The 232355-nt window shown below is 37.1% G+C and overlaps 2 protein-coding genes and 1 pseudogene across 2 annotated transcripts; 1 reads left to right on the top strand and 2 right to left on the bottom strand.

Moving 5' to 3' along the window:
- Positions 1 to 48493: 48493 nt before the first annotated feature.
- On the bottom strand, positions 48494 to 222809 carry LOC143628252 (uncharacterized). The gene is made up of 2 exons (XM_077097888.1): positions 221606 to 222809; positions 48494 to 48671 (listed from the first exon to the last, which is right to left on the bottom strand). The coding sequence occupies exon 1, from the start codon at positions 222695 to 222697 to the stop codon at positions 221720 to 221722; it is 978 nt and encodes a 325-aa protein (XP_076954003.1). The 5' UTR covers positions 222698 to 222809; the 3' UTR covers positions 48494 to 48671; positions 221606 to 221719.
- On the top strand, positions 103269 to 106749 carry LOC143628251 (acidic leucine-rich nuclear phosphoprotein 32-related protein-like). Its single transcript, XM_077097887.1, has 2 exons — positions 103269 to 104421; positions 105830 to 106749. Exons 1-2 carry the CDS (start codon positions 103312 to 103314, stop codon positions 106052 to 106054), a joined length of 1335 nt encoding a protein of 444 aa, XP_076954002.1. The 5' UTR covers positions 103269 to 103311; the 3' UTR covers positions 106055 to 106749.
- On the bottom strand, positions 120451 to 122056 carry LOC143628250 (protein LIKE COV 3-like; annotated as a pseudogene).
- Positions 222810 to 232355: the final 9546 nt, after the last annotated feature.

Here is a 232355-nt window from a genome sequence, read left to right as displayed (position 1 = left end):
GATTGTTCGCTTAGAATAAAAGGGCAATTCCGAACAATCCGATTAACTATCATGGTTTTACCGTTAGCGACCTCTACGGTGTAAGGTTCTATGGTTTCACCAATAGGAAGGTTTGCTATCGAAAGGAATCTAACGGAGACAAAACTTCTATCGGCGCCTGTATCAAATAATACAGAAGCGTAATGATCAGAGACGAGGAAGGTACCTGTCACTACGCTGGGGTCCTGGCGCGCCTCGTTCGCTCCCATCACAAATGCCCGGCCTCGCGCCGGATTGGACGACGATGGCTGACCCGCGAGTTGTCTCCCGTTTCCTCCCTGGTTCAGTTTCGGGCAGTTCCTTTTGAAGTGATCCGTGCTGCCGCATTCGTAGCAAGCACGGCTAGTGGTCACCATCTGGTTTCCTTGCGGGTTCTGCTGTCGGGCTGGTTGAGTTCTAAATGGTTGCGCCCGAATAGGTTGTGGTTGTCGGTTCAGGTTGTTCAGATTTGTCTTACAATTTGGTGCGTAGTGTCCAACCCTGCCACACCGGTGGCACACCACCTCCTTGCACACGCCACTATGGTGGTAACCACATTTCCCGCACCTAGGAAACGTTCCCTTCTGCGGTTCTTGCCTTCCGCCCGAACTAGTCATGGCATAGCTCTGGGCAGCGGGCCTAGCTCGTTTGCTTTGCTGCTTTTCTTGGACTCTATGATCATGCGCACCCCGTTTCCCCCCAGCGGATTCTCCTGTCACCTTTAGTGATCCGCTCCGCAAGAAATCATACGTGACTATGCCAGCCTGTGTCACTGCACTTTCATACGTCCGGTGTCCCCCCGCGTTGACTATACTCCTCACTACTGGAGTAAGTCCCCAAATATAACGTTCCACCCTCTTTGACTCTGGGGTGACCAACCACGGCACTAATCGTGACAGTTCATTAAACCGGTTGGTATATCCCAAGTGGTCCGCCCCATGCATTTCCAGGTTCCACAACTCATGTTCCAGTTTCTGCAATTCATTCTTTGGGCAGAAATGTTTCAAAACAAGATCCTTAAGCTCTGTCCAGGTCATGCGGTTTGTCGCCGCCTGACCTCGAGTCTGTACTATGGTGTTCCACCATGTCAAGGCATGGTCTGTGAACGTACAGGTGGCGTACTTAACGACACAATCCTCGGGACAGTTGCTGATATTCACCACTGACTCTATTTTCTCTAACCATTTCACTAACCCATTCGGTCCTTCCGACCCGTTAAACTCTAAAGGCTTGCATAACATAAAGTCCTTGATTGAACAACCCCTGGATGGTCCAGTGCGGTTGGTTTCTACAGTAGGTATGGGGCCATTACTGTCGGTAGCGACCACCGTAGGCGGTGCGTCATTACTCGGAATCGTGTTATCGGTAGGTGGAGGATTAGCATTATGTTCCCCGCCATTATTTATGGGCGTTTGATTGCTCGGAGGGGTTGGATTAGATGAGTTATTAATACTGGCGGCGATGCGCGATACTATATCCGGTATCGCCGCCTCCAACTGTTGAGCAATCAAACGGCTCACATCTACTTCCGATACTTTCGTTGATCGTTTCGGTGCCATTCTACACAACATCAAGAAAACACATATAATTAATACCATTCCAAATTATGAAACACAAAACACATTCCATACATTAATAAACATTAGTACATATTACACAAACATCCGTTTACATACTTCCCAGTCATCAATACATAACTAAGTTTTAATACAAAGGGCCTATGTTGGTATCATTCTCGACATAACCCGCAATGGGTCAGTGCTTGAATGATACCCAAAAGTATCGATAATGATATGCCCTACAAGAGACCCCCTATGGGCCAGTGGTTGTACTATAACTAAGCAAGATTCACTCCGTGTTAGTATCACCACTAACTACTTACACGGAGTATCAAAAAGCGGTTCAAGATTCTACCATCCAACACGTCTACACATGGTGGTAAACCAACCCCACCAACACCGCCACCAGCACCACCAGCACCGCCATCATAACCCGCATTCGGGTTTCCATCTGGTCGATCAACCAGTGGGAGTATGAGCACTCCCTTTTTAACTGGTTAATAGCATACTGGTGGTCCAGTATGCTGTCCCCGAGGTACGCCCGCCTCTGAACCCCCACAACCAGGGCGGCAGAGTGCTCGTTCACCTGCTCGGTGAGAACACGTAGCCACCCTGCCAAGTCCCGCTCCTGCCTCGGAAGACCCCACACAGGTAGGGTCGCAGGCTCGGGCTGGGGGCGGGAAGACTCGCCCCTGTGGTATGTGGATCTGGGTGGGGTAGAGGTGGGCGGAACATACGGGACACTGATCCGCGCCGTGAGGCGGGGACCGTGCCTGGGGGGGATCGGGACGGTCTGTGGTGCGGGCGGGGTAGGAGACCTGGTAACCCTAGCAGGGGAGGGTAAACTAGCACTCCTAGCTGGGGTGGTCTGCCTAGAAGCACTAAGACTGGCCTCCGAAGGCTCGGAGCTGGGTGCTACACTTGGGCTTCCAGAGGCCCCGGAACTGACCTCTTCCGGGTCCTCTTCCGTCGACACACTAGGTGTTCTTGCCATTTTTACCTGCACACAAGTTAACAAACATATAGTCCTTTCCATAGTGTAATTCATAATTAAATTAATCATGTACTTACTTATACAATTTTGCCACATAATAATATTATTATACATTTACACATATGTTGCCAATTTTACCTATTTAAGTCCCCCGTGACTTCCTCTGAATTCCCTCGTGCAGACAAGTCTGTTATTATGTTCCGGACCATAATAACCCACTTGTCCATCCAAGTTCATCCCGATCTCGTCACAATATATTATTAGTTGATATTCAGATCCTATAATACTTGAGCTACTGGTTATATTTTAGGTATCTTTTTCAGACATCCTAATTCTTTATAACCAATGGCTCTGATACCAAGTTCTGTAACACCCCGTAACCGCAGCGGAAACGTACACGGGATGCAACAGACACATCTGATATCAACAGCATTGCTTATAAAGAAAATACCACTACATTAATTTATAACATATTACATTGTTGCGAGATTCATTACTGTCTAGGTGATACACACATATTTTACCGATAAGACATTAATAAATTCATTACAAAACATAGAGCAGCAAGCTTCCAACAGGTAGCACAGATAGTTAAGCACACATCAATCAATCCAACTTGGGCATACCTAGAAAACATGTAAAGAAAACGGGTCAACTACGAATAGTTGGTGAGTTTCACTAATTTAAATAAACACTGACAAATCATTTTAATAATAATTTATTAGCAATATAATCATGCTGGGAACTATGTTACCCCAGAACATTTCCATTAACTTTCTGGGAACTATGTTACCCCAGAACAATAATAACCCCTGGGAACTATGTTACCCCAGAACAATAATAACCCCTGGGAACTATGTTACCCCAGAACAATAAATACCCCTGGGAACTATGTTACCCCAGAACAATAATAACCCCTGGGAACTATGTTACCCCAGAACAATAAAAAACCCCTGGGAACTATGTTACCCCAGAACAATAACTACCCCTGGGAACTATGTTACCCCAGAACAATAATAACCCCTGGGAACTATGTTACCCCAGAACAATAATAACCCCTGGGAACTATGTTACCCCAGAACAATAATAACCCCTGGGAACTATGTTACCCCAGAACAATAATAACCCCTGATAAACAATTTATATATTCTGTGCATCAAACCATATATATATAAATATACAAGTATTTCCATACGATCGGTATGTACTTAAATACTTTAAATAAGACATGTTTTCCGCCCCGGGAAAATATAATTAAAACAATTCATTAAAAGGGGCTCGTGAAAACTCACCTTGTTGTGAGTCGGTGAGTAATATAAGGAACAGCTACGTGCCTGGATCTGTAATATAATATCTAGTCGTTACTATATAATTCCCATAACTTAAATACGTATCAATCGGTACATCTGGGAACATTGTTAACCCAGTACTGTACTCGATTCGGGGACAATGTTAACCCCGTGACACTTCTAAGGACTCAGATTGACATTGCTTAGAGTTTGACAGTCAATTTAGTTAAGGTGATGAAATTATAGCTCGGTTTGACACCCCGTTTGGCCGTGGGGCCCGTTTCCGGTATTTCGGTGCCGGAAACGGTAAAATCGGGTAAAATTACCCAAATCATCCGAATTATTTTCGGATGATTTATTTTTACCTAATTTACTTAGATTTATGAAAATAGTCCATTTTTAAAGTTTTCGTGTACCAGTCAGCTCGCTTATGCGAACTTTGCCGGTTTACACGTTTTAAGCTTTAAATATTTGTTTTTACGTTCTTATTAGCACAAATAATTACCCGTTTAGTCTCGGGTCTTGAATTTTTGCACAAAACTTATTTTGACAGAAAGAAAATTTTACAAAATTTTTCCAGATTTATTTTCTTATATTTACATTTATTTATCTATTTTTAAATCTTATTAAAACACTAAATATGTCAAAAATACCAAAACACTTTAGAAAAATCCCAAATTTTTCTGGGATGATCTCTGTCATCCTCATAACTTCCTGGAATTTTTCCAGAATTTAAAACTTATTTTTCAAGCCATTTTCACCCAAAACCGAGCTAGAAAGCCCTAGAACTTGTTTCACCGAAAAGCCTACTTAGACTTTTCCAACTGAGCTCAAATTTTGTGGGTGACTTTTATATGTTATAAAAAGCTTATCTTAAATTTTCCAGAATTTTTCATCATGTTTAGCTATTTTTCACTACTTTTGGCCAAAACCGAGCATTAAATTCACCAAATATTCATCTTTTATCCAAAAATTACCAAAAATTCACAGATCTCATATTTTCATGTGTAGATCATCTATGTGAAATTTCGTGACCCGACTCTAAGCACACGAAAATCTGTCCAAATTTCATAAACACACGAAAACCGAACTATTTTGTGTTTTCTAGCTTTAGATCGCAAGGATCTCGGTTTCTAGCCTTTGCTAGCCGCTAGATACAACACTTACAAGCACATCAACACCACACCAAGCAAGTTATACCCACAATCAAGCCATTTCTTTCCTAGTGTCGGTTAAAACATCAAAACAACGATTTTGACCGTAAAAATCCGTTCTCGACTCTTTTTACTCATTTCTTGGACCAAGATCCCTTGTATAACATGTATACATCTCTTGATCATGCAAGAGTCGGTTTCATCTCGGGTTTTCACCCGTCTTTCACATAGAAATTCATTTTTACAAGATTTCAACCGTAAAACTTCGTTCTAAACACTTTTAACTCAACACTTGGATCAAGATCCTTTGTATAACTTGTATACATCCCTTGATCACACGAGAACCGGTTCCATCTCGGGTTTTCACCCATATTTCACTTGGAACCTCTTGTTCTTGCAAAACAACTCAAAATAAAGAAATCAATACTATGATTTAACCAACTAAACCATGTTTTTACCTTCAAAATCTTGTTAGAACTCAAGGAATTGGATGGATGTTTGAAGATTTGAAAGAGTTTGAGAGAGTTTTGGGAGAGAATTGATGTTAAAAAAAAAATGAAATGTATAATGTGTGTGAAAGGGGGTGGCCGGCCTAAGTGGTGGTGTGGGGGGCCCACATCTCAAACCATGGCCACATATTTGGATTACACAATCCGGATAATGTTGTGGATAGTCTGGTTCAGTTCGTTTCTCGTTTAAACTCGTAATTCGGCTTAAAACGAGCCTAAAATGGTTGTTTTTCGGGTTAACATAAAATTTATATAAAACTGATTTAAAAACTTTAAAAACTTAACCCATGACATTAAAACATCATATTATTAATAATTACGCATCTTTTTCGGCTTGATTGATCGTCTCTTGCTTGGTTTGGTGTTAAAGGTTTCGTTTAGCGTACCGACGTACCATTAAATCGAAATCCTTTTTCTGTGCTATAATTTACTTATCCCGAAGCATTAATACTTCGTAAATATCACTAAACATTATATACTTCGTCTATAATGTAATTCCCGATTCGTTCGGGTTTCAATAATCGTTCATTGGTTAATTGTAATTCCAATACGATTCACTATATAATCGAGTATGATTCGTACTATGAATCATATATACTCGTATATACGTACTATAACTCATATAATCAATATTTAAATGACACGTAAATAGTATATACCGGCTAGGGTATACCGGGATTTGCCGGGATCGTTACACACATTTATCGGCTTGATTGGCTGAATTGCCCCATCTCAAGAGAGTTAGCCACGTATTTGATCCTCAATGGCTTAACTAAAAGGTTTGAGACGTTCGTCATGAACTACAACATGAACGGAAGGGAAAAAAGCATTGGTGAGTTTCACGCAATGCTTAAGACAGCCGAAGCCGGCATGGGTAAAAAGGTTTTACCCGTCCTTGCGATCAATGAAGGTGGCCCAAAGAAGAGGCATCACCCAGAACCCAAGGCAAAGGTTGTTGTGGGTAAGGTGCAAGTCAAGAAGGGGTTCAAGCGAAAGGCAAAGGCGGAGCCAAAACCAAAGAAGCTAAAGGTTAGCGCTGAGGATCCGTGCTTTGGTTGTGGTGAGATCGGTCACTGGATGAGAAACTGTCCCACTTATCTCAAGGAGTTGAAAGCAAGGGATGCGGGGCAAACCTCAGGTACAACTTTCATGATCCACATTGATCTTAATATTATTTCTTCTAACACATGGGTATTAGATACTGGATGTGGAACTCATATCTGCAATTCATTGCATGGGTTCAAAAGAATAAATGATTTCAAGAAAGGAGATATAAGTCTCTTCATGGGCAATGGAGCAAAGGTTGACGTCCAAGCCCGAGGAGATTATGTTTTAAAGCTTCCAAATAGTTTGGAAATTCTTTTGTAAAACATTCTGTACTCTCCTAGTTTGACTAGGAATATCATCTCTGTTTGTGTTTTAAGACAATTTGGTTATGATTTCAAGTTTGTAAACAATGGGTTTTATGTTTTCATGAATGATGTGTTTTATTTTAAAGCAATTCCGTCTAATGGCATTTATGAATTAGTTCATGATAACACGACTGTTGATAACTCGTTGTACCAAGCTAGCACCAAAAGACTCAAATTGGATTTGAGTAAGACTTTTCTTTAGCATTGTCGCCTTGGTCACAAAAACAAGGATCGCATTCATACACTTCAAAAGAATGGTCTTTTGAAATCAAATGATGATTCATTTGATGAGTGTGAATCTTGTTTATTGGGAAAAATGACCAAAGAACCCTTTAGTGGAACTAATGAAAGGGCGAAAGACTTATTAAGCATCATACATTCGGATGTATGATGAAAGATACTTCATTACCTTTACCGACGATTATAGTCGCTATGGGTATGTGTTCTAGATAAGACACAAAGATGAAGCATTTGAAATGTTCAAAGTCTTCCAAAATGAAGTATTAAATCAACTCAACAAAACAATCAAAGTACTACGTTCCGATAGAGGAGGTGAATACCTCAATGATGCTTTTTTAGATCATCTTAGTAATTGTGGGATTGTCTCACAATTTACTCCACCCGGAACACCACAACACAATGGTGTGTCCGAAAGGAGGAAACGAACTCTATTGGATATGGTTCGATCCATGATGGCTAGGAGCTCGTTACCTCTATCATTTTGGGGTTTCGCATTAATCTCTGCAGCCCGTATTTTAAATATGGCACCAACCAAGAAAGTGGAAAGGACACCTTTTGAAATATGGCATGGAAGGGTTCCATCATTATCATATTTAAGGGTATGGGGTTGTGAGGCTTATGTTAAGATCTACACCCCAGACAAACTTGAAAGTCGATCCACTAAGTGTATTTTTGTAGGATATCCCAAAGATTCGATGGGATATTACTTCTACAATCCAAGTGAGCATAAAGTGTTTATAGCTCGAAAGGCAAAGTTCTTGGAAAGAAGGTTCCTTATTGAAGGAACTGACAGAACTGTGGAACTCAAGGAGGATCGAGAACCACAAGCCGATACTCATTTGGTTGACACTACCAATCTACAAGAGGTTGTTGAAGATGATCAAATGGTTGATCAAAACACACAAAACATTCGCAAATCTGGTAGATTTAGAACCCCACCTGAAGATATGGATTTTTCATGGATGGATGCAACGTGGTAGATTCGGATGAAACGACCACATACCGAGATGCAATGTCACAATTTGATTGTGATAAATGGCTGGAAGCCATGAATGTTGAGATGCAATCCATGCATGATAACCAAGTGTGGGACTTGGTTACACCAAATTTGAACTCCAAACTGGTTGGAAGTAAGTGGGTTTTCAAGAAGAAAAACCAATATGCATGGAAACTTGGATACTTATAAAGCTAGACTTGTAGCAAAGGGTATCACTCAAACTCAAGGGGTTGATTATGGTGAAACTTTCTCGCCCGTGGAGATGCTAAAATCTAAAGGATATTGTTTGCCATAGCCACATATTATGACTATGAGATATGGCAAATGGATGTCAAAACTACTTCTCTAAATGGACAGCTTGAGGAAGATATCTATATGGTTCAGCCTAAAGGTTTTGTCGATCCACTACATCATAATAAAGTATGCAAGTTGAAGAAATCAATCTATGGATTGAAACAAGCATCTAGGAGTTGGAATCGTCGTTTTGATGATGAAGTTATGAAATTTGGATTCATTAAAAACGCTGATGAAGCTTGTGTGTATATGAAAGCTAGTGGGAGCATCATTACCTTTCTGGTATTATATGTCGATGACATACTGTTATTTGGAAATGACATTCCAACCTTGGAAGGTGTAAAAGCCTGGCTTGGAAGCTTCTTTTCCATAAAAGATCTTGGTGAAGCCGCATATATTCTAGGAATAAGGATCTATAGGGATAGATCAAGACGGTTGATAGGTTTGAATCAAAGCACATTGACAAAATCTTGAAAAGATTCAAGATGGAAAACTCCAAGAAAGGTTTGGTACCTATTCAAAGAGGAACAATGTTGAGTGCTTCTCAATGTTCAAGCTCAAAGGATGAGTAAGACAAAATGAGTGGAATCCCGTATGCATCTGCTATAGGATCCTTCTTGTATGCCATGATATGCACTAGACCTGATGTATCATACGCTTTGAGCATGACAAGTAGATACCAACAAAATCCGGGAACTAGCCATTGGATGGCAGTTATGAGCATATATGTTTCTTATATATGGCTCTGGTGAGGAGGAACTCGTTGTAAAGGGTTACACTGATGCGAGTTTCCAAACTGATCGAGAGGACTCTCGATCACAATCGGGATATGTCTTCGTTCTAAATGGTGGTGTTGTCTCCTGGAAGAGCTCAAAACAAGATGTGGTAGCCTTGTCCAACACAGAATCTGAATACATCGCCGCCTCCTTGGCAGCTCAAGAAGTTGCATGGATTAGAAAGTTCATTGCCGATCTAGGGGTTGTCCGTACCATTCAGGACCCTCTAGAAATCTTTTGTGACAACGAGGGTGCGATTGCTCAAATCAAGGAACCTCGTGCACATCAAAAGACTAGGCACATTGAGCGGAGATTCAACTACATAAGGGATGAAGTTGAAAAAGGAAATATATGTATTCACAAAGTTCATACTGATCAAAATATTGCGGACCCACTCACGAAACTCCTTGAAAGGCCGAAGCATAAGGGTCATACTTGTGCCGACTTCGATATTCTAGTGATTGGATTTGTTCAGAATTTTGTATTTGGATATTGGAACAATTTTATTTTAACTCAATCATATGGTTTTGGTTATGGTCATGTTCTTGAGTTATGTTCCGTTATTGCATGTTTAAATCTGTGAATAATTTGATTATTCTAAACATCCATAGTCGATCATAGTTGTACGAACAAATATGAAAGTAAGACTATTATCAACTTGGATTGGTAGATATTCATGAGGTATGAATATAGCAAAGGGTTTGTTGCCAAGGTTCATAGATATTTATGGGATAAATAATGGACTGACCCGCCCTCAATTTTACAACATGGAATCCTTGTGATTAGTGATCATAAGTAAATTTGAGTAAAGGCGAACATCATAGTATCCTCCGACCTGAGATACATATTGGGTCTTGATATTCACTGACTATTATACTTTGACTTAGTTTTTCGCTGCTCTAAACTATGTTAGAACATAAGGCTAAGCTCAAGTATAGTACGAGATGATAGTGAGAGACGTATGTAGTCAACAGGGGATTTGTCCCTTTTATTCGGTGAGAGTTACATGTCTAAGGCCTGATTAGTTAAATCAATAGAGAATGATCACTCTGTGTCTCTGGATTTAACATGACATTTGTGACAAAAGGATAAATGATAGTTTCACCTAAATCATTTCAAGTAAGGGACTTGAAGACGATGATGTTATTGAATGGCACTTCGTCATGCGTACTAGGGATAGTAAACCGTTGCTATGCGGTATTTGATATTTGCATCAATCTTCTATGTATCTTGTGCAAGTGGGAGATTGTTGGAATCGATCTACCCAAGACACTATTAGAGTTGATGTGGCTAGTACGTATTGATTCAAGTCGGGTCATACCCAATAACAAGCTAGACAAACGCCACAATATTTATTATTAGATATGATCTAAATAATAATTATCAACACTTATATATATATTTGGAAATGGGTTTTATAAATATTTGCATTTGTGTGTTAAATAAATTATAAGGATAATTTATATTTGAAAGGAATGTTATTTATTTGGATAAATAGCAAATAATGTAAAAAGGAAATAAACAAATAGGGTTTGAGTTTTGGGGGGAAAACTGTAACACCCCGTAACCGCAGCGGAAACGTAAACGGGATGCAACAGACACCTCTGATATCAACCACATTGTTTATAAAGAAAACTGAATGCATTAATATACTTCAAATTACATTATCTCGTATTTCATTACCGTCTAGGTGATACACACATCATACAATACGATACATAATTCTATTTATTATAATGTATCCTAACATCCCGCACGCAAATCTTACACACATCAAGCACTTAGCACGTAAGCAATCACTTCATCTTAATTGTACCTGAAAAGCATGTGAGAAAACGGGTCAACTACGAATAGTTGGTGAGTTTCACAATTTGAGTAAACCATGATAAATCCATATCATATGATAATATTATCGATGTAATTATGCTGAGCCCACAAGTGAAACCTCTGTTAACCCAGTACTGTACCCGTTCCGGGGGCAATGTTAACCCAGAAACACTTCTAGGGACATCTGGGACACTGTTAACCCAGAAACACTTCTAGGGACATCTGGGGACACTGTTAACCCAGTACTGTACCCATTCCGGGGGCAATGTTAACCCAGAAACACTTCTAAGGACATCTGGGGACACTGTTAACCCAGTACTGTACCCATTCCGTACGATTCCCGTACAACCAAATATTTATAAATACACGCAAATCCATGCGTTCAGTATGTACTTAAACATTTCAATAGTAACATGCTTTCCGCCCCGGGAAAATATTTAAAAACAATTCGGAAAAAAGGGGCTCATGAAACTCACCTTAGCACATGCAAGCAGGTAACAACAATCATTATCAGTTAACACGTCCAATCTGTATTATGATCCCTACGATCGTTATTATACAATTATTGTTTATATAATCTTTAACCATATCAACCGGTGTATCTGGGGACACTGTTAACCCAGTACTGTACCCATTCCGGGGGCAATGTTAACCCAGAAACACTTCTCCGGACTCAGATTGTGATATCGTTTAGAGTTCAATAGTCAAATTACCATTAGTTTGTTTTCCCCGTTTTGCGTGCCTAGCACGGTTATCCGTTTTTACGTTTCAAAAATGAGCTTGGTCACACACGACCCGAAAATAGTCGTTGACTGATAATTTATTTAAAGTTGTGAAATTAGAGCTCGGTTTAGACGCCCCGTTTGGCCGCGTGACCCGTTTCCGTCTTTAGTGCACCGGAAACTGTTAAATCGGGTAAAATTACTCAAATCATCCGAATTATTTTCGGATGATTCATTTTTACTTGTTTAACTCAATTATATGAAAATAGTTCATTTTTAGGGTTTTTATACACCGGTCAGCTCGTTTAGGCGAACTTTTCCGGTTTACGCGTTTTTAGCTTTAAAAGTTTGTTTTTGCACAAATAATTATCCGTTTAATCTCGGATCTTGAAATTTTGCACAATTCACTTTTTGACAGTGGGGAATTTTATAAAAATATTTCCAGAATTAATTTTTATATTTAAAATTTATTTATCTATTTTTAAACACCATTTAAACACTAAATATGTCGTAAATACCAAACGACCTTAGAAAAATCCCAATTTTTTCCTGGATGTCCCCTACCATCCACATAGTCCCCTGTAATTTTTCCAAAACCAAAATCTCTCTTTACATGCCATTTTCACTAAAACCGAGCTAGAAAGCCCTAGAACTCGTTTAACCGGAAAGCCTACTTAGACTTCTCCAACTGACTTAAAATTTTTTGTGTGACTTTTACATGTTATAGAAAGCTTATCTGAAATTTTCCAGAATTTTTCATGATATTTAACTATTTTTCACCATTTTTGGCCAAAACCGAGCATTAAATTCACCAAATATTCATCCTTTGTCCAAAAATTACCAAAATTTCACAGAACTCATATTTTCATATATCTAACACCTATGTAAAATTTCATGACCTAAATATAAACCATCCACAATCTGTCCGAAAATCCATAACCGAACATAAACCGAATATACCTTTCGTTTTCCGCCACTACAAGCTACACACTCGTCTTTCCGCCTTATCTACCACTAAATACAGGCCCTACAACAAACATACCACAATAACAAGCAAGTTACACTCACAATCAAGCCTCTTACACTATAGTTTCGGTTATTGTTTCAAAACTAAAGTTTAAACCGTAAAAATTCATTTTTGGTTCGTTTAACTCCTTTCTTGGACCAAGATCCCTTGTATAACCCGTATACATCACTTGATCATGCAAGAATCGGTTTTCATCTTTGAAACCTCATTTTCTTGCAAATAAACTCAAGATGTGGAACAAAAATCAAGATTTAGCCATCACAATATACAATTACCTTGAGTTTTCTTGCTAAAAATTCTGGATTTTGGATCATAGAATGAAGAGGGAGAGTAAATTCTTGAATGTTTGATGTAAAAAAAAGAAATAAGAGCATGGGGTACATCCCCCTTTCCGATCGGGATTAAGTGGGAGGTGGGGTGGGACCCACTTTTCCATTTCTAGCCACATGTTTGGATATTCACAATCCGGATAATGTTTTGGATAATCTGGTTCATTTCATTTTTCGGTTAAATGTTTAATTCGGCTTAAAACGATGCTAAAACGGTCGTTTCCTGCTTAAAAATGAAATTTATATAAAACCACTTTAAAAACTTAAAAAAAAACTTAAACCATGACTTTCATTAACTTAAAACATCATATTATTAATAATTGCGCATCTTTTTCGGCTTGATCGATCGTCTCTTGCTCGGTTTGGTATTGAAGGTTTCGTTTAACGTACCGACGTACCATTAAATCGAAATTCTTTTTCTGTGCCGTACTTTACTTATCACGAAGCATTAATGCTTCATAAAATCACTAAATATTATAGATATCGTCTATAATTGAACCCTCGATTCGTTCGGGTTTCAATAATTATCGATCGATTAATCGCATATTCAATACGATGAATTATATATTCACGTACAATCAATACAGTGAACCATGTATTCTCGTATAATTACTATGGTAATTCATGTACCCGACATTAAATATAACGTAACTATTGTCTACCGGTTAGGGTATACTTGGTTTCGTCGGAATCGTTACATTCTCCCCCCGTTAAGAAATTTCGTCCTCGAAATTTTACACGCCCACTATCCCCTTCCGAGAGAAAGGTGGGGGTTTTTCCTTCAGAATTCACCCTCGCGTTACCAGGTATAATCTGGTCTTCGCTGTGAATTCCACTTAATCTTAATCAATAAAGCTTGGTGTGTCCAAACTGTTTAGTTTTCCCGTCTACTATCTCTACGGAATTATTTATGATATCAAGCATGTTTTCTATGAGTACCTCCATTACTAGTACTCTCGTTGCCTCGTCGCTCAGGTACTTTTCAATCCGTATACATGGCAAAACATCATGTATAGTACTTAGCCCCTGGAGTGCTTTAATCGATAAACTAAATGACCAATCATGGAGATAGTCTCATGAGGTCCAATATATTAAAGAGCTATTTTCGGTTTTGCCAAACCTCATATCACCTCTCTAAGGTGATGCCTTAAAAATGCCTTGTCACCTCTTTCCAGTGACAATGGTTTCCTATGAATGTTGGCATAAATCCTTTGCCAATCTCGCGCTGCTTTCAACTTATCTTAAATATTATAAATCCGATTGGTTGTTTCTCGAATCAATTCAAATCTTATGGCTTGATTGACGCCCATTTTCAATTCAACAAATTGGTGATAATTACTTCACCCATAGAAAGCTTCAAGCTCTCGATGCTTCCTTCCCCGCCTTCCAATAATGAAAGTAGGATGACTATTTCAATCTGAGATAATTGAAAATGGTACTCCACGACGAGATACCATTTCATCATCATGAATTTGGGCGAGAATTCATTGTGGTAATCGTCATGGATTGGGATAAAATGTGAGGATTGGTTAATCGATCCGCGATTACCCAATTTACATCATGCCTTTGATATACCTTGGGAATTTGCGTCCCGAAATCCATTGTAATCTATTCCCACTATCATTGGCGAATTTTCTGTCGTTGTGGCGTTCCCTAGGGTTTTCGGTGTGCAGCCTTATCTCTTGCATAACTTAAATATTCGCCAACATACGTAACCATATCTTTCTCCAAACTCGGCCATTAATAAAATCCTTTCAGATATTCGTATCATCAATAGTCTATTCAGATCCCGGATGTATGGAATATTTTGATCTATGCACTTCGTCCATGATTAATTCACGAAGGTCATGGAGGGTCGGGATCCAAACCCGATTTTTGAAGTAGAGAATTTCGTCCACGCGCTGTTCGAAATTCTTCTCATTGCCGTAAAGTCCCTCCTTTTCCAATTGTTCCTCTTTCAACGCCTCACGTTGAGCGACTCGAACCAGGTCCGAAAGGTTCGACTGGACTATCATCCCTAGCGCTCGCACTCGCAATGGCTTAACTCGATCTTTCCTACTCAAAGCATCGGCTACGACGTTAGCCTTGCCGGGGTGATAACGGATGTCACAGTCATAATCGCTTAACAACTCGACCCATCCTCGTTGAATATGGGACTGCGGTCTCTTATCATCTATAAAATTTGTACATTTGCGTCGTACAAAGGATTATGAGTTGGGTAATGCTAAAAATTCTTCAATAAATCGCTGATAGTCTCCGGCTAGTCCTAAAAATTGGCGCATTTCCTTTGGCGCCTTGGGTGACTGCCAATTTTAATGGTTTCTACCTTATTTGGATCTATGTGAAATCCTTGTTGCTTTACAACATAACCGAAGAATTGTACTTCTTGTAACCAGAAGTTACACTTGGAGAATTTTGCATACAACTTCTCCTGATTCAGAAGCTCTAAAATTATTCTTAAATGTCGCTCGTGCTCTTCTTTACTTTTCGAGTAGATCAAAATATCGTCAATAAACACGATGACGAATTTGTCGAGGTAGGGTTTACAGACTCGATTCATGAGGTCCATGAACACTGCCGGCGCATTTGTTAGCCCGAACGGCATAAATAAGAATTCATAATGGCCGTAACGAGTCCGAAACGCTGTTGTTGCAACGTCCTCCTCTTGGATTTTTCATTTGGTGATAACTATATCTAAGATCAATTTTCTAAAAATAAATCGCCCCTTGCAGTTGGTTAAATAGATCATTTACTTCAAAAAAGTGAATACCTATTCTTGATCGTCATTTTATTCAATTCTCCCTAATCAATACATATCCTAACACTTCCGTCCTTCATTTCCCCAAATAACACTGGTGCACCCCATGGTGACTAACTAGGTCGTATAAATCCTTTATCCAACAATTCTTGCAAATGATTGGATAATTCTTGCATCTCGGACGGTGCAAGTCGGTAAGATGCTTTAGCAACAGGGCCAGCTTGAGGTATTAAATCGATTCTGAATTCGACCTGTCGGGTTGGCGGTAATCCAGGAAGTTCTTCTGGGAAAACTTGTGGAAATTTGCGTACCACCGGGATATCATCCACCCGTTTCTCCTCAGAATTTGTGGCCAACAAGCTCGCGAGATACGCCACGCATCCCTGGCGTAAATATTTCAGCACCTTGAGGTGGGATATAAATGGTATCATTGTGCCCGACTTCTCTCCTTGCATTAACACCTCTTCGTCATCCGACACCCGGATCTTGACGATTTTCTTTTCACAGTTTATTTCCACATTGTTACGTGCTAACCAATCCATTCCTACTATTACGTCAAAACTTCTTAACTTTACTGGTCGTAGGTCAATAAGGAAAGGTTAATCTTTCAGAATAATAGGACAATTCCGAACAATTTAGTTAACCATTAGGGATTTACCGTTAGCGATTCTATAGTATAGGGTTTTGTAGTTTCACTAATCGGTATCTTTCCAAACGATAGGAGGTTAACAGGAACTAACTTCTATCGACGACCGTAAAAATATCACTGAAGCCTATTGATTTAAAACTACAACATACTTAGTACCACCTTTGGATCATGACGTGCTTTATTCGAACTACTCACAAAAGCACGGCTCCTTGCTTGATCAGAGGCTGATGCTTGTCATGAGGTTCATCTTCCAACGACACCTTGGTTCAACTTTGGGCAACTTCTCTTGAAACGTTCTGTACTGCCACATTCATAGCAAGTACAACTGTTTAGCATAATTTGATTTCTTTGGGTGGATTGTTATTGAAGTTGTTGGGTTCGGAGTGGTTGTACACGAATGGGTTGGGGTTGCCGGTTCACATGGTTTCAATTGGTTCTACAATTGGGGCATTACGTCCATCTTTACCACACCTGTGGCCTACTATCACTCGACATTCTTCTTCATACTTATTCAAAAGTCTATCTTTCACTATACCTTTATCATTTCTCTTCTTTAACACTCGACGTCTCACCTAACGTCCTTCCAGTCCGCTTCCCATAGAGTCAAATATATCAATGCTGGCTTGTGACACAACCCTTCCAAAGGTTGTATATTTTACAGGATTGACTATACTCCTTATCGATGGAGTTAGTCCCCAATATAACGCTCACTTCGCTTAGTTTCAGGAGTAATTAGCCATGTTACCAGACATGACAATTCCTTCAAACGATTAACGTGTTCTAAGTGACCAGCACATAACATTTCTATCTTCCATAGCTCAGTTTCCAATCTCTGAACTTAATTACTCGAAATAAAGTGCTCTAGCACAAGAATTTTAAATTCTGACCATATCGTCTGAGTAATAATTTTCTAACTATAATTTTGTACCATCGTGTTCCATCACGATACAACATAATCTACCAACATATCTGTAGCATATTTCACTACACAATGTTCTAGACTCTTACCAATATCCTTAACCATTTCGATCTTTTCTATCCCCTCGCTAATCTATTCCTCCCTTTACCGTCAGTAAACTGTTAATAATTTCCTTAATACAACCAACAAACACATCCTTCATACCGGATCTAATTCATTACGACTACTATTCATGTTTAGTTTATAATTAATATTTGTAGTCATAATAGTATTCGGTGGGACATTATCACTCTTAGTAATACCACTAAGAATTGAAATATTCATATTCATGTGATTGCTCAATCTATAATTCTGCAATCACATTTGCAACAACACTAGCAGTGATCTGTGATACGACATTCGGTACCATCATCTGCTATCTTTGAGCAACCAACTGAATCATATCAATCTCCATCATTGGAGTTACTCTTTTTATGTCATTCAGCCGTACCCATCCCGTAGGCAGTAATCAATACTAATCTCACCGTATAACTCGTTACCAGCTCAATCATAACAGCAGGTACACATACACACCAAATATTATCATACATATTACACATACCAGTATCTAGTATATATATGTCCCACAAATATAATAACACATGGACTTAACCTGACGTCGGTTAACGTTTAAATATGTTTCATAACCCTTGTCACCAACTGACATATAGATCTTTCTCAACAAGGATTAATGTTTTAATATGCTTGATTTCAATATCCTTCAGCATGTCAGCATAACCGATACATGCTCACCGTGAGCACCAAACGATTACGTACCACGGAGTTATAATATCCGTGTCTATTTGTATATCCGGCATACACGGTATATCACCTACGAACGAACAACCAACTATGCTATAATGATTCCAACACCTCTTTGTGTACGGATAATCATTCTATTCGAGTATATATGGGTATAGGCATCTAACGGATGTAAGGATAACATAGGGAGTTGCAAGGTTCAAGGTAATCGCGCAACCCATGTTGCCTTCAAATATTATCAATTACTATTATGGGAAACTCTATCACTTGCTCAGTCAATGTCCTCAGGCGTTCTAGGTTTGCTAAAATCGGTAATTCTCGATCTGGAGGTGGTATGTCTCATATGTTTGAGAGTGAGAAATACATATATATATTTCCATATATTATTTTTATCTGCTCATTTATTATCAAATTTATTATTATTATTTTATTTTATTTTATTTTATTTTATTTATTTATTTATTTATTTACCTTAACGGAATAAGAATGGGTTCAGGTACAAGTCCGTCCGTACGTGAGGGTCGGCGGTTCGGGTGAACATAGGGGGTTATTAGGATATACGATACCGGTGTTGATAGGGTAAGGGATTTATCAATTTTGGTTGAGAGTGACGGTTACTAGATATTTCTGGTTAATATCAAACGGGAGATCTAACTTGGTACTATCATAACTATGGCCCGATAAGTCAGACTTATCATCAACCGATGCTTTAGAAATTTTCAGCATCCTCAGTACTTTTATTATTTCATCCCTCGGTTCCTTATCCGGGTCCTATTTCTCAATACACGTACCCACAAAATATGTACATATATATATATACACATTAGCACGCATAAATAATATTATATACTTTACACATATGTTGCCATTTTTACCTATTAACGTACCCCGTGACTTCCCCTGAATTCCCTCGTGCGGACAAGTCTGTTATTATGTTCCGGACCATAATAACTCACTTGTCCATCCAAGTTCATCCAGATCTCGTCACTATAAATTATTAGTTGATATTCAGATCCTATCATACTTGAGCTACAGGTTATATTTTAGGTATCTTTTAAAGACATCCTAAATCTTTATAACCAATGGCTCTGATACCAACTTCTGTAACACCCCGTAACCGCAGCGGAAACGTAAACGGGATGCAATAGACACCTCTGTTATCAACCACATTGTTTATAAAGAAAACTGAATACATTAATATACTTCAAATTACATTATCTCGTATTTCATTACCATCTAGGTGATACACACATCATACAATACGATACATAATTCTATTTATTATAATGTATCCTAACATCCCGCACGCAAATCTTACACACATCAAGCACTTAGCACGTAAGCAATCACTTCATCTTAATTGTACCTGAAAAGCATGTGAGAAAACGGGTCAACTACGAATAGTTGGTGAGTTTCACAATTTGAGTAAACCATGATAAATCCATATCATAAGATAATATTATCGATGTAATTATGCTGAGCCCACAAGTGAAACCTCTGTTAACCCAGTACTGTACCCGTTCCGGGGGCAATGTTAACCCAGAAACACTTCTAGGGACATCTGGGGACACTGTTAACCCAGAAACACTTCTAGGGACATCTGGGGACACTGTTAACCCAGTACTGTACCCATTCCGGGGGCAATGTTAACCCAGAAACACTTCTAGGGACATCTGGGGACACTGTTAACCCAGTACTGTACCCATTCCGTACGATTCCCGTACAACCAAATATTTATAAATACACGCAAATCCATGCGTTCAGTATGTACTTAAACATTTCAATAGTAACATGCTTTCCGCCCCGGGAAAATATTTAAAAACAATTCGGAAAAAAGGGGCTCATGAAACTCACCTTAGCACATGCAAGCAGGTAACAACAATCATTATCAGTTAACACGTCCAATCTGTATTATGATCCCTACGATCGTTATTATACAATTATTGTTTATATAATCTTTAACCGTATCAACCGGTACATCTGGGGACACTGTTAACCCAGTACTGTACCCATTCCGGGGGCAATGTTAACCCAGAAACACTTCTCCGGACTCAGATTGTGATATCGTTTAGAGTTCAATAGTCAAATTACCATTAGTTTGTTTTCCCCGTTTTGCGTGCCTAGCACGGTTATCCGTTTTTACGTTTCAAAAATGAGCTTGGTCACACACGACCCGAAAATAGTCGTTGACTGATAATTTATTTAAAGTTGTGGAATTAGAGCTCGGTTTAGACGCCCCGTTTGGCCGCGGGACCCGTTTCCGTCTTTAGTGCACCGGAAACTGTTAAATCGGGTAAAATTACTCAAATCATCCGAATTATTTTCGGATGATTCATTTTTACTTGTTTAACTCAATTATATGAAAATAGTTCATTTTTAGGGTTTTTATACACCGGTCAGCTCGTTTAGGCGAACTTTTCCGGTTTACGCGTTTTAAGCTTTAAAAGTTTGTTTTTGCACAAATAATTATCCGTTTAATCTCGGATCTTGAAATTTTGCACAATTCACTTTTTCACAGTGGGGAATTTTATAAAAATATTTCCAGAATTAATTTTTATATTTAAAATTTATTTATCTATTTTTAAACACCATTTAAACACTAAATATGTCGTAAATACCAAACGACCTTAGAAAAATCCCAATTTTTTCCTGGATTTCCCCTGCCATCCACATAGTCCCCTGTAGTGTTTCCAAAACCAAAATCTCTCTTTACATGCCATTTTCACTAAAACCGAGCTAGAAAGCCCTAAAACTCGTTTAACCGGAAAGCCTACTTAGACTTCTCCAACTGACCTAAAATTTTGTGTGTGACTTTTACATGTTATAAAAAGCTTATCTGAAATTTTTCAGAATTTTTTATGATATTTAACTAATTTTCACCATTTTTGGCCAAAACCGAGCATTAAATTCACCAAATATTCATCCTTTGTCCAAAAATTACCAAAATTTCACAGAACTCATATTTTCATATATCTAACACCCTGTAAAATTTCATGACCTAACTCTAAACCATCCACAATCTGTCCAAAAATCCATAACCAAACATAAACCGAATATACCTTTCGTTTTCCGCCACTACAAGCTACAAAGTCGTCTTTCCGCCTTATCTACCACTAAATACAGACCCTACAACCAACATACCACAATACCAAGCAAGTTACACTCACAATCAAGCCTCTTACACTATAGTTTCGGTTATTGTTTCAAAACTAAAGTTTAAACCGTAAAAATTCATTTTTGGTTCGTTTAATTCCTTTCTTGGACCAAGATCCCTTGTATAACCCGTATACATCACTTGATCATGCAAGAATCGGTTTTCATCTTTGAAAACCTCATTTTCTTGCAAATAAACTCAAGATGTGGAACAAAAATCAAGATTTAGCCATCACAATATACAATTACCTTGAGTTTTCTTGATAAAAATTCTGGATTTTGGATCATAGAATGGAGAGGGAGAGTAAATTCTTGAATGTTTGATGTAAAAAAAAAGAAATAAGAGCATGGGGTACATCCCCTTTCCGATCGGGATTAAGTGGGAGGTAGGGTGGGACCCACTTCTCCATTTCTAGCCACATGTTTGGATATTCGCAATCCGGATAATGTTTTGGATAATATGGTTCATTTCGTTTTTCGGTTAAATGTTTAATTCGGCTTAAAACGAGGCTAAAACGGTCGTTTTCGGCTTAAAAATGAAATTTATATAAAACCACTTTAAAAACTTAAAAAAAAAACTTAAACCATGACTTTCATTAACTTAAAACATCATATTATTAATAATTGCGCATCTTTTTCGGCTTGATCGATCGTCTCTTGCTCGGTTTGGTATTGAAGGTTTCGTTTAACGTACCGACGTACCATTAAATCGAAATTCTTTTTTTGTGCCGTACTTTACTTATCCCGAAGCATTAATGCTTCGTAAAATCACTAAATATTATAGATATCGTCTATAATTGAACCCTCGATTCGTTCGGGTTTCAATAATTATCGATCGATTAATCGCATATTCAATACGATGAATTATATATTCACGTACAATCAATACAGTGAACCATGTATTCTCGTATAATTACTATGGTAATTCATGTACCCGACATTAAATATAACGTAACTATTGTCTACCGGTTAGGGTATACTTGGTTTCGTCGGAATCGTTACAAAAACCCACCCTTGGGCCGGCTCCCTCTCTCTCCTCTCTCCTCTTTTGTTTGTTTCAATAACTTGCAAGGAGAGTAAGTGGGTGTGTAAGGGGAATCTTTTTGTATCACACTCCACACTCTCTTTCACACACACATCTCTCTCTCTCTTTTCTTCTCCCTTCGGAGCCGAGAACAAGAGGAAGAAGAAGAACAAAGGTTGTTCTTACAACAAGTGTTTGGACCCTAGCAACCTAGGAGATTGTTGAAGCTTGTCGGGTATACAAGCTTCAGGATTCCTTTCCTTGGATTCTAGCCATTCAACTCATTCATCCCCTTCATTCTCGGACTTGAAGGTATGTTTGTTAAACACCCTATGGTTGTGCTTTGATAGTGTGTACATCGTATATGGATCCTGGATTGGGTTTATACATAAACGGGTTTTATGTGAATTAGTGAAACAAGATTTAAAACTTTATTTCCGCTGCGTTTTCCTTAATAATTGGTTATTTTAGACGTTGATAATCTTGCTAAAACCCAACTTTATTTCTGCCTCTGGCTTGAATCTGAACGTGAGCGGCCAGAGCTGCCGCCGCATGGTCGTTCAGTAAGGCTTGGAGTTCTGCTACAGTCATGTTGATGTTACTACGACCACATTCCGCGTTTCTTCCAGACATCTCCTAAAATCACAACATACAATGTTAGACATTAACGCTCGGTTTCATATGCAACACATCATACATGTAATAAAATGTAGGAAAGAAAGGAAAGAAAAGGAATAAAAACATCGCATCACAACCAAATACATGTAATAGAAGAATAAAAAATCAATCCTTAAAATCATAGAATATATAAGTTGGATGGAGACAACCCCTCCATCTAGGTGTTATATTCTTGAGATGTCGTCGTCTGAGTGTGCATCCTCCTCAGCCGGCTCTTCCACTGGGTCTTCTTCTGGTTCCTCCTCAGGATCTTCTTCAGGATCCTCCCCCGGTTCTGCTGCGTTCGGAGCAATTTGCGCCTCTAGTGTTTCGCAGTGAGCTATAACTGCCGTTGCATGGCATCTTGCATCCCTAACTTGTTCCTTCAAGTCTATCATCTCAGATTGCATCTTGATCACTAGCTTCATTAGCTGAACATGAGCATCCTGAACTTCTTTCATGGCTTCAGTCAGGTAGGAAATTCTCTTCCTAGCCACAGCTCCATCCCCTATCAACCCAGTATCATTCGCTCTCGTCGAGTGCATAATGTCAACTTCACGATCCAGACAAGAGGCGAGAGCTGCGAAAACGCGCTCCATGGGGAGTGTTAGGGGTGGTAGTGTGTTGTAAGACATAGGACAGCCTGGGATGGGTAGTTGGGGAACTTGCTCATGGTAAACAAGCCGCTCGATCAGACTTGGGTACCAACTCCAGTTATCATTGTCCTCGTACGCGACTCTAGATGGGCAGTGCCTCTTCGGTGGGGGGCTTCTAGTGTTGGGACTGCTCGAGGTGGTGATGGGTTGGGAAGCTGCGGTTCCTTTCCTGGGGCGTGGGACACCAGGTCGAATAATGATGATGGCGTTGATATCCCTACAGGATAAGTCATGTATGGTTTACGCGTGTATGAGTGAATGAGGAAAAGAAATAAAGAAAGTGAATAGTCAAATATATATCATATAAATATGCAGTGCGTAATATCATAACTAATGAGTCGTTGAGGTTATAGTCTAGTATGAATGCAATTCTAGTTCGCTATAACCAATGGCTCTGATACCAATCTATCACACCCTGAAATTCCACTAACGGAGTTTTACCGTCAGAGGATGTGAAATAACATGATTGGATTCATTAGTTATAGCGTACACCATAGTTAAAGTTTTAAAAACAACCAAGACATCACGTCTTAAGTAAAGATGCGGAAGCGTAAACTGTAAAGTAAATAGTTGCGTCACACATGACGACTTAAAACAACAGTTATCATGACAAAATTTAAAAGAAGTTTAAAGCATAAGAGTTCAGTGAATGCATGTCCTACACCACTCGCCCGCCTCGGCTACCTGAGATAAACATACTGAAAGTGTCAACACAGGGTTGGTGAATTCACAGGTTTAAGTAAATTAAGTGTTGCGTTTTAGCGTTACCAGATAGTGTTATGTCCATATATATCAAAAGGTAGCTAGCCTATCAAGCATGTATTACGAAGTGTTCGACACTGAAGCTGACTGTTTATACGATTGACTTGCCACCATGTCAACCACGACCATAGTAATGTGCTAGCCAAAATTACACCCACTCGACCTACAGTCGAGTTTAGAGTTGGGTGGGGTTTGTCAAACCCAGTAGTACTACTCAACACTGACTTGCTATTATCCAATATTAACCGGTTTGATTTTTCTGAAGGACTTAGTTGGTTTGTTGCCACTTAGTCTTACAAGTGATATATAAAGAATAAACAAAAGCTAAAGCGTTGGAGTATGTTAGCTTCCCCTAATAAAAGCGTTAAAGAGTAAAAGTGGCCGTGAAACGCACTGTTTGCGAAGTTATCAAAAAAATCCGAGAAAAGCGTGCGTCAAAGGAAATCCTCACTAGTGCTCTAAAAAAATGAAATTTCTAAGTGTTTTGAACTATGAGTGAGTCACTAGACTCGACACATGAAAACTATGCATGAGAGGTTATGTATGTGAAACAAGTGCGACTCGACAAATACGTTGGTGATAAACTAAGGGTGTAATTGTCACACCCCGACTAGGTAGTTGCGGAAGTGTAATACGGGAATGTAACAGATAACACTGGTATCAACCACATTGTTTATAAAGAAATTCAACAAACTAATTTACATCATATTACATTGGTAGGTACTAAGTTTACAAACTAGATGAAAAACACATAACCAGTTCTCGGTTCCTTATTCATTAGTACGTATTTGCATCTATTAACAGCTATTCAACTTTCCTTCTAACACCAAGCACGTAAGTAAATCATTCCAACTTCGGCTTACCTGAAAAGCATGTTAAAACGGGTCAACTACGTCTAGTTTGTGAGTTTCAAGTTTCACGAGTATGAACAAAATCAGTATATGAGTTCGTAAATTTCACAGTACGTATGTATATAAGTATGTGTATGATGTATTATACTAAGCCACAAGTGAAGCCGAAACGAGCTAAAACACATGGCCACCCCTGCCCATGCACTCCCGTTGGCATTTAACAGGCACTTTGCCCCAAGTATGTACTATGTCTAACACCACATAGAAGAATGTAACAAGTTTAATGACAATGTGCAACTGGGTTAACATGTTCCGGCATACCCCTCCGGCCCTGTCAGTGGGTTTGTCAAACCAATAGTCCTATCCACACGTCACCGGCACGAAGTTAATCACTTGTGTTTGTGGGGACTTTCTAGTGTTAGTACTTAGATAATTCACATCATCACATGTTTTCAAGTATATAAGTATATGTAAACATGCTTTCCACCCCAAAAGTTCGTAAAACAGTTTAGAAAGTGGGGTCGTGAAACTCACTTTTGCGTAGTTCAAGCTGGTAATACGTATCAGTAAGTAAAGTGTCTCGATTATAGCTTGAATCCTATAACCGGTATCGTACTGTTAATACTAGTACATTTTTTAAGTTAAATCGGGCTGTATAACTAGTATGGGTATAGCTGTTAGGCCCAGAACATGACCATAGTCTTAGACTGTGACGTTGTATACTATGAAATGCTGAAAACCAGATTTGGCTCAGTTTCACCGTTTTCCGAGCATAGCCAAGTTGATCGTTTACGCGTTTAGGGAATAGGTAAGATCACACAAACTTAAGTAAACATGTTGATTGTTAAAATGATTTGATTTATGAAAGAATTTTGAAGTTTCGGTATCTGGATTGATCGCAGGGTTTGTTTCCGTTTCCACACGGGTTTGATTATACAAAACGCGTACAATCCACCCGAATAGTCCGGAATTCTCGTAAAAAGTTCGTTTTTTATCAAATTCATCCAAAAATACGATATTCGACCACTTTTGACATTTTGACATACCAGTCAGTCCGTTAAACTTAAAACTGCCGGTTTCGTTAAAACAATTATAGTTTAAATCTTTGATTAATCATAACTGTTATATATAAATTATGTAAATTTTTGTAAAAATAAATTAAAATATGGAGAATTTTATAAAAATATTTTCAGAAATTCTATGATTAATTATCTATTTATAAAAATTCATTAAATGTGTTATACTTAACTAATAAATAGTCCGTTTATAACAAACGACACTTGAAAAATCCGAAAATTTTTCCAAGAGGTCTTAATATCATCACATAGTCCCTGAAAAATTTACAGAATCTAACACTTTGGCCAACATGCATTTTTGCGCGTTTTCGGCTATTAAAACTCGTTTAAAACACAATTGCACAAAAATTACTTAGACATCTCCAAATGTTCTCAAAATTTTCCAGTGATCTTAACATAATATTTATGGGTTCCAAACCAAATTTCATAATTTTTCATGAAGTTTGCCTATTTTCCCCGAATAAACACTAATAAACGGTAATAAATTCACCAAATATTCTCCGTTTATCGAAAAATTACCAAATTTGAACAGGGACTCATTTAAATGATCCCTAATATCCCTAAAAATTTTCACAAGCTAAAAACAAGATCGTCACAACCTAATACTAAACAGCCCCTAAACGAGTGTTACGAATTTACCTTGCCGGTTTTCGATGAGTTTTGCTAGCTTAAACGACTTTCCGGGTCTCGGGTTGCAAACTCAGTGTATCTACATATCATATAACATCAAACCAAGCATAAATCATCCATGTAACAGCCTTGATAATTAGGGTTTCGGTTTTGGGTTCAAACCGAACTTTCAAACCGTAAAAACGTTGTATTCATGTTCTAATCCGCGTTTTTGACCAAAAAAGTATATGTTCCTGGTTTGTAAACATGTTTAACACCAAAACATGATTTTACTTGATTTTTATGATTTTTGGATGGTTAAACATGTTTAATACTAATCAAGAACTAATTTTCTATGTTTAAATCTTACTAAACAAGCTTGAAATCTTCATGAATTTAATGTTTGCTTTAGGGTTTTGGAAGGGATGATGCAGAACTCAGCTGATCTTGATCTTAGTTTGGTTAATGTGCAAAATATCTTTACTATTCTAATATATATAACAAGTTAGAACCAAGGGGGGTGTCCCACCCTTTTGCGGCCGCAAGTCTAAGGGGCCCATTGGGCCTCTTTATGGCCCAATGGTGCCTCGGTTTTCGTGCCACGCATAAAAGTTGGTGCAAAATTTAATTCGGGTTCGGTTTTTCGCAAGAAAACTAGTTCGAGTGCGAAAACCAGCGCGAAAACGAGTGTTTTTCAGCTTCTTTTTGTAAAATAAGAAAAACGTACTGACTCGTTGTAAAAATCCAAAATATTTTCACGGATTGCCTAGAACATGCCATATAAGTGTTTTATAAATCTTTTTCGGCTTAACGGATGCTACAATGCTTGTTTTGATGTTAACGATTGTGTTTAAACTTATAGCGTATCAATAATCGAAACCTTTTTCGTTTAAATGGTTTTAAACGTAATGGGGCCTAAATATCAATATGTTAGCCACTATAATATATATATATATATATAACTCATATATGACCCCTCAGTATATATACGGGTCATAATTAGTATCGGTCGGTTACTCGTTTAAGCACTACGAATTAACCGATTTATCGTTTACTTGCTACGTAATGAATAAGGTATTCCTCGTTTTGTCACGAATGTCACATTCTCCCCCCGTTAAGAAATTTCGTCCTCGAAATTTAATGTGTCATCGGTTTTCTTTTTAGGGAACAGGTGTGGGTATTTCTTTCGGAATTCGTCCTTTCGTTCCCAAGTATATTCGGGTCCTTGTTTTGAATTCCACCGAACTTTTACCAGAGATATTTTGTTGTGTCGTAACTGTTTGGTTTTCCCGTCCACAATTTCTATCGGTTCCTCTACGAAGTTAAGCTTTTCATCAATCTGAATATCTTCCAGTGGTACTATTGCCGTTTTATCAGTCAAACACTTTTTCAGATTCGATACATGAAACACATCGTGAATAGTGCTCAGTTCTAAGGGTAGTTTTAATCGGTAAGCTACGGGACCAATTTTTGCAATAATCTCAAAAGGACCAATGTATCTCGGGGCTAATTTACCGGTATTTCCAAACCTTATAACTCCTTTCCACGGCGATACTTTTAAAAACACATTGTCGCATATTTCAAAAGATAACGGTTTTCTATGAAAATCGGCATAACTCTTCTGTCGGTCACGGGCGGCTTTCAATTTTCGTTTAATTTTATGAATCTTATCAGTCGTTTCTTGAATTAAATAAGATCTTGTAATTTGAGTATCACCCACTTCTATCCAACAAAGTGGTGATCTACATTTTCGCCCATATAAGGCTTCATAAGGTGCTGCTTGTATACTACTGTGATAACTGTTATTGTAAGAGAATTCAATGAGTGGGAGGTGTTGATCCCAATTCCCTTTGAAGTCCAGTACACAAGCTCAAAGTAAATCTTCTAAGGTTTGGATAGTTCGTTCGGATTGACCATCTGTTTGGGGATGGTAAGCGGTACTCAGGTCTATTCGGGTTCCCAAAGCTTCTTGTACTGCTTGCCAGAAATGTGAAGTAAAGTGACTATCTCGATCGGAAATAATCAAAAGAGGTACTCCGTGTCGAGATACAATTTCATCGATGTAAATTTGGGTGAGTTTTTCGGTAGAGTAATTGTTACGAATTGGGATAAAGTGTGTGGATTTGGTTAATCGATCAACAATTACCCAAATTGCATTATGTCCTCGGGAGGTTTTGGGTAGATGTGTTACGAAATCCATGGTTATTTGTTCCCATATCCACTGTGGGATTTCGGGTTGTTGTAACATTCCTGAAGGTTTTTGATATTCCGCTTTCACCCTTGCACATGTTACACACTTACTTACATAGAAGGCTACATCCTTTTTCATACCAGGCCACCAGTAAAATTCCTTAACATCTTTATACATCTTATCGGTACCTGGATGAATAGAATATTTGGATTTGTGTGCTTCATCAAGAATAAGCTTGCGGAGTTTATGAAGTGTAGGAATCCACACCCGGTTTTTATAATAGAATATTTCATCAATTTTCTTCTCAAAATTCTTTTCGTTCTCATGTAATTCTTCCTTCTCTAACTGATCTGCTTTTAAGGCTTCGTCTTGTGCAACATGAACTTGTTCGATTAGGCTACTTTGGACAATCATTCCAAGTGCTCGTACCCTCAACGGTTTAACTCTATCTTTTCGGCTTAAAGCATCAGCTACTATATTGGCCTTACCCTTGTGGTATTTAATTTCACAATCGTAATCATTTAACAGTTCTACCCATCTTCTTTGTCTCATATTCAGCTCCTTCTGATCAAATATGTGTTGTAGGCTTTTGTGATCAGTATAGATTGTACATTTGGTGCCGTATAAGTAATGTCTCCAGATCTTCAATGCAAAAATAATTGCTCTCAATTCCAAGTCGTGGGTTGTATAATTCTTCTCATGTATCTTTAATTGTCGGAAAGCATACGCTATTACTTTCTTTCGTTGCATCAGTACGCAACCCAACCCTTTACGAGACGCGTCACAATAGACCACCAATTCATCAGTTCCATCTGGGAGACTTAATATTGGAGCTTCACATAACTTTTGTTTTAACGTTTGGAAAGCCATTTCCTGTTCTTCTCCCCAATCATACGTTCGATCATTCTGAGTTAGGAGGGTTAAAGGTTGAGCAATTCTTGAAAAGTTTTCAATAAATCGTCGGTAATACCCGGCTAATCCCAAAAATTGGCGAATTTATTTCAGCGATTTAGGTACTTGTCAATCTTTAATAGCCTCTATTTTACTAGGGTCTACTTGGATTCCTTGATGATTCACAACGTGTCCTAAAAATTGGACTTCGTGTAGCCAGAATTCATATTTGGACAGTTTGGCGTATAGCTTTCTTAACTCAATAATTCTAAGATTACCGGCAAATGTTGTTCGTGTTCTTCCTTACTTCTAGAATATATCAAAACGTCATCGATAAACACTATCACGAATTTGTCAAGGTATGGTTTGCAAACTCCGTTCATAAGATCCATAAACACTGCAGGTGCATTTGTCAACCCAAACGGCATAACCAAAAATTCATAGTGACCATACCGGGTTCGAAAAGCTGTTTTTGGTACGTCTTCTTCCTGAATTCTTATTTGATGATAACCCGATCTGAGATCAATTTTCGAAAAATATTTCGTACCCTGAAGCTGTTCGAGGTAAGGGGTATCTATTCTTTATAGTCACTTTATTCAATTCTCGGTAATCAATACACATCCGAAAACTTCCTTCTTTCTTTTTCACAAATAACACTGGTGCTCCCTAAGGGACATCCTAATTCTTTATAACCAATGGCTCTGATACCAACTTCTATCAAACCCCGACTAGGTAGTTGCGGAAGCGTAATACTGGAATGTAACAGATAACACTGGTATCAACCACATTGTTTATAAAGAAATTCAACAAACTAATTTACATCATATTACATGGGTTGGTACTATGTTTACAACTAGATGAGAATCACATAACCAGTCACGGGCTTCTTATTCTGTGACATCCGTGGCAAAACCGAGTACACCTTAGTACTTACAAACTCGAATAAGCGTTTAACCGCTTATTGCGTAACGAACAAACGAATAACCAAACGGGTCTGGTTATGGTCCGGATATCCCAGGGTGCTATCTATAAGCGATATATGTGACATTCGTGACAAAACGAGGTATACTATATTCATTACGTAACAAGTAAACGATAAATCGGTTAATTCGTAGTGCTTAAACGAGTAACCGACCGGTACTAATTATGACCCGTATATATATACCGAGGGGTCATATACGAGTTACATATATATTATAGAGGCTAACATATTGATATTTAGGCCCCAGTACGTTTAAAACTCTTTAAACGAAAGAGGTTTCGTTTATCGATACGCTATAAACTTAAACGCAATCGTTAATATCAAAACAAGCATTGTAGCATCCGTTAAGCCGAAAAAGTTTTATAAAACACTTATATGATATGTTCTAAGCAATCCGTGAAAATATTTTGCAATTTTACAACGAGTTAGTACGTTTTTCTTATTTTACAAAAAGAAGCTGAAAAACACTCGTTTTTGCGTTGGTTTTCGCACTCGAACTAGTTTTCTTGCGAAAAACCGAACCCGAACTAAATTTTGCACCGACTTTTACGCGTGGCATGAAAACCGAGGCACCATTGGGCCAAAAAGAGGCCCAATGGGCCCTTGTTAATTGCGACCGCAAGTTGGGGGGATGGACCCCTTTGTAAAGCTTGTTACATAAGCCACACTTTAAAGATATTTTTACATTCCAAACTATCCAAGAACAATCACAGCTGACTTCTTCATATTTTTCAGCCCAAACCCTAAAGGTAAACCTCTAAATACATGAGATTACATGCGTGATTAGTAAGGTTTAATCATGGAAAATTAATCCTTGATTAGTTTTAAACATGTTTAACCATTCAAAAATCATAAAAATCAAGTAAAATCATGTTTTGGTGTTAAACATGTTTACAAACCAGGAACATATACTTTTTTGGTCAAAAACGCGGATTAGAACATGAATACAACGTTTTTACGGTTTGAAAGTTCGGTTTGAACCCAAAACCGAAACCCTAATTATCAAGGCTGTCACATGGATGATTTATACTTGGTTTGAAGTTATATGATATTTAGATACACTGAGTTTGCAACCCAAGCCCCGGAAAGTCGTTTAAGCTAGCAAAACTCATCGAAAACCGACAAGGTAAACCCGTAACACTCGTTTAACAGCTGTTTAGTATTAGGTTGTGACGTGCTTGTTGTTAGCTTGTGAAAATTTGCAGGGACATTAGGGATCATATAAATGAGTCCCTGTTCAAATTTGGTAATTTTTCGATAAACGGAGAATATTTGGTAAATTTTTTTCTGTTTATGAGCGTTTAATTGGGAAAAATAGCTAAACATATTGAAAAATTATGAAACTTGGTTTTGGAGATTAATATGTGATGGTTAGATCACAGGTAAAGTTTGGGGATCATTGGAAATGCCTAAGTATGGTTTGTGCAATTATGAATTAACCGAATTTTAACAGCCGAAAAACTCACAAAAAGGCATTTTGTCAAAAGAGTTAGGTTCTGGAGGTTTTGCAGGGGCTATGTAATAACATTGAGGCCATTTGTTAAAATTTTTGGATTTTTCGGAGGTCGATTGATATAAACAGGCCATTTATTACACGATTATAACCTATTAAGTGAATTTTTATAGATAAATAATTAATCATAAAATTTCTGAAAATATTTTTATTAAATTCTCCATGTCTTAATGTATTTTTTCAAAAAATTACATAATTTATAAGTACATATTTAGTTATGATTAATCAAAGATTTAAATTATAATTGTTTTAACGAAACCGGCAGTTTTGTGTTTAACGGACTGACTGGTATGTGAAAATGTCAAAAGTGGTCAAATATCATATTTTTGAATGATATTGATAAAAACAAACTTTAATGTTTGAGTTTACATGGAATCATTGTGGGTGGAAGGAGGGCCACAATGGTTGAGTTTATGTGGAACCGTTGTGGGAGAAAGGGGGTCCACAGTGGTTGGTTAAACACGGAAATTGGAAACTGGTAGTACGAACAAACAATCACGATTTTATCGAAATTTCAAATTTATATTATAAACCTACATGTGTGCATATGCACACACAAGGATATGGCTGTACATTTTTATACAACCGTAAATATATATTTTTAAATAAGCACGTACATACAAACTGTGACTGTATGGTGCGCAGAACTGATTTCGTTAAAACTTATGAAACTCACCAACTATTCGTAGTTGACCTGTTTTAACATGCTTTTCAGGTAATCAGATATGAGAAGTAATTTCCTGTGCGTTACGTGTCTGATTGGTGATTGATGTCGTGGGCATTTGATTTAGAAGTAAAGTGATTGAAGAACAGGTTAAATTGTATCACCTAGTTTGTAAAAGATGTTAGAACGATGTAATAAATTGTAAATTAGTTAGTAATGTTTCTTTATGAACAATGTATTTGATACCAGTTGTATCTGTTGCATTTCCGTTTTACGCTCCCGCAATTCGCTTTACGGGGTGTGACAGAAGTTGGTATCAGAGCCATTGGTTATAAAGAATTAGGTTATCCCATAGGATACCTATAATATAACCGTAGGCTCGATTATCACTGGGAAAGTTAATAATGAGTAACAATAGATACTGATGGATGCCGGGATGAACTCGCAGGGCAAGTGAGTTATTATGGTCCGGAACGTAATAACAGACTTGCTTGTACGAGGGAATTCGGGGAGAAGTCGCGGAACATATTGATAGGTAAAAATGGCAACATACGTGCATAAAGGTGATGTGAAGTATATATGACATGTGCATACGTGCTTATCTGAGACGAGGTATAGGGATACGTGTACGTACGGTACAACGGATGACATTGAATCTTATCATAACCAATATTATATTCAGTTATAATCACTATTAATTCCTATTCTAATCAAAATTATATCTTACCAAAATTAATATTATATTTTATTGTAATTAATATTATATCTGTTCATAAAAAAATAAATATTTTATTTCTGCCCTAATTAATAATATCTTTTGTGCAGATCTAAACTATCGAAAAACATTCTCTTCTGATTAGCGATTACACCGAAAGATGTGAGTAGTTTTACAATTGATGAAGAACCGGTGTTGCCCGTGAGTGAGAATACAAGAATGCTTCAATAAGTTTAAACTAAATCTGGTGATGTGACGGAACCACAAAAGGGGCTTCATATATAAGGCCCGGGAACGAACCGTTGGAGGTGTAACTTACAGATAATAATTTCAAGAAGATATATATAATACTCCACAGTTTGAATCCAATCCTATCTTATAAACTGGTTCCTTTGACATTAATCTAAACTATTTTCCGTTCATCCTTCCAATTCTGTTGTTCAGAAACAAACACCATCCCTAGAGGAAATACCTAGTGATGAGCTCGATTTATCAAATTATAAATGTGATAATTACCAAAACTGAGTTTTCAATTATAATATGAGCAATCGTTACTACCAGTACATATAATGTACTAATAATATTTCAAAAAGAAATATTAATAATAGTAATTTCCTTTACATATCACCAGTACAACTAACTCTGATGAACCTCCCTAACTAGCAAACTCTTCGAACCATCTATGAAAGACAAACTCCAACCTCTCCTATATTTTGCTATTCCAATTGGTTATTATTGGAGAGAAATCTCATGCTCACGAAATGATGACGTGCCCCGACTGGAATGGAACCTACTCACCTCCAACTAGTAAACTACTACTTTTATTAAGTCCGACATGCCTACGAAAACTGAATGACCTGGCGAAAGAATATATTTTACGATTATAGTTAACAAACATTCAGAAGTCAGGTGGAATGTACACGTGCATTCCCATTATAACGTACTGATTAAACTCGTAATGAGCAAATATCTACCTACAGGAGAGACCGAACAAAAACAGCTTCCCAATAATGGGATCGTATAGGAACAATTTTCGTACAAGTTGTGAACTATTTATAATTGTTAAAACCCGTGCTTTGATAGATAAGGATAGTATGGTATTGTCGTGTATAGCTTCTGATACTCCATACAAGCATATGGTGGTGCGCTATGCTAATATGGAGGACGATTTGGGCATTTTTAATACAAACATTGACCCCTATTGGGTTAAAATTTCTTGTCATGAGATGACAACTTTTAATATATATGCAAACTTTGGCGTTTGCTAGGCTAATTTTACATACTATCCTTAGTATTCAGACTCGAGAACAAACCAGTGTGATATATACGTGTTAATTGAAATACCTGATTACTTGTTATTGTAATTCCTTTTGTGATCATTAGTGTATTTGAATTTTGTTAATTGTTGGATAACTGGTTATTGTTATAGAATGGCCCCGAAGAAAGTAAACATGTTGTCTGAGGCAGATATAGCCGAGATGATCGCTCGACAACTACAAACAGTACTTCCGACGATAGCAGCACAATTCGCTGCTGGTATCCATACAACTATGAATACAAATCAAGTGCCGAACGCTAACGCGGCCGTAAATATTAATTCCCCAACAAATACTAATACAACCACAAATGCTCCCCCGATAAATACTGATACTATCACAACTAATACTCCCCCGTTGAATACCAATATTACTTTCAATAATGATAATCTCCCACCGAACTTGAACAATAGTTGTAACAATCAAATTCCTCCGCAACACGGATATCAACTTAAGAACTTCATGCTATGTAACCTATGGAATTTAGCGGTACTAAAGGACCAAATGGACTGGTAAAGTGGATCGAAAAGACTGAATCCATCATTAATATCACTAACTGTCCACCAGATTGTATTGTCAAATTTGCTACTTCTACATTTGTAGACCACGCGCTAATGTGGTGGAATACTGTTGTTCAAATTCGAGGACTAGAGGTAACCAATCGTATGTCTTGGACAGAACTTAAAATTCTTATGATAAAACACTTTTGTCCGATAAACGAAATTCAGAAATTAGAGCAAGAACTTTGGAATCTAGAAATGAAGGGTGCAGATCACTTGGAGTATACCCATCGCTTTAACGAACTGGCTCGTCTAGTCCCATGGTTAGCTACTCCAGAATCTAAACGTACTGAACGCTACATTTGGGGTTTAGCCCCCGAAGTCAGGAGTTTGGTTAATTCAACTGGCCCTGTAACTTTCGAAAATGCCGTGTTACAAGCTGGCATTGTAACTTCTGATTTGATTAGAAGTGGTGCGTTAAGAATGCCCGGGGAATCATCTGGTACAAAACGAACCAATTATGGAGCGGGAATACAAGAAAGACAACAGAATAAATGTGCGCGCCTTGCAATACAAAATTACACTATGATCAGTTCCGATGTGAAGCAAGATAAGTATAACGGGCCTTTGCCTAGATGTGGAAAATGTGGTTATCATCATGTTGGTGAATGTCGGACCAATGTGTGTCACAAATGTGGGAAAGTGGGACATTATGCCCGAAATTGTAGAACCGTTATGAATACTATAAATCCACCAACCCAACTCCAGGACTCACAACTACCCCAACCGCAACCAACACGACAACAACCAGTCTACCAAAACCAAACCATAATAAACCGTAATGCCTGTTATGAGTGTGGTAGTGTGAAGCACATCAAGAAAGACTGCCCTAGATTTAACCCAATTGTGACGGGAAGACAAAGGCAAGGACGGACATCGACGTCTAACTCGACTAGGGGTCAAGTATTGTGAATAAACCGGATAGAACAAATGTAGTAACAGGTACGTTCCTAGTAATGCCTAATATACTTTAGTTTATTTATTACGGACACTGATAGACGTTTCGTTCCTACAAGTTATTACCTTGGAAAATATGCCGTCTAGTAAAATAACAATTCTGTATACTATAGAAACCACCAAAAGTAAGACTATAAATACTAACCATATTACTCGAAAAACTACCCTCTTAACCTAAATAACTAGTTATTCCCTATCGATGCACTCCCGGTGGAAGTGAGGAGTCATTGTGTAATAGTCAGTATGGACTAGTTAATAGAGTTCAAATGAAGGATATATATAGAAATAGAACTGTTATACTGCCTCTTCTAGATAAAGAAGTGATCCCGTACACGGAACAAAACCTAGTACCTCAATGATGAAACACGGATGAGGAAAACTATACTATCCGTAACCGAAACTTGAACTTTAAACTTTTATAGCCTTAATAACTGAGTGATGAACAAGGAAAAGTCAGGCTAGATGTTTGGATAAACTGAGTACTAGTATAAAGATGCAAGCGAAATCTATGAAGGAATCATAGGCTCATGTGTTGTAAAGTGTGCACTATTATAAGTTCGGGGGGAATACTAAAGATCCTCGGAGATGCTACAACAATTCGAGATACCCCATTGGAAGTGGGAAACAAACTAAAATAGAACATTTAATATGTGTTCCTTAAATATCCCAAGAAAGCAATTCAAGATGAATGATAGTTCCCTGACTAATCCACTCCAAATACCTTCTTCTGATTTGTAACAACTATCCAACTGAAAAACTCGCCTTAACAAAATCTTACTCTTGGTGAATTGTGTATGAAATTTTAGATCCCTAATTGGCCTAAGCACGGTCTATAATCCTCTATAAAACAATCAAATCAAATAAACTATTCAAACAATAAAGGAAAGTGAGACTAGCAATTTCAATCCTCGTACATTAACAGTCATCATAATATTATACAAGTGGTAATATACTATATTATACGAGCAAGAATGTAACTCACCATCTTATTAAAATTGAAAAAAAAAATTGGTGACATCCAAAATACAAAATCCGATTCGATTTCGAGAATCATAAATAAAGCTCGTAATATTAATAACAAACCGAAAGCCGCCTAAGGCTAATAAGAGGGCTATCTGAGAAATACGAGAAGTTATCAAATTTTGAAAGTTGTTAGTTGAGTTGAGGAACAGTGAGTTGATTCTAAAATATATAGCACTGTACAAAATTGCCTTGAAAGTTAACCCCATAACGTATTAAACAAAATTATTTCACTCCCGGTATATCATATATTGAATCAAAACGAGTGCCTTACTGACAGGGCAGAATTAGTATTATTTGAAAACTTTTATACAACTAAACTCTATAAAGAGACTCGTGAAAATTCTGAGCGGGGAAAATAAAACAGTTGTGACACAATAAAATCTCATTGAATAAAATTCAGTGGAATCCACAACGGGGAATCAAACGTGTTCGGAAACAGAAAAACGAATTCCGAAAGAAATGATTATAAAATTTTCCCCAAAAAGAGCATATTTGGCATATTGAATTTCGGGGACGAAATTTCTTAACTGGGGGAGAATGTGACATCCGTGGCAAAACCGAGTACACCTTAGTACTTACAAACTCGAATAAGCATTTAACCGCTTATTGCGTAACGAACAAACGAATAACCAAACGGGTCTGGTTATGGTCCGGATATCCCAGGGTGCTATCTATAAGCGATATATGTGACATTCGTGACAAAACGAGGTATACTATTCTTTACGTAACAAGTAAACGATAAATCGGTTAATTCGTAGTGCTTAAACGAGTAACCGACCGATACTAATTATGACCCGTATATATATACTGAGGGGTCATATACGAGTTACATATATATTATAGAGGCTAACATATTGATATTTAGGCCCCAGTACGTTTAAAACTCTTTAAACGAAAGAGGTTTCGTTTATCGATACGCTATAAGCTTAAACGCAATCGTTAATATCAAAACAAGCATTGTAGCATCCGTTAAGCTGAAATAGTTTTATAAAACACTTATATGACATGTTCTAAGCAATCCGTGAAAATATTTTGGAATTTTACAACGAGTCAGTACGTTTTTCTTATTTTACAAAAAGAAGCTGAAAAACACTCGTTTTTGCGTTGGTTTTCGCACTCGAACTAGTTTTCTTGCGAAAAACCGAACCCGAACTAAATTTTGCACCGACTTTTACGCGTGGCACGAAAACCGAGGCACCATTGGGCCAAAAAGAGGCCCAATGGGCCCTTGTTAATTGCGACCGCAAGTTGGGGGGATGGACCCCTTTGTAAAGCTTGTTACATAAGCCACACTTTAAAGATATTTTTACATTCCAAACTATCCAAGAACAATCTCAGCTGACTTCTTCATATTTTTCAGCCCAAACCCTAAAGGTAAACCTCTAAATACATGAGATTACATGCTTGATTAGTAAGGTTTAATCATGGAAAATTAATCCTTGATTAGTTTTAAACATGTTTAACCATTCAAAAATCATAAAAATCAAGTGAAATCATGTTTTGGTGTTAAACATGTTAACAAACCAGGAACATATACTTTTTTGGACAAAAACGCGGATTAGAACATGAATACAACGTTTTTACGGTTTGAAAGTTCGGTTTGAACCCAAAACCGAAACCCTAATTATCAAGGCTGTCACATGGATGATTTATTCTTGGTTTGATGTTATATGATATGTAGATACACTGAGTTTGCAACCCGAGCCCCGGAAAGTCGTTTAAGCTAGCAAAACTCATCGAAAACCGACAAGGTAAACCCGTAACACTCGTTTAAGGGCTGTTTAGTATTAGGTTGTGACGTGCTTGTTGTTAGCTTGTGAAAATTTTTAGGGACAATAGGGATCATATAAATGAGTCCCTGTTCAAATTTGGTAATTTTTCGATAAACGGAGAATATTTGGTGAATTTATTTCTGTTTATGAGCGTTTAATTGGGAAAAATAGCTAAACATATTGAAAAATTATGAAACTTGGATTTGGAGATTAATATGTGATGGTAAGATCACAGGTAAAGTTTGGGGATCATTGGAAATGCCTAAGTATGGTTTGTGCAATTATGAATTAATCGAATTTTAACAGCCGAAAAACGCACAAAAAGGCATTTTGTCAAAAGATTTAGGTTCTGGAGGTTTTGCAGGGGATATGTAATAACATTGAGGCCATTTGTAAAAATTATCGGATTTTTCGGAGGTTGTTTGATATAAACAGGCCATTTATTACACGATTATAACCTATTAAGTGAATTTTTATAGATAAATAATTAATCATAAAATTTCTGAAAATATTTTTATAAAATTCTCCATGTCTTAATGTATTTTTTCAAAAATTTACATAATTTATAAGTACATATTTAGTTATGATTAATTAAAGATTTAAATTATAATTGTTTTAACGAAACCGGCAGTTTTGTGTTTAACGGACTGACTGGTATGTGAAAATGTCAAAAGTGGTCAAATATCATATTTTTGAATGATATTGATAAAAACAAACTTTTTACGATAATTCCGGACAATTCGGGTGGATTGTGCGCGTTTTGTATAATCAAACCCGTGTGAAAACGGAAACGAACCCTGCGATCAATCCAGATACCGAAACCTCAAGATGCTTTCATAAATCAAATCATTTTAAAAATCAACATGTTTACTTAAGTTTGTGTGATCTTACCTATTCCCTAAACGCGTAAACGACCAACTTGGCTAGGCTCGGGAAACGGTGAAACTAAGCCAAGTCTGATTTTAATCATTTCATAGTATACAACGTCATAATCTAAGACTATGGTCATGTTCTGGGCCTAACAGCTATAACCAAACTAGTTATACAACCCGATTTGGTTTAAACACTGTACTAGTATTAACAGTACGATACCGTTTATAGTAATCAGGCTATAAGCGAGGCACCTGACCTATTGATACATAATTTCTGTGCAAACTACGATAAGGTGAGTTTCATGACCCCACTCTTTAAACTAGTTTACGAACTTTTGGGGTGGAAAGCATGTTTATACACGTTATTTATTTAAACACGGATCAGGATATAAAATATCTGAACATTTATATATGAAAAGTCCCTACAAACATAATGATTGACTACGTGCTGATGAAAGATGATTATTATCGTTGATTGATATATTGAGTGGAGATAATACGAATTGCAAAACATAATGAATTACACGTGACAGCATGTTTATACAAACACGTTAGGTAATGTTAAACATAACTAATTTGGGAGACAACGTGGTCTGTAATGGCCATGGGGATAACGTGGTCTGTGATGATTATGGGGCTATTGTGGGCAGAAGGGGGGCCACAATAGTAACAAACTAAAGTTGAGTATGACCTATGAGCCAAGTTTTGCTGCAACTTACTAAACTAAAGTTGAGTATGGCCTATGAGCCAAGTTCTGCTGCAACTTATAAACTAAAGTTGAGTATGGCCTATGAGCCAAGTTCTGCTGCAACTTATTAAACGAACTAACTTGATTATGACATGAATGTTAAGAAAATAATGTGATTATGCGTATTGTGGGCGGATGGGGAGCCACAGTATTTGGTGATACGTGATAAATACTATATGTGTACATGTGTCTATATACATGCTATGTGATTAGCCGTAGGAAATACTATGTGTAGAATATACTAATTATTTGCGTGTACACTATATAATGTTTGAGTTTACATGGAATCATTGTGGGTGGAAGGGGGGCCACAGTGGTTGAGTTTATGTGGAACCGTTGTGGGAGAAAGGGGGTCCACAGTGGTTGGTTAAACACGGAAATTGGAAACTGGTAGTACGAACAAACAATCACGATTTTATCGAAATTTCGAATTTATATTATAAACCTACATGTGTGCATATGCACACACAAGGATATGGCTGTACATTTTTATACAACCGTAAATATATTTTTTTAAATACGCACGTACATACAAACTATGACTGTATGGTGCGCAGAACTGATTTCGTTAAAACTTATGAAACTCACCAACTATTCGTAGTTGACCTGTTTTAACATGCTTTTCAGGTAATCAGATATGAGAAGTAATTTCCTGTGCGTTACGTGTCTGATTGGTGATTGATGTCGTGGGCATTTGAGTTAGAAGTAAAGTGATTGAAGAACATGTTAAATTGTATCACCTAGTTTGTAAAAGATGTTAGAACGATGTAATAAATTGTAAATTAGTTAGTAATGTTTCTTTATGAACAATGTATTTGATACCAGTTGTATCTGTTGCATTTCCGTTTTACGCTCCCGCAATTCGCTTAACGGGGTGTGACATATTCATTACCACGTATTTGCATCTATTCACAGCTATTCAACTTTCCTTCTAACACCAAACACGTAAGCAAATCATTCCAACTTCGGCTTACCTGAAAAGCATGTTAAAACGGGTCAACTACGTCTAGTTGGTGAGTTTCAAGTTTCACGAGTACGAACAAAATCAGTATACGAGTTCGTAAAGTTCACAATACGTATGTATATAAGTATGTGTATGATGTATTATACTAAGCCACAAGTGAACCCAAGACAGCTCGCACTGCATGGCCACCCTTGCCCATGTACTCCCGTTGGCATTTAACAGCCACTTTGCCCCAAGTATGTACTATGTCTAACACCACATAGCCGAATGTAATAAGTATAAATGACAATGTGCAACTGCGTAAACAAGTATATCCGGCATACCCCACCGGCGCCTTCAGTTGGGTTTGTCAAACCGATAGTACTATCCACACGTCACTGGCACGAAGTTAATCACTTGTGTTTGTGGGGACTTTCAAGTGTTAGTACTTAGATAATTCACATCACCACACGTTTTCAAGTATATAAGTATATGTAAACATGCTTTCCCCCCCCCCCCAAAAGTTAGTAAAACAGTTTAGAAAGTGGGGTCGTGAAACTCACCTTATCGTAGTTTGAGCAGGTAATATACGTCAATATGTGTTATGCCTCGATTATAACTCGTATCCTATAATTGGTATCGTACTGTTAATACTAATACAGTGTTTAAACCAAATTGGGATGTATAACTAGTCTGGTTATAGCTGTTAGGCCCAGAACATGACCATAGTCTTAGATTGTGACGTTGTACACTATGAAATGTTCAAAACCAGATTTGTCTCAGTTTCACCGTTTCCCAAGTTCACAAAGTTTGCTTGAACTAACAATTAGCATTTAAAATGCAAAGCTTGCCCGAAACAAGAATTTTTTGTTAAACGCTAGCTATATCACATAATCATCTCAAGACTTCAAGCTTGCTCGGGAAATGAGTACACCAGTGTACTCTACCCGGAAAGTTTTAACACTTCAAAGCATGCTCGAAAGTCATAAACATAGTCAAAAATGACTAAGCTTGCCCGGAAAGGTCATAAATCATCAAACCTTACCTGAAATAACAAATTCAAACATATTCAACTGTTTTGTGCCCGGAAAGGTTAGAAAACATCAAACCTTACCCGAACTTACATATTCAACCTATTAAAGGCAAAATGCAACACTTTTTGACTTAAACACTTTATCAAAATATATTTTTCATTACAGATCATAGATTAAGAGCAAATGGTGCATTTAGAGATCAAATTTCAGTTGTATTTCACTTCAAAACAGCTTGTTCCATTTTCTGAAAAGATCTCAAGAATGGGATCATATTGACTAAGTAGCTTTCTCAATACTTCATTCTCAGCATTATTATGACAACATAGATAGGTTAACAACAGGTATTAACTTAGCATGAGTTTCATCTCTTTGGTGATATGATTAAGGTTCATTTAGTAGCATAATTCATTAATGGTCAACACTGTGCTATGATGCCTCATATCTATTCTCAAAGCTTATTTGGCTTTCCCCAGATCACCCCAATTTGACTTCAACCTCCTGTATTTGGTCAAAAACTTGTTTTTGTATGACAGAACTTATTGGATCTTTTTGTATTTTTGATTTTCAAACATATATTGAGGTTGAACGATGGACTTACTGTTAAATAACAGGCCTTTCATTCAAGATGAGAAAGATTTGTCATCATCTTTGCAGTTCTTAGTTGTAACCCTCTTGTTTGATAAAATATTTAAAACACTTATCAACTTTTGGTTGATTTATTCATTCTTCCCCTTTTTTTTGATATTTTCTCAAATTTTCTAGCACATATTCTTTTTCATATATAAAGATGTTTCATTTTTGGTTGACCAAATAACAACAGGCTTTTGTATGACTGGGTAATCACTTTTTTGCCTATCATTTGGAGAGATTTATCTTGAGACATGCAAAGACAACTATGTATCTCCACATAAAGATTAGCATTTTCATTATGTTTATATCACTTTAGATTTTACATCATCATGAGAAAGCAACCATACATGTTAATGACTATACTAAGGTCCTTTTAGCCTATTAAATCCATATGATTGGCTAAGTAGTCAATGTACTATCATTTCCCAAATAAACACAGTTTAATATTCAATCACCCCAAAGTCTCTTCATTGTCAGGTAAATGGCTATCCTGTTTGACCAAAAGTGGTCAACAGGACCAAACATACATGTAAATATATGTCCTTTCAAAGTCAGAGCTATTTACATTGTTTTAAGTGAAGGAATAAGAAACAAGTTATAATTGCCCCAAATGCATTCAGTTTTCAGGTCAAAGGCTATCCTTTGAATCTGTAGATATTTAAGGACCAAACATACACAAGTGCATGTCCTTCCAACTGGGAAAATGACATAATTTTCAGAAAAAATAACTACTTGAGACTTTTCTTTAAAAAAATCCTTCTTTTAAGCTTCTTCAAAGCTTGAAATGAATAATCTTATCATATCTCTACACCATTAACAACATGCTCATGTTTTGATCAAAACAAGGTACTTATGCAAAATTCATTGGAAAACTTCATTTCATCACTTAATTTTGGCATAAGACTCATTCTGACATAAACAATTGTAACATAATCGAATCTTAATCAGACATGATATCATCAAGACAAGTAGACAGTACTAACATTCAAAGTCAGAAGATCAGATAAACCACATATTCAAGCAATTAAGCAATGATATCAGGTAAGCTTGTTCTAACAAGTAGATCATATCAAGAATACTTAACCTAACATCACAAATGCACATCCACAGATAAACATGAAAACATATCAATCAAATCAATCATGTTAAACCTTTGCATACTCAATCAGTTAAGGCATTTAACAGGTAACACATTCAATAGCATAATTAGTATCATACTCAAGCATATTCACATAACATTCAATTTGTGAAACCTCAAAATAAAGTAATCAGTTAGCACATAGAGGTACACAACCAAGCACTCATCCTTAATCAGATCTCATCAGAGTTGATTATTCCTAGGGCTTTCAGAAGAAAATTGAACCTGGTTCTATCAAGTGGTTTGGTGAATAGGTCAGCCAAATTGTCACTTGTATCAACTCTTTGCATTTCAATCAAACCATTTTCACTGCAATCTCTGATAAGTGATGTCTGATTTCAATGTGCTTAGTTTTAGAATGTTGAACTGGATTCTTAACAGTAAAGTATGCAGCAGTATTATCAATAAGAATAGGGGTGTTTAGAAAATTCAAACCATAGTCTAGCATCTGATTTTGAATCCATAGAACTTGTGTATAGCAGGCAGATGCAGCAACATATTCAGCTTCTGCAGTAGAGATTGAGACAGTAGTCTGCTTTTTGCATTGCCATGACACTAGCCTTTCACCCAAAAATTGACATCCTCCTGAGGTTGACTTTCTGCTCATGTTACAGCCATCATAATTACTGTCTGTATATGCAATCAAATCAAAAGATTGGTTCTTTGGGTACCAAATTCCTAAGTCTGGTCTTCCCTTCAAATATCTGAATACTCTTTTTACAGCATTCATGTGGGAGACTTTTGGACTTGATTGGAATCTTGCACACACACATACAGCAAACATGATATCTGGTCTTGTTGCAGTCAGATACATCAGAGATCCAATTTTGGCTCTATATTCATGTTCATCTACAGGCTCCCCCTTTTCATCTGCAATCATATTTTCTTTGGTGTCCATTGGAGTTGAAGCAGTCTTGTACTCATGACAGTTGCACTTGTTCAAGATGTCCTGCACATATTTTTGGTGAATGAAGATCCCTTCAGCTTTTTGTTGAACTTGTAATCCAAGAAAGAAGTTCATTTCTCCCATAGAGCTCATGATGTATTTGGATTTCATTACCCCTTCAAACTCCATGCACATTTGTTCATTTGTAGATCCAAAGATGATGTCATCCACATACACTTGTAACATAAGTAAGTCTGACCCTTTTCTTTTTTAGAAGAGTGTCTTGTCAATGGCTCCTCTTGTAAAGCCATTTTTAAGAAGATGATTTGACAGCTCATCATACCATGCTCTAGGAGCCTGATGCAATCCATAAAGGGCTTTGTTTAGTTTATATACCCTATCTGGATACATTGGATCCTCAAAACCTCGAGGTTGAGCTACATACCTCTTCATCAATCTTTCCATTTAGAAATGCAGACTTAACATCAAGCTGGAACACTTTAATGTTCTTTGAGGCAGCATATGCAAGAAAAATCCTGATAGCTTCAAGTCTTGCAACAGGAGCAAAACTTCCTCAAAGTCTATTCCTTCTTCTTGAAGACATCCCAGTGCTACAAGTCTAGCTTTATTCTTAATCACCAAACCCCTTTCATCCCTTTTGTTTCTAAAAACCCATTTGGTTCCTATTGCATATCTGTCAATTGGCCTCTCAACAAGATCTCACACATGCAGGTCTCTGAACTGTGCCACTTCCTCTTGCATTGCTTCCACCCAACTATTGTCTCTTAGTGCTTGAGCAATGTTCTTTTGCTCTATTTGGGAATGAAAACAGGAGTAAAGACAGATGTTTGCAATTTCATAATGACTTCTTGTAACTCTTTCATGCAAATCTCCAATGATGTTTTTAGAAGGATGATTCTTTTTCACATAAGGAGTTTGTATAATCATATTTGTAGACAAATTTGTGTCAAGATTTGTTTCATTGAGCTCTGGTTCTTCAATGATCAAATCAGTTTCTGCATCATGAAACTCTGGTGCTTCATCATTATGTTGTCTTGAAGTAGATGCACCATTGTTTTCTAAATTCAATCTTTGAAATAGATCTTAAAATCTAGCAGTTGATGCAGCTTTTTCTCCACTTGCTTGGTTGCTTGTGTCACCCTCATTCTGAACTTGATCATTCTGTACATCTTGATTGTCTTGATTGTTCTCAGTATGATCATGTTCAGGATTGTGATTATTTTCTTGATCTTGTTCACCAATGTCATATGATGAATTCTTCATAAAAGTATACTCCTTTTCTTTTCTAGCAACCTTCATCCATAATTCTTTCAAGTCCAATGATTTCTTCTTTTTCTCTTCAATTTCACTGGTCTTGTAGAAAGATTCATCAAAGTCTTCAGGATAAATCTTCAAATACCTTATCAATTTCTCATGATCAAACAGCCATGCTGCACCATCAACTGTATTGAATTGATTCTCATTAAAGATGATGTCAGAAGATTCTATAACACTCAAGTGGTCTTTCACATATACTCTATAAGCTTTTGAGTGTGTAGAATATCCAACAAAGAAACAATCTAGGGATTTTGTTTGAAACTTGTTCAAATAGTCCCTTGTGTTCAGAAGAAAACATTTGCATCCAAAGGGCTTGAAAAACTTGATATAAGGCTTTCTGTTGTGAAATATTTCATATGGAGTTTTATTATGCCTTTTGTTGACAAGTACCATGTTCTGAACATAGCATGCTGTATTTATGGCTTCAGCCCAGAAAGTGACAGGCAGATTAGCATCTGCTAACATGGTTATTGCAGCTTCAATGAAAGTTCTATTTCTTCTTTCTGAAACACCATTTTGTTCAGGAGTTCTAGGAGCTGAGAATTGTTGTAATATTCCATTTTCTGCACAAAATTCTTGCATAACTCCATTCTTGGACTCAGTACCATTGTCACTTCTCATCACTTTGACTTTCTTATTCACCTTGTTCTCAATCATTGTTACAAATCCTTTAATTAACTCTGCAGTCTCATCCTTGGTACTTAGGAAATAAACCCAAGTATATCTTGAGTAGTCATCAATGATCACTAGACAATATCTTTTCTTTCCTATACTTGGCACACTCACAGGACCAAAGAGATCCATGTGAAGTAATTCAAGTACTTGATCAATTGAGTTGATGAGCTTTGTCTTATGAGTAGATTTTTGTTGTTTTCCCTTTTGGCATGAACTACAATGATCTTCCAACTTGAACTCTCTTGTAGGTAAGCTTATGACATGCTCACCTTTGACAAGTCTATTCATGTTCTTCAAGTTCACATGACACGGTTTCCTGCACCACAATTTTGACTCATTTTCAGTGGCTTTGGAAACAAAACATGCACCTCCTCTTGAAACAGCTTCTTTCGTATTCAATTCATACAAGTTACCATTTCTTGGTGCCATCAACATAATCATTTCAGGTGGAATCACAAATCAGGTTTTAGGATGAAACAGTGGGAATCATCAAAACTGACTTTGTATCCCTTATCACACATTTGTGATATACTCAGTAGATTGTACTGAAGGCCTTCAACATGAAATACATTATCAAATGAGACTTTCCCATTTGTTAAGATTCCTTTTCCAACAATCTTTCCACCATTTTCATCACTCCCAAAAGCTACAGGACCTTCATACTTTTCTTCATAATTGACAAGAGACCTCTTGTCACAAGTCATGTGCCTAGAACAATCACTATCCATGTACCATATTTCATTCAGAGGAGTGGACTGTTCCTGCATATAAGAAAAAGTTTGATTAGTTGAGTGATGAAGTGCAAGCCTTATCAACTTGCAGCTCATCAGATTCAGTTTCAGACACAGCTTGGGAAGTGAGTGTTGTTGGTTCAGGATCTTCATAAGTGAGTTCTAGATTGTCTGAATTGTCTGTTTCATAACCACACTCTCTTGGGGTTTTAACTAGTGAGGTTGAGTTTTGGTACTCTTTTGATTCAGTGGCATACTCTTTTATCACATAGTCCTTCTTTTCACAGTAGTCTCTCGCATCAGGAACTTTCTCAACCTTTGTTTATGTTTTAAGTTTCCAAAGAAAACCTTGTGGTTCATATCCATGCTTTTACAGAAACTTCTCATCACCAGTGAGTTCTGTTGGTTTCTTTCTAGGATATGCATCTTTTCTTTTTGTCTTCTCACTGCTTGATGATCCTGGAGAACTATCAGATTTGACAGATTAAGTATCCCTTTTAGGGATTTTTTTCAAGAGTTGAGAGCTCTTTTTAACATTTTTCACAAGCTTCACTGGAGATTTTCCCCTTTTAACAGGTTTGTCCACATGTTTCATGGCTTTCATTGAATGCCTTTGGCTCTCATTTTCCAGAACTTCCTCTTCACAAACCTTTCCCATACCTAAGTATTTTTCATACTTCATTTTGTAGGCCACAAAGTCTTGTCCATACTTTATTTCATCTGGGACAAGAAAAGGCTTGAACTTGAGTCTCTCATTACAGGAGTCTGTATGATGACCATACTCATCACACTTCTTGCACCAAACCTTTCCTTTGAATATTTCATGTTCTTTTGGTTTCTTGAACCTTTCACTAGGTCTAGGTGACTCAACTCCAATTGTCTTTTTAGATTTTAAACTGTCAAAATCAATTGAGAAGGGAACAAATTCAGCTATCCTTATGTCACTTCTTTCTACTTTCCCTTTAACAAAGACAATTTCCCTTAAACTCAAAAGTTCCTCCTCTATGTTTTCCCTTTGTCTTGATTTCCTCTTTTCAAACTCCTCCATTGTTTCTACTTCTCCAATGTCAAAGTCTTCAATGCTTGAGAAAATAGGGTAAACTGGAATAAAGTTTTCAACATTCACATCTTCTTTTACCCTTTTCTTGCTGTTTTGCTTTAATTTTTCCAATAATTCTTTGCTTGGAGGTCTCACTGCATTGTAATTTACCTTCTTCTTCTCACATATATCAAAGGACACATGTTCTCTCTTTGTTCTTTCATTCTGTTTCTTCATTCTTGATGTGACAGGTGGATACTTTGGAAGTTTGTCAATGAATTCTGGCTTCTTGAATCTTCTTCCTCTTTCAGCAGCTTTAATTTCCTCTTCAGTAATTTGATCACTCAAATCACTCAAGTCATCTTGATTCAAATCAATTGACTCAAGGTCATCTTCAGAGACTTGAACTCCAATTGACTTTTCTTCTTTCAACTCTTTCTTCACAACAAACTCTCCTTCTTCACTCACCTCAACATTCTTGTACAAATCCACAAGTTCTTCTTTGTCATGAAAGACATCTTTGAATTGTTGTAGATATGCATTTCTTTTCTCTTTATCCACTTTTGGCATAAAGTTGTTGTTGAAAGGTGGTGGTATTGCTTTGTATTTGTCTTCTTCCTTAACTTGGTTTAGAATTCCACAGATGTTTCCAGTTGAGGCCAAGTTCTTCAAGAATTCATTGTCAGCTTGCAGTTTTGTGTTCAACACCTTCTCTTCTATAATCATTTTCTTCAACCCATCAATTTCAGTGGTGAATCTTTTTTGAGCTCTGTAACTGTTTACACAGTCTTCTTCCAAACTTTTCATTCTTTCTTCACTCACTAGTTCACTTGCCTCATATGCATTGATGATACTTTGTTTCTTAAAACACTCACTTTCCAGCTTCTTTCTCAATTATAGCCATGAATGCCACATTTGCCCTCTTGATATCATCTTCAATTTCTTCTTCATTATTGCTCCAATCAAAGTTACCTTCATGCTGTGTTGTTACAGCAACATTTCCTTGATTTCTGATCTGGTTTTGGTTGGCTAGAACAGTGTTGTTTGGAACATTTTGAAGGTTTTGGTTGTTTCTTTGAAAACCTTGATTTTGAGGCACTCCTTGATCGTGATTGTTCATTTGAGGTTAGAAGTTGTTGAAGTTGGGATTATAGTTGTTGTTGGGATTGTTATTAAAGTTGATGTTGAAGTTGTTGGTGTTTGGTCTCTGCTGATATTGAGGCTGTTGTTGATACTGAGGCTGCAGATTTCTTGGTTGGTTCTGAAATTGGTTTACTTGGAAATTTCTTGGCATGTTACATTCTCTTGCAAAATGACCAGGTTGTTGGCAATTGTAGCAAATGGCTTTTGACTTGTCAAAACCAATTCTTTCATTTGGTCATGATGACCTACCAGTCCTGTTGTAAAGCCTCTTGCTTCTAAGAGCCAACATAGCTGCTTGCCACTTCAAATCCATATCCTCCAAGCCATCAGCATCTATCTGCTCAATATCATCTTGTACTACACTTGTGTGAATTAAATTCTTTGCAACAAATGCATTATATGACTCAGTGAACATTGAAAGTAATGCATGTGTATCACTGCTTTGACCATTTCCACCACTAGTGTGAGGAACATTCCCACTTGCCATAGAGGCAGAATCAGAGTCATCAATCAATTGCACATTGAATCTTTGCCGGTTTCCATGATTATTGTGCTACCACCAACAAATGATTTTGGAGTATCAGAATTTAGTTTAACAGGTTCTTCAATGATAGGAATCTGCTGCTGATTCTTGGTAGTCAGATTACCCATAGGTGCAATCAATGCATTTGAAACATTGAAGCAGGGTCTTTCCTCCTTTATCATCTCATTCTCTACCATCTCTATCCCAACAGCTTGAAGAAAGCACACTACATCATCCACTTTTAGCTCATTGAAGTTGTGCTTTGTAAGGATGAACTTGCAGGCAGTATACCATTCCTTTGGCATAGAGTTGAGCAGCTTGGTATTGAGGTCAAAGTCAGTCATAACATAGTCTGTGGTTCTGAGATCATTCACAATTGCTAAGAACCTCTCCAGAATTGATTTCAACCTTTCTCCTTCTTTATACTTGAATCTTTCTAGCTGCTGCTTCAATCTCTGCTTCTTGATGTTTTTGAGTTCAACATTTCCCTCAAACATTTCAAGTATTGCATCATACATTGTCTTGGCATTGGGATGATGTGCAACCTTGTTAAGTATTTCCCAAGACAGACCTAGCTTCAACATAGCTAAATCCTTGTCATCCAACTTTCTCATCCTTTCTCTCACAGCAGCAGTTGCTGCTGGATTTGCACCTTCTTCAGCTTTCCCTTGTGGACCATTCTTGATGGAGTTCCACATATCAACATCATTGTAGCAAACGGCTGCTTCAAACAAGACCTTCCATTTAGTGAAATTTTCCTGTCCATACAGTCTAGGAATCTTGTTAGTAGACAACTCTTGTTCCTCGTAACCGGACATTTTGTGAAATCAAAAGTAATTTCTTTGTAAAAACAGAGTTTTAAAAATAATCAGATCTGAAGATCGATTGTTCAGATCTGATGTGTCCGATGCGATAAGAACAAGATTTATATATAAAAATTAAAACTTTAAATAGAACAAGGAAGAGAAAACACTAAAAGATTGTAGATTTTGAAGAAAAATGAAGAACAGAGCTGCTGACGTCACTTTTCAATGTAACAGTGGTCTGCTTACGTCATTCTTCTTCAAATCTTCAATCAGCTACGATCTTTCCAAAAATAGCAGTAATCAGCTCTGATACCACTTGTCGGGTCCCTGATTTCAGCTGGATCTTACTTAATCATGTCATAACTCACACAAATAGATGTGTCGACAAGGGAGTTAATGACGGGTTGCTATATTTAGAAAGATGACCGTTTGTTAAAGGCGGAATCAATAACAAACATACGGTTGCTTAATCAGTATTCAAGGTAACCAACACAAACAAGATTCACTCAAAAGATTTCCATTCATCATACAAATTGGATAATCGATTTAGGGTTTCTTGAAGGAGGATTTATCCGTACAAAGACCGCCGTCACACACAGTATTCTTTCTTAATTAATGTGTCTGTCTTCCTTTGTCCGTATCCTTATCCTTAGGCGGCGTGCCCTAAAACATTCTATTTATAGGCATGCCATCCTAGGACAGCTGTCATTCCTTCTAGAAACCCCAAACATAAATACATATTCAAATTACATAATCAGAAAATAGTCTAAGTGTAAAACAAGTCTTCCGGGTAGGCTTTGCATCAATCATCATTTTCCGAGTACGATGTGTACTCTGCCATTCTTCAGGACTTGGTAACATAGAAGTGTGCTCGGGACCAGTTTCCGGGTAGACTTTACTTGAAGAGTATTTTACCAAGTAAAATACTCACCGGGTAGACTTCAGTCTTCTTGACTTTGCCAGACAAACCCTTACGAACAACCTTGTTCTTCAATGGTCCATTTCAACTCTTGTTATAAAATAACTTATTAGCAAAGTGTACTCGGGGGTACTGTTCCTTGCTTGAGTTGAACCTTGCCCGATGTTACTTAGAGATATTCCATTTATACATCAAGCTTGTTCGAACCACTATTATTAATGAATACCTTGCCCGGTCTTCCAATCACTTGGCTTCATGGACTTGGTTAGCCAAAAGCTTACTCGGAAGTGAACTTTACTTGGCTATGAAGAACAGACTTGCTTGATAAAGTGAACCTTGCCCGGATTTACATAAACTAATGAACCTTGCCCGGCAATGCACTAATTTGCAAACCCTGCTGGGATATCCACTAAAGAAGACTTCTTGATGATAACCTTGCCCGATAGACAAAATATCGTACCCGGCTAAGTAAAAGCTTGCTCGGAGGTCTAAGGTGTGCCCGGATCCATACTTAGCGAATTCTGAGGAGGTTGAGAAGATTCCAATCTTCCATATACTTCATTTTGGTCAAATCTTTGACTCATCAAGCTTCTTCCTCTTCAGTAAATAAAATTTCTTTCACAGGATTTGCCTTAACAGGCTCTTCTTCAGTAACTTTTGCCTTTCCTTTGTCCATTCTCTTTTTCAGTTCTTCTTCAGTTTCAGGAGGGATTTCATCAATATCCCTATCTAAATCATCCATTTCCTTATCATGCTCTACACTCTTGGAGCCTGTTTGATCAATTTCTGTTTTAGGGATTATTGGCTCCTCAGTAGCAGCATCATTGATTTCTTCATTTTGTGTTTCAGTGAGAATGTCAGTTAAGATATTGGTGGCAACATCAGTGTTAACTATATTTTCTTCAACATTTACAGATGTTTCAATTTCAGTCTCAAACTCCTTTTCTCCTCTCTCCACATCCTCCTTATAATCCTCCTCTCTCCATACCACATTCATCACTTCATCATTGACATCATAATTTTGTTCTCTTTTATAAGAAGAATCTGCTTCATAATCAACATCTTCCATCCTCCTTTCTTCACTTTCCTCATCTTCATCATAAGCATTTAAAATGCAAGTCAACCCATAAACAGTTAAATCATTATCATTTTCAGGCTCCACATTCACCATAGCATCAGTTGGCACAATAATTTTAACCGACTCATCGCATTCGATTAAATCCAAACCCTAACTTTACCACCCACTAATTCCGACTCGGTAAGCAATAATAACTTGTTTTCCGACCACGATTAGATGATTATGGCTTTGATTATGTATTTGTTTTGCTAACACTCTGTTTTGTGTATAGGTTATTAATTTGTCGAAGATCAGGTTCTTAATGATATTTCTCTCTTTCCTCTTCAAATTTATAACTTGAAATTGATTGAAGTAATGAACTTTAGGGCTAATTTCACTTTGAATATGTTTTATTGTATGTTTCATATATGGCAAACGAAGAAGATCAACCGAAATATCCCTTTGAACAGAAGCACAACATGTGTGCCATGTTGCAAATTACTCCTGACAATCAGGAGGTGGCTAGGATGATAACGTGGTTGTCAAGATCAAATGTCAGCTTTGCCTTCACCGAGTGCCCAGACATTTATAGAAATCATTCACTTGATTTCTGGCGTTCAGCTAGATTGCATGATGATATTAATGGTCGAAGGATTGAAGCTACAGTGGCAAGACAAGAAATTTAGATAACTGAACGATTGATCAGAAGATGCTTGCAGTTACACGATGACGACCACAATCCTATCAACTTCAATATTGATCACCTGCTGAGAATTTTTGAACAAACAATGGGATATCAGGGGACAGTGCACGATGGGCAATTTCAAAAGGGCATGTTCCCTATGCTATACAGATCTCTGATCCATCATGTGATTCAAGGATTTGCCCCAAGGAAAGGATCATGGACTCTAATGAGTCGTGATGTGGCAAACGCCATTGTTGCTATCATTTATGATCTACCATTCAATTTCTCCAAGATGACTTTTGAAGGAATGGTAGGAAATCTGAAGAAGGCTGAAGTGGACTGATTTCTGCAGTATCTCAGGTTTCTGCAGATAATTTTCAATAGGGAGTTACAAGATTTACCCACCATTGGCATTACTCATGTGCTGCAGAATCCCAACGCATTTAAACGAATTGTAAATCCGGGAAAAGCCAACAGATTTAATCCAAACATTCCGTGTGAGATTTTTCCATGGTTATTGAACCATGACTTGGATATTATGCCAGTACCTGAGCTGAGCTCAGAGGAGGACGAAGGGGTTGATGGAGGAGAATGTAATGATGACAGTTCTGATGATGGAGGTAATGATGATGATGGGAATGATGTTGATGTGATTGCAAATTTGGAAGGAGGAAATGTTAATCCTGAGGTCATTACACAACCTCAGGGGGAGCAAAATGCTATCCAAGAACAGCAACCCCAAACACCACCACACCAACCTTTACCCATTGACCAACCTATACCAACACCACCTCTGTCACCACAATCACAAGACCAAACCACACAATCCCCAACCCATACCTTAACCTTAAACCATCCTGAAACATCAACTCATATATCCCCAACACCACAAACACCACCAACCAACAGCCCAATCCAAATTGACACATTCATTCCAAGCCCAACCCATACTCAAACACCATCCCAAACCACATATTCACCTGAAATCACATCCCAACTTTTAAATGAACCAACCTTTACAATTACCCACATCCAAACTCAAACCTCAAACCAAGAACAATCTGAACCTGAACCTTTCTCTACTTCACCACCTATAACCCCACATGTTGAAACAGATCTATTTTAGAGGAACTTGGATTTGATGTTGGAGAATGCAATGTTAAAGAAAAGAAATGAGGAGGTAACAATGGAGAATGTAATGTTGCTAGATCAGTTGGTCCGAGCAAGGTTGAGAATTCAAACCCTGGAGCAGGAGGTTGAGAAGACCTCAGCTGCCCCAAAACAGGGGGAAAATATTAATGTGCCAACTGATGCTATGGTGAATGTGGAGCCTGAAAATGATAATGATTTAACTGTTTATGGGTTGACATGCATTTTAAATGCTTATGATGAAGATGAGGAAAGTGAAGAAAGGAGGATGGAAGATGTTGATTATGAAGCAGATTCTTCTTATAAAAGAGAACAAAATTATGATGTCAATGATGAAGTGATGAATGTGGTATGGAGAGAGGAGGATTATAAGGAGGATGTGGAGAGAGGAGAAAAGGAGTTTGAGACTGAAATTGAAACATCTGTAAATGTTGAAGAAAATATAGTTAACACTAATGTTGCCACCAATGTCTTAACTGACATTCTCACTAAAACACAAAATGAAGAAATCAATGATGCTGCTACTGAGGAGCCAATAATCCCTAAAACAGAAATTGATCAAACAGGCTCCAAGAGTGTAGAGCATGATAAGGAAATGGATGATTTAGATAGGGATATTGATGAAATCCCTCCTGAAATTGAAGAAGAACTGGAAAAGAGAATGGACAAAAGAAAGGCAAAAGTTACTGAAGAAGAGCCTGTTAAGGCAAATCCTGTGAAAGAAATTTTATTTACTGAAGAGGAAGAAGCTTCTGCTGCTGCAAGGAGAAAACTTGATGATGTTATAAGAGAAACAAGGGAGAGGGAAATACTGGCCCAAACCTTGACTCCTGAAGAGTTAGCAGAGCAGGAAGCATTGCTTGATCAGGCCAATGTAGCTAAAGTAATAAATGAAGAAGAGGCTGATGATCAAATTGTTATTGAAGCACTGATAAATTTAAAAAGGGCTGAGGAGGTTGATAATTCCCTAGCCATGGTTGTGAGTATGTTTGCACAAAAGGAACCTGAAATTGAAAAAGAATCTCAACAAGAACCTGAAAAGGAACCTGAAAAACAATACTGAAGAATCAATTGAAGAAAAGTTGGCTAAAGCTTCAAGAATACATGATAATATTGGCAGATTTGAAAAGACCTATTCAAGAAAAAGGAAAGCCAATGATCAAGGTATGAAGAAGGATCTGAAAACCAAGAAAGGAAAATGGGATGAAAAGAACAAATGTTATGTGGAAACTCCTGATGATGAAGCAAGTCCAATCAGAGCAGTTCCATTGCAAACTCTGAAACCAGGTGAAAAGTTGCCTGGTGTTCCAGATGTTCCAAGTGTTGATGATTCAACACCATAAAGTCCAACTCCTGATGAACCCAAAATTGATGCAATAAATGAATCAACAGAGGATGAGGATGAGTCTGATGAATCTGATTATAATGATGATAATGATGGAAAAGGTGTTGAAGCTGCTAATGTTGGCTCCCCACAAGTCACAATGACTGATGACCAAAGAACAAACATTGAGTTGAGTATGTTGGAGGCTAAAAAGAAAAATCCATTGGTTGTGAAACTAAGAAGCTTTGGTATAAGATTTGAGACTTTGGCTGAGTTGGATGATGATCAACTGCAAAAGAGATTGGATAAGGAAAGAGATGAAATCAAGAAAAGAATGGAACAAAAGAATATAGATGCCCAAAAATACAGAGAATATTTAAGAGAGCATGGGTATTCTGAAAAAGATCTAACTCAATTAAGTTTGGACCACAAGACACAACTGAGGGTGCAAATACATGTGCAACTGCAGCTGTGCGTGAAAGATTGAAGAAGGTGGTTGACAAGGCCTTAGCTATGATAAAGCTGGGACTGTCTTGGGAAATATTGACCAAGGTTGCACGTCATGCCATCGCAAAGGCTACGTATGATGCAATCCTTGAAATGTTTGAGGGAAACACTGAATTGAAGAACATCAAAAAGCAAAGGCTCAAACAACAGTTGGAAAGATTTAAGTATAAGGATGGAGTGAGATTGAAGTCAATTCTAGAAAGATTTCTAGCAATTGTGAATGAGTTAAGAACCACTGACTATGTCATGACTGATTATCACTTGAATACCAAGTTGCTCAACTCAATGCATAAGGAATGGTACACTGCCTGCAAATTCATCCTTCAAAAGCCCAATTTCAATGACTTGAAAGTGGATGATGTAGTGTGCTTCCTTCAGGCTGCAGAAATAGAACTGATTGAAAATGAGATGATCAAAGAAGAGAAGCCATGTTTCCAGGTCACTAATACTATCATTGCACCTATGGGCAACTTGTCAACCAAAAACCAACAACATATACCCATAATTAAAGAACCAGTTGAGCATGGTGTTGACACACCAAAATCTTTTGTTGATGGTAGCACAAGTCACCATGGTAACCAGCAAAGGTTCAATGTCCAATTGATTGAAGATACTGATTCTGCCTCTATGGCAAACCTTACACTGGTGGTGGAAGTGGCCAAGGAAGTGAAACACAGGCTTTGTTCTCCATGTTTACAGAATCATACAATGCATTTGTAGAAAATAATCTGATTCATACCAATGTCATCCAGGATGACCTTGAGCAGATAGATGCTGATGATTTGGAGGACATGGATTTGAAATGGCAAGCAGCCATGTTGGCTCTTAGAAGCAAGAGGCTATACAACAGGACTGGTAGATCACTTCTATCAGGGCCTAATGAAAGAATTGGATTTAATAAGTCAAAAGCCATTTGCTATAACTGCTAACAGCCTGGTCATTTTTCCAGAGAATGCAACATGCCAAGAAACTTTTAGATGAACCAATTTCAAAACCAGCCAAGAAATCAGCAGCATCAATCTATCAACAGAACCAGCAGAGAATCAACAATCCCAACAAGAACAACTTCAACAACTATAATCCCAACTTCAACAACTTCCAGCCTCAAATGAACAATCATCATCAAGGTGTGCCACAGAACCAAGGTTTTCAAAGAAACAACAACCAAAACCATCAAACTGTTCCAAATAATAACTCAGCCCCAACCAACCAAAACCAACCCATAAATCAAGGAAATGTTGCTGTAACTACACAGCATGAGGGTGGTTTTGACTGGAGCAATCATGAAGAAGATATTGCAGATGATATCAAGAGAGCAAATGTGGCATTTATGGCCTTGATTGAGAAAGAAGCTGGATCATCATCTCAGGTACACTCTGCTCCTACTGTTGATTTAAAGGAAATTATCAATGTATTAAAAGCAAAAGTAGGCAAGCTGGAAAGTGAGTGTTTTAGGAAACAAAGTATAGTCAATGGGTATGAGGCTAGTGAGCTGATCAGTGAAGAAAAAATGAAAAGTTTAGAAGATAACTGTGTAAGCAGTTATAGAGCTCAGAAAAGGTATACCACTGAGATAGATGGATTGAAGAAAATGATTGTTGAAGAAAAGGTGCAGAACACAAAACTGCAAGTTGAAAATGAATTACTGAAGAACTTGGTCTCCACATGAAACATCTGTGGTATTCTAAACCAAGTAAAAGAAGAAGACAAATACAAAGCAGTACCACCACCATTCAATAACAACTTTATGACAAAAGTTGATAAAGAGAAAAGAGATGCATATCTACAACAATTCAGAGATGTCTTTCGAGACAAAGAAGAGTTTGTTGATTTGTACAAGAATGTTGAGGTGAATGAAAAAGGATAATTTGTGGTAAAATAAGAAGTGAAAGAAGACAAGTCTATTGGAGTTCAAGTCTCTGAAGATGACTTTAATTCTATTGATCTGAATCAAGATGATTTAAGTGATTTGAGTGATCAAATCACTGATGAAGAAATTAAAGCTTCTGAAAGAGGAAGAAGATACAAGAAACCAGATTCAATTGAAAAACTGCCACAACTTCCACCAGTGACACCCAAGATGAAGAAAATGAATGAAAGACTTAGAAGAGAACATGTATCATTTGATATATATGAGAGAAATAAGGTAAGCTACAATGTAGTCAAGCCACCAAGCAATGATGTATTGGAGAGGATAAGTAAAAACAAAAAGAAAAGAGACAATGAAGAAGTCAATATTGAGAACTTTATTCTAGTTTACCCTGTTATCTCTAGTCATGAGGTGTTCGACATTGGAGAAGTGGAAACAATGGAAGAATATGAGAAGAGGCAGTCAAGACATATAGAAAGTCAAGATGAAGAACCATTCAATATGCAGAAAATTGTGTTTGTAAAGAGCAAGATTGAAAGACAAGACATCAAAATTGAGGAATTTGTTCCTTTCTCAATTAATTTTGATAGTCTAAAAAATCAGAAGACTATTGGAGTCAAAGAACCTAGACCAAGTGAAAGGTTCAGAAAAGGAAGTGATCATGAAAAATACAAGGGAAAAGTTTGGTGCAAGAAATGTGATGAGGATGGCCATCACACAGATTCTTGCAATGAGAGACTCAAATTCAAGCCTTTTCATGTCCCGGATGAAACAAAGTATGGACAAGACTTTGTTCTGTACAAGCAAAAGTATGATGAATACTTGGGAATGGGAAAGGTGTGTGAGAAGGAAGCATTGAATGATGTTAGCTTGAAACCATCAGTAAAAACGAAGAAACATGTGGTTGAACAAGCTTGAAGGAGCATATCTCCTAAAAAGTATGAGAAAGCTGTCAAGAAGAACTTTCAGCCCTTGAGAATCATTCCAAAAAAGGATACATAATCAGTCAAATCTGATAGCTCTCAAGGATCACCAAACAGTGAGAAGACAAGAATCAGAGGTATCTTACCTAGAAAGAAACCAACTGAACTTACTGGTGATGAGAAGTTTCTAATGAAACATGGTTATGAACCAGAAGGATTCCTTTGGAAACCTAAGGTTGAGACTAAGGTGGACAAAGTTGTTGATGTAAGAGATTACTCAGAAAAGAAAGACTATGTGGTACAAGAGTATGACACTACACCAGAAGAAAGCCATAGCTCAATCTCATTTGTTAAAACTCCAAGAGAGTGTGGATATGAAACTGATAATTCAGACAATATTGAGGTCACTCATGAAGATCCTGAACCAACAACACTCACTTCCCATGCTGCCACTGAAATTCAAATTGATGAGTTGCAAGCTGAGATAGCTTGCACTTCATCACTTAACTAATCAAACCTTTTCTTTTGTGCAGGAACAGTCCACTACACTTAATGACATAGGGAACATGGATAGTGGATGTTCTAGGCACATGACTTGTGACAGGAGGTCACTTGTCAATTATAAAGAAAAGTTTGAAGGTCCTGTGGCTTTTGGGAGTGATGAAAATGGTGGAAAGATAGTTGGGAAAGGAATTTTAACGAATGGAAAGGTTTCATTTGATAATGTGTTTCATGTTGAAGGTCTACAGTATAATCTGCTAAGCATATCACAAATGTGTGATAAGGGGTACAAAGTTGGTTTTGATGACTCACACTGTTTCATTCTAAAACCTGAATTTGTGATCCCACCTGAAATGATTATGATGATGGCCCCAAGAAATGGCAATCTATTTGAGTTGAATATGAAAGAAGCTGTTTCAAGGGGAGGTGCATGTTTTGTTTCCAAAGCCACTGAAAATGAGTCAAAATTGTGGCATAGGAAATTGTGTCATGTGAATCTAAAGAACAAGAACAGACTTGTCAAAGGTGAGCATGTAATTGGCTTACCTACAAGAGAGTTCAAATTGCAAGATCATTGTAGTTCATGCCAGAAAGGCAAGTAGCACAAATCCTCTCATAAAACAAAACTCATCAATTCAATTGATCAAGTACTTAAATTACTTCACATGGATCTCTTTGGTCCTGTGAGTGTGCCAAGTATAGGAAAGAAAAGATATTTTCTAGTGATTATTGTTGATTATTCAAGATATACTTAGGTTTATTTCCAAAGTACAAAGGATGAGACAGCAGAGTTGATTAAAGGCTGTGTAACAATGATTGAGAACAAATTGAGTAAGAAGGTTAAAATGATGAGAAGTGACAATGGTACAGAGTTCAAATATGGAGTTATGGAAGAATTTTGTGCAGGAAAGGGAATACTTCAACAATTCTCAGCTCCTAGAACTCCTGAACAAAATGGTGTTGCAAAAAGAAGAAATAGAACACTTATTAAAGTTGCAAGAACCATGTTAGCATATGCTAATCTACCAGTTACATTTTGGGCTGAAGCCATAAATACTGCATGCTATGTTCAGAATAGGGTACTTGTCAACAAAAGGCATAACAAGACACCATATGAAATATTCTTTAATAGAAAGCCTTATATCAAGTTTTTCAAGCCCTTTGGATGCAAATGTTTTCTTCTGAACACAAGGGATTATTTGAACAAGTTTCAAACAAAATCCTTAGACTGTTTCTTTGTTGGATATTCTACACACTCAAAAGCATACAGAGTATATGTGAAAGACCACTTGAGTGTTATTGAATCATCTGACATCATCTTTAATGAGAATCAGTTCAACACAGTTGATGGTGCAGCATGGCTGTTTGATCATGAGAAATTGATAAGGTCTTTCAAGATTTATCCTGAAGACTTTGATGACTCATTCTACAAGACCAGTGTAATTGAAGAGAAAAAGAAGAAAACATTGGACTTGGAAGAATTGTGGAAGAAGGTTGCTAGTAAAGAAAATGAGTGTACATTTGTAAAGGTTTCCTCAAGTGAGATTGCTGAACAAGTTCAAGACAATAATGAAGAGAACCATCACAGTACAGAACAAGATCATGTAGATTTCAATCAAGAAAATCAAGAGATGCAGAATGATCAAGTTCAGACTGAGGGAAACACAAGCAACCAAACAAATGAAGAAGAAGGTGTAGCAACTGCAAGATTTCAAGATCTGTTTGAAAGATTGAATATGGACAACAATGGTGCATCCACTTCAAGATAGAACAATGAAGAAGCACCAGAGTTTATTGACGATATTTTGATATACTCGAAGAGTAAAGAAGAGCACGAGCAACACTTAAGATTAATTTTAGAGCTTCTTAATCAGGAGAAGTTGTATGCAAAATTCTCCAAGTGTAACTTCTGGTTACAAGAAGTGCAATTCCTTGGTCACGTTATAAACCATCAAGGAATACACGTTGATCCGAGTAAGGTGGAAGCAATTAAGAATTGGCAAGCACCTAAATCTCCAAAGGAAATCCGCCAATTCTTAGGCTTAGCTGGATACTATCGTCGATTTATAGAGAACTTTTCCAGCATCGCCCAACCTTTAACCCTCCTGACCCAAAAGGATCGAAAGTATGAATGGGGTGAAGAGCAGGAAACGGCATTTCAAACGCTAAAACAAAGATTGTGCCAAGCGCCGATCTTAAGTCTCCCCGATGGAGACGATGGTTTTGTCGTGTATTGTGACGCATCCCGTAGAGGGTTAGGATGCGTGTTGATGCAGAATAATAAGGTTATAGCCTATGCTTCTCGACAGTTAAAAGTACACGAGAAAAATTACACTACTCATGACTTAGAACTGGGAGCAGTTATCTTCGCACTTAAAATCTGGAGACATTATCTCTACGGTACAAAGTGCACCATCTTCACCGATCATAAAAGTTTGCAACACATATTCGATCAGAAAGAACTGAATATGAGGCAACGAAGATGGGTCGAGTTGTTAAGCGACTATGACTGTGACATCCGTTATCACCCCGGCAAGGCTAACGTCGTAGCCGATGCCTTGAGTAGGAAAGATCGAGTTAAACCATTGCGTGTGCGAGCGCTGGGGATGATAGTCCAGTCGAACCTTTCGGATTTGATTCGAGTCGCTCAACGTGAGGCGTTGAAAGAGGAACAAATGGAAAACGAGGGACTTTACGGCAATGAGAAGAATTTCGAACAGCGCGAGGACGAAATTCTCTATTTCAAAAATCGGATTTGGATCCCGACCCTCCATGACCTTCGTGAATTAATCATGGACGAAGCGCATAAATCGAAATATTCCATACATCCGGGATCGGATAAGATGTACAAGGATGTGAAGGAGTTCTACTGGTGGCCGGGTATGAAAAAGGATGTAGCCACATACGTTGGCAAGTGTACGACGTGTGCGAGGGTTAAGGCGGAGCACCAGAAACCCTCGGGGATGTTACAACAACCGGAAATTCCCGAATGGAAATGGGAACAAATCACGATGGATTTTGTGACACATCTCCCTAAGACGTCCCGTGGACACGATGCAATCTGGGTAATCGTGGATCGATTAACCAAGTTGGCACATTTTATTCCGATTAGAAATAATTATAACACCGAGAGACTTGCGCAAATTTATATAAATGAGATTGTGTCGCGACATGGGATACCCATTTCAATCATCTCCGATCGAGATAGCCATTTCACCTCCAATCTTTGGCAAGCTGTCCAAGAAGCGTTGGGAACGCGTATTGATCTAAGCACAGCTTACCACCCTCAGACCGATGGTCAGTCTAAGAGGACCATCCAAACCCTAGAGGACTTGCTTCGTGCATGTGTACTGGATTTTAAGGGAAATTGGGATCAACATCTCCCACTCGTTGAATTTTCCTATAATAACAGTTACCATAGCAGCATAAAGGCAGCACCTTACGAAGCATTGTATGGGCGGAAGTGCCGATCACCACTCTGTTGGACTGAAGTGGGTGACACACAGGTTATTAGATCAGACCTGGTCCAGGAAACGACCAGCAAAATCCTTGAAATTAGGAACAATCTGAAGGCCGCGCGGGATCGGCAGAAGAGTTATGCCGATACCCGTAGAAAACCGTTGTCATTTGAGAAAGGTGATAAGGTGTATTTGAAAGTATCACCGTGGAAGGGTGTGGTTAGATTTGGCAAGGCGGGGAAGTTAGCCCCTAGATACATTGGACCATTCGACATTACTGCAAAAATCGGTCCTGTAGCATACCGATTAGAACTGCCTGATGAACTGAGTGCAGTTCACAATATGTTTCACGTGTCGAACTTGAAAAGGTGTCTGTCGGATGAGACATCGGTGTTACCCTTAGAGGGTGTTCAAATAAGTGATAAGCTTAATTTCGTAGAGGAACCCATAGAAATAGTGGACGGGAAAATCAAGCAACTTAGACACAATAAGATCTCGTTGGTCAAAGTTAGATGGAACTCGCAACGAGGTCCAGAATATACATGGGAACGAAAGGACGAATTTCGGAAGAAATACCCCCACCTATTTCCTCAAAAGGAAGTGGTTGACGCGTAAAATTTCGAGGACGAAATTTTTGTAACGGGGGGAGAATGTAACGATTCCGGCAAATTCAGGTTTACCCTAGCCGGTATATACTATTTACGTGATATTTAATACTGAATATATGAATTGTAATGTGTATATACGAGTATGTATGATTCACGGTACGAATTATACTCGATTATACCGTTAATTGTATTGGAAGTACGGTTAACCGATTGACGGTTATTGAAACCCGAATGAATAAGAGATTACGTTATAGACGAAATATATGATGTTTAGTAATGTTTACGAAGCATTAAAGCTTTGGGATAAGTGAATTATAGCACGGAAAAAGAATTTCGATTTAATGGTACGTCGGTACGTTAAACGAAACCTTTAATACCAAACCAAGCAAGAGATGATCAATCAAGCCGAAAAAGATGTGCAGTTATTAATAATATGATGTTTTAAGTCAATAAATGTCATGGTTTAAGTTTTTAAAGTTTTTAAATCGGTTTTATATAAATTTCATTTTTAAGCTGAAATACGACCGTTTTAGCCTCGTTTTAAGCCGAATTAAACGTTTAACCGAAAAACGAGATGAACCAGATTATCCACAACGTTATCCGGATTACACAATCCGAATGTGTGGCCAAGATTGAAGGTGTGGGCCCCACCCCACACCTTTATGCTTCCGATCGGATGAGGTAACATCCTCATCCCATTCATTTTTCTTTTTCTAACATCCCAACTCCACAATTCTCTCAACCCTTCATACATTCATCCTAAATCCTTGATCTTTAACCCGAAGTCACAAGGTAAAAACATGATATAAGGGTTGAATCTTGTTTTTAATTCCATAATCTTGAGAAAATGAGGTTTCAAGTAAGAAATGGGTGAAAACCCGAGATGAAACCGATTCTTGCATGATCAAGTGATGTATACAAGTTATACAAGGGATCTTGGTCCAAAAAAGGAGTTAAAAGAGTCAAAAACGAATTTTTACGGTTAAAATCTTGGTTTTGATGTCTTAACCGAAACCATGAAAGAAATGGCTTGATTGTGGGTGTAACTTGCTTGGTGTGGTGTTATTGTGCTTGTAGGTGTTGTATCTAGTTGCTAGCAAAAGCTAGAAAGCAAGATCTTTGCGATCAAAAGCTAGAAACACAAGGTAGTTCGGTTTTTCATATGATTTTTATGATTTGGACAGATTGTGATAAACTTAGATTTGGGTCATGAAATTTCACAGAGATGATCTACAATGAAAATATGAGATCTGTGAAAATTTGGTAATTTTTGGATAAAGGATGAATATTTGGTGAATTTAATGCTCGGTTTTGGCTAAAAATGATGAAAAATAGTTAAACATCATGAAAAATTCTGTAAAATTCCAGATAAGCTTTTTATAACATATAAAAGTCACACACAAAATTTCAGATCCGTTGGAGAAGTCTAAGTAGGCTTTTCGGTAAAACGAGTTCTAGGGTTTTCTAGCTCTGTTTTGGTGAAAATGACATGAAAAATGAGATTTTGGTTCTGGAAAAATTACAGGGAACTATGTGGATGGCAGGGGTCATCCCAGAAAAATTTGGGATTTTTCTAAGGTCGTTTGGTATTTTCGATATATTTGGTGTTTAAATGACGTTTAAAAATAGATAAATAAATGTTAAATATAAAAATTAATTCTGGAAATATTTTTATAAAATTCCTTACTGTCAAAAAGTGATTTGTGCAAAATTTCAAGATCCGAGACTAAACGGATAATTATTTGTGCTAAAAAGAACATAAAAACAAACTTTTAAAGCTTAAAACGCGTAAACCGGTAAAGTTCGCCTAAGCGAGCTGACTGGTGTATAAAACCTTAAAAATGAACCATTTTCATGAAACTAAGTTAATCAAGTAAAAATAAATCATCCGAAAATAATTCGGCAGATTTGGGTATTTTTATCCGAAATAACAGTTTCCGGCACCCTAAAGATGGAAACGGGTCCCGCGGCCAAACGGGGCGTCTAAACCGAGCTCTAAATTCACGGTTTTAACTAAAATATCAGTCAAACACTATTTTCGGGTCGTGTGTGACCAAACTCATTTTTGAAACATAAAAACGGATAACCGTGCTAGGCACGCAAATCGGGGAAAACATAATAATAATAAATTTTGACGGATAAACTCTAAGAGATATCATAATCTGAGTCCTGAGAAGTGTCCCTGGGTTAACATTGTCCCCGGATCGAGTACAGTACTGGGTTAACAGTGTCCCCAGATGTACCGGTTGACACGGATTTAATTTATGGAAATTGTATAGTAACGACTTAGGTATCATATTACAGATTCAGGCTCATAGCTGTTCACTGTACTACATACTGACTCACGAGAAGGTGAGTTTCACGAGCCCCTTTTTACTGAACTGTTTTAAATATTTTCCCGGGGCGGAAAGCATGTTTCTATCAAAATGTTTAAGTACATGCTGATCGCATGGAAATGAATGTATTTATATAATGTTTATTGTACGGGAATCGTACGGTAATGTATTAAGATGGTAATTGTCTGAGTTGTTAACATTGTAAGGCCCGAAACAATGTTCTGGGTTAACAGTGTCCCCAGAGGTTATTAAATGGGTTTCTGGGTTAACAGTGTCCCCAGAGGGTATTAAATGTGTTTCTGGGTTAACAGTGTCCCCAGAGGTTATTAGATGTGTTTCTGGGTTAACAGTGTCCCCAGAGGTTATTAAATGTGTTTCTGGGTTAACAGTGTCCCCAGAGGTTATTGGATGTGTCTCTGGGTTAACAGAGGTTTCACTTGTGGGCTCAGCATAATTTCATCGCTAATATATGATTACTATAATGATTTGTCATGGTTTATTTAAATTAGTGAAACTCACCAACTATTCGTAGTTGACCCGTTTTCTTTACATGCTTTCTAGGTACTCCCAAACTGGAATAATTGATACGTGCTTGATGATGCGTGCTTTTGTGGAGGCTTAGTGATCTTTATTTTGTATTGAATATGTTAACGTATTATCGGTAAAACTTATGTGTTAACGCCTAGATGATAACGAAACTCGGAACAATGTATTGCGATGTAAATTAATGTAGTGGTGTTTTCTTTATAAGCAATGTTGTTGATATCAGATGCGTCTGTTGCATCCCGTTTACGTTTCCGCTGCGGTTACGGGGTGTTACAACTTGTCAGGTCCCCGGTTGTTGGTAGATCGTAAACAAATCAAGTCATAACTCACACCAATTAATGTGTTGACAAGAGAGTTAATGACGGGTTGCTATTTTTGGAAAGAAAACCATTTGTTAAAGGAGGAATCAATAACAAACGATGCAGTTTCTGAACAATTAATCAAAGGTAACTAGCACACGAGATGCAATCAAAAGATTTCCATTTATGTAATATAAATCATACAAACGATAATCGATTTAGGGTTTCTTGATGGGAAAGATATATCCGTACGATTCTAGGACAGCCGTCACTTTCACAAATATTCTTTCTTATCTGAAAAGTGGAAAGGCTAAAATCCATAGGAGGCGTGCCCTAAATTATTCTATTTATTGGCATGCCACCTCATGACAGCTGTCATTCCTTCTAGAAACCCTAATGATTAAAACATATTCAAATTACATATTCAAAACTATACTAAGTGTAAAACAAGTCTTCCGGGTAGGCCTTGTAGCAGTATTAACTTTTTCGAGTAGACTGTGTGCTCTGCCTTCCATTAGACTTGGTAACCTTGAAGTATGCTCGGGAACAGTTTTCCGGGTAGGCTTTACTTGGAGTATTTTACAAAGGAAAATACTCACCTAGCAGACTTCAATCCTCTTGATTATATCAGACTTTGCCTGACAAGATCTTACGAGCAACCTTGTTCTTCAATGGTCCCTTCAACTCCTTACTTGGAAATAGCTTTTTAGCAAAGTGTGCTCGGTAGCATTGTACCTTGCTTGAGTTGAACCCTGCCTGATGTTACTTAAGATATTTCATTACACATCAAGCTTACTCAGACCACTAGTATTATTAATGAATACCTTGTCCGATCTTCCAATCACTTGGCTTCATGAGCTTGGTTAGCCAAGAGCTTACTCTGAAGTAAACCTTACTCGGCCATGAAGAACAAACTTGCTAGATAAAGTGATCCCTGCCCGGGTACATACTAACTAGTGAACCTTGCTCGGATATACACTAATTGGTGAACCCTGCTCGGATATGCACTTAAGAAGAATTCTAGAAGATAACCTTGCCCGGTGGACAAAATATCGTGCCCGGCTAAGTAAAACCCTGCTCGGATGTCTCAGGTGTGCCTGGTTCCATACTTAGCAATTTCCAAGGAGGTTGAGAAGATTCCAATCTTCCATATACTTCTCTTAGGTCAAATCTTTGACTCCAGGTCAAATCTTTGACTCAACACAGTGTACCACTCCTTCGGCATCAAATTCAGCAACTTGGTGTTCAAGTCAAAATCGGTCATCACATAGTTAGTTGTTCTTGTTGGGTTTCTATGGATATTTTAAACTTAGTTAACCATTTAACTAGTCATTAATTAAGGCGGAAGCGTGAAAATCACAAACTTAAACATATGTATCCATATGTATATATATATATATATAAATATATATATTACTAGTTTATATGATATGTGTTCATGAACAACCTAGTTTATTCATGTCATAAGATTACCAATAATCTATATATTAGAAACCCGAGGCATGGATCAAATAATACGGAAAAACTAAACTATCAAAGCTATAAACACTTACATTCTTAACCCTTTAAGAGTGTAGTTGAAGTTGAAGAAGATGATGATGTTTCTTGGCTAGCTTTCAAGGAGAAAACCTCAAATGGTTCGTACCCCGAGCCTCCAATACACACCAAGCTATGTTAGGGAGCTTGAACACGAGAAACCGAGACCCGAACCTTTTCTTTTCTTGACTTCGGCCGAACCAAAAACAAGAAGGAAAGAGAGTGGTATATATTTGAAAGTGTGTTGAACCATTCTTATATATATGAGATCATATCTCAATCAAATCTATGGTTAGGTTCATTTTTGGTCAAGTAAACTTTACTCAATCTCCAACAAAACTTTACCAACTTTGACCAAGTGTATGGAGTGTGTGTGTGACTCATGTTTAAATGATATATTTTATACTTTATAAAATATATAAACACCCCATCTTTTATAAACCATTTTATAAAAGAACACATGTCTAAATAATCATTCCAATAATAATTATTTGAATAAATAAATTAACCAATTAATTTATTTAACACTTTCAAGTAATTATTCAGAAACCCGATTTCTGAATGTGTCGTGTTCTGTATTTGTTTTATAGATTATATCTCAACAAATACATAATTGGTGTGTGTCTAACTCGTTATTGGGTATGACCCGACTTGGATCAAACACGGCTAGCCACATTAACCTAATTATGTGTCTCGGGCATACGGTATTCCAACAATCTCCCACTTGCACGAGACTCATGGGAAGTTAATGCTAATGGTGAATACCGCCTAACAACAGGTCACCATCCCTAGTGTGTTTGACTAAGTGCCATTCAATAACATCATCCCCTTCAAGTCCATACTTGATATGATATAGGTAAGTCTTATCATTACATCCCTTTGTTACTAGATGTCCTGTCAAATCGAAGAGACACAGAGTGATCATTCTCTCAATGATTTAACTTGACAGGCCTTAGACATCTAAACTCTCAACACATAAGAGGAACAAATCCCATCTTGACTGCATACACCCTTGTTGACATCTCGTATGATATCTGAGCTCTTTCTTACACGTTATCGTGTTACCGAAATAACAAAGAAGAGAGTCAAGTTATCAGACTTGATGAAAAACCAGATCCAATATGCATCTCAGGTCAAAGGACACAATGATACTCGCCTTTACTCAAGGATTACTTATGATCAGTTACACTAACTCCATGCAGTGATCCTTGAGAGCGGGTCAGTCCAATATTTGTATCCCACAAATATCTATGAACTTTGGTGGCAAACCTATGCCCTATATTCATCACATGAATATCAACCAATCCGGGTTCATAATAGTCTTACCTTCATACTTGTTCCCACAAGTATGATCGACTACGGACGTTTAGAACAACACAAGTCATTCATGGATTAAACATGCAAATATAGAACATAACTCATTGAATAATTAAAACATAATTAATTTTCATGAGATACCCATTACATTCGTTCTTATACAAACACTAAACACAGATTAAATCCACTCACTAGAATACCGAAGTCCTAATGCACAAACATGACCCTCATGCTTTGGCCTATCGAGGAGCTTCGTGAGTGGGTCCGCAATATTTTGATCGGTATGAACTTTATGAATACATATCTTTCCCTTTTCAACTTCATCCCTTATGTAGTTGAATCTGCGCTCAATGTGCCTCGTTTTCTGATGAGCACGAGGCTCCTTGATCTGTGCAATAGCACCCTCATTGTCACAGAATATCTCTAGGGGCTCCTGAATGGTAGAGATAATCCCTAGATCCATTATGAACTTTTTCATCCATGCAGCCTCTTGGGCTGCCATTGAAGCGGCGATGTACTCAGATTCTGTAGTGGATAACGCGACAACATCCTGCTTCGAACTCTTCCAAGAGACAGCGCCTCCATTCAAAATGAAGACATATCCCGACTGTGACCGAGAATCATCTCGGTCAGTTTGGAAACTCGCATCCACGTAACCCTTTACGACGAGTTCCTCCTCACCAGACCCATATATTAAAAACATATCCTTAGTCCTTCTAAGGTATTTTAATATATTCTTGACAGCCATCCAATGACTGTCACCTGGGTTGTGCTGGTATCTACTCGTTATGCTTAAAGCATACGAGACGTCCGGTCTAGTGCACATCATTGCATACATAATAGATCCTATTGCCGAAGCATAAGGAACATGCTTCATCCTATCCTGCTCTTCCTTAGAGCTAGGACTTTGGGATGAGCTTAACACGGTTCCTCTAGGAATAGGTACCAAACCTTTCTTAGAGTTTTCCATCCTGAACATTTTCAGGATTTTATCAATGTACGCACTTTGATTGAGTCCGATCAATTTCCTTTATCTATCCCTATAGACTTTTATTCCCAAGATATATGTCGCTTCTCCAAGATCCTTAATTGAGAAACGACTACTTAACCACGCTTTAACGTTTTCCATACTTGGTATATCATTTCCAAATAAAAGTATATCATCGACATACAAAATAAGGAACATGACTATACTCCCACTAGCCCATTTATACACACACGCCTCATCACCGTTTTGGACGAAACCAAACGCTTTGATTTCTTCATTAAAACGATGATTCCACATCCGTGATGCTTGTTTCAACCCGTAGATTGATTTCCTTAACTTACATACTTTGTCAGGATTAGATGGATCGACAAAACCTTCAGGCTGAACCATATGGACATCTTCCTCAAGATATCCATTAAGAAAAGCGGTCTTGACATCCATCTGCCATATTTCATAATCAAAATGAGCTGCAATGGCAAATAATATCCTGATCGACTTAAGCATCGCGACCGGCGAGAAGGTTTTATCATAATCAATCCCTTGAGTTTGTGTGAAACCTTTTGCTACAAGTCGTGCTTTGTAAGTATCTAGATTTCCATGCATATCGGTCTTCTTCTTGAAGACCCACTTACATCCAACCAGTTTGGAGTTAAGTGGACGATCAACCAATTCCCAAACTTGGTTATCGTGCATGGATTGCATCTCGGCGCTCATGGCTTCAAGCCATTTTTCACAATCAGGTTGTGACATAGCATCTTTGTAGGAGATCGGTTCATCCGAATCGACCAAGTAGCAATCATCCACGAGAAATCCATATCTCTCGGGAGGTTGACTAACCCTACTAGATCTGCGAGCAACGTGTGTATGATCAACCATTTGATCACCTTCAACATCCTCGTGTTGAAAGCTAGTATCGACCAACTGTGTATCATCCAGTGATTCTTGAACCTCTTCAAGTTCCACTCTCTTTTCACTAGGTCCTTCCATAAGGAACTTAGTTTCTAAGAAGTATCCTTTGCGTGAAACAAACACTCTTTGTTCACTAGGATCATAGAATATATATCCTATATCATCCTTTGGGTATCCTATGAAGATACACTTGATGGATCGAGCCTCAAGCTTATTTGGGGTGTCACGTTTAACATAAACTTTGCATCCCCATACCCTTAAATATGAAAGGGATGGAACCTTTCCATGCCACACTTCATAGGGTGTTCGATCCACCTTTTTGGTCGGGGCCATATTCAAAATACGAGCTGCTGTAAGTAGTGCATATCCCCAAAATGATGGTGGTAGTGAGCTTCGTGCCATCATTGATCGAACCATGTCCAACAGTGTTCGATTCCTCCTCTCGGATACTCCGTTATGTTGAGGAGTACCAGGAGGAGTGAGCTGTGAAACAATTCCACAATCTCTAAAATGACTTTGAAAAGCATCACTTAGGTATTCGCCTCCTCTATCGGAGCGGAGTACCTTGATTGTTCGGTCGAGCTGATTTTGTACTTCATTTTGAAATTCCTTGAACATTTCAAAGGCTTCATGTTTGTGTTTCATTAGATACACATACCCATATCGACTAAAATCGTCAGTAAAGGTGATGAAGTACCTTTCACTATTCCTACTAGTGGGCTTGAGAGGTCCGCATACATCCGTATGTATGATACCTAACAAGTCCTTAGCCCTTTCATTTGTACCTTTGAAAGGCTCTTTGGTCATCTTGCCTTGAATACAAGATTCACACTCATCAAACGAACCTAACTCGTTTGTTTTCAAAAGACCATTCTTTTGGAGAGTATTTACACGATTCTTGTTTATGTGTCCAAGGCGACAATGCCAAATGTAGGAATCACTCAAATCCTTTTTGAGTCTTTTGGTGGAAGTTTGATATAATGAGCTATTTGAGGTATTATCATGAACCAATTCATAAATACCGTTGTTTGGTACAGCTTTAAAATAAAAGATACCATTAGATGATACATGCATTTCTGATTTTACAAATTTAAAGTCAAAATTACATTGTCTAAGAAGGTGCACGGAAATAATGTTCCTAGTCAAACTAGGAGCATACAAAACATTCCTCAAAACAACTTCCAAACCACTTGGAAGCGATAAAGTGAAGTCTCCTCTAGCGACCACGTGCACCCTTGCACCGTTGCCCATGAAAAGACTCACTTCGCCCTTCTTTAAGTCTTCATTCCTTTTGAACCCCTGCAACCAATTGCAAATGTGAGTTCCACATCCGGTATCCAATACCCATGTGTTAGAAGAAATAAGATTTAGCTCAATATTAATCATAAAGACATTACCCGAGGCATGCCCCGCATCCCTCTTGTCTCTTAGCTCCTTTAGGTAGACCGGGCAATTGCGTTTCCAATGTCCGGTCTCCCCACAACCAAAACAAGGATCATCCTTATGACCCCTCGGTTCCACAACCTTTTGTTTCTTTGCCATAACCGGTGCCTTGCCCTTACCCTTAAGATGCACAGGAGGACCCTTTCTTTTTGCTACCTTAGCCTTAGGATTGGGCTGAGATCGATTCTTGGATCCACCTTCATTGATCGCAAACACGGGTAAAACCCTTTTACCCATGCTCGCCTCGGCTGTTTTAAGCATTGAGTGAAGTTCTCCAATGTTTTTGTCCCACCCGTTCATGTTATAATTTAACACGAAAGTGTCGAACCTTTTCGACAAAGAGTTAAGGATCAAATCCGTTGCTAACTTTTTTGAGATGGGACAATTGAGCTTGGCGAGGCGATCAATGTAACTTTTCATCTTAAGTACATAAGTTGAAACTGGTTGATTATCATCCATTCTACATGCATGCAAGGCTCGAACCGTTTCGAACCTTTCAACCCTCGATTGCTTAAGGAACATTTCCTTAAATTGAGTAATCATGTCGTACGCATTATGGTTTTCGAAATCCTTTTGGATTTCGGGAACCATAGTCGCCAATATGAGGCATGACACTTGAATGGAATCTTCCGTGTGTTGGACCCAATTCATGTTGTGACATTCATGACAAAACGAAGTACACTATATTCATTATGTAACAAGTAAACGATAAATCGGTTAATTCGTAGTGCTTAAACGAGTAACCGACTGATACTAACTATGACCCGTATACATACTGAGGGGTCATATACGAGTTATATATATGTTATAGAGGCTAACATATTGATATTTAGGCCTCGGTACGTTTAAAACTCTTTAAACGAAAAAGGTTTCGTTTATCGATACGCTATAAGCTTAAACGCAATCGTTAATATCAAAACAAGCATTGTAGCATCCGTTAAGCCGAAAAAAGAATTATAAAACACTTATATGACATGTTCTAAGCCATCCGTGAAAATATTTTGGAATTTTACAACGAGTCAGTACGTTTTTCTTATTTTACAAAAATAAGCTGAAAAACACACGTTTTTGCGCTATTTCTCACACCCGAATTAATTTTCTTGCGAAAAACCGGACCCGAACTAAATTTGAAGTGGGCTTTTCATGTTTGGGCTTGTATGTATAGTGTAATGGGCCAAAACAGCCCATTAAGGCCCCATAAAATATTCCGATCGGCAGCCCTTAAACCCCCCACATGTTTTCTTTTATAAAGCTTATTCAACAAGCTTTGTTATTCATTTTAACATACAACAAAATTTCAAGTCCAGCAGCTCTAAACCCCTGTGCTCTCAAATTCCTTTCAAACCCTAAGGTGAGATCAAATTCCATAAAGTTTTAACAAAGTTTGAAGTATATGATTAATATATAAACATGTTTTAATTAGTTTTAAACATGTTTAACCATCCAAAAACCCTAAAAATCAAGTAAAATTATGTGTTGATGTTAAACATGTTTACAAACCTGGAACATATACTTTTTTGGTCAAAAACGCGGATTAGAACATGAATACAACGTTTTTACGGTTAGAAAGTTCGGTTTGAACCCAAAACCGAAACCCTAATTATCAAGGCTGTTACATGGATGATTTATGCTTGGTTTGATGTTACATGATATGTAGATATACTGAGTTTGCAACCCGAGACCCGGAAAGTCGTTTAAGCTAGCAAAATTCATCGAAAACCGACAAGGTAAACCCGTAATACTAGTTTAGGGGCTGTTTAGTATTAGGTTGTGACGTGCTTGTTGTTAGCTTGTGAATATTTTCAGGGACATTAGGGATCATATAAATGAGTCCCTGTTCAAATTTGGTAATTTTTCGATAAACGGAGAATATTTGGTGAATTTATTCCCGTTTATGAGCGTTTATTTGGGAAAAATAGCTAAACATATTGCAAAATTATGAAACTTGGTTTTGGAGTTTAATATGTGATGGTAAGATCACTGGTAAAGTTTGGGAATCATTGGAAATGTGTAAGTATGGTTTGTGTAATCATGGCGTAACCGAATTTTAACAGCCGAAAAACGCACAAAAAGACATTTTTTCAAAAGAGTTAGGTTCTGGAAATTTTGCAGGGGCTATGTAATAACATTGAGGTCATTGGTAAAAATTATCAGATTTTTCAGAGGTCGTTTGATATAAACGGGCCATTTATTACACGATTGTAACCTATTAAATGAATTTTTATAAATAAATAATTAATCATAAAATTTCTGGAAATATTTTTATAAAATTCTCCATGTCTTAATGTATTTTTACAAAAATTTACATAATTTATATATAAGTACATATTTAGTTATGATTAATCAAAGATTTAAATTATAATTGTTTTAACGAAACCGGCAGTTTTGTGTTTAACGGACTGACTGGTAAGTCAAAATCTCAAAAGTGGCCAAATATCATATTTTTGAATGATATTAATAAAAACGAACTTTTTACGAGAATTCCGGACAATTCGGGTGAATTGTGCGCGTTTTGTATAATCAAAACCGTGTAAAAACGGAAACGAACCCTGCAATCAAACCAGACACCGAAACTTTAAAATTCTTTCATAAATCAAATCATTTTATCAATCAATATATTTACTTAAGTTTTATGTGATCTTACCTAATCCCGAAACGTATAAACGATCAACTGAGCTAGGCTCGGAAAACGGTGAAACTGAGCCAAATCCAGTTTTAAACATTTCATAGTACACAACGTCACAATCTAAGACTATGGTCATGTTCTGGGCCTAACAGCTATACCCAGATTATCTATACAGCCCGACTTAGCTTAAACACTGTACTAGTAATAACAATACGATACCGTTTATAGGAATCAGGCTATAAACGAGACATCTGACTATTTGATACGTGATTTCTGTGCGAACTACGCTAAGGTGAGTTTCACGACCCCCACTTTCTAAACTGTTTTACGAACTTTTGGGGTGAAAAGCATGTTTACATATACTGATATACTTGAAAACGTGTGATGATGTGGATCATCTAAGTACTAACACTTGACAAGTCCCCACAAACACAAGTGATTAACTTCGTGCCGGTGGCGTGTGGATAGTACTATCGGTTTGACAAACCCAACTGTGACAGAGCCGGTGGGGTAAGCCGGAACATATGTAAAACCAGTTGCACATTGTCATTATATTTACATACTGCTATGTGGTGTTAGACATAGTACATACATGGGGCAAATTGGCTGTTAAATGCCAACAGGAGTGCATGGGCAGGAGAGGCCATGCAGTGTAGCTCGTTTCGGTTTCACTTGTGGCTTAGTATAATACATCATACACAGACATATATACATACACACTGTAAACTTTACGAACTCGTGTACTGATTTCATTGATACTCGTGAAACTTGAAACTCACCAACTAGACGTAGTTGACCCGTTTTAACATGCTTTTCAGGTAAAGCAAAAGTGGAATGATTTGCTTACATGCTTGGTGTTAGGAAGAAAGTTGAATAGCTGTGAATAGACGCTGATATAATACTGTATAAGAAGCTCGTAAACCGGTTATGTGTTTTTCACCTAGTTTGTAAACATAGTACCTACCAATGTAATATAATGTAAATTAGTTTATGAATTTCTTTATAAACAATGTTGTTGATACCAGTGTTATCTGTTACATTCCCGTATTACGCTTCCGCAACTACCTAGTCGGGGTGTGACACATGTATTCGACCTCACTTCCCTCTTCCGGTTCGTTGGGGATAGGTGTTTCCAAAACATGATATAATTTTTCTTGTTTTAGAACAATCCTTAAATTTCGGAACCAATCCGAAAAGTTATTGTGGCTAAGACGGTCTTTAGCGAGAATAGATCGGAGAGATACATTTTGGACGTTAGGGATTATGTTGTCGTCGACGTGTGCGGCCATCTGCAGAATTTTAATTAAGTTCATTTTAGTGTTTTACTTATTTTAATTATTAATACCCTTTTATATATACCAAATATAATTAATAATTAAAATCTAGAATCCAACGATAAACCCGACTCCGGTTAGGTGACCTTTTTCCCATTGTCGGTTTATCAAGGTAGTTATTCATAACAATTGCAAACCCTTTTGCAACTTCTAGAGTTTATGGGACCGGTTCGAAATCATATTTCGTGTCGGCATGTTTATCCCATCAACACCTATTATACCCCATGCTTGGGTGACCCTCTTCACATGGTTCTAATTTAAGTCGTCCTACTTGTATCAACTTGTAATATCAACATACAAATGGTTAGGTGACCTTTTTCCCATTTATATGCCAATATTACCTCAACATATTAATTTACTCTACGCGGTTAGGTGACCTTTTTCCCACTAAGAGCTTACTAATATGTTAAGCGTTATACAAAAGGATGGTGTTTAACTTGTTATCCTTAATTTTAAAAGGGATTTTTAGTTTTAATAATTCTAGTTGTAAAACTTTAAATCATGTTCTAACATGCATTTAGTAACATGATTATTTTGAAACCATTTTCAAAATTCTAATTTATAATAAAACCATTTTATTATGGGCGTGAGACAGCTAGTTAATAAATCCATTTTATTAAACTACGTGTCACGTGATTACCGATAATTGTTAGAACCCGTTTTATGCTTTGTTAATTAATTCTATGTGACGAAGTTGATATCCTAATATCTAACAACCACATAATCAAACAATCAATTAACAAGCATACACAATTATACTAGACACGAGCCACTAAGTTAGACCACACTTGTTAGCCGAAACAAGTGTGTGTCTTAGGTCCGATCCTAAGGGACACACGACACATGGATGTTGTAGCTCCCACTTGATCCCGCATCGAAATGCGTCAAGCATCTTCTTCAACCCGGTTGTAATCCATTGGGCTTGAACTTGGGCCTTAGCTTCCATAAGCTTCCATTTGGGCTCAATTAGTGGGCTTAGGTCCTTTTGGGCTTGAATCCCCTTAATGGGCTTGTGAGGCCCATTATCACCATACCCGGCCCAATAAGGCCCAAACTTCCAATTTTGCAATCTTCTTTAATTTTACAAAACCAAATATCCTAATACATTTTTTATTCTATAAAATAAAGATATTACAAATAATCTATTTATTACATACCCATATGAATAAATAATTACAAAATTACAAAACTGCCCCTAATTAATTATTACAAACCAAAACTTGAATAATTAATTACAATTACAATCATCAACCACAAACAAACATCCATTTTGGTCTACGGCTCGGTCTAGTTTTAATAAATAACAAACATAACCCGTTATGTTTTAGGATCCCGTTCCAAAACCCTTTGACCTTATCAGGCCTAGCCCAACCCATTTGGGCTTAACCCAATAACTTGTTCTTGGGCTTCGGCCCATAAGAAAGTCTCATGGGCTTCGGCCCACTTAACTTTCTTCCCCTTTACCGTTTAACCCATTAACCAAATGAGGTGGGCTTCGGCCCAATAACTCCCGAATTGGGCTTCGGCCCATTTGCTCGGTTTTATTTATTTATTTTTTTTTTGAACAAAGCCAAAAATATAACAAGATTAAATACAAAAAAATCATGCATGTTAATTTTTTGTATAAAATCTTTCAAAGGGAAAATATAAAACCGAAAACCCGAAGCTTAGTTTCCCGTATCCCGGCTCTTGATGCCATTTGTTGGGTTTCTATGGATATTTTAAACTTAGTTAACCATTTAACTAGTCATTAATTAAGGCGGAAGCGTGAAAATCACAAACTTAAACATATGTATCCATATGTATATATATATATATATTACAAGTTTATATGATATGTGTTCATGAACAACCTAGTTTATTCATGTCATAAGATTACCAATAATCTATATATTAGAAACCCGAGGCATGGATCAAATAATACGGAAAAACTAAACTATCAAAGCTATAAACACTTACATTCTTAACCCTTTAAGAGTGTAGTTGAAGTTGAAGAAGATGATGATGTTTCTTGGCTAGCTTTCAAGGAGAAAACCTCAAATGGTTCGTACCCCGAGCCTCCAATACACACCAAGCTATGTTAGGGAGCTTGAACACGAGAAACCGAGACCCGAACCTTTTCTTTTCTTGACTTCGGCCGAACCAAAAACAAGAAGGAAAGAGAGTGGTATATATTTGAAAGTGTGTTGAACCATTCTTATATATATGAGATCATATCTCAATCAAATCTATGGTTAGGTTCATTTTTGGTCAAGTAAACTTTACTCAATCTCCAACAAAACTTTACCAACTTTGACCAAGTGTATGGAGTGTGTGTGTGACTCATGTTTAAATGATATATTTTATACTTTATAAAATATATAAACACCCCATCTTTTATAAACCATTTTATAAAAGAACACATGTCTAAATAATCATTCCAATAATAATTATTTGAATAAATAAATTAACCAATTAATTTATTTAACACTTTCAAGTAATTATTCAGAAACCCGATTTCTGAATGTGTCGTGTTCTGTATTTGTTTTATAGATTATATCTCAACAAATACATAATTGGTGTGTGTCTAACTCGTTATTGGGTATGACCCGACTTGGATCAAACACGGCTAGCCACATTAACCTAATTATGTGTCTCGGGCATACGGTATTCCAACAGTTCTTAGGTCATTCACTATAGCCAAAAATCTGTCAAGGATTGTCTTCAATCTTTCTCCATCCTTGTATTTGAATCTCTCAAGCTGTTGCTTGAGCCTTTGTTTCTTTATGTTCTTTAGCTCATTGTTCCCCTCGAACATCTCAAGAATTGCATCATACATAGCCTTGGCTGTAGTGTGATGAGCAACATTGGTAAGTATTTCCCAAGACAGCCCTAGCTTAATCATGGCTAAGGCCCTGTCGTCCACTTTCCTCATCCTATATCGCACATCAGCAGTAGCACTTGCACCATCAGCTGCTTGTGGACCATTTTTGATAGAGTTCCACATGTCTACATCGTTGTAGCACACAGCCGCTTCAAATAATACTTTCCATTTGGTGAAGTTTCCTGTCCATACAGTCTAGGAATCTTATTAGTGGAAACTTCTTGCTCTTCTAAACCAGACATTTTGGTACTTTGAAAAGCAAAATCAGTAAATCAGTGAAAAAATAGAGTAAAAATCAGATTTTGAAAGATAATAAAATCTGATGTATCTGGTTCGATTGGAGCAAGATTAATCAGGCAAACTTTAATCAGAATAAGGAAAATAAAACACCGGTAAGTTGTAGATCTAGAAGAAAATGAAGAACAGAGCAGCTGACGTCATTCTTCAATGAAACAGTGTTCTGCTTAGGTCATCTTTCTTGTTGGAACTTATGTTTTAGACCGATGCATCAAATTAATTTGTGGGTAAAAAATATATTATTTGGTCTCAACCAAGGGTGGATGGCTTGAAGACCAAGTCATGCTAGACTAGTATAAATAGATGTTTTTATTCTTTTGTCTAGTATGAGAGAGTGTATTGTGTATGTTGAGATTTAGGGTTTTATCCCTTTGAGAGAGACTCTGCCTCCAGGATGAGCTCTCCTGGTGGCGGCTGATATTTCTTAATCGATTATATGTATGTATGTATGAGTGTTTTTCATGACAATCATTCGGATTATAATATCATACTACCATTTCTATGTTTTGTGTTTTGATTACAATTGTTCATCCTATTATTGATTGTTAATCAAATCAGGCTTTCTCCCAATACACCTCATTCGTCCAAACATCTTTCAAGAGTGAATAGCGAATACGATTCGATCCTAACCCTAGATCAGAGCTCCATCGTTAATAATACCGATTATTCACGCTTCCGCATCGGGGCTCGGTTCTCCCAATTGGTATCAGAGCGGGGTTACCGAATCGTTCAGACTGACGGCTGAACTTATTCATTTCTCTCTTGAATCCACCATGGACGTTAAAAGATGATGTTCGTTGAAATTATTTTTAGGGGTTTTGAAATTATTTGATGATTCGGAGAAAATTTTATGGATTAATGTTTGGGTTGATGACTTGTTTGGAGATCCAACATCAATTGCATGTTTATTTGGTCGGAATGGTCCAGATCTGATGTAACAGTGTTATTTGGCTCGTTTTGGGGCAACTTTTTTCATTTGATGATTTCCATATCTGAAAAGGCTGTGGATAAGATTGAAGATAGATTTCTTTTATTTAGTTCAAGATGACCTGGATATTGCTCATCGATTCTTTTCAGATTTCGGAATTACTTTTTCGATCTGAAAGAATTAGGGTTTTGTTTGCTCGATATTGATTTTGATAAGTGTGCTGCACAAACAGGATATGGTATGTTGGAAAACGTTGCCGTTGGTACAAATTGGTATGAAGAAGGTACAAGTCAAGAATGAACAGGTACTAAAGGCAATATTATCATTGTTTGTTGTAGCAAATGCAAAGTGAATATTCAAGCAGGTTCTGCAAGGGCAAATCAGTGATTGATGATGCAGAAATGAATTTTTGATGTACCGGGCATACAATGAACATATAAGATTGTTCTCGAGTAATGATAATGGTTAAGTGTTGCTTCGGGCACAGTTTGTGTTTTGCCCAAGCACAAATTTTGGTTCGGGCACACTTTATCTCGGGCACATCTTATCTAGGGCATATCAAGTCCAGTGTCGAGTAACCCCTTGCATATCTTTGGTCTTCTCAAGAAAACTATCTTTAAGTCCCAAGCACACTTTGTTCTAGTGGAGTGCTTCCAGGCACACTTTGTGCTAGTGAAAAAATGAAAAAAATCACAAGTGTTTTGCTTTTCGGGTACACTTTGTGCTAGGAAAGTGCTTCCGAGCACACTTTGTGCTAGTGAAAAAATAAAAAAAAAATCACAAGTGTTTTTGCTTTCTGGGCACACTTTGTGCAAGGAAAGTGCTTCCGAGCACACTTTGTGCTACTCAAAAAATGAAAAAAATCACAAGTGTTTTGCTTTCCGGGCACACTTTGTGCTAGGAAAGTGCTTCCAAGCACACTTTGTGCTAGAAAACAGAGTTTGTGAAACATTTCAAGGTTTTGAAGAAACTTTTGAGATTTTTGGTGCCATTGACCGCTTGACCAAGCTGTTCTCTATGGAAGACATATACTCAGGGGTATTTTGGTAATTTTCTCCAATCATCAATAAGCTTATGGAATTCAAACCTCATCCAATTTCACGACTTCATCAAAAGCTTTACAAGAACAAGTGTTGACCAAGCTTAAGGATTTAATCACTTTTAGTGTCAACCAACATATGAATATGTTTATTTTCAAATTTTTACAATCTTGATAAGGATGGTCAAGATTGCTTCACCCACACTTGATTTGAAGACACATTTATTAAAGACAATTGCAACGAAATTGGGGGAGTAAAAATCTTTGAATTTCATTGCAAATGGCATTCTTCAAATCAAGTAAAAGACTCAAGTTAATGAAAAGTTGATCAAGATCAATAATCCAAGGTTTTTCAAAGATGTTTCATCGTTTGAAAGTTTTCAGATTTCCTAGTACGGATGAGAAGATAGAGTCATCACAAGTAACAATGTTGAAAGGATGATTAGTAGAGTTTAACCTCCTATGAAATAGTCACTTGAACAGTCAAGAACGGGTTATGGTTGACTTGAATGCTATCTTGATTCAAGGAATGGTTTGAAGATGATTTACAAGGGAAGACACAAATTTGAAGAATTGAAGATTATTGGATGATCACATTGAGTTTATTTCTTTTTGTGGTAACCTTGTTACTTGAAGTTGATCTTTAAAGTTCAAAGCCTCGTTCATATGCCCATACAACTATATCCAAAAGTGGTATAAGAGTGATAATTCGAAATTAACAATGGGAGAAGCTTAACGTGAGGGGGAGAATTTCAACGAAAGACAACGAGTTATGAGGTGATCATGGAAGAAATTCGATGGCATCGGTCTAAGGGGGAGATTGTTGGAACTTATATTTTAGACCGACGCATCGAATTAATTTGTGGGTGAAAAATATATTGTTTGGTCTCAACCAAGGGTGGATGGCTTGAAGACCAAGTCATGCTAGACTAGTATAAATAGATGTTTTTATTCATTTGTCTAGTATAAGTGAGTGTATTGTGTATGTGTGAGATTTAGGGTTTTATCCCTTTGAGAGAGACTCCGCCTCCAGGATGAGCTCTATTGGTGGCGGCTGATATTTCTTAATCGATTATATGTATGAATATATGTATGAGTGTTATTCATGACAATCATTCGGATTATAATATCATATTACCATTTCTATCTTTTGTGTTTTGATTACAATTGATCATCCTATTATTGATTGTTAATCAAATCAGGCTCTCTCCCAATACACCTCATCCGTCCAAACATCTTTCAAGAGTGAATAGCTAATACGATTCGATCCTATCCCTAGATCCGAGCTCCACCGTTAATAATATCGATTATTCACGCTTCCACATCGGGGCTCGTGTGACATTCGAGACAAAACGAGGTATACTATATTCACTACGTAGCAAGTAAACGATAAATCGGTTAATTCGTAGTGCTTAAACGAGTAACCGACCAATACTAATTATGACCCGTATACATACTGAGGGGTCATATACGAGTTATATATATGTTATAGAGGCTAACATATCGATATTTAGGCCCCAGTACGTTTAAAACTTTTTAAACGAAAAAGGTTTCGTTTATCGACACGCTATAAGCTTAAACGCAATCGTTAATATCAAAACGAGCATTGTAGCATCCGTTAAGCCGAAAAAGATTTATAAAACACTTATATGACATGTTCTAAGCAATCCGTGAAAATATTTTGGAATTTTACAACGAGTCAGTACGTTTTTCTTATTTTACAAAACTAGGCTGAAAAACACTCGTTTTCGCGTTGGTTTTCGCACTCGAACTAGTTTTCTTGCGAAAAAACCGAACAAGAACTAAATTTTGGACCGACTTTTACGCGTGGCATGAAAACCGAGGCACCATTGGGCCAAAAGGAGGCCCAATGGGCCCTTATAACCTTGCGGCCGCCAAGGGGGACAGCCCACCCCCTTCTAGTATCTTTTATATAAATAAATATTAAGAAGATATTTATAAAGGAAAATTTCCAGAAATCAGCAGACACTCTCTTCTTCATCATGTTTCATCAAAACCCTAAGGTAATTAGTGATTTTTCCTTGATTTTTAACCATGATTAACATAGTTTAACCATGAAAAAATAATCCTTGATTAGTTTTAAACATGTTTAACCATCCAAAAACCATAAAAATCAAGTAAAACCATGTTTTGATGTTAAACATGTTTACAAACCAGGAACATATACTTTTTTGGTCAAAAACGCGGATTAGAACATGAATACAACGTTTTTACGGTTAGAAAGTTAGGTTTGAACCCAAAACCGAAACCCTAATTATCAAGGCTGTCACATGGATGATTTATGCTTGGTTTGATGTTATATGATATGTAGATATACTGAGTTTGCAACCCGAGACCCGGAGAGTCGTTTAAGCTAGCAAAACTCATCGAAAACCGACAAGGTAAACCCGTAACACTCGTTTGAGGGCAGTTTAGTATTAGGTTATGACGTGCTTGTTGTTAGCTTGTGAAAATTATCTGGGACATTAGGGATCATATAAATGAGTCCCTGTTCAAATTTGGTAACATTTCGATAAACGGAGAATATTTTGTGAATTTATTTCTGTTTATGAGCGTTTATTTGGGAAAAATAGCTAAACATATTGAAAAATTCTGAAATCTGGTTTTGGAGACTAATATGTGATGGTAAGATCACTGGTAAAGTTTGGGGATCATTGGAAATGCCTAAGTATGGTTTGTGCAATTATGATTTAACAGAATTTTAATAGCCGAAAAACGCACAAAAAGGCATTTTGTCAAAAGAGTTAGGTTCTGAAGATTTTGCAGGGGCTATGTAATACCATTGAGGCCATTTGTAAAAATTATCGGATTTTTCGGAGGTCGTTTGATATAAACAGGCCATTTATTACACGATTATAACCTATTAAATGAATTTTTATAAGTAAATAATTAATCATAAAATTTCTTAAAATATTTTTATAAAATTCTCCATGTCTTAATGTATTTTTAAAAAAATTTACATAATTTATATATAAGTACATATTTAGTTATGATTAATCAAAGATTTAAATTATAATTGTTTTAACGAAACCGGCAGTTTTGTGTTTAACGGACTGACTGGTGTGTTAAAATGTCAAAAGTGGTCAAATATCATATTTTTGAATGATATTGATAAAAACGAACTTTATACGAGAATTCCGGACAATTCGGGTGGATTGTACATGTTTTGTATAATCAAACCCGTGTGAAAACGAAAACGAACCCTGCGATCAAACCAGATACCGAAACCTTAAAATTCTTTAATAAATCAAATCATTTTATCAGTCAATATAGTTACTTAAGTTTATGTGATCTTACCTAATCCCGAAACGCATAAACAACCAACTTGGCAAGGCTCGGGAAACGGTGAAACTGAGCCAAATCCAGTTTTTAACATTTCATAGTATACAACGTCACAATCTAAGACTATGGTCATGCTCTGGGCCTAACAGCTATACCCAGATTATCTATACAGCCCGACTTAGCTTGAACACTGTACTAGTATTAACGATACGATACCGTTTATAGGAATCAGGCTATAAGCGAGGCACCTGACTTATTGATACATAATTTCCGTGCGAACTACGATAAGGTGAGTTTCATGACCCCCACTTTCTAAACTGTTTTACGAACTTTTGGGGTGAAAAGCGTGTTTACATATACTTATATACTTGAAAACGTGTGATGATGTGGATTATCTAAGTACTAACACTTGACAAGTCCCCACAAACACAAGTGATTAACTTCGTGCCGGTGACGTGTGGATAGTACAATCGGTTTGACAAACCCAACTGACAGAGCCGGTGGGGTATGCCGGAACATGTAACCCAGTTGCACTTTGTCATTTAAACTTATTACATACGGCTATGTGGTGTTAGACATAGTACATACTTGGGGCAAAGTGGCTGTTAAATGCCAACGGGAGTGCATGGGCAGGGGTGGCCATGTGTTTTAGCTCGTTTCGGTTTCACTTGTGGCTTAGTATAATACATCATACACATACATGTATACATACACACTGTAAACTTTACGAACTCGTATACTGATTTCGTTGATACTCGTGAAACTTGAAACTCACCAACTAGACGTAGTTGACCCGTTTTAACATGCTTTTCAGGTAAAGAAAATGTGGAATGATAGCTTACGTTCTTGGTGTTAGGAATGAAGTTGAATAGCTGTGAATAGACGCAGATATATAATATTGAATAAGAAGCTCGTAAACCGGTTATGTGATTCTCATCTAGTTTGTAAACATAGTACCAACCCATGTAATATGATGTAAATTAGTTTGTGAATTTCTTTATAAACAATGTTGTTGATACCAATGTAATCTATTACATTCCCGTATTACGCTTCCGCAACTACCTAGTCGGGGTGTGACAGCTCGGTTCTCTCATTTCTTCTTCAGATCTTCAATCAGCAACAATTTCTTTACCCGAATAGCAGTAACCAGCTCTGATACCACTTGTCAGTCCCGGATTTGGATCGCTCACACTCACAATCAAGTCATAACTCACACAATCAATGTGTCGACAGAGAGTTAATGACGGGTTGCTAGTTTGGGTAAGATATTTGTTCGTTAACGGCGGAATCAGAAATAAACAAATTTGTTGCTAAAGAGGTTAATAAATGTAACAGACACAAACAAGCACTCAAAAGATTTCCATTTATATAAATGATTCATACAAATGTTAATCTATTAGGGTTTCTTGTAAGGAATGTATTTTCTGTAATAACCTAGGACAGCCGTCACACTCAATCAGGAATATTCGATTAGGTCTGAAAAGTGTAAAGTGGCAAATCGTCCGTAGGAGGCGTGCCCTAAAATATTCTATTTATAGGCCTGCCACCTCCTGACAGCTGTCATTTCTTCTAGAAACCCTAATGATTGGTACATAATTAAATTACATATTCAAAACTATGCTAAGTGTAAAAACAGGTCTTCCGGGTAGACTTTGTGATATTTGTCTTCTCCGAGCCACCTCGTCATTCTGATTCAGCATGGTTGGGTTTAGCGACTGATCAGCTTTTAGAACAATCACATTTGATAAATAACCTAAACCAGCATAGACATGATATGCAAGATCACATGTGGTACATGCAGCAAGAAATCAGAATTGTGCAAAGATCCAGTGCTCACAGCCACGGGCGTCAGGATCGGGCAATGATACTACTAGGAGTATGCTTAGCGGTTAATGCGGCCCTAGTGGCTGCTGTTGTTTGGTTTTACAAAGAATGGATAGGATATAGTAGTACAGCCTTATGTATATAGTCTTTTGATATCCCAAGCAGCATTTTGTTACAGCGTGTTGGGCTGACTTGGGAGTTGTTTGTGGTTTAGTACTATTTCAAGCACTGGCCCTTATCGGGTTAAGTCTACATGTCACTTAGTGACAAATTTTGATACGCAAATACAAGCGCTGGCCTATACCAGGTTAAGCCTATGCGCTAATTTTGGATGCATATGTACAGTAATGATTATAATTAATACAAATGTGTTTTCTTTGGCATAGTTGTGTGTTGTGAAATTGTAATATCGTAAAGTTGTGTTGGTCATAGTGAAACGATATTGATTATTATATACCCTTTGTCTGAGGCGGAAGTAGCCGCAATGATTGCGCGTCAACTACAAGCAGTGATACCAACAATTGTAGCACAAGTCACTGCAGGCATACGTGCTAACAATACTGTTAATCAACCTACGAGCACCACCACGACCACTGTTAATACACCTCCGCCGGACACTAATGTAGCCCCGGGTGTTACTACCCCGGTGAATACTGATAATGTCATAAATAATAATAACACTCGCCCAACTATGAATGTCACTGGGAACCCAGAACCTATTGTGCACCCTGATAATATCCCGAACCCAAACCCTGTACCGGTTGTTAACACAACTAATAATGATAATACTCGGACAATACCGATAATAACAATAATAATAACCGAGAACCCCCACGTCAGGAGTACTCATATAAACAATTTACATCATGTAAACCGATTGAGTTTAAGGGTATTGAAGGACCTAGTGGGCTGGTCAAATGGATAGAAAAGACCGAATCAGTAATTAATATCAGTGAGTGTCCACCGAACCGCGTGGTCAAATTTTCTACCAGTATGTTTCTAGACCAAGCGCTGATGTGGTGGAATACGGTAGTCCAAATAAGGGGACAAGATGCTATTAATCGTATGTTATGGACGGAATTAAAAACCCTCATGCTAGAGCATTTTTGTCCTAAAAGTGAGATTCAGATGTTAGAACATGAGTTATGGAATCTGGAAATGAAAGGAGCGGACCATGTGGGATACACGAATCATTTTAACGAACTGTCCCGCTTAGTTCCGTGGTTAGTTACACCGGAAGCGAAGCGAATTGAACGTTATATCTGGGGACTGACCCCTGCTGTGAGAAGTATAGTGAATTCAGTAGCCCACCCGACATTAGAAAGTGCCGTATCTCAAACGGGTGTCGTTACTTTTGATCTGATGAGAAGTGGAGTGATAAGGATGCCAGGTGAAACAACAAGTTTAAAACGAACTGATTATGGGACAAGAATGCAAGGAAACCCTCAAAACAAACGGGCCCGTCCGAATACCCGAAATTATGTCATGACCAGTTCTAATGTAAAACAAGAGACCTATAAAGGGACGTTACCGAAGTGCAGAAGATGTAAATTTCATCATGTGGGTGATTGCAAACCGATCATTTGTCAGAAATGTGGAAGAACGGGACACTATGCCCCCAACTGTAGAACCCCCACCAACACTGTTAACCGTCCACCGCAATCAACTCAACTACCTCGACCTCAACCAACCCGTCCACAACTCAACCAACAAACCCCACCTACCACGAACCTCCGTGCCTGCTATGAATGTGGCAGTACGGAACATTTTCGGAGATACTGCCCCAATCTGAACCAGGGTGTAGCGAGAAGGCAAAACCAAGCACAAGCATCAACCTCAAACGCAGCTAGGGGACGCGTGTTTGTATTAGGACTGGGTGAAGCGCGTCATGATCCGAATGTGGTGACAGGTACATTCTTAGTTTCGGGTCAGTATGCTTCAGTTTTGTTTGATACGGGCGCCGATAGAAGTTTCGTATCTATTAACTTCTTACCTTAGAAAATATGCCGGTTAGTGAACTAACAAAACCATATACTATAGAACTCGCTAACGGTAAGTCTATACTCGTTAACCGAATAGTCCAAAACTGTTCCCTCATCCTAAACGACCACCCATTCCTTATTGATTTACTTCCAGTGGAATTGGGAAGTTTCGATGTTATAGTCGGTATGGACTGGCTATCTAAGTATAAAGCTGAATTTGTCTGTAAGGATAAGACTGTTAGGATACCTCTTCCGAATGATGAGGCGATGATTGTTCAAGGTGAGAAATCTGGTACGGTATTGCCTCTAGTATCCCAACTTAAGGCATTAAAGTATTTGCGCCAAGGTTGTACATTATACTTGGCGAGTGTAACAGTTAAGGAACCCGAGGAAAAACGAATGGAAGACATCCCAGTGGTACACGAGTATTCAGATGTATTCCCCGATGAGTTGCCTGGTTTACCACCGACCTGACAAGTTGAATTCCGTATTGACTTGATACCGGGAGCAGCACCCATTGCTAAGGCACCTTATCGACTTGCACCTTCTGAAATGCAAGAACTGTCCAACCAGTTACAAGAATTACTGGACAGGGGTTTTATCCGACCTAGTTACTCACCGTGGGGAGCACCAGTGTTATTTGTAAAGAAGAAAGATGGGAGTTTTCGAATGTGTATTGATTACCGGGAATTGAATAAAGTGACTATAAAGAATAGATACCCCTTACCTCGAATTGATGACTTGTTTGATCAGCTCCAAGGTGCGAAGTATTTTTCAAAAATTGATCTTAGATCTGGTTATCATCAAGTAAGAATTCAGGAAGAAGACGTACCAAAAACAGCTTTCCGAACTCGGTATGGTCACTATGAATTTTTGGTTATGCCGTTTGGGTTGACAAATGCACCTGCAGTGTTTATGGACCTCATGAACCGAGTTTGCAAACCTTACATTGACAAGTTTGTGATAGTGTTTATCGATGACATTTTGATATATTCGAAAGTAAGGAGGAACACGAACAACATTTGCGGGAAATCTTAAAATTATTGAGGCAAGAGAAGTTATACGCAAAGTTGTCCAAATGTGAGTTTTGGTTACAAGAAATACAGTTTTTGGGGCACATTGTGAACCATCAAGGGATCCAAGTAGACCCAAGTAAAATTGAGGCCATTAAAAATTGGCAAGTGCCTAAGTCACCAAGAGAAATTCGTCAATTCTTAGGACTAGCCGGGTATTATAGAAGATTCATTGAAAACTTTTCAAGTATTGCCCAACCTCTAACCCTCCTAACTCAAAAAGATCGAGCGTATGAATGGGGAGAAGAACAAGAAATGGCCTTCCAAACGTTAAACAGAAGTTATGTGAGGCTCCAATATTAAGCCTTCCAGATGGAACTGATGAATTGGTGGTATATTGTGACGCATCTCGTAAAGGTTTAGGATGCGTATGATGCAAAGAAAGAAAGTAATAGCATATGCTTCCCGACAATTAAAAGTACATGAAAAGAATTATACGACCCATGATTTGGAATTGGGGGCAGTTATCTTTGCATTGAAGATTTGGAGACATTACCTGTATGGCACCAAATGTACCATCTATACTGATCACAAAAGCCTACAACACATATTTGATCAGAAAGAGCTAAACATGAGACAAAGGAGATGGGTAGAACTGTTAAATGATTATGATTGTGAGATTAAATACCATCCGGGTAAGGCCAACGTAGTAGCTGATGCTTTAAGCCGAAAAGACAGAGTCAAACCATTAAGGGTACGACTCGGAATGATTGTTCAAAGTAGCCTAACCGAACAAGTTCGCGTTGCACAAGATGAGGCTTTGAAGGCAGATCAGTTAGAAAAAGAAGAACTACATGGGAATGAAAGAAATTTTGAGAAGAAAATTGATGAAGTATATTATTACAAAAACCGGGTCTGAATTCCAACACTTCATAAACTCCGAAAGTTGATTCTTGATGAAGCACATAAGTCCAAATATTCTATTCATCCAGCAACTGATAAGATGTATAAAGATGTTAAAGAATTTTACTGGTGGCCTGGCATGAAAAAGGATATAGCTGTGTATGTAAGTAAATGTGCAACATGTGCAAGGGTGAAGGCGGAATATCAAAAACCTTCGGGAATGTTACAACAACCCGAAATACCACAATGGAAATGCGAAAAAATTACCATGGACTTTGTGACGCACCTTCCTAAAACCTCCCGAGGACACAATGCTATCTGGGTAATTGTTGACCGATTAACCAAATCCGCACACTTTATCCCCATCCGTAACAACTACACCACCGAAAAACTCGCTCAAATTTACATCGATGAAATTGTATCCCGACACGGAGTACCTCTTTTGATTATTTCAGATCGAGACAGTCACTTTACTTCACATTTCTGGCAAGCAGTACAAGAAACCTTAGGAACCCGAATCGACCTAAGTACGGCTTACCATCCCCAAACCGATGGTCAATCCGAACGAACCATCCAAACCTTAGAAGATTTACTTCGTGCTTGTGTACTGGACTTCAAAGGTAATTGGGATCAACACCTCCCGCTCATTGAATTCTCTTACAATAACAGTTATCACAGTAGTATACAAGCAGCACCTTATGAAGCTCTATACGGGCGAAAATGTAGATCACCACTATGTTGGACGGAAGTGGGTGATACCCAAATTTCAAGATCAGATTTAATTGAGGAAACCACCGATAAGATTCATCAGATTAAACAAAAACTGAAAGCTGCCCGCGACCGACAAAAGAGTTATGCTGATGTTCGCATAAAACCGTTATCTTTTGAAATAGGTGATAAGGTGTTCTTAAAAGTATCGCCATGGAAGGGTGTTATAAGATTTGAAAAGACAGGTAAACTAGCCTCGAGATACATCGGACCTTTTGAGATTATTGCAAAAATTGGTCCCGTAGCTTACCGATTAAAACTACCCTTAGAACTGAGTACTATTCACGACGTGTTTCATGTATCGAATCTGAAAAAGTGTTTGACTGATGAAACAACAATAGTACCACTAGAAGATGTTCAGATCAACGAAAAACTCAACTTCGTAGAGGAACCAGTAGAAATTGTAGACGGGAAAACCAAACAGTTACGGCACAACAAAATATCATTGGTAAAAGTTCGGTGGAATTCAAAACAAGGACCCGAAAATACTTGGGAACGAAAGGATGAATTCCGAAAGAAATACCCACACCTGTTCCCTAAAAAGAAAACCGATGACACATTAAATTTCGAGGACGAAATTTCTTAACGGGGGAGAATGTGACATTCGTGACAAAACGAGGTATACTATATTTACTACGTAGCAAGTAAACGATAAATCGGTTAATTCGTAGTGCTTAAACGAGTAACCGACCGATACTAATTATGACCCGTATACATACTGAGGGGTCATATACGAGTTATATATATGTTATAGAGGCTAACATATCGATATTTAGGCCCCAGTACGTTTAAAACATTTTAAACGAAAAAGGTTTCGTTTATCGACACGCTATAAGCTTAAACGCAATCGTTAATATCAAAACGAGCATTGTAGCATCCGTTAAGCCGAAAAAGATTTATAAAACACTTATATGACATGTTCTAAGCAATCCGTGAAAATATTTTGGAATTTTACAACGATTCAGTACGTTTTTCTTATTTTACAAACTAGGCTGAAAAACAATCGTTTTCGCGCTGGTTTTCGCACTCGAACTAGTTTTCTTGCGAAAAACCGAACCCGAATTAAATTTTGGACCGACTTTTACGCGTGGCACGAAAACCGAGGCACCATTGGGCCAAAAGGAGGCCCAATGGGCCCTTATAACCTTGCGTCCGCCAAGGGGGACAGCCCACCCCCTTCTAGTATCTTTTATATAAATAAATATTAAGAAGATATTTATAAAGGAAAATTTCCAGAAATCAGCAGACACTCTCATCTTCATCAAGTTTTATCAAAACCCTAAGGTAATTAGTGATTTTTCCTTGATTTTTAACCATGATTAACATAGTTTAACCATGAAAAATTAATCCTTGATTGGTTTTAAACATGTTTAACCATCCAAAAACCATAAAAATCAAGTAAAACCATGTTTTGATGTTAAACATGTTTACAAACCAGGAACATATACTTTTTTGGTCAAAAACGCGGATTAGAACATGAATACAACGTTTTTACGGTTAGAAAGTTCGGTTTGAACCCAAAACCGAAACCCTAATTATCAAGGCTGTCACATGGATGATTTATGCTTGGTTTGATGTTATATGATATGTAGATATACTGAGTTTGCAACCCGAGACCCGGAGAGTCGTTTAAGCTAGCAAAACTCATCGAAAACCGACAAGGTAAACCCGTAACACTCGTTTAAGGGCTGTTTAGTATTAGGTTGTGACGTGCTTGTTTTTAGCTTGTGAAAATTTTCTGGGACATTAGGGATCATATAAATGAGTCCCTGTTCAAATTTGGTAATTTTTCGATAAACGGAGAATATTTGGTGAATTTATTTCCGTTTATGAGGGTTTATTTGGGAAAAATAGCTAAACATATTGAAAAATTCTGAAATCTGGTTTTGGTGACTAATATGTGATGGTAAGATCACTGGTAAAGTTTGGGGATCATTGGAAATGCCTAAGTATGGTTTGTGCAATTATGATTTAACCGAATCTTAATAGCCGAAAAACGCACAAAAAGGCATTTTGTCAAAAGAGTTAGGTTCTAAAGATTTTGCAGGGGCTATGTAATACCATTGAGGCCATTTGTAAAAATTATCGGATTTTTCGGAGGTCGTTTGATATAAACAGGCCATTTATTACACGATTATAACCTATTAAATGAATTTTTATAAGTAAATAATTAATCATAAAATTTCTGAAAATATTTTTATAAAATTCTCCATGTCTTAATGTATCTTTACAAAAATTTACATAATTTATATATAAGTACATATTTAGTTATTATTAATCAAAGATTTAAATTATAATTGTTTTAACGAAACCGGCAGTTTTGTGTTTAACGGACTGACTGTGTGTCAAAATGTCAAAAGTGGTCAAATATCATATTTTTGAATGATAAAGATCAAAAAAAGAAAAAATCAAAGAACAAGTTCAGAGATTACCTCAAATAACACCCAAAATGAAGAAACATCATGAACAAATGAGAAGTGACCACAAGCCTTCTGACATTTGTGGAGGATCTCAAGGAAAGAAATGTAGTTCAGACACTCATACACATAGAAGTCCTCACAAAAAAACAAGTGTCACAATGAACAAGAAGCATGAAGAAACATTCAGTAATAGTAATAAGTATCAACCAATTTACCCAGTATTCTCTAATCATGAAATTTTTGATAATGGGGATGTGGAGTACTTTGCAAGAAGATATGTCAGTCCAAAGAAGGAGAGAGAAGTAAATGATAGATGTGTGAAACTAGAGAAGGTCATTTTTGTAAAGGGGTATGATGATTGAAGCAATGATAAAATTGATGTGATCCAACCAATCTCAATCAATTTTGGAAAACCAATTACTCTTCAAAAAACCATTGATGTCGATCCCCCAATACCAAGTGAGAGATTCAAGAAAGGAAATTCTTTGGCTGAACATAAGGGAAAGTTTTGGTGCAGATTGTGTGATGTTTCACCTTAGTTTACGATCTAGATTTTGATGTTTGAGAAAGCCGTTATTCAATATGTTCTTGAGTGATCAGTTTTAGTCATCACAATGATGATTGAATGTTACATCTGGTTGTCTAGATCAATTACTTTGATTTTGTTGTTCTTCTTTTATGTTAAACTAAAGATTTGGTTTGTATTCTGATTGATTTCGGTTGAATAAAGGAGATCTTGAGTTTGTAACATTTTTAAAAAATGTTAAGTAATATATACTGAGGGGTAAAATCTTAATAAATATAGATTTACTTGTAATTATCAGGGCTGGCCCTTAGGGGTGGCAGGCTAGTCGACGGCCACATGTCCGACACCCCGTTAGGCCCGAAATTTATAAAAAACAAAAATAAATTATATGTATATTCATTAAATACAATATGTATATTTAAAGTTTAAACTCAATTACATAACAACTTGTTTGGTCTAGTGGCAAAGGGGTATTGCTCCAACCAAAAGGTTATAAGTTCTAGTTTTACTTGAGACATATTTAATCATATTTTTATACAAAAGTTTTTGCATAACCCAAATTATACTAGGTAAACTCATATTTTTATACGGCATCTTCGTGTAACATGTTCGCTTTGAGGAATTCGTAGTCTTCTTTCATTTGCCATTTTTTCGTAGTTCAAACGTCTGGGCTAGCTTTTCGTGGTGTTTGTTGGATGATTTCATGTCGTTTCTCATTTCCACGACATGTGTTTCGAAATGACCGAACACCTCGTTTAGATGTTCGACTTCTTCACTAGCCATCGTCTTGAATCGTGACGACGACGAACCCTCCTCTTTATTGGTATTATTTTTTCTTGCTCTCCCACGGGGTCGAGCCAACTCATGTACTTCGTCGTCGTCGTCGTCTAAATTAATCGCGTATTTTTCGTCAACAAGGTTGAAGTTACGAGCATCGGAGAGTGTGTTTGGTGTGCTCGGATTTGTCGACGACGATGTCCTCGACTTTTTTGAAGGCAGGGATGATGCTCCGACTCGTCAAGCGACCGGAACGGTGGGTGCCCAATTCCATTTCGCGCATAGCCTTAGTTTTTCCCAACATTTTAAATGCTTGAACGCTTTCCCGATCCGCCCTTCGGGTTGCCCTTGAGCTCGAAAGTCGCTTAACGCTGTAGATTGGATGTCGGCGTCGTTTTTCCAGCTACGCCAACCGGTCTCGCGCAAGCGGTTGTATATCCTGACAAATTTTTTAGAATCGGATTTAAGGCCCTTCCAGTGGGCTTGAACCGCTTCTTTACCCCGCTAGTCTTCGTGTTTACCCGTTAGCGCGAGCCAAGCTTCAAATACTTTCCTCCAAAATATCCTGACGACATGAAAGTTAGCTACAAATAAAAATTATTTGTCACAGTTAATATATATTTTTAATAAACACTAAATAAAGTTATATAAATAGTTAATATTAAAAACTTACCAACTTCGGGATCCTCTGAAACGACGATCCAAGCCCTTGCGAGGGCTACTTCCTCCTCCTCGGTCTATTGCTTGTATGGATCACGTTGCACGATCGGCTCCGTGGCATTCATCATTTTCCGGTTCGATTCATTTTTTGCCTTCGTATTGAAAATTGACCCGATTCGTATCCCGAACCCTTCGATGTTATTAAAACGATAGATTTTATGTTTCATAATAATCTCACACTTTTCGGATCGCGAAAACACCTTTTACAGCTCTTAAAATGCTCCTGTAACGCTCAAAACACCTCAAAACGAACTACAGGGACCAAATCTGCCAAACAATCAAAGTTGGAGACCAACCCCACCCCTAGGGGCGCCACACCGCGCGGCCAACAAGGGGCAGGGGGTCGTGCGGCGCCTAGCCATAGCTACAGTCACCAACTCGTTTTTGTTGTTATTTATCACATGTTTGACCATTGTTAACCAATGAGAAAGCTTGGAAATCTCTAAAACAACCTTATGGATAACCCTAACACCTTATCCTTCATAAATCAAAGACACACCACTCATTCCAACCCACTCTTTCACATCAAACTCTCTCAAACAAAGTTCTAAGCTTTAACCTTCAAGTTCCTTCTTGTTTGACTTCTAAGAGTCAAACAATAACCATTCTTTGATTCTAACTAACTCCATATAATTAAATATTGTATGGATTTAGTTAGAATCAAGGGACTTCAGGAAGCCGAAGGAAGGACATGAAGCAGAAAAGAATGCTTGAGGATTAACAGTTTTCTCCGTATGCTTAGAAAAGACCACTCAAAAAGGCTAGTTACTAGTCATAAGTTTTAAATGTATGTGTAACTTATTAATGACTCTATGCGTGTTGTTTTATATTGAAGTTTATACTGGTGTTTATTAATTATGATATGAATTGTCTTGAATGCATGTTGGTTGTGATATATAGTTGTGTTGTGATAAAGCGTCGTCATAGGCGTTAGCATAATATGAAACAAAGCCCCTTGGAAGGACGAGACGAGACTTGGTACATAGAGGGCATCATGGACAAGCTACTTTAATAGCTAAAACACATGAACACCACTCGGTGACTGCAAAGTCAGGAGTAAGAAGGTTAACCCAGAAAGCAAAGACGATCAATAAGGTGTGTGAATATAGGAAGTGTTCATTTTACAAGGAATAAGCTAGGTTTCGAAGACGAAACCTTTTTTAAGGGGGGGGTAGACTTGTAACATCCCGGAATTTTCCAAGAATAATATTTTATATATTATTATTTATGACAGAAAAGTTACTTGAAGTAGTAAAGAAATAATAAAATCTTAAGGATATGTGGAATAGGCTAATTAGATGGAATTAATTATTGACCAAAAAGGAGAGATGGGTCTAAGGTCCATGGGCTTAAGGGAGTATAATTATCCTTAAACCCTAATCCTTTCCATTCTTATCAATCTCTACACCATAGCATACACCTTGAAAAACACACACAAACACCTTCTTGAAATCGGCCAAGGTTCATGACCAAGATTCAACACCTTCTTGAATACAAGTTATAGGTCTAATCGAACAAGGGAAGAAAAGAAAGAAAAGAAAGAAAAAAGAATACAAAGGGTTCGAATACAAAAGTATTAGAATACAATGTATTTTAATACAGGTAGTCGAATACTAGAGGGTTCGAATGCGATGTGTTTGAATACAATGTAATCTAACGAATATGCAAGACTTAACCGTTTCTATTAAAACCCAAATAATGTGATTAGGACCAGTATTGATACACGTATTAATGTTTAGTCAGCCGAGCCCAGTTAAAGAGAGGAATAACCGTTAACAGAGAACGAAACAGGATCCAGGTGAGTTTCTAGCCCCACTTCCTTGTTATGTTTTCGGGGTTGTGCGCATACTCAATGTGAACTTTAATACACTTACATTAAATGGTAAGCGTATGCTATGATGAATTATGTGATAGTATGTATGAATGTTATGAATGAATGTTTGTCGGTGCATGAACGATCTTCGGATATTGCACGTATCGTCAGGGAGTATGGTTGTTAGATGAATGATCCGAAGAATGCCTAGAGTGTTCGTATGCTACGATGTATTATCGTATATGTGAGGTATGTGTAAGCAGGTACATGAATGGTATGTGAGATCTACGACCGGCATAGTAAGTTAGGATGGCAAATCCCTCTAAACTAATATGGGACCATTGTATTTGAATACAAAGGGTTCGAATACAAAAGTATTCGAATACCAGAGGGTTCGAATGCGATGTGTTTGAATACAATCTAATCTAACGAATAGGCAAGACTTAACCGTTTCTATTAAAACCCAAATAATGTGATTAGGACCAGTATTGATACACGTATTAATGTACAGTCAGCCGAGCCCAGCTAAAGAGAGGAATAACCGTTAACAGAGAACGAAAAAGGATCCAGGTGAGTTTCTAGCCCCACTTCCTTGTTATGTTTTCGGGGTTGTGCGTTTACTCAATGTGAACGTTAATACACTTACCTTAAATGGTAAGTGTATGCTAAGATGAATTATGTGATAGTATGTATGAATGTTATGAATGAATGTTTGTCGGCGCGTGAACGATATTCGGATATTGCACATATCGTTAGGGAGTATGGTTGTTAGATGAATGATGTGAAGAATGCCTAGAGTGTTCGTATGCTACGATGTATTATAGTATATGTGAGGTATGTGTAAGCAGTTACATGAATTGGTATGTGAGATCTACGTCCGACATAGTAAGTTAGGATGGCAAATCCCTCTAAACTACTATGGGACCTAGACTCGATATGTGATAGCGTAAATAAGGACTATGAACCTTATTAGCGTTCCTTATACGGATGTTATATAATTGAGCATGCGTTCCTTCTATGGAGTACCTTCTATGAACAATGTATATGGTTCCTTCTATGGATCAGGTATAGAATTCCTTCTATGGATAAAGTATAGTGGTCCTTTTATGGAAAGTATATAGGGTCCCTTCTATGGGTAATGTTAAGGATCCTTCTATGGATAATATATAGGGATCCTTTTATGAATAATTTATATAGACCCTTCTATGGGTGATTCAAGTTGTTACTTCTATGAGTGATAGTAATTGCTCTTCTAATAGATATTATGCAATGGTCCTCTTACGGATAATTATAAAGTGTCAGGAATGAAGTTCGGTTAAGTATGATATGTATCTCCGGATACGTATATGTGAATGTATGAGAATGTATTGTATGTGGCCTGATTAACAAGAACTCACTCAGCGTAGCTGACTTTTAGTATGCACGCAGGAAAATATGTTTATTGAGCTAGCATGAGGATGGCACATGGCATGGATTGAACGGCTGGCATCTGAAGATGGAAGAAATGATGTTTTAAATATGATGTTGTATGTTATGTATTAAATAAAAGATCGAATGTTTTGTATCGAATGATTGAAGTTAACGTTTCTGCAAATGTTTTAATTAACTCTGATTTGTAGAACTGTGTTTATAAGTAAATCCGACTTTAAAGTAGGGCTACCGGGACCGGGACCTTACATATAGATAGTTAGATTAAATTTTGTTTTTAAAATTTAACTGTTTGGGCCCAACGGTTAGTTTTTAATATAGTAATAATATTACACGGCGACAATAACCCCGCCCCCACCCCCTTTATCGCCCCTCAAATCAGCCGGGGGGGGGGGGTGTTTACGCCCTTTGTCGTCGGAAATCGTCAAAAAATGCCACCTACTATATACGGCCTTAAAGACAGAGTTTGCTATGTTTCTACCGCCGTTCATATTGTAAATTTGACCAAAGACTCAAAATAGTTATCTTCTAAGCGTTTTGATACTACAAATTCCTAACTTCATTCACATCGCTAAGTACATCTACCTCAAGGACCATATTAGAAAGACGTTTAAACAACAATTCTACCTCTTTTCTTTTACTTTCCTTAGTAGTGTTGGTATTTAAGACAAGGACAGGTCTTTATTTTAGAAAAAATTATATACATGTAGAACACCATATTAAGTACTTCAAACCTAAATCCAATACTAGGGGTGTCAAACTTGACACGACCCGAAACCCGCAACGGAAAAATATAGGTTTTGGGTTGGCAGAAACAACTCCGTTTTCTTAAATAGGCCAACACGGACCCGACATGTTTAAAATACAAGTCAACCCGAGCCGTAAAAAAGTGAGTTGACTAGTTAACCGTTTAACAATTTTAGAGAAGTTAATAGTTTTAATTTAGAGATATGATGTTATAAATTTTTAAGTTAAATACCTAATTTGTTAAATTTTTATTTATCAATTAACTTTTGAAAGTAAAACTAATTTCTTTTTACACTATTATCTATTTGTTACTTCTAATAATTTCATTTATTAGTTCTAACCATATATTCTCCGGTATTTCATTCATTTGTGTTACCTTAAGCCAAATATGTGAACTCAAGTTAATTATTGGGAATGAGAGGTAGATACACAAAAACAATTATATTTATCACAAATTATTAACAAGTTTTATTGAATAAAAGTAATTAATTATTTAATTTATTGACAAGTCATAGGTATTCCTCATATTTGTATATTAACTTAAAATGGGTTGACTCGAAACACAACTCGAACACGAGACGAATTTAAATGGGTTGACCCGACACAAATAAAAATATGAGTTGGGTTAGGGTTGAAAAATCTCAACACGCAAACCCGCCAACCCGACACGATTGACACATATCCAATACAAATACCCAATGATATATTTAGTAATTAATTTTTAACCCAATGATAAATGTATTATTCTTTAAAATTACTTGTAGCATTCTCATCCAATCCTCCATATTATGTGAGGGATTGTTTTTATAATTTAGAGAGTGGTTTAGAGTGTTGTGAGTGAATATTTTTATATTTTAAAAAACATAGTGATTTTTTTATATATTTGGAAAGTTACTGTTCACCTATATAATTTTTTAATATATTTAAAAATCATTGTGAGTGAATGAAAGAGAAATGAAAATGATAAATGTATAAAAATGTATTATTTAATTGAAAAGAAAAGAGAAAAATATAATGTGTAATGTAATTTTAGATTTAGAAATAGAAAATTAGATGAGAATGCTCCATTTATACTTCCACCATCAAGAAAATAAAAACAAAATGGCAGTATCGTAAAATGACGGTATATCCAAGGCATATACTTATTAACCCGTCAGTCACCGCGCCCCTCCCAATAATATATCTATTTTTCGTGAAGCCAACAAACACACCATTATCCAATCTCCACCGTTGATTCCTACCACGTCATGAATCCGCACCAACACAATCCAACGGCCCCAATCCGTAACCGGACAAAATATCTAAACTCTAGGGTTAGGTTTGTTTAACCCAGGCAATACGAATACGATTGTGTGATTACTCTACTCGGGGCTCCATTTTCGTTTCCTTTTCCCAGACTGAAACATTAGGGTTTAAGCAATTCACTTGAGATTGTAATTCGAGATATCGATTGCGTTAAGTTATTCGCCGCCGATGGACGAGATCCGGGAACGGGCGGTGGAGACGGCGTTAGACGGCCAACGAGACACGGCGTCTGTACGGACGTTAACGCTTGACGGCGCCGTTAAGTGCGTTCAAGGCCGTCTTCCGCATCCGTCGTTGTTCCAGAAGTTTCCACACCTGCAGCACCTATCGATTGCGAATATCGGCGTTTCGTCGTTAGAACAGTTCCCGCGGTTACAGAACCTGCAGAAGTTGATATTGTCTGATAACCGGATTGCTGGTGGTTTGGAGTTTCTGGTTCAGGCTGGTTTGGAGTCGTTGCGTGATTTGGATTTGTCGAATAACTGGATTCAGGAGATTGATGACTTGAGGCCGTTGGCGGAGCTGCGGCTCGTGTCGCTTGATTTGTACGAGTGTCCGGTTACTAGGGTTAAGGATTATAGATCTAGAGTGTTTGGATTGATCAAGTCCCTAAAGTATTTGGATAAGATGGACGTTGATGAGAACGAGCGGCCCGAGTCGGATGACGATGAGGATGAGGAGGAGGACGAAGAGCCGGAGGAGGGGGATGAGGATGATCCGGGAAGCGGAGAGATTGACGGTGAGGAGAACGGGCCGAATCGGTTGACAAACGGGCAAGCTATTGGGCACGACGGTGTGGTTGATGTGGATGAAGATGATGAGAGCGATGCGGATGAGGAGGAGTCGGAGATTGTGCGAGGGTTGAACGAGAACAACGGGTCTAATGGTGTGGCGGGCCAGGCTAATGGATTTCATGGTGATGGGGAGGATGATGATGAGGATGGTGATGATGATAATGATTCGGATGAGATTGATGAAGAGGAAGTTGAGGATGAGGAGGACGTGATTGAGGTTCACGAGATTGAGGATAGTGACGATGAAGAAGACGGCGTCGAAGACGATGACGAGGATGACGATGAGGAGGTTGATAATGATGACGGCAATGGTGATGTAGACGAGCCTGGGAGTTCTGGGTGGCTGAATAGCACAGAAGGTGAGATTGATGGGCATGAGCAGGGTGAAGATGATGTAGATGAAGATGATGATGGAGAAACTGGTGAAGAGGAAGTTGGTGTTGAAGAAGCGGAATTTGAAGACGATGATGACCCTGAGGATGAGGTAGTATCTTCTTTCTTTGCCTTTAATAAAAGATTTTATTACATATACTTGTTCACTTATAATTCTTAATATGTTGGAGATGAAGATGATGTAGATGAAGATGATGATGGAGAAACTGGTGAAGAGGAAGTTGGTGTTGAAGAAGCGGAATTTGAAGACGATGATGACCCTTAGGATGAGGTAGTATCTTCTTTCTTTGCCTTTAATAAAAGATTTTATTACATATACTTGTTCACTTATAATTCTTAATATGTTTTGTTAATTTTTACTCTTGACATACATGCATAAATTAGGTTGCTTGATTGTGTTACTCTTTCTGTTTTTGATCTCTAACACATTTTTCGTTTGCAATTAATGACATTTTGTTGTTTGTGAGCAAAATTTGAGCTTATATGAATCAATTTTAAGGTTTTCTTATATATGAATTCCAAATATTCCATCATAAGAGTAGGGAGCAAAATTTGTGCTTAGATGAACCATTTTTGAGGTTATCTAGTACGTGAATTCTATTTTAGGTTATGTTGTATGTGAATTCTCTCTCTCTCTCTCTATATATATATATATATTTATATATATATATACACATACACACACATATACACATACAAGTGAAGATTCTGCCTTGTAGTCATCATGTAGAGTTTCTGACGAGACATAGCTCGATTTATTGTCTGCATGTTTATTAGGTTTTGTGAAAGAACAAGACCACATCTGTTTTAACTTTTGGTATATTTTCATCTTGTGTATATTGTAATGATATTTGTGCTTGTGGCTGATTGTTTAATGAATCTGTAATGATAGCTTTATCTCTCTCTTTTATATTGCCAGATTATTGTTAAAAAGAGCTCGTAATTGAACTATTTGTTACAATGAATGTTAGATCTGTTATTGTTTTTATACAAGTATAACTGATTAGAGAGTCCATAATTGAATTATCTTGTTCTTTAACATGATGTTTGTCTTCTGCTTAGGCTGTAATTGATTGAAATGTGCTCCAGATAAGCTTATCATGCCACGTTTATCTAATGAGTTGGATATATGCTTTTATTAATTATGTAACCTTACGTTATTGGAGTTAATTTCCGTCACTCTCTTTTGTTTTCTGTGTCTCAATTTGCTTTTTTGTTACGAGTTCTAATTTGTATCTCATGCCATGTTAATATTGATTGCATCATTCGTTGTGGGGGACTAATTTCTCCCAAATGATTGCTAAACTTGTTAAATTGGCTCCGATTAAATTGCTGATGTTTTAGGATTGTTTTTTGAAATTAAAAGGTTTCTATCTTTAAGTGAAGTGAATTTTGCTGTATTGTTAAGTTGTTGACATGGAAATCTCAGTTTTTTTGTGTGCTCTGTTGTTATTTATGTAAGTGATGTGTTTACTCAAAGGGTGGTTTAATGGTGGCAGGAAGAAGAGGATGTTGGTACAGGGTACCTGGTACAACCAGTTGCAGAGGGTGCTGGGGATGAAGATGATGATCCCGAAGTGGATGAGGAGGAAGATGATGAAGACGAGGAGGAAGATGATGACGATGATGAGGTGGATGTTCCAGCTTCTTCAAGCAAGAGAAAAAGAGATGAAGTAGATGATGATGATGACGCTGATGATGCCAAATCACCAAAGCACAACTAGCAAGTTGAATGATTTAGAAGTTTGGTTTGGTGAAGGTGATCCATGAATGGTGTTTTTGTGTTTTTTAATGGAGGAGATGATGAATGATAGTTTGAACTTTCAAGGATGGAGAAACAAGGTTGGTTGTAAACTGGTTTGGATGAAAGAAAGTTATAAGGTTCGTTTGGTTAAGTTAAGTAAGATATATCCGTTGAACAAACAATCAGGCAGATAGATTCGAATGGCAGTTGATGTTTTTGAATGACAGTTGATGATCTTCTATTTGGAGGGAAACGAAAGTTTTAAAAAACCACCTTAAAACCCTTAAATAACATATCAATACGAGTATTTTATGTCCGTCCAATAATAAAATAATATAGAAAATATTCAAAGTGAGAATTCGGAGAATGGAAGTCGAATCGACGTCGTATTGTTAAAAGAAGCAACTTGTAAACCAAAGAGTACTTGCTTGTGCTTCTCAATTGTGAAGTTGCAAGTGTGAGTGGAGGGACAGGTGTTGAGATCTAATAGGAAGGAAAGTAGAGAGATTCACGGGACTCGGCTCGCTTGCACTAAAGGGCTCAGCCCATCTAAGTGGCTAATTGAATTGAATGAAGGGGTTGTTGAAGTCATGCTCATTTGGCTCAGCTCGGCCTTTTATGTATTTTTTGTTTTTAATATTTTATTTGTCAAATTGTATTATTGTATTTTAATATATGTCGCGACTTTACTCACGTAACACTTTTAGTTAGTTTTATACGGGTTGTGTTAGGGAAACATCTTAATAGGCGGCCTATAGTATTATAAGCGGTCTATTAAGGGGTGTTTATCTCATATAGGGTACATGATAGGAAGCATTATACGCGGCCTATAGGGTATAATTGACAACCTATGACTGTTAAAAGCAGTCTTAGGTTGTCATATCTTACCTTATAGGCCGCATATAGTACTATATGTTGTCTATTGGTCCAATTTGAATAATAATAATAATTAAATAATAATATTTTTGTTATAAATTATTATTATTTTTATTTAATTTGTTCAGTTTTAAGAGAAATGTTCAAATGAGTTAATTTTTTTTAAAAAGGCTAAGAAGAAGAGTATTTTAGTCTACAATCTTAATATTGAAAATCACTTAATTTAATTTTAAAAACTCACTTAATTAATCTTAAAAACGCACTTAAATTCTCACTCATCTCCTACAACCACCATCGCCCACCGCCGCCTACCGCCACCACCTTGCCGAAAATGGCCACCGGAAAAACGCAATGAAAAAACACAACGTATAAAACACAATGGAAAAAACACTATGAAAATAAAAACACAATAACAAAAACACAATGAAAAAAACAATTAAATAACACAATGCAAAAAACACTATGAAAAAATAAAACACAATTGTATAACACAATTTTGGTAAAACACAATTTGTAAAAACCCACGAATTTTTATTTTATTTTTATATAGCAATATGGTACTCATATAAAAGATAAAAAAACACTCGCTAATAAGGTGAAATTGTTTTAAAAAAATGTCGTATAAAAAAGTTATTGACGTTTTAAAAATGATGATGGAATTTTACATGTGCCTTGCATTTGAAAAGAGAATGTTAACAAATGTGTTATCCCTATTATGCCTCTTACCCTTGTTTTATACTTGATTTTATCTCTAATCTAATCTCAACCATTAAAGTCTAAAATGAATGAAAAAGATTATTTCATACCCTTCCTACAAAAACTAATCTTCTTATTATAACTCAGGCAGTTTTAATTATTATTATTTATATAATTATTCGGTACAAACTTGATGTTTATTATATAAAAATAATAATACTAAATAATAATAATAAATAATAACAAATATTATAAATAATAATAATAATATTAATAGATATTATAAATAATAATAATAACAATAACAATAGGTAGGCCCCCTTTTGTAGGGATGGCAAAAAAGTCCATACCCGACGGGTATACCTGAAACCCGAAATAAATGGGACGGGTATACCCGAAACCCGATGGGTATTGGCCGGGTATGGGATTGGGATTTAAAATTTTCCACGGGTACGGGCCGGGTATGAGATTAGATGATACCCGACCCGATTACCCGAAAACAGATACCCATTTACCGAACCATATATCCGCAAAATTCTTTATATTTCATAGGTTGTGAAGCATATATATTAAAAATTATATACAAATTATAATAATATTATTTATTTATTGTCATTCTTATATATATGAAGTGCATTATATTTATATTTGTAATAATTGTTGTATGAGTAAGATGCATAAAATAATAATAATGAATTAAAAATGTACTTGAAAGTCCCAATACTCGATACCCACGGGTATGCCTGATACCCGGCGGATAATGGGCCGGGTATGGGACACGGTTTTATAAACGGGTATGTGCATGAGATTACCGATACCCGGCCCGAACCCGGCTCGTTGCCATCCCTACCCTTTTGTTGAAAGAGAGGGTTAAAAGGGACCCTATTGGTCGCCTATAGCACTATAGGCGGCCTATAGTGTTATAGACGGCCTAAATGGTCCATTTTAACCCTCCCTTTCACCAAAAGGGATCTCATCCACACACAAACAAACATTCAAATAAACACACACTCAAACACACTCATCGTTATATATTAATTACTATTATTATTACTATTTAATAATAATATTTGTTATTATTTATTTATTAAAGATGGAGGACGGGGTGGAGATGGAGATCGGCACGCGTCCCTTACGTCGGGCGTTAGACGCGGACAACGCCGGTCAGGGATCGGTCGTCAGACATAGGGTCGACGACAACGTCGATGTTCAAGATGCGACGTTTACGGAACCTGACATCGACAACACACCGTTTTTATAGATTTTATATATTTTGTTTTGTTTTGTAAAAACTCGATGTTTTGTATATAATAATGTTTTGGTTTTGTGTATATACGTGTTTATTGTTTTGTTTTGAAAAAAAATGCAATAAAACACATATTATTAAATAATTATAAAAAAATAAAAATAATATTAAATAATGATAACAAATATTATAAATAAAAATAATATTAATATATATTGTAAATAATAATAATAACAATAGGTCAGCCCCCTTTTGATGTAATGGAGGGTTAAAAGGGACCCTATTGGCTACCTATAGGGTCCATTTTAACTCACTTTCATCAAAAGGGATCCCACCTACACACAAACAAATAAACATTCAAACAAACACACTTAGCGCCGTCTATTACTTCTTCTTCTTTTTTTTTAATTATTATTATTATTAATTACTATTATTATTATTATTATTAATATTTATTTATTAAAGATGGAGGACGAGGTGAAGATGGAGATCGGCACGCGCCCCTTACATCCATGTGCCTTTAGTCGAGCCTGCCCGGATAGAAGCGGTACCCCTTACCACCGCCACATACTTTTGACCACAAGGAGAGCACGCCAGACGTTGCACGCGGACGAGGTGACGACCCCGGTCAGGGATCGGCCGACAGACGCAGCGGCGACGACCACGTTGATGTTCACGATGCGACGTTTACGCCCCCAGACATCGACGATACCATGTTTTTATAGTTTGTATATATTTTGTTTTATTTTGTACAAACTCAATGTTTTGTATATAATAATGTTATTGGTTTGGTGTATACGAGTATATTGTTTTGTTTTGAAAAAAAATTGTTATAAAAAACATAACTTTTTAAAAAATTATTATATTATATAAAAACAATAAAAAAAGGAAAAAAATCAAATTAAATCATAAAACATAAAAGAAAAGGAAAAAACATAAAAATTTTAAATAAAAAACATAACAAGACAAAATGATGGATTTTTCTAAAAACACACCCCTTAATAGGCGCCCTATAGTGCTGTTGGCGGCTTATTAAGGGTTTTTTTTTTAAAAACCAATGGTACCTCTAAAATTTCCCTTTTACATCTAGTGGTGGATGGTTTTTTTTTTCCTATGGTTTAGGCTAGTGGTGTTCATCGAATCGACTAACGAATTTTCAAGTTAATCGAATCGAATTATTCGAATAATTTATTTTTTTGCTGGTATGCGTATTCATTTAAAAGTTGGATTATTCGATTCGTACTCTTATTCATATTATATCCCATATTCGAAATTCGATTATATTCGTATTTGAAACTCGAATTCGAATAAATTCGAATTGATTCAAGTTCACCTATGTCAAAAACTTCAAAAACCATAATCATCAATGTAAAACACATAAATATAAGTTTCAAGTAACTACAGTACCACATGATAATAATTTCAAAATTAAATATTGACAAAATTAAGAAATATCAGTATGCGTTATTGGAATTAATAATATGTTTTGGACATTTATTATTTACGGATTTGACCAAAATTAATAAATTAAACATATATTATATAATATGAATTCGAATTTCGAATCGAATCGAATAAAAAATCATGAATTCGTATTCAGTTATTATTCTCGAATACGAATCAAATAGAATTCGAATATTTTGAAATCAAATTCGAATCTTCATATTCGAATTCGAATCGAGTCGAATTTCGAATGTTTCGAATTCGAATCAAATTTTGAACACCCATAGTTTGGGCTGATTGCCGTTTCAGTTCATTTTTTTATTTTTATTTGTTTTAATAAAAGTACTTTGTGATTTTCAAATTGTGGTTGTTTTATTAAATTCTTTTCTTAAATAATCAAAATGCTTTTGTAATTAAAAAAACAAAAATAATAATAATTTAAACCTATGAATTGATCCTAGTATTTCATCTCTAACACTAAGAGTGTTTGTGGTGCGGTTTGGTACGTTTTTTGACTAAAAAGAAACCTAACCGAAAACCAAACTTTCGGTTTTATGATTTTTTAGAACTGTTCAGTTTCGGTTTTTTCGATTCGGTTATAGGTTTTTGGGTTTTGGTTCGATTTTGCTACTCGATTCAACTTTTTGGGAAAAAAAATGACCAAAGATATTGAAATTGGGCATGATATTTTTTTTAAACTAATAATTAATAGAATGTTGAATATTTGGACTTCAAATATTAAAAGATAATAAAAGATACATTTAAAATCAAAATTCAAAATTTAAAATCAAAACCAAAAATACAAGTTTATTAGTTATTAATTATATGTAGAAACCAAATATATTTGTTATCAACCATATGTTAAACTAAACAAATAGTCATCAGTAGATTTTGTTTTAATGGTTACGGTTAAGATATTTTCGGTTCTTAACAATATACAAAACCGAACTAAAACCAATATTTCGGTTGTTGCTAAAGTTCAAAACCGAACCGCTGGTTTCTAATTCGGTTTGGTTTTTCCAGTTCGGTTTATTTGGGTTTTTCATTTTCAAATCTGTTTTATGGACACCCCTTTCTAACACGCTCCCCAGTCCTTCCCCCTACCTTAGGGAAGCGATGCCGCCTCCACAATATCTTTAAAACGAGTTTAAAGCCGACCAATAAAGACACCCTTTGTCACCACTGGCAACACACTTATCCCTGAACCACTATCATCCTTTGAACACTCCCCCCTATGTTCGACCACATTCCACCTCCTAAACCTTGGATGTCTAGAGCTCCAACCTTAAGTAACTAGAGCTTCCAATCAGTGAAGACCAAAGAGGGTGTGGTAGATGTAACGTTGGGATATTTGGGAGGACATCTAAATCAGTTATTGGTTTTGTTTTGAGATTGGAGATGGTCACCGATAGGTTTCTGCTTGTTCGAATTGAAAGTTTCAAAGCTAAATTCACACTCAATTCTAGTTCGAATAAGATTTTCAAAAACCCATTCGAATTTGCGTTTCGAATAAACCAAACTAATTATATTCACAATTACAAAAAAAAAAAAATAATAATAATTCCATAATGTTACTAATAGACTAATATTAGTTACACATGATGTGAAATAAAAAACCTTAGCCATAACCTCAAAACACATACATTATATGACCTACAATGAACCATACTAAGAATGTGACTGATAACCAGAGGTGTTAAAATTTGAATATTTGAATTTCGGATTGAAGAAAATTTTGGATAATGAATTTCAATATTAAAATCCGTATGCATATTCAAAATCTCGGATTCGAAAATCCAAATGAATATCTGTATTCTAAATAATATTTTTACTATTTAATAAGTTTTAGAAATATATTTAAAAAAATAGTTTCAAGTATCCTAATTATTAAAATTATCCAAAAATTATTCAAAATATTATTATCTAAAATTTTAACCAAAAAAATAAAAAAAACCCAAAATTTCTAATAAATATTCATTATATAATAATATTTAAAAAAGCAATTCGGATATTCGTAAATTTTCAAAATCACTTTCCGAATTTGAATCCATAAAATCAGAGGTCTATCAAGGTTTTTTTATAGTATAAATACAAATTTGGAATTTTTAAACACTTCTCCGGATAACATTATTTTTTACTTTTGTTATCATAAAAAGAAAGTTGCTATTTTAGCATCGAAACACAACTTTCACTTGAGTTTCAAAAGAAGAAATAGTTTGTTGATATAAAAATTGGTAAATTTATTTATCATGGAAATATTTATTTTGGATAAGCAAAAACTGAATTTCACATTCTAACCGTTGATCACATATCCTTGTAAGTTCCTCCGAAAGCCACAAACCAAGCACCTAATCTCTTTCCTTTCCACAAACATGTTACTCCGATCCACACCCTACATCTCCCAATGCCTTCCTCACAACTACTCCCGCCGCCGTGTCGACGTCATATCCATGGCAAAGCAATCTGATGACACCGCCGGACTTCCTGAAACACTCGCCGTAGCCGGCGGCTTAATCTCCACACCGGTAATTGGATGGTCTCTTTACACCCTCAAGACCACCGGCTGCGGCCTGCCGCCAGTGCCCGGTGGATCCATTGGAGCATTGGAAGGGGTTAGTTACCTGGTGGTGCTCGGGATTGTGGGCTGGTCTTTGTACACAAAGTCCAAAACCGGGTCGGGTTTGCCGAATGGGCCGTTTGGGTTGTTGGGTGCGGTGGAAGGGTTGTCGTACTTGGCGTTGGTCGGGATCTTGGTGGTCTTTGGGTTGCAGTTTTATCAGCAGGGCTTTATTCCTGGTCCGGTGCCGCTTCCCGGAGACAGTGCTTTGGTTGAGATGTTTATTGATTGATTGTTTGTTCACTCTATGCAATTTTATTAGTTACTAGCTTTTGCACCCGTGTATTACACGAGATTTGTCAAATGATAAAAATAAATAAGTTCTGTTATTTCAAAAAAATAAACAAAATGGAAGGTAAAAATAAATTAAAAAATCAGGTATGATATTTTAATTGTGATTCTTAAAATACTTTTCATTATTGAAAATGCGTGTAGCTTAACATACCACATAATAAATCTAAAAGATTCATTGATGATGATAAACCGATCGAGTGGCTATAAATGCAAGTGCATACACAAGCCTTTGAGGCTATATTAGTTTTTATTGAATTTTTTTGAAATGAACCAAAGTCACCATTTTTTAAAATGATCCATACGTATTCGATGATTGCCTCATGTCAAATCAAAACGAAACATGTGATACAATTGTAGTCCGACATGCGACATACACAATTTGGTAACAGGATTGCATGTCCAAAAGGTGTCTTCACATTAAGCGCAACATGTGATACAAATTTTGTATACAAAGGAGTATTTTCAAATTTGTAAACATCATTTTAAGGTCTCATTTACCATGTAAATTAATGTATTAGACAAAATAAACGATTTATGAATTATAAATTTTTCACGTCTCACGACTTATAAAATGTATCTTCTTCATGTTTCACTATGTGTACTACACATGGTGAATAATATGAACTTAACGTAATTTTTTGTGTAACAATGTTTAAAAGATGATGATCAATGTGCATATAGACAATTATCTATAGTATAATGTCATCAAATTACATATATGCACACCTAAATATATACTTTATGCAATGTTATAAAACCACAACCAACCCAATAATTGATTATATTTAGCATCAATTCTTCTTGAATGGTGATTATAAACGTGACATTTATACACCTTTAAATAGTTAATAAAATCCATCTAACGATGCTATAACCCAACTGATAAAATGGTTTTGACTAATGGATAGTTAGGATGAATGAGATGAGATATTAGGAATTATGATGAAAAATTAGGCTATGAGTGAGTGTAGGCTTGACACCTAAGCATCAACACTTTGTTTATTAGTAGAGTAACGTAAATTTGTTTTGTTGAAATTGATTATGTAATAAATGTTTATGAAATTAAAAAAACGAAATTTTACAGTTTCAAAAAAAAAGAATTAGAAAATCTAAATTACATGACTCCAAATTTCTTTAGGTATAACTAATCTTTGTTTCAATGCTTAAAAGTTTTTTTTAGAATGACTACATTTATAATTTTAAATTAAAGATACAAAATTAATATCACATTAATTGGAAATTTAAATTAAATAGCATAATTAAAATTTTATATATATGAAGTGAGAAGTCTCGCATAATTCAAACTGAATTCATGTGTCCTTATTGTTAAAACATGTGTTTAAATCTTTAGTAAAAAGTAATGTATACATTGAGAAAAATTATGTTTTAGGTTTTATATTATTGTAAATAATTATTAATATATGCATTATATCTTGAGATGTAACTCATGGGTCAAACCATTTTCACCAATGACCCATGGATAGCATGGATTAAAGAGAAAAGAGATTAGAAGATTAGTATGAAATTTTAATCTAGGAATGAATGGGTTAAGAAACCTAGGCATCATTATTTTTGTTTATTAGTATTGTAAGATTTGTATTGAAGTTAATACCACATGATTATCTTTTGCTTCAGTTACTATATCATGACTAAGTTACAATCCATTTTAATTAATTATTACTATTTGTTTTAAACTATTAAAATACCTGACTGTTAAACCAAACCGATAACAAGTTTGAACAGATTTACAATTTTAAAGCGATCTCTGGTTTAACATATTCATTTTATACACCATTTTACCCTTAATCTTTACATTCAAGATACGAGGCAATCAACCTTTCTTTAAGTGAGAAAATGAGTCATGATTCAACAATGGTTGGATATGATCAAGCTGTTCCAATTTGCTTAAAGAAAAAACCAAGGCGTCAAGAAATGAATCACGCCTAATTTATTTGCACTTTTGTTATTTACATATGCTCATGTTCCACTTGCTAGAATGTTAGGATAGAGTATAACACAATAAGGGTATATACGAGCCGAGCTGCTGAAGAACTACCGACTAAAAGCTATTGTGACATTCGTCAATTTCGGGTCTCGTTTGTATTCGTTTATCATGTAAACCGACCCATTTTGTAAACCAAAGCTTATGATATAATCAAAATGATGGATTTTATGTTACAATATTGTTTTACACTTGTTGGGTCTTGAAAACATTCTTTTTGGTCCTTAAAACTCCTTAAAATGACTTAAACAAAACTTTGGGGACTATTATTGCCATTTACCAAAAACTTGTTTGACCATTTCAACCATCACATGCATCTTTACCCTATTTGTATGAACCATACTCTTACCATTATAAAAGCAAGGCTCCATACACCATTTTGGTTGTTCATCTTCTCCAAAATCTCTCTCAAATCCAAGTATTCATCTTCAACATTTTGTTATTTTGATTTCTTAAGGTCAACTAACTATAGTCTTTCATTTTAACTTGTTCATCTAATATTACTAACACTTGAATATGGTGGTACAACATATATATAATACACACCCCTTGTTTCCTTTATTTGTTACTTCACCGACTCCGGTTGGTTAAGTTTCGAATGTCATAAGGCAAGGCTTCATGGAGGACTTCGTGTTCTTGATATATATATACACACACATAACTTATTATACATATCACTTATGACTAACTTCCAACCCTTTTAGTTTGTTCATCTTATTTACAAGTTCCATGGTGTGGGTTTGTATAAGACTAACCTCGGTTTAACCGAAACTAGTCCAAACCGGAAACCGAACTTTTGTTTACTAATTTTGTTAAAATAGTTGTTTAAACATGTTTATTGCTAGATTTGAGTTTCAAAAATCATTTTTACAAGTTCTTTGATATTAAGCATATGGAATCCATCTATAAACTCGTTGGGAGATGGAAACCAAACTAAACCGAAACTTTTGCTTAAAAGATTTGTAGTTAACCTTTTAGTTGTAAAATTTAAGTTTACTTCATTTATAAACCAATATACAAGTTCTATGATATTTGGGCATGTAGAAACCATCTATGAACTATTTGTGAGATGGAGACCGAACCAAACCGAACTATACCGACTTTTACTCGCTTAAGACACACAAGTGTGTTTTTAGCTATCAAGACTTGTATATTTCTATAAAAATAGTTTACAAACTGATTTTAATTATTTTCTTAAGTACTTGGAATTGTTGGATCCAAATTGATCTCATCACATAGTTTGGACCGACAAAACCGAACACTCGCTTAACGTGCGTTGTTAGTTCTAAACAATAGATCTACATACTTGGTTAAGTGTTAGTATATTTTAATGAGTTATCTCATAACAATTAATATGTTGGAAAGTTGACTTTGGGTTTGACCATTTGTCAAGACCCGAATCGACAACCCGAACACTCGTTAAAAATCCGTTTTAGTATCTTTGTCCCAAAGGAACTTGCATTTTAGCATTTTTCCCACTTTATTACTTAACATTGGTTAAGTAAATATTAAGGTTAGATACTTTAACCCGGTTTCGAGCAAACTTACATTTTTAAAGGATTGTTATTATAAATTCTTAAATAGTTACATTTTAAACCTTGAACTTTAATTGTTTACTTTTTGCAACAATTATTTTATTTAAAGATCTTCAAGACAACCATTCTAAATCCAAGATTTTATTGTCATTTAGGCCTTGATCGTTAAACTTCATCCATCCGGTTATTCATCTTTTACCGATCAAGTTTTATACTTGAACGTGAGTAACTTCATACCCCGTTTTCTATCTTTTGTTTTGGGGTGACATTTCATACTTATTCAAATCAAATGCTTTATACTTGAGTCTTAAACCACAAACGTTGTTGTATACTTTACTTGAATAATTGCTCGATTTGGTGTTCTATGCTTATATGCCTATGTGTTTATCGCTTTCGGTTGGTGGAATCTATAAATCCTAGACTACTTGGAATCCCCTTGTAGCAAGGTGTCGTTAACATAATGCAATTAACGATATTCTATTAAATCCTAGACTACTTGGCAATCCCTTGTAGCTAGGTGGCGCTAACGTAATTCTATTAGCGATTGTCAATTTATCCAAGTTTATAGCTATTATTTATGGTTTTGTATACTAGTTTTGTGGCTTTTCATACTATATATCTATTGTTCAAACTTATGAATTGCTCACCAACCTTTGTGTTGACAACTTTATTTTATGAAATGTTACAGGTTTGCTAGGTTGATTATGGAGTTCGGTGAAGAAAATGACACAAATACCGTTAGGATATTAGCAAAAATGAACAATATTTGATTTGCTATATTTTGCCATATTTTGTTGTATTTGACTTATGAATATTTGGTTATGTGACATTTTCGATGTTGTGAAATGAAATGAGTTTGTTAAATATAGTCGCTTTAAATAGTGTCATGCGCTTATGAGCAATCGTTGCACTCCGGCATGTTCCGCCGCCTTTGGTCGGGGTGTGACAGCTATAACCTAAATGTCTCTTATTTATAAATGGGCTTGAGTATGAGCCTGGCCAAACTCACGGGACCAAAAGATATGCATACAAAGATAATAATTAAAAAAGGGTTATCACTAAAATATGTTACAATCGCAAATAATAGTACAAAACAATATTGATGAACTTTCAGAGTGAAGTGAATTGATAAGAACTCATGTGATAACCAGCTAGATTTGTTATTCAATTCACTAATTGATCTCAGATGACTACAAGAAACAAGAACACATAGTAGAAGGAGATGGGAAACAAATTTTAATAAGAGAGATGGGAAGAACAATGATTGGAACTCGAGTCTGATTTATGACAATTGAATTCAAAATGATAATAAGAACTAAAAATGAAATTAAATTGCAACGAAGAAGATGACGTCAACAGATCTACAAACTCATAACAACCACAAGTGGTCCCAGGGCTACGCCCTACTCAATTGCAAAGCAACGAGCCTAAAAACTTACTAATATCATTCTTACTTCCCTAAGAAGTTATTAACCTATTTATAGAAAAGGAAATTACACTTAATACCCTTTTAGAATAGACAAATGGCACTTAGAGGCTAAACTATATAATGATCTCTATCAATACTTCATCCTTAACACAAGTCTTGTCCTCAAGGCTTGGTAGAAGAGCCCACAGCAGTGTTAATGACCCCGTCCGACTGAAAAACATCCATTGACTCCATTTGAAAATGTAACCCGTCGGAATCATCCGATTCATCATCTCTTAGCAACATCAAGCGAAGTTTACCCTCTAGGCATTTATGGGCTAGACTATATTGTTGACCACATTTGTAACATAGCCCTTTCTTCCTAAGTTCCTCCCACTCCGTATGAGACAGAGAACGAACCCCTCGATCACGGTGAAACACCTGCCCATAATCAGAAGAAGAAGAAGCCAAAACAGATTTGGGAGTGGAAACTAGTGGAGCAAATGTAGACCCCTTATCCGATGTGTTAATGTTGAGTGAAGTTTTGGGCTCATAGTGACCCAAAGTATTAAGCCCAGCAGGTACTCAAATATTTGCGACCCACCCGGATTGAGATATCTGAAGCGGGACAACGATGAAGTACCGGAAGTTGGTCGGAGCATCAATTCGACGTCCTTGGACAAATACATTGCATCCAACCGCGACTGTGGTCGATGCAAACGTACCCACCGTTTCACATCGGATTTCAACCCGACCACAAAATAACCCAACGATTGAGGTTCCGGCAAGCGAGGAACCAACAATAACAAATACTCAAAATCATCTATATAATCGTAAATCGAATCACCCTGCTGAATGGTAGCCAATTGCTCATACGGATTTTGAATCTAAGCCGCTAAAACGTTGCAACAGTTCCGATTGAAACTCTAACCAAGTAAGAGACGTACGCACCTGAGTGATAATTGTATACCAATGTAGCGCAACACCAATCATACTCACTTGAGCCATCCGAATGCGAGAGTCGTCAGGAGTTTTGTTGAGATCAAAATACAGATTCGCCTTCTAGATCCATCCTCGAGGATCAAATCCCGAGAATTCTGGGAGTTTAATCCTTTTCACAGCCCATGGTAATCCAGAAGAAGCATCAATTGAATCTAATTTCGGCTCCGGTGAGGTGAAAATCATACTAGAAGATCCAGATCCAGAAGAGTCGGTCACAGGTTTCTTCTCTTGAGATTTCATCCAAGTGAGCATCACCTTGCGGAATTCAGCCGTTCTACTCGATCCGCTTCTAGCGCGGAGAGAGAAACCCTAATTTCAGTAACATCAGATTGAAGCTGTTGAATCTGTTGTTCGTGAATGTCCAAACGAGAATTTTGATTCACCATAACTGAACCAGAATTAGAAATCAGACTCAGATCCTAAAAGCAGAACTGAAATCGAATTGGATCTAAGATCTAAACGTAAGCTCAGATATGGAAATTGAAATCAAAAGGAGAGCGGAGGTGCGGCAGGTCGGACCAATGATGGGAACTCGAATATGATTTATGACAACTGAATTCAAAATGATAATAAGAACTAAAAACGGAATTAAATTGCAACGAAGAAGATGACCTCAACGGATCTACAAACTCATAACAACCACAAGTGGTCCCAGGGCGTAGCCCTACTCAATTGCAAAGCAACGAGCCTAAAAACTTACTAATATCATCCTTAATTCCCTAAGAAGTTATTAACCTATTTATAGAAAAGGAAATTACACTTAATACCCTTTTAGAATAGACAAATGACACTTAGAGGCTAAACTATATAATGATCTCTATCAAACAACCACCAATTCCTAACAATTTTCATAGACCTTTGCCCTTCTCTTTCGCATTATACAAGGCGAGGCGAGGGTTCTTTCATCAATCCCATGGGCTTGTTCACTTGTTGTGCTACTTGGATTGGGCCGGCCCGTTGATTCATAACACACAAAGGATGATAGTTGTGGAAAATGAATACTCCTACCTTATATTTTCTAAGGCTTTAGGTCCATAAAGAAAAGTTTGAACTGCAATGTGTATCACAACCATGCATCAATCATTTTGATTATGATTTATGAAGCTTTTAAACTTTGGATTAAAATATTGTAAACCAACACTTAAACTGAATGTTTTACATTTCTATATTCATTATCCCTTCAACACTTTAGCCATCTCTAAATTATAAAACTTTCAAAGTTTACACTCATATCATACATGTGGAACAGCAAACTTTTCAAGACGTTAACTTCGTTGGCATCGACATGCCTCCCGAGATTATAATCTCTGCATAACACATAAACATAAAAGTTCCCATTTATCAACAAACATACATAGGTACACATTCAACTTAAACAATGATAAAAACAATAACTAAATAGTGAATAATCATACCTATACCTTCCCGAACTGAGATATTTGGCTTCATGACATCTTTAGAATTCACAAGTACAATATCACCTAGGTAAAGGTGGTTGGTCGGGACATACACGCAACATAGCTCTTCGGTACCGGTGTTTTTCCAAAGGATAATGGTTAATGTTATGAACCCAATCGCGTATTCCCCTACGCTTGGATGTTTTATGATTGCAACTTCCTTAAATGCATGTGAACCTTGTCCTGGAACATATAATATATCATCAACTGGCCATAAGGTTAAAAATGAAACTTTTGAAAGCCAAATTATTTAAATTACCTGGTGAGATGGCTGCACTGATTTGTTTAGATGCAGTGTAAATATAACTCATGAGAGGCATTTTTTTAATTATAAACTCTCCCAAACTTAGAAGAGAAGAGCCCAACCATGATGACATGAACACACCCACAAAAAATATGAATGTTATAGTAGTAATGAATCCAAGACCTGAAATATTTATTTGGTCAAATGTCTAATAATCCTATAAATATAAGAACATAGGAGTACTGTGGACCAAATCAACGTTAACGATATTTAAAAGGGCTACCAATGAAATAAATATGTGATTTTGGATTCAAACGTTGCTAAATATCTGTTGTCATTTTATCATTATGTGAACAATTAAGGATGCTATCTTGCTGCTTATGTGAAAACAATAAGGTGATTCACTGACCGAATATATTAACTCCCAAAAGAATGTAGATCGGGGAGAAGATCCAATCACCGAGTTGAATGAACCACCAAGTCACTTAAAATGTTATGGCTATGGGAGATAAAATGACACTACAAACAATTAAATCATTAGTAAACAATTTGAAAAAAAAGACATATTAATCCTAGTATATATTCTCATTTCTGTGAACCTACCGTCAGCATGCATACTTACTGCCTGATATCTAAATTATAAATAACAGGAAAAGACACACAAAACGGTTGTCAAAGTTAATTAGTTCATCTACATATGACAATATGTTGTATCATTTTGTTCTATTTGTAACCATAATTGACTTATATATGAAACAAGAATATTAACAACAGTACCATCCAGTAATAAATTTTTTTGAAGCCCAGCTGCGAAGCACTTTAATAAATGCCTGCACAAGTAAAAGGATAAAAAAACAAATACTCTTTCAAAGATAACGAATGTAATTCAAAAAAAAAAAGTGAAAAATGTGGTAATCTAATATTATGAATCAGACATGTAGTAGCACATTGTGTGCACAATTGATTGCAAATTCAAAGCAAAAAAAGAAGAAGAGTGATTTGAATTGATTTTGTAATTGAAGACCTCTCTGCCGGAATTATGAGAGGAAGAAGCCCCGGGAGGGGTATCTGATGGGGAACTGCTAATATCGGAGTATCCAGTTGCCGGAATCAGTCGTTCTAGATCTCTGTCTCTGTCTCTGTCTCTGTCTCTCGTCCCCATTTTTCTCTAGGTTTTGTTTCCGGTGAAGAGTTCCGACTGACTGCAACGAACGTTTTGAGCGTTTTTCTCGTTTTGGACGTTAATGCATAATTTTTGTATGTGTACGTATGTAATTTACAAAAATGTCCCTTTAACTAACAATTAGAAAGTTTTTACTTTTTAGCTTTAACAAGAGTTTGGTATAAAAAATAAAGGTTGTAATTGTAAAAGCATTCTCGTCTCATCCTCAATAATTATATGTGAAAAGTTTTGTAAATTATAGGGTGATGTTGTGAGTGAGTGTGAGTGTAAATTATAGGGTGAAGAGATGCCATTTTGTGAATATAGACATATTTGCCTTTTAGTATATATATAATTTGGCGGGTATATCCTCAAGCAATTTTGATTTTAAGAATCCAAACAACAACCTACTATCCGATAATAATTTTGTGAACGAATTAGTTTAAAAAAAAGTGGAGGTGCATGGAGGTAGGCATGTTCAAAACGGTTTGGGACTAGGAACCGGAACCGGTTCCTAACCGGTTCCTATATTCAAAACCCCCTTTTAAACCGGTTCCAGGCTCGAACCGGTTAGGGAACCGAACCGGTTCTCCCACCCTCGGACCCCTAACCTATCTAACCGGTTCTTACCGGTTCCTAACCCGGTTCCTGTACCGTAACCGGTTCCAACCGGTTACAGTGTAAAAAAATTTTTTTTTTTTCGTTTTTCGTTTGCGATTTGGATTCTAAACTACGATTCGTATTTGTATAACATGAAAAATAAAAAAAACAATTAACATAAAAATAAACAATTAACTGATGAAGAAAAGACAACTACCGAAGATGTTTGCCACTGAAGACAACTACTGACGGTTGCCACTGAAGACAACTACTGAATGTTGCCACTGATGACAAGTTGACAACTACTGAAGGTTGCCACTGATGATAACTACTGAAGGTTGCCACTGATGACAACTACTGAAGGTTGCCACTGATCACAACTACTGAAGACTGCCACTGATGAGGAATACTCATCAGTGGGAAAGCTGCCACTGATGAGGAATACTCATCAGTGGGAACAGTCATCAGTTGAATCAGTGTGAAAGCTGCCACTGATGACAACTACTGAAGGTTGCCACTGATTAGGAATACTCATCAGTGGGAACATTCATCAGTTGCGACTTCTTCCTCGGAATTACTTGTAGAAATGCCTTCTTGTTCGTCGTGCACTCGAACATCAAGTGGTGTTTCATCTTCGAGAGTGGTTACGTGTTGAATACGATCGATTGAGTCCAAGTGATCCTTTAAGCAAATGCACATCTCCACCGACTCCGAATTTAGTCTTGTTCTTCTCACCGATATTACCCTGCCACTAAGAGAAAAAGCGGATTCCGAAGCTACCGTAGAAGCTTGGACGGTTAGTAAATCACGGGCCATGGTGGCAAGAATCGGAAACTTGGTTTCCTTTACTTTCCACCAAGCCAAAACATCAAAAGTGCCATATTCCTCTTCGGATAAACCGGTAGAGTAATCATTTGCACTATACCTTCCTAGTTCGCTTGAAGGGGTGTTACCCCTTTGTTTTTTAGCCGTTACGTTGCGAACGGTGTTTATAAGGCTAATGTAACATCCTAAAAATTTTAATGATGAATAAAGTAAGTTATGTTTAGTGATTTCGCGTAATTAATTAATATCGGGTAGGGAGCGGGTCTTGGACGTGGATTAATTGAGATGGGTTAAAAGAGAATGGGATTTCAGGGATATAAATACCCCCAAAATCCCAAAATATCTTCATTTTCACCAAACTCCCTAACACCCCAAAACACACACACACACCACACGCATACCGCCGCCGGCCGGCCGAGCCAAGGGAAGAGTCGGGCAGGTCCGAGAGAGAGCGATTAGTGTACTAGCAAGTAAACGAGATCCAAACAAGCCCAAAAAGGTATGATTCTTGATCTTTGAAGTTTAAAGATCCAAGCTTTTTTAGTGTATAAGCGACCGAAAATGGTCGGGAAGAGTAGTGGGTGATATTGAACCATAGCAAGGGTGTTAAAATTGCTCAAAATGCTGGAAAGAAACCGAACAGCGGCTGTCTGGGCAACTTCGCCTGCATCTGGGCAACTTCGCCTTCAAAGCGATGAACTTCGCCTGCAAGCTAAGTTCGCCTGATGAACTTCGCCTGCAAGCTAAGTTCGCCTGATGACAACTTCGCCTAAAGCCAAGTTCGCCTGATGACAACTTCGCCTAAAGCTAAGTTCGCCTAAGGTTTAACTTCGCCTAAAGCTAAGTTCGTCTAAGGTTTAACTTCGCCTAAAGCTAAGTTCGCCTAAGGTTTAACTTCGCCTAAAGCCAAGTTCGATTAGGAAGTAAACTAAAAATCTAATGAAAAATGTGTTAAGACAGTTAATGGAAATAAAATTTTTCCAAGCTGACCTGCCAGCTCGACTCCAGCCAGGGGCTCTGCCCCTTGGACCCTGCTAGGGGCTGCCGCCCCTAGACCCCGCTGCCAGGGGCATTGCCCCCGGACCCCCGTTCGTTGTGGGTCATATAAAGATAGACATACATTATGAGAAGTGATAGTTAATTGATACGTATACTTGTTATACAGTCAGCCGTGCACAACTGAAGAAAGGAATTACGATTAACGGTGAACGTAACCGTGTTCAGGTGAGTTTCTAGCCCCATTCCTTGTTATGTTTTCGGGGCTGTGTGCATACTTGATGTGTTGTTAATACATTTATCCTAAGTGATAAGTGTATGCCCTATGTGATATATGTGTTTTGTAAGAATGATTGCTTGATGGTACGTGAACGATCTTCGGATATTGCACGTACTGTCAGGTTGTAATGCTATGTATAAGGTAAGTATAATATGAATGCTTATGCGTATGAACGTGATAGAGATAATAAAAGAAGGAAATAATGATGTATGGTTGTATGGTTACGAAAAGGGTACCGAGCCCTAATAATACTCGAGGTATGATGTATGGTTGTATGGTTACGAAAAGGGTACCGAGCCCTAATAATACTCGAGGTATGATGTATGATTGTATGGTTACGAAAAGGGTACCGATCCCTAAAATTACTCGGGGATAATGTATGGTAACGAAGAGGGTATCGAACCCTACTAATATTCGAAAACTAGGGACCAGACCCTTATAATATCTGTGATGTTAGGGACCAGACCCTTATAATATCTGTGATGTTAGGGAATCGAACCCTTCTAATATTCGAAACTAGGGACCAGACCCTTATAATATCTGTGATGTTAGGGAATCGAACCCTTCTAATATTCGAAAACTAGGGACCAGACCCTTATAATATCTGTGAGGTTATAGGGCGAAAGGCTCTTTAAAACGTATGATTATGTATGTAAAGAAAGTATGAAGGTAAAAATGAAAGTAAAAGCACTTAAGTGTGTATGAAAGAAAGTTAGGAGGTTAAGTATGAAATGTAAAGAATGTATTGTATGATTATGTGATTAACTAGAACTCACTCAGCGTAGCTGACTTTTAGTATGCACGCAGGTGAGTAGGATGAGACAGCTGGCTTGAGCGGGGACACATGGCAGAAGAATAAGAGCCTGGCATCTGAAGACTTACGATGTTTTAATTTTAATGTTTTAATGTGAAAGACGAAGGATGTTTTGAGACAAGTTATGAAATATTGTAATGTTTTATGAAAGTTTTATATTCCGCGTAAATGTTTTAATTAACTCTGATATTTAGAATTGTGTTTATGAGTAAATCCAACACGAAAGTAGGGTTACCGGTAACGGGGCCTTACAGCTAATCATGGGATCTCGTACTCTAGTAGCACTTGAACTTGATGAAGACCCCCCCGGCATAGGCATGTGTATGTTTGACCCATATTTATTTAAATAAAAGTCATACATAAATTTAAAATTCAAGTTAAAATCATTTTTTGCCTCTGTTGAAAAGTTTGGGTCAACTTCATGCATATCTAAGGCTGAAAAAATTTCGTCTATCACACATTCAACCCCCGTAACATTTAACATTGGGTTTAAAGCGGCGGCGCAAGTAAAAACCGGTGGCAATTCAAGAAAGTATTTTTTTAATTTAAACTTCATTGGTAATATGATGTTTGAAAACATTGGACTTTTTTTTTCAAATTCTTTAAGATTGTTAACGATTAAAAATAACTCCGAAAGAACCAAGGGACTTGTCGGATAATACGTTCCCGATAGTTTCGTAGTTGATGTTTTAAAAACTTCAAGAAAAGTCGATAAGTCATTGATAATTTCTCATTTCTCATTTGAAAAGGGGATTGCCAAATCATTCTCGGCAAGACTAGAATGAAACATTTGTAAAGTTTCTCTTTGTTTCAAAGCACTTTGAAACATTATGCAAGTGGAATTCCATCGATGAGGTACATCCCAATTAGCTCCCAAAGCTTTTCTTCCCGTATCTTTACAAAATTTTCTATATTCCATTTGTCTTTTTTTACTTTTCTTAAAAACTTCATGTATCATTAGTCTAAAATCGTTTATAACCGATGTAACCTCATCCGAAGCAAGTCCGTCTTGCACGATTAAATTAATGATATGTGCAACACACCTTGAGTGAAAAAATACACCATTGCAAATCGGCGTATATTTTAATTTTAATTTATCAACCGCCGATGTATTATTCGACGCGTTATCAAATGCCATTGAAAATATTTTATTTTCTAGTTTATAAGTTTTTATAACATAATCTAAAATTTCAAACAAATTATCTCCCGTATGTGGATACTCAAAGAGTTCGAAAGCAATGGTGCGTTTCATCATTTCTCACGATGACGGGTCTACCCAATGAGCGGTGACACAAAGATAAGATTCGGGTAGACCATGTGGAGCCGACCAAACATCACTAGTTAAGTTTATTCCCGTATTTATATTTTCAAAATATGCAATTAGTACCTCTTTGGCCTTCTTCCACAATTTTAAACAATAACGTTTAAGAGTATGACGACTTACGTGAGTGTATTGTGGTTGAAGCGTATCTCGAATCATGGCGGTTAAGCGAGGGTTGTCGAAGTGGCTAAACAGCAAAGCTTCTTGAATCACAAACTTCGCCATACGATCTTGAACTCGATCAATTTGGTATGTAAATATTCCGCCTTCACTATTCATTTGCGTTTGTTGCGAATCAACGTTCTTTTTCAACGCCTTGCAATACAGTTTTTCGATGTGTTTCTTCAAATTTGAATTCGAAAGTGGGTTTAAATAAATCCCACAAAACTTGCACCGAGCCTTCAATGAATGGTCACTCAATTCAACCAAATCCCAATTGCACCAAATCTCTTGATTACGATTATGAGGTACAATACGAACGAAACTTGGTTCGGCGTTGGAACCTTGACCAACTGATGATTGTGAGGCAACCATAACAACAAATATGAATATAGAAGAAGAGAAAACAAGAGATTAGAGAACTCAAAAAGTTGTAATAGCGTTTTTTTGTATTTTTTTGCGTTCGGGTTTGCGTTTTGAGTGTTGTGATGAACCCATGACACCAAATACCTATTTATACTAGTAGTGGGGTGCTTGGCGGAGCCAAAAAACGGCTATTTTTGACCCCAACGGTCAAAAAACGGCCAAAAAAAACGATTTCCAACGGCTATATTCGATCCAACTGCTAGAACCGGTTAGGAACCGGTTCCGGATGGTTCGGTTCCAGAACCGGTTCCGGTTCGGTTCCGGTTCCTACCCGCCCCCACTCAGAAATGCAAGAACCGGTCACGGATCATCGGGTTGAATCAGATAGGGTCCGATTCCTACAAAAAACGGGTAGGAACCGGTTCGGGTCTGGTTCGGGTCCACCGGTTCGGTTCCAGGAACCGGTTTCGTTGAACATCTCTACATGGAGGCACATCTATGCTACGCTCGGAGATTTTGTGCATTGAGATGTTACACATATACCGTTTAGGATATACACATATCCCTTTAACTAACAATTATAAAGTTTTTACTTTTTAGCTTTAACAAGAGTTTTGTATAAAAAATAAAGGTTGTAATTGTAAAAGCATTCTCGTCTCATCCTTTATAATTATATGTGGAAAGTTTTGTAAGTTATAGGGTGATGTTGTGAGTGATTGTAAGTGTAAATTATAGGGTGAAAAGATAAATGTAGTGATTTATTTTAATTTGGGGAAACATTGTTTACCTTATTTATTTTTTAATATTTGTTGGATTGGTTGTGAGTAGAGGAGAGAGAAAACTGTAATTATAAATGTATAAAAATATTATTTAATTAAACAAGAGAGATAAATGTAGTGTTTTTTAGTATAATTATAAAGATGAGGATGAAGAACAGGTTGAGAATGCTCTAATGTGTCAATTGTCAACATATAATTGGCTCATGCTATGAATATTGCCATTTTGTGAGTATAGACATATTTGCCTTTTAGTATATATATAATTTGGCGGGTATATCCTCAAGCAATTTTGATTTTAAGAATCCAAACAACAACCTACTATCCGATATTAATTCTGTGAACGAATTAGTTTAAAAAAAAGTGGAGGTGCGTGGAGGCACATCTATGCTACGATTGGAGATTTTGTGCATTGAGATGTTACACATATACCGTTTAGGTTATACACATATGTTATTATTATTAACTATTAGAAGTGTCCGCACGTTGCAGCGGGTACACAATGGGGATTCGTTTGGTAACGATTTCGTACTAAAAAATTAAGAAAGTTAAATAACATTAGCAAAAAAATAACAAATTGAACACAATTACGAATAGCATACTGTTCTTACATATATTAATATAAGTAGTAACAACATAAGAAATTAGGATTGATTCCAACCCATATATCAATTATACCTATTTAGAGAATTTGAAATGTACACTAAAAAAACTACAAAAGAGTTAGATGCTGCCATTAGTATAACTACAACCAACGTTATTTATTACCAATAAAAACACCAAAAGGGCTTTTACATAGTTTTAGAGCTTGTGGGCACATCACTGATGTCTCAACTCTCAAGTACTTAAGTTGAGTTGACTCCAACTTAATTTGTTGTTTATCAGCTCAAAGTCTTTATTGAATCCAAACATAGTAACAACCGGCTGCGCGAAAATGTCTTATAACATAAGAAAGATGGAAGGGATGAAAACTTAATGTAACTTGATTTAGATAGAACTCATGACATATAAATATTAACCGGAAGTCGTATGAAAGCATAAATCTTCAAATCACCCAATACTTGCTAAAAAAACTCTAGATATAAACGAAATAAAATCAATGTTCAAACATCAAATTACCTTAATCAAGAAGATCAGCTATAGTAAAATTTTTAACCGTTATATTCAACGCACAAGACACATGTATATATACACACATAATTGCAACACCTTGCCTGCGGACATGAGACTATTTCTTCTTTTAAGCACAAAGTCCCATAGTCAAATAACGAATACCTAAAACCAAACATGTTAAAAGTTGCTCAAAGTGCACTTTAATGCATGATCAGTTTAATAAACAGTGTTTGTGAAACTTTCTTAACCATACTTGGCACCCTAATTATTTAAAAAACTAAATAAGTATAAATTTAGAACAAAAATAGGTTTGTATCATCCTAACCCGTTTAATTAGACCGGTATAAAAAAATACATGTTCCCACCCATTTTACCAACTCTAACCAATGCTCGTTAAATACAAAAAAAACGGTAGATACAAACACTGGCAACCAAAAACTGAATGCATAACAAACATTCATTAATGATTTGCAAAACAAACAGATTTAACCTAAGTTTTATTTAATATATATATTTTTTTAAAAAGACATTTTAATGTGAATCAAATTTTGATGTTCATAGAACAACCTGAACCGATATCAAGCTAAAAATTGCGATAATCTGAACTTGTTTTGACTCAAAAGATTTTGATTTTTTAGCATAGATGATGTCACCGCGTTAGTTTTTCATTTTTTTCAAAAACCGTTTTGAACTGTCTAAAATAGATAGATAAATGACTCATTTTGATCCTAATTCATTTGGCTTTATAGCTATATTAACTGCAAGTCGTTTTAGCCTGAAGCAAGTTGATACATTTCTAAAATGACTCGCATTGTTCTAAAACATTTTTAAAATGAAATGAAGGACGTCAATATTTTTTTAAACTAATCATTTGGACCTGAATCACATTTAAACATTTTCCTTTTGACCCGAGCTTACTTTAATTAAAAGTTAAGTTTTTTTACTCGAACCAAATTAAAAACAATATTATTAGTTACCTCATGATACAGTACCTAAGATGAACCTTTGGGTAATCCATGATTCGATGCCATCTAAATTACAAAAGAATAAATCACATGTACATTTTCACAATCTAATACATAAAACATCTAAAGTAATGTACTAAGAAAGGTTCCCATAGATAGATATTAACTGATTTGTTTCCGGAAAACCCGATAAACTTTATTAATAAAAAGAATAATGTATTCAATACCACTAAGAGGAAACCAAGATCTATATAAAAACAAAAGCCAAATCTGTAGCTTACCACAAATTTTTTGATGATCATGCTTACTCAAAACTTGATAAGCTTGACCAAGCACCTACTTATAAACAATAAGCATAATTATATTTAATACATCATGATTTTTAAAACCATCAAATAACGCAAACATTACTCAAAAGTCAAAAACACTTGCCTGAAATCTTTAAAGATTATTTGGGTTTTTATAACTAAGAACTCGATATGCCATCCATGAATTGAAATTTGTTTTCAGCATCATTCGATATCACTACATTTTAAATAAATAGAAATTAAATTTTTTGGCAATGATTAGGTCAGGAAAATTTTATTTGAAATGGGGGTAAAATCTTACATTTCTCATGGGGCAAAACTGGTAATGCAATTGAGAAAAGAGTGCTTGAGGCATCATTATAATAATCAGATCTGGTTATCATGTACAAACTTACTAGCTGTTGAGATTAGCACAAGAATTTTGGTTATAAATAGCCCTAGGAATTTGTAAAATGAGATTGCAAAACCATTAAGCAATTGTGATTGTATTAACTTTTGTTAAATAATAAGGATCTAAAAGGAATTTAAATTAACTTTGGTGCATTAAATATGTGTAGATGAGGACACAAAGCTTTTTTCATCTATGTGGCCAAGTAATATGTAATTTTAATCAAGAAATTCAAAAGGGTACTTTAAAATTAGATCTTTAATCCGTAATACATAACCCATTTTTAAAACGATCACATATCACAACCAAGATGATCACATATCACAACCAAGATGTCAAAATATGATATTTAAAGTTTCGATAGATGAACTCGTTACGAAAAAGGGTTAAATGTGCTTAACTTAGCATTTGACACACTTGAAGCCAAACAATTCCTTCATGTATCTAACGTTGACAAATAAAAAACTGTACAACAATTTCAAAACGCTTGTTACTTGTTTAGAAAGTTGATAGCTTAGAGAACTTGCATTTTTATACTAAAATATTAGAAAACAAAAAGATGAAGGGAGAAAGGGCGTAACAACATATAAAACCAAACGAATAACAACAATCGATTCTAGTAAATAATAAATAATACTTGTTAATGTAACTGAGATTTTAAAAAAGAAAACTCACATGAGAAAATTTCCTTGTCTTGCTGAAAATCGAAACCTTTCAAGCATATGTAGAAAACCAGCCTCCCATTCTACGCATGTATACCTTAGTTCCTTCCAATTCAAACTGAAACAAATTAATATGATTAGCCTTCAAAGACGTCATATTATGCTCTATATATAATTGCAAACCCTAAATGTCACACCCAGACCGAAGGCGGAGGAACATGCCGGGGTGCAATGGATTGCCCAAATCATAAGACACTATTTAAGTGACAATATTTAAGCAACTCATTTAAATTCATAAAATCATAAAAGTCACATAACTTGTTCATGCAACAACCGAATTCAAATCATAGCAAATAATATATCGTTCACTTTGCTAATATCCTAATAGTCCTGATAACGTTTTCTTCAAGTTCTCGAGTCAACCTAAATTCAAACCTGTAACATTGCATAAAATAGAATTTGTCAACACAAAGGTTGGTGAGCAATTTCATAGTTTTGAACAATAAGTATATAATTGAAAATTCCACAATCTTGTATACAAAACAATAAATAATAACAATTTAGATAATGAAATCGTTAATAAGAATACATTAACGACACCTTGCTATAAAGGGATGCCAAATAGTCTAGGATTTATATGAAATCGTTAATTAGAATACATTAATGCCAACTTTTTAAAAGGGGATGCCAAATATACTCGGATTTATGGATCAACCAACCAAAAGCGATAAACACATTAGCAATTAAGCATGTAAGCATATAACACTAAATCGAGCATTTATTTAAGTAAAGTATACAATAAAGTTTGTGGTTTAAGACTCAAATATAAAACATTTAGTTTGAATAAGTATGCAATATCACCCCTAAAACGAAAGATGGAAAATGTGGGATGAAAGTACTCACGTTCAAGTAATAAACTTGATTGATAAAATGACGAGTAATCGGAAGGATGCGGGTTAACGAGCAAATCCTAGATGAAAGGAATTCTTATATTAGGAAGGTTGTCTAGGAAGTCTTAAATAAATAAATGATAAGAAATGCAAACAATTTAGAGTTAAAGGTTTAAAATGTAAATAATTAAGAAGTTATAATAATAGTTTTTTAAAAATATAAGTTTGCTCGAAACCGGGTTAAAGTATCTAGCCCTTAATATTTACTCAACCTATGTTAAGTAATAAGGTGGGTAAAAATGCAAGAATGCAAGTCCCTTTATAATAGTTACTAAAACGGGGTTTAACGAGTGTTTGGGATGTTGGTTCAGGTCTTGATAATTGGTCAAACCCAAAGTCAACTTTCCAAAATAATGAATGTTATGAGATAACTCAATAAAATTTAAGAAGACTTAACCAAGTATGTAGTTCTATTATTTTAGAACTAACAACGTCCGTTAAGCGGGTGTTCGGTTTTGTCGGTCCAAACATTGTTATAAGATCAAGTTGGATTCAACATTCCAAGTACTTTAGAAAATAATTAAAATCAGTTTATAAAGTATTTTTAAAGAAATCTTCAAGTCTTGATAGCTAAAAAACACACTTGTGTGTCTTAAGCGAGTGAAATCGGTTTAGTTCGTTTTGGTTCGGTTCCCACCTCAAAATAAGACCAAGAATGGTTACTACATGCCCAAACATCAAAGAACTTGTATAATAATTTATAAATGATGATACATAAGTTTTACATTCAAAAGTCAACAATAAAGTCTTTAAACAAATGTTCCGTTTTCGGTTCGGATCTTGTTTCGGGTTTAGACCGATGTTAGATTCTTCAAACCCATAATCGTGGAACTCATAAAAATGATTTTAGAAACTTAAATCTAACATAAAACTTGTTTATACAATTATTTAACAAAACTAGTAAATAAAGTTCGGTTTACGGTTTAGAGTTATTTACGGTTAAACCGAGGCTAGTCTCTACAAACCCATAACCATAGAACTTCATAAATATGACATACAAACTAAAATGAATAGAAGTTAAGCATGGTTAGTAAGTATAAACAAGTTATATATATATAATATCAAGGACTACGTAAGTCCTCCATGAAGCCTTGCCTTACAAGGCTCGACACTCCACCGACCGAGACCGGGGAAATGACCACCAAAGGTAACAAGGGGTGTATATTATATATATGTTGTGCCATAATTTATAAGTAGTAATATGATATTTAGAATCAAGTATTATGGTCAGTTTGACTTTTGAAAGTCAAACTGCCAATAACAAAGAAAACACCTTTAAAAACCTTTAATTTGAAAGAGAAAATGAAATATGAGTAGGGATTAATGAGGAAGAGGGTCTTGCATATAAATGATAAGATTGAAGGGGTTATGCATGAGATCTAATGTATAAAAATCAGATTGGATAATAGAGTGTAAAGCACAAACAACAAACCAAATATGCTGCTGACCTGAAGGAGATCGCGATACGCCACCACCTATGGTCCTCACCCATCGCGTATCGCAATGGGGTGGGCGGCCAGACATTCAAACTTTTCAAAATTGGCAGATTTGGCCCCAGGAGTTGTTTTAAAACGTTTTTAAGGCGTTTTATGGACCGAAAAGGATGTTTTTGAGACCCAACAAGTATAAAACAATATTGTAACATAAATCCATCATTTTGATTATATCGAAGGTTTCGGTTTACAAAACGGGTCGCTTTACATGATAAACGAATAGAAAACCAAAACAATAGGACCCGAAATTGACGAATGTAATAGTATCCCCTACTTTAAGAAATTTCGTCCCGAAATTAAGATGAAGATGATGATGCAAACAAGTGTGGATACTTATCCTTCATTGTGTCTTCTCGTTCCCAAGTGAACTCTGCGCCACACCGTGATTCCCATCGAACTTTGAGTAACCAAATACGACTACGCTTGGTTTTCTTCTCGTTGCGATCCATGATCTCAAGGGGTTGTTCAATCATGATCATTAACTCATCGACATGCACTTCGTCGAGAGGTATATGGAGATTACCCTCGGCTAAACACTTTTTAAGATTTGAAACATGAAAGGTCGGATGAACACCGGTAAGATCCGCCGGTAGTTCGAGTCGATAAGCTACTTTCCCAAACCTTCGAGGATCTTGAAAGGTCCTACGAAAAGATGAGCTAGTTTTCCCTTCTTTCCAAAACGGACTACCCCCTTCCAAGGAGATGATTTTAGAAGGACAAGATCGTCAACATTAAATTCGATCGGTTATCGCCGTTTGTCGGCGTAACTCTTTTGACGACTTCTAGCGGCTAAGAGGTTCTTACGGATTTGATCGATAATGTCGGTGGCTTCTTGGACCATTTCGGGTCCCGTGATTTGAGCTTCACCGATTTCCTTCCAACTAATCGGAGAACGACATTTACGACCATAAAGAGCTTCGAAAGGAGCCATACCAATGCTAGAATGGAACCTATTATTATAAGAAAACTCAATGAAAGGGATGTGGGAATCCCAATTTCCACCGAAATCAAGAGCACACGCTCGTAGCATATCCTCGAGTGTTTGAATTGTACGTTCGAATTGTCCGTCCGTTTGTGACAACCCCAAATATAGGGCTAATTTTTTTTAATATAAATACCGAACATAGTGTTGGTCGAACCGAACCGTATGTCGATAGGCTTGGCCAAATAAAAACAAAACGAACAAGCACTAGTTTAAACGAAACGAACCCGAGCCCGATAACTCGAAAGTTTTAAGAAACATTCCAAGAATTATTTAATCATACCGGTTATCTAAAACATATAACTCAAACACCAAACGACATTCTATGTTATGTCCGGTGACCAAATAAAATGAAACAAAAACCGATAAACGAGAATCGTGATTTGTAATACAATCACCTACAATATATTACCCATGATTTTTATACAAAGACTAGCCCCATTGTTAATTATCTAGAACATTTTATGTATAATAATAATAATAATAATAATAATAATAACAAAAGATATTATATACCAAAAATCAAAACAAATCTCCTGCAGCCCAATTAAATTTGCTAACCATCTCTGCCCCCATTCACGTTCCACCAATTCTCTTCCTCAATCAGAGCCTGTGCATGCCTTCAGTATCCAAGAAATTCTCTGATCAAATATTTCCCTCTTCTCAATTTAAATCAATGTTATCATCTTTATTCTTACAACATCTTCAAAATAAACTATCAGTTATCTGCTTATCTTTCTGTCTCTCTGCTGAAGATTCTGAACCAGCCAAGGTGCATACATAATCTGGTAATCCAGTGTTCTATTATTATTGTTATATTCTGATTCGAACCCTACTCGATTGTTCTAATATTCTTGTCACTTACAACAGCCTTCATCTTCGTGTTTGTCTCTGGCTTGCTCGTGGAATCAGTCCAGAAGCAAGGAATCAGATTGCTCGTGAAACCCTAACCTGCACCAGGTACCACTATAGCCAACATTCGTTTCTGTCTGCATATTACTAAGCTTCGGCTCCGTGTTAAACCCGCATGTTAAACCGTGAACAAACAAGTAAATAACTTTGCTTAAAATCTATCTAAACATTGTTAACAAACATAATAATAAATCTGATTTAGAGCATCAGTAAATTAACTTTCTGAATAAGTTAGAATTTGTAAACAAAAAACTATGGTTTCAAACTAACAAATCGGGCTAAAAACTGAACAGTAAGACCTCGTTTAAATAACCAGAATCCACAGAACATAATACGGGCCTGGAACCATAAAAATCACGTGTCATGCAGTACCAAAACCGTGGCCAAAATAATGGTCATTCGGTTATTCGTTTAAAGGCAAACTAGTTCGAAAACCGGATAAATATGCGACTTTTTAACTTCTGAACTGTTGACATAGGTTGCAGAAGTTAAAAGCCTTTTATTTTTGTTCTTAAACCCGGAAAATAACCAAACCCAAAAGCTAACAATAAAGCCGTCCGATAACTCGTTTAATAGATAAACTAGTTTAAAAACCGCACCGACAAGCGACCACTTTAACTTCTGGATTTTAACATAATTTCCAGAAGTGTAAAACCGTAAAAATAATCCCAGAAACCTGCACAAGTTCAGCCCCGAAAAGTAACATCAACCGTTTGTTAAAAACATTCTAAAACCCGTATTTTGTAACTCGTTTAACTAAGAAATTAACCCGTAAACCTAAATAAAAATACAACATTACTTTACAACTCTAAAAATGATATTTTGAAAGATAATAAGCTGACCCGAAACTGTTTTCGCGAAACCTCGCATTATAAATCGAACTAGAAGCCAAACGGGCCGAAACCGAGTTCGTTAGCATTAATACAGCCAAGGGTATGTTTTTAAAACCCATGGAATGTAAAAACAACTTATTTTTATGTATCATAACTGGTCTTAAGTGGTTTAATGACCAAAAGTGGGTTTTTGTTTAAAAGGGTATTTTTGGAACAAAGAATCAAGTCAAACCCGTAACTTCCGAATATTATGAAACCGAACCCTTAAAACAGAAGCTTATAATTTTAAAAAGGTAAATATAAGCTAAGATATGATAAGGAAAATCGGATTTACTAAACGGGTCCGTTTACAAACTTTAAAGTGTTGTTTCGTTTAAAACCGAACGGGCCAGTTTTTAAGACTAAAACGCTACAGAAAGGTAAGATTCATATTTTTCCAGAAATTTTTGTTTAAAATATTTAATATAAATGTATAAAACATTTTATGGAAAAACAACACCTCTTTGGTCAATATTCGACATTTAACCGCTAGTTGCGGTGAACCGACATAAACCGAACGGGCCGTTTCAAAAATACAATAATATGAACATTCTGATTTTTTTTACAGTAATTATATTTTAATAAAGTTATAATTTTAGTACTTACTTATTTTCTAAAAATCAAACAAGTCTTAAACCCGGTTTTCACCAAAACGAATGCTAAACGAAAATACGGGAACAAAGTCCTTACATAACCAAACTTTCTGAAATCTCATATCTGAAAATAATATGTTTTCGTATACCTTAATATTCTGGAAAATTTGGAATTTTAATTACAAGGGAATTTGTTTACGAAAACCATACTTTAAAGGGTTGTCGATAAAAACCGACAACACTAATAACTACCTGTATTGTTAACTTTTGAAAACTGAGGCCTGACATTTCCAACCAGAAATGATCATGCTACTGATGTGAATAAATTATATTGTTTTTATGGTCATACGGTTAACCGCAACTGAACATAAGGCCGAACTTTCTAAATATAGAAACTTTATTAAAACTCGGCCAAGTAAAACGAGATATCTAACACATTTAGATGTTAAACTAAATACTTGAACACACATCATCAATATTATAAATTGTATAAGAGTAAACTTTCCATAGAAGGAAACTTTATCCACCGGGAACTTAACACTTGGGCCAACGCTTAGAGATAAATACCCGTTTCACTATTCAATCGTTATTGAGGTTAAAACTAGTTGAGTTAAGTATTTATAATTCGTTATTTACCATAGGAACCACCTGTAACACCCCGTAACCGCAGCGGAAACGTAAACGGGATGCAACAGACACCTCTGATATCAACCACATTGTTTATAAAGAAAACTGAATACATTAATATACTTCAAATTACATTATCTCATATTTCATTACCGTCTAGGTGATACACACATCATACAATACGATACATAATTCTATTTATTATAATGTATCCTAACATCCCACACGCAAATCTTACACACATCAAGCACTTAGCACGTAAGCAATCACTTCATCTTAATTGTACCTGAAAAGCATGTGAGAAAACGGGTCAACTACGAATAGTTGGTGAGTTTCACAATTCGGGTAAACCATGATAAATCATTATCAAAATATAATATTATCGATGTAATTATGCTGAGCCCACAAGTGAAACCTCTGACTATCACACACAACCCCCGTGGCATATCCCCCGCCCACGGACCTGCCCCAAACCGCTATGTCTAACATTACATAGCAAAATAATAACAACAAATAGACATGTGCAACTAGCTGGGAAACATCAGCAAATCCATGCCGGACCAGTTGGGTTTGTCAGACCAATAGTACTATCCACACTATACCGGCTTTCAGTTAATCACTCGTGTTCCGGGGCCTTAGAATGTTAGCAACTCAGACAATTACCATCTTAGTACATTTCCGTACGATTCCCGTACAATAAAATATATATATAAATCCACGCAAATCCATGCGTTCAGTATGTACTTAAACATTTCAGGAGTAACATGCTTCCGCCCCGAGAAAATATTTAAAAAACAATTCAGAAAAAAGGGGCTCGTGAAACTCACCTTAGCACATGCAAGCAGGTACAACAGTCAATATTAGTTAACAAGTCCAATCTGTAATATGATTCCTACGATCGTTATTATACAATTATAGTTTATATAATCTTTAACCGTATCAACCGGTACATCTGGGGACATTGTTAACCCAGTACTGTACCCATTCCGGGGGCAATGTTAACCCAGAAACACTTCTAGGGACATCTGGGGACACTGTTAACCCAGTACTGTACCCATTCCGGGGGCAATGTTAACCCAGAAACACTTCTAGGGACATCTGGGGACACTGTTAACCCAGTACTGTACCCGTTCCGGAGACAATGTTAACCCAGAAACACTTCTACGGACTCAGATTGTGATATCGTTTAGAGTTCACTAGTTAAATTTCTATTAGTTGTTTTTCCCGTTTTGCGTGCCTAGCACGGTTATCCGTTTTTACGTTTCAAAAATTAGTTTGGTCACACACGACCCGAAAAGAGTGGTTGACTGATAATTTAATTAAAGTTGTGAAATTAGAGCTCGGTTTTGACGCCCCGTTTGGCCGCGGGACCCGTTTCCGTCTTTAGCGCACCGGAAACTGTTAAATCGGGTAAAATTACCTAAATCATCCGAATTATTTTCGGATGATTCATTTTTACTTGTTTAACTCAATTATATGAAAATAGTTCATTTTTAGGGTTTTTATACACCAGTCAGTTCGTTTAGGCGAACTTTGCTGGTTTACCGCGTTTTATATTATAAAAGTTCACTTTTATTCCAAATAAATATCCGTTCATCCTCGGATCTTGAGATTTTGCACAAATAACATTTTGACAGTGGGGAAATTTATAAAAATATTTACAGAATTAATTTATATATTTAAAATTTATTTATCTATTTTTAAACACCATTTAAACACTAAATATGTCGTAAATACCAAACGACCTTAGAAAAATCCCAAATTTTTCCTGGATGACCCCTGCCATCCACATAGTCCCCTGTAATGTTTCCAAAACCAAAATCTTCTTTTACATGCCATTTTCACTAAAACCGAGCTAGAAAACCCTAGAACTCGTTTAACCGAAAAGCCTACTTATACTTCTCCAACTGACCTAAAATTTTGTGTGTGACTTTTACATGATATAAAAAGCTTATCTGCAATTTTCCAGAATTTTTCATGATATTTAACTATTTTTCACCATTTTTAGCCAAAACCGAGCATTAAATTCACCAAATATTCATCCTTTATCCAAAAATTACCAAAACTTCACAGAACTCATATTTTCATGTATTTAAAACTTCTGTAAAATTTCATGACCTAAATCTAAACCATCCACAATCTGTCCAAAAATCCATAACCGAACATAAACCGAATATACCTTTCGTTTTCCGCCACTACAAGCTACAAACTAGTATTTCCGCCTTATCTACCACTACATACAGAGCCTACAACCAACATACCACAATACCAAGCAAGTTACACTCACGATCAATCCTCTTACACTATAGTTTCGGTTATTGTTCCAAAACTAAAGTTTAAACCGTAAAAATTCGTTTTTGGTTCGTTTAACTCCTTTCTTGGACCAAGATCCCTTGTATAACCCGTATACATCACTTGATCATGCAAGAATCGGTTTTCATCTTTGAAACCTCATTTTCTTGCAAATAAACTAAAGAAACGAAGATGGAAACGTAAATAACTCGATTTTTACCTCGGTTTTCTTGCAACACACTCGGGTTTTTAGACCATGAAGTGAAGAGGAGAGGGAGATTGTTGACATGTTAGATGAAAAAAAGAAAATGAAGGGCTAGGGGGTTCCCTTGTTCCGATTGGGATATGAGGGGGGTGGGGTGGGACCCACCTCTCCATTCCTAGCCACATGTTTGGATTTCGGATATCCGGATAATGTTTTGAATAATCTGGTTCAGTTCGTTTTTCGGTTAAATGTTTAATTCGGCTTAAAACGAGGCTAAAACGGTCGTTTTCGGCTTAAAAAATGAAATTTATATAAAACCACTTTAAAAACTTTAAAAACTTAAACCATGACTTTCATTAACTTAAAACATCATATTATTAATAATTGCGCATCTTTTTCGGCTTGATCGATCGTCTCTTGCTCGGTTTGGTATTAAAGGTTTCGTTTAATGTACCGATGTACCATTAAATCGAAAATTCTTTTTCTGTGCCGTACTTTACTTATCCCGAAGCATTAATGCTTCGTAACATCACTAATTATTATAGATATCGTCTATAATTGAACCATCGATTCGTTCGGGTTTCAATAACTATCGATCGATTAATCGCATAATCAATACGATGAATTATATATTCACGTACAATCAATACAGTGAACCATGTATTCTCGTATAATTACTATGGTAATTCATGTACCCGACATTAAACATAACGTAACTACTGTCTACCGGTTAGGGTATACCTGGTTTAGTCGGAATCGTTACATTCTCCCCCCGTTAAGAAATTTCGTCCTCGAAGTCTTACACGCCCACTATCCCCTTCCGAGAGAAAGGTGGGGGTTTTTCCTTCAGAATTCACCCTCGCGTTACCAGGTATAATCGGGTCCTCGCTGTGAATTCAACTTAATCTTAATCAATATAGTTTGGTATGTCCAAACTGTTTAGTTTTCCCGTCTACTATCTCTACGGAATTATTTATGATAACAAGTATGTCTTCTATGAGTACCTCCATTACTAGTACTTTCGTTGCCTCAACACTTAGGTACTTTTCAATCCGTATACATGGCAAAACATCATGTATAGTACTTAGCCCCTGGAGTACTTAATCGATAAACTAAATGACCAATCATGGAGATAGTCTCATGAGGTCCAATATATTAAGGAGCTATTTTCGGTTTTGCCAAACTTCATATCACCTCTCTAAGGTGATGCCTTAAAAATGCCTTGTCACCTCTTTCCAGTGACAATGGTTTCCTTTGAATGTTGGCATAAATCCTTTGCCAATCTCGCGCTGCTTTCAACTTATCTTAAATATTATAAATCCGATTGGTTGTTTCTCGAATCGATTCAAATCTTATGGCTTGATTGACGCCCATTTTCAATTTAACAATTTGGTGATAATTACTTCACCCATAGAAAGCTTCAAGCTCTCGATGCTTCCTTCCCCGCCTTCCAATAATGGAAGTAGGATGACTATTTCGATCTGAGATAATTGAAAATGGTACTCCACGACGAGATACCATTTCACCATTATGAATTTGGGCGAGAATTCATTGTGGTAATCGTCATGGATTGGGATGAAATGCGAGGATTGGTTAATCGATCCGCGATTACCCAATTTACCTCATGCCTTGGATATATCTTGGGAATTTGCGCCCGAAATCCATTGTAATTTTATTCCCACTATCATTGGCGAATTTTCTGTCGTTGTGGCATTCCCTAGGGTTTTCGGTGTGCAGCCTTATCTCTTGCATAACTTAAATATTCACCAACATACGTAACCATATCTTTCTCCAAACTCGGCCATTAATAAAATCCTTTCAGATATTCGTATCATCAATCGCCCATTCCGATCCCGGATGTATGGAATAGTTCGATCTATGCGCTTCGTCCATGATTAATTCACGAAGGTCATGGAGGGTCGGGATCCAAACCCGATTTTTGATATAGAGAATCTCGTACATGCGCTGTTCGAAATTCTTCTCATTGCCGTAAAGTTCATCCTTTTCCAATTGTTCCTCTTTTAACGCCTCACGTTGAGCGACTCGAATCAGATCCGAAAAGTTCGACTGGACTATCATCCCCAGCGCTCGCACTCGCAATGGCTTAACCCGATCTTTCCTACTCAAGGCATCGGCTACGACGTTAGCCTTGCCGGGGTGATAACGGATGTCACAGTCATAATCGCTTAACAACTCGACCCATCTTTGTTGAATATGAGACTGCGGTCTCTTATCATCTATAAAATTTGTACGTTTGCGTCGTACAAAGGATTATGAGTTGGGTAATGCTAAAAATTCTTCAATAAACCGCTGATAGTCTCCAGCTAGTCCTAAAAATTGGCGCATTTCCTTCGGCGTCTTGGGTGACTGCCAATTTTAATGGTTTCTATCTTGTTTGGATCTATGTGAAATCCTTGTTGCTTTACAACACGACCAAGGGATTATACTTTCGGTATTCAAAATCACAGTTTGAAAACTTCGCATACAACTCCTCTTGCTTTAACACTTCCACAATTTTCCATAAACGTCGTTCGTGCTCTTCTTTACGTTGCAAATATATCAAAACATCATCAATGAATGCTATGACAAATTTGTCAAAATAAAGTTTACAGACTCGATTCATGAGGTCCATGAACACTGCCGGCGCATTTGTTAGCCTGAAAGGCATAACTAAGAACTCGTAATGGCCGTAGCGAGTCCGAAACGCTGTTGTTGCAACGTCTTCCTCATGGATTTTTCATTTGGTGATAACTATATCTAAGTTCAATTTTCTAAAAATAAATCGCCCCTTGCAGTTGGTTAAACAGATCATTTACTTCGAAGAAGTGAATACCTATTCTTGATCGTCACTTTATTCAATTCTCCCTAATCAATACATATCCTAACACTTCCGTCCTTCATTTCCCAAATAACACTGGTGCACCCCATGGTGACTAACTAGGTCGTATAAAACCTTATCCATTAATTCTTGCATTTCAGTTGGTACAAGTCGGTAGGGTGCTTTAGCAACAGGGCCAGCTTGAGGCATTAAATCGATTCTGAATTCGACCCGTCGGGTTGGCGGTAATCCAGGAAGTTCTTCTGGGAAACTTGTGGAAATTCGCGTACCACCGGGATATCTTCTATATGTTTTCTTTTAAATCGTATACTTTTATCTGTATCTAATCGCTTCATCGTCCGAAAGAGAGCTTCTAATCATCTTCTTTTCATATTTGATTTCAGCTTCATGTTCAGTTAACCAATCCATGTTAACTATTACATCAAAACTTCTTAACTTTACTGGTCGTAGGTCAATAAGGAAAGGTTAATCGTTCAGAATAATAGGACAATTCCGAACAATTTAGTTAACCATTAGGGATTTACCGTTAGCGATTCTATAGTATAGGGTTCTATAGTTTCACTAATCGGTATCCTTCCAAATGGTAGAAGGTTAACAGGAACTAACTTCTATCGGCGACCGTAAAAATATCACTGAAGCCTATTGATTTAAAACTACAGCATACTTGATACCAGCTTTGGATCATGACGTGCTTTATTCGAATTTCTCACAAATATACGGCTCCTTGCTTGATCAGAGGTTGATGCTTGTCATGATGTTCGTCTTCCAACGACATCTTGGTTCAACTTTGGGCAATTTCTCTTGAAACGTTCTGTACTGCCACATTCATAGCAAGTACATCTGTTTGGCATAATTTGATTTCTTTGGGTGGATTGTTATTGAAGTTGTTGGGTTCGGAGTGGTTGTACACGAATAGGTTGGGGTTGCCGGTTCACATGGCTTCAATTGGTTCTACAATTGGGGCATTACGTCCATCTTTACCACACCTGTGGCCTACTATCACTCGACATTCTTCTTCCCGCCGATAACCATATTTTCCACATTTAGGGAAGGACCCTTCATGTGGCTCATGTTTTCACACCAGAACTAGTCTTAGTATAATTCTAGGTTGTAGGACATACCTACTTATTCAAAAGCCTATCTTGCACTATACCTTTATCATTTATCTTTTTTTTAACACTCGACGTCTCACCGAACGTCCTTCCAGTCCGCTTCCCATAGAGTCAAATATATCAATGCTGGCTTGTGACACAACCCTTCCAAAGGTTGTATATTTTACAGGGTTGACTATACTCCTTATCGATGGAGTTAGTTCCCAATATAGCGCTCACTTCGCTTAGTTTCAGGAGTAATTAGCCATGTTACCAGACATGACAATTCCTTTAAACGATTAGCGCGTTCTAAGTGACCAGCACACAACATTTCTATCTTTCATGGCTCAGTTTCCAAACTCTGAACTTAATTACTCGAATAAAAGTGCTCTAGCACAAGAATTTTAAATTCTGACCATATCATCTGAGTAATAATTTTCTAACTATAATTTTGTACCATCGTGTTCCATCACGATACAACATAATCTACCAACATATCTGTAGCATATTTCACTACACAATGTTCTAGACTCTTATCAATATCCTTAACCATTTCGATCTTTCCTATCCACTCGCTAATCTATTCCTCCCTTTACCATCAGTAACCCATTAATGATTTCCTTAACACAATCAACAAGCACATCCTTCATACCGGATCTAATTCATTATGACTACTATTCATGTTTAGTTTATAATTAATATTTGTAGTCATAATTGTATTCGGTGGGACATTATCACTCTTAGTAATAACACTAAGAATTGAAATATTCATATTCATGTGATTGCTCGATCTATAATTCTGCGATCACATTTGCATCAACACTAGCAGTGATCTGTGATACAACATTCGGTATCATCATCTGCTATCTTTGAGCAATCAACTGAATCATATGAATCTCCATCATTAGAGTTACTCTCTTTATGTCATTCTGCCGTACCCATCCCGCACTCAGTAATCAATACTAATCTCACCGTATAACTCGCTACCAGCTCAATCATAACAGCAGGTACACATACACACCAAATATTATCATACGTATTACACATACCAGTATCTAGTATATATGTCCCACAAATATAATAACATATGGACTTAACCTGACGTCGGTTAACGTTTAAATATGTTTCAAACCCTTGTCACCAACTGACATATAGATCTTTCTCGACAAAGATTAATGTTTAATATGCTTGATTTCAATATCCTTCTTCATGTCAGCATAACCGATACATGCTCACCGTGAGCACCAAAAGATTACGTACCACGGAGTTATAATATCCGTGTCTATTCGTATATCCGGCATACACGGTATACCACCTACGAACGAACAACCAACTATGCTATAATGATTCCAACACCTCTTTGTGTACGGGTAATCATTCTATTCGAGCATACATGGGTATCGGCATCTAACGGATGTAAGGATAACATAGGGAGCTGCAAGGTTCAAGGTAATCGTGCAACATGGGTTACTTTCAAATATTATCAATTACTATTATGGGAAACTCTATCGCTTGCTCAGTCAATGTCCTCCGGCGTTCTAGGTTCGCTAAAATCGGTAATTCTCGATCTGGAGGTGGTATGACTCATATGTTTGAGAGTGAGAAATACACATATATATTTCTATATATTATTTTTATCTGCTCATTTATTATCAAATTTATTATTATTGTTATTTTTTTTTACCTTAATGGAATAAGAATGGGTTCAGGTACAAGTCCATCCGTACGTGAGGGTCGGCGGTTCGGGTGAACATAGGGGGTTATTAGAATATACGGTACCGGTGTTGGTAGGGTAAGGGATTCATCAATTTTGGTTGGGAGTGACGGTTACTAGATATTTCTGGTTAATATCAAACGGGAGATCTAACTTGGTACTATCATAACTATGGCCCGATAAGTCAGACTTATCATCAACCGATGCTCTCGAAATTTCAGCATCCTCGGTACTTTTATTATTTCATCCCCCGGTTCCCTATCCGGGTCCGATTTCTCAATACGTGTACCCACAAGATATGTACACATATATATATACACATTAGTACGTATAAATAATATTATATACTTTACACATATGTTGCCATTTTTACCTATTAATGTACCCCGTGACTTCCCCTGAATTCCCTCGTGCGGACAAGTCTGTTATTATGTTCCGGACCATAATAACTCACTTGTCCATCCAAGTTCATCCAGATCTCGTCACTATATATTATTAGTTGATATTCAGATCCTATAATACTTGAGCTACTGGTTATATTTTAGGTATCTTTTAAAGACATCCTAATCTTTATAACCAATGGCTCTGATACCAACTTCTGTAACACCTCGTAACCGCAGCGGAAACGTAAACGGGATGCAACAGACACCTCTGATATCAACCACATTGTTTATAAAGAAAACTGAATACATTAATATACTTCAAATTACATTATCTCATATTTCATTACCGTCTAGGTGATACACACATCATACAATACGATACATAATTCTATTTATTATAATGTATCCTAACATCCCGCACGCAAATCTTACACACATCAAGCACTTAGCACGTAAGCAATCACTTCATCTTAATTATACCTGAAAAGCATGTGAGAAAACGGGTCAACTACGAATAGTTGGTGAGTTTCACAATTCGGGTAAACCATGATAAATCATTATCAAAATATAATATTATCGATGTAATTATGCTGAGCCCACAAGTGAAACCTCTGACTATCACACACAACCCCCGTGGCATATCCCCCGCCCACGGACCTGCCCCAAACCGCTATGTCTAACATTACATAGCAAAATAATAACAACAAAATAGACATGTGCAACTAGCTGGGAAACATCAGCAAATCCATGCCGGACCAGTTGGGTTTGTCAGACCAATAGTACTATCCACACTATACCGGCTTTCAGTTAATCACTCGTGTTCCGGGGCCTTAGAATGATAGCAACTCAGACAATTACCATCTTAGTACATTTCCGTACGATTCCCGTACAAATATATATATATAAATCCACGCAAATCCATGCGTTCAGTATGTACTTAAACATTTCAGGAGTAACATGCTTCCGCCCCGAGAAAATATTTAAAAAACAATTCAGAAAAAAGGGGCTCGTGAAACTCACCTTAGCACATGCAAGCAGGTACAACAGTCATTATTAGTTAACACGTCCAATCTGTAATATGATTCCTACGATCGTTATTATACAATTATAGTTTATATAATCTTTAACCGTATCAACCGGTACATCTGGGGACATTGTTAACCCAGTACTGTACCCATTCCGGGGACAATGTTAACCCAGAAACACTTCTAGGGACATCTGGGGACACTGTTAACCCAGTACTGTACCCATTCCGGGGGCAATGTTAACCCAGAAACACTTCTAGGGACATCTGGGGACCCTGTTAACCCAGTACTGTACCCGTTCCGGAGACAATGTTAACCCAGAAACACTTCTACGGACTCAGATTGTGATATCGTTTAGAGTTCACTAGTCAAATTTCTATTAGTTGTTTTTCCCGTTTTGCGTGCCTAGTACGGTTATTCGTTTTTACGTTTCAAAAATTAGTTTGGTCACACACGACCCGAAAAGAGTGGTTGACTGATAATCTAATTAAAGTTGTGAAATTAGAGCTCGGTTTTGACGCCCCGTTTGGCCGCGGGACCCGTTTCCGTCTTTAGCGCACCGGAAACTGTTAAATCGGGTAAAATTACCTAAATCATCCGAATTATTTTTGGATGATTCATTTTTACTTGTTTAACTCAATTATATGAAAATAGTTCATTTTTAGGGTTTTTATACACCAGTCAGTTCGTTTAGGCGAACTTTGCTGGTTTACGCGTTTTATATTATAAAAGTTCACTTTTATTCCAAATAAATATCCGTTCATCCTCGGTTCTTGAGATTTTGCACAAATAACATTTTGACAGTGGGGAAATTTATAAAAATATTTCCAGAATTAATTTTTATATTTAAAATTTATTTATCTATTTTTAAACACCATTTAAACACTAAAAATGTCGTAAATACCAAACGACCTTAGAAAATCCCAAATTTTTCCTGGATGACCCCTGCCATCCACATAGTCCCCTGTAATGTTTCCAAAACCAAAATCTTCTTTTACATGCCATTTTCACTAAAACCGAGCTAGAAAACCCTAGAACTCGTTTAACCGAAAAGCCTACTTATACTTCTCCAACTGACCTAAAATTTTGTGTGTAACTTTTACATGATATAAAAAGCTTATCTGCAATTTTCCAGAATTTTTCATGATATTTAACTATTTTTCACCATTTTTAGCCAAAACCGAGCATTAAATTCACCAAATATTCATCCTTTATCCAAAAATTACCAAAACTTCACAGAACTCATATTTTCATGTATTTAACACCTCTGTAAAATTTCATGACCTAAATCTAAACCATCCACAATCTGTCCAAAAATCCATAACCGAACATAAACCGAATATACCTTTCGTTTTCCGCCACTACAAGCTACAAACTCGTCTTTCAGCCTTATCTACCGCTACATACAGAGCCTACAACCAACATACCACAATACCAAGCAAGTTACACTCACGATCAAGCCTCTTACACTATAGTTTCGGTTATTGTTCCAAAACTAAAGTTTAAACTGTAAAAATTCGTTTTTGGTTCGTTTAACTCCTTTCTTGGACCAAGATCCCTTGTATAACCCGTATACATCACTTGATCATGCAAGAATCGGTTTTCATCTTTGAAACCTCATTTTTTTGCAAATAAACTAAAGAAACGAAGATGGAAACGTAAATAACTCGATTTTTACCTCGGTTTTCTTGCAACACACTCGGGTTTTTAGATCATGAAGTGAAGAGGAGAGGGAGATTGTTGATATGTTAGATGAAAAAAAGAAAATGAAGGGCTAGGGGGTTCCCTTGTTCCGATTGGGATATGAGGGGGGTGGGGTGGGACCCACCTCTCCATTCCTAGCCACATGTTTGGATTTCGGATATCCGGATAATGTTTTGAATAATCTGGTTCAGTTCGTTTTTCGGTTAAATGTTTAATTCGGCTTAAAACGAGGCTAAAACGGTCGTTTTCGGCTTAAAAATGAAATTTATATAAAACCACTTTAAAAACTTTAAAAACTTAAACCATGACTTTCATTAACTTAAAACATCATATTATTAATAATTGCGCATCTTTTTCGGCTTGATCGATCGTCTCTTGCTCGGTTTGGTATTAAAGGTTTCGTTTAATGTACCGATGTACCATTAAATCGAAAATTCTTTTTCTGTGCCGTACTTTACTTATCCCGAAGCATTAATGCTTCGTAACATCACTAATTATTATAGATATCATCTATAATTGAACCCTCGATTCGTTCGGGTTTCAATAACTATCGATCGATTAATCGCATAATCAATACGATGAATTATATATTCACGTACAATCAATACAGTGAACCATGTATTCTCGTATAATTACTATGGTAATTCATGTACCCGACATTAAACATAACGTAACTACTGTCTACCGGTTAGGGTATACCTGGTTTAGTCGGAATCGTTACACCACCACTTTCGGGAAGTCAGTCGTTGATTTACTAGGAGCATTCGGTGAGTCTCGCGTGTAATCCCTTTTTACTTAAATATTTGGGAACTAGTACATACTCCTAAACTTTTTATATGGTATGGAACTATCGGGGTGTTTACTGCTAAATTTTGTCCCAACTTTTACGCAATCATTAGCCTGAGGTGATGGGCCGGAGGCTTGTATGGGTAGTACTATTTGGGAGACCCCCACGCACAGTGACCCTATGTTGGGTAAACCACACTGAGATCTGCGGATCGTTGCGGCATATAACCTACGTGTTTGATTATTGCTTTTAGCAGGGCTATAGTCTGGGACGGTATAACTTCTAGTATGAGTTGGGGGATACTTATGCTAGTTGCAGGTTTGATTGTGGACTTGATATGTGATATACCATGATGTGTCAACTTTATTATTATGTGTCTTAAACTCACGAGCTCACCAACATTATGTTGACGTATTTTAGTATGTACTTTTCAGGTAATTAGGGGAAGGGAATGAGGTTACGCCTTAGTCGCCTTAGTGAACCGTAGAAGCCATGGTTTTCAAGAATAAAGTAATGTAGTCATGGAAGACTACTTGATAAATAAAGATGTAATCGTTAGATGACATCCTAGACTAATTAATGGTGCTATGCATCTACGACAATTTATGGGTCATGGTTGACCCGTTTGCTGTAGTTGTATCTTTGAATTTGCAAACTCTTAGCATGTTATGAATTTCCTTTTAAGTTTATTTATTTTCCGCTGCTCATGGTTGATACCCGTCGGTCACGACTAGCCCCCCCATGTCGGGTGTGACACCGTTTGAGGATGATAAGCGGTGCTACGATCGAGACGTGTTCCCAAGGTTTCTTGGAGTGATCGCCAAAAATGAGAACTAAACGAGCATCGCAATGGGAGTCAAAGGTAAACCGTGTCGGCACACAATTTCCCTAACATAGATTTGAGCAAGTTTCTCGACAGAATACTTCTCGCGAATCGGAATGAAATGAGCGGACTTGGTTAAACGATCGATGATCACCCAAATACTATCGTTTCCTTTTTGGGTGTTGGGTAGTTTAGTGATAAAGTCTATAGCAATGTCTTCCCTTTTTCAAACGGGAATCGGTGGTTGCTCGAGTAGACCAAAAGGTCTTTGATGTTCGGCTTTGACTTTTGAGCAAGTAAGACATTTAGATACATACAATGCTACGTCATTTTCATAGCCGACCACCAAAAGGTAGCACGAAGATCGAAATACATTTTATCTGCACCAGGATGAACAGAATACCGCGACTTGTGAGCTTCTTCGAGTATACAAGTACGAAGGTTATCACGATCGGGAATCCACAAACAATTGAGAAAATACAAAAGACCATCGGGTCTAGTTTCGAGTTGAAGTTCGTCTCCACATGACATTTCGTCGGACATGTTACCTTCTTCAACGGAGGTACGCTAAGCTTGAAAGATACGGATTTGAAGATCGGTTTGAACAACAATGCTTAAAAGCAGAACTGATTTAACATTTACCTTTCGACTTAGGGCGTCGACGACAACATTCGATTTACCGGGATGGTAGCGAATTCCGCAATCGTATTCACTAAGTAATTCGGCCCATCTTCGTTGCCTCATGTTGAGATCTTTTTGGTCAAAAATATTTTGAAGGCTTTTATGGTCGGTAAACACAACACATTTTATACCGTAAAGGTAATGTTTCTAGATTTTGAGAGCAAAAACGACGCCACCAAGTTCGAGATCGTGAGTCGTATAATTATTCTCATTGACCTTAAGTTGTCTTGATGCGTAAGCCACTTGACCTCGTTGCATGAGAACACAACCAAGACCTTGATAAGATGCATCGCAAAATACAACAAAATCGTCGTTTCCATCGGGAAGGGTTAGGACAGGAGCATTGCAAAGCACGTTCTTGAGAGTAAGAAAGGCTTCTTCTTATTTTGATCCCCAATCGAATGGTTTTCCTTTATGAGTGAGGGAGGTGAGGGGTAAAGAGATTTTGGAAAAGTTTCAAATGAATCACCGATAATATCCGGTCAAACCGAGGAAGGATCGAATTTCCGTGGGAGTTGTTGGAGATTTCCAATCCTTAACGGCCTCAATTTTAGCGGGATCAATATGAATACCTTTGTTGTTTACGATATGTCCCAAGAATATAACTTCCTTTAGCCAACATTCACACTTGGAGAATTTGGCATAGAGTCGTTCGTTTCTAAGGAGCTCGAGAATGGAGCGCAAGTGATGCTCATGTTTGGCTTTGGTCTTTGAAAAGATAAGGATGTCATCAATAAAGACAATAACGAATTTATCAAGGAATGGTTTGCAAACGCAATTCATGAGATCCATAAACACCGCGGGTGCATTGGTTAACCCGAAGGGCATGAACAAAAATTTGAAATGTCCATATCGAGTACGGAAAGCGGTTTTGGAATGTCTTCTTCGCGAACACACAACTGATGATAACCCGATCGAAGATCAATTTTTGAGAAACAAGTTGCGCCTTGGAGTTGGTTTAAGAGATCGTCGATTTGTGGCAAGGGATAACGATTTTTAATAGTGAGTTTGTTAAGTTCTCGATAATCGATGCACATGCGAAACGAACCATATTTATTTTTCACGAAGAGGATGGGAGCACCCCAAGGAGAAGAGCTTGGACGAATGAAACCTTTATCGGAAAGTTCTTCGAGTTGGTTTGACAATTCTTGCATTTCCGATGGGGCTAAATGATAAGGAGCCTTGGCCACGGGCATTGCGTCGGGCACAAGATCGATTCTATATTCAACCGGACGAACGGGTGGGAGACCGGTGACATCATCGGGAAAGACATCGAGGAATTCACAAACAATGGAGATATCTTGTATTTTTCTTTCCTTTTTATCTTTTACCACCGCATGAGTTAGGAACGGGACATACTTTTGGCGTAAGTATTTTTGCGATTGAGAGCACGACATGTGATTTAGCCTTTTAGAAGTTGTTTTGCCGAAGACTTTGAGAACTTTACCATTGACGAGCGGAATTCGAATGAATTTATCGAAGCAAACGACTTCGGCACGGTGCAAAGATAACCAATCCATGCCTACTATGACATCGAAGCTTCCTATTTGCATCGGGATGAGATCGATGGAGAATTTATGAATTGAGAGAATGAGAGTACAATCGCGGATGACGGAGTTGATGGTGATGGAATTTCCATTGGCGAATTCGACAGAAAACGGTCGAGAAAGCTTGGTTCGAGACACGGCAAGTTTAGACTCAAATTTCAAAGAAATAAAACTTGTATCGCCACCCGTATCAAATAAAATAGAAGCCAAATGTTGGTTCACTAATAACATACCGTTCACAACATCGTTTGCCACTTGAGCTTGATTAGCATTCATCATAAAGACTCGTCCTTGATTACCGGAGTTTCCTTGAGGTACTTGAAGGGGAGGAGGAGGTGGTGTTTTGGTGGCTTGTATGGGTTGGATGAGTGGTACATTTAGTTGGGGAAGTTGAGGTTGGTAGGTTTGAACATGGTATGGTTAGCATAAGCAAGGCGAGGGCAATTGTTGCGGAAATGGTTGGTATCTCCACAGTTAAAGCAAGATCGGGGTTGTTGTGGAGGGTTTTGTAGGTATGGTGCAAAACGGTTTTGGGAATTTTGGGGAGAGGTTATTGGTTGATTGGGTTGACTACGTTGTGCGGATCAACATGTGGTGTTTAGATGACCAAAACGGTTGCAAAGAGTGCAATGGCAACAAGGCAAGTGTGACGGGTGGTGAAGCTGACAATTGTTGCATAGTGGGAAGGTACCGGTATAGGGTTTTCAATTTTGTGGGGGAGCTTGGGGTTGTTGTTGAGGTTGCGGTTGGGTAACGGCATAGTTTCGGTAATTGGTTTGGGTTTCTTTTTGTTGTTGTGGCGGGAAGAGTTTGAGTAGTTGATAGCTTGAGGTGGTGGGTCAACTTTGGCTTGTGGTGTGGGTTCGGTTTTGCTTGTATCACTTTTCTTCTTGAGGGTTAGGGTACCCGCCTTGACATGGTTCTCAGATAGCGCATCGGCTAGAGTAATAGCGTCCTCAAGGTTCGTGGGTTTGCTACTCATTACTGAGTCCCAGATTTGGATAGGTAAAGCCTCGATGTATTTGTCAAGTTCCCCTTCCGACAGGGTAACCAAACGAGGGACGAGGATGCTCAACTAATGAAAATGGAGTGAGTAGGCGGAGTTATCACCACTTTGTTGTTTCAAGTTCCAAAATTCCTCCTCGAGCTTTTAGAGCTCGTGTTTGGGACAAAACCTTTTCATCATGAGTTCTTTAAGTTGGGACCATGGAAGTGCCATAGCCGTTTCCGTCCTTTGGAGGTGCATAACACTACCCCACCATGTAAGAGCAGTTTTCTTAAACATGCTCGAAGCGAAATTTGTCTTTTTCGTATCGGATCACTCGTTGTGTCGAAACACAATCTCCATATTTTCAAACCATTGCAACAAGGTAGTCGCACAGTTTGTACCAAGGAACTCGGTTGGGTTTGCACTATTAAATTGTTTATAGCAATAGGATGCGGGTTTGGGTTCAACGGGTGCAACAACGGGTTGAGTAGCTTGTATTTGGGTTAAAAGTTCGGGAATTACCGCTGCCATTTGTTTGACTACGAAAGCAGCCATGCGTCGGTTGGAGTTCTTGCGCGATTGGTATCTTAGTGGGGGCATTCTATAAATTATAAAGAAATGAAATAAGTTTGAGGTAAATAGAAATGAATATGAGGGTGTACAAAAATAAAATTTTTAGTTTGATTGTGAATTCCTAGAGTTAGTGAGGAGGGGATGTTAATGTTAAAAAATATATAAAACTTTGTATATAAATAACAATTCGTAATCAAAACGTAAATGATTTTGAGAGGTTGAAGCTTGAAAATTTTGAGATTTGTAGAGACGGAAAGTCGTACATGAACCACCATGATTTGTTATTCCGACACTAAAAATTTTTATAAAACATTATGTTGAGTATAAACATGTGCATTTATTACCGCGTCTTTTTCATGTTTTCGACTCAAATAGCGATAATAAAATAATAAATCGGGATACAATGTCATGTCAAAATACTAATCCACGTATCACCGTGGCTCTATTGTTTCAACACCAAAAATTTGGATGGCGACCTGAACGCTCGCATTCGACAACTTAAAGTATTGACATGTATAACACGGTTTGTTGGCCTAGAAAACGAACACTACAATTCAACCATCCCAGGTAAGTAAATCATCTTCGATTCTTGGAATCTTTTTGTCAAATGGTCATTTCATAGTGTTTCGCTCTCTATGATGGCTATAAACCCGATATAAATGCAACCTTTAAGGGATATTAAATAACGGGATTCAAGTTAAGCTTGTAATCCATAAAACACAATAAAAATCTATGTTTTTTGCGCTTTAAGGTAATGATACCTTGAAGTACTATGAAAGTGCGTGTAACATTTATCATTTTGTTGAAATAAATAAATTTATAAATAAATAAATGTAATGAACAATCAAGTAAGGTAAACACGTATACTTAAAACGTATAAGGACCCTAAAGCAAAAACTATACTAGGTCGTTACGTCTAACCACCTATCCTATAGTCTTGTGGCTCTGATACCAATCTGTCACACCCCGACCAAAGGTGGCAGAACGTGCCGGGGTGCAACGGATTGCCCAAAACACAAGACACTATTTAAGTGACAATATTTAGGCAACTCATTTAAATTCATAAAATCGTAAAAGTCACATAACTTGTTCGTACAACAACCGAATTCAAATCATTGCAAATAATATATTGTTCATTTTGCTAATATCCTAATAGTCTTGATAACGTTTTCTTCAAGTTCTCGAGTCAACATAAATTCAAACCTGTAACATTGCATAAAATAGAATTTATCAACACAAAGGTTGGTGAGCAATTTCATAGTTTTGAACAATAAGTATATAATAGGAAATTCCGCAATCTTGTATACAATCCAATAAATAATAGCAACAATTTAGATAATGAAATCGTTAATAAGAATACATTAACGACACCTTGCTATAAGAGGATTGATGCGTGCGTGCGTGTGCTTTAAATATAAAAGATTGGATATAGCTTTTGCATAAGATTGTGTTTTAAATTTATAAAAGTGATTTCTACTAAGACTAAACACACACAAAATAGGCAAGTGTACCTATCGTATATGTAGAATAGTATTGGTAAGAACCAAGTCTCATCCGTGGACACAAATGTTTCCAATGGTGAATCCTTGTTTTAATGCAATCGGAGAGTTTTAATCATCTTTGGTTTGATTTTCTTTTTATAAAATATAAATACTTATATATAATATATAGGTGACAAGAAGAGAAATTCTAAACGAGTAGTTTAATTATATGAAAGTTACCATCTAAGATCAAGAATCCACTCCATTATTCCTTGATGATTATTAGTTAAACATGTGATAAACTTGCCCTAATAATATATGATAGACTATGTTCCTCATTTTTGAGTGAACATATTCCATGACATAATGGTAAATAGTATGCATATTTTCAAGTCCATCCTATGCTTAATAGCATACTACCCTGAGAATGTCAATTTAAATGGACAAGCAGTTGGTAAAGTAGAATGATTAGGATTAACTTTGATTTCTCAAATACCAATCCTAACGACTTCGAGTGGTTGTAGTTAACTCACACAACCTCCCCTAGGTTGATTAGATTAGGTTATAATTACACATTCCATTAACATATGATTTCTTTAACTAGCATGATAACCTAAGCAATCGTGTTAACAATGTTATTTCAGAATTATCAAAACTAGAGAAATAGATAATAACTTATATCTAATCATTTCTAAGTAAAACATAAAGATCCATGTTTTATCTTAAGTAAAGTATCAAAGTATTCTTTTTACCATTTCTAGTTTTCACGAACATGAATTACCATGAATGATTATAAATCATCAACCTTGATGTATTAGATTAAAGTGATAAAACATTTCTTCATCAATGGATAATTGCAAAATAATCATGTACTTTACCAAACTAAACCACATGTTTTACATAATCATCAAGTAAAACAAAGCTTTTTCATAAATTTTAGATGAGCATTGTTGTAAACATTAAAAGAGATGATAATAACAAACGCATGATTAAACTAAAAAAATCAAACCAAATATGGATGAATCTCCCTTCTTAATGATGATGATTGATTATGATGATGTTGATGATGATGGATGATGATGCTAACCTCCAAGCCTTCAAACTACTCACAAGATCTTCAATATGAGTGTAATGTGGGTGTTTTTATACGAGAAACCCGTTTAGAAACCTTCTTCAAGCACACCGAATGAGTGCAACATGCTTAACTATATATAGGCTGTCTAGAGGGAGGATCACGACCCCGTGCTTTATGAGGCACGTCCCCGTGTCCATGTGTCCCAGTTTCACGTTGTCAGATCGTACATGATGACTCACCACGGGGATGTGCTTCTTAGGCACGCCCCCGTGCTTTTTTTTGGATCACGGCCCCGTGGTCAAGGGGGCACGACCCCGTGCTTTTGTTTTCAGTGTTTGTCTTTTCTTGTAGATTTTTGTCTTTTCTTATGTTCAGAAGCATGGGGGCGTGTTTCTTGTTTTTCTTGTGTTTTCTTCCATTTTTCTTTGTCTTTTCTCTTGTTTCTTCGTTTGAGACTTGGTTTTTCCTGAATCTGCATTTTATTACGATAAGTAGCCTCCTGAGCTATTTTATTATATAAAAATTGCAATTTTTAGAGATTATTTGATGTTAAAAAGATGCATAATTCTATGTACATCAAACATCCCCACACTTGAACATTGCTTGTCCTCAAGCAATCTACTTATAAATATTCTCTAACAATAGCAAGTTAGGAACATAGCTTAAAACATTCCCAAAAGAGTTACAAGAAAATGGGAACAAAATAACCAACCTTAAATCATAGGAATATATGTAGTGAAAAATAAAAAGAAATTTTGTTTTTATGAGCTTCTCTTTATGCATAACGTCACGTTCTCACAATTTTCACTCACGGTCGGTTTATATATATATGGTCGCACCTGTGAAGTACGTATGTCAACACTCTTTGTCAAGATGTAACCTGTGATAAATAAGCTTGTAGCACGTTCAAATCTCCACCTTTGTGAAGGGTTGCATATATCAGAAGGTAATTGGGGTTGGTTTTGTCTTAACCGAGATTGGGTATTTTGTGGTGGTTCAAGGGGTCTAGGTTAATGAGGATGGTAAATACAACTTTTGCTGATTGTCGGGAATATTAGGATGTCTTCAATAGCCAGCTTCTTTTCTTTCGTTTTTTTTAAAAACAAATTAAGTGACTCTTTTAAGGCCAGATCATCAAGACCAGTTTTGTCGAGGATGTGAATCAGTTATTCCTCAATCCTGTTCTGAACATAACTCCCAATTCTAATGGATCGTTTGACTTTGAGCCTAATAGCCCCCATTCTCATTAGTTCGGTATATTCATGTTGAGACTGAGTTTGACTTTTTCTACATCGTCCTTCGTATGACAAGTTCCCGCATCCTAAGCAACGTTCATATCTTTTTGCTCTTCTTTTCATTGCGCTTTTGGAAACTCCACTGATTGGTGGCCTTTGTTCGTGTTGACGCCACTTTTTTCTCACCTCATTGCTTAAGAGAAAGATTCTCTCCTTAAGTTCTGGAGGCATCCTAGGTTTTGCAAAATGTATGCAGCAAAGGAAATTGAAATCGAAGGAATGCATTTCCAGTTCTTTAGGGTCTGCCGGTAAAAGATCAGTATTGTATTTTACCGGTGAGAGGGATAAAGCGGTAAGGTCTTGGTTTAAGGTTTTTGGATTTTGTAATTTGGAGAATGGTTTGAGGTATTTGTAATAATATTACCTTCTTCCTTATACAACGCTTCGTGCGATCTTGAAATGAATAATTGCGGCAAATTCTAAATCACACGAAACATATGACTCAGTCAAATCTTCCAAAAATATTTATATGGAATGAGGTTTATCTCACAGTAATAGAGGAGTTTGGGTATAAATGCCATATTTTGCATAAATTTGTTCTAAATATTACAAAACTTCTTTTTACTTTTTCACTTTTTGGTTAGAATAGATTTGTATTTGGTTATTTGCAAAAAAATTTATTGGATTTTTCTTTTGGTTTTGTTATAAAAATAGTCATTATTTGCTACAAAATTTGTTGTTTTAGGGAATTTTATAATTAGTTGAGCAACGATTGGTCAAGTAATTTCCCTCCCCACACTTGAATCTCACATTGTCCTCAATGTGAAAATTCATAATAAGATAAAAATTCTTATTAAGTATGGTGGGTTAAAATGGAGAGGTACTTCCCTACGGGTTAACGAAATTTTGACAGAGCGTCCCCTGTTTTTTCATCTGTTTTCCTGTTTTGTACCTGTATAATATAAAACTACATATAACCACAAACAACCAAGCATAATACTACTAAAAATCAGGTGTATAATCCTCCACATCCTGCCCACACGGGCTAAATAAATACCTAATAAAATGTCTTGGCACCCACGACCATAAAAGTATCCAACCAAACAGACAAACAGACAAGTGACAGAAAGTAAATTGTTCAAATAAACATGATAATAATGTCATAAAAATACTACCGGCCCATCCCATGCCCATATCAGACCTCCCAGTTCCGCTGCTCGTCAGTTACCCATGTCCGGGTCAATGGTTCCCACTACTGTCCATGCGATATCCTAGACGGTCGATTTCTCGCCTTGTTTATGCATATTCAGCTGCTCGCTGTGCGTTAGAGGCAGCAATCTGTCCTGACATCCTGTCAAACGAGGCGGTAGTGTCAGCTACGAACTGGTCAATGAGCCAGTATAAGCCCTTAAATGAGTATCGGCTATCGTGTGACGAGCTAGGGCCAACCCCTGATGAAGATGGACCTCCCTGCTGGTGGTAAGTGTGGTGGCGGGTCTGTGCAGGTGGTGATCCTCCTCTCCTTCCGGGATCGTCCTGGATCATCATGTCAGTCGGGTCCTCGGGATCCCAAACCTGGTTATAGGCATCATGTAGTCTCCACACCTCTGGATCCCTGCTGATCTGTTGGGCCATCTGCAGACTGATACAAAAACCAAGGTTAAAAGAAATCGGGTCTGGGCTACGGGTTCCTTCTCTGTCCGCTTCGTAAGCTCTATACAACTTATAGATCCACGGTCCACCAAAAATCGGGGCGTTTCGGCTTTTTGCATTTGCATTTGCATTTGTTGTGAACAGTTTGCAAAACAGATAAGTGATGTTGCATGGTATGTCATCTTCATGCAGTACAGAGCCCATGAATCTCTCAGGTTTACCACCCCCTCACTAACGTCGAGCAGTGACAGTGTGGCTAAACAAGCGGTGAATGTATCTCAAAAGTGGGTCGCGTAGTGCCGTTCTTTTTGAGCTGCTTGCAACGTAGGTTTCATCCCCATAACTTAACTGTTGCCATGCTTGTACCCGTGTATTCCAGCCTCTGCGTCTTCATCACCATCTTCATCTGCGAACGTTGTTGCAGCTGTGTACCAGATTGCGCTGTCTGTTTCATCACTTGTGTAAATTACCAAATCTATCCCCAGTTGGCTAACCGATGTTGTGTACCTGTCAGGTCCCCAATTTTAGGTAGATCTTACACAAATCAAGTCATAACTTACAAAAATAAATGTGTTGACAAGGGAGTTAATGACGGGTTGTGTAACACCCCGTAACCGCAGCGGAAACGTAAACGGGGCGCAACAGACACCTCTGATATCAACCACATTGTTTATAAAGAAAACTGAATACATTAATATACTTCAAATTACATTATCTCATATTTCATTACCGTCTAGGTGATACACACATCATACAATACGATACATAATTCTATTTAATATAATGTATCCTAACATCCCGCACGCAAATCTTACACACATCAAGCACTTAGCACGTAAGAAATCACCTCATCTTAATCGTACCTGAAAAGCATGTGAGAAAACGGGTCAACTACGAATAGTTGGTGAGTTTCACAATTCGTGTAAACCATGATAAATCATTATCAAAATATAATATTATCGATGTAATTATGCTGAGCCCACAAGTGAAACCTCTGACTATCCACACACAACCCCGTGGCATACTCCGCCCACGAACCTGCCCCAAACCGCTATGTCTAACATTACATAGCAAAATATATATAACAACAAAATAGACATGTGCAACTGGCTGGGAAACATCAGGAAATCCATGCCGGACCAGTTGGGTTTGTCAGACCAATAGTACTATCCACACTCTACCGGCTTTCAGTTAATCACTCGTGTTCCGGGGCCTTAGAATGTTAGCAACTCAGACAATTACCATCTTAGTAAATTTCCGTACGATTCCCGTACAATAAAAAATATATAAATCCACGCAAGTCCATGCGTTCAGTATGTACTTAAACATTTCAGTAGTAACATGCTTCCGCCCCGGGAAAATATTTGAAAACAATTCAGAAAAAGGGGCTCGTGAAACTCACCTTAGCACATGCAAGCAGGTAACAACAATCATTATCAGTTAACACGTCCAATCTGTAATATGATCCCTACGATCGATTGTTTATATAATCTTTAACCGTATCAACCGGTACATCTGGGGACACTGTTAACCCAGTACTGTACCCATTCCGGGGGCAATGTTAACCTAGAAACACTTCTAGGGGCATCTGGGGACACTGTTAACCCAGTACTGTACCCATTCCGGGGGCAATGTTAACCCAGAAACACTTCTCCGGACTCAGATTGTGATATCGTTTAGAGTTCACTAGTCAAATTTCTATTAGTCGTTTTTCCCGTTTTGCGTGCCTAGCACGGTTATCCGTTTTTACGTTTCAAAAATGAGTTTGGTCACACACGACCCGAAAAAAGTTGTTTACTGATAATTTAATTGAAGTTGTGAAATTAGAGCTCGGTTTAGCCGCCCCGACTAGCCGCGGGACCCGTTTCCGTCTTTAGTGCACCGGAAACTGTTAAATCGTTTAAAATTACCCAAATCATCCGAATTATTTTCGGATGATTTATTTTTTACTTGTTTAACTCAGTTATATGAAAATAGTTCATTTTTAAGGTTTTTATACACCAGTCAGTTCGTCTACCCGAACTTTGTTGGTTTACGCGTTTTATATTATAAAAGTTCACTTTTATTCCAAATAAATATCCGTTCATTCTCGGATCTTGAGATTTTGCACAAATAACATTTTGACAGTGGGGAAATTAATAAAAATATTTCCAGAATTAATTTTTATATTTAAAATTTATTTATCTATTTTTAAACACCATTTAAACACTAAATATGTTGTAAATACCAAACGAACTTAGAAAAATCCCAAATTTTTCCTGGATGACCCCTGTCATCTCCATAGTTTCCTGTAATTTTTCCAGAACCAAAATCTCTTTTTACATGCCATTTTCACTAAAACCGAGCTAGAAAACCCTAGAACTCGTTTAACCGAAAAGCCTACTTAGACTTCTCCAACTGACCTAAAATTTTGTGTGTGACTTTTACATGATATAAAAAGCTTATCTGAAATTTGCCAGAATTTTTCATGATATTTAACTATTTTTCACCATTTTTAGCCAAAACCGAGCATTAAATTCACCAAATATTCATCCTTTGTCCAAAAATTACCAAAACTTTACAGAACTCATATTTTCATGTATTTAACACCTCTGTAAAATTTCATGACCTAACTCTAAACCATCCACAATCTGTCCAAAAATCCATAACCGAACATAAACCGAATATACCTTTCGTTTTCCGCCACTACAAGCTACAAACTAGTCTTTCCGCCTTATCTACCACTACATACAGAGCCTACAACAAACATACCACAATACCAAGCAAGTTACACTCACGATCAAGCCTCTTACACTATAGTTTCGGTTATTGTTCCAAAACTAAAGTTTAAACCGTAAAAATTCGTTTTTGGTTCGTTTAACTCCTTTCTTGGACCAAGATCCCTTGTATAACCCGTATACATCACTTGATCATGCAAGAATCGGTTTTCATATTTGAAACCTCATTTTCTTGCAAATAAACTCAAGAAACGAAGATGGAAACGTAAATAACTCGATTTTTACCTTACTTTTCTTGCTACAATCTCGGGTTTTTGGATCATGAAGTGGAGAGAACACAAAGATTTTGCAATGGTTTGATGAAAAAAAATGAAAGGCATGGGGTTTATCCCCCTTAGGCCGATCGGAAGTGTGAGGGGGTGGGGTGGGACACACCTCTCCATTTCTAGCCACATGTTTGGATTCTCGAAATCCGGATAATGTTTTGGATAATCTGGTTCAGTTCGTTTTTCGGTTAAATGTCTAATTCGGCTTAAAACGAGGCTAAAACGGTCATTTTCGGCTTAAAAATGAAATTTATATAAAACCACTTTAAAAACTTTAAAAACTTAAACCATTACTTTCATTAACTTAAAAACATCATATTATTAATAATTGCGCATCTTTTTCGGCTTGATCGATCGTCTCTTGCTCGGTTTGGTATTAAAGGTTTCGTTTAACGCACCGACGTAACATTAAATCGAAATTCTTTTTCTGTGCCGTACTTTACTTATCCCGAAGCATTAATGCTTCGTAAAATCACTAAATATTATAGATATCGTCTATAATTGAACCCTCGATTCGTTCGGGTTTCAATAACTATCGATCGATTAATCGCATATTCAATACGATGAATTATATATTCACGTACAATCAATACAGTGAACCATGTATTCTCGTATAATTACTATGGTAATTCGTGTACCCGACATTAAATATAACGTAACTAGTGTCTACCGGTTAAGGTATACCTGGTTTCGTCGGAATCGTTACATTCTCCCCCCGTTAAGAAATTTCGTCCTCGAAATTTTACACGCCCACTATCCCCTTCCGAGAGAAAGGTGGGGGTTTTTCCTTCAGAATTCACCCTCGCGTTACCAGGTATAACCTGGTCCTCGCTGTGAATTCAACTTAAACTTAATCAATAAAGCTTGGTGTGTCCAAACTGTTTAGTTTTCCCGTCTACTATCTCTACGGAATTATTTATGATATCAGGCATGTCTTCTATGAGTACCTCCATTACTGGTCATTTCGTTGCCTCATTGCCTGGGTACTTTTCAATCCGTATACATGGCAAAACATCATGTATAGTACTTAGCCCCTGGTTTACTTTAATCGATAAACTAAATGACCAATCATGGAGATAGTCTCATGAGGTCCAATATATTAAGGAGCTATTTTCGGTTTTGCCAAACCTTATATCACCTCTCGAAGGTGATGCCTTAAAAAATGCCTTGTCACCTCTTTCCAGTGACAATGGTTTCCCCTGAATGTTGGCATAAATCCGTTGCCAATCTCGCGCTGCTTTCAACTTATCTTAAATATTATAAATCCGATTGGTTGTTTCTCGAATCAATTCAAATCTTATGGCTTGATTGACACCCATTTTCAATTTAACAAATTGGTGATAATTACTTCACCCATAGAAAGCTTCAAGCTCTCGATGCTTCCTTCCCCGCCTTCCAATAATGTAAGTAGAATGACTATTTTGATCTGAGATAATTGAAAATGGTACTCCACGACGAGATACCATTTCACCATCATGAATTTGGGCGAGGATTCATTGTGGTAATCGTCATGGATTGGGATGAAATGCGAGGATTGGTTAATCGATCCGCGATTACCCAATTTACATCATGCCTTTGATATATCTTGGGAATTTGCGTCCCGAAATCCATTGTAATTTATTCCCACTATCATTGGCGAATTTTCTGTCGTTGTGGCGTTCCCTAGGGTTTTCGGTGTGCAGCCTTATCTCTTGCATAACTTAAATATTCATCAACATACGTAACCATATCTTTCTCCAAACTCGGCCATTAATAAAATTCTTTCAGATATTCGTATTATCAATAGTCTATTCCGATCCCGGATGTATGGAATATTTCGATCTATGCGCTTCGTCCATGATTAATTCACGAAGGTCATGGAGGGTCGGGATCCAAATCCGATTTTTGAAATAAGAAATTACGTCCACGCGCTGTTCGAAATTCTTCTCATTGCCGTAAAGTCCCTCATTTTCCAATTGTTCCTCTTTCAACGCCTCACGTTGAGCGACTCGAATCAGGTCCGAAAAGTTCGACTGGACTATCATCCCCAGCGCTCGCACTCGCAATGGCTTAACCCGATCTTTCCTACTCAAGGCATCGGCTACGACGTTAGCCTTGCCGGGGTGATAACGGATGTCACAGTCATAATCGCTTAACAACTCGACCCATCTTCGATGAATATGAGACTGCGGTCTCTTATCATCTATAAAATTTGTACATTTGCGTCGTACAAAGGATTATGAGTTGGGTAATGCTAAAAATTCTTCAATAAACCGCTGATAGTCTCCGGCTAGTCCTAAAAATTGGCGCATTTCCTTTGGCGCCTTGGGTGACTGCCAATTTTAATGGTTTCTACCTTACTCGGATCAACGTGTATTCCTTGATGGTTTACAGCGTGACCGAGGAATTGCACTTCTTGTAACCAGAAGTTACACTTGGGGAATTTTGCATACAACTTCTCCTGATTCAGAAGTTCTAAAATTATTCTTAAGTGTTGCTCGTGCTCTTCTTTACTTTTCGAGTAGATCAAAATATCGTCAATAAACATGATGATGAATTTGTCGAGGTAGGGTTTTCAGACTCGATTCATGAGGTCCATGAACACTGCCGGCGCATTTGTTAACCCGAAAGGCATAAATAAGAATTCATAATGGCCGTAACGAGTCCGAAACGCTGTTGTTGGGATATCTTCTTCCTGAATTCTAACCTGATGGTATCCCGATCTAAGATCGATTTTTTTTTGAGAAATAGCTCGCACCTTGTAGCTGGTCAAACAGATCATTTACTTCGAAGAAGTGAATACCTATTCTTGATCGTCACTTTGTTCAATTCTCCCTAATCAATACATATCCTAACACTTCCGTCCTACATTTCCCAAATAACCCTGGTGCACCCCATGGTGACTAACTAGGTCATATAAAACCTTATCCAATAATTCTTGCATTTCGGACGGTGCAAGTCGGTAGGGTGCTTTAGCAACAGGGCCAGCTTGAGGTATTAAATCGATTCTGAATTCGACCTGTCGGGTTGGCGGTAATCCAGGAATTCTTCTGGGAAAACTTGTGGAACTTCGCGTACCACCGGAATATCTTCTATATGTTTCCTTTTAAATACTTTTCTCTGTATCTCGTTGCTTCATCGTCCGAAAGAGAGTTTCTAATCATCTTCTTCTCATATTTGATTTCAGCTTCAAGTTGAATTAGCCAATCCATGTTAACTATTACGTCAAAACTTCTTAACTTTACTGGTCGTAGGTCAATAAGGAAAGGTTAATCGTTCAGAATAATAGGACAATTCCGAACAATTTAGTTAACCATTAGGGATTTACCGTTAGCGATTCTACAGTATAGGGTTCTATAGTTTCACTAATCGGTATCTTTCCAAAGGGTAGGAGGTTAACAGGAACTAACTTCTATCGACGACCGTAAAATATCACTGAAGCCTATTGATTTAAAACTACAACATACTCAATACCACCTTTGGATCATGACGTGCTTTATTCGAATTACTCACGAAAGCACGGCTCCTTGCTTGACCAGAGGTTGATGCTTGTCATGAGGTTCGTCTTCCAACGACACCTTGGTTCAACTTTGGGCAACTTCTCTTGAAACGTTCTGTACTGCCACATTCATAGCAAGTACAACTGTTTGGCATAATTTGATTTCTTTGGGTGGATTGTTATTGAAGTTGTTGGGTTCGGAGTGGTTGTACACGAATGGGTTGGGGTTGCCGGTTCACATGGCTTCAATCGGTTCTACAATTGGGGCATTACTTCCATCTTTACCACACCTGTGGCCTACTATCACTCGACATTCTTCTTCCTGCCGATAACCATATCTTCCACAGCTCAGTTTCCAATCTCTGAACTTAATTACTCGAAATAAAGTGCTCTAGCACAAGAATTTTAAATTCTGACCATATCATCTGAGTAAAAATTTTCTAACTATAATTTTGTACCATCGTGTTCCATCACGATACAACATAATCTACCAACATATCTGTAGCGTATTTCACTACACAATGTTCTAGACTCTTGCCAATATCCATAACCATTTCGATCTTTTCTATCCACTCGCTAATCTATTCCTCCCTTTACCATCAGTAAACTATTAATAATTTCCTTAACACAACCAACAAACATATCCTTATACCGGATCTAATTCAATACGACTACTATTCATGTTTAGTTATAACTAATACTTGTAGTCATAATAGTATTCGGTGGGACATTATCACTCTTAGTAATAACTCTAAGAATTGAAATATTCATATTCATGTGATTGCTCGATCTATAATTCTGCGCTCATATTTGCATCAACACTAGCAGTGATCTGTGATACGACGTTCGGTACCATCATCTGCTATCTTTGAGCAATTAACTGAATCATATCAATCTCCATCATTGGAGTTACTCTTTTTATGTCATTGTGCCGTGCCCATCCCGTACGCAGTAATCAATACTAATCTCACCGTATAACTCGTTACCAGCTCAATCATAACAGCAGGAACACATACACACCAAATATTATCACACATATTACACATACCAGTATCTAGTATATATGTCCCACAAATATAATAACATATGGACTTAACCTGACATCGGTTAACGTTTAAATATGTTTCATAACCCTTGTCACCAACTGACATATAGATCTTTCTTAACAAAGATTAATGTTTAATATGCTTGATTTCAATATCCTTCTGCATGTCAGCATCACCGATACATGCTTACCGTGAGCACCAAACGGTTACGTACCACGGAGTTATAATATCCGTGTCTATTTGTATCTCCGGCATACACGGTATACCACCTACGAACGAACAACCAACTATGCTATAATGATTCCAACACCTCTTTGTGTATGGGTAATCATTCTATTCGAGTATACATGGGTATAGGCATCTAACGGATGTAAGGATAACATAGGGAGCTGCAAGGTTCAAGGTAATCGTGCAACCCATGTTGCCCTCAAATATTATCAATTACTATTATGGGAAACTCTATTACTTGCTCAGTCATTGTCCTCAGGCGTTCTAGGTTCGCTAAAATCGGTAATTCTCGATCTAGAGGTGGTGTGTCTCATATGTTTGAGAGTGAGAAATACACATATATATTTCTATATATTATTTTTATCTTCTCATTTATTATCAAATTTATTATTATTATTGTTATTTTATTTTTACCTTAATGGAATAAGAATGGGTTCAGGTACAGGTCCGTCCGTACGTGAGGGTCGGCGGTTCGGGTGAACATAGGGAGTTATTAAGATATACGGTACCGGTGTTGGTAGGGTAAGGGATTTATCAATTTTTTTGGTTGGGTGTGAAGGTTACTAGATATATCTGGTTAATGTCAAACGGGAGATCTAATCTGGTACTATCATAACTATGGCCCGATAAGTCAGACTTATCATCAACCGATGCTCTAGAAATTTCAGCATCCTCGGTACTTTTTTTATTTCATCCCCCGGTTCCTTATCCGGGTCCTATTTCTCAATACATGTACCCACAAGATATGTACATATATAGATGTATACACATTGGCACGCATAAATAATATTATATACTTTACACATATGTTGCCATTTTTACCTATTAACGTTCCCCGTGACTTCCCCTGAATTCCCTTGTGCGGACTGGTCTGTTATTATGTTCCGGACCATAATAACTCACTTGTCCGACCGAGTTCATCCCGATACTCGTCACCATATATTATTAGTTGATATTCAGATCCTATAATACTTGAGCTACTGGTTATATTTTAGGTATCTTTTAAAGACATCCTAATTCTATATAACCAATGGCTCTGATACCAACTTCTGTAACACCCCGTAACCGCAGTGGAAACGTAAACGGGGCGCAACAGACACCTCTGATATCAACCACATTGTTTATAAAGAAAACTGAATACATTAATATACTTCAAATTACATTATCTCATATTTCATTACCGTCTAGGTGATACACACATCATACAATATGATACATAATTCTATTTAATATAATGTATCCTAACATCCCGCACGCAAATCTTACACACATCAAGCACTTAGCACGTAAGCAATCACCTCATCTTAATCGTACCTGAAAAGCATGTGAGAAAACGGGTCAACTACGAATAGTTGGTGAGTTTCACAATTCGTGTAAACCATGATAAATCATTATCAAAATATAATATTATCGATGTAATTATGCTGAGCCCACAAGTGAAACCTCTGACTATCCACACACAACCCCGTGGCATACTCCGCCCACGAACCTGCCCCAAACCGCTATGTCTAACATTACATAGCAAAATATATATAACAACAAAATAGACATGTGGAACTGGCTGGGAAACATCAGGAAATCCATGCAGGACCAGTTGGGTTTGTCAGACCAATAGTACTATCCACACTCTACCGGCTTTCAGTTAATCACTCGTGTTCCGGGGCCTTAGAATGTTAGCAACTCAGACAATTACCATCTTAGTACATTTCCGTACGATTCCCGTATAATAAAAAATATATAAATCCACGCAAGTCCATGCGTTCAGTATGTACTTAAACATTTCAGTAGTAACATGCTTCCGCCCCGGGAAAATATTTAAAAACAATTCAGAAAAAGGGGCTCGTGAAACTCACCTTAGCACATGCAAGCAGGTAACAACAATCATTATCAGTTAACACGTCCAATCTGTAATATGATCCCTACGATCGTTATTATACAATTATTGTTTATATAATCTTTAACCGTATCAACCGGTACATCTGGGGACACTGTTAACCTAGTACTGTACCCATTCCGGGGGCAATGTTAACCTAGAAACACTTCTAGGGGCATCTGGGGACACTGTTAACCCAGTACTGTACCCATTCCGGGGGCAATGTTAACCCAGAAACACTTCTCCGGACTCAGATTTTGATATCGTTTAGAGTTCACTAGTCAAATTTCTATTAGTCGTTTTTCCCGTTTTGCGTGCTAGCACGGTTATCCGTTTTTACGTTTCAAAAATGAGTTTGGTCACACACGACCCGAAAATAGTTGTTGACTGATAATTTAATTGAAGTTGTGAAATTAGAGCTCGGTTTAGACGCCCCGATTGGCCGCGGGACCCGTTTCCGTCTTTAGTGCACCGGAAACTGTTAAATCGTTTAAAATTACCCAAATCATACGAATTATTTTCGGATGATTTATTTTTACTTGTTTAACTCAGTTATATGAAAATAGTTCATTTTTAGGGTTTTTATACACCAGTCAGTTCGTCTACCCGAACTTTACTGGTTTACGCGTTTTATATTATAAAAGTTCACTTTTATTCCAAATAAATATCCGTTCATTCTCGGATCTTGAGATTTTGCACAAATAACATTTTGACAGTGGGGAAATTAATAAAAATATTTCCAGAATTAATTTTTATATTTAAAATTTATTTATCTATTTTTAAACACCATTTAAACACTAAATATGTCGTAAATACCAAACGAACTTAGAAAAATCCCAAATTTTTCCTGGATGACCCCTGTCATCTCCATAGTTTCCTGTAATTTTTCCAGAACCAAAATCTCTTTTTACATGCCATTTTCACTAAAACCGAGCTAGAAAACCCTAGAACTCGTTTAACCGAAAAGCCTACTTAGACTTCTCCAACTGATCTAAAATTTTGTGTGTGACTTTTACATGATATAAAAAGCTTATCTGAAATTTTCCAGAATTTTTCATGATATTTAACTATTTTTCACCATTTTTAGCCAAAAGCGAGCATTAAATTCACCAAATATTCATCATTTGTCCAAAAATTACCAAAACTTTACAGAACTCATATTTTCATGTATTTAACACCTCTGTAAAATTTCATGACCTAACTCTAAACCATCCACAATCTGTCCAAAAATCCATAACCGAACAAAAACCGAATATACCTTTCGTTTTCCGCCACTACAAGCTACAAACTCGTCTTTCCGCCTTATCTACCACTACATACAGAGCCTACAACCAACATACCACAATACCAAGCAAGTTACACTCACAATCAAGCCTCTTACACTATAGTTTCGGTTATTGTTTCAAAACTAAAGTTTAAACCGTAAAAATTCGTTTTTGGTTCGTTTAACTCCTTTCTTGGACCAAGATCCCTTGTATAACCCGTATACATCACTTGGTCATGCAAGAATCGGTTTTCATATTTGAAACCTCATTTTCTTGCAAATAAACTCAAGAAACGAAGATGGAAACGTAAATAACTCGATTTTTACCTTACTTTTCTTGCTACAATCTCGGGTTTTTGGATCATGAAGTGGAGAGAACACAAAGATTTTGCAATGGTTTGATGACAAAAAAATGAAAGGCATGGGGTTTATCCCCCTTAGGCCGATCGGAAGTGTGAGGGGGTGGGGTGGGACCCACCTCTCCATTTCTAGCCACATGTTTGGATTCTCGAAATCCGGATAATGTTTTGGATAATCTGGTTCAGTTCGTTTTTCGGTTAAATGTCTAATTCGGCTTAAAACGAGGCTAAAACGGTCGTTTTCGACTTAAAAATGAAATTTATATAAAAACCACTTTAAAAACTTTAAAAACTTAAACCATGACTTTCATTAACTTAAAAACATACTATTATTAATAATTGCGCATCTTTTTCGGCGTGATCGATCGTCTTGTGACAATCGTCAATTTCAGGTTAACTCCGTTAACTCAACTCCGTCAATTCGAACTTAAGATCATTGAATCTATAACGCACACTTCATTACATTTAAACTAGGGTTTAAATGACGCTTAACACTTACTACCTGTGTAGTCTTTCGGGAATTGCACCGAAACGCAAACGAGTTGACGCAAACGATTGATGAATAAACAAAAAACGTCAAAACAATAATTATGTGACAATTATGTGTTAGACTTATGTGTTATGTGATGACATGGTTATAAACGTTAACTCAAGATGTAAACAAGTTAGTTTAAGCTAGTTAAGTAATACTTAGAAGTGGAGGGGCCAAAGTGTAACATAGATTATTATAAGTACTATGTTATAATAAACCTAACTTATTTTCTTCTCTCCCCACAATCCAGATCGGACCTCCCTTTCTCCCCCTCACGGCTGCCGTCACCTATACACACACATACAACCATCAATTTCAACTTTTGATCAAAGATTAAGGTGCTAGGAAGGTATAATCAATTATCTTATGCATCCTTTATACTTGATTTTGACGTTTAATGGGTTAATTGAAAACCCTAGATTGGCCGATTTTGTGTGTATGAAGTTAATATGATTGTTGTTAATTGGATGATGATTTGATAACTAGATTGGATATTGTTACACGTTAATTGTTGTGTCTTTGATGTGAGTTCAAAACAAAAACCCTAATCATGTATGTAATGTGTAATTGATGTGCATGGGTAGTGTTTATGGAGTCTAGAGTGTTATATGAATGCATGATGGTCTATAGATAGTTAATATGTTGAGTTTGGATGCAAACAGTTTCTGGACAGATTGTGTTATTGATGTTTAATTGACTGTAACGAGGTGTAAATATGAAAATTGGTTGAGATTATTGATACTACAGTAAACTAGGTTGAGTCTAGTTTCTAAAGAATATAAACTTGTAATTTTTGGACGTGGAAAAGTTAACTTTTATGATTTTACAAGAACGTTGTGCAAAGCTGAGCTGTTAGACCTGCTGTTAGGTTGTTTTGTAAATATTATATCTCATGAACTACGAGACCAATTGGGTTGGTTCCACTTCTGAAAGTTGACTCATTGAGTTAGGAACCTAACCCAAGTGGTCTTGCATTTATTGAATTTTTCGTATAACGGGAATTGCAAATAACATTCTGTTGCGCATGAATTTGACTGTTATGAGTTTGCTGTAATGATTTGATGATTGTGAGAAACCTATGAGGAATAAAAATATAATAAAATATGTTCTGGAAACCTAAGACATATTTGCTTTTGTGATGATTTTTTGTTAATTAATTGAGATGCTATGATCGGTGGAATAGTACAATCGTTCAAGTAGGATTTCTGTCTCGGTGGAACTAGCTGCTGAGTTTTGTGAAATTGCATGAAACATGATACTTGCTATATAATTGTTATGTTTTGACCAAATTGCCCTTGCGGGGAATAATTGCTAATTGGTTGTCATGATTTGACCAAATTGACCTCATGGGGAATAATGGCTAGTTAATTGTTATGTGTTGACCAAATTGCCCTTACGGGGAGTAATTGCTAGTGATGAATTTTATGAATACATGACACGTAAATAATTGCTTACACATGTATTGTATCACAAATACACTTATTAAAGTCAAACACGATTCACAAACGAAACACGGAACATGTTATGTGCATAGGTATTATGTGCCGGGTCTAGAGACTCGATAATATTCCGACACTGAGAAAAATCTCTTTGTTGTTTTAGAACGCTAGAGAGAGTTTTTCTGTGACGCGCATCTTGGTGATTTAATTTGGGAATTTCTTCGCAAACAGTGAGTTTCACTTTCCCCTTTTAACTTTTTAAACGCTTTTCACTTGGGGGAGATAACATACTCCGAAACGCATTTAAGATTTTGTTAATATAGATTATATATCACTTGTAAAGACTAAGTGGCAAACGCGTTAACTAAAGTCCTTCATAACATCGAACCGGTTAATATTTGGATAATAGCGAGTCACTGTTGAGTAGTACTACTGGGTTTGACAAACCCCACCCAACGCTAAACTCGACTGGAGGTCGAGTGGGTGTAATCTTGGCTAAACACATACCATGGTCTGGATGACCTGGTGGCAAGGCAAATGATAAACAGTCAGCTTCGGTGTCGAACACTTAGTGATACTTGTTTTATAGGCTGGCTAACTATAGATATATAATTGACATAACATTATCTGGTAACTCAAAACGCTGTAACGCAAAACGCTGTAACGCAAAACGCTTAACGCAAAACGCTGAACGCTAAACGCTTTATTTTTATTTAAACTTGTGAACTCACCAACCTTGTGTTGACACTTTTAGTATGTTATTCTCAGGTAGCAGAGGCGGGCGCGCGGTTTAGGAACATGCATTGCTTGAAACATTTTTAATTATGCAAACTTATTTTAAACTATGATCTTTGGGTTTTTAAGTCGTCCTGCGTGACTTAACATTGTTTTCTATGGTTTTACGCTTCCGCATTTAATTACTCGTAAACGTTTTCATGGTTTTGAAACTTTGTTTTATGGTTTGATTATAACTAATGATTCCAATCCTGTTAGTTCACACCCTCTGACGGTAAAACTCCGTTAGTGGATTTTGAGGGTGTGACAGATTGGTATCAGAGCCATTGGTTATAGCGAACTAGAAGCTGCATGCATACTAGACTATAACCGCGACGACCCATTAGTTATAATGATACACACTGCATAGATTTGTGTAGTCTTTGTTATCTTATCTCTTTACCTCTTTCACTCATACGCGCGTGCATACACGGCTTACCTGTAGGAATGTCGACGCCACCCTCATCATCATCTGATCCGATGACTCATGCTCACGGGAAGGAACCGCAGTTACCTACCGCATCGCCACCCCGAGTAGTCCCGAAACTCGAAGCTCCCGCACCGAAGAGGTACCGCTTATCCGGAGGCATGTACGAAAACGAAGTTAGCTGGGATTGGTACCCTAACATGATCAGACGTATGGTCTATCGCGAACAAGTTCCCCCATTACCTCACCCAAACCTCCCTGCTTATCCCAACACCCTACCACCCATAACCGAACCTGTAGAGCGAGTTCTCGCAGCTGTCGTTTCTTGCTTGGAGCGTGACGTGGGTTACATGCGCTATACGAGGGCTAATTTTTCCGGACTGTTAAAAGACGGAACCGAGACTAAGGAGGAGATTGCCCGCATGGCAGCGGCAATGAAGGAAATGCAAGAGGCTAGTGATCAACATATGAAGATTATGAGAAAGATACAAGCCGAGATGATAGACTTGCAAGAGCAACTCCAAGTAGCAAGGACCCGAACTGAGATAGCTTTAGAGCGTTGCGATATCTTACAAATGCAACTTGCTCAGAACGCAGCTGAACCTGAAGCAGAGCCTGAGGCTGAGCCTAAGGCAGAGCCTGAAGAGGAACCTGAAGAAGATCCCGAAGAGGAGCCTGAGGAAGATCCCGAGGAAGAACCCGAAGAAGAACCGGAGGAAGAACCGGCTGAGGAGGAGGCACACTCAGAGGTGTCCTCAGATGATGACATCTAGTGATGATGACACATAGATGGAGGGGTTGTCTCCATCCGAACTATTATTTTCTATGATTTTAAGGATTGATTGGAAATACTTTGTAGCGAACACAATGGTTTTAATCATGAATTATTAATTAGATTCATATATGGTTGTGATGTGATGTTGTTTCTTATTTCTTTCTTACCTATCTTTTTATTACATGTATGGTGTGTTGTATATGAAAGAAAAATTCATGTTTAACATTTTATACTGTGATTCTAGGAAATGGCTGGAAGAAACGCTGGACACGGACGTGGTAACATCAACTTGACTGCAGCTAAACTCCAAACTCTGCTGAACGACCATGCGGCGGCCGCTTTTGCCGCACTCGTTCAGAATCAAGCTGGAGGTCCAAGTGGAACGTGTACCTTCAAGAACTACCATGACTGCAAGCCCAGTATGTTAAAGGGCACCGAGGGAGCTATAGGCTTCCTGCATTGGGCTGAGAAGACGGAGTCGGCATTTGAGATGTGTAATTGTCCCCCTGCCAGTAGGGTCAAATTCGCTGCTGGAACACTTGAGGATTCTGCCCTCACTTGGTGGAATTCGAACGTGCAGATTCTTGGATTGGAACTGGCTAACGCGATGAACTGGGAGGAGTTCAAAAACATGATGCGAGAGGAGTACTGTCCGAGAGAGGAGATTTCAAAGTTGGAGTCAGAATTTTGGTCGCTGAAGATGGTGGGCTCAGAAATTGAAGCCTACACTACCCGTACTGATGAGTTAGCGGTGATGTGTCCGCGTATGGTAGATCCGCCGAGTAAGAGGATTGAAATGTATATTGATGGGTTAGCACCGCAGATTCAGGGCATGGTGACGTCTTCCAGACCAGCCACGATTCAACAAGCGATCCGTTTAGCTCACAAACTGACGGATCAAGCTGTGAACCAAGGTGCGTTACCACCTAGGGGTTCAACCGCTAAAGCCCGTGACAACCCGAGTAATGACAACAACAGCAACAGCAACCCGAGCAGTGGAAAGAGAAAGTTTGACAACACCAGATCCTCGTCCTCGAACCTCCCACCGCAGCAACACTACCGTAAGCCCGAATTCACTCGGAGCTTTAACAATCAGAGTCACAACAACAATAACAACGGTAGCGGGCAGGGTTCGAGTGGATATGCTGGGAAATATCCGAAGTGCAATAGGTGCAACTATCATCATGTTGGCCTGTGTGACCGTGTCAAGTGCCAGAGATGCGGAAAGATGGGTCACCAGGCGAAAGAATGTAGAGGAGACCTTGCGGCAAAGGGTGCTCCTAAGCCACCTATGACGACGAAGGGATGTTTCGATTGTGGGCAGGAAGGTCATTTCAGGAAAGATTGTCACAAGCTGAAACAGAACGAAAACAATGGAAGTAATGGAAGTGGCAGTAGTGGTGGAAGCAATGGCAAAGGAAGAGCTTTTGTAATTGGGTCGGGTCAAGCCCGCAATGATCCGCACGTGGTGACTGGTAAGTTCCCTGTGAACGATTGTTTTGCTTCTGTATTGTTTGACACTGGAGCTGATAGGAGTTTTGTATCGAAAGCCTTTAGCCAACTCTTAGACTTAACTCCAACTCCGTTAGATGCTAAGTTTCCTGTTGAATTGGCTGACGGTAAGACTATAGTAACGACTCATGTACTTGCGGAATGTAAGTTAAAACTGTCAGGTCATGTCTTTGATATCGACCTTATTCCTTTTACGCTTAGTAGTTTCGATGTCGTGGTCGGCATGGATTGGTTATCCGAGAACCGAGCAGAGATTATATGTCAAGACAAGATAGTCCACATTACTACCCATTCCGGCGAGATCATTTCGGTCCGAGGTGAGAGAAGCGGCATGACCACCATCGTCATTACCCTCATGAAGGCGCAGAAGTACCTACGAAAGGGTCATCCGGCAGTTTTGGCGCAGATTGTTGAGAAACCCGCGGAGGAGAAGCGAATTGAAGATATACCTGTTGTGCGAGAATTTCCGGAAGTTTTCCCAGAGGATTTGCCCGGACTCCCTCCTGTACGACAAGTCGAATTCCAAATCGAGTTGACCCCCGGTGCAGCACCCATAGCACTAGCCCCGTATCGGCTCGCACCGGGGGAGCTTCAGGAGTTGTCCACTCAGTTGCAAGATTTGTTGGATAAGGGTTTTATCCGACCTAGCTCATCTCCATGGGGAGCCCCTGTCTTGTTTGTCCGAAAGAAGGATGGGACTTTCCGCATGTGTATCGACTACCGGGAGTTGAACAAGGTGACGGTCAAGAACCGTTATCCTTTACCCCGAATTGATGATTTGTTTGACCAGCTTCAAGGATCGAGTTATTACTCGAAGATCGATCTGCGATCCGGTTATTACCAACTAAGAGTGCGCAAAGAAGATATCTCAAAAACGGCTTTCAGAACACGGTATGGTCACTACGAGTTTTCGGTTATGCCTTTTGGACTAACCAACGCACCAGCTGTATTTATGGATCTCATGAATCGAGTATGCAAGGCGTACCTCGACAAGTTTGTGATTGTTTTCATTGATGATATTCTCGTCTACTCCAAGAACGAAGCTGACCATGAAGAACACTTAAGGGTAATTCTGGAGTTATTGAAGAAGGAACAACTGTATGCTAAACTCTCGAAATGTGAGTTTTGGCTTCGCGAGGTTCACTTTTTAGGCCATGTGATCAACGAGAGTGGTATCCATGTCGATCCCGGTAAGGTAGAGGCCATCAAAAACTAGGAAGCACCTAAGACTCCGACCGAGGTGCGGCAATTCCTAGGACTGGCCGGCTACTACCGACGTTTCATCGAGGGATTTTCAAAGATTGCTCAACCCCTCACCGCTTTGACTCACAAAGGCACTAAGTACAATTGGGGTGACGCGCAAAGAATCCGCTTTTCAACTGTTGAAAACCAAACTCTGTAGCGCCCCTATTCTATCCCTCCCCGAGGGAACATAAAATTTTGAGGTACACTGTGACGCATCGATACAAGGTCTCGGTTGTGTGCTGATGCAACTCGAGAAGGTTATAGCTTATGCCTCTCGACAACTACGGGTTCACGAGAAGAACTACACGACCCATGGTTTGGAACTCGGAGCCGTGGTGTTTGCCCTTAAGATATGGAGGCATTACTTGTACGGTACCAAGTTTACCATTTACACCGACCACAAGAGTCTCCAGCATATCTACGATCTGAAGGAGCTGAACATGCGACAGCGTCGTTGGGTCGAGCTGCTTAAAGATTACGATTGTGCCATCAAGTACCACCCTGGCAAGGCCAATGTAGTGGCCGACGCTCTCAGCAGAAAAGAAACAGATAAACCCAGACGAGTGCGAGCATTGCAACTCACGATTCATGCAAACTTACCCGACCAGATTCGCGATGCCCAACTAGAAGCTTTGAATGATGATAATCTTCCATCGGAACTCATGCGGGGCATGAACAAGCAACTTGCAACCAGATCGGACGGGGTCCGATATTTTGAGAACCGGATTTGGGTTCCACGGTACGGAGAGTTGAGAACTCTGGTGATGGACGAAGCACACAAGTCCCGATATTCTATCCACCCTGGCTCAGATAAAGTGTATCATGATTTAAAGGCACTTTACTGGTGGCCGAACATGAAAGCCGACATTGCGACCTACGTGAGAAAATGCTTGACTTGTGCCAGAGTAAAAATAGAATACCAGAAACCATCTGGTCTACTGCAACAACCGGAACTCCCAATGTGGAAATGGGAACACATCTCAATGGATTTTATTACGGGTTTACCTAAGACACCGACGGGATGCGATACCATCTGGGTGATCGTTGACCGGTTGACTAAGTCTGCACACTTCTTAGCGATTAAGGAATCGGACAAAATGGAAAGACTGAGTCGTGTTTACATGAAAGAAGTGGTGTCTAGGCACGGAGTGCCTGTCTCAATCATTTCTGATCGAGATTCTCGTTTCACTTCGCACTTTTGGAAGTCGCTGCAAAGCGCACTAGGCACCCGTCTTGATATGAGCACAGCATACCATCCTCAGACGGATGGGCAAAGTGAACGAACTATTCAGACCCTGGAGGATATGTTGCGTGCATGATTGTTGGATTTCGGAAAAAGTTGGGAACCTCACTTACCTTTGGTAGAGTTTTCATATAATAACAGCTACCACGCAAGTATTAAAGCAGCGCCGTTTGAAGCGCTGTACGGACGGAAGTGTTGATCACCACTTTGCTGGGCAGAGGTGGGTGACAGCCAAATCACTGGTCCAGAACTGGTACTCGAAACTTCGGAAAAGATCGTTCAAATCCGAAATCGCATGGCAGCAGCACGTGTCACACCCCGACTAGGTAGTTGCGGAAGCGTAATACGGGAATGTAACAGATAACACTGGTATCAACCACATTGTTTATAAAGAAAATTCAACCACTAAATTACATCATATTACATGGGTTGGTACTAAGTTTACAAACTAGATGAGAAAAACACATAACCGGTTTACGAGCTTCTTATACAGTATTATATCAGCGTCTATTCACAGCTATTCAACTTTCTTCCTAACATCAAGCATGTAAGCAAATCATTCCACTTTTGCTTTACCTGAAAAGCATGTTAAAACGGGTCAACTACGTCTAGTTGGTGAGTTTCAAGTTTCACGAGTATCAATGAAATCAGTATACGAGTTCGTAAAGTTTACAGTGTGTATGTATATATGTCTGTGTATGATGTATTATACTAAGCCACAAGTGAAACCGAAACGAGCTAAAACACATGGCCTCCACTGCCCATGCACTCTCGTTGGCATTTAACAGCCAATTTGCCCCATGTATGTACTATGTCTAACACCACATAGCAGTATGTAAATATAATGACAATGTGCAACTGGTTTTACATATGTTCCGGCTTACCCCACCGGCTCTGTCACAGTTGGGTTTGTCAAACCGATAGTACTATCCACACGCCACCGGCACGAAGTTAATCACTTGTGTTTGTGGGGACTTGTCAAGTGTTTGTACTTAGATAATCCACTTCATCACACGTTTTCAAGTATATCAGTATATGTAAACATGCTTTTCACCCCAAAAGTTCGTAAAACAGTTTAGAAAGTGGGGGTCGTGAAACTCACCTTATCGTAGTTTGCACAGAAATCACGTATCAAATAGTCAGATGTCTCGTTTATAGCCTGATTCCTATAAACGGTATCGTATCGTTAATACTAGTACAGTGTTCAAGCTAAGTCGGGCTGTATAGATAATCTGGGTATAGCTGTTAGGCCCAGAACATGACCATAGTCTTAGATTGTGACGTTGTATACTATGAAAAGTTTAAAACTGGATTTGGCTCAGTTTCACCGTTTTCCGAGCCTAGCTCAGTTGATCGTTTATACGTTTCGGGATTAGGTAAGATCATATAAAACTTAAGTAAATTTATTGATTGATAAAATAATTTGATTTATAAAAGAATTTTAAGGTTTCGGTGTCTGGTTTGACCGCAGGGTTCGTTTCCGTTTTCACACGGGTTTGATTATACAAAACGCGCACAATCCACCCGAATTGTCCGGAATTCTCGTAAAAAGTTCGTTTTTATTAATATCATTCAAAAATATAATATTTGGCCACTTTTGACATTTTGACATACCAGTCAGTCCGTTAAACACAAAACTGCCGGTTTCGTTAAAACAATTATAATTTAAATCTTTGATTAATCATAACTAAATATGTACTTATATATAAATTATGTAAATTTTTGTAAAAATACATTAAGACATGGAGAATTTTATAAAAATATTTCCAGAAATTTTGTGATTATTTATTTATTTATAAAAATTCATTTAATAGGTTATAATCATGTAATAAATTGCCCGTTTATATCAAACGACCTCCGAAAAATCCCATAATTTTTACCAATGGTCTCAATGTGACTACATAGCCCCTGCAAAATTTCCAGAACCTAACTCTTTTGACCAAATGCCTTTTTGTGCGTTTTTCGGCTGTTAAAACTCGGTTCAACCATGGCTGCACAAACCATACTTAGACATTTCCAATGATTCCCAAACTTTACCCGTGATCTTACCATCCCATATCAAACTCCAAAACCAAGTTTCATAATTTTTCAATATGTTTTGCTATTTTTCCCAAATAAACTCCCATAAACGGGAATAAATTCACCAAATATTCTCCGTTTATCAAAAAATTACCAAATTTGAACAGGGACTCATTTATATGATCCCTAATGTCCCTGAAAATTTTCACAAGCTAAAAACAAGCACGTCACAACCTAATACTAAACAGCCCCTAAACGAGTATTACGGGTTTACCTTGTCGGTTTTCGATGAATTTTGCTAGCTTAAACGACTTTCCGGGTCTCGGGTTGCAAACTCAGTATATCTACATATCATATAACATCAAACCAAGCATAAATCATCCATGTAACAGCCTTGATAATTAGGGTTTCGGTTTTGGGTTCAAACCGAACTTTCTAACCGTAAAAACGTTGTATTCATGTTCTAATCCGTGTTTTTGACCAAAAAAGTATATGTTTCTGGTTTGTAAACATGTTTAACATCAAAACATAATTTTAGTTGATTTTTAGGGTTTTTGGATGGTTAAACATGTTTAACACTAATCAAAACATGTTTATATGATAATCATATGGATCAAACTTTGCTAAAACTTGTTAAAATTGAACCTTACCTTAGGTTTTGAAGAGGAGCTGATAGAACAGGGCTTTAAGCTGCTTGGACTTCAAAATTTATGAGTTAAAATGTATAACAAAGTCTTGAGGTGTAAGTTTGGTATATATAAAAAAAGTAATGTGATGTTTGGTGGGAAAAAGTTCCGATCGGCATTGTGTATAGGCCCATAATGGGCTGTTTTGGCCCATTAAGCTAATTATACAAGCCCAAACATGAAAAGCCCACTTTAAGTTTAGTTCGGGTTCGGTTTTTCGCAAGAAAATTAATACGGGTATGAGAAATAACGCAAAAACGAGTGTTTTTCAGCTTATTTTTGTAAAATAAGAAAAACGTACTGACTCGTTGTAAAATTCCAAAATATTTTCACAGATTGCTTAGAACATGTCATATAAGTGTTTTATAAATCTTTTTCGGCTTAACGGATGCTACAATGCTTGTTTTGATATTAACGATTGCGTTTAAGCGTATAGCGTATCGATAAACGAAACCTTTTTCGTTTAAAGAGTTTTAAGCGTACAGGAGCCTAAATATCAATATGTTAGCCTCTATAACATATATATAACTCGTATATGACCCCTCAGTATGTATACGGGTCATAATTAGTATCGGTCGGTTACTCGTTTAAGCACTACGAATTAACCGATTTATCGTTTACTTGATACGTAAAGAATATAGTATACCTCGTTTTGCCATGAATGTCACAGCACGAGACCACCAAAAGAGTTACGCCGACAAGTGCCGAAAACCTCTCGAATTTCAAGTGAACGATCGAGTGTTACTCAAAGTCTCACCTTGGAAAGGTGTGGTTCGCTTCGGTAAGCGAAACAAACTCAACCCACGATATGTTGGTCCCTATCGAATAACTGAGCGCATTGGTCCTGTGGCGTACCGACTGGACCTACCAACGGAATTCAGTGGCGTACACAATGTATTCCACGTGTCAAATTTGAAGAAATGCCTATCTGATGAAACCCAAGTAGTCCCTTTGGAGGAACTGCAAGTTGATGAACAGTTACGTTTCATTGAAGAACCAGTCGAAGTTTTGGATTGGGAAACCAAAACGCTCAAGCACAGCAAAATTCCAATCGTTAAGGTTCGTTGGAACTCGAGAAGTGGACCGGAGTTCACGTGGGAACGCGAGGATCAAATGATGAAAAAGTATCCTCACCTTTTTGAAGGGCTAACCAAACACAGAAAACCGCGAAACCCGGCAAACCGTCAGAAATCACCGGAGGTATAAATTAAATTTCGGGACGAAATTTCTTTCTACTAGGGGATGATATGACAAACTTAAATTTTTCTTACTTTTTCAGACCCTCATCACGACTTGAATCAAATTTTCGGGACGAAAATTCTTTTAACGTGGGAATGATGTGACAATCGTCAATTTCAGGTTAACTCCGTTAACTCAACTCCGTCAATTCAAACTTAAGATCATTGAATCTATAACGCACACTTCATTACATTTAAACTAGGGTTTAAATGACGCTTAACACTTACTACATGTGTAGTCTTTCGGGAATTGCACCGAAACGCAAACGAGTTGACGCAAACGATTGATTAATAAACAAAAAACGTCAAAACAATAATTATGTGACAATTATGTGTTAGACTTATGTGTTATGTGATGACATGGTTATAAACGTTAACTCAAGATGTAAACAAGTTAGTTTAAGCTAGTTAAGTAATACTTAGAAGTGGAGGGGCCAAAGTGTAACATAGATTATTATAAATACTATGTAATAATAAACCCTAACTTATTTTCTTCTCTCCCCACAATCCCGATCGGACCTCCCTTTCTCCCCCTCACGGCTGCCGTCACCTATACACACACATACAACCATCAATTTCAACTTTTGATCGAAGATTAAGGTGCTAGGAAGGTATAATCGATTATCCTATGCATCCTTTATACTTGATTTTGATGTTTAATGGGTTAATTGAAAACCCTAGATTGGCCGATTTTGTGTGTATGAAGTTAATATGATTGTTGTTAATTGGATGATGATTTGATAACTAGATTGGATATTGTTACACGTTAATTGTTGTGTCTTTGATGTGAGTTCAAAACAAAAACCCTAATCATGTATGTAATGTGTAATTGATGTGCATGGGTAGTGTTTATGGAGTCTAGAGTGTTATATGAATGCATGATGGTCCATAGATAGTTAATATGTTGAGTTTGGATGCAAACAGTTTCTGGACAGATTGTGTTATTGATGTTTAATTGACTGTAACGAGGTGTAAATATGAAAATTGGTTGAGATTATTGATACTACAGTAAACTAGGTTGAGTCTAGTTTCTAAAGAATATAAACTTGTAATTTTTGGACGTGGAAAAGTTAACTTTTATGATTTTACAAGAACGTTGTGCAAAGCTGAGCTGTTAGACCTGCTGTTAGGTTGTTTTGTAAATATTATATCTCATGAACTACGACACCAATTGGGTTGGTTCCACTTCTGGAAGTTGACTCATTGAGTTAGGAACCTAACCCAAGTGGTCTTGCATTTATTGGATTTTTCTTTTAACGGGAATTGCAAATAACATTCTGTTGCGTATGAATTTGACTGTTATGAGTTTGCTGTAACGATTTGATGATTGTGAGAAACCTATGTGGAATAAAAATATAATAAAATATGTTCTGGAAACCTAAGACATATATGCTTTTGTGATGATTTTTGGTAAATTAATTGAGATGCTATGATCGGTGGAATAGTACAATCTTTCAAGTAGGATTTCTGTCTAGGTGGAACTAGCTGCTGAGTTTTGTGAAATTGCATGAAACATGATACTTGCTATATAATTGTTATGTTTTGACCAAATTGCCCTTGCGGGGAATAATTGCTAATTGGTTGTCATGATTTGACCAAATTGCCCTCATGGGGAATAATGGATAGTTAATTGTTATGTGTTGACCAAATTGCCCTTACGGGGAGTAATTGCTAGTGATGAATTTTATGAATACATGACACGTAAATAATTGCTTACACATGTATTGTATCACAAATACACTTGTTAAAGTCAAACACGATTCACAAACGAAACACGGAACATGTTATGTGCATAGGTATTATGTGCCGGGTCTAGAGACTCGATAATATTCCGACACTGAGAAAAATCTCTTTGTTGTTTTAGAACGCTAGAGAGAGTTTTTCTGTGATGCGCATCTTGGTGATTTAATTTGGGAATTTCTTCGCAAACAGTGAGTTTCACTTTCCCCTTTTAAACTTTTTAAACGCTTTTCACTTGGGGGAGATAACATACTCCAAAACGCATTTAAGATTTTGTTAATATAGATTATATATCACTTGTAAAGACTAAGTGACAAACGCGTAAACTAAAGTCCTTCATAACATCGAACCGGTTAATATTTGGATAATAGCGAGTCACTGTTGAGTAGTACAACTGGGTTTGACAAACCCCACCCAACGCTAAACTCGACTGGAGGTCGAGTGGGTGTAATCTTGGCTAAACACATACCATGGTCTGGATGACCTGGTGGCAAGGCAAATGATAAACAGTCAGCTTCGGTGTCGAACACTTAGTGATACTTGTTTTATAGGCTAGCTACCTATAGATATATAATTGACATAACATTATCTGGTAACTCAAAACGCTGTAACGCAAAACGCTGTAACGCAAAACGCTTAACGCAAAACGCTGAACGCTAAACTCTTTATTTTTATTTAAACTTGTGAACTCACCAACCTTGTGTTGACACTTTTAGTATGTTATTCTCAGGTAGCCGAGGTAGGCACGCGGTTTAGGAACATGCATTGCTTGAAACATTTTTAATTATGCAAACTTATTTTAAACTATGATCTTTGGGTTTTTAAGTCGTCCTGCGTGACGTAACATTGTTTTCTATGGTTTTACGCTTCCGCATTTAATTACTCGTAAACGTTTTCATGGTTTTGAAACTTTGTTTTATGTTTTGATTATAACTAATGATTCCGATCCTGTTAGTTCACATCCTCTGACGGTAAAACTCCGTTAGTGGATTTTGAGGGTGTGACACGTCTCTTGCTCGGTTTGGTATTAAAGGTTTCGTTTAACGCACCGACGTACCATTAAATCGAAATTCTTTTTCTGTGCCGTACTTTACTTATCCCGAAGCATTAATGCTTAGTAAAATCACTAAATATTATAGATATCGTCTATAATTGAACCCTTGATTCGTTCGGGTTTCAATAACTATCGATCGATTAATCGCATATTCAATACGATGAATTATATATTCACGTACAATCAATACAGTGAACCATGTATTCTCGTATAATTACTATGGTAATTCGTATACCCGACGTTAAATATAACGTAACTATTGTCTACCGGTTAAGATATACCTGGTTTCGTCGGAATCGTTACAGGTTGCTATATTTAGAAAGATTACTGTTTATTAAAGGCGGAATCAATAATAAACAGGGTAGTTGCTAACAATAATCAAAGGTAACTAACACACACAAGATTCACTCAAAAGATTTCCATTCATATAATGTTCATCATACAAATGATAGTCGATTTAGGGTTTCTTGATAGGAAAGTTATATCCGTACGATTCTAAGACAACCGTCACACTCAAAAATATTCTGTCTGAATTAATGAGTCTGTCTGCCTTAGGAGGCGTGCCCTAAATTATTCCTTTTATAGTTCTGACACCTCCTTTACAGTTGTCATTCCTTCTAGAAACCCTAAATGCTAAAACATATTCAAATTACATATTCAAAATTATTCTAAGTGTAAAACAAGTGTTCCGGGTAGGCTTTTGCAGTTTTATTGATTTTTCGAGTAGACTGTGTGCTCTGCCTTCCTTCAGTACTTGGTAACATAGATGTGTGCTCGGAATCAGTTTCTGGGTAGACTTTACTTGAAGAGTATTTTACCAAGTAAAATACTCACCAGGTAGACTTCAATCTTCTTGACTTTGCCAGACTTTGCCCGACAAACTCTTACGAGCAACCATGTTCTTCAATGGTCTCTTTCAACTCTTTGCTAGAGAATAGCTTATTAGCAAAGTGTGCTCGGCAGCACTGTTCCTTGCTTGAGTTGAACCTTGCCCAATGTTACGATATTCCATTAAAACATCAAGCCTACTTGGATCACTGTATTATTAAGAATACCTTGCCAGGTCTTCCGTACACTTGGCTTCATGAGCTTGGTTAGCCAAAAGCTTACTCGGAAGTAAACCATGCTCGGCGAAGAACAATCTTGCTTGACAAAGTGATCCTTGCCCGGGTTTATACTAACTAGTGAACCTTGCTCGGCATAACACTAATCAATGAACCTTGCTCGGATATTCACTTAAGAAGAATTCTAAAAGATAACCTTGCCCGATAGACAAAATATCGTACCCGACTAAGTAAAAGCTTGCTCGGAAGCCCATAGCGAATTCTGAGGAGGTTGAGAAGATTCCAATCTTTCATATAGCTCTCTTAGGTCAAATCTTTGACTTAACAGTCTCCCCCTTAGGTCAAATCTTGACTCAACAATCTCCCCCTAGATTGGAACACCTCAGCTGACCCAAAACATTTCTATGGTTACTTACACTTAGTCAAAATACACATCAAATTAAAGTTAAATTACATATTCAACAAAACATAAACAAATTACATAATCAAAATTCTGTCTGAAGAAATTACATAACAAAGCCTATTATAAGAATCTTGTCTTTTCCTTGCATTGTGGGCGGCTTGTCTTCTGTTGACTATTACGGATGCAGCTCTCAGCCTAAAGATATCAAGGATTTGGTAGTGAGTGTGACTTTCTGGAATGACCAAATCCCTTATATCCATTAGATCTTCATCATGCAAGTAAGTCAAGTCTTCATCCTTTTTAATTATCCCTAGTACTTTTCCATCAGAGTTTCTTAGCACATAATGGCCAACATCTTCTTTGTATTCAATCTCAGTTATGATGCCATTTCTTTGAACTGTGTAGTTGGGGCGTGTCATTCTTTTTTTATGACTGATGCATGTGTTCATGTTTGACAAAGGATTCCTATCTCTGACATTCATCTTGTAGTACAGTTCAGTAATGTCCATTTTCTTTAACTTCTCTGTCCTTCTTGATTTGTGAAATTGAATCATTCTCCAACTTCTCTTTTCTTTTAGGAACGGGAATCCCTTGTTAGCTTCATCCTTCAAAAATTTTGAGAGATCATTCATTTGTCTTCCAGCCATCTTATTTCTGTTTCTATAGTCATACAAATTGAGAGTGACCATTCTTTCTAGTTGTTCTTGAGTGTATTCGTAAAAGTCACCTCTCACAACTATGTCTCTCAGTTGTCTGCTTTCCATAACCACTTTCAGAGATTCAGAGACAGAATCATAGTAGAGTTCTCTTGGAAGATCCACATCTGATTGTGGTCTTGCTGTTCCTTGGGGTTCAGCTCTACTTGATTCACCTTTGCTTGATGAGGCATGCAATCTTGAAACAGAGGGCCTAGTTGGGATATACATCTATAGTCATACAAATTGAGAGTGACCATTCTCTCTAGTGGTAACTTTCTCTTTCTCAGTTTCAACATTCACCATAGAGTCAGTTGGCATATTAACATTCTTCCCCTGTTTTGGGGAAGCTGAGGTCTTCTCAACCTCCTGCTTCAGGGCTTGAATTCTCAATTTTGCATGTACCAACTGATCTAACAATATTACATACTCATTGGTAACCTCCTCATTCCTCCTTTTCAGTTCAGCATTCTCTATCATTAAGTCCAAATTTCTTTGAGAAAGGTCTGTATCAGTATGTGGTGTTGTGGGTGGTGATGTAAGAAAGGTTCATGTTCAGGTTGTTCTTGGTTTGGGATTTGGTTTTGGATAATTGGTTGTGGTGGTGATTGTGTATGGGGTGGACTTGGAATAAATGGATCTGAATGAATTGGGGTAGTGGTTGGTGGTGTTTGTGGTGTTGGGGATTTATGAGTTGATATTTCAGGCTGGCTCAAGCTTAGGGTTTGGGTGGGTGATTGAGTGGTTTGGTGTGGTGGAGTTTGTGGTGGTGATGGTATGGGTTTGTTAGTGGGTAAAGGTTGGTGTGGTGGTGTCTAAGGTGGTTGTTCTGGTTCCTCAGGTTGCTCCCCCTGATCAAGTGCACCAACATCCATGGCTACTCCAGCCCCTTCTTCATCTCCATCATCATCATTATCATCTTCATCATCCAACTCATCAATCTCCTCATCCTCCTATGAGCTCAGCTCAGGAACCGGCATAACATCCAAGTCATGGTCCAACAACCATGGAAAAATCTCAAACGGAATGTTTGGATTAAATCTATTGGCAACACCCGGATTTTTTATTCTTTTGAAAGTGTTGGGATTCTGTAAAACATGAGTAATGCCAATTGTGGGTAAATCATGCAATTCCCTGTTGAAGATTATCTGTAGGAACCTGGGATATTGCAGAAACCTATCTTTCTCAGCCTTCTTCAGATTTGCTACCAATCCCTCAAAGATCATCTTAGAAATTGAATGGTAGGTCATAAATGATAGCAACTGTGGCATTTGCTAAATCACGACTCATCAGAGTCCATGAGCCTTTCCTTGGAGCAAATCCTTGAACCACATGGTGAATCAGAAATCTGTATATCAAAGGGAAAATTCCCTTTTGAAACTGCCCATCATGTATTGTCCCCTGGTATCCCATAGTCTGTTTAAAAATCTTCATCAGGTGATCAGTATTGAAGTTGATCGGATTGTGGTCGTCATCACGCATTTGTAAGCATCTTCTGATTAGTAACTGTGATGCGAATCTCTTGTCTAGCCACAGTGGCTTCTATCCTTCGTCCATTAACATCATCATACAGTTTTTCCGAATGCCAGAAATCAAGTGAGTGATTTCTATAAATGGTTGGACACTCTGTGAAGGCAAAGCTAACATTGGATCTCATCAACCACGTTATCATCATCACCACTTCCTCATTATCAGGAGTAATCTGCAACATGGCGCACATATTATGCTTCTGTTCAAAGGGATAGTTCGGTTGATTATTATCCGCCATGTCTGAAAAACATAATCAAACACATTCAAAATGAAATTAGTCATAAAGTTCACAACTTTAAGTAATTTCAAGTTATAAAAATGAAGAAGAAAGATAGAAAAATCATCAAGAACCTGTTCTTCGACAAGTTTATAACCTAATCGCAAAAACAGAGTGTTAGCATATAAATACATAATCAAAGCCCATTATATTCTAATCGTGATCGGAAAACACATTATTATTGCTTACCGAGTCGGAATTAGAGGGCTGATTAAAGTTAGGGTTTGGATTAGAAACGAATGTGATAAGTCAGTTTAGATTTCTTTGTGATTAAGCAGTTGTAGTGGAAGGAGAGAGAGGGAAAATTAATGTTGAATAATATTTCTAACTCCCTCTTATATACCTTTTGAAAGTGAGTTTTAAATGCTTTTTGTCGTTTAGTGAGTTATTAGCTGTCAAACAGTAACATTATCCTCTTGATATTTTAAAAACATTTGAAAAACATACACCTTTTTATCATTTAAGTTTAGCAAATCTTACTCGAAAAGTTTAATCTTTGCAAAGTCTACTCGGTATACTTCCACTTACACAAAGCCTACCCGATTAAAAAAAAATCAAACCTTGCTTGGTAAAATTTTTGTCATTAAAAATTTGACAAAGTTTGCTCGGTATTTTCTATTCACTAACTTTGCTTGATCAAGTTAAGTAACTTAAAGTCAAGTAATGGTGAAGAAAGCTTACCCGAAATACAGATTATTGAGAACTTAATCACAAGACAAATAATCAAGCACATAATATTCAACTAAGCATCCTTGTTAGGAATCAATTAAGATACCCATAAAAATTTCTCAAATGTAAATTAAATAACTCAATCTAGCATAAACCCTATCAGAATAAGAAAAACATTCAATCAAGCATACTTGGTTGCATAGTGTGCCCGAGCAACCTTCCTGATGTATAGTGTGCCCGAACAACCTTCTTATGCAAAGTATACCCGAATAACCTTCCTAGAGTACAAAGTGTGCCCGGAAAAGGACTTCTAGCAGACAGTGTACCCGAAATATAAAGTGTGCCTGGAAAACAAGGTTTGTCCGAAAACACTTGTAATTTTAAAGAAAACATATTCACACAAATCACAAAGCTTACTCGGTGTACTAACCTAAGTTCACATAGTTTGCTTGGTATAACAATCAGCATATAAAATGCAAAGCTTGCCCGGAACAAGAATTTCTTGTTAAAATCTAGCTAGAACACATATTCAACTTAAGACTTCAAGCTTGCTCGGGAAATTAATACAATAATGTACCCTACCCGGAAAGTGTAAACACTTCAAAGCATGACCGAAAATCATAAACTTAGTCCACAATGACTAAGTTTGCCCAGAAAGGTTATAAAACATCAAACCTTACCCGAAAATACATATTTAACCATATTCAACTGTTTTGTGCCCGGAAAGGTTATAAAACATCAAACCTTACCCGAACTTACATATTCACCCATTTAAAGGCAAAATGCAACACCTTTTGACTTAAACCACTTGTCATCATATGTTTTTCTTTTAAAGATCATAGTTTAAGAGCAAATGGTGCATTTAGAGATCAAATTTCAGTTGTATTTCTCTTCAAAACAGTTTGTTCCATTTTCTGAAAAGATCTCAAGAATGGGATCATATTGACTAAGTAGCTTTCTCAATACTTCATTTGTCAGCATTACTATGACACATAGATAGGTTAACAGCAGGTATAAACTTAGCATGAATTTCATCTCTTTGGTGATATGATTAAGGTTCATTTAGTAGCTTAATGCATTAAGGGTCAACACTGTGCTATGATGCCTCATATCTCTTCTCAAAGCTTATTCGGCTTTCCCCAGATCACCCTAATTCGACTCCAACCTCTTGTATTTGGTCAAAAATTGTTTTTATATGACAGAATTTATTGGATCTTTTTGTATATTTTTTTATATTCAAACATATATAGAGGTTGAACGTTGGACTTACTGTTAAATAACAAGCCTTTCATTCGGGGCATGACAGGATTTTGTTAAATCCCCTGGTCCCTGTAGTTCTTGTTTAAACCCTCTTGTTTGATAAAATATTTAAAACACTTATCAACTTTTGGTTGATTTATTTATTCTTCCCCTTGTTTGTGATATTTTCTCAAATTTTTCTTAAGCATGTTCTTTGTCATATTTAAAGATGTTTCATTTTTGGTTGACCAAATAACAACAAACTTGTGTATGACTAGGTAATCACTTTTCTGCCTATCATTTGGAGAGATTTATCTTGAGACATGCAAGGACAACTATGTGTCTCCACATAAAGATTAGCATATTCATTATGTTTATATTACCTTAGATTTTACACATCATGGGAAAGCAACCATACATGTTAATGACTATACTAATGTCCTTTTAGCCTATTAAATCCATATGATTGGCTAAGTAGTCAATGTACTATCATTTCCCAAATTAAATACAATTTAATATTCAATCACCCCAATATCTCTTAATTGGCAGGTAAATGGCTATCCTGTTTGACCACAGATGGTCAACTAGACCAAATACACATGTAAATATATGTCCTTTCAAAGTTAGAGTTATTGACATAGTTTTAAGTGAAGGAATAAGAAACAAGTTATAATTGCCCCAAATGCTTTCAGTTTTCTGGTTAATGGATATCCTTTTAATCTATACAGATTGCAGGACCAAACATACACAAGTGTATGTCCTTCCAATTGGGCAAATGACATAATTTTCAGCAAAAACAACTACTTGAGACTTTTCCTTTTAAAAATCCTTCTTCTAAGCTTCTTTAAAGCTTGAACTGAATAATCTTATCATATCTCTACACCATTAATCAACTTGCTCATGTTTTGATCAAAATAAAGTAATTATGCAAAATTCATTAGAAATTTTTTTTTATCATTTAATTTTGACATAAAACCTACTTTGACACAAACAGTTGTAACATAATCAAATCTTAATCAAACATAATATCATCAAGATAAGTAGACAGTACTAACATTCAAGGTCTATCCTATCCTAATAGCATCAAATGATCAGATAAAACACATATTCAAGCAATTAAGCAATGATGTCAGATAAGCACACACTAACAAGAAGTTCAAAACAAAGGAACTCTTCTTAACATCACATACACACATCAACTGATAAACATGCAAAAACATCAATCATATCAAAACTTTGCACTCATAATTAGTTAAAGCACATATCAGTTAACATATCAAGTAACATAATCAAGCATATTCACTTAACATCCATTTTGTGCAAGCTCTAACAATTTAATTAGTTAGCACATAGAGGCACACAACTAGGCACACATCCTTAATCATATTTCATCAGAGTTGATCATTCCAGGGCTGTTAGAAGAAAGTTGAACCTGGTTCTATCAAGTGGTTTGGTGAATAAGTCTGCCAAATTGTCAATTGTATCAACTCTTTGCATTTCAATCAAACCTTTATTCACTACAATATCTTATGAAGTGATGTCTGATTTCAATGTGCTTAGTCTTAGAATGTTGGACTGGATTCTTAATAGTAAAATATGCAGCAGTATTATCAATAAGAATATGGGTATTCAGAAAATTCAAACCATAATCCAGCATCTGGTTTTGAATCCATAAAACTTGTGCACAACATGCAGATGCAACACTGTATTCAGCTTCTGCAGTGGAGATTGAGACGGTAGTCTGCTTCTTGCATTGCCATGACACTAGCCTGTCACCCAAAAATTGACATCCACATGGTTGACTTTCTGCTCATGTTATAGCCATCATAATCACTGTTTGTGTAGGCAATCAGATCAAAGGATTCATTCTTTGGATACCAAATTCCCAAGTCTGGTCTTCCCTTCAAATATCTAAAAATTATCATCACAACATTCATATAGGAGACTTTTGGGTTTGATTGGAATCTTGCACACACACATACAACAAACATAATATCTGGTCTTGTTACAGTAAGGTACATCAGGGATCCAATTTTGGCTCTATATTCATGTTCATCCACAGGCTCCCCCTTTTCATCAGCAATCATCTTTTCTTTTGTGTCCATTGGAGTTGAAGCAGTTTTGTACTCATGACAATTGAACTTATTCAAAATGTCCTGCACATATTTGGTCTGGTAAATGAAAATCCCTTCAGCTTTCTGTTGAACTTGCAGTCCAAGAAAGAAGTTTATTTCTCCCATAGAGCTCATGCTGTATTTGGATTTCATTACCCTTTCAAACTCCATACACATTTGTTCATTTGTAGATCCAAAGATGATATCATCTACATACACTTGTAACATAAGCAAGTCTGATCCCTTTCTTTTGTATTAGAGTGTCTTCTCAATGGCTCCCCTCTGAAAGCCATTTTCAAGAAGATGATTTGACAGCTCATCATACCAAGCTCTAGGAACTTGATGCAATCCATATAGGGATTTATTCAACTTATACACCATGTTTGGATACATTGGGTCCTCAAAACCTAAAGGTTGAGCAACATAAACCTCTTCATAAATCTTTCCATTTAAGAATGCAGACTTGACATCAAGCTGGAACACCTTAATGTTCTTTGAGGCAGCATATGCAAGAAAAATCCTGATAGCTTCAAGTCTTGCAACAGGTGCAAAGACTTCCTCAAAATCTATTCCTTCCTCTTGAAGGAATCCTAGTGCTACAAGCCTAGCTTTATTCTTAATCATCAAACCCCTCTCATCCCTTTTGTTTCTAAAAACCGATTTTATGCCAATTGCATATCTTTTCATTGGTCTATCAACAAGACCCCACACATGTAAATCTCTGAACTGTGCAAGTTCCTCCTGCATTGCTTCCACCCAGCTATTATCTTTTAATGCTTGAGCAATGTTCTTTGGTTCTATTTGGGATAGGAAGCAGGATTATAAACAGATATTAGCAATCTTAGAATGACTTCTTGTGACTCTTTCATGTATGTTTCCAATGATGTTTTCAGAGGGATGATTCTTCTCAAAATAAGGAGTTTGTACAATCATATATGCAGACACATTTGTGTCATGATTTGATTCATTGAGATCTGGTTCTTCAATGATCAAATCAGTTTCCGCATCATGAAATTCTGGTGCTTCTTCATCATTCTGTCTTGAAGTCGATGCACCATTGTTTTCCAAGTTTAATCTCTCAAACAGATCTTGAAATCTTGCAGTAGATACAGCTTCTTCTTCATTTGCTTGGTTACTTGTGTTTCCCTCATTCTGAATTTGATCATTCTGTACTTCTTGATCATCATGATTGATATCAGGATGATCTTGTTCAGGATTTTGATTGATATCATTCTGTACTTCTTGTTCACTTGAGGAATTCTTCACAAAAGTGTATTCCTTTTCTTTTCTAGCAACCTTCTTCCACAACTCTTCTAAGTCTACTGTTTTCTTCTTTTTCTCTTCAATTACACTGGTCTTGTTGAATGAGTCATCAAAGTCTTCAGGATAAATCTTGAAAGACCTTATCAACTTCTCATGATCAAACAACCATGCTGCACCATCAACTGTGTTGAACTGATTTTCATTAAAGATGATGCCAGATGATTCTATCACACTCAAATGATCTTTCACATATACTCTGTATGCTTTTGAATGTGTAGAATATCCAATAAAGAAACAGTCTAGGGATTTTGTTTGAAACTTGTTCAAATAATCTCTAGTGTTTAGAAAAAAACATTTTCATCCAAAGGGTTTGAAAAACTTGATATAAGGCTTTCTATTGTGGAATATTTCATATGGTGTCTTGTTATGCCTTTTATTGACAAGTACCCTATTCTAAACATAGCAGGCTGTATTTATGGCTTCAGCCCAAAATGTAACTGGTAAATTTGCATCTGCTAACATGGTTCTTGCAGCTTCAGTTAATGTTCTGTTCCTTCTTTCTGCAACACCATTTTGTTCAGGAGTTCTAGGAGCTGAGAATTGTTGAATGATTTCTTTACTTACACAGAATTTGTCCATAACTCCATTTTTGAACTCAGTACCATTGTCACTTCTCATCATTTTAACTTTCTTACTCAACTTTGTTAGTGCACAGTTTTGCGTCTCGAGTCTTTGTTTTTATCGTTAACATATTTGTCGTTTTTGTTTAATGTAATAAACAATTAAGTTATCTTGTAGTTCATTAATGTAATAGTCTAGTTCGCTAAGGATGTTTAGCGAACTAGATCTAAGTTATTTCCCTCCTGATTCGTTGAGGATGTTTAACGAATCAGGGGGTGATTCGTTAAGATTATTTCATTTTAATGTATGTAACGAAGTAGACCCTAGTTCGTTAAGGGATGTTAACGAACTAGGTCTATCTTCTATATATTGTGACCTTTGTCACTGTTTAATTTAAGTTTTGAGATCTAATTAATGAAACTCTGCCTAAACTCTCTCTCAATCTTCATACTAATAATATTAACATACATACAATCAATATATATAGATATAGATAACGTATTAACTATAGATCAATGGCAATCATGAACTAGATCCGTATTAGAAGTTAATTAAAGGATCAAACAAGTGGTATCAGAGCTTTCGGTGCTCTTTTGCTCTTGAATTTGATAGTTAATTCGTTATTATAGACGTTTAATTGTTATTGTGGTATAATTGTATTTCCGGTTTGATTTAGATCAATTGAGTGTAAATTGAACTGGTTATGGATTAAATTGGATTCGATTGGTGTTTGTTAAGGTATGTGGAAGATTCTGTGAATTGGAATTGGACATTAGTTTGGTTTTGGATTGTTTTTGGCCTGGATCTAAATTTGGCTGAAACAGAGGTGTTGTTTTTAATTGAGTTTTTGTGTGAATTTGATTAAAGTATGGATTGATTGGACTGAATTTCTGATTGGTAAGGTATTAGGACGTATTGTGGATTAGGAATCGTTATTTGTTTTGAGTTAAGTGGATTTTTTTTGGTCTAATTGAGATCGAATTAGGGTGAATTAAGTTACGAAGGGTTGTGAATTGGTTTCGCAGTGAGTTTACGAGTAATTTGATACTTTATTTGAGTGATTTGGTGATAGATTGTGCAATTATTATGGATTTGGGTTTTGATTTGGTGTTCTTCGTGTTCCAGAATTCTGGAAAAATAGTGATGAAGATTTGAAGATCTTCATCACCTGTTGAAGACTTTTTTCGTTAAAGCCTTTCGTTAATTTTAATTAATTCGTTACTAAGTTCGCTATCTTTCTGATTCGTGTGACACGTGTTATACCTTGGAAACCGTGTTATAACCATGTTTGCCACGTGGCATTTGGTGTTAGAGTTTGTTACAAACCGTTGTAACAACCTGATTTGCTATAAGTTGATTCGTTATCAACTGTAGTTTGTTCGTTATCTAATTCGCTACGTATTTCTTAGTGATTCGTTACAGAAAACTTTCTAATTCGCTAAGCTTATACTTAGTGATTTGTCTAGCCAATTCGTTAGTTTGACTTACTTGTTGACCATCTGATTCGTTGTTTAATTCGTTACTTAATTTCAATTCTGATTCGTTAACGGATAAACCTCAACTTCGTTAAGGTTTAATTCGTTATTCACTGTTTACAGTTCGCTACAACTATTCATTGTTCCCATTCGTTAATCTTATTTTTTCAAAATTACCCCTTATAATTTTCAAAACTTGTCAAAAATGGCTGGTATGTATGCATTAGCTTCTCAAAACATGTTGATGCAACAAATGTTACAACTGGATACCGAGATCGGTTCACATTCAAAATGTCCACGTTTAATGAAATTTAGTGATGTTGCTAAATGGGAACCCCGTTTCCGTGCTCATCTTGGATCAGTTCACCCTGATTGTTCATACTGTTTGGATGAGGTTTACACCGTTCCAATGATTGGGGATGAGACTATTGGTTTTACACCTAAAGCTATCTCTCAATACTCGGTTGAAGAGAAGAAAGCATTAGAAATTGAGACAAAAGCTTATTCTACTCTTACTATGGCCTTACCTGAAAACATCTTTCGCCAAGTAGGAAGTATTAAGATTTGTGCTTCCTTATTTCAACATATCCGTATGAGAAGTATGGGAAACACTGCTGAAAGCAAAAAGGTTATGCTTAAGTTTCAATAGAAACTTTAACCTACTGAATGGTGAAACTGTTGAAGAGATGACTACACGATTTAATTATTTGATAGCCGAAATGGACAAGATAAGATTGGATATATCTGAATTTGACAAGATTGATACTATTAAAAGTGCTTTGCCAAGTTCTTATTCAACTTTCCTTATGGTGTTGAAGGAGAATAATTATTTTAGCAATGAGGATTTAACTGCATCTGAATTTCTGCAAAAGATCGAGGCTCGAGAATATGATCTTAAATGTCAGAAGACTTTAAAAGATAATCAAGATCCTGCATTTTATGGTGGAAGCATGCCATTAAGTTCAACATTTCACCGATCACAGCTTTTCTCACACAAACTGCAAGTGAAAATGCAACAACCATCTATAGTGATCCACGTGCTTGTTTCTATACAACTGAAATACTGGTTCATCTGGAGGATCTGGAAGTTCTTCATCATCAAATCAATTCTCATCACAACCAAATGTAAACATGAGAGATGCTTAACAAAATTTGCCTTCTTGTCTGCTTTCATGACTTCATATGAGAATTTGGTTAGTAGTAAAATTGCCACAAGTGATTTAACCGATGAAGATTACGATCAGATGGATCCTGATGATATAGAACTGATGGACTTAAAGTGGAACATGGCAATGATAGTCAGAAAAGTGAAAAGGTACATGCAGAGAACAAGTAAAGATCTTCCATCTTTGAACAAGAAATTGGGATTTAATAAATTAAAGGTTAAGTGTTACAATTGTCAAGAGTTTGGTCATTTTGCCAAAGAATGTGATAAGCCTAAAAAGGAGTATACCGGTCCTAGAAAACAAGATCAAAGCTCATCGGGAAAGAGTGGTAATGATGCTGGAAAGTCTTCTGGAGGTAAAACTTCATCTTCTGGATCTCAAGCAATGTTATCCAACGTAGATGGAGATGACTGGTCATAAAGGTTATTATGTGGTAACAATCAAGCAAATCTTGCAATGTTTGGATTTCTTGAGTACTTTCAAGATGTGAGTGGAAGTGAAATTTCTTCTGATGCTGATACTGAGTCTGAGTCTGACGATTCAAGTGAAAAGCATCCAACTACTTTTGCTTTGTATGCTTGCATGGCTAAACAAAATGAGGTTAGTAATTATTCTTCTAATATAGGTATTAAACATTCATGTGCTGAATTTAAACCTAAGTTAGATGCATTGAAAGCCCATAATGATAGTTTAGTTAAGGAGATTACTTCAATGAAAGATACTTATAGACAATCTTTAACCTCTCAAATGAAATCAAGAGAGAAGATTGAAGCTTTAGTAATCATGATATTAAGGCTGAGTTATCGGTTAAAATGACTATCAATGATTAAAAATTTCAAGAAATCTTGAAACATAGATCAAAGATAACCGATCTTTAGAATGAGGTTCTTGAGTTAAAGAACAAATTGGGAAAATTTAGAAACTCTTCATTTTTTCTAAATGAAATAATTAAAGTATCTGGTAAGCAAAAAGATTCAAAGAAAGGTATAGATTTTGTTGAGATTCCACTACCTTTTCATAATGATTACAAACCAAATCCTTTTGCTAAACAAGAAGAGGATGTAGATTGTTAAAGAATCTGTGATTCTTGAAAAGACAATACCAGTTAAATATGATAATGTTAAATACCAATCTTCAATTCAGAAACCTCATGTTCAAAGCAACAAAGTTTTTGTTGAAAATGTTGACAACGTTATCATTGAAGATGTGTTCGAACCTGAAATCATACACAAGAACAAGAACATTCCAAGTTCAAATCACATACTTTGTGAACCTCATGAATTTGAGGAGGCTGTGTATGGTTCGCACACAACCAAGGTGAAACAAGATACTCATATAAATGTTAAACCAGTAAGGGCCAAGAAACCAGAAAAACCCAAAGTTTCTGATGAGGACTTGTTGCGTTTCATAAATCCAACTGTTTCCAAGCCATCTACTGGTAGAGTATTTAAGTTAAAGGGGATAGACACGATATTCACTGAGAAAGACATTCCAATAAGTATCATTAAACCAGAACTTATTGAAAGTGTATTTCAAAATGAAACTTCCAAGATTCAAGATCTTGAATGTCGGTATGCTCAAGCGAAAACATCATCTTCATCTGATCCATTGACTAAAGCAAAGCAAGTTTTAAAACAGGCTAAGAAAGTTCAATTTGTGAAGTCAACTGGAACAGATACGTTGAAAAGTTTTTCAAATTGTTCTAATTTAGATTTCTATTTGAAAAAGAAATCTGAGTTATCTGATGATTTTGCTAGGAGCATGATCAAAAATGTGAGTCATCATTCATCCTTTGTGTCACATGCTCCGATTAATTCTCAACATCATCATGTTGATATGCGAAGCTGTTTCCTTTGCGGTCAACAAGGTCATGTAGTGAGAAATTGTGGCCAGAAGAACTATCAGAATCTTCATCCTTTTATCAAGGACCATTCCAAATCGGTTCCGTTGGTAAAGGAGATTCTGAAATGACCTGTGTCGTATGCTGATGATACTCATATTATGTTCTCTAATATAAATCCTCGAAAAGTTGTTCATGTGAATGAAACTCATGGTTCCGTTAAACCAAAGTTTATTCCAACTGAACCATTATGCAAAAATGTTAATTCAAATGTAGTTCAAGCTGCGTATCTAAGACGAAAGTCTAAGAAACCTGTAACTTATTCTCAAGTTGCTGAACAACAATTGAATGCAACTAAGTTTAACTTTTCTCAAGAAAACCAAAAGGTGCCCAAGACTGAGGCCTGGGCTGCCTTTTTGAACTAATCATTTTCATTTGTGTGTAGGGTACATCCAAGACCATTTCTGGTGAAAACTGGATCATGGATAGTGGATGTTCTCGTCATATTACTGGAAATCTCGACCTCTTAACAAATGTAAGAAATATTCAAGGGTGTTATGTGGCTTTTGCTGGGAAATCTGGGGGTATGATTACACAAGAAGGTGATGTTTCGAATGGGCATATTACATTTGAGAAGGTTTATTATTGTGATAAAGTGGACCATAATTTATTGAGTGTGTCGCAAATCTGTGATAAGCAATACACTACAGTATTTATAGATAAAGAGTGTCTGATTTTAAAACTGGGTTATTTGATTCCCGGGGACATGGTTGTCATGCGATCACCTCGATCAAATGATATTTAAGTTCTAAAGTATCAACATCGATCGAAACATATTTTGTCTCGAAAGCTACAGAGAAAGACTCTATTCTATGGCATCGTAGAATGGGTCACATTCATGTTCGTAAGATGAACTATCTAATGGCAAATGACTTACTCGATGGCGTGTCTTTGAAGAAATTTAAGTTATCCGATCACTGTGTTGCTTGCAAAAAGGGAAAACAGAAGAAGAAGTCACATCCCTCTAAGTTATTAAATTCCATTGATACTCCTCTTGAGCGACTTCATATGGATTTGTTTGGTCCAGTGAATCGTGCGAGTATTTCGGGGGATTGGTATTGCCTGGTAGTTACTGATGATTATTCACGATACTCATGGGTCCTGTTTATGGTTTCAAAAGATCAAACACCAGTTCTCGTTCAAAATTTAATCACTAAAATCGAATCACTATACAAACAGAAAGTGAGGAGACTTCGAAGTGACAATGGTTCTGAATTTAAAAATACTGTATTGGATTTCTTTTGTTTACAAAAGGGAATTCATCGAGAATACAGTGCTCCATATGTACCACAACAGAACGGTGTTGCTGAAGGAAATAATAGAACATTGATTGAAGCTGCTAGAACGATGCTCGCTGATTCAAAGCTTCCTGTCCAGATTTGGAATGAGGCGGTGAATACTGCTTGTTATACACTCAATCGAGTTCTAACTGTTAAAAGACTCAAGAAGACCAGCTATGAGTTATTGAATAATCGTAAACCTAATTTAAAGTACTTGGAACCGTTTGGGTGTCCTTGTACTATGTTGAAAAAGGATGCGGGAAAGTTCGATGAAAAATCCATTGAAGGTTATTTCTTGGGTTATGCGTCACCTAATAAACGAGTTTTTAATTTTACGCCTGGCTGTGTCGAAGAATGGTACCATGTGGACTGTCAAAAGTACACTACTCCTTCTCAAGGGAAAGGTCCCGACTGGATGTTTGACTATGATGGCTTATTTAATTACTCCAACAACCAATCATCCAGATGAAGATTTAGTTCGTGCTTATTTTGAAGAACACTTGGAAATTCCAAGGTTTGCAAGTTCTAATGATGCTGAAATTCCAATTGATGCTCCAACAGAAGAACATGATAATGAGTCTCCTGTTCCTTTTGATAATGCTTCTACTTCATCTGATGATAATACAGTTGTGGATCAAGTTATTGAACTTGATAGTGATGCTTCATCTCATGAATTGGGTGAACATTACACTAATTTATTTGAACATGTTGCTATTTCTGAGAATCCTACTCTTAGGATTCATAATTACCTTCCACAAGAAAATATTATTGGAGAACTTGATGTGGGAGTTCAAACACGTCATCAAGTTGCTTCATCTAGTGAAAATAATGTCTTATGTGCTTATGCTGACTTACACTCGTCTGGGATTGTGAATCTTGCTAAATTCACTTGTTTTCTATCTCAAGTTGAGCCAACGACTCCTCGTGTTGCACTTCAAGATCCTTCTTGGGTAGAAGCCATGCAAGAAGAATTACAGCAATTTGCACGTTTGGGTGTTTGGGATCTTATCGACAAACCTGCTAGAGTCAAGAAGGCGTTTCCGATTCAGTGGGTTTACAAGTGTAAGAAAGACGATCGTGGGGTAATTATGAGAAACAAGGCACGATTAGTGGTGCATGGTTTTCATCAGCAAGAGGGTATTGATTACACTGAAGTATATGCTCCAGTTGCAAGATTAGAGTCTATTCGAATCTTTCTGGCATATGCTGCTTACAAGAACATTAAAGTATATCAAATGGATGTGAAAAGTGCCTTTCTAAATGGTGAACTTCATGAGGAAGTGTTCGTTTTACAGCCTCCAGGATTTGAAGATCCTGATTATTCTGACAGTGTTTACCGTTTAAACAAGGCATTGTATGGTCTACATCAAGCCCCGAGAGCTTGGTATGGCACGCTCGCCGACCATCTGACGGATAATGGTTTCAAACGTGGAACTGTTGACTACACCTTGTTTTATAAGAATATTGGTGATGATCTTCTCCTCGTTCAGATTTATGTTGATGACATAATCTTTGGGTCAACAAATGACACGTTGTGTAAAGAGTTCGAGAAATCAATGCAAACCAAGTTCGAGATGAGTTCGATGGGAGAGATGAATTTCTTTTTAGGGTTGCAGGTTCATCAGTCTGCGAAAGAAATTTTCATTCATCAGACAAAGTATGTGAACGATGTCCTGAGACGATTTAAGATTACTGCCGGAAAAATCCCTTCTACTCCTCTTCCCGTGGGTCACAAGTTATCACCGGATGAATTGGATGATACCGTTGATCCGACCCTATATCGAGCTAAGATTGGTTTTTTAATGTATCTAGCTGCTTCTCGACCCGATATAATGTTTGCTGTTTGTTTATGTGCTAGGTACCAAGCTAGTCCCCAAGTGACTCACCTGGCTGCTGTCAAGCGTATTCTTCAATATCTGAGGGGAAATCCTGACATCGGGTTATGGTACCCCAAAGACGATACTTTTGATCTTACCTCTTATTCCGACTCAGACTATGGAGGATGCAAGATCAATTTCAAGTCTACTACAGCGGGATGCCAATTCTTAGGAAGCCGGCTTGTTTCCTGGCAGTGTAAGAAGCATACAACGGTCTCCACTTCAACCGCCGAAGCTGAGTATGTTGCAGCCTCGAGTTGCTGTTCTCAGGTTTTGTGGATACAACAACATCTTCACGATTACGGTTTGAAGTTTCTTACTACTCCCATCTTGATTGATAATTCTGCTGCTATAAGTATCACAAAAAATATCGTACGACATTCTAAAATGAAACATATCGAGATTCGATATATTTTATACGGGATTGTTATGAAAAGAAATTAATTGACCTTGAGAAAGTACATACTAATTTTCAGAATGCCGATCTATTTACCAAAGCCTTTGATAATAAGCGTTTTCAATTTTTGCTTGGTTTAAATGGATTGAAGACCCTCGCCGAGATCCTGAAACAAGGATGATTATTTGTCTTTTAGGTTAATTTTGGTTTATCATTTTATTTTGTTTTTAGGTTTTAGGGGGTGAAACTTAGAAAATACAAAAATATTGTGAGTTTCGTTTGTATAGATAAAACCCAAAAACATTAGAAATTTTTGAAAAATCAAAAATACTTTGATCTTTCTTGAATTTAAAATTGAAAAACCAAAAACATCTTAAAATTTGAAAAATCAAAAAAATTGTGTTTTCATTTTGTACAGAAATTTTTGAAAAAGGCAAAAAGAATGTGAATTTTCTGTTTATAAAGAAAAATCCGAAAAGACAAAAAGATTGTGTTTTAGTTTGTAAAGAGAAAAACCAAAAAGATTTTTGCTTACGTTCGCTGAAAATTATGTCATTTACTACTATTTGAAAGACATATACTTGTATATGGTTGGCCCTGATAGTTTCTTTTAAATCTTCGGGATAGCCATTTACCTGATAATGGAAAGTAATTAGGGTGTTCGTGAATACTTTTATTTTATATTTAAGCTAAAAATTATGTCAGTTATTTAAGTTTGTGTAGCATGCTTGCATGTATTGGTCCTGTTATCTACTTGTGGATGGACATGATAGCTATTAATTTATGAACTTAAATTAACTGGGGCGATTAAATTTTGTTTACGCTCCTCAAATTTCAAGTTTTTGAAGAAAAAAGAGATTATGATAGTACATTGACTATTTGACCCCAAATTCAAAAAGAAATAAGCTTAAAAGACTGAGTGCTTAATCTTTGGTGCATTGATATGTCTTAAACAAGCTGTTAGAGTAAAGTAAGTGATATAAACCTAAAGAAAAGCCAAATTGAAAGAGGTGTTAGTCTCTAGCAAAAGTTTCGGTGAGGATGGCAGAAATGTAATAACCGGTCATACTCAAGCCTTATAGTTGTTGATATCCCAAAAATATAATAAAGCAAATAACAAGCGTTAGGATTCTGGACACTGGGAGTCTTTATGCGGCTTAATCATCTGGGTATTCATAAACATGAATATTTCATTCGCTTTTAGAGCAAACCCAAAGTCATTAAACTTGATCACTGCTGTACTTCGTACAATCCAAATTACTGACTTGATCAAAATCCGCTGTTAGACATACAATTGTTACTCCCTTGCGTGCGTCTTAATACCAATAGAAATGGACCCCAGGGGATACAATGTACGTAAGCCGACAGATGGACTCGTGCATACTCACTCACAGTAAAGGAAACTTGATGCATTGCTCAAATATTCTTAAATCTTCAAAATTTTGTTCAACACTATAACGATTTAAGTCAAGTTGGGGTGATTTGGCAAAAATCAAATTAAGCTTGAACCGAGATTAGGGGCTGATAGTTTCTGATATTCTGTGCTCTAATTGAACCTTAAATAATATCACAAAATGCTCGAAGGCTTGTTATAAGATTTAAGTGGACAACCATATCAATGACCGACTTAACGCCAGTCACAATATCGCTGAAATATAAAACTGTGATGGGAGGGCATTTTGGTCAATATGATTATCTGCTCAAACTCAACAAAAATACAAAAATACAAAAAGATAATGTACTGTTTTTTTTAAATCATATAAAAACACAAAAAGATTGTCTATTTTCTAGTTCGGATATTTTTGTAAATACATTCTTTAATTTTTACAAAATACCAAAAATATTTTATATTTCTCTTTACATATTATTTAAGTTGTTTTTAAATTATGTTTCGAAAACGTGAAACAATTAAGTTATTTGATTATCGAGATAATGATCCTCGAAAATTCACTTAAAGTTATTTAAATAATCATTTTAACTTATTTATTTATTTGATTTATTAATTTAATTTAACTTTATTTAATTTAAAAGATAAAATCAAATAATGTCTAATTCGTTAATTATGGATAACGAATTAGGTGTTTTTAACGAACTACACTCTAGTTCGTTCACCTAATTCGCTTCCGCACTCTGTAACGAAACACTTCTAGTTCGTTATGCATATTTAACGAATCAAGTCACGAATCAAACCTAATTCGCTATCCCACGCTTTCAGTTTGGATAATGAGTAAGCCGATTGGTTATTTGAAAATTCACACGAATTAGGCAGATTCGTACATTGGGAAGCGTGTAAGGAAGGTGTATAAAGGACAAGCGTGAAACGAACCGTCCTTTACTATTCATCCTTCTTCCTTACACTTAACGTTACTCTGCCAAAATTTTTCGTAATTTTTCGATCATCGAAATTTGGACTTTTGAGTATACCAGTGTATTGCTAAGGTGTAGATGATCACTTCTTTGTGATTTTCATCAAAAATGTTACAGCTTTAATAGGCTATTATGTGATTTTGTTATAAGGGTTTGACGGTTGCTCAAACTCTGCTTAATCGATGTCATAGTGTGTTGTTATATTTTATCTTGATATCATTGTGTTCGGAATGTGATTCCGAGACCCTTGGTGGTCTTTAATCAGGGCTTGATTCTAGATTGCCTGGACAATTGATTGTTTATTGTTTCGAGTGTTTACGCTTTGTTAAAACCCTTAATAACCTAACTTATGTCATACTTTTGGTACCGCAAATCAACATCATTTGCTTTGTATCGTGTTTCCGAGATCGTTACGAATGTCTATTTGGTTATTCAACAATAATTATGGAATAATCGAACCTAGATTCAGCTTGTTGACTTCCTGTGTTCTTATTTAGTTTTGACTTTGACCAGGAGAGTAAAATATTAAGCCAATCTTGTGGCCATTCATTATACTTAACGAATTGGAATACTTCGTGTCCAATTCGTTAAGTAACTCAAACGAACTAGATTAGCGAATAAGTTATTTAACGAATCAAATTTGGATTCGTCAATTTGACACGAACTAGAAGCTAGTTCGTTATCCTTCATAGTTAATTCGCTAAGTTTCTTTCGTTAAATTATTTACTTGATAGCGAATCAGTTAATTAGTTATATTTTTGTAACGAATCAGGTTGTTTTGTTAACGAATGACATTCCAATATTAATTTTAATTAATTTCACAATCAATCAATCAAGCCCTGTATATCCCAACGCATAGCACGCTATCGGTAGGGTCATGGGAGGGTGGGATGTAGGCAAGTCTTTCCTCTATCCGTGAGAATAGAGAGGCTGCTTCTAGAGAGACCCCCGGCTCATAAAGCTACATACAGGTAAACAGAGTAAACATACATCCTACAAGCAAAGATACTTAGCAATACATATAATAGTAAACTACCAAAATAGCAAGGGATATGTAACCAATAAGATTAGGGCATAAGAATCAATAATACAGCATCAAACAAAAAATATACATAAACAATAAGGAGTCAAGCTAGCCAAACTAGACCCTAAATACAAAGCTAAGCTAACTAGTTACCTTCCCCTCAAAAGTCGCTAACCTTAATCCTACGACTCCACGAATCTCTATCCTGGACCATGTCCTCAAAGAGGTGCAACACTGTCAAGTCATGTCTAATTCTCTCATCCCAAGTCAATTTAGGCCTGCCTCTACTCCGCTTTCCTTCAACAATCAAGGTTTCCACTACTCTAACGGGCGCTGTTGTTGGTCTCCTCTTCACATGCCCAAACCATCTCAATCTCCCTTCCTTTATTTTCTCTGATATCCTAACTATTCCTAACCTTTCCCTAAAGACCTCATTTCTAATCCTGTCTAATCTAGTGTGTCCGCACATCCACCTTAGCATCCTCATCTCTGCTACCTCCATCTTGCGTGCCTGGGTCTTCTTGATGGTCCAACAGTATGTTACATACAACATTGCAGGTCTAACTACGACTCTATAAAATTTCCCCTTTAATTTAGAGGGGAACCACTTGTCGCATAAAACCCCAGTGGCCGCTTTCCACCTACACCAGCCAGCTTGTATGCGGTGGGTTATGTCACTGTCTATCTCTCCATTGCTTTGGACAAACGATCCTAAATATTTAAACTTTGTTATCTGCGGAACCACCTGGTCCTCAATAGTGATCTGGGTGTCCTCGCTATCGCCAATACCACTGAAGTCACAACAAAGGTACTCTGTCTTAGAGCGACTAATTCTTAAACCTTTATCCTCTAAAGCTACACGCCACTCCTCTAGCCTTTCGTTCAAGCTTTGTTTAGTCTCGGCCACTAACACAATATCATCTGCAAAGAGCTTGCACCATGGGACAGGCTCCTGAATCGACTTGGACAGCTCATCCATGACTATCGTGAAAAGAAACGGGCTTAACGCCGATCCTTGGTGGAGTCCCATCTCCACCGAGAAAAAATTTGTATCTCCTACCGGCACACGAACACTAGCTGTAGTCCTGTCATACATATCTTTAATTAAGTCTATATACTTTCCAGGTACCCCTCTACCTTCTAAACTATCCCAGATTAGTCTACGTGGCACACTATCATATGCTTTTTCAAGATGAATATCATATGTAGGTCCCTCTTTTTCTCCCTATACTTCTCCATTAATCTTCTCAGTATGTGTATCGCTTCCGTTGTTGACCGTCCTGGCATGAAACCAAATTGGTTAACCATAACCTGCGTTTCTCTCCTAATTCGTGTCTCAATTACTCTCTCCCATAATTTCATAGTATGAGCTAACAAATTAATTCCTCTGTAATTTCCACAACACTGTGCGTCTCCCTTGTTCTTGTATAGGGGCACTACTACACTACTCCTCCACTGGTCTGGCATTTTTCCATTCTTGAAAATAAGGTTGAATAGAGTAGTGAGCCATTGAACTCCATATTCCCCTAAACACTTCCAACCCTCAATCGGTATGTTGTCTAGACCAACCGCCTTAGCCCTTCCCATCTTCCTAAGTGCTATCCTCACCTCTCCCTGTGTGATACCTCTACAGTAGGAGTTATTTCTTTGTTATCTCTGTGTAACAGGGTTGTCTGTTTCTCGTTGGTAGGTCTGTCTACCATTAAAAAGACTATTAAAATAATTTTGCCATCTCTGTTTAATGTCTTGTTACTTGATTAAGACACGCCCATCCTCTCCCTTTATATATTTCACTACTCCTAGGTCATGTCTTCTACGCTCCCTGGCTTTAGCAATCTTGAACATATCATGCTCCCCCTCCTTTGTTTCTAGACGTGCATACATCCGTCTATACGCTGTATTTTTTGCCTCTTTCACTGCCTTCTTCGCCTCTCTCCTAGAGTTTTTGTATTTCTCCCTCAACCTCCAACGCTCCCCCTCGTTTGTGCACCTTAAAAGATCCCTAAGACTCTGTTGCTTATCCTTGATCTTGCTCTGCACATCCTCATTCCACCACCAAGATTCCTTGTCCCCAGTTGTCCTGTCTGTCGTGACCCCTAGCGTCTCCTTTGTCACTTGAGTGATAGAAGCTGCCATATTCTCCCACATCTGGTTTACGTCCCCAACAAGATGAATAGCTGTCGTCGAGATGACCTTGTCCTTGAACATCGTAATGTTGGTGCCCTTCAAATTTCCCCATCTTATCCTATGCCGCCCTTTCTCTCCATCGTAGTCACTTTCCCTCTCAGTACTACATCTGCCAACAGTAAATGGTGCTGAGCTGCTGCGGTCTCTCCCGTTATCACCTTGCAGTCTCTCCACCTTCTTCGATCGTGTTGCCTCATTAAGAGATAGTCGATTTGTGTATTCCTTCCCCCACTGGTAAAGGTGATTAGGTTTGAGTCCCTTTTCCTAAAGATAGAGTTCAGGATACCTAGGTCATGGGCCACTGCAAAATCTGAAAGATCCCTACCAGGTAAAAGTGATTAGGTTTGAGTCCCTTTTCCTAAAGAAAGAGTTCAGGATACCTAGGTCATGGGCCACTGCAAAATCTGAAAGATCCCTACCAGGTTCATTCCTATCCCCAAAACCAAAACCTCCATGAACAATCTGAAATCCATCACTATCCTTGCCGATATGACCATTAAAATCACCTCCTACGAAAATGGTCTCCTCCCTAGATACAGCCCTCACTACCCCATTTAGGCAATCCCAAAACTCCCTCTTTTTTTGGTCTCCTAGTCCCACGTGTGGTGCATAAGCGCAAACCACGGCCACTACTTCGACTCCTAACACTAACCTTAATACCATCACCCTATCGTTATATCTTTTCACCTCAATCACATTCTTATGCAATTCTATAGCCACTAGAAAGCCTACTCCATTTTTAGCTCCATCCACACCCGAATGTAATAGCTTGTACCCATTCCTCTCTGCCCCTTCCACCTAGTCTCTTGGAGGCACGCTATATGAACCTTACACCTCTTAAGAGCATCTATCACCTCTAACAATTTACCACTTAGAGTCCCTACATTCCATGATGCCCACGCAAACCATACCCCATACCCTTTCCCGCACCCCTCGTCCTTGGACACGATCTCAGCGAACTGACATGACTAATGTCGTCTATGGTTACAATTAACTAGTAACTATTTAAAGCAAAAACAAAACACCAAGAAACCAACGCAGCACACCACGAGCAGACGTTGATTAAAAAGTCTTATAAAAATTCGCCTAATGTACACTTAACAAATAGGTAATAATTGCGCACAGAGAATAATAATAATTATAATAATAATAATAATAATAATAACAATAATAGTAACTATAATGATATAATAGTAATATAACAGTAACTATAATAATATAATAGTGATATAATAGTAACTATAATAATATAATAGTAATAATAATGGGTAGGAAGTTGACCGTTGTGTGATGAAAATTCACAATTCTAAATCGGGAAAAAAAAGGTGGTCAGCTTAAACTTCATAGATTAAAGCAGACCCAGATGAGGCAAGACCCAGATCCAAATCCAGATGCGAAAAACCTCGAAGGGAGTATGAATAGTGTGATTCAGTTTGAAGAATGTGTGATTGTGTCGATGAGATGTTGAGATTTGGTTGATGTTGATTCTTCCACCGCTGATCGGAGATGTTGGATTTTCCGGCCAAGTTCCCTGGTACCCTGTTGCCGCCTGCAAGTGGTATCACTGTGGATAAACTTGGCCAAGTTCCCTGGTTCCCTGTTGCCGCCTGCAAGTTCCCTGTTGCCGCCTGTTGCCGCCTTCCGTCTTACGTTCACCGGTGACTCGCTACCTTGTTTTTCAAACGGTGACGTAGTGGTGGCTTGTGAAGAACCTACAATGAAGACAAGAAAGGAGTAGAGGAGAGTACTTACCCGGTGCCGGAGACTCTTCAGGCGGCACCGCCGGAGAGACTTGCTGGTTGGAACGTTGGAGAACAGTGGCGTACGGAGAGGACAGTAGCGTACGGAGAGAACAGTAACCTTGTTGGTTCTTTAAATCTTCAACCATTGGTTTTAAGTAAGAATTAATTTCACAAAATATTGTAAATTAATAAATTATTCCAAAAGTCTAAACGCGTCTATACATTGATTACACACGACATCTAAACCTTCACATTACTAAACCTTCTATTAAATACACCGTTTATTGATATATATATATATATATATACGTGCTTATAGTATATTAAACCTTCAAATTACTTATATTTGCCTATATCTATTCAGTTTAATGGCTGATCAGATTGATCAAGATCCACCCGTTGCTCCCCAAGAACAAGAATAACCTCAAGAACAAGCTGATGTACAGTTGCTACCATATGATAAGAAGCACAACATATGTGCTTATGTTGATTCAGATGTTGCTGACATTGCTATGTATGGGGATGTATTGGCATTTTTACGACGATTAGTGATACACTATGCTATAACTGTTCGACCTATTGTCTATCTGAGCATTATTAGCAGTTCTGGAATACTGCTGAGTTTGTTGAAGCCGAGAATCACATTAGAGCCACAATCAATCAAACTCCTATAACTGTGGATGTTGAAGTGATTAGAAGGGTGCTTCGGTTTGGGGAAAATGACAATAACCCAAGTGAGTTTGATAAGGAGTTAATCAAGGGTTTGTTCAGACGTGTACGTTATGGTGGAAATATTGAGGATTCTATGTTCAACAAGAATGGTTTATGCCCTCCTTACAAGTATCTTTTACACGTCTTGATTCACTGTATGGGTGGTCGTAAAGGTGGATTTGATGAATGTCGTATTAGTCTACAATCGGCATTTGTGGCACTCATTCTTAATAAACCATTCGTGTCACACCCCGTTAAGCGAATTGCGGAAGCGTAAAACGGAAATGCAACAGATACAACTGGTATCGAATACATTGTTCATAAAGAAACATTACTAACTAATTTACAATTTATTACATCGTTTTAACATCTTTTACAAACTAGGTGATACAATTTAACCTGTTCTTCAATCCTTTACTTCTAACTAAAATGCCCACGACATCAATCACCAATCAGACACGTAACGCAGAGGAAATTACTTCTCATATCTGATTACCTGAAAAGCATGTCAAAACAGGTCAACTAGGAATAGTTTGTGAGTTTCATAAGTTTTAACGAAATCAGATCTCCGCACCATACAGTCATAGTTTGTATGTACGCGCGTATGTAAAAATATGTATTTACGGTTGTATATATGTAGAGCCATATCCTTGTGTGTGCATATCCACACATGTAGGTTTATAATATAAATTCGAAATTTCGGTAAAATCATGATTGTTTGTTCGTACTACCTGTTTCCAATTTCCGTGTTTAACCAACCACTGTGGACCCCCTTTCTCCCACAACGGTTCCGCGTTAACATCAACCACTGTGGACCCCTTCCGCCCACAACGGTTCCGCGTTAACATCAACCACTGTGGTCCCCTTCCACCCACAATGATTCCATGTAAACTCAAACATTATATAGTGTACACGCAAATAATTAGTATATTCTACACATAGTATTTCCTACGGCTAATAACATAGCATGTATATAGACACATATACACATATAGTATTTATCACGTATCACCAAATACTGTGGCTCCCCATCCGCCCACAATACGCATAATCACATTATTTTCTTAACATTCATGTCATAATCAAGTAGTTCGTTTAATAAGTTGCAGCAGAACTTGGCTCATAGGCCATACTCAACTTTAGTTTATAAGTTGCAGCAGAACTTGGCTCATATGCCATACTCAACTTTAGTTTGGTAAGTTGCAGCAGAACTTAGGCCATACTCAACTTTAGTTTATAAGTTGCAGCAGAACTTGGCTCATAGGCCATACTCAACTTTAGTTTGTTACTATTGTGGCCCCCCTTCTGCCCACAACAGCCCCGTAATCATCACAGACCACGTTATCCCCATGGCCATTACATACCACGTTGTCTCCCAAATTAGTTATGTTTAACATTACATAATGTGTTTGTATAAACATGCTGTCACGTGTAGTTTCATTATGTTTTGCAATTCGTATTATCTCCACTCAATATATCAATCAACGATAATAATCATCTTTCATCAGCACGTAGTCAATCATTATGTTTGTAGGGACTTTTCATATATAAATGTTCAGATATTTTATATCATGATCCGTGTTTAGATAAATAACGTGTATAAACATGCTTTCCACCCCAAAAGTTCGTAAAATAGTTTAAAGAGTGGGGTCATGAAACTCACCTTATCGTAGTTCGCACAGAAATTATGTTTCAATAGGTCAGGTGCCTCGCTTATAGCATCTTGAGGTTTCAGTATCTGGATAGATCACAGAGTTCGTTTCCGTTTTCACACGGGTTTGATTATACAAAACGCGTACAATCCACCCGAATTGTCCGGAATTCTCGTAAAAGTTCGTTTTTATCAACTTCATTCACAAAATATGATATTTGACCACTTTTGACATTTTGACATACCAGTCAGTCCGTTAAACACAAAACTGCCGGTTTCGTTAAAACAATTATAATTTAAATCTTCAATTAATCATAACTAAATATGTGCTTATATATAAAATATGTAAATTTTTGTTAAAATACATTAAAATATGGAGAATTTTATAAAAATATTTTCAGAAATTTTATGATTAATTATTTATTTATAAAAATTCATTTAATAGGTTATAATCGCATAATAAATGGCCCGTTTATATCAAACGACCTCCGAAAAATCCGATAATTTTTACAAATGGCTTCAATGTTATTACATAGCCTCTGCAAAATCTCCAGAACCTAAATCTTTTTACAAAATGCCTTTTTGTGCGTTTTTCGGCTGTTAAAATTCGGTTAAATCATAATTGCACAAACAATACTTAGGCATTTCCAATGATCCCCAAACTTTACCAGTGATCTTACCATCACATATTAATCTCCAAAACCAAGTTTCATAATTTTTCAATATGTTTAGCTATTTTACCCAAATAAACGCTCATAAACGGAAATAAATTCACCAAATATTCTCCGTTAATTGAAAAATTACCAAATTTGAACAGGGACTCATTTAAATGATCCCTAATGTCCCTGAAAATTTTCTCAAGCTAAAAACAAGCATGTCACAACCTAATACTAAACAGCCCTTAAACGAGTGTTACGGGTTTACCTTGTCGGTTTTCGATGAGTTTTGCTAGCTTAAACGACTTTCCGGGTCTGGGGTTGCAATCTCAGTGTATCTACATATCATATAACATCAATCCAAGCATAAATCATCTATTTTACAGCCTTGATAATTAGGGTTTCGGTTTTGGGTTCAAACCGAACTTTCAAACCGTAAAAACATTATATTCATGTTCTAATCCGCGTTTTTGACCAAAAAGTATGTGTTCCTAACATCAAAACATGATTTTACTTGATTTTTATGGTTTTTGGAAGGTTAAACATGTTTAAAACTAATCAAGGATTAATTTTTCATGTTTAAACTATGTTAATTAAGTATGAAATCAATGAAAATTAGAGGGTTTACCTCAAAACTTTGGCTGAACTTGAAGAACATAGCTGACGAAGGTCTGGTCTTTATGTTTAATGTATAAAATAGGTGGCTTATTCAAGAAGCTTTCAAGGTAATATATTTGGTAGAATAATGTAAGGGGGGCGACCGCAAGTATATAAGGCCCATTGGGCCTCTTTTTGGCCCAATGGTGCCTCGGTTTTCGTGCAACATGTAAACATCGGTCCAAGATTTAATTCGGGTTCGGTTTTTCGCAAGAAAACTAGTTCGAGTGCGAAAACCAGCGCGAAAACGAGTGTTTTTCAGCTTCTTTTTGTAAAATAAGAAAAACGTACTGACTCGTTGTAAAATTCCAAAATATTTTCACGGATTGCTTAGAACATGTCATATAAGTGTTTTATAAATCTTTTTCGGCTTAACGGATGCTACAATTCTCGTTTTGATATTAACGATTGCGTTTAAGCTTAAAGCGTATCGATAAACGAAACCTTTTTCGTTTAAAGAGTTTTAAACGTACTGGGGCCTAAATATCGATATGTTAGCCTCTATAATATATATATAACTCGTATATGACCCCTCAGTATATATATACGGGTCATAATTAGTATCGGTCGGTTACTAGATAAAGCACTACGAATTAACCGATTTATCGTTTACTTGTTACGTAATGAATATAGTATACCTTGTTTTGTCACAAATGTCACATATATCGCTTATAGATAGCACCCTGGGATATCCGGACCATAACCAGACCCGTTTGGTTATTCGTTTGTTCGTTACGCAATAAGCGGTTAAACTCTTATTCGAGTTTGTAAGTACTAAGGTGTACTCGGTTTTGCCACAGATGTCACAATTCAACTTCTCATAAATGGTTTTCGATCATTTGAAAGAGCAAGTTCAGTAAACAGCTCAGAAGAAGAAGTTCTTAATGTATCCCCGATTTCTGCAATTGATAATCAAGATTTGATACCAAACTTGGTTATTGATCAAACATTGGTGGACGATGTGCTTCCTTTGGAACACATGAAGGCCGAAACTGTACGTAGAATGAAGATCTATCGTAAGGAGAGGCCACGAGACAAACGTATGATTGGTCACATTATTAATCCTGATTATGTATATCCTCCCAATGAACGCTGGATCCATGATGATTCGAATTCCGAGCGTGAGGGAGGAGAAGGTGGGAACGATGGAAACGATGATGATAACGATGGTGATGATGGTGGAGATGGTGGTCGTGGTGGTGCTGGTGATGCAGCTCTTAAGAGCAACAAGCTGCAGTTGATGCCGTGTTAGCTGCCACAATTGCAGCTCAACGTGAACGGAAAAGAAAAGGTAAAGCACCAGCTTCTGAAGTTCCAGCCAAAAGACGTGTATCAGCTGGAGCTGGTGTAATTATTGGTGTTCCACCACCTCGAACAACCATGTCTCAACGCCCGGTAGTGCTGCCTACTACTAGCACTCTGGCGCTTACCTTGACAATAACGATGGTTTCTCATGAGCGGCTTGGTATGATTCCACAAATGGCGTTAGCCGAAATACCATTGCCTTCTACTACACCTTCCACTGTTTCTCCAACACCGTCCATGAGGCCTCCTCCACCTAGTGATGTCTCATTCATGAGAATTACAAGGCCTCAGGGACCAATCCAGCCTGTTCATCCATCCTTGTATACTATGCCATAGAACCGTCAGACAGACATGCTATTGAACCTTCTTCATTTGTATGAAAACCAAATGTGTGCTGACCGTCAAAATCAAGAACGCCTAATGGAGAATCAAAGAAGGCTGATGAGTTATGTTTCATTCTGTCAAAAGGAGACGAAGGAATTCGTGCGATTGTTGAGTCTCAGGGGGTGAAATTCAAAGAACAGGAGGATCTGATTTTGCAATTAACGTGCAAAGACGATGCATTGAAGAAACTCAAGAATGATGACCAAGATCCTGACGAGTCTGGTGCAGGAGGTGAGCCTAAACAAGCGCACGGCTCATCTTCTGGTGCAGGTACAAGTGGCGGTGATGACTCGGGTAAGCAGGTTGTTGTTTATCATGATTCAACTACTGTTAAACCGATCGAAATGATTGAAGCCAATACCGTCATATTTGTGGATGAATCGGGAATGGTTAGGAGTGTGGTGAACAAGGATGAGATTGAGGTGGGTGAGTTTGTTGAAAGGTCTCTAACACGAGAGCAGATTTCCATACTGCTAGGGTTGAATGATGAGCAGTTGACCGTGTTAGAAACAGAGCCTGATGTTGAGGTAGAGAATGAGGAAGACATAATAAATGATCCGTCTATTCAAATGAATAAGGATTTTATTTATGAAGACGAGGAAGTTGAGGTAGAAGACGTCACTTCTGAGGAGTATCCTGACTTGTTTCAACACACAAATGTTGATCAAGGTGCTCCAGTATTTGATGAGCAAACGTTTTGCGGAGGATGATTTGAAAAAGGTATCTAAGGGTAAGCAGGCAGCTGATGCAGTATTTGGTTCACTTGCAGTCATAACCGATGATGATATTGCTAAGTGGTTCAGCTATAAGAAGGTGAGTAAGATTATCAAGGCATATCGGTATGTCGATCAAGAGCGAAAAGATGAAGCTGCCGCTAGAGCCAAAGCTAACCAAGTGACTTCTTTCAAGACCGAATCAAAGGTTCATGGTGATACCGTCTCTTGGCTAAATGAGTTTGATCTTAAGGTATGTATTGTGAAATGGGAGAAGGGAATTCAGTACTACGAGAAGATAATGGACGTTCTTACCTTACCGCGTTGGGATGTTCGTATCCTCACATGTCGTCCGTTTATCAATCGTGGTGGCGACCGGACAATTGAATGGTTTCATCAACACCTGCTGTTCGAAGTCAATCATGGTTTTATGTTTTTCAAGCCCCAGGTTCCTTCACGTAAACGTATTGATGAAATTGATCCAAGGACGGGCTGGAGGAAGCTTGTTCTTAAGGTTAAGCTGCCGAAGACGATGAAGCGTGTTCCGGTGAAGACGATGCACCAACACATGCATCTATCGTTCGACCGCTGGTACTACAACAATCGTACTGGCGAGGCCGTCATTGTGTTGGGTAAAGGTCTGAAGACTGAGCTTATTAAGATTATTGACCTGATGTGGTTGGTTAATTTAACCGAGACCGATAATGACGTGCTGCACAAGAACAAGATTCTGATTGAGCGCGATGAAGACTATGATCTGGCTATTCAATTCCAACGCGTTGTGAGTGTTTGTTATGAGAATGGGATTCATAGCTGCAGAGATTGGCAGTCCAAGCGTTTCAAGTGAAGATCAAAGACAAAGAGCTCAAGACGAGGGGGTGTCTGTTGGTGCACGGTTTTGCGTCTCGAGTCTTTGTATTTATCGTTAACGTATTTGTCGTTTTTGTTTAATGTAACAAACAATTAAGTTATCTTGTAGTTCGTTAATGTAATAGTCTAGTTCACTAAGGATGTTTAGCGAACTAGATCTAAGTTATTTCCCTCCTGATTCGTTGAGGATGTTTAACGAATCAGGGGTGATTCGTTAAGATTATTTCGTTTTAATGTATGTAATGAAGTAGACCCTAGTTCATTAGGGATGTTAACGAACTAGGTCTATCTTCTATATATAGTGACCTCTGTCACTGTTTAATTTAAGTTTTGAGATCTAATTAACGAAACTCTGCCCAAACTCTCTCTCAATCTTCATACTAATAATATTAACATACATACAATCAATATATATATATAGATATAGATTACGTATTAACTATAGATCAATGGCAATCATGAACTAGATTCGTATTAGAAGTTAATTAAAGGATCAAACAAACTTGTTCTCAATCATTGTTACACAACCCTTAATCAACTCTGCAGTCTCATACTTGGTACTCAAGAAATAAACCCAAGTATATCTTGAATAATCATCAATGATCACAAGACAATACCTTTTCTTTCCTATACTTGGCACACTCACAGGACCAAAGAGATCCATGTGAAGTAATTCAAGTACTTGATCAATTGAATTGATGAGCTTTGTCTTATGAGAGGATTTGTGCTGTTTGCCTTTCTGGCATGAACTACAATTATCTTCCAATTTGAACTCTCTTGTAGGTAAGCCTATTACATGCTCACCTTTGACAAGTCTATTCATGTTCTTCAAGTTCACATGAAACAATTTCCTATGCCACAATTTTGACTCATTTTCAGTGGCTTTGGAAACAAAACATGCTCCACCCCTTGAAATAGCATCTTTCATGTTCAACTCATATAGATTGCCATTTCTTGGAGCCATAATCATAATCATTTCAGGTGGTATTACAAATTCAGGTTTTAGAATGAAACAGTGTGAGTCATCAAAACCAACTTTGTAACCCTTATCACACATTTGTGATATACTCAACAAATTATAATGTAGACCTTCAACATGAAACACATTATCAAATGAAACTTTTCCATTTGTCAAAGTTCCTTTCCCAACAATCTTTCCACCATTTTCATCACTCCCGAAAGCTACAGGACCTTAAAAATTTTCTCCATAATTGACAAGTGACCCCCTGTCACAAGTCATGTGCCTATAACATCCACTATCCATATACCATATGTCATTCAGAGGAGTAGGCTGTTCCTGCACAAAAGAAATAATTTGATCAGTTGAGTGATGAAGTGCAAGCTAGATCAACTTGCAGCTCATCAGATTCAGTTTCAGTTGTAGCTTGGGAAGTGAGTGTTGTTGGTTCAGGATCTTCATGAGTGACTTCTATATTGTCTGAATTATATGTTTCATAACCGCACTCTCTGGGGTTTTGACAAATGAGATTGAGCTTAGACTTTCTCCTGATGCAGTGTCATACTCTTTCACCACATAATCTTTCTTTTCAGAGTAATCTTTTACATCAGTAACTGTATTTACCTTAGCCTCAATCTTAGGTTTCCAAAGGAATCCTTCAGGTTCATAACCATGTTTCATCAAAAACTTCTCATCACCAGTAAGTTCAGTTGGTTTCTTTCTAGAAAAAACACCTCTGATTCTTGTCTTCTCACTGCTTGGTAATCCTTGAGAGCTATCAGATTGGACTGATTGTGTATCCCTTTTAGGAATGATTCTCAAGGGCTGAAAGTTTTTCTTAATAACTTTCTCATTCTTTATAGGAGACTTACTCCTTTTAGCTTGTTCAGTCACATGTTTCTTGCCTTTCATTGATGGTTTCAAGCTATCTTCTTTCAATGCTTTCTTCTCACACACCTTTCCCATTCCTATATATTTTTCATACTTCAGTCTGTAAGCCACAAAGTTTTGTCCAAACTTTGTTTCATTTGGGACATGAAAGGGTTTGAATTTGAGTCTTTCATTGCAAGTATCTGTGTGATGACCATACTCATCACATTTTTTGCACCAAACCTTTCCTTTGTATTTTTCATGATTACTACCTTTTCTGAACCGTTCACTTGGCCTAGGTTCTTTGACACCAATTGTCTTCTGATTTTTTAGACTTTCAAAGTTAATTAAGAAAGGAACAAACTCCTCAATCCTGATGTCTTGTCTTTCAGTCTTGCTCTTTACAAACACAATTTTTTGCATATTCAGTGGTTCTTTTTCTTGACTTTCTCTATATCTTGACTGCCTCTTTTCATATTCTTCAATTGTTTCCACCTCCCCAATGTCAAACACTTCATGACTAGAGAAAATTGGGTAAACTGGAATAAATTTTCCAACATTAACTTCTTCAGTTGTACTTTTCTTCTTGTTTTTATTTATTCTTTCCAACACATCATTGCTTGGTGGCCTGACTGTATTGTAGCTTACCTTCTTTCTCTCACATATATCAAAAGATACATGTTCTCTTCTGAATTTTTCATTCATTTTCTTCATCTTTTATGTCATTGGTGGCAATAGTGGCAGCTTGTCAATTGATTCTGGTTTTATGTATTTTTTTACCTCTTTCAGCAGTCTTAATCTCTTTTTCAGTGATTTGATCACTCAAATCACTTAAATCATCTATATTCAAATCTTCAGAATCAAAATCATCTTCATACACTTGTATTCCTATTGACTTATCTTCTTTCACATCTCTCTTTACCACAAATTCACCTTCTTCATTCACCTCAACATTCTTATACAAATCTACAAGCTCTTCTTTGTCTTGAAAACCATCTTTGAATTGTTGTAGATATGCATTTCTTTTCTCTTTATCAACTTTTGGCATAAAGTTGTTGTTGAATGGTGGTGGTACTGCTTTGTATTTTTCTTTCTCTTGTACTTGGTTTAGAATACCACATATATTTCCTGTGGAAACCAAGTTTTTCAAGAATTCATTTTCAATCTGCACCTTCTCTTCTATAATCATTTACTTCAACCCATTTATTTCATTTGTGACCCTTTTTTGAGCCCTATAACTACTGACACAATCATCTTCTAGACTCTTCATCCTTTCTTCACTAATCATCTCACTAGCCTCATAACCATTTATAATACTTTGTTTCTTGAAACACTCACTTTCCAGCTTTCCTACATTTGTTTTCAGATCATTGATAATTTCATTTAAATCAACAGTAGGGGCAGAGTGTACCTGAGATGATGATCCAGCTTCTTTCTCAATTATGGCCATAAATGCCACATTTGCTTTCTTGATATCATCTGAAATGTCTTCTTCATGATTGCTCCAATCAAAACTACCCTCATGCTATGTAGCTACAACAACATTTCCTTGATTTCTGATATGATTTTGGTTGTTTGGAACAGGGTTGTTTGGAACAGTTTGAAGGTTTTGGTTGTTGTTTCTTTGAAACCCTTGATTCTGTGGCACAGCTTGATGATTGTTGAAGTTGGGATTGTAGTTGTTGTTAGGGTTGAAATTTCTTTGCTGGTTTTGTTGATATTGGTTCTGCTGATTTCTTGACTGGTTTTGGAATTGATTAGTCTGAAAATTTCTTGGCATGTTACATTCCCTGGCAAAGTGACCACGCTGTTGGCAGTTATAGAAAATGGCTTTTGACTTATCAAAACCAATTCTTTCAATAGGCCCTGATAGAAGTGATCTACCAGTCCTGTTGTGTAGCCTTTTGCTTCTAAGAGCCAACATGGCTGCTTTCCATTTCAGGTCCATGTTCTCCAAGTCATCAGCATCTATCTGTTCAAGGTCATCCTGGATGACACTGGTATGAATAAGATTTTTAGCTACAAAAGCATTGTATGACTCTGTAAACATGGAGAACAAAGCCTGAGTTTCATTTCCTTGACCATTTCCTCCACTAGTATGAGGTACCTGCCCACTTGCCATTGAAGCAGAATCAGTATCATCAATCAATTGCACATTTAACCTCTGCTGGTTTCCATGATTACTTGTGCTACCACCAACAAAAGATTTGAGAGTGTCAGCACTATGTTCAACTGGTTCTTCAATAATGAGAATTTGCTGTTGATTCTTGGTGGTTAAATTTCTCATTGGTGCAATTAATGCATTTGAAACATTAAAGCAAGGTCTTTCCTCTTTGATCATCTCATTTTCAATCATCTCTATTTCTGCAGCCTGAAGGAAGCACACTACATCATCCAATTTCAAATCATTGAAATTTGGCTTTTGGAGGATGAATTTGCAAGCAGTGTACCATTCTTTAGGCATAGAGGTTAGCAACTTGGTATTCAACTCAAAGTCAGTCATGACATAGTCTGTGGTTCGGAGGTCATTCACTATTGCTAAGAACCTTTCAAGAATGGACTTCAACCTTTCTACATCTTTATACTTAAACCTCTCTAACTGTTGTTTCAGTCTCTGCTTCTTGATGTTTTAAGCTCAGTGTTTCCTTCAAACATTTCAAGGATTGCATCATACATTGCCTTTGCAGTGGTATGATATGCAACCTTGGTGAGTATCTCCCAAGACATACCTAATTTCAACATTGCTAAAGCCTTTTAATCTACTTTTCTCATTCTTTCTCTCATAGCTGCAGTTGCAGCTGGATTTGCACCATCTTCCTCAGTCCCTTGTGGACCTTCCCTGATTGACTTCCATATATCCACATCATTATAGCAAACGACTGCTTCAAACAAGACCTTCCATTTTATGAAATTTTCCTGTCCATACAGTATCGGAATCTTGTTAGTAGACACTTCTTGTTCTTCGTATCCAAACATTTTGAAAAATCAAAATCAATTTCTTTGTAAAAATAGAGTTCTAAAAATAATCAGATTTGAAAATCGATTGTTCAGATCTGATGTATTTGGTGCGATTAAAGCAAGATTCAGAAATAAAAATTCAAGCTTTAATTGAAATAAGGAAGAGAAAACACCAAAGGATTGTAGATCTGGAAGAAAAATGAAGAACAGAGCTGCTGACGTCACCTTTCAATAGAACAATGGTCTGCTTACGTGATCTTTCTTCAAATCTTCAATCAGCAACATGAATCTTACTAAATTAGCAGCAACAACCTCTGATACCACTTGTCATGTCCCGATTTCAGGTAGATCTTACACAAATCAAGTCATAACTCACACAAATAAATATGTTGACAAGAGAGTTAATGACGGGTTGCTATATTTAGAAAGATTACTGTTTATTAAAGGCGGAATCAATAATAAACAGGGTAGTTGCTAACAATATTCAAAGGTAACTAACACACACAAGATTCACTCAAAAGATTTCCATTCATATAATGTTCATCATACAAATGATAGTCGATTTAGGGTTTCTTGATAGGAAAGTTATATTCGTACGATTCTAAGACAGCCGTCACACTCAAAAATATTCTGTCTGAATTAATGAGTCTGTCTGCCTTAGGAGGCGTGCCCTAAATTATTCCTTTTATAGGCCTGACACCTCCTTTACAGCTGTCATTCCTTCTAGAAACCCTAAATGCTAAAACATATTCAAATTACATATTCAAAATTATTCTAAGTGTAAAACAAGTCTTCCGGGTAGGATTTTGCAGTTTTATTAATTTTCTGAGTAGAGTGTGTGCTCTGCCTTCCTTCAGTACTTGGTAACATAGATGTGTGCTCGGAATCAGTTTCCGGGTAGACTTTACTTAAAGAGTATTTTACCAAGTAAAATACTCACTTTTTACCAAGTAAAATACTCACTGGGTAGACTTCAATCTTCTTGACTTTGCCCGACAAACTCTTATGAGCAACCTTGTTCTTCAATGGTATCTTTCAACTCTTTGCTAGAGAATAGCTTATTAGCAAAGTGTGTTCGGCAGCACTGTTCCTTGCTTGAGTTGAACCTTGCCCGATGTTACTTAGAGATATTCCATTTAAACATCAAGCCTACTAGGACCACTGTATTATTAAGAATACCTTGCCCGGTCTTCCATACACTTGGCTTCATGATCTTTGTTAGCCAAAAGCTTACTCGGAAGTAAACCATGCTCGGCGAAGAACAATCTTGCTTGACAAAGTGATCCTTGCCCAGGTTTATACTAACTAGTGAACCTTGCTCGGCATAACACTAATCAATTAACCCTGCTCCGATATTCACTTAAGAAGAATTCTAAAAGATAACCTTGCCCGATAGACAAAATATCGTACCCGGCTAAGTAAATGCTTGCTCGGAAGCTTAAGGTGTGCCCGGATCCATACTTAGCGAATTCTGAGGAGGTTGAGAAGATTCCAATATTCCATGTAGCTCTCTTAGGTGAAATCTTTAACTTAACAGTCTCCCCCTTAGGTCAAATCTTGACTCAACAATCTCCCCTAGATTGGAAGACCTCAGCTGACCCAAAACATTTCTATGATTACTTACACTTAGTCAAAATACACATCAAATTAAAGTCAAATTACATGTTCAACAAAACATAAACAAATTACAAAATCAAAATTCTGTCCAAATACATTACATGACAAAGCCTATTCTAAGAATCTTGTCTTTTCCTTGCATTGTGGGCGGCTTGTCTTCTGTTGACTATTACTGATGCAGCTCTCAGCCTAAAGATATCAAAATTCTGTCCAAATACATTACATGACAAAGCCTATTCTAAGAATCTTGTCTTTTCCTTGCATTGTGGGCGGCTTGTCTTCTGTTGACTATTACTGATGCAGCTCTCAGCCTAAAGATATCAAGGATTTGGTAGTGAGTGTGACTTTTTGGAATGACCAAATCCTTTATATCCATCAGATCTTCATCATGTAAGTAAGTCAAGTCTTCATCCTTTTTGATTATCCCCAGTACTTTTCCATCAAAGTTTCTTAGCACATAATGGACAACATCTTCTTTGTATTCAATCTCAGTTATGATGCCATTTCTTTGAACTGTGTAGTTGGGGCGTGTCATTCTTCTTTCAAGACTGATGCATGTGTTCATGTTTGACAAAGGATTCCTATCTCTGACATTCATCTTGTAGTACATTTCAGCACTGTCCATTTTCTTTAACTTCTCTGTCCTTCTTGATTTGTGAAATTGAATCATTCTCCAACTTTTCTTTTCTTTTAGGAACGGGAATCCCTTGTTAGCTTCATCCTTCAAAAATTTTGAGAGATCATTCATTTGTTTTCCAGCCATCTTATTTCTGTTTCTATAGTCATACAAATTGAGAGTGACCATTCTTTCTAGTTGTTCTTGAGTGTATTCATAAAAGTCACTTCTCACAACTATGTCTCTCAATTGTCTGCTTTCCATAATCACTTTCAGAGATTCAGAGACAGAATCATAGTAGAGTTCTCTTGGAAGATCCACATCTGATTGTGGTCTTACTGTTCCTTGGGGTTCGGCTCTACTTGATTCACCTCTGCTTGATGAGGCATGCAATCTTGAACCAGAGGGCCTAGTTGGGATAGACTTCTTTGGTTTTCTAGGCCCCAAATTAAAAGTTTTGATGTAGATTGACTACCATTTCAGGTGGAAGGTTGGCAAGCTCAACAAGGTCATGTCCTGCTTGTTCATTAAGGATCAACATCATTTTGTTTAATCCAGGATTGTTTGACAATCTTGCAGGTACAAACCTTCCAGCAACAAAGCTTATAGGATTCTCTCCTTCCCTTGGAGCTTTTTCCCAGTCAGCCTTCTGAATGTAGAAAAGTTCTTTCAAGTCTTCCTTTTCCAAGGCATTAATAGTAGCTTCATCCATTCCCCTATGATTTATCATTATGCACCTCAATATCTTAATCATTTCCTCATTTTCCCAAGGAACAATAGGTTCATCTTCAGGTTTGACTTCTTGTGGGGTTGGGGTTTCAACCGATCTGACTTATTCTTTCAATTTCTCCCTTAATGTTTGAATTCTTCTTTTCTTTGCATGAGATTCATCAGATGGTTCAGACTGCTTAGTGGAGATCTTTGGTTGTAACCTCTTTAACTTTTCTTTTCTCTTGAGTTTGTTGTATTGGTCCACCACTAATTCTCTTGTCAGATTTTCAACAATATTAGACTTCAATCCTTTTTCTAGTAGGTATCCACACATACCTCCAAACTTCTTTTTCAGAGCTTCCATCTTTTCAATCTTTTCATTCTACTTGACACGTTTTTCTATCACTTTTTCTCTTTCACTGTTGTAAAGATCTTGAAGTTTATCAAATTTGAAGTGTGTTAGATCTTTTTCTGAATATCCATTCCTTCTTAGATATTCTCTGTATTTCTGATCATCTCTATTCTTTTGTTGCATAGCCCTTTTGATCTTGTTATTTTCCTCTTCAAGTCTCTTATTTAATTCATCATCATTCAACTGAGCAATACTTTCAAATTTCACACCAAGAGCTTTTAATTTGATAATTAAGGGATTTCTCAGTTTGGCTTCAAGTAAACTCTGTTCAGTGTTATCCCTCTGTTCATCAGTCATGGTAACCTGTGGTGACTCAACACTAACAGGTTCAACACTTTTTCTTTGATTATCATCATGGTTATCATCAGATTCATCAGACTCATCAGAATCCTCCTCCTCAGTTGTTTCATTTAGTGCATCGATTTTGGGTTAATTGGGAGTTGGATTCTTAGAGATTGGCACATTTGGCACTCCCTACACATGTTCTTCTGGCCTCAGTGTTTGTAAGAGAATTGCCTTTATTGGACTTGCCTCTTCATCAAGAGTCTCTACAAAGTATTTATTCTTTTCATCCTATTTTCCCTTCTTAGCAGTTATTTCTTGTTCAGACTGTTCATGTGACCTCTTTCTTCTCATATAGATCTTCGCAAATCTGTTAACTTTCTCTGCAAAATGTTCATGTAGTCTTGAAAGTCTTTCTTGTTTCTGTTGTAGTGTTTCATGAGTTTGAGTCACATTTTCCCTTTTTGGCCAGCTGTCAGTTGGGTTTTTCTTTAGATCTTCTCTCACTTGCTCAGCCAATTTCTTGGCAGCCATTGAAGCAATGGACTCACCAATCCCTTCTTCAACCATCATTTCAGTATTCAAATTGATTAGTTCAGCAGTTTCATTTGACTTCATTTCTGGTTGACTTTGGGTTTGAAACATGCTAACCACCATAGCTAAGGAATTATCTGCTTCCTCAACTTTCTTAAATTAATCAAAGCCTCAATCACATCTTGATCATCAGCCTCTACTTCATTAATCACTTTAGCAATATTTGCCTGATTGATCAAGGCTTCCTGCTCTGCCAACTCTAAAGGATCCATGGTTTGGGCCAGTATTTCTCTGTCCCTTGTTTCCCTCATAATGTTTTCATGTTCCCTCCTGGCAGCAGCAGAAGCTTCAACATCATCTCTAAACAAAATGTCTTTCTCAGGATTAGCCTTAACTGGCTCTTCTTCAGTCACTTTTTCTTTACCTTTATCCATTCTTTTCTGCACTTCTTCCTCTTCATCAGTTTTTTGATAATCGTTAATTTCTTTCTCAAGTGCTTCTAGTTCTGGATCAATCTCTACCCTCTTGGAGCTTTCTGGTTGTTTAGTTTGAGTGATAGGATCCTCAGTAGCAGTATTTCCCAGAATGATTTCATCCGTTTGAGTTTCTGTTAACACATTAGTGACCACATCAGTGGTAGCCACAATCTCTTCATGATTTGTCCTTCAATCTCATTCCCTGTCTCCTCATCATTCCTTTCCTCATCATTCTCCTGACTCCATACAACATTCACAATCTCATCATTCACATCATAATCCTGTTCTCCACCATCAGACATGTCAGCTTCATAATCTACATCCTCAATTCTCCTCTCCTCACTATCCTCATCCTCATCATCATATGCATTCAAAATTAATTTCAAACCATCCACAGTCTCATCACCTGTAACTTTCTCCTTCTCAGTTTCAACATTCACCATAGATTCAGTTGACATATTAACATTCTCCCCTTGTTTTGGGGAAGCTGAGGTCTTCTGGACCTCCTGCTCCAGGGCTTGAATTCTCAATTTTGCATGTACCAACTGATCTAACAACATTACATACTCATTGGTAACCTCCTCATTCCTCCTTTTCAGTTCAGCATTCTCTATCATTAAGTCCAAATTTCTTTGAGAAAGGTCTGTATCAGTATGTGGTGTTGTGGGTGGTGATGTAAAGAAAAGTTCATGTTCAGGTTGTTCTTGGTTTGGGATTCGGGTTTGGATAATTGGTTGTGGTGGTGATTTTGTATGGGGTGGACTTGGAATAAATGGATCTGAATGAATTGGGGTAGTGGTTGGTGGTGTTGGGGATATATGAGTTGATGATTCAGGCTGGCTCAAGGTTAGGGTTTGGGTAGGTGATTGAGTGGTTTGGTGTGGTGGAGTTTGTGGTGGTGATGGTATGGGTTGGTTAGTGGGTAAAGGTTGGTGTGGTGGTGTCTGAGGTGGTTGTTCTGGTTCCTCAGGTTACTCCCCTTCATCAAGTGCACCAACATCCATGGCTACTCCAGCCCCTCCTTCATCTCCATCATCATCATTATCATCTTCATCATCCAACTCATCAATCTCCTCATCCTCCTCTAAGCTCAGCTCAGGAACCGGCATAACATCCAAGTCATGGTCCAACAACCATGGCAAAAATCTCAAACAGAATGTTTGGATTAAATCTATTGGCAACACCCGGATTTTTTATTCTTTTGAAAGTGTTGGGATTCTGTAAAACATGAGTAATGCCAATTGTGGGTAAATCATGCAATTCTCTGTTGAAGATTATCTGTAGGAACCTGGGATATTGTAGAAACCTATCTTTCTCAGCCTTCTTCAGATTTGCTACCAATCCCTCAAAGATCATCTTAGAAAAATTGAATGGTAGGTCATAAATGATAGCAACTATGGCATTTGCTAAATCATGACTCATCGGAGTCCATGAGCTTTTCCTTGGAGAAAATCCTTGAACCACATGGTGAATCAGAAATTTGAATATCAAAGGGAACATTCCCTTTTGAAACTGCCCATCATGTACTGTCCCCTGGTATCCCATAGTCTGTTCAAAAATCTTCATCAGGTGATCAGTATTGAAGTTGATCGGATTGTGGTCGTCATCACGCAGTTGTAAGCATCTTTTGATTAGTCTTTCTGTGATGCGAATCTCTTGTCTAGCCACAGTGGCTTCTATCCTTCGTCCATTAACATCATCATACAATTTTGCCGAGCGCCAGAAATCAAGTGAGTGATTTCTATAAATGGTTGGCACTCTGTGAAGGCAAAGCTAACATTAGATCTCAACAACCATGTTATCATCATCGCCACTTCCTCATTATCAGGAGTAATCTGCAACATGGCGCACATATTATGCTTCTGTTCAAAGGGATACTTCGGTTGATTATTATCCGCCATGTCTGAAAAACATAATCAAACACATTCAAAATGAAATTAGTCGAAAATTTCACAGCTTTAAGTAATTTCGAGTTATAAAAATGAAGAAGAAAGAGAGAAAAATCATCAAGAACCTGTTCTTCGACAAGTTTATAACCTAATCACAAAAACAGAGTGTTAGCATATAAATACATAATCAAAGCCCATTATATTCTAATCGTGATCGGAAAACACATTATTATTTCTTACCGAGTCGGAATTAGAGGGCTGATTAAAGTTAGGGTTTGGATTAGAAACGAATGTGATAAGTCGGTTTAGATTTCTTTGTGATTAAGCAGTTGCAGTGGAAGGAGAGGGGGAAAAGTAATGTTGAATAATATTTCTAACTCCCTCTTATATACCTTTTGAAAGTGGGTTTTAAATGCTTTTTGTCGTTTAGTGAGTTATTAGCTGTCAAACAGTAACACTATCCACTTGATATTTTAAAAACATTTTAAAAACATACACCTTTTTATCATTTAAGTTTAGCAAACCTTAATCGAAAAGTTTAATCTTTGCAAAGTCTACTCGGTATACTTCCACTTACACAAAGCTTACCCGATTAAAAAAATATCAAACCTTGTTTGGTAAAATTTTTGTCATTAAAAATTTGACAAAGTTTGCTCGGTATTTTCCATTCACTAACCTTGCTTGATCAAGTTAAGTAACTTAAAGTCAAGTAATGGTGAAGAAAGCTTACCCGAAATACAGGATTTCTTGAGAACTTAATCACAAGACAAATAATCAAGTACATAATATTCAACTAAGCATCCTTGCTAGGAATCAATTAAGATACCCATAAAAATTTCTCAAATGTAAATTAAATAACTCAATCTAGCATAAACCCTATCAAAATAAGAAACACATTCAATCAAGCATACTTGGTTGCATAGTGTATCCGAGCAACCTTCCTGATGTAGTGTGCCCAAACAACCTTCTTATGCAAAGTATACCCGAATAACCTTTCTAGAGTACAAAGTGTGCCCAGAAAAGGACTTCTAGTAGACAGTGTACTTGGAAAGTCAAGTTTTGAAATTACTAAGTATATTGAGGGAACAAAAGTGTACCCAAAATATAAAGTGTGTCCGGAAAACAAGGTTTGCCCGGAAACACTTGTAATTTCAAAGAAAACATATTCACACAAATCACAAAGCTTACCCGGTGTACTAACCTAAGTTCACATAGTTTTCTTGGTATAACAATCAGCATATAAAATGCAAAGCTTGCCCGGAACAAGAATTTCTTGTTAAAAGCTAGCTAGAACACATATTCAACTTAAGACTTCAAGCTTGCTCGGGAAATTAGTACAATAGTGTACCCTACCCGAAAAGTGTAAACACTTCAAATCATGCTCGAAAATCATAAACTTAGTCCACAATGACTAAGTTTTCCCGGAAAGGTTATAAAACATCAAACCTTACCCGAAAATACATATTCAACCATATTCAACTGTTTTGTGCCCGGAAAGGTTATAAAACATCAAACCTTACCCGGACTTACATATTCAACCTATTAAAGGCAAAATGCAACACTTTTTAACTTAAACCACTTGTCATCATATATTTTTCTTTTAAAGATCATAGTTTAAGAGCAAATGGTGCATTTAGAGATCAAATTTCAGTTGTATTTCTCTTCAAAACAGTTTCTTCCATTTTCTGAAGAGATCTCAAGAATGGGATCATATTGACTAAGTAGCTTTCTCAATACTTCATTTGTCAGCATTATTATGACAACATAGATAGGTTAACAGCAGGTATAAACTTAGCATGAATTTAATCTCTTTGGTGATATTATTAAGGTTCATTTAGTAGCTTAATGCATTAATGGTCAACACTGTATGTCACACCCTGCCTCGGCGGAATCGCGAGCGTGCGACGAATCATGGATAATCACAGCTATTGATTAAAGCAAACAACACATTCATAGATCACCAAATAGTTTAATTATTTTACAAAATAAAACGTTTGAAAGCATTTCAAAACATGACTTAAATATAGGATTCCCAAATCTATGACCCAAAATAATTTAAGTTATAGACAAAAATCCTCCAAAATAGGTGATCCGACATGCAATGCTTGGCAACCATAATACTTCTTACTTGTTTAGCGACCTGCAAAACATACTTGAAAACGTCAACATAATGTTTGTGAGATCACAAGTTTAATGACACAATATAAATCATTTGTTTCGAAAAGTTAAAACGTCGATGTTAAATAAGGAATTTGAAACGTGTAAAGGAAAAGTAATGTAATGCATAATCCTTCGTAAAATTGCAAGGAATACGAATTAATATATAACACATGAGCATATAATCAAACCTAAATCTGTTAAGTATGCCCGATAACCGTGCCATTACGGTGTGAATTATAGAATATATGTTCCCATTAACACGTCGGTTAGAGCGACTAACCATGAGGGGGGATCAATCCCGATAGTACTACCCACATATTCCTCGGCTAAACCCATAGTTGATGATTATAGAATGCATTGATCCGTAGATCTAAGGGCCTCGAGTTACTCATGATTATATAAAGATTATTTATTACACATTAAAAGATTAAGTATGTTTCCACCCCAAAAATAGTAAAACAGTAAAGAGGGGTTGTGAAACTCACCTTAGTGTTGGTGAGTGGTGA

The sequence above is a fragment of the Bidens hawaiensis genome, unplaced genomic scaffold (assembly GCF_021521415.1).
Source record: "Bidens hawaiensis isolate Kalapana, Puna unplaced genomic scaffold, B.hawaiensis_p1.1 tig00004857_1, whole genome shotgun sequence".
Classification (NCBI taxonomy): Eukaryota; Viridiplantae; Streptophyta; class Magnoliopsida; order Asterales; family Asteraceae; genus Bidens; species Bidens hawaiensis.
The sequence above is the reverse complement of the archived record's forward strand: the minus strand, read 5'-3'. Positions and strand labels throughout refer to the sequence as shown.

Excerpts from the sequence above, each read along its gene's own strand:
- LOC143628252 (XM_077097888.1), bottom strand. The coding sequence starts at position 222,697 with ATGACTGACTTTGAGTTGAATACCAAGTTGCTAACCTCTATGCCTAAA.
- LOC143628251 (XM_077097887.1), top strand. The coding sequence starts at position 103,312 with ATGGACGAGATCCGGGAACGGGCGGTGGAGACGGCGTTAGACGGCCAA. Across the intron at positions 104,422-105,829 it reads ATGATGACCCTGAGGATGAG|GAAGAAGAGGATGTTGGTAC; the intron begins GTAGTATCTTCT and ends TAATGGTGGCAG.